At 41.5% G+C, this 272,242-nt stretch overlaps 5 protein-coding genes and 2 long non-coding RNA genes across 33 annotated transcripts; 3 read left to right on the top strand and 4 right to left on the bottom strand.

Moving 5' to 3' along the window:
- Positions 1-29,895: 29,895 nt before the first annotated feature.
- LOC112648070 (uncharacterized) lies at positions 29,896-46,836 on the bottom strand. 15 transcript variants are annotated; one of them, XR_003128714.3, is made up of 9 exons: positions 46,754-46,836; positions 45,999-46,036; positions 43,757-43,827; positions 43,234-43,291; positions 40,148-42,900; positions 39,834-39,924; positions 38,629-38,716; positions 30,653-30,734; positions 29,905-30,549 (listed from the first exon to the last, which is right to left on the bottom strand). It is a non-coding gene; the product is annotated as an uncharacterized LOC112648070 (long non-coding RNA). The 15 variants fall into 15 exon arrangements; XR_003128711.3 differs by having other exon boundaries at positions 29,902-30,549; positions 40,148-43,404; XR_003128715.3 differs by lacking the exon at positions 43,234-43,291.
- A 44-nt stretch (positions 46,837-46,880) lies between these two features.
- Positions 46,881-94,222, top strand: LOC112648071 (uncharacterized). Of its 2 annotated transcripts, none has more exons than XR_003128719.3 (3): positions 46,881-47,029; positions 57,663-57,880; positions 92,993-94,222. It is a non-coding gene; the product is annotated as an uncharacterized LOC112648071 (long non-coding RNA). The 2 variants fall into 2 exon arrangements; XR_003128720.3 differs by having other exon boundaries at positions 46,894-47,524.
- LOC112648069 (transcription elongation factor A protein-like 5) lies at positions 48,798-49,842 on the top strand. Its single transcript, XM_025429533.3, has one exon. It carries the CDS (start codon positions 48,960-48,962, stop codon positions 49,578-49,580), a length of 621 nt encoding a protein of 206 aa, XP_025285318.1. The 5' UTR covers positions 48,798-48,959; the 3' UTR covers positions 49,581-49,842.
- Positions 60,596-105,567, bottom strand: VAPA (VAMP associated protein A). 7 transcript variants are annotated; one of them, XM_049112942.1, is made up of 9 exons: positions 104,696-104,759; positions 102,873-102,945; positions 100,206-100,237; positions 84,372-84,524; positions 80,047-80,150; positions 79,485-79,565; positions 69,420-69,554; positions 64,760-64,933; positions 60,596-61,379 (listed from the first exon to the last, which is right to left on the bottom strand). In XM_049112942.1, exons 2-9 carry the CDS (start codon positions 102,935-102,937, stop codon positions 61,221-61,223), a joined length of 903 nt encoding a protein of 300 aa, XP_048968899.1. In that variant the 5' UTR covers positions 102,938-102,945; positions 104,696-104,759; the 3' UTR covers positions 60,596-61,220. The 7 variants fall into 7 exon arrangements, with proteins under 7 accessions (XP_048968899.1, XP_048968897.1, XP_048968898.1 ...); XM_049112940.1 differs by lacking the exons at positions 100,206-100,237; positions 104,696-104,759 and adding an exon at positions 104,398-104,689; XM_049112941.1 differs by lacking the exons at positions 100,206-100,237; positions 104,696-104,759 and adding an exon at positions 104,398-104,689 and having other exon boundaries at positions 102,873-102,942.
- Positions 105,488-112,167, top strand: LOC125755485 (homeobox protein engrailed-2-like). Of its 2 annotated transcripts, none has more exons than XM_049112943.1 (2): positions 105,488-107,737; positions 109,305-112,167. In XM_049112943.1, the coding sequence occupies exon 1, from the start codon at positions 105,488-105,490 to the stop codon at positions 106,073-106,075; it is 588 nt and encodes a 195-aa protein (XP_048968900.1). In that variant the 3' UTR covers positions 106,076-107,737; positions 109,305-112,167. The 2 variants fall into 2 exon arrangements, with proteins under 2 accessions (XP_048968900.1, XP_048968901.1); XM_049112944.1 differs by having other exon boundaries at positions 105,488-109,094.
- A 14,304-nt stretch (positions 112,168-126,471) lies between these two features.
- On the bottom strand, positions 126,472-128,502 carry TXNDC2 (thioredoxin domain containing 2). 3 transcript variants are annotated; one of them, XM_049112938.1, is made up of 3 exons: positions 128,434-128,495; positions 128,154-128,318; positions 126,472-127,800 (listed from the first exon to the last, which is right to left on the bottom strand). In XM_049112938.1, exons 2-3 carry the CDS (start codon positions 128,242-128,244, stop codon positions 126,497-126,499), a joined length of 1,395 nt encoding a protein of 464 aa, XP_048968895.1. In that variant the 5' UTR covers positions 128,245-128,318; positions 128,434-128,495; the 3' UTR covers positions 126,472-126,496. The 3 variants fall into 3 exon arrangements, with proteins under 3 accessions (XP_048968895.1, XP_035575320.2, XP_048968896.1); XM_035719427.2 differs by having other exon boundaries at positions 128,154-128,502; XM_049112939.1 differs by lacking the exon at positions 128,154-128,318 and having other exon boundaries at positions 128,434-128,501.
- Positions 128,503-142,809: 14,307 nt separating this feature from the next.
- On the bottom strand, positions 142,810-271,780 carry RAB31 (RAB31, member RAS oncogene family). Of its 3 annotated transcripts, XR_007412171.1 has the most exons (8): positions 271,561-271,780; positions 215,083-215,162; positions 206,566-206,647; positions 186,133-186,204; positions 184,968-185,074; positions 158,818-158,927; positions 154,102-154,301; positions 146,134-146,270 (listed from the first exon to the last, which is right to left on the bottom strand). XR_007412171.1 is itself a non-coding variant. In XM_025429523.3 (7 exons), exons 1-7 carry the CDS (start codon positions 271,597-271,599, stop codon positions 146,173-146,175), a joined length of 588 nt encoding a protein of 195 aa, XP_025285308.1. In that variant the 5' UTR covers positions 271,600-271,754; the 3' UTR covers positions 142,810-146,172. The 3 variants fall into 3 exon arrangements, 2 of the variants coding, with proteins under 2 accessions (XP_025285308.1, XP_048968894.1); XM_025429523.3 differs by lacking the exon at positions 154,102-154,301 and having other exon boundaries at positions 142,810-146,270; positions 271,561-271,754; XM_049112937.1 differs by lacking the exons at positions 154,102-154,301; positions 215,083-215,162; positions 271,561-271,780 and adding an exon at positions 251,560-251,711 and having other exon boundaries at positions 142,810-146,270.
- Positions 271,781-272,242: the final 462 nt, after the last annotated feature.

Below are 272,242 nucleotides of genomic sequence, written 5' to 3'. Positions count from 1 at the left end.
GAACATTCAAAATATCACTCAAGGCAACAGCTACATTATTTGACAATGCAGAAGAAACCATCTATTTTTTAATGAATGTGTTTGTCGACCTCTTTGGCTGTGGGGCATTCACTGCGGCACTAACTGCATCCTCTCCAGCCCAAGTGGCACGGGGGTCCCTGGCTCTCTGAGGCACCTCTGCCGATCCCCACACATAGCTCCTGTCTCTGATGCTCTGGTCGGCCTAGCCCAGGTTCTGGAAATGCTGGTGACAGATGTCTAGGAGGTGGGTGACAAGCCTGGAATTTTGGGATGGGTGGGTGGGAGAGTGGTCGCCCTTCCTTCCACACACAGCTGCTGTCACTGTGACCTGTCACCTGTGCCAAGTGCCTTCCAGACCCCTCTTTGATTATAAGGGTCTGGAACAGGCAGAGAGGAGGCTGCGGACACATAGGCCTGGAGTCACGTATGAAATTCGTCACAGAAGAAGAATGAGGTCTGGGACCCTGAGGGCGCAGAGGATCAAGAGGTGATGCCACCATCTGCAGGAGCCTCAGAGAGGCGAGCAGCTCAGGGGACAGCGCAGAGCCCCGGGGTCACAGAACTAAGGGGAGTGGAGGGTGGCAATCTGCAGGCCATGTGTCCCTTTGGCTCTGTGCTACTCAGGCGTCCCTTAATTAAGCCTGGCTCCATGCCACCTACCTACCTGCCCCTGGGAATCCCAGGGAGCACTTATACAGCTCACGAGTCCAGATTTGCTGCTGTTGGCCAGCTTTCCTATCACCAGGAGGTCTAGCCAACCCCTCCTGCCATATCACATTGCCCACCGAGCCATGAGGCTCTTCCCACCCCCCTGCTCCCAACGTGGACCATGCTTCAGTTTCCCCAACACTGTCAGGCTGTCACTTCTATAGAAATGAATTGCAGAATTGAGGATAATAGATGAAATTTAGAAAACAGAAAAGAAAAATCTTAGAAGTGAATGCAGATATAACTGTGCCTGGTGTCCATAGGCCCAAGCCCTCCAGGCCTGGGAGGGACAAGTGTGGTTATCACTGGGTGGTCCTCATCTAAGCACCGCTGCCCTCCCCTCTGCTCTGTGAGTGTCCCAAAGAGAATGATGAACTACCTTATATACCTGCCCAGCACACCATTGCGAAGTGCTTTTATCAACATACCACGGGTGTGTCTCCCAGAGTCCTGGGCCGCTACCTCTCCAAAGATCAGAAAGAGGGGAAAGGTATATCCTGTCCCAAACCAGCTTGGTGGTCAGAGTAACTGATGCGCTGAGTATAATTCTTTCAGTCTATGCTACCAGGTTAAGTTTAAAAATTTCTTTAAGATCTGAGTCATACATACATATTTTTTCTTCCCTTAATAAAGCTCCAATAATACCTGATTATTGACAAATCAGAATATCCACTCACGACCCTGTGGACAGAGTTCCAGACAATTCACCGGAAGTCCCAAGCCAGGAGTCAAGGGAGCCACTGCGGTATGGAAAGGAACCAAACAGGACTTCTCTCCAGAGCCCAGGCCACCGAGATGCCAGCGGGCAGAGTGCTGTGCGATTCCAGGATTCTTGTCCCCGCACTCGGCTGACCCACGTGGACAGGCACCCTTTACCCAGGGCATGTGGGAACCAAAGGTGTCTGGGGGTAGGGCAGTAGATGTCACCTGACTCTTGCTCAGATCTGGCATGGCTGAGCTTGGTCACTGGCAAGAACCAAATAGAAAACCAGGAAAGGGCTCTTTTCCTCTATATGGCTGCAAGATGCTCCCTGATAAACTCCAGCACACATCCAAGGGGCCCTTTGATATCCTTTCCCCCAAGACAAAGAGGTAATTGCAAGAATATCCAAACTATCCAAACATCTAGAAAAGCAGAAATACCACTGGCAGCTTAAACACAGACCTCCTCAGTGTCCCCCAGATTCCAGCCATCAGCAGTCCCATAGCACTGAGCACCCCAGCACCATAGGCTTGGAGTGAATTGGTTCGGGCCTACTCCAGTGCCTCCAGAATTGGGACAAGTGGACTCGGTCATCTGGGCTCTTGACGGATTTCACACGTGACTCCAGGCCTGTGTGTCCGCAGCCTCCTCTCTGCCTGTTCCGGGCCCCTGTAATGAAAGAGAGGTCTGGAAGGCACTCGGCACCGAGCTGTGTTACCTTCACATTGGGGGCTTGTGCAAGGAAGGGCCACCAACAGAGATGCCCGCTCCCACCCAGTGCGCCAAAGCCCACCCGCTCTCCTCCCCCAAAGCACGGCATTGACTTCAGAACGTACTTTCCGAAGCAAAGTGCTCATCCCAATGAATTTGTCAAAACAAATTCTAGATCCTGAATGAAAGGCCGTCTTCGTTCTTCTAAATCTCCATCGGTATGACTTATACGGGAGCCCCTGATGCACAGAGCCCAGGGGTTTGCGACTGGTATGGGAAATACCAGAGTCAACAGAGCAGCCCAAGGAGCCTCGCCGCTGGGTGGGGACCCGCGCAGGGTCACTGGGATTGAAGCCGTGTGACAAAGAAAACGCACTGAGGACGAATCGGAGAGGAAACAGGCAACAGCTACCCTGGCGGAATGCTGGGTGATTCTCCTCAAAGCAGCCTTCCCTGTTTTCATTGTCTCCATGATAAAATCAGAAGTGGGAGGGGAAAAGGAAAGTTCGTGGAACTCCCGTTGGGCTGCTTGAACCACAGCCCTGGCTTCCCTTCTGTGGCTCTCCGGAGTCGTTGCTCTGATTCTTGGCACTTCTAGTTCTTCATCTGTGAAATGGGGACAGTGGTGTCCACTGTTGGTCTTGACTCACCAACCTCCACAACCCTTACCTGGGTAGAGATGCTGGTTAGAGCATCTCAGCTTCACTTTGGGGAAGAACGTTCCTCGGCTTCTGGTCCCAGTACTGCCCTGTTGCATCTCGACGGTACTGTCATAAGGTTCTACCCACACAGGTGCGGGGTGCTGACGGCTGCAGGGCCCAGAGACTCTGCCCCCAGATCCTTGACTCAACCACAGGGTCCTGAGGAAGGACCTGATGAGCAGATTCGTCTCGGGCTGGCCCTTTAGCTGTTCCTTCAGTTATGTGTGTCCTCTATATCCTCCCGATAAATACACTTTTCACTGAAGCTAGTCACAATTGGTTTCTGTAGCTCACCACCAAAAAACTATAATTATCCTGCATTTGACAATTGTCTTGGCCACCTCACAGATTGTTCTGAGAATCAAATAAACCACGGGTGTGAAAGCATTTTACTAACCATAAAGGTCTGTACGGATATTGGCATTTTTACTACGTGGGGTCAAACTCTCAGTGTGAAAATCTCCACCAACTTGGCCTAGTGGGATGTGGGATCAATTGTGCCAAGGAATCTCCCCTCAGGACGAGAACACAGGCATGATGCCCCCTACCCAGTCTGCATGATGTTCTCTGCTCTGACCTGAGCACCTGGCCAGGCAGAGCTAGGCGGGCCCACCGCAAGCAGGCAGGGCGGCAGGCATCGTGAACTAGATTTACGGCGCATGGATTAGTTGCCCTCAGAGACCGACTAAATTAACAAGGACAGATCATAATGTCAGACTGAGCTTCACGGCCCGAAGCACTAGGAATGGCCAGAATGAGGGGAGCTGTAATTAGTTTCATTGAGATGCTTTTTTAAAGATGCTCAGCAGTTTTGATGCTGATAACTGAGCTTGCTGCTTTCTTGGTTTTCCTCTGTGGCTCTTTCCAGACATAATACACATGCCCAGAGTGTCAGGTTTGTTCTTTTAAAAGAGCTTTACAGTGAAAGTGGGAAGTGGGCTCGGAGTCTGCCAACCAGCTGAAGGACTTCAAGATCGTATTTCAAAAGGTAAGTGTGGGACACCTGGGTGGCTCAGTGGTTAAACATCTGTCTTTGGCTCAGGGCAGGACCCCCTGCCTCTCCTTCTGCCTGTGTCTCTGCCTCTTTCTGTGTGTCTCTCATGAATAAATAAATAAAATCTTTAAAAGAGAAAAAGAAAAAAAAAAGGTAAGTGCTGTCCCAAAATCCCCAAGAGGAATTTTAATCTTGAGTGACAGGCTGCCTTGAGGTGGACAGAAATGGTTACAAATGAGGCACCCTTGCCGCTCTGTGTTAGTTGTCCTTGCAGAGGAGATTATTGCAGCAAAGACAGTGCATGCAGTGTCCTCTGCATGATGACAAGTCCTCCCTTACTGTCCCTGCTGACTGGGAAGGCAGGCTGCAGGGGCAAGTCAGCCCCGTGCAGAACCAGCCTTAGTCAAAGGTAGAAAAGTGGAAAGTGCCCAAAGGGAAGCCAAGACAAAGTTTTCTGGACCTTCCAAAGAGAACACTGAGACAACAGAAAAGTTTGCGTGGGGGTTGCCCCTCTGCGCAGGTCCCTGATGACAGGAGGGGTGGAACATGTCAAGAGGCAGCGGGACAGGAGTTCAGCCCTGAGCAAAGTCCAACACAGGGGTGTGGCAGCCAGAACATGAGGTGAGACTTCAAGTTGGGGTTACGGAGCCAAAGCCAGAGTTAATAAGTGACAAATGCCACACTTCAAGCCCAGATCTGTGTTAACACTTCCACACACCAGAGAGAAATTACTGATACTTCATTTCTGAGAGCCTGGCGTGTATACGCAATACTACAAAGTCCACAAGGGATGAGGCACCTCAGAGATGGCCTCTGACATCATGAGGCCTAGGACCCAACTGAGGAAGTATGTCCAAAGCAGACCCCACCCCCACCCCGGCCCACACCCTCTCCCCAGGCATGCAGGCCAGATCTTCAGCAGCCCCATCCCTGACTACTCCCGGGATCATCCAAAGGAAACAGCCCATGTTGGCTGTACGTGCCATCCGTCCTCCCCCCAGACCTTCATGTTGGTGCCCATGACCCTGAGGACAAGGGGAGGGTGACCCAACTTGTCACTGCTTACTGTGCCCATGTGAGCACACAGCTGTCCTCATCCAGGAACTGTCTCCTGATGCTCTGGGTACCAGAAGAGTGCAGGACCTGACAGAAATGAGAATGCCTGCATTCCACATCTCACAAACTCTTCCCTGAACATAGCTGCTTGTATGTGTGTGTGAAGGAGAGAGAAAGAGAGAGAGAAGATAAAAGAATAACTATATAAGACAGAATATAACAAATGTCAAAAGAATAATGCCTTTTGATGAGAAATCAATCTTAGCAGAATGACTTCCAAAGAAAGTAGAATCTAAGCAAGAATTTAAAGACAGAGAAGGTAAAGGTTCATTTATGCATGCTCGAGTAACTCCCAATACTCCCTATCAGAGCACGTCTCACACCACATTGTACTTGCCTATTTATTTCTCCATATCCTCCAGTGAACTTTAAGACCAATGATGGAAGGGCCTGTGTTGTTTTTGTTCCATGTTGTAATATAGAGGCCTTTCAGAGTGTCCAACCCATAATAGGCATGCAATCAATACCAGACAGATAGATGGGTGGATAGGCGATGGATGGATGGATGGATGGATGCATCTTGCTTGGAAGGATGCATGAGTAGATGAGAGGATGGAAATGAAAACAGTGTGGACCAAGGTTGTTCTTTGCATGCATCAAGATGGAGCTTTTCTCACTTTCCTTGATACTTTTCAAAAACCACTTACCTACCTAGCATTCCTTGGAGACCGCAGGTTTAACAAACTACAGAAAAATTATAATCACAAAATTCCTTTTCAGTGAGAGCACCCTGTAATAGAGAAATGTGAATGAAGTAGAAGGGACAGATAGTGTAAGGAGCAGGAACTGCAGGAGCTATATGCAGAGCGATTGCTGAGGCAAAAATCATGGGAAATGTCAAATGGGCCATCTTCAACTTGAAAAAAGTATGGACAGATCTAGCCTAGAATTTCGTGGGCAACAGTGTGGCATAGGAAAAATGCCCAGGATGTGGAATCTAAACACCTGGGCTCCAATCTATAGTTCTGTACTCTAGTATAAGGGGCAACTACTCAGGCTCTCAGTGCTTTAGTTACTCGGCCTTCAAGAGGGCAGCAATAATGATACCTAGTCTTCCCAGGGGTAAGAGGATGACAAGAAATCACAAAGGTGAAAGTTCTCTATCAACTGGCAGACCCCTTACAAACACTGATTTTCACAGTGAAACCTCCAACCAACCTGTAGACATAGAAGGATCAAACAGCATCCTCCTTACCCATTTCCAAATGAAACAGAGACACAGGGCATCCAGGTAAGTTACCTTACAGGTGGAGGCTAACATAAAGCTGAGAAGGGCTGCTCATCTGCTGACTCTGACCATCAGACTCTGCTCCTGTGACTGACAGGCCTCCACATGGCCGGGGGCAGCCAGCCAGGGCCTTCAAGTAACACCAGGGCATCCCGGCTCTGGGAAACACGGGTGGCCTTATGATGGTGTTTTATAACGTGGAGATTTTAGATACAAATGCCACTGTCTTTCAGGGCACCCTTAGTGGCCCTTGTCTGTCTGGGCAGAAGACGAGAGACAGTGGGACCCCTCACCTGATGTTGACACCTTCAGCCTTTGGAGGTGTTAATTGGATCTCAGGATTTTCTCAGAGAGTCTGGGATTCTCTCAGAGAGTCTTTTGTTTTGAAGGGAACCTTAAAGGTCACCTAGTTCAACCCTGTCATCATGAAAACGAGGAACCTATGCTAAAGAAGCGGTCTGATTTATTGAATACTCACAGTCTGTTGGCCCTGGGGACTTCGAAGTGGACACCACATGCTGTCTGTCAAGTGCTGCCACCCATGCAAGCAGGATGGTGTCTCTTGACTAAGGAGGATTTTGGGGGCAAGTTCCGGTGTGATATAACGTGCGGGTCGCAGTCTGCATTTAGTCCTTGGGCACATGTCTCCTTTAATTCTGCCCCAAGGCCAGATGGCAGGACATGGCTGAGAACAGATTAAAATACAGGTTTTACTCAAGGACAAAGAATTTGTGCTCATCCCAAGGCTTCTCATTGGGCTCTTGTCTCTCCTCCCACCCCATTATAAGTTACTGGGAAGACCAACCCAGTATGTCTCATACATTCTGTGCCAAAGGACCAACACAGCCCTAAGACAACTGTCTAGGGCATAACTTGTGACCTTGAGCTAGCGAGGTAGAATGTAGAATGCAAAGTCCATCGTAGATTGAAACACAATATTGGTTGATGCACTCCCCCATGAAGCTTCTAAAAATAAAGCTTGGGGAGCAACACAAAGGCTCTGCTGAGGTAGCAGAGCGGGTATGGGGCACTGTGTGGCCTCTGTGGGAGCCAGAATCCACGAACAGACGGGTGGAACTGGACATCAACTGTCCCTTGGTGCTTTTCAGTAGATATTGAGGACGTGGAACAGCAAAGGTTCCATGTACAAATATGGAGGGCTCAAAGCGTGAGATCTGGAGGCCTGGTCCTCTCCAATCTTTGCTTTTCTCTTTGTTTTATGAGGAGTATTTTCATCCATATCCTCCTAATTATCATTTTTTTCCATCATCAGCATTAGATTTACCTTTGCCCTGCAAGAGGATGGAGTGTGTTTCCTTGTACCCACAGAAACGCCAAGTTAAAAGATTGGAGAATATAAAGAGAAATGAAATCGAACTGAAGTCCACAGCCCCCTACTGACACATCCTGCACTGTGCTAGGTATTGGGTATACTAAGGTCCTAGGGAAGCTACAGAGTCTGGAGCAAGAGCTTGGCCATTTCAGCGACTTGGTTATCTGGTGTGTACAGTGTAGTCAATGGAAGCTAATACTTACCTTGCATCATATAAAAGTACAAGAGATGGTAAATATGAAGAATTTGATTCTCAACAACTGGAAGCTACCAAGGTGCAAGCTTGCTCTTGAGAACACCACAAGCCAGGACCTCTACTCTCTGGGTCTTTTGCAGACTCCTTCCCATGTACATGGTGGGGAACGAGCACTGTACACAGCCATGTCCTCAAGTAGCAAGGCTGTGCAGACTTCCTGAAGGACAGACCGCCTCAGCACAGGACCTAGGCAGAGGACTGACCGGGTCTGCCCTGCACCTGCCGCCATGATGCTGTGGGGGAGGTGAACATCCCCTGGGTGCACCTGGCCATCTGAGCAATGGCACACTCAGAGAGCAGCTCAATGAGTGTCGCGCAGCACAAAGTGGACCCTCTGTGGCCTGCAGACCTGCCATTTTCACTGGGCATAGTGACCCCATTCTCATTATGCGGCTGAACTTTGCTTCTTTCTCCCCAGCATTAAAATTTCCAGTCAGAGAGTCAGGTGTAATTATACATCTTAGAATAGCTCATAGGCAAGTTTCAGAGCCTCTTTTTTTCATTTGTCTGGACAAGGAAATGTTACTCCCTAATGAGTGGTACTTACGTATAAACCCAAGTCCATTTAACCTGACCCCGGGCCTGGCACATACAAGGCATGGGGCTATACCCGCCATAGGCCGAGAAGTCACAAACGCTGCACTCACGGAAAGCTACATAGAGTGCAAAATAGCTCCAATACCAGGTAAGCATCATAAGAAAAATACAAACCTAAATTGAGGAAGACATCATGCAGGAGAGGACATTTCCCGTTGACCCAGGGGACCAGGGCAATTCCAGCTGTACTAGGATTCGATTTTTCATTCATTACATCAGCCACAATTTCCAAGTCCTAACACGTTGGAGCCACAGATATTCTTGCAGACAGGATCTGTGCTGGGTTTGTGCTGGCCAGGTGGACACCCCATTTCTGGCCAAGGCTCAGCTGCACAAACACGTTGTATGGATGCTCCAATGCTGGGCTCATTCGCAGATCCAAAGTTCCCTTTAATTTCCTCTTTAACCCAGAGTGTGAGGCCATATGGCCACCACAAGACATTTTTTTTAATTCTGCTCTTTAAGATTCCATCCTGGAAGTACTGGAAGTGAGCACCAAAGCAGTCTCAGCTCACTGCCATGCTGGGCCTTGGTCCCAGGAGCCCCTTGTGCCAACAAAATCACCAGTTGTGGTTTCCAACCACATTTGTGCAAACCATCATTTTCCCTTCCCAGATTGCTAGGTTCTGTTCTCACACACATGCCAGGCTTATGAAGTTGTGCAAAGCTCAGGAAGTGAATGCCTCCGTAGGAAAGTGATTTATAATGTTACGGCTATAGGCCACACACTGTCAGAACAAATCTAGTTCAATTTTTTCCGAGTTCTTCTTCACCATTTATCTCTCTCTCTGTTTCCTCTCCCTGCTGTACCCAATCCACACCAACATATGCACACGTGTACCCTCACACGCGCACACACACACACACACACACACAAGGCCCACAGCCCCTCGGCTTCCTTCTCCTGTCCCGGGACCGGGAGAGGATCCGCCTCTGGGGCCACAGCCCCATTTCTGAAGTCCCACTCACTCTCTTGGCCAAACCTGGGGCCAGTCTGGAAAGCCCCAGCTCAACAAGTCAGCCCCGAAAGTGACCCCGCAGTGAGTCTTCAGATGGATGCGGCAGCGCTGGCAGCGAGGTCAAGCCAGCTGAAGTTGGCAGAACTTTTCTGGGAGTCTCTGGCCATGTGAATAGGACCATTAAGAATGAAGAAAGGCAGCTAAAAAGCGAGCATGACGTGTTGCTCTGAGATGGCAGCAGGTCCAGGCATCCCCACAGCCGCCAAGAGCCACTGCGCACAGTCTAGGAGATCCGGCTGTCCACCCTGGGAGGGCTATCTGTGCCTTCGGCATTAGGATGAGTGATGGGCCAGTGTGAGTCCCCCTTCCACGTCCCCCACTGTGCAGGTCTGTCTCCCTGTTTTAAACAGGATGGAGAAAGGTGAATGGCTATTCTCAAGGTACTTTTCTCCCCGTCACTTCTTTTCCTTAAGAAAACACCCGGTTCAGAGACGTCCTTTAACTGCCAGCCCTGCCCCCTGCCAGAGCACTAGCACTCACCCTCAGTTCCTCTTACAAGAAGCAAAAGCAGGAGCATTTACCTACAGAGTTTAAATGGCCTGCGTTCTGGCCCCACATCAGAAACTTGGAATGACTGGGTTTTTAATTCCATCTTGGTTGCTAGATTTCTTGGGAGGCTACTTGGATTTCTCTCCACAGTGTCAGCCAGGACACAAGTACTGCCACACTGTTCTCCCAAAACATGGGTCAGTTCAGATGCTCTTCCTGTCCCTGGCTTCAGATGGTTAGGTCAAAGGAGACAAATGTATTGCATTGGGTTTGTACCAATTTTTTGATGTCCAACAAATGCAATGAGTAAGTAATTACCTGCTCCCAGCAAATAAATTCCTCCTCAGGGAGGACATATTGAAGGAGGCAGCAGGAAATGCCATGTTCCTCGGCAGGCCAGCCACAGGCTCATCCAGACTGCAGGGTGTATCAAGAGTCAAACTGGGCCAGAGGCTCTGAGGCAGAGGGAGAACTGAAATCCCACTACGTTTCACCCAAGTAGCTCTTTAGGACTACGCAGGAGCTTGATTCCCCGCAATCTACTTATCAAATTTCTCTTAAACTTATTTCAAAAACCAGATTTGTCTATTCAAAAACCATAAAATCTTGTGGTTAGACGTCTTTTTCATGCTTACGGATGGGGTGATTACACAGTATCCCTGGGACAGGTCCTCCAGAACTCGGTCCCCTCAAAGCCCCTCACAGTGAAAGGCAGTACCCCTTGGTGTCCTGGCCTGGCCACCTGGGAACAGTCCCCAGACAGCCCACTGGTCCTTCAACTCTCTTCACCAAGATACGGGCCCCCCAAATCTCCCCCATTCCTCATGCAGCGTGTTTTGGGGGGCCCATGTGGATCTGGCTCTTCTCCGTTCAGTGCACCCCCATCCGACAGGCCCCCTTTAAGGAGAAGAGCCCCTCGCAGAACCCAGACGTCCACCACGTGTGGTCCAACTAAGCCAGATTCAGACGATCGCACCTTTCCTTCTAAAACTGCACTTTTATTAACACAATGTGGCTCGTATTCTTGGCAGGCACAGCACACCAGTACTGAACATTAACTTTAATCTCAACCAACCTTCAGCCTGTTTTATTCCTGTTCCCACTAAATCCCATCACCCGGCCCCAGACTTCAGCAAATTGATTTCTGGACCTAGGAGCTGAGCCTTTTGTTTGCTGGGTATTTTCATTTAAAAGTAGACAGCTGAACCACAAATCACTCAGGGCACACCCATCCACATCCTTTTAATGTTTCCTCAGACCTAGCAACAAAAAATCCAGCAGGAGAACAAGAACCATCAAGTCGAAATGAAGACCAGACCACATTTCATTTAGACAATTACTGGCCTATTAACTTTAGTCAATTATTAATTCGAGCCCCTTGGTATCCGGGCAGCTTGAAAGAATGAAGGCACCTATCAAAACAACTCGCCTGGGTGACAATGGCAGTGGGGCCACCCTCTCGTTCCGGCTCCAGGGAGCACCAGCGGGGGCCCGGGAGCACTGCTGCGGCTCGGTGAGGCTGACGGAGAGTCCGCGAACCAGGGATCTCCTGTGCAGACCAACTGGGCCACAGGCTGGCCCGCCCTGAGGGGGCTCCCCGGACTCTGCCATCAAGAACCCCCTGCACTGTCCCTGGGTTCTCCCAGCGCAGGTGTTAAGGGGAAGCTTCCCCTTCATTTTCTCCTTGACCTCCAGCCTCTATGTTGCGTGGGTAGGAGGAGGGGAAGAAAAATGGAGGGGAGACAAAGAAGGAGGAGAAAAGAAGAGGGAGAGGCTAATCACAAATTGGAGTCGGCACCTCTTTTGAAAAGTAGAGCTGGGACGCCTGGGTGGCTCAGCGGTTGGCTCATGCCTCTGCCTTCGTTCGGCTCAGGTCATGATCCCGGGGTCTGGGGATCTGAGTCCCGCATCAGGCTCCCTGCGGGGGCCTGCTCCTCCCTCTGCCTGTGTCTCTGCCTCTCTCTGTGTGTCTCCCGTGAATAAATAAATAAAATCTTAAAAAAAAGATTAAGTGGACAGAACTACACAGCTCTGACATCTTGTAGGCAAGCCAGCTTGTAAGAAGGGTAAAAGAGTGTCCAGGGAACCCGTGGTGGGGAAGGAAAGAGGCTCCCCTTCCCAGACACGCTGGCCGGGCCGGCCTAGGACATGCACGCCAACCGGGCAGGTCGCACAGGGCGGCCACCCAGACGCTCGCTGGCCCCGCCGGAGCGGCAGCCTCCCTGGAGCGCGGCCTGGCACCCTCGTTCCCCGGCAGGTGAACCAGAGTCCCCATCTGCTAGCTGGACTTACAAACTGATCACCGAAGATCGTCCTTCCTCACGAGCCTCTTTCCTCCTCCCAAGTTCATAAATCACTTTTAATTACCAACCCACAAGTTCTCCTTTGGACTCACTTCTTTTACATGGCTTTTGGTTAAAAGGAAAGCCGAGCGCACTTAGAAGCGCAGTTTACGTTTTTCCCAGAACGTTTCCCTGACTTCGTGGTTGCTATTACCCTGATGTGGGGGCCGTGGGGGCCGAGGCACCAACTCCACTTACACGCAGCTGGCAGATGCAAACAATATCAGCACATCTCCGTTACACAGCAGGCTTTCATACGGTGATGGTTCATATTTTACTGCAGTTGCCTTTGGAAATGCTCAAAGCAACGACATCTGTTTCCTTTCACTGGGATTGTTATGTTCTTCCAGCCAAAAAAGGAGAGGATAGAGTTCATTAATTCAGCATAGTAATAATTACAATGTCCACATAAATTTTGTTGGGTTTGGGGCTTTTAAAGACTGAAGCATCCACCACCCTCAACCCCCTCCCGCTTTCTTAGTTAAGAAGTGAAGATGACAATAAAACTGCTGAGGCTCAGGGCAAGAATTCAGAGGTCCTGCGACCACAGAGACTTGCCACAGGCTTCCAAGGGGAAGGTGACATTCCCGGCCTGCCCCTGGAGCCGGGCAAAGACCCTGGGAATGCACAGGGAGGTGATCGCTCTGCGGGAGGTTGCTCAAATCACCATGGACATAGGGGGATTTAGACAGCCCCACATTTTATCCCTTGAAGAAGGTAAAAATCTGCCACAGATAAATAAGTAGGGGCAAGAGATGGGAGTAGACAAGGTCAGAGCTAAGACATAAAAATCCACATACATTGAAAAGCTTGGACTTCTTCCTAAATGTGTGGAATCCACTGGAAGCTTTCATCAGAGGAGTGACTTGATAATGTGCATTTTCAAAAGATCACTCTAGCTGTAGTTTGGAGAACAGATTGAAAACCAGTAATACTTGAGACAGAGCCACCCAGAAGGCAGACACCATGACCTGTGTGAGAGCGGAAGGTGGCCCAGATGTGGGGCCCACAGTGGGTGAGTGGAGACAGGTACAAACTCAAAAAGCATTTGGGACATAGAATTCATACAGCATGGTGGTGGATTGGATGGTAGGGAGTCAAGAAAGATGTCAAAGTCAAGGGTGACTCCCAGGGCTCCGGCTCAGGCCACTGGGTGGAGAGTGGTCCTGCTCCCTTGAGATACGAAGCATTCAAGGAGGAGTGAGTCACAGATGAAGGATAAAGGCCTCAATTTCAGACATGCTGAGTTTGAGGTGTTCATAAACACCCACATGGAAATGAGCATCGGGGTGGATGGTGCACACCTGGAACTCAGCAGTTTTTTAAACAACCAGACATTAAGATTTGAGTAGTCAGAGGACACAGGTAACATTCAGATCACAGGAAGAGAAACAATCATTGGGGCATGTCGGATGGCAAGAGAGGAGAAACCAGGACATAACCCCAAAGAAGCTCAACATAAAGGGCAGAGCTGAGGAAGGACCTGCCAAGGAGAATGATGTGAAGAAAAAACAGAAGAGGGTCCCCCATGTCATAAAACCTGAGGAAATGTTTCGGGGAAGGTAGAGATGACCAGCAGTGTTCGTAGCCACAAGGTAGTCATCAGTGGCTTTATTGAAAGCTGTGTTGGTGGCAACAGAATCTAGGAATGTGTTAGAGGTCAGGAGAGTGGACAAACCCTCGAGAAATTTGGCCATAAATGGAAGGAACCAGCAGTTGCAGAGGGAGATGTAAGAACCTAGGTCAGGAGGCAGTTTGGTTGAACTTATAAATGAAAGGTGAGCCTGTTTAAGTGCTGATGGGAAGGAGCCCATGGGAGGAGCTGGAAGATGCAGGTGGGGAGGCAAAGAGAAATCCCTGCAGAGACGAGAGGGCAGAGGCTTCGGCCTGCCTTCTCCACAGCAGACGCCCTGAGGAGAACCTAGGTAAGGTAAGAGGAAGGTTATAGATTTGGTAGGAAAGAGTTCTCTCCAGCAGTTTCTGTTTTCTCTGAGAATGAGAAGGGAGGGAAGGAGGGCCAGAGATTCTGGAAGAGTGTAGAGATGTTTACAGAGCTGAGAGGAGGGAATTCCTACAGCCCCCAGTGAAGGGGGAAGAAGGTGGCTCCCAGGAAAGCTGGGCTTCTTGGCTTTTTTTTCTGGCCTGCAGTGCTCGGAGGGCCGGACTGTTTATGCTCCCTTACATACTCAGTACACTTAGTTCATCCCACCATTTACTCTCTAGTGACACACACGTACAAAGGTCTGACCTGGAACCAGGCCTGATAAGAGCCACCAGGTAAGCAGTAATGACCGCATAGGGCAGTGCAGGCCCAGGGCACCGCCCCCCACCAAACCACCCCAAATTCACTTCAACCATCTGCCCGGCTCTCCCTTGAGCATCTTCAGGATTGTCCCTCAGTGAGAAACTCAAAATCTTTTTTTAAAATATGCTTACTGGGGCTCCGATAGATCAGCTTGGTGGTTATTCCAGAATTTGAAGAAGCCGAAGGACAATGGGCTAGCCGACCTTTTATTTCCTAAGCTTTCAGGATAGTTGAGGAATTCAAGATCCATGATTTTAGCAGACTTGAAATGAGACTGACCTTCTGGTGACCTCCCGGCTCACGGTCCCCGGAGCTGAGTGAACGTTAGAGAGTGAACGACCTTTTGTGTGAATAGGTCAAGTCACAGGCAAGGCAGCGCCCTCCATACCATACCCTGGTACGGATTCCATTTTGAAGGAAAAGACATGGCCTTGAAGTGAAATGAAGCCACTGACGGCAATGAGTCCTGAAATTTAACCCAGCAAACTCAGGCGGGCTGGGACAGCCATGTCAGCTCAGGGAGGGCGACATGTCGGATTTGTGGGGACCCTGGCTCAGAACATCACTGCGGAGAGATGTGTAACCACCAATGGTTTCACACTTGTATTATTGAGCCAAGCCACAAATGACCCTGTGACTCAGTTTCCTCATTTGTAAAAGCAGATTAAGAAAACAGAATACCTACCCCATGGGGCTGTTGTAGAGATTACATGAGGTAATATTTCCATGAAGCATTTAGGATACCACCTGGCACTTCGTAAGTGCTAAATAAGTAGCATTGTCTTTTTCCATCACAAAAAGAAAGTTGGCCAAAGAGGCAGGGACTTTTGACCTGAAAGAACCACCCTCCATGCCCCACTCAGAGGGCAACTTATGAGGACTGGAAGTGATCCTAAGGTCAGCACCTTCCTGTGACCCCTCCATACAGCTGCTTCCTTCACTCGTGTTAGGGGGTCCGCGTCAGGGCCCATGCGTCCGAGGGAGGGCCTGCGTCACTCACTGCCCTTCCACGGCCCAGCACTGTCCTCTGCACCACGCCCAGCTGAGGGAGCCCCCAGCATTGCAGTGTGAGCTCATTCATTTGGGGAATATTAATAATAATGAAAGGGAATAGAAGGGAAGGGAGAAGAAATGGGTAGGAAATATCAGAAAGGGAGACAGAACATGAAGACTCCTAATTCTGGGAAACGAACTAGGGGTGATGGAAGGGGAGGAGGGCAGGGGGTGGGGGTGAATGGGTGACGGGCACTGAGGGGGGCACTTGACGAGATGAGCACTGGGTGTTATTCTGTATGTTGGCAAATTGAACACCAATAAAAAACAAATTTATTATTAAAAAAAAAAAAAGAAAAGCAGGAGTGCCCTAGGCACTTAGGAAGAAATTACTGAAATCAAGGGGAAGTTGTAGAAAGGTGACTTTCCAAACCAAAGTGGGGAAAGACGTCTAAAGACAACACAGGAAATGTGAAATCAAGGCTACTCCCCAAGTTGAAGGTCTGCAAGCCCCCCAGGAAGAGCCCCTGGTCAGCTCCGCCTCACTCTCCCCAGAGGAAAAGCCAACCGTTACCCTCACCCTACAACTCTTCCTTCAAAAGGCCCGTAAATTAATTCAGAGTGTTACAAAATCACAAACTCCCCCTTAAAGCCATGTTTCAGAAACACAGTGAAACCTCACAATGAGTGTGCAGATGTGGGAAGGCCCCGCCCGGACTGACTGCCAGGGATGGTACCCGCCCCCCTCCTGGAGTTCCTCCAACCCTGACAGCAGTGTGTTTCCAAACTGCCTGGGGAGAGTGGTGGGTTGGGTTGCATTTCCCTAACCGACCAACCAGGGGTCACTGGTTACAATATTCTGATGGATATTTTGAACCCTCAAAGAGAAAAGGACATTCTGTGGTATTCACGTTCTCTGATTGCAAGGTTGAGAAATCTGCTCTGCGCTGCTGGCACAACAGGCCTGACTGCAATTGCGCTGAGATGCAATAGCAAGAAACCCATAAACGAGTCCAATTTATATTATTACACATATCTGGGGGGTGGGGCAAAGGCAGGCAAACACAGCTTTCCTCAGATCAAATAAGCAGTCAGGTCTAGGGCGGGCAGGAAGAGAGCATTGTTGACAGAAGACAAAGCACCTGTGTAGGCTGGGAGGGCCCGGCCTGGAGGGTCGGTCCTACTCCTACTGCCTTCTCTCTGCTTCTGCGGTCTCTAAACCGCTTCACAGAAACTTGCTTCCTGCCAATTAAGAGGACAAGAAAGTTCAGAAGAAGGAATGTCTTCAGAGCTGTGATGAGGTTTCGCCTTGAGTCTTCTCAACAACCTCCGTGCAGGAAAACCCGTGTCTGTGTGTCTGTGGGGGCACGCTGTCGGGGGTCAGGGCCGAGAGGGCTCGCAGAGCAAGCAGCCCTGTCCCTAGAGAACAGAGCCCGGGGTCGCGTCCCCTGGCAGCTCGGAGGCCCCTCAGGGGCTGAGCCCAGGCACGAGGAGTGGAAAGCAGATTGGCCAAGGAAGGAGGCCAAGGCCCACCTGGCAAAAGGTGGTGAGGGAAGGAGCCGGTCTGCTTTTCCGGCCGGGGGGTAGGCCAGTTCAGGCCACCCTCGGGAGGGGCAAAGCTGTCCCTCCAGAGAAATGGTACTCGGTTGGACCCGTGTCCACCAGAACAAAGGGCCTGTGTTTTCACTCCAGGGCTTGGTTTGCTCGGAGACTGAGCCCAAGTGGCCCCTGACCACGAGTCTGCCCGAACTCCTGCCACTCGAAATGCCCTGCACACCCAGAGGTAAACAGCAGGCACCTTGTTGGTAAAGATCGTGAATTGGGGGTGAAATCCAGGGGGGTTTCCTCCCCGTGTTTAATAAGCTGTGTGATATATAAAAAGTGGCAGAAATAACACAACAAAAGTAAGCTTGATGTCATTAACAAAGTCAACAAAATGATAGTGTCAGTAATCCAGATGATTCTAGACAGAACATTCCCATGCTGCCATTCTTCTTATGCAAAACAAACTTGGCAAAGACAGTGTGCCACCTCCATGTGGGGGAGGGCACTCATGTCAGGCTCCAAGGTGTGCTGGCTAGTCCCTGAAGCCACTCCAGAGGGTTTTTCACAGATGCCTCAGGCTGGGATCCAACCTGGTGGTGATATTATCCATGCCTGGCTGTCAGCATGGCCCACGAGTCACACCTGGCCCACCTCGGCCCAGCGTTGGTGGGGCTCTGAATTCTTTAAGAGCAAACACGTGAGGTGAATCTTGTCAAAGAAATGGGGCCAAGAGCCTGTAGTTAGAGCCCAAAGTGATGAAGGAGGAGGCCCACTGAAATCCTGCTGGGCCCCCAAGTGGCATGGTGTCCTGGCGGAGGCACAGGACTTGACAGGAGAAGACCTAGCTGGGCCTTGGACAGCTCTCAACTAAGCGAAGGTGATGGAAGCAGCTTCACTCCTGTGACTTTGGCCATAGCTCAGATGAAATGAGGGTAAAGCATAGACACCAAAAACTGGAGGACACCACACGGAAGGAGTTTCTCTTTCTTATCCACCTGCAGACAAACCCTCGTCCACTTGTCGTGCCCACGTGTAGGTTCATAAGCAAAAGGAACCAGAGACAAGCCATGAGTTTTGGGGTCATTATAAAAGTATTTTATAATTTCGATAAATAACCATAGATACAGGGCCTCCTGGGTGGCTCAATTAAGCATCTTCATTCGGCTCAGGGTGTGATCCCAGGGTCTGGAGATCGAGTCCCGCATCAGGCTCCCTGCAGGAAACCTGCTTCTCCCTCTGCCTGTCTCTCTGCCTTTCTCTCTGTCTCTGAATAAATAAGCAAAATCTTAAATAAATAAATAAATAAATAAAATCTTTTTTAAAATGAATAAATAATAATTATAGATGTAAAATATAGTTACTATTTATATGTAATATATCAATATACATAAAATTTTACAAATAAAATTATAAAATAATTTATAACATATAATATACATGTAGTTATATATAAATATAAATAATATAAAACAGATTATATGTTACAATAAATATATTTTATACATTTGTAAATACATATTCACATGTTATAGTATATAACATATATGATTTAATTATTTATTAATTTATTGTATGATTTAATTATGTGACTATAATTTTATCATGTGTATCTGTAGTTATATAATATATATTTGATTATATGCTATATTGATTATATAATTTAATTATAATATGAATATATTGAGTATATTATAAATATAAATGTATATATTTATTTTTTTTTAATTTTTATTTATTTATGATAGTCACAGAGAGAGAGAGAGAGGCAGAGACACAGGCAGAGGGAGAAGCAGGCTCCATGCAGGGAGCCCGATGTGGGACTCGATCCCCGGTCTCCAGGATCGCGCCCTGGGCCAAAGGCAGGCACCAAACCGCTGCGCCACCCAGGGATCCCAAATGTATATATTTAATATATTTTATACATACACACACTGCACAAATGCTTGTGTCAGACAATCTGCTAAGCACTTATACTCACAATGATGTACCATTATCCCCATCATACAGATGAGAAAACCGAGGCAGGAAGTTCAGAGACTTGTCCCAAATCATCCTGACTCTTTGCAGTAAGAAGAGCACAGAAAAGCCTCGGTGGCAGCCCTCGTTTGTCCCAGCTCGTGAGCTGCCCACCACAGATTTGAATGTAAGGAGTGATCCTCCACTAGTTCCATCCCAAGGCCCTGCGGCACTCCCACAGTCTCTTCCCTGGTCCTCCCACTCCACAGCAGCCAGGATGGTTGCCCTCTGTTGACGGTACAGTTGTTGGTCTTGCACACTCACCACAGTATGCCCTCTGATGGACCCCAAATCCCCACGGTGAACAACTTATTTCAAACTGAATCCCACCTCCTTGCGCTCTCCCACACTAACCACCCTACCCCCAGTGCCCTCACTCCTTCCTTCCCCCTACCTCCTGCTCCCTCCAGGCCAGGCTCTCTCTCACCTCTTCCAACAGCCCACATGGACGTCCGTTCCAGAATCCCAGCTGTTCTCCACCCAGTTCTGCACAGCTTGGCTTCTCCCCCAACTATGTGCTACCTGAATAGTCACTTCACTGCTCTCACTCCATTCCCTGAAGGTTGTAATTGTGTCACGTATCATTTCTGTTGTCTCAGGCTCTAAACCTGGTTTAGACAAAGTTCAGCAGATTATGATTAATTGATTTAATTGATTGGTTTCAATTAAGCCACAATACCACCAGAAAAAATGAGAAACTGTGGCATTTTGATAATGACACCAGAAAGGTTGGTTATTTGGGACCTCGGAAGTTTCATAAACTTTCAACATATGCTTCTTTTGTATGAAAAAATCTAATTAGTTTTCTCAGAAAAGCATCTGGGTGTACATTCTGGGGGCTTATCAGGGAAGCAATCACAGGCCTACTCAGAGGTGGGTTCGTGTACCAATACCATTAGCTGGTGACAGCAGTGCACTGAGCCCACACGACAGGAGGCAGGCAGGCTGCCCTGAAGGCGCACCGCCCACATTCCTTCTGCAGCTCGAGCAGAGCTGGGGAGAGCACGCTTTCTTATTTGTGCTCCAATCATCTATAATATCTAAGCTTCTAAGTATATGCAGCCTGTCATGGCCTAAAAAGCCATGCATAGAGGGCAACATGAACTCTCAATTTCCTTGTTCTCCCAATCAACTAATTAAAAAGAGTCCTTTGTGCTCATTTAAAATACTAGAGCAACAAAAGCAAAAATAAACACAGAAAAGGAAACCATCAAGAAAATGAAAGCACAAGCTACAGAATGGGAGAAAATACTTGCAAATCATATATGTGATAAGGGACTAATTTCTAAAATCCTAAATCTATGCACTGCTGGGGATTTACCCCAAAGATACAGATGCAATGAAACGCCGGGACACCTGCACCCCGATGTTTACAGCAGCAATGTCCACAATAGCCACACTGTGGAAGGAGCCTTGGTGTCCATCGAAAGATGAATGGATAAAGAAGATGTGGACAATGTATACAATGGAATATTACTCAGCCATGAGAAAAGACAAATACCCACTATTTGCTTCGATGTGGAGGGAACTGGAGGGTATTATGCTGAGTGAAGTAAGTCAATCGGAGAAGGACAAACATTATATGGTCTCATTCATTCGGGGAATATAAAAATTAGTGAAAGGGAATAAAGGAAAAGAAGAGAAAATGAGTGAAAATGTCAGTGAGGGTGAGAAAACATGAGAGACACCTAACTCTGAGAAATGAACAAGGGGTAGTGGAAGGGGAGGTGGGCGGGGGGTTGAGGTGATTGGGTGATGGACACTGAAGGGGGCACTTGGCAGGATGAGCACTGGATGGTATGCTATATGTTGGCAAATTAAACTCCAATAAAAAATATTTTTAAAAAAAGAAATATAATCTGCATCTAGTAAAATAATTAATAAATAAATAAATAAATAAATAAATAAATAAATAAATAAATAAAATCCTAAATCTATCATCTAAGGAGGGGCACCTGCATCTCAGTAGATCAAGAGTCCAACTCTTGGTTTTGGCTCAGGTCATGATCTCACAGTCATGGGATCGAGCCCAGCATGGGGTTCTATACTCAGTGCAGAGTCTGCTTCAGATTCTGTCTCCCTCTCCCTCCCCCTCTACCCCTCCTCCCACTCATGCTCTCTCTCTCTCTCTCTCTCTAAAATAGACAAAATCTTTAAAATAAAATCTATAAGGAACTCATAGGACTTAAGAGCAAAAAAAAAAAAAAAATCCAATTAAAAATAGTTTCCCAAAGAAGACATACAAATGGCCAATAGGTACATGAAAAGGTGTACATCATCACTAATCATCAGGGAAACACAAATCAACACCACAATGACTTATCACCTCGCACCTGGACAAGTGGCTAGCATCTCCAGTCATGGCTCTGCCCTTACCAGCTATGTGAATTGGGCACTCTCCAAACCTTCAAATCATCTGATCACTAAGAAATCAGAGTGACTAACTCATAGATTGCTGCAAGGATTAAGTGTGAAAATCCACATAAAGACCTTAGGTAAATCCAGGTAAAGACCCAGCTGTGAACAAAATCTTTAGAAAAAAATAGAATAATATTTTTACAACTTCAGAGTGATGAGATTTCTTAAACAAAACTCTCAAAATGTTTGTTAAGGGGGGCTCAGTGGTTTAGTGCCTGCCTTCAGCCCAGGAAGTCCTGGAGTCCCAGGATTGAGTCCCACATTCATCTTCCTGCATGGAGCCTACTTCTCCCTCTGCCTCTGTCTTTGCCTCTCTCTGTGTGTCTCTCATGATAAATAAATAAAATTTTTTTAAATAAATAAATAAAATGTTTGTTAAAGACAAAGTCTAGGCTGGGAGAAAAAAATGGCAATCCTTATTAAGAGATGAAGTATTTGTATGTTTTCAAAACATATAGAGACCCAGTCAACAAGGAGAACATCAACTCAGTTGAAAAATTCTATATGTTTATAAAAAAATTCTCAACCTCGTAATAATCATAATTACGCAAATGAAAACTATGAGCTACTGTTCTATACCTTCCAATGGACAAAAATCCTGAGTCTGCCCGACATCCCAGCTCTGAGGGTTCACCATGGCCCTCCCCAAGCTCATCAGAGAAAAGCCCCTGGGGCCACTAGATGGGTTCACCAGATGCTATACCCCTCTCCTCGGGGTGCCGGGAGCCCTACCCTACCCAAAGAAGCCTGCTGCTAGGACCTGCACAGGGCTCTTCCCTGGGATTGTTCTCCTGAGAGTGGACTACACATCCCTAGACCTAGTGTACTCTAGGGGTGCATGTGGACATGCAAGGCCTCTGGCAGGGCAGGATGGACCTGAGAGTTGAGGGTTGGAGAAGAGGATAGGAAGAGGCCAAGGACACCATCAATCCTCCAAGCTGTCACATCATAATACAGAACTCCAAGGAGTCTGAGAATTCTAAGTTCAAACTCATTCTCTAAGTCAGTATAAAGCCATATCCTCAGAAGAAGAATAGATGTTCAAGTTTTACTTAGATGTTTAATATCTTAACTCCTAACTTTTAAATAGGTGGATACTTAGTATATGGGGATGTGTACTCTTGCCCTGGGCAGGCCTGATCTGACATAGAAAGCACTGGCAAGAACATAGAGAAATGGGAACTTAGTTATACTGCTGTCAGGCATGTTTGTTCTTTGAAAATAATCCAGCAATACCTAGTTCATACCCCAATAACACCAAAAATCAGCTAATATCTCCTAGAAAATCTCTTGCAAAGATGATGCATTGGAAGTCATCTAGAATTACTGAGTGTGTTACCCACGTGTCAGGCTCTCAGGTGTTTTATAAACTGCATGTTTAAAGCAACCCCGTGAAGTAATTATTAATAGAGACTCATTTTACAGATGAGATAACTGAGATTTACAGAGGCTGGGTACATTGTTCAAGTTCACACAGAAAGTGCTAGATTTTAACCCAAGTCCACTGGCCCCAGACTTCGTCCTTACCCACTGCGCTATCTGCCAGAATGGAAGAATCACTATGGAAAGATACAGAAATGGGAATAAGTATAAACACCTAAGAATGGGAGAAAAATCAAGACTGACTCACACAGAAAATTTCCATTGAAATTGTGCTCATAGTAGTTATATGAGTATGGAGAGCACTTGAAAGCAGAGAGAGAAATTAGGATTTAATATCATAGAAAGAATGGGTGAAAATTTTTCATGAAGAGAGTGACACATAGAAGTAGAAATTTTAAAATACAAATTTCTCAACAAATGCTTACTGAATTGAATTCTTTACTGACAGCTGAATTCAACATGCTTTATCCATGAAAAAAAAAATTGAACAAATCTAAATCTTAAACATTTTAACATTTCGAATTTTAAAAATTTGAACTTACCACAAAAAAGAAAGGAGAGAAGAGTTTCTATCTTGTAGTTTGGGAAAACTGGAGGCAACTCCATCACTAGCAACTGTCATCACCCACACTACCCCCACCGACCCTCACACACACTCCTCCCTGGAGAGGTGCCCTTTCCACTGGCAAGACTTCCCTAGTGGCGAGAGGTCAACAGTTTCCCCTCTGGAAGACTTACGAAGGCTGGATCTTGAACCTCCCACAAAGAATTGGCAGTTCTTTAGCCCTGGTGAGTTGAAATACCAGTGTCTCTTGCACTAACTACCTTCCCAGGCATCCTAGACTAGAGTATATTCCTACAGCTCCACACAATTCTTTACCTTGTTTCACTACTAAAGTCACCCAGTCCAGAAGGGCAGACAGCAGCACTACAATTGACTAGGGAGTAGTACTTGCACTCTGAGGGCTTTGTAGGAAGCACAGGGGGTTTACTAGTGGTTTCTGCTATCAGTGTGTAAAGCTGTAAGTATGACATCCTTACGGATTCATTTCTTTTGTTATTTTGGTGAGGTTTTTTTGTTCCTAACTTTAAAACCTTTTATTTTTTTTCTGATTAGTGAACAACACATCAATACATTAAAAACACCTAAAAACACAAGAAAAAAGAAAAATTTTCTTGCAAGATAGGAGATAACATCATTAACAATTTCACAATTGAGACACCTGGGTGGCTCAGCAGTTGAGTGTCTGCCTTTGGCTCAGGGCATGATCCCAGGGTCTGGAGATCGAGTCCGCATTGAGCCTCCATGGGGAGCCTACTTCTCCCTCTGCTTATGCCTCTGCCTCTCTCTGTGTCTCTGTGTCTCATGAATAAATAAAATCTTTTTAAAAAACAAAAACAATTTGGCAATCATTACTTCATACAAACCTTTATGCATACATATATATGCACATATGCACACCTATAACCACATACACAGAATTTTACCTAATTGGATTATATCCTACATAATCAAATATGAAGGAAACCCTTTTTATATATCTCTAGATTGTGTTTGTTTATTAGGTTTTTTAATGTTTTGTTTCATTTGTCTTGTTTTGTTTCTTTTCCCCTCCTTCTTCCTATGCCCAACACTACAATTTTTATTTTGTTGATTTATAATGCATTCTAATATATGGTCAGTCTATCACCACATATACCCCCTTCTATTTTTCAAATTTTTATTGGAATTCTCATGTTGTTTTCTAAATGTAATATTGAAAAAAAACTGACATCCTTATGATATTAAATCTTTCCATCACTGGATATCTTTCTATTTGTTCAGATTCTGTTACTCTTCATACAGATACTGTATTTTTCTTGCTAAAGTTGCTCCTAATCATTTTATTGTGTAATTTCTACCGCTATTATGAATACCTCCCATTTCATTATCTTGTAAAGGTTTTGATATTGGGGATATATATATATATATATATATACACACACACACACATATACATACATGACATGATATATATATATAAGATATATATGCTAAAGTAACTGACTTTTGTAGTTATCTTATTCATTCATCTCACTAAATTATTCTATAAATCCCAATTATTTTAACTGGGCTTATGATTATGGTATCAGCAAAAAAATCTTTTTTTCCAATAGGTACACCAATTATTTTAATTTCACATCATATTGTATTAACTACACCCTCTAAAGTGGTATTATTAAGTGGCAATGGAGACAATCCTGCTTGTTTCTATTTGTAATTGAAATAGTTTAGGATTTTATCATTTAGAATTATATTTATAAGAATTAAGCAGGCAAAAGTACTAGTCAAGAGCAGAGATTAGCAAACTATGATCCATGAGCCAAATTTGACACACATTTTTGTAAAGTTTTACTGGAACACAGCCATGCTTTTTCATTTGCATATTACCTGTGGTTGCATTTTGTGCAACAGAAATGTGGAGGAGTTGTGACAGAAATCATATGACCTGTATTATCTAAAATAGCTACTATCTGGTCCATTGCAGGAAAAGTTTTCCAACAACCTTGGTCAAGTGAGCTTATGCTGTGGCAACAAACAACTCCAAAGTCCCAGTAGATTAACACATTTATTTTTCATTCCAACAATGCCAGTTGTGAATCTGGACAACTTCCAGGCATTCTGTTCTCCATGAAGTGGCAAAAAAGTAAGCTGTTTCAATCCTATTGTTCTGCCATTAAAATGCAAAGCCCCTTGGATCACCACAGTGGAGGAAGAGCACAGTGTTTTCACACCCACCCCCCACAATACAGCACAATCCATAAACCAAGAGTAATCACATGACTCCACTAAGTGAGCTGCAAGGGGACTAGGAAGTAGAACTTTCTATATGCCTGGAAGGAGACAGAAACCAGATATTGTCATGCATTATCAATACCTATCAAATAGATTTTATTACATCTTATAATTTCTTTCCATTTCTATTAAAAAGTTATTTGGTTGTTAAAATTTCAACATCTATTGATACATTCTGTGAGTTTTCTCCATAGGAAGTGTAATGTAATAAATTCTGCTCATAAACCTGTTGTGAGGGGAATCATTCATGTGTTGCTGCAATGAAATCTATTTAGTAAAAGTTCATTATTTTTTGGCAAAGTTGAATTTTATATGTTAAGATTTCTTTTTTTTTTTAAGTTTTATTTATTTATGATAGTCACAGAGAGAGAGAGAGAGAGAGGCAGAGACATAGGCAGAGGGAGAAGCAGGCTCCATGCAACAGGAGCCTGACGTGGGATTCGATCCCGGGTCTCCAGGATCGCGCCCTGGGCCAAAGGCAGGCGCCAAACCGCTGCGCCACCCAGGGATCCCTATGTTAATATTTCTGCAGCTATATTCACAAGTAAGATTAAGTGGTTAATCCTTTATTTTCCCCCTTCTTTAATTTTTATTTTATTTTCCCCTTTGTACTATCTTTATCTGTTAGGGGAGATCTCAAACCTGGTACTCATTAGAATCATTTAGAGAGCAGTTGCAAAATATTGATGTCCAAACCCAACTCCAGACCAACTGAGTCATAATCTTTGAGTGTGGAGTCCAAACAGCAGTAGTTTTTAAAATTCTCTTGATGCGTCATTTGCAAATATCTTCTGCCATTCTGTAGGTTGTCTTGTAGTTTTGTTGTCTGTTTCTTTTGCTGTGCAAAAGCTTCTTATCTTGATGCAGTCCCAATAGTTCATTTTTGCTTTTGTTTCTCTTGCCTTCATGGATGTATCTTGCAAGAAGTTACTGTGGCCAAGTTCAAAAAGGGTGTTGCCTGTGTTCTCCTCTAGGATTTTGATGGAATCTTGTCTCACATTTAGATCTTTCACCCATTTTGAGTTTATCTTAGTGTATGGTGAAAGAAGAGTGGTCTAGTTTCATTCTTCTGCATGTGGATGTCCAATTTTCCCAGCACCATTTATTGAAGAGACTGTCCTTTTTCCAGTGGATAGTCTTTCCTCCTTTGTCGAATATTAGTTGACCATAAAGTTGAGGGTCCACTTCTGGGTTCTCTATTCTGTTCTATTGATCTATGTGTCTGTTTTTGTGCCAGTACCACACTGTCTTGATGACCACAGCTTTGTAGTACACCTGAAATCTGGCATTGTGATGCCCCCAGCTATGGTTTTCTTTTTCAATATTCCCCTGGCTATTCGGGGTCTTTTCTGATTCCACACAAATCTTAAAATAATTTGTTCCAACTCTCTGAAGAAAGTCCATGGTATTTTGATAGGGATTGCATTAAATGTGTAAATTGCCCTGGGTAACATTGACATTTTCACAATATTAATTCTTCCAATCCATCAGCATGGAATATTTTTCCATCTCTTTGTGTCTTCCTCAATTTCTTTCAGAAGTGTTCTGTAGTTTTTAGGGTATAGATCCTTTACCTCTTTGGTTAGGTTTATTCCTAGGTATCTTACGCTTTTGGGTGCAATTGTAAATGGGACTGACTCCTTAATTTCTCTTTTTTCAGTCTCATTGTTAGTGTATAGAAATGCCACTGACTTCTGGGCATTGATTTTGTATCCTGCCACACTGCCAAATTGCTGGATGAGTTCTAGTAATCTTGGGGTGGAGGCTTTTGGGTTTTCTATATATAGTATCATGTCATCTGAGAAGAGGGAGAGTTTGACTTCTTCTATGCCAATTTGAATGCCTTTTATTTCTTTTTGTTGTCTGATTGCTGAGGCTAGGACTTCTAGTACTATGTTGAATAGCAGTGGTGAGAGTGGACATCCCTGTCTTGTTCCTGATCTTAGGGGAAAGGCTCCCAGTGCTTCCCCATTGAGAATGATATTTGCTGTGGGCTTTTCGTAGATGGCTTTTAAGATGTTGAGGAATGTTCCCTCTATCCCTACACTCTGAAGAGTTTTGATCAGGAATGGAGGCTGTGTTTTGTCAAATGCTTTCTCTGTACTATTGAGAGGATCATATTGTTCTTGGTTTTCCTCTTGCTGATATGATGAATCACATTGATTGTTTTACAAGTGTTGAACCAGCCTTGCATCCCGGGGATAAATCCCACTTGGTCATGGTGAATAATCTTCTTAATGTATTGTTGTATCCTATTGGCTAGTATCTTGTTGAGAATTGTTGCATCCATGTTCATCAGGGATATTGGTCTATGGGCTAGTACCCAAGATCTATAAAGAACTTATTAAACTCAACAGCAAAGAAACAAACAATCCAATCATGAAATGGGCAAAAGACATGAACAGAAATCTCACAGAGGAAGACAAAGACATGGCCAACAAGCACATGAGAAAATGCTCTGGATCACTTGCCATCAGGGAAATACAAATCAAAACCACAATGAGATATCACCTCACACCAGTGAGAATGGGGAAAATTAACAAGGCAGGAAACCACAAATGTTGGAGAGGATGCAGAGAAAAGGGAACCCTCCTGCACTGTTGGTGGGAATGTGAACTGGTGCAGCCACTCTGGAAAACTGTGTGGAGGTTCCTCAAAGAGTTAAAAATAGATCTGCCCTATGGTCCAGCAATTGCACGGCTGGGGATTTACCCCAAAGATACAGATGCAATGAAACGCCAGGACACCTGCACCCCGATGTTTAAGGAAAAATGTCCACAAAAGCCAAACTGTGGAAGGAGCCTCGGTGTCCATCGAAAGATCAATGGATAAAGAAAATGTGGACAATGTATACAATGGAATATTACTCAGCCAATAGAAACGACAAATACCCAGTGTGGATGGAACTGGAGGGTATTATGCTGAAATAAGTGAATATAAGAGTGAAATAAGTCAATCAGAGGACAAACATTATATGGTCTCATTCATTTGGAGAATATAAAAAATAGTGAAAGGGAATAAAGGGGAAAGGAGAAAAAATGAGTGGGAAATATCAGAAAGGGAGACAGAACATGAGAGACTCCTAACTCTGGGAAACGAACTAGGGGTGGTGGAAGGGGAGGTGGGCAGGGGTGGGGGTGACTGGGTGATGGGCACTGAGGGGGGCACTTGATGGGATGAGCACTGGGTGTTATTCTATATGTTGGCAAATTGAACACCAATAAAAAATAAATTTATTAAAAAAAACTCTCTTGATAATTCTAACTGTGCAGAATGCACTAGGGTTATATCGATGTGTACCCTCTTTGTAAGGTGATAAAATCATTCTAGGGTTCAAATTATTTAACCTTTTTTCATACACAATGTATACCATTAAACTTAAAACAATCAAGCATACTAGAAAACAAGAAAACAAAACAAAAATACCCTTTGGATTCCAGATAATTGAGGCATAAGGCACAGAATTTAAAATAGTTATCCTTAATATGTGCCAGGAGATAAAAGAAAAAATTTGAATTTTGTCAGAGAACTCAAAATTGTTTTAAAAAGGAAATACTAGAACTTAAAAATCCAGCCATCAAAATTTAAAACTCAGTAAATAGGTTTAGCCAGAGCTGAAGAGAGAAATGGTAAAGTAGAAGGCAGATCACAGGAAAATATCCAAGAATAAAACACAGAAAGAAAAGAAAACACTAAAGAGAGGGTAAATTGTATAGGATGTACAATAAGCTTAACATATAAATAATTGGAAACCAATTAGGGGAGAAGAAAGAATTTGGGTAGAAGCATATTTGAAGAGATGATTTCCAAATCTTTAAAAAAGATTAGAAAAATATGAAGTCACAAATTCCACAAGTCTTTTAAACCCCAAAGAGAGTAAATAAACAACAACAACCCAAAACACACACCCTTTGCTGCATCATCATAAAACTGCTAAAAATCAGACAATGAGAAGACCCTAAAGCCGTCTGAGGTCCGGATAAATAGATACATTCCTTTAAAGAGGCAATACATAAACTTATGGCTGCTTTCTTCTTAGAGAAACAGTAAAAACCAAAGACAATGAAATGATATTTTTAAAGAACTGACAGAAAATCTACTATATGCCTCATAGTGTATACTGAGCAAAAATACCCTTCAAGAACATGGATGAAATAATGACATTTTCAGATAAACTTTTTAAAAGAAAAGGCCATCGCAAAGGCAGGCTAAAAAGCATCTGACTGACGAGGAACCCTTTTCAACAACAACAACAACGTCATGCGATGAGCAACAGACTCTGCTGATGGGCAACTGGGTTTTTAGTTTCTCTCACTTGCTTTCTGCCCAGAAGCAGAATGGACACCACTGGCCAGTTGTGAGGTGTGGGGAGGATGACAGGAGAGGAGACCTCTATAGGAACAGCCTGAGCTTCCTAAAGATACAGGCACATGGCCACAAAAGTGTTTTAATAAGAAAAATAAAAGAAGTACATTTATTTTAAAAAATATTTTTATTTAAATTCAACTTGTCAACATATAGTATAACATCCAGTGCTCATCCTGTCAAGTACCCTCCTTAGTGCCCATCACCCAGTTTCTCCATCCCCCCACTCCCCTCCCCAAGAAGTATATTTATATTAGTGGAATGTCATATATAAATTAGAAATACAGAAAATTTGGCCACAAGTCAGTTAAATAAATTAGGCTTATTCTTCTCATGGTACATGAAATCCAGGAGTAGGCCAATTGGCATTAATTCAGCAGCTCAAATATTCAGGGCTGACAGTCATGTGATCCTCTCAGTCTTTGCTTCATGGTCTGAAGACAGCTTCTAGAGGTAAAGCCAACCAAATTCTGGGGGAAAAAGGGAGGGGTGGGAATAATACAAGGAAAAAGTAGTGGAAGCCAGAATAAGAAAGTTAAACATCCCAGAAATTCCCAGCAGCCTTCCACTTACTTCTGATTGTTCATAGCTCTGTCACATGGCTCTCCACCCAACTATGAAGGAGGCCAAGAAATGTCACTTTTTTAGCAGAGTTCTGTCAGTGGAATGAAAGGAGAGAATGGATATTGGGTCAGCCAGTGGTAATGTTGCCACTCCACAAGACTAATTCCACATGGAATCCATTATCCTAACTTTGTAAAAATTCATTGTAATGTTTTCTTGGATTTCCAAAATACCTTTATTCTGACCAGTAAACATCTCTTAAAAGTTGTATTTTATTCTATAAAAGTCTGTATGGTGGTGGTTCTCTGTAATTTGTTTGCTCACTCTGCACAGATGCTTCTAGGCTGAATTGTGACACATGGTTTGGACACCACAGAGATTGTTTTATTCTTTATGGTCAATAAAAAATGTTCTCTTAGAAGTCAAAAAACATCATTAGAAATGGTATGTTAAGAAGTAAACATAAAACTATTCCCCAAAAGTTAAAATCAGATCTTTTGAATTGAAAATGTCCTGAGGCTTCATTCCTCTCCATTGAGGTAGGTCAAGGAAATGCATTTATTCATTCTTAGAATAAACTATCTAATGATGCTAATGAACTCTATTTAGCCCCTCTCTCCCCTACACAAGGTAATAAGAAGCAGACATTCCCAATGGCACCTCAGCCCCTGCCCTTGCTCTTCATTCTAATACAGACAGGCTTCAGCAGAATCAACCCCTTCTAGAGAATGCTGGTAATTCCCTTCTTCCTAGTAAACCATGCCAGGCAAAGGGAAAGAGGCCTCTGTAATTAGAGGAGGGAGATATGATCGACCCTTCTCCTCCAGATGCTGGCCATAGGACCAGCTTTTCCTACTCAGAGACTTTCTAGCCTCTCTCCACCTTCCCAGGCATTATAGGGTGTGAGAAGTCATCTCTTTGAGAACAGTCACTCAGTCCCCAATCCCAGTTCAGCCTCTGGGTAGATTAAGCACATGACAATTAGCTTCTGATTATTAGGGCACTTCAAAGACATCCATCTCAAATAAACACATCACCAGCTACACAACTAGATAAAGAGCCAGGCTGTCCCACCCATGAATCTCCCTTTTCAGGAAGCCCTGGGAAACCTAGGAAACTGACCACTTGTGAGACCCCACTTTCCCTTCTAGTGCCTAAATTCCTGCTCTTCTTACATTTTAAATTTGCTAATAAGTAGTAAACGTGCATAACCTTAGGCATTCCTTCCCTGACCCCAGTAAAGTCAAAACCTCAGCTCTGCACTCTCTCCTTCTGTCTCTCTCCACAGCCTCATTGTGTGGCCCCAGGTATGCCATGTACCTTCCAGGACTTGTGATAATAAATCTTGTTTTATCAAAGTTCCCCGATTGTTGTTGCTTAGGTGCATCTTGCAATCATAATAACAATCACAGAGCCAGTCTGGCCATAACATTGACTCTGGCTGAGAGAAATGTCTATAGGGTCTCACCACAGTAGTACTGGCCCAAGTAAGTGCCCTAGGCATTCCTCACCAATAGCATTACTATGGATAGGCTGACACCAATACAAAACATTGTGCCATAGAGATATTTATAGCAATTCTCAAAGCATGCACTTAAATACCTTCCTTTAAAGCATGTTCCTCTGTAGTTTCCAGATTTATTGCTCTGGAGAAAGAAAAGGCAAGTGTATGGACCTTTAGTCGGACAAAAGTCCTGAAAAACAGGCTTCCCTACTAGGAAGAGTATTACGATTTTATTTATAAAGGACTACAGTTAGAGAACTCAAATAAAGTCTGCCCTCTACACATCATTATGTCTAGACTAGGAGTTGGGGGTGCAAGAGAGGATGTAAGTTCAGACTACAGCTCAGAGCACAGAGGAGGGCTGGGCAGTGAGGGGACAGAAGGCCAGTGAGCTCTGAGACCCTCTGTAAGAATACTTGAGGGATGCAAGACAATAGCCCAGCAGTCAGATAGCAGGGCCTTCCCAGATCATGGATGCCATGGTTCTGACTGGAGCAGCAGTATCTGTAAAGGATGGGCTACCTTCTAAATGAAAAAATATGCAGAGCTGGGGGAGAAGCCTAGTGTGCAATTTCTCCATGAAGGCACAGACTGGGCCTGCCTACAGGTAACCAATATAGAGCAGCAGCCCCACCAAAGTCCCACTTAACAAGGCTCCAAAGTTCCCCAGGAGGAACTCCTTACCCCACTGCCACCAAATCACCACACAAACACACACACACACACACACACACACACACACACACACACACACACTGCATCAGAAGAAAGCAGGTGGCCAAAGAAGAAATAAAAAGTCAACAATTACTAAAAACAAAAACGCAGCCTTATAGAGACTTCTACAAGATGGTGGCTTAGAAAGATCCTGAATTCATCTCCTTCCATGGACATACCAAATCTATAGTTACATACAGATTATTTCCCTCTGAAAACTAGATGAACTGCTTCCTCATAACACAGGATGAAAAGACCACATCAAGACATGTCTTGGCTCACCCTCAACAATGAGGACATATCAAGAATACATCAAGCAAGTTAGACAATCACAAAGCCTCAAGAGATAAGAGCCAGGGCTAGGCTGAATAGGAAGTTTCATCACCTACACAAGACCACTCCTTTAAGACTGAGACAGGTAGCTGCTTTGCCTAATAAATACAACACAGAGAGTCAAGCAAAATGAGGAAGCAAAGAAATATGTTCCAAATAAAAAGAAACAAAAAACAAGATAAAAATCTCAGAGAAAGACCTTAATGATATGAAAACAAGTTACCTACCTGATAAAGAATTCAAAGTAATGATAAAGATCCTCACCAAACTCAGGAGAAAAATGATGAACATCTAAGAACTTCAGCAAAGTAAGAACTTCAACAAAGAGACAGGAAATATAAGAAAGTATTAACAGAAGTCCAAGAGCTAAAAAAGAAAAGTCTCAGAGCTCAAGGATACAATAACTTAATTGAAAAGCACACTAAGGGGGTTCAGTAACAGACTGGATGAAGCAGAAAACCAGATCAGCAAGCTAGAAAACAAACTAATATAACTCACCAAGACAGAGCAGAAAAAAGAAAAAATTTTCTTTAGTAAAGATAACTTCAAGGAATGGGACAACATCAAGTAGAATAACATTTGCGTTATTGGGGTCCCTGAAAAAGAGAGACAGAAAAAGGAAGAAAACTTGTTTGAAGGAATAATGGCTGAAAATGTCGCTAACTTAGGGTAGGAACAAGACATCCAGGTTCAGGAATTGCAGAGAGTTCCAAAAAATTATTAATCCAAAGAGATTCACACCAAAACACATAATTAAAGTGTCAAAAGTTAACGATAAAGAGAGAATCCTAAAAGCAGGGGGAAAAAAAACAAAAATTTAATATGTAAAAAGGAAACCCCATAAGGCCATCAGCAGATTTCTCAGCAGAAACTCTGCAGGCCAGAAAAAAAAATAGCATGACATATTCAAAGTGCTAAAAGGAAAAAACTTCCAACCAAGAATACTGTACTGACACAGTTATTATTCAGAATTAAAGGAGACATAAAGATTTTTCCAGACAAGCAAAAGTTCATCAGTATTGTTAGTATTTGCTTTATATATTTTGGTACACTTATGTTGGGTGCACGTATACTTACAAATGGTTTGTTTTTTGTTTGTTTTTTTCTTTTTTTTTTTTAAGATTTTATTTATTTATTCGCAAGAGTCACAGAGAGAGAGGCAGAGACATAGGCAGAGGGAGAAGCAGGCTCCATGCAGGGAGCCTGACATGGGACTCGATCCTGGGTCTCCAGGATCATACCCTGGGCTGAAGGTGGTGCTAAACCACTGAGCCACTGGGGCTGCCCTGTTTTGTTTTGTTTTTTTAAGACTTTATTTATTTATTCATGAGAGACACAGAGAGAGAGAGAGAGAGAGAGAGAGAGAGAGAGAGAGAGAGAGGCACAGGCACAGGCAGAGGGAGAAGCAGGCTCCACACAAGGAGCCTGATGTGGGACTCGATCCCGGGACTCCAGGATCATGCCCTGGGCCAAAGGCAGGCGCTTTACCACTGAGCCACCCAGGCGTCCCAGCTTTGTATTTACAAATGTTAAAGAGACTTTTTTTAAGCTGAAAGGATATGATACTAAAGCAAATATTAACAGACCTAAAGGGAGAAACTGATAGCAATACAATAATAGTAGAGACTTTACTAGCCAACTTATATCAATGAAAAGGTCATCCAGACAGACTGATTTCCTTATTAATCAATAAGGAAACATCATCTTTAAACAACACATTAGACTAGATATATTAAAAGATATGTACAGAACATTCCATCCAAAAGCAGCAGAATTTACACTCTTTTCAAGTGCACAAGGAATATTCTCCAGGACAGATCACATGTGAGGCCACAAAACAAGTCTCAAATTTAAGGAGATTGAAATCATGTCAAGCATCTTTTCTGACCATAGTGGTAAGTCAATTTTGAGGAAAACACTGGAAAAAACTACAAATACATGGAGAATGAACAACACATTACTGAACAAGCCCTAGGTCACAGAAAAAGAATCACAGGAGAAATAAAAATAATGTGTGGAGACCAAAAAAAAAAAAAAAAACCCCAAACAAACAGAACTATAACATACCAAAATCTATGGGATGCAATAAAAGCAGCTCTGGGAGGAGTTCATTACTATTACTATTTCTACAGGTCTACTGCAAGAAACAAGAGAAATCTCAAATACACAATTTAATTTTACACCTAAAGGAACTAGACAAAGAAGACTAAATGAAGCCCAAAGTGAATAGAAGGAAGGATATAATAAAGATCAGAACAGAAATAAATGATATAGGGGCTCCTGGGTGGCTCAGTTAAGCATCTGACTTTTGATTTGGGCACAGGTCATGATCTCAGGGTCATGAGATTAGCCCTGTGCTGGGCTCTGTGCTGGGTGTGGAGCCTGCTTAAGATTCTCCCTCTCGAAACGGACTAGGGGTGGTGGAAGGGGAGGTGGGCGGGGGGTGGGGGAGACTGGGTGACGGGCACTGAGGGGGGTACTTGATGGGGATGAACACTGGGTGTTATTCTATATGTTGGCAAATTGAACACCAATAAAAAATAAATTTATAAAAAAAGAAAAGATTCTCCCTCTCCCCTTGCCCCTCCCCTAACTACTTGCTCTCTCTCTCCCTCAAAAAATAATATGTATATATATGTATATACATACATACACATACACACACACACGAAATAGAGACTCAAAAGGCAATAGAACAGCTTAATGAAACTAAGAGCTGTTTCTTTGAAAAGGTAAACAAAATAAACAAACCTTCAGCCAAACTCATCAAGCCAAAAAGAAAGGGCACATTAAATAAAATCAGAAATGAAAGAGAAGCTACAACTGATACCACATAAATACAAGGAATCCTAAGAGGCTACCATGAATGACTCTATGCCAACACACTGGACAATCTAGTAGAAATGGACAAAATTTCTAGAAATTTAAAGTTTTGCAAGACTGAATCACGAGGAAATAAAAAATCTGAATAGGCCAATTACTAGTAAGGAGATTGAATCAATAATCAAAAACCTCCCAACAAATGAACGTCCAGAACCAGATAGCTTCACTGGTGAATGCTACCAGGCATTCAAAGATTAAATACCTTTTAATCTCTTCAGAAAAAATTAAAGAGGAGAGAATGGCTCCCAACTCATTTTCAAGCCAGCATTACCCTGATACCAAAACCAGAAAAAGCAACCTAAGGTTTCAGTACAATCCCTATCCAAACTCCAATGGCATTTTTCATAGAACTAGAATAATAATTCAAAAATTTATGGAACCACAAAAGACTCCAAGTAGCCAAAACAATCTTGAGAAGAAACTGTGACATACCATACTTTCTGACTTCAAACTATACTGCAAAACTATACTAATCAAAATCATATGGCACTGGCATAAAAACAGACACATAGATCAATGGAAGCAAATAGAGAACCCAGAAATAAACCCACACATATGTGGTCAATTAATTTATGACAAGGAGGCAAGAATATGTATTGGAAAAAGATATCTCTTCAACAAATGGTGTTGGGAAAACTGGACAGCTACATGCAAAAGACTGAAAGCGGACCACTTATCTTGAATGTAAGACCTGAAACCATAAAATTCCTGGAAGAAAGCATATGTGGTAAGCTCCCTGACATCAGTCTTAGTAACATTTTCTGGATCTGATCCAAACACAAGGAAAACAAAAGTAGAAATAAACAAACAGAACCACCTCAAGCTAAAAAGCCCTTCATGGCAAAGGAAACCATCAACAAAACAAAAAAGTAAGTCGCTGAATGGTAGAAGATATTTGCAAATGATATATTGGATAAGGGGTTAATATACAAAATATATAAACAACTTATACATATCAATAACCAAAAAATAAGATTTAAAAATGGGCAGAAGATCTGAATAGACATTTTTCCAAAGACATACTGATGGACAAAAGGCAATTGAAAAGATGCTCAACATCACTAATCATCAGGGAAATGCAAACCAAAACCACAATGAGACCTCACATGTGTCAGAAAGGCTACCATCAAAAAGACCAGGAAAAACAGGTGTTGGCAAGGATGTGGAGAGAAAGGATCCCTCCTCATGCACTGTTGGTGGATCTGTAAATTGATCCAGTCACTCTGGAAACAGTATGGAATTTCCTCAAAAGATTTAAAATAGAAATACCATTTGATCCATCAATTCCAGTACTGGATATCTATACAAAGAAAACAAAAACACTAACTGGAAAAGACATATGCACCCCCCAAGTTCAATGCACCATTATTTACAATAGCTAAGATATGGAAACAACCAAAGTGTGCACAGATGGATGAATGGATAAAGAAGATGTGGTATACATACTTGCAATGGAATATTACCTAGCCATAAAAAAGAATGAAATATTGCCATGTGTTACATGGAAGGACCTTGAAAGTACTGTTCTAAGGACGGTAGGACAGAGAAAGACAAATACTGCATGATTCCACTTATGTGAATCTAAAAAACAAAACAAAACTCAGACTCATGAATACAGAGAACAGATTGGTGGTTGCCAATGAGGAGGAAGGCTGGTGGCGGGGGAGCAGGTAAAAGGGATCAAGGAGTACAAACTTTCAGTTATAAAATAAATAAGACACAGGGATATAATATAGAGCATAGGGAGTTTAACTGATAATATTGTACTAGCTTGTATGGTGACAGATGGTGACTACACTTATGGTGAGCACTGAGTAATGTATGGAATGTGAATCACTATGTTATACACCTGAAACTAATATAATTTTGTATGTCAATTATAACTCAATTTAAAAAAACAGCACTGCCTGCAAGGATTTTTTTAGTTATTGGATTAAGACTAGATTTCAAATAGAACAGAAATGTGAACACCCCCTCCAACTCATCCTCTACCTAGCAGTGGAGGATGGTGAGAACTATCACTTGATCCATAAAACAATAATATTACATTTCCCAGTCCTCTGAGCCATGATATCACTGGAATCACTGTACACTGCATGTGTAAGCTATACTATATAACTATATATTACTGTATACGATAGTTTCCTGTGGCTGCTATAACAGGTCACCACAAATTTAGTGACTTAAGACAAGTAATATTTATTGTCTGACCAGTCTGGAGGTCAAAAATCCAAAATGGGTCTCATTGGATTAAAATCAAGGTATCTGCAGGGTGGTATCCCTTCTGGAGGCTCTAGAGAGGAATCTGTTTCTTTGCCTTTTCTAGACTCTAGATGCCTCTTCATTCCTTGGACTGTAGCGTCCTCTGCCACCTTCAGGTCAGCAGCCTTAGGCAGAGGCACTCACACACTACCATATCCCTAGTTCACCCTCTCCCAGTGGTGAGGACCTGTGATTACCATGGGCCCACCAATAATATGGATGATCTATTTAAAAGTCAGATGCTTAGCAACCTTATTCCATTTGCTACCTTAACCTCTTTGCCACGTACCATAATATAGCCAGTTTCCAGGGATTAGGATGTGGACCTTCAGGGGCCATTTTTCTGCCTACCACACCTGGTAAACCTGTTTTCTCCCCTGTGAAAGGGAAGGATATTGATTGGTTAGAAGGACTGCCTGAGCTAATGTAGGTAAACTGACAGCCACAGAGTAGATGTTCATTCAGTATGTGAATCATCCTTGATTCACCTACTTTATTCCTAACCTGTACACTCGAGCCTTCCTCTACCCCCACTGGCTAGCACCCATACTGGGTGGCCATTTTACCAGATGCAGTTCAAGCATTCAGATGAAGATTCTCATCAAAGCTGTCTTCTTCATCCTTGGCTCTTAGCTAGGGTAGTATGTTGGAGCACAGGCACTTTTTGTATTTAGTAAGATCTATTCCAAACAGAGGATGTGGAGAAAGGGGAACCCTCTTGCACTGTTGGTGGGAATGTGAACTGGTGCAGCCACTCTGAAAAACTGTGTGGAGGCTCCTCAAAGAGTTAAAAATAGATCTGCCCTATGGCCCAGCAATTGCACTGCTGGGGATTTACCCCAAAGATACAGATGCAATGAAACGCCGGGACACCTGCACCCTGATGTTTCTAGCAGCAATGTCCACAATAGCCAAACTGTGGAAGGAGCCTCAGTGTCCATCGAAAGATGAATGGATAAAGAAGATGTGGTGTATGTACACAATGGAATATTCCTCAGCCATTAGAAATGACAAATACCCACCATTTGCTTCGACGTGGATGGAACTGGAGGGTATTGTGCTGAGTGAAGTAAGTCAATTGGAGAAGGACAAACATTATATGGTCTCATTCATTTGGGGAATATAAAAAATAGTGAAAGGGAATAAAGGGGAAAGGAGAAAAAATGAGTGGGAAATATCAGAAAGGGAGACAGAGCATGAGAGACTCCTAACTCTGGGAAACGAACTAGGGGTGGTAGAAAGGGAGGTGGGCGGGGGGTGGGGGTGACTGGGTGATGGGCACTGAGGGGAGCACTTGATGGGATGAGCACTGGGTGTTATTCTATATGTTGACAAATTGAACACCAATAAAAAATAAATTTATAAATAAATAAATAAATAAATAAATAAATAAAACCTTTAAAGACGAAAAAAAAAAAAAAAAAAGACCACACAGTAAATGTTTTAGGCTATGTGGGCCAACAGGTAAATTTGAGAATATATGTAGGTACTTACATAAAATGTAAGAACCATTCTTCGCTTGTAGGCCATTAAGAAAAACAAAGGCAGGCCAGATTTGGTTGATGGACTGTCATTTGGAAGACCCCTAGTGTAGAAGGCAATTCTTAAAAATCAGATCTCTCTCTCTTTACTATAAAATTTCTCAATTTATCTTACTATTTAACAAAAATAGTAATTTAAATCAATTTATATTGGCGGGGGCTAATGATTATGCAAATTAACTAATAATAGCTATAACTTCTTAATTTTCTTATTTCAAACGTATTAAAAATAAACGATCATTCTAGCCAATAATTTCTATTTCTTACCTGGATTGCAATTTAACACGATGCTGGTGTGAGTTCATCACACTTCCTCAACCAAAGTGAGCTACAAAGTGGTAACTATTTCAGAAGAACATATAGAAGAGAGAAAAAAAATTGCAGCATTAGTATATAATCAAGCAGAAACTGAAATACGCAACTAGAAATGTAAATGCCACCAAATCCGGAGACCACGGATGCCTAGCAGATCCTCTGGGCAGCGGCTGACTGTGTGGTTTTCATTCAGCACTTCGAAGATTCCACAGGAAACTGGTAGTGTCCAGTGACAAATTCTGATGATGCCAACCTCAGCGCGGGGTGTGAAGTCTCAACTGCTGGAGCCAGTTCTTCAGCCACCTGTCACCACCACCTGTTAACAGCTGACCCACTCACGGGCTACTGTACACGAATTCTGACTTCATTCCTTAACATATCAAATGAAAAGTTAACGCAAGCACAGAAGGAATCATAAGTGCTATGAAGAAACAACTAAAGTAGAATTTTGATCACAAGAACACAGCAGGAAATAATGGCAACAAACAAATCTACGTTGGCACATCAAACTGCAGCATGGTGTTAGATATTCCTGAGACCGCTCTGTGCCACCCCGGGAGTCACGACTGTAACCCAGAAGTCCTCTGGGTGGGACACAGGCAATGCACCATTCGTTTGGGGCACACACCTGTACATTTGCAGCACAGGTATTTTTGAAAAAGGGGAATGAATTGCATTTAGAAAGCAATAATGTGCATATTATAGTGTGGTTTTAAGAATTACTAGAATGTACGCCATATCCAGATTTCTCTACCAAGGCTTATTGTCAAGAAAATGTGATTTTTAGAATTTCCCTGTTCACCTTACTTAAAGGAGATTTAACAGTTGAAAGACTTGTTACTTTTTACTACTCTAAACATAAAATACCATTCTGTTTTCATGAAGTGGTGGAACTGATTAACTAGTAACTTTTCCATTGTTCATTCTAACATTGTCTAAATATGAACTAGCGATCTGTTCCTAATATCATCATCAATAAATTCACAGAGAAATTTGTGGTAAAAAAAAAAAAAATCTATTCCAAACAGGTGTGCACACAACCAGATGGATATACAATACCTGCTTGGGAACAGAGAAAAGCTAAAGCTAAATTGGGTCTTAAAAGTAATAATGTGGGATGCCTGGATGGCTCAGTCAGTTAAACGTCTTCCTTTGGCTCAGGTCATGATCTCAGGGTCCTGGGATCGAACCCCTTGTAGGGCTCTCTGCTCAGCAGTGAATCTGCTACTTCCTCTCCCTCAGTGCTCTCTCTTTCTCTCAAATCAATAAATGAAATCTTTACATAAATAAATCAAAGTAATAATGTTAATGAAATTACTTTACTCTCATTAGCATTCCAAAACCATAAATTCAAAGACAATTATATATTAACTCTCTTACAATAAAAAACTTAAGTTTTTGCTTTTTAAGTTACTGTTATTTTTAAGCCCATATTCAAGCTTTGCTCTCCCCTTGGCCAGAGTTTCCATTTGACAATTGGTAGATAGGGCAGCCATTTACATGTTAACCTGGGGAGGGAGGGAAGATAGATATCGAAGCTAGAATTTAGTAACTTCAATCATTAAATCAGAAAGTTATTCAACGTCTGAGTGAAGGACCAGATAAAAATAAACAGGTAACACCTTACACAATTATAAGGCATTATAAAAAATTAATACCTGCGACCAATTAAGTCACACAGATGAAAGTTAATAATTAAATTAAAGATATTATTCTATAATATCTTTTAATCAAAGATTAAAGGGTTCACCCACATGATTATTATAATTATCCCATTATTTTATAATGGAAAAAACAAACTTTATATCAAGGAGGGGCAAGGAGTATTATATTTATCCTTAGAATCAAAACAAACATTTCCTTAATTTGGTAATTAAAATTTGAATTTAAAACATAATAGTTTGATTTTGTTTCAAATGTGGATTTTCAACTTGGGTTTTCCATGATGGGAAAAGCCTCAAGACATGAGACCACATTGCCACCTGGTGGTAGGATCGAATTTTGCAACAATTCATTTTGAGAGTTCCTAGCCTTTGATTTACTATTTAAAAAGTGAAAAGTATGTGTTTTAGGTGGTTATTGTTTAACTTCAAGAAAAATGAAAGAGTCTGAGGGACAGGATTTTGGAGGTACCAAATTAAAACAAAATGTACTTTGAATGACAAATTTTTTTAGAAAAGCCATTAGCCCAATTCTATGGAATGTAGGCCCACCCCCACGGACAATCTAGAACCCCATGTGAGTTCACCTCAGTGACTGAAGATGCGGGAAGACACATCAGAACTTCCAAGAACCCTCCTTTGTTCACCTTGAAATTCCATAGTGCCATTTCACCAAAATAAAATCAGTCAGGCAAAATCAGTCAGGAGATTAAGGACTCAAATGTATTACCTAGTTTTAGAAAGCATAAAAGAGGTTCCAACCATAGGTGTTACTTGAATCTAACAAATGCTTGTGCTTCCCTTTTCAAACACATCACAACAGTTAAAATATTGTGGTTGAGACACTAAGGAGAATTCCCTAAGAAAAAGTGATGTAGCTCAATAGTCAACATTACATGGATGGAGAAGGCCAAGCTACCCCTTCCGTGTGATGGTGGAAGAGAAGACGCACATTCTCTGAAGTATCCTGGAAGGTCTACTGTGAAGGTCATTCTTGGGGGTTAGACAGTGATATCTCTTCCTCAGGAAGCTTTATGATCAACCCTAAAAGAACTCAATAAGATGATTCTGATTCTTATTTGAAATTAATACCATTTACAGATAACTCTAAGTGTTGTATAAATCTGACCCAATTATCAAATTAAGGACACACAAATCTTCATAATAGGATTAAGGAGTCAAGCACCAGGCACCACAAGGCTTTCCCTGGGGCTTTCCCCCACCCTCAATATGTACAAGGACACCAAGAGGTGGTTTCACTAGCACCTGGTCCCCTCGATTTCACCCGTTGACAACTCCTGGGACAGCGAGATACACATAGAACCCTCCCCTCCGGCTCTTCCCTGAAAGCCAATCCCTGCTTGCTAGTCTCAGCACCTGGGCTCAGCTCAGCTCCATTGCTCTTCCCAAGCAGCCTGAGATTCACCAGTGTCTCCTCGGAGGACAAAGGAAGAAGTTTGAGAGTTTCTCTCAGGACAACTGTCAGCTCTTCACAATCTGCTCTTCAAATCAACACCCGAGCAGCCATTTTAATCTATGAACTGGTGGCTGAATTGAGAGGTTTTCACCTGAGCCACACACCCCTTTGACAGGGAGTCCTGCTCTCCTCATGTTCCATGTTCCCACCATTGCTTGAGACAGAACACACACGTCCCCTCAGGCTGGAAAGACCCCCCCTCCCCCGCCCCGAGGCCTGCCCTACCAGTATATTTCCTTGGTGGGAAGAAACCAAGTTCCACAAGAGCACAAGCCAATCCCCCATCATCCTGGCTGCCCCTGCCTCCCTGTTCTTGGATCAGGGACTGAAGTGCACAGGAAGTCCCCCTGCCCCAAGGCCTAAGGTTCACCTCGTTTCCAAATAACCACCTCCCAAAACATCTACTAATGGGCACACCAATACCTTTCCAGAAGAGTCTTGACCCAGTTCCTGGAGTCCTAACAATCATTAAGTGGTCAGCATGGGTTCACTTCCTAAAAACAAGGTTGTTTGGTTTATAGCCACAAACTCATCTTGAATGCAGTACTGAAAGGGCCCTAAATTAAAATGAAAGGGATGCCGAGCCACCTCAAGGCCTCTCTATATTTTCTAGAACCTTCCCTGGGGCTAGATAGTTCCCTATGAACCCAGAGATGGTTGGTGTTTGCTAGATAGGGATGGTGAGTGGAAGCAATAAAGAGTATTGTCTAAACATGATTTTAATCATGGGCAGTGGAACCAAATCTGAATGAGGAAGCCAAAAAAAAAAAAAAAAAAGAAAAAAAAAACAGAAACTGTTCTTAGTAAGAAAGTGGTCCATTCTGAGAAGAGTTGGGGTAAAAAATAACGGCCCTAGAGGATATTTCTGCAATTAAGATGAAAGGAGAGAAAGCCATGGTTGCAAAGTGGTGTATATACAGTCAAGATCCCCAAGGTATTTATGTCCTGGTGCTGACAACCTCCAAGGAAGACTGGAGAGTGGTGGCAGAGGGGTGAGGAGGACAGAGCCACTGGAAAGGGTAGGTCAGGAGCTAGAACCCTACCCCATGAAGTCACTGGAAGCAATGAGATCAGCTGGAGAGGAAGGCCAAGAGCGGGAGCTGCTATGTTACAGAAATGGGAAGCTACGAGCCATGAACAGAGAACAGCTCAGCAAGGAGGCAAGTAGCCATGGATGGAATACATTAGAAATGGTAGCCACTTTTGCAAGAGGAATTCAGAACAAGTGTGAAAATGCGGAAGGAAACCAGCCCCTCCTCCTGGCTCTGAAGTTTCTTCTGCATTTGATATCGAGGCTTCTGTAAGAGTATGGTGGCCAACAGCCATCCCTAGAGGAAGTCTGTTCATCAACACATGGCGAACTCTGAAACTCTGTGCTGAGGAGGAGGAGGAAGGTGAGGGATGGGGTCAGACTGAGGCAGGGTGGGGTTTTCTTTTAACTAAATTCCACAGTAAGAATGCATTTTACCCATTTCATGACTGGATTGTTTCTTTGCTGTTGAGTTTAATAAGTGCTTTATAGATCTTGGACACTAGCCCTTTATCTGATATGTCATTTGCAAATATCTTCTCCCATTCTGTAGGTTGTCTCTTAGTTTTGTTGACTGTTTCTTTTGCTGTGCAGAAGCTCTTTATCTTGATGAAGTCCCAATAGTTCATTTTTGCTTTTGTTTCCCCTGCCTTCATAGCTGTATCTTGCAAGAAGTTACTGTGGCCGAGTTCAAAAAGGGTGTTGCCTGTGTTCTCCTCTAGGATTTTGATGGAATCTTGTCTCACATTTAGATCTTTCATCCATTTTGAGTTTATCTTTGTGTCTGGTGTAAGAGAGTGGTCTAGTTTCATTCTTCTGCATGTGGCTGTCCAATTTTCCCAGCACCATTTATTGAAGACACTGTCCTTTTTCCAGTGGATAGTCTTTCCTGCTTTGTCAAATATTAGTTGACCATAGAGTTGAGGGCCCATTTCTGGGTTCTCTATTCTGTTCCATTGATCTATGTGTCTGTTTTTGGGCCAGTATCACACTGTCTTGATGATCACAGCTTTGTAGTACAACCTGAAATCTGGCATTGTGATGCCTCTGGCTCTGGTTCTCTTTTTTAATATTCCCCTGGCTATTCGGGGTCTTTTCTGATTCCACACAAATCCAATCATGAAATGGGCAAAAGACATTAATAGAAATTTCACAGAGGAAGATAAAGACATGGCCAACAAACACATGAGAAAATGCTCTGCATTCCTTGCCATCAGGGAAATACAAATCAAAGCCATAATGAGATCCCACCTCACACCAGTGAGAATGGGGAAAATTAACAAGACAGGAAACAACAAATGTGGGAGAGGATGTGGAGAAAGGGGAACCCTTATTGCACTGTTGGTGGGAATGTGAACTGGTGCAGCCACTCTGGAAAACTGTGTGGAGGTTCCTCAGAGTTAAAACTAGACCTACCCCACGACCCAGCAATTGCACTGCTGGGGGATTTACCCCAAAGATACAGATGCAGTGAAACACCGGGACACTTGCACCCCGATGTTTATAGCAGCAATGTCCACAATAGCCAAACTGTGGAAGGAGCCTCGGTGTCCATCGAAAGATGAATGGATAAAGAAGATGGGTCTATATATACAATGGAATATTTCTCAGCCATTAGAAAGGACGAATACTCACCATTTGCTTCGAAGTGGATGGAACTGGAGGGTATTATGCTGAGTGAATAAATCAATCGGAGAAGGACAAACATTATATGGTCTCATTCATTTGGGGAATATAAAAAATAGTGAAAGGGAATAAGGGGGAAAGGAGAGAAAATGAGTGGGAAATATCAGTGAGGGTGACAAACCATGAGAGACTCCTAACTCTGGGAAACAAACAAGGGGTAGTGGAAGGAAGGTAGGCGGGGGGTTGGGGTGACTGGGTGACGGGCAATGAGGGGGGCACTTGACAGGATGAGCACTGGGTGTTATGCTATATGTAGGCAAATCGAACTCCAATTAAAAAAATTTAATTAAAAAATAATGCATTTTACACTGTTAACCTGTGTATATGCATGATGGCACCCTCCCACCAAGACTTACTGAGCACCTACACTATACCAGTCAGCTCTAGGCAGTGGGGACATAGCAGTGATCAAAACACAAAATCCCTGCTGTCACAGAATCTTCATCTTGGTGGAGGAACAGACAATAAACAGATCAAGTATGTGCCATATTCAGTGAGTGAGGGACACACAGGAACAGAGCATGGAAGGAAGCAGGGTGGTGGAGTTTTAGCCAGAGAAGCCCAGGAAGGTCTCAGGAGTGAAAGCCTGAGGGAAATGAGGGTGAGCCATGGGACGCAGAAGGAGAAGCATTGGTACAGAGGCTATAACAAGGTTGGCCTCCAAGCCTGGAATACGCCAGAGTGTTCCACAAATACACAAATACCAGCAAGACGGAGTGAAGGAAGGAGCAGTAAGTGAGTCTAGAGAGGCAAGGGCGAGTGGGGGAGATGCAGTCTTGTAGGATACTGTGAGGTCAGAATGAAACAGGAAGGGGCAGAATGTTGCTGAGACCTACCAGCAGTGATGGTCTAAATCCACATCAGTCTTTGAGATGCCAGTAGCATTGGTCATGACTTGAACCTTGAGTTGAACATGAGAAAGACCGAACTAATCTGAAAGGGATTGATTGAACCAGAAGAAACTGAGACCCATTTAAGAGGTGTGGTTTTGTTTTATTCCATTGGCTGTGTCACACTTCCCTCTGAACCACTAGGATGTGCCAATTGGCTTAGATCAAGATCTTCTACTTCTCCTCTGCTGGAGGTGGGGTTCACCCCCAAAGAACTTGGACTGAGAGAGGGGAAATGATGGTGCCTATGGTCAGAATAGTGGCCCCCCAAATATGCCAGCATTCTAATCCCTGGAACATCTGGATGTGTTACCTTCCACAAAGGGACTTTGCAGATGTGACTGGATGAAGGGACTTGAGATGAAGAAAGTATCCTGGGTTACTCAGGTGGCACTGTCATCACAGGGTCTTTAGGAGGGAGGCAGGAGGGTTGTAGCAAGAGTTGGAGGTGTGATGTGGATGCAGAAGTCAGCACAACATGGTTGCTGGCTAGGGGCCACCAGACCAGGCATGCAGGCTGCCTGGAAAAGGCAAGAGCTTCCACAATGAAGGCAAACCTACAACTGCTCAAACTTGGGAATCCAGGTAAGGAAATGATTTTAGATTTTTAAACTCCTCTAGGAAATCCCTGGATAGCTCAGAGGTTTAGTGCCTGCCTTTGGCCCAGGTTGTGATCCTGGAGACCCGGGATCGAGTCCCACATTGGGCTCCTTGCATGGAGCCTGCTTCTCCCTCTGCCAGTGTCCCTGCTTCTCTCTCTGTGTCTCTCATGAATAAATGAATAAAATCTTTTAAAAAATAATCTCCTCCAGAACTGTAATAAACTTGTTTGTAGTAACTACATGTGTGGTAATGTCTTACAGCAGCCCTAGCAAGGTATTAAGGTTCCCCCAGAAGGGAATCAGGGTTTCACTGCAAAAAAAGAAGAGGGAATGAAGTCTGGTTGCAAAAACAACTGACCTATCTCCATCCTTCCTGGTTCAGTTCTTCCTTTTGATAAGCACAGCTTGTTGCCCTTCCTCCATTCTCTCCACCTCACTATCCTAACCCACTAATGACTCAAGAGAGAGAAGGTAAGGCAAGTAGGAAATGGGTGATGTTTTGGTAGCTTGGTGAGGAAAAAAGTCATGACCATATAACCTCCCTATAATTCCATACAGCACATCAGGTGGATTGTCACCTGTATGAGGTTTGGTTCTGCTTACACATCTACTTCACCTGCTGGAGTAAGAGTTTCCAGATTGTTGGGTTTCTCCTCTACAAAATCCATGGAATCAAATCCTTTCCCAAGATAAAAAGACATTGCTAAAGATCTAGATCACTTTAAGTGAGTAAGCAAAAAAGAGAAGACATAGATTGTTTTCAACATGTTTCCTCTACCTGTGCCAATGCACAGAAAGGAAGCTCCTCCAAAAATGAAGAGAGACAAAGGGAACATGCAGGTCCCAAGGTATCACAGTTCTATGCAAACACACTTGTAAAGTCACATAAAGGAAAACTTCAAATTTTATCACAAAGCCTGAGGGTCAACTGGTAAATTAGTGCCATTTTGGCACTTAAAAACTCCCAAGTATTTCCACAAATGTTCTAAGATTTTTCAAAATAAAATTAATCTGTTTTATCTGGTAATACTTCAATAGTGATAACTAGCTTCCAAATGAACAAGCTGTGGTTCACTTGTCAAAGATGAAGTCAGAGGACAATATATATTTCTCTGGACAGAGGGTGGGAACAGTTCAACTTTCTCTCCTAGAGGCTCTGCGACTATGTGACCCAAGAATGTGATCTATTATCTTCCAAACCTCTTCTGTAGAAATCAGATGTGCTTGCAGATCTTATAAAAACCAAACAGACCAGCTCCCTGTTTCCGTAGAGAAAGATTTCGGACTAAGAGCCGAAGGGGCAGCTGGTGGATAGCCCTGCAGGTCTTCTGGTCTGTGGTTGTGGGCACCAACCCAGACAAGAAGAGGAAAGACCTGCAGGATCAGTACAGGACAGGCAAAGGAGGGAGAATCTCAACATGGAAAAGGTCTACAAAGAAAATGAACGGAAGCCAGAAAACGAAGGAAAGCTGGAAATCGAGGGACAGCCAGAAGATGAAGTAGATACAGAAGATGAAGGAAAATTAGATGAGGTAGAAAAGCTGGAAGTAGAGGAGAAGCCAGGGCATGAGGGAAAGCTCCAGAATAAGGGACAGCCAGATGATGAGGGACAACCAGAAGATGATGGAAAACAAGAAAAGCAGGGCAAGTCCAATGATGAGGGAAAACCACAAGATGAGGGCAAGCCAGAATCCCAGGCAAAGCCTGAGGGTGAGCCACGGGCTGCTGAAAAGCGCCCAGCTGAAGATTACGTTCCCAGGAAAGCAAAAAGAAAAACAGACAGGGGGACGGATGATTCCCCCAAGGACTATCAGGAGGACTTACAGGAAAGGCACTTGGGCAGTGAGGAGATGATGAGAGAATGTGGAGATATTTCAAGGGCTCAGGAAGAGTTAAGGAAAAAACAGAAAATGGGTGGTTTTCATTGGATGCCAAGAGATGTACAGGATCCGTTTGCCCCAAGGGGACAACGAGGTGTCAGGGGGGTGAGGGGCGGAGGGAGGGGCCAGAAGGACTTAGAAGATGTTCCATATGTTTAATGCCTTTGGCCTTTAATTCTGATTTCTCTGATGGGAATATTGCCAACTCGCTTTCCCTGGCAGGCATTTGCCAGGCTATGTGCTTTAACCTTATGCTGATACATTGCTTTAGGTGTCACTCTCAGTTACCAGCAGCCTTTTGACCCAACTTTGACACTCTGTCTTTCAGTAGGGAACTTTCACCCATGTGCATGGAAGAAATGTTCATGGTACATTGTAAAAATATTAATAAAAAAAGTTTTTTGAACTGCAAAAAAAAAAAAAAAAAAAACCAAACAGAGATCTCACAAATAAGGACATCTTCATAGTTAATGAGAATTAGAATCCTACTTGTATGAGCTGAACAATGCATATAGCATTTCAGCATTTTTGAGTCTTTATTTTCTTAACCTCTCAAAATGTATCATTGGGAGAATATAGATGAATAATCATGCCCAGCACCTACAGTGGTAATTATGAGCCAGGCACTTCCTTCAGGACTCTACATACATTAACTCATTAAATTCAAAGAACAACCTTATAAGGTAGATATCTATGCACTGTAAAAAAAAAAATCCCCATTTTACAGCTGGGGAAACTGAGACACAACAACGTATGAAAGCTGCCCAGGGTGACAGGGTGACAGGGCGACAGGGTGACAGGGCAAAGTCAGCTTTCAAACCCAGGCAGCTGATTCCAGGGCCCTAAGCCTACGCATCCTCTTCCTGTGCCTTCTGAGTGTACCTTTTTCACAATGAGGGGCAAAACCTCACAGGCCTTTGGTCATGATGCCCTGAGAAGGACATAAAACCATTTCTGTAGTGATGCAAAGAATCTGCAATCTGAACCTACTTGGGGAAAAAATGTCAAAGAAAATCCAATGACAAATACTCTATCTTAAAAGGTGAAGGCAAGGAAAGACTGTATTCTTCAGAAACATCAGTGTGATAAAAGGCCAAGACTAGGAACTGTTTCAGATTAGACCCCAGAGACATGACAACGAAATGCAACCTGGATCTAGTCCTGGAGGGGGAATGCTATAAATGACACTGGGTGGATGTGGACAATGGATTTGGAAAGAAGTATTCTATCAGCATTCAATGTACTCAAGTTAACAACTGTCCTAGGACTATGCAAGAGAAGAGCCTTATTCTTAGGGAATACACACTGAAAGGGTCAGGTAGGAGTAATATATGTATCCCATATGCCATCTGCAACTTAAGTCTTGAATAAGATTTGAAGAGAAAACATGGGTATATGCGCACGTTTTTTAATGTACATATATATATATACATGTATATACATGTAGGCTATACACCAAGAATGCACAGGGTGCACATACATGTATGTACACATATCAAATATGTATGTACTCATGTGCGGAGGGCAAATATTGAAAAAAATGAGGCAAAATGTTAATAATTGATGAATCTGCCTGAAGGGCATATTGGTGTTTTTTGTACTATCTAACAATTTCAACAATTGTTTCCAGATAAGAAGTGAATTCAATTAATTGCTCATTGATTTACAAAAGCATACATGTTGATTTTGGTACTATTAACATATATTTACACTAAACATATATATTTGATACTCACATATACATTTAAAAAGCTATTAAGAAGTTGTCTCTGGGGAGTAGGATCCTGACATTTTTCCTATGAATTTTTCTAGAATTTCCAAGCTTCCTTAATCAATTAATGTTACCTTCATATTTAGAAAAAGAAACCAAAAACCAAACGTGTATCACACCTACACCCATAGGCTGCTTACCTGCAAAAACAGCTTCCTTCTTTACATTTTTAAGTGGTTTTACATTTTTTAATTCAAAATCATCCATTACCATCAAGCAACTAGTAAAACTTTCAAATTCTTGCCCTTTTTGATATAGGATTAAAGGACAGAGTAAAAATGCAACTTCAATCTTTATAATGTACCAGAAACTATACTAGGTTCTTCAAAATGTCTTACAGTCCTCACCACAACTCTACAGGGTTACAAAAGGAATGTGAAAATCAGATGGCATCACTGGTTCCATCATTTTGTGAGGGACCACACATCCTATCAAGGACAGAGTGGAAATCCCAATCCAAGTCTGTCTATCCTCGGAAACCCATGCCGTTTCTCTTGCTGCCTCTCTATAGGTGCTCAATAGAAGGCTGTTGCATATATGTGGCCAAATAATGCCTTCAACTACAGAACTGGTTAAGAACTCCAAAAAGTAAAATTCCAAGCCAAATACCCACTATCTGAATATCTCGTTTTAATTTTTAACCCAAATATCAGTCCACTGCCCAATTTTCCACCTCACGTGTATGCAAACAGTAATTGCTAACATCTGCTGAGCTTTGTGCCACACTGCTCCAGGAGCTGCACCTCGTCAATCCCTTTCACACCGCGATGGAGGCATGGTTAGCATCCCTTAGCTACAGCTGAGGCACAAAAAAATAAAATGCCCAAGGTCCTAACTAGGAAAGTGACCAAGCCAAAATTATAACCTATGCAGCTTCACTCCAGACCCCATGCTCCTTAGCACTTTGATAGGGTTTCTTCCTAAGCTACTCATGCTTAATATTTGAAACCATGTTATATATACTCTTTACAAAGCTATCAATCTAGATTAACTGGTTGAAAGGCCAGCCATAAAGGTCTGAATTCTGAAAAATACCTTAATTTCTGGAACCTTATAAGCAGCCACACCTTACCCTCTAGGCACCAATGCAGTAATAAGCTGTAGGTATATTATTTAACCAAGATCTTCAGAAGTAGAAATGATTTATTTTATACTTCCAAAAGAGTGACTGAGACCAAAGTAAACTCTTTTTGATTGAATGCCATGAAGTCAATTTCACAGCATCATTCCCCTTTTTCAAAGGCAGTTTGGCATGGTGAGGGGCCCAAGTTTGGGAAACAGACTTGGCTTTACCACAAAAAGGACAAATTCATTTCTCCAAGTTCCTCACCATTAAAAAGTTTAAAAGGCTGTTCCAAGGAGATAGGGTAAATAAAATACCTGACACACACTAGGTACACCATATAGTTTTTATTGTTTCTCAAACTTTATGCTTCTGTTTCAACTGACCATGTTTTAGGCATTCTGGGCCAAATTACCTGTTAACTAGGTATAAATGTCGAAGTATTCTGAAAAGAGGATCCCCCTAGATCCTACTGTACAGCCACCCCAACTCCCACCAGTGTGTAGGGCAGGAAGTACTCAGTTATGTGATATCTAAACCAAGAATCCCCTATTAAGATGAATACAGACTGTGGAGGTCACTAGTAAGTGAAACAGTATGAAACAACAAGTGATGGAAACTGTAGGTAAACTTGGCTCCAGCAAATTATTGCATATGGTAACGCAAGTCCTGTGTTCCAAATCTTTTTGAAAAATAGGAATTCCAGATTTTTATGGGACATTTTCCTATTTTAAGAATGTGCATGAGAAACCACTTCCATACCAACACTCAGGGGCACGTATGCAGTCTACAAGCACACGTGGAAACCCATAAATAGAAAAGGTGCACAGTAAAGTGATCCCATGTGGGTACTTGAGCACCTCATACCTTCTCTCAGACTGGTTTTACTACTAAAATTATATGCGCAAATGTACATACATACACAGACAACAGGTGGCTGTTAGGGCTACATTTGTCTGACAAACTGTCCTCTGGCCAGCCTGCCTTTGTACCTCAGTCCTAGAACCACCACCAGGAAAGAAATGGTTTCAGGAAAAGTGATAAGGCCTTGGGTAGGTATTCCTGTCATAATTTCAACTGTAGCATCAGCAGCAACAGAAAACATCACTACAACAGATCCAAGCTGATAGAGCAGAGGAGAAAATGGTGTGTTAGTTCATGGAACACATATACACAAAGGATATACTACTTCAAGTGTGGGCACTTTCAAATGAGAAATTTTAGGTGAGGGCAGAGCTAGAAAAGTAATATTCTGAGTAAAAAACACTTAAATCACATTTTAAAACATGTAAAACACAATACATAACTGATTATTACATACCTGTGTAGTTTACTAATTTACTAATATTTACTAATTAGTAATTAGTATTTATATATTTACTAATATATATTGAAATAATATTATATTTACTAATATTATACATACAAGAATGATACACACAAACTTCAGGCTAGTGGTGTGACAAAGGAAAATGTGTTCAGGGAACGATGTAAAAAGATTTCAGTTAATATTTTTGATGGCTTGCTCCTTAAAAGAAACCAAGAGATCTAAGTAACAAAACCTGGGGAAACTTCGTACTAAAAATAAAACAAATGGGGAAAGATAACACCAATCCACAGCCACTACTGTGCCTCCCATCACACACTACTGAGCTAGGGAATACATTAAGCAAACAAAGTCTCATTATCTACTGGCATCTGCAATATACCTTTCTGGAGTTAAGAGATCTAGTATTGGATGGAAAGGATTATTTACATATTTAAGTAAGTGTTGGAAACATTTACACCATTTACTACCTCAACCTAAATGCAAATGTTACTTGTTCTCAATAACAGAAGCCACACCCTCTTATCACATCACTACGCATTTTGATGAACACAAATTTTTAGCACTTTAAGCATATATTCCAATATACTTATCTCCCTGAAATTCCCATTGCACCCACGACTTATTTTACAAAGGAACCACTTTACCCAATTAATGTTGAAATTCTTATTAAGACATGTTCTCATTGCAGTGTAAAATCTTGCTAAGAAATCAGTTTCTTAAAACATGTATAATGAAATTCCCCAATTAACAAATTCCATGGGAATCTCAAAGTTCAAGAGCATTTTTATTTTTTCCTTGGGGAGATAATTCACTTACTTGATACATTAAACTCTTAAAAAGAAAATCTAAAAGTTTTATGTATTTAAGTAATCCCTACACCCCATGTGGGGCTTGAACTCATGACCCCATTACCAAGAGTTGGATGCTCTTCCAACTGAGCCAGCCAGACGCCCCTAAATGAAAACCTTAATTTTATTTCAATATTGTAAAAATTTGCTTAGTAGCAAAATAAAAAAAAAGCATCCAAATTGTTTGCAACAGAACTTTCCTTTCTGACTCCTAACTCTGGGAAACAAACTAGGGGTGGTGGAAGGGGAGGTGGGTGGGGCGTGGGGGTGACTGGGTGGTGGGCACTGAGGTGGGCACTTGACGAGATGAGCACTGGGTGTTACTCTGTATGTTGACAAATTGAACACCAATAAAAAATAAATTTATTTTAAAAAAAAACTTTCCTTTCTCACAAGTTTATCTTTGTTGAATTTCTCAACTATTTCCCTAAATTTAATTCAAAGTAGCATGATACACACTCTCATATTTATCTACATATTATACATATAAGGGTATACTTACGATTAAATTAGCACACAAAAGCCCGCCCCCCCAAAACTATATTAACACCTTAGATAACTTCTAATAAACCTGTATCTCCTGAAACAAGCAATGTACTAAAATAAGGAATTCTTCTTTCTCAGGTATTGTAAAATAGATTTCAGTCACTTGCAATTTCAACTCTCCACACTTTTTTAGAACCTAGGTTGTCAATGACTTCCCACCCTCAAAAAAATTTGGATATTTCCTCAATGGCCTTAAATATCTGTCTTACATGGACAGCCTTTGTTTCCTGTAAAAGAGCATCAAGAATTTACACAACGATTTTTCAAAATTCATACACTGAAATAATGGTTAGTTTTTCGTTTTTTAAGTAACGGTTAAACCTTAAAGGACCATATAGAAGAGTGAACTCATAAACTGTTCTCCAGCCTTGCTTACAGAAACATTTCTATAAATCCTATAGCCTCCTTTAATACATTAATAGACTGTTTAGTAATGTTTCTATTGATTTTGTTCAGGAATTGAGATTGTTAATGGGCAGCAGTTTGTTTCCCTACACTTCTTTGGGAGGTAAAGGCAAGAAAGAAGTCTGAATATTTAAGATCAAATATTTTCACAAAGAAACAGAAGTACAGCCTTTAGAAAGGGATCAAAGGCATCATGTAATTAATTAACACATGAGTTTTCTGTGGAGACAATACTGGACTTGGACCAGGGTAGAAGTCATTCCCTCTCCTTCTAAATCACAATGGTTAAAAGTATGGGTTCCAGGACCAGAGCATCAGGATGGAACTCCTGGCCTGTCACAGCTGTGTAAACCACTGTGTAAACCTGTCTGTCCCAGCACATAATGAAGAACAGTACCCACTTCACAGGCTCTGAGCGAGGACATAAATACCTGGCACATACTCTCCAAGTACCTTGAAAACCAGCTCATACTTTGAGACACAGATGACAGGCAGAATCAATTCCTCAGCTGGGTAAAGATAATCACATGGGGTACCAGCAAAGTGGCCACTAAAACTCCCATAAAATTTCTCACATCATCTCTGCAGATAGCTCACATTTATTTACAAAGCATTTGCTGGCACTTTACAATCCTAACTCTTACAAAGATAGCTCTTGTATTGAGAAATATCTAAAGATGACTCCTGCAACTTTTTAAGAGAAGGGGAGTGGGAGGGGCAGAGGGAGAGAATCTTAAGCAGGCTTCATGTCCAGCGCTGGATCTTACAACCCTGAGGCTATGACCTGAACCCAATCAAGAGTTGGACAGTTAAGCAACTGAGCCTGCAGACACCCCTGCAATTTATTTAAGATTGATACACAAAGAATCCTGAAAATACAATTTCCCTATATTTTAAAGACTTAAGTCTTAAACATATTTGCATCTGACTTTAGCATTTAAAAGCCTATGAAACAGCTGTCTGGCTCAGATTAAAATGATGGAGCTTAACACAAATGACCATGCCAGGTCTCCACTCCAGACCAATTAAGTCAGTTATCTCTGGAGGTACTTGTTCAAGCATCAGGATCTTTTTTTAAGCTCTTTACATGAGTTAATATACTACTGCAATTAAACACTAATGCTAAAAACAGAATAGTTATCTTAATAGTTCCCTGCACCCTCTTTCAAGATGGGGGTTATATACCTCTTACACTATTGGTGGGAATGCAAACTGCTACAGCCACTCTGGAGGTTCTTCAAAGTTAAAAACAGAACAAAGCTACAACCCAGCAACTGGAGTAGGTATTTGCCCAAAGAATACAAAAATACAGATTCAAAGGAGTACATGTACCCAGATGTTTATAGCATTATCAACAATAGCCCAAACTATGGAAAGAGCCCAAATGTCCAGCGACTGATGAAGACTTGGTGTGTGTACATACATCATATACATATAAGATTACTCAGCCATCAAGAACGAAATCTTGCATTTGCAATGATGTCAATGGAGCTAAAGTGTATTGTGTTAAGCAAAGTAAGAGAAAGAAAAATACTATGATTTCACTCATGTGGAATTTAAGAAATAAAAGAGGTGAACATATGGGAAGGGAGGAAAAGGAAAAAAAGGAAAGGGAGGCAAACTCTAAGAGACTCTCAATGATAGCAAACAGGGTTGATGGAGGGAGGGAGGTGAGGAATGAGCTAAATGGGTGATGGGCATTAAAGGGTACTTGTTATGATGAGTCCTGGGTGCTGTGTCTATGTAAGTGATGAATCACTAATTCTTCTACTGAATATTATCCTATATGTTAACTAGAATCTAAATAAAAATTTGAAAATAAAAAAAGGATGGGTGCTATAAAAAGGAACAACTGGAAAACAAGAAACAGAGTTCTAAAACAAAAGAAATGAGGTAATCAGGAGGATGTGCCTAATTAGCAGGGGAACTACCTGACCAATCAAGCTGTTAAACGTAAAGCATTCATAACCTTATGGTCAAGAAAGGGACTGTAAACATAAAGCAATTTTGTAACCACTTCTACTTGGTTTTTGAAATACCAGAGAAAAGATTAAGTGAAAACACAGGATACAAAATTATATGTACAATTATGCTTAAAAAGCATTAATATTATAAGGAAATAAATCAAATGTCATACATACTGATGCCGCTGGATGGCATGATTTGGCATTACTTTTTATCTTTTTATTTTTATAATTTGCTTTCCAAATTCCCTGAAATGAACATATTATTTCTACAATCAGAAATTCTAAGAAGATGAAATTTCCTTTCCTTTAAGGATGAATGTTCAAACTTCCTCACAGCAATGCCCATCAGGCTGAGAACTGCCAAGAGGCCACTGTTCCTGCACTGAATTCTCCAGAATCATGGCTTCTAACAACACTCTGCCATCAAATGTGGAACTCAAAACCCAGCTGTGCGCATTTCGCACTAAAAAGTACTCTACCTCTAGGTCACTAAGCAAAAAACTACCTTGCCATCAGAACTCAGGTCCTGGTAAGTGACTGATTATTTCTATTTAACATAAACATACAAACCATCATAATTTACTGAAATTAAATTCCTTTTTGTTTCTTGGAAAGGAAAATGACACTTCACCACATTTTTAAACAGTTTTATTCACATGATAGTCTGATTTCCTTTGAAAGCTAGAAAATAAAGATCATTTATTTACCTTCTTATTTTGTTTTTCCATACGGTAAACATTGATCTTTCCCTAACTCTCATAAAGGTGAACTTTTAAAAATCTATGCACATACCAAAATCACTGAATAGGAATGTGCAAAGCTGTAGGAAAACTATCACTTGAAAAGTGGCAGATCACAATTTGGGGATATACCCTATTAAGAATTTTTTTTATCTTACCGATGATAAATCTAGTTTTCGAAGTGGTGTATTTTGAATGATTAAAAACCAAAAAGAATCCCCACAGCAGAGAATCTCAATTTTAGAAGAAATTCTGAGCGAAGATATTTGAAGAAGAAAGTAAAAATAGTTTTTCTTTGACCAGAACTTTTCAATTTGATACATATTTTTTTCCAAGTGTCACTTCTTTTTCTTTTTGTAAAGGTAACAAACCACACACTCAGAATACAATTCTTAAATGTGTTTCTTGTAAATACAAGAATGGGCAAAGTTAAGGTACATTAGTTATAGAAAGAATGAAATAAGGTACTGCATTTAGTGTCACATGTGAACTTAAGGCCTTAGTTACTTGTGATTTCAGTATTAGCAACAGTATATTTCCCTCATGCTTGCATACACAAGTAAGCAGGCAGACAAAGTAAAAATTTCTAAACATGTAAGGAATGAAGACAAACAATTTAATCTATATATTATCAATTAATACAGTTGGACTCTTTCAAAGTAACCGTTGGTAGTAAAATAATCTGATCACATTTGATACAGCAATTAAAAGAATAGAAAGTAGGTCTCCTATACAATCAGAGCATCTCCCAACACGTAAAGCAGTTAAAAAGCCCATGTATACTTTATTTTGCAGATACTGCCCAGACTACAATCTACCCCAAAACCAACATTTGCATAATGCATTTTATAAAATGCCTATCTAAAAATACATTGTATTTCATAATATTTATTACCAATATGGGGTGGGGAGGGAGATTTCTAACCTAAATACTAAAACCAAACATACATGAGACTATTCAACAGCAGCCTGCAATACAATCTTAGGATATGAAATTTCACATACATTTATTAAATAGCATCTTATGCTCATAATTTCAGTCATTTCAAATTAGGTCAAATTTTTTTTCTACAAAGTTTTCAGAAAAGACACTAAAGCTAGAGTCAGGAGAGCAGATATATTAGTTCCAGCTCTGCCTCTACCTACCTGTGAGACACAAGTTCCCTTAGTTCTTGGAAAGGCCTCAGATTCCCCAACTATAAAACAAAGGGGCTGAATTAAATGAGTTCTAAGGAGCATTCCCATAAAACGGGATTTTGCTAAATTTTTGAGAACTAAAAATTTTTTTTTAACTGTAGCTATGAAAGATCAAGCTTGATACTTATCACCAATAGTGCTGATTATATAGAGAGCTTTAAGCCAAGGAATTACTGATTCTTCATTTATGGGACAAAATGCAAGACATTTTTTCAGCATGCTTTCCCAGTTATCAGAAAGGGAGGGAAATTTTACAATGACTGTAAAACGTTGGAACAACAGTGGAAACATTACCTGTAGTAGCATGCTAGTAATGGATAGGCATTACTTGTTTGTTTTTAGTAACTTTTGCACACAAGCAAGAGGTTTTATAAGATACCATAGAGCACAATGACACAATACATTTGACCTGACAAAATCAAAACATACTCAAAATGAAAAGGCAACCAAAATACTTTAGGGAATATTTCACTCAATTATAATGTATACAGAGACCTGGGCCTAACATACTTCACTGCACCACATCAAGTCTCAAGGACTAGTTTCCCTTTCAGAAAGAAGTGCATCTTTTACAAAACTAACACCTATTTTCAGGAATCAAGAGTCACTTTTATTAGACTGCACTCACTAGAAAAACTGAATAAATTGTCTCTGGTTCCAAACTTTTCTATGCTAGTACAAGTAAAATAAATGAAGACACAAGATTAACTGCAAGAAAGGATCAGACCTAAAATTCATATTTATACTGAAAATGTGTTTCACATTAACAGGTAGATTTGCAAAGGATAAAGTCATTTTCCAAAAAGAAAATTCCCAAGGCTTGCTTAGTAATTCCAAATTTCCATTATAGAAATTTACTTTGAATGTCAGACTGGACAGGAAAAACACCTACTTTTAACTATTATTATGAGATGTTTTAAAATAGAGGAGTTATTAGGCTGGTTAAAAAGCACTGGACTAGAAGCAAGGAGAATTAGTCTTGAGAAGTTACTAGAAGAACCTGTTAAGAATGGGTAAAACAAATGAAACAGAGCATACAAGGCATACATATAAACAGACTAAAATTATAGTCTCTTTATTCTCATGGGATTTCTTTATATAATCTTGAAGACAAACTGTGATCTTCCAAATTACCAAAAGTAGCCTGAAATGTTATCAATCCCTTTCCTTAATAGAATGAGGACTTTTAACTACAAATACTGTAATATCTGAAAGGGTTTCAATGCAAGATAAAATTATGCATCATAAATTTCAAATTACCATGGACTTTGTGTATCCCCGCCTAATGACACGACACACAAACAAGCTATCGAGCAAGATCTGTTAACAGTTTTATTTTTTTTTTATGTTAAATACCATGGTACCATGGGACAGGATTGTAAGGATGAAAAACTCAGTCAACAACTGCCTCACAAGGGATAAGAAAAATTCTGCCATGATATTAGCAAAGGTAAAGGAGAAAATTTACACTGTAAGAGGCACCATTTCCCCACAGAATACCTCTTGGCATTTCCTGAATGAGTGGGATTATTAGCAATCTAAATAAATCATATTTCAAGAGGTAACAGCAACAGATAAAATTTAAAGGGATTATTAAAATAACATTTACAAGACTCTGAACAATTCTTGAACTCTTATTAAAACCACAAAGAAAGAACAATTCTTTATTTATGAATTTCATAAAGGACTGAATGTGCAACTGACATCTGCTAGTGATGATCTGGTAATATACAATTTGTCCAGGAGCCGAACAGTTTGTTTTATTGTGTTTTCTAACCGTAAGAGATCATTAAAGGCAAAGCCTATATGACGCTGTACACAAAAAAAAAAAAAAAAAAAAGTCACCGTGGGCCATACTACCAATGAAATGGTAGGTAAACAAATCTTTTTCTGGTCAAGAGAAAAAAAAAATAGCACTCTGCATGCTTTACTCTACAAGATGAACTTCCCTAGAAAGAACCCGATGAAAATGGCTGCAATTACGACAAGAAGGGAAGGAAGAGGACTGGCGACATTATCTCTGAAGGATGCAGCTGAGGTTGATCCAGGTTTATCCGAATGTGCTACCTTTCTGAGCCTTAAGCCTTCATCCTGAAAAAAATATATGCACAAAGAGGTTTTAAAAACAAATACGCATACAGTAAAACTGCCAAGCTACAGATCTATAGCCAGAAAGCAGATTAGTGTGCATGTGGCTGAGATGGGATCAAGGATTAACTGCTAACCAGCATTAAGACAACCTTCTAGGGTGATGGAAACATCCTAACACTGGAGTCTTGTAATGGTGGCATAACTCTGTAAATTTGCTAAAAATAACTGAATCGTACACTCACAGTGGGCATCTTAATGGAATATAAATGATTCCTCAATAATGTCGATTTTAAAAACTAGAGCTGAAAATTTACTCCTAAAAAATTGAAAAGCAGGTATAACTATATTTATACAACAGGAAAAAAAACTCCACTAAAATATGTTAATAAAAGTGCATGCACTTTTTCCATGGTGGCCCGCAGTATTTTTATACTGGTTACCAAAGACCACCACGAACAAAGCTGTGGTCTAACAGGTTTGACACACTGCAGCCAGGGCACCCACACAGCAGAGGCACTGGGAGTAGCTGGCCAAAGGAAAAGACAGGCATTTTATAGGATTTGCAGGAAGGGGGAATTTCAGGATAAAATTTAAATAGCAAGTGTTTCGTTAAGCTCAAAGCAGAAGGTATATGTGTAGAAGGGTCAGCACTGAGTCTTGATCGCAAAGGAAACACCAAAATCCTGCTTCCTCGGAAACGACAAACTACAGCAGCTATGGAATGTTATATACAGAACTCACCTACCCCCCTACCCCCCCCTACTGGAGGCATGCCCCTAGACTGGAAAGGATGGCTGGGCTTCTGTGTGTCAAAGTGACTCAGATCCTCTAGATAAGAAGGGCTGCTTGGTTCTTACTGGTATGATTCCACACAGCAAAGTTTTGGACAGTATGATTTTAGGGAACAAGGTTTCTCAGTAAGAAAGCAGTAATCACTCAAAATAGGAAGTTGTTAAGACACTTTACCAGCCACTGTGTGACCCTGGGAAAAATACGGATACCTGTTACCTAGGCAACTGGCTTTATCTGTGTCCATCATCCCAACCAGATGAATGACAGGGCAGACTGCTACTTCCTTACTTAGTGCAAGCTCATTTTTATTTTCTCACTTTGATTCCTCTAACATGCTCCGTAACACCAAATGAAAAAGTCCACCTCAGGTCATACTGTTTTATTTGCAATTACTACATTCTCTGAGGGTTTGTAGGGTTTTTTAGTCTTTGTTCATTAGTCCTACATGAAGAGAACACAGATTCTCAATCCCTTCAAGAACTTTAAAAAACCGGGATCCCTGGGTGGCTCAGCGGTTTAACGCCTGCCTTTGACCCAGGGCGTGATCCTGGAGTCCCAGGATCGAGTCCCACATCAGGCTCCCTGCATGGAGCCTGCTTCTCCCTCTGCCTGTGTCTCTGCCTCTCTCTCTCTCTGTCTGTGTCTCTCATGAATAAATAAAATAAAAAATTAAAAAAAAAAAAAAAAAAGAACTTTAAAAAACCCTCCTAGTGATTCTGATTTACTAGGTCTGGGGAGGACCTGGTATTTTTTAAAAGCTCACTAGGAGACTGAGATGCACAGCCTGGCTTAAGAACCACAGGACTAGAGGAATAAAAAGAACATATTATGATGGGCCTTATGTATGAAATGTTATTAAAGGGCCTGAAACGGATTCTATAAGCCAGTGATCTTCAAGGTTCTTTTATCTTTTAAACAGCAGAACACTTTTGCAAATAACATCTCCTACAAACAGCCAATGAAGGGGAGAGACCAGCATCCAAATCTCACCTTCCTCCCTGTGCACTCTTCCCACCCCTGCCCTACTTATGTCATTCCTACCATTTCCACTTCTACTCTCCTCTTTGCCAAGAGACAAACTGGCTTTTTGAACAAAAAAAGTACGGAGCATGCTAAGGAGCACACCTTTCATCAAAGAATAGAACTATGCCATGGAAGTCATGACAGATAAAGTAAGAGTAACAACAACATCCTTAAAAATCTATGATGTGTGGATAGGTGTGAAATGAAACTAGTTTTTCCACTATCCTAAGAGGCGCTGGGGGCCCCTGAGGAGTACTGTGAAACAGAAAGAGACAATTATTTCAGCACAGATCAATCCAAGATACTGTGCCTCTGATTCACAGTATATACAGTTCCTATATACATTAACAGATGAAAGAATCAAATGTAAATTAAGTCACTTAATTTAGCTTATTTACTTATGTACATTTTTATATCATCTACTTTGATACAAAAAGTTCCAAAACCTAAAATGGCAATTTAAAGGTATTCACATCTTGAAATAAGGTACTTGTCAAAGGCAAATTATTAATACACTCTGCATATATTCAAATTAGTTCTCATTCACCCGTTCATCCATTTATTCATTCGAATATATGAATGACTACTATATGCATGTGCTATGAATGCAAAGATGAATGAACACAGGTCCTTGCTCCCAAAGAGCTAGCGCCCACTGGAGGGAGAAAAACCTTTAACAAACAGGTACAGTGAGATGACGAAGGTTTCATGGAAACAAAGGAGATAGCATTCCAAAACCATACTTCTTTGCTTCTGGGAGGAGAGATTCCTAGAAAAAGTTATACTGAAAAGATGACAAGAACCAAGTACCAAAAGAGAACCATGCATGCGTGAATGTGCTTTTAAGGGTAGGAATGTGATTTCAGGGTGATCCAATCAGAAGAAGGAATTCAAGCTAAAGTAAAAAAGAGATCACTGACAGAGAGGCATCTTCAGGGTACTGTAGTCCAACACTGTCCAATATAAATATAAGCTTCAAATGTGAGCCACCTACATACTTTTAAATTTCTAATAGCACATTAAGACGGTAAAAAGAAAATAATAAAATTAATTTTAATAATAAAACTCAATCCAATATAACCAAAATATTACTTCAGTATGTAACAATACAAAAAAAAAGATTTTTTTTTTGGTACTAAGTCTAAGAAATCAATGAGTTATCATACTCACAACACATCTCACTTCAAACTAACCACATTGCAAGTGCTCAACAGCCACATACATCCCTACTATATACGGGACAGCACCATTTCAAGCAATTCATATGACCAGGGCATCAAATGTGAAGGATGTTACAAACAAGAGAGGAAGCCAGCAATGCCACAGGCCAGATCACAAATAACTAGGGCACCTACTAGGAAAGGAACTTGCAAGCAATGAGAAGCCTTGGTAAAACTATGAAAAGAGGCAAGAGTGGGGAGCAAAGGCTAAGACATAATCAAATTGGGGAAAAAGAGAAAGAACTGACCAAGGATAAATTTAAAAACTGATGGATAACGTGGCCTAATAATATTCACATATCCTAAGCTTTCATTTAAATTAACTTATTTTCAAAAACAACTTACTCTCAGATGTCGGTTTTCTTCTGATAGTTTCATCATTTCTCCCTGAAGTCTTTTACATTCTTCCATGAGTTTCCTTGTTTCAGTATCGTTGAGTGAAACACTATGTGGTTTTGGCATGGGTCCATCTTGCTTAGAGGCATTCAGTGGAACAGTTTTGCTAGGTTCCAGATCATTCTGTATTATAAAGATAGTGACACTTTTTTAACTGACCAAAACTCCTTACAGATTTTTAACAAATGCAAATTGAAACTCCATACCTTTTCCAAAAAAAAAAAAATCACTTAAATGGAAATTTTTAAGGTTGTGATTTAGTTAATCAGAATTTTTTAAAATACCAAAGGTTACAGTCATTCATGAACAATTTTAGGACTAAATGAATAAAGGTCAGCAGTAACAGAAGTCAAAATAAGCAGCCCACTCCCTCCTCTACTCCCAAAACCCTTCACACTTACCTCCACCACAGCACTTATCATATATCATAATAACGTATTTTTGATGTTCTTTCCTATAATACTTCAAAGACTGGGAGAGCAAGAGTCATTTCTTTTTGTATTTACCCCTAAACCCAGCACTTTGGCCAAGAGTAGTTATTCAATGTAAGTATGCTGAATGACTGACGCCAACCAAAATCCAAATATGAAGGTCATTTTCGGTACTCTGATTCTGCAATTCAAATGAGATTCTGAAGGGTAGGGGTGATATTATCATAATAATTCCAATGAAATAAGGAGACCACCTAAGAAAAACACTTAAAGAAAACCTAACTTCTATTAGTGGGAAAAAATAACAAGGATATAAACACAGAAGGGAAGATAATGAACACAAACTATATCATGGTTTAAAAAAAAGAGAAGGGAGTTAATCCCATGCTCTTAAACTCAAACATAAATTAATTCTTTCAAATTATTACTGACACTGTACACTTTAATTAATGAAATTCAATATGGAATCATAGTAGTACTTAAGACACGTTTAAAACTATAAGCTCTAAAACTGTGATTCTTACCAACACTCATCCAATATAGACAAATATCTAGAGCAGTGTCTAAGTGTCCCAGGGCCTGTGGTCTAAAGTTCTTCAATATCCTTTACCCTAATGTCATCTATACTATCACATACACCATTACAGTTTAGTGCAACAAGTCATCTTTTTAACTAAAATTTTACTTGCTAGAAATCTAATGTCAGATGTTTTTTAAAAGTGCCTTATTCAGATATAACTTCTAACAAAAACATTTCCAAAATCAACTTTATGAAATTCCACAATACTCAATAATAAGATTGAATTATAGATTGATTACACATCTACCACACCATCCCAAGTCCCAAATTTATATTAAGTTTGTATTAGTTCAAGGGGCAAACTATTATTTCTTATGAAGGGAATGTGATTTGATCACTATGCCTAAACTCATGTAAAACCATATGTTAATATGCCTACACTCATGGAAAACCAATAATGTTATAGTAAGGTTCTAATGTACACTATGTATTTGACTGTTAACATGCAGATTTTTCCATTTTTCTTCAGAAGCTTCTCAGCTGTGAATGAAGGGTTTTTAAGAAACCTACTTCCGATTTCATCCTCTTTTACAATACAAAAAGAGTTTCCCCCTCTTGCTAGCTTTCTTCTTCTTCACCTTATCTTCCCCTGTCCCGACCAAGTCCATCTCTATTAGTAAAAATCTATTCCAGATATATATTGCTCTCCACCAATAATATTTCTTAATCCTCCTCTTAACAGTAATTAAAATTCATTTCAAAATGATTTTTCAAGTGTGCTCCAATTCTAACCTAGAAGAAGTCCAAATTGAGAAAAAAAAAGCAGCTCACTGCCTTCCTCTATAAAGATGAAAGCAACAGTCAACAATTTGGCAACTAAGGAATCTTCAGGTTCTGATTAAGAATTGGGAAAAAGGGCAGCCCCAGTGGCACAGCGGTTTAGTGCCGCCTGCAGCCCAGGGTGTGATCCTGGAGACCCTGGATCGAGTCCCATGTCAGGCTCTCTGCGTGGAGCCTGCTTCTCCCTCTGCTTGTGTCTCTGCCTCTCTCTCTCTCTCTGTCTCTGCATGAATATGCAGATGAATAAAAAAAAAAAAAAAGAATTGGGAAAAAAATATACAAGAGAGTTGACTAAAAAATTAAGAAGAGATACATGAAGCCAACAAGTGAAGAGAAAAAAATTAAAGTGAGGAATCATCAAACTCTTCACAACTGGGTTTTTATTTTTAAATTAATTCTTGAAATTCCAGAAAATCTATAATTATGAGAGGGAGGGAGAGGAAACTACTAATCTCATCAATGCAACCCAACTATTATTTATGTATTATCTTTCAGTATTTTCTCCTATACACATTTTATAAAACCAGCATACACTGTAACACTTTTATCTTTATTTATATGTACATCTTTTCATCATTTTAAGTGACACAATATTTCATTAAATACTCTTTGTCTAAGTAAAATTACTTAAACAGCTCACTCTTTTTAGACATTTGATGAGTAGCTTCCCACTCTTTGGAATTTTAAATAACATGTCAACGAGTATCTTCTTATGGTTGGCAGAATCAGATTTTTCACTGAAATTTTTCTTAATGTTATTTTATCAGAGGAAAATAAATGTCATAAACAATTTGTGGAGCACAAACATAAAGGCTAGATGCAAAAGACACAGTGAGGCTTAAAAACACATTTCAATAGTGAATCAAGTAAGACATGAAACAAGTTACTTGGGAGTACACTTCTGCCAAGTATTATTGAGGCCCCCTACAGACCAGTCAACATACCTAGCGAATGCAATCTAATCTGTGTATATTTAAAGTATAAGCATAAATAACCTAACTTAACTGGAGATTAAAAAGGGGGAGTTAAGCAGAAGGACTGGTTCATATAGTAACCATGTGAAGAGCCTGTTGAAAACACTAAGGCTGCTTTGACTTTAAATATATACTCCCATTCAGGAGTCCCATTAGTGATGTTTGGCTCCAAGAAAACAGCTCATTCCTTGAGAGTTGCCTCAGACTGGTCCAGGAAGAGGAGACTAGTTCTGAGAACCATGAAACAAGCAAACTAGAGGGATTCAACATGCTGTGACTCTTAGGAAACTGATAAATAGTAACATTATATTAACATTATATATAATACTGCAACTAGAATAAAAGGGAAGGTCAAGGCCATGATATCAATTAAGACAAGAAAATATGCCACATTTTGTACATATTCCACTACTTTATATTATTTACCCTAACTGCAATAATCCCTTTCCATCCATGAGATGAACTTACTTCTGTATTCCTTTTTAATAACCTTCAGAATTTCAATTCCAACATTCTAAATTAACCCTATTAGGGATAATTAGAAAAAAAGAGCAAGGGATTGGAAACAAAAGGGGCAAGGCAAAGTATTAAGGCAAAGCAAGTTTTTTTGCAAATAAAGGCTTGAGAAGGACAAATCTTGAGCTAAAGAATGTATATATGAAGCTACATTCCTGTGACTATTATGAGTAAGGGATGTAAATGAATATAAAATGGGAGGGGGAGGGAAACCTGGCAGACTCAGGGGAGAATATAACAACTCTTGGATCTTAGGGTTGTGGGATCAAGCCCCACACTGGATGTAGAGATTACTTAGAAATAAAATCTCCCAAGAAAATTATTTAATGTCTATAAAGGGAATTAAGATTAAAACTAAGAGCTATGGCATAAAATTTTTAAAGGCATAATTAAGGCCTTGACCTGAGAAGAGATAGTATTTGAAAAACAAGGTTACTGGAGACTTATTATCATCCTAAAAAATCAATTTACTATTTCTGTAGAATCATGATTCCCAGAAATAATTAAAATCACAAAATCAAAAAAGTTTTAGACATTCAGATAAAGGATCAAATTTTTTTAAGCCTTAGTGTACATATTCTTTGCAAAGCCAAAATCAAAGTATAAGCAACCTGTTCAAACTATGGGGTTCCTGAAGTTTCTAACAAGCAAAAAATGGTAAAAGGAATCATACAACAACCACAATAACAACCCAAAAGTCACCATTATCTTATTGACATGCTGTCACCTTGAGTGAATGTTAAGTACACATGTACACATCTCTCTCTCTCTCTCTCTCTCTCTCTCACACACACACACACACACAAAAGTTCAACTATGACCTAAGATCCTTAGAGTTTAACCACAAATTCTCCAACCTTGGGGCACTGTAAATAACTAACAATGGTTACCATTATTTGCATTTGATAATAAAACAAAATAATTTCATCTTTTTTTATTATATTAACAAATACTTGCCTGGAGATCAATGTTTGCCAGCTCCTACCTTTACTGCTGTATCTGCTAGTCTATTCAAATAAGCTCCTAAATCCTTTTTCAGAGAATGCTCCCAAAATCTCAATGACAGAAAAATTTATTCCAACTTCATAACAACGTTCATACTTATATTTGTCCTGCTCACTTCTGAGATTTTATTAAGTGTTCAACTTGTTTTTTTAGAATAGAGAATAGTTTCCGTGCATGATTTTTAAGTGATATGTGGTTCTACTGAAAATTTCAATTCTATCTACTTCACATAATACACTCATAATACCAAGTGCTAAGTAACTACATTAAGGTAACCAGTAACACTAGTAAACTCCTATAGCTGTTGGCTCCCTAAAACAAACCTTCTGCTTCTCCTGTTTGAATACATTGAGTCCCCTGGGATCATTCTTCGTATTATAACTGCCAGGTGTTGGAACTGTGTTGTTGATGCTGCTCATTGAAGCGACAGCCGGAGCAGTCCCTGGTGGAGTTATACCCTGAGGTGGCATGGGAAACATATTCTCAGATTCACATCAAACTGATTTCTCCGCATGGTACTAGGAACAACTAACACAGAAATCATTAGGCTCTAAAATATTAACATTTTATTCAATAAAAGTGTATTATATAAAGGAGGTAACACTAATAACTATGTTAAAGCAGAAAGTACAAAAGTTTCTGTAGCTTTTTATATTATTTCCCAAAATTAGTTATGATCATTTTGCATTATGCTAATTAAATGTATAAATCTTATTAAATTCATGCTAGCCTCATGTTGTCCTAAAATGAACACCTTCTAATTTTGCAGCTCTTAAATTTTGTTGCTAATCAATGCTTGTCAATATCTGAAAAACAAGCACTTCATATTTTCTTACCTTTGTAAACACTCAACCTGAACAATTTTTAAGTTAAATGAATTCTTTCCTAGAGGTTCCAAAACTACAGTATTTTATAAACCTCTTTTGTACTCAACAACACCCACCCTCAAACAAACACACGCATAAGCATGCACACATACACACATGCCCCTCTCCCAAGACCAATAAACAAACTTAAAGATGTATATAACATTCTAGTATGTCATTATCTCCATAGTTCTCTATTTTCTCAAATTCCTTTAATACAGGTGAAGAAAATAGGATACCAAAAAGTTGAAACACACTCTGAAACAATACTGAGTGATATTTGGGTCACTCACTGTACACAACTGTGAGAACCCCATCTCAATAAATAATGCACTGTCCCTAAGTTCTTTGTCTCAACACAAAACAATGTATATTTAATCATAAAATGTTTTTGTATATGTAAGATCACTGAAATTTCTTGTTCTTGACAACCCATCAGTCTTCATTAAGATAAACTGATATTTTTTTCCTAGAAAATATGTCATTAGCATGTTAGATGGAGGGCATAAATGAAATGCGATACATTAAAGAAATGTAGAAAATTTCAAGTAGAACTGGCAGCCTCAAAATAAACTGAAATTTTTTTAACTGAACACAAAGAACAGGTGATAAAACATCATAAAATAACAAGCTCATTAAAACCACATTCAATCCTGAAAAAAAAAAAGAACACTACCACTAAATAGATATAATACAGTTGATAATAACTAGAAAGAGCGAATAATTCCAATAACCCAACCCTACAGAATATAACGTAGTCAACACTTTAGTATCATCTGCCTCCACCTATCAACAACCCAGGGAACATGCTGAATGGCACTTGTTTTACTAATGCTGAACACAATTCAAGACTCCATGAGCCATTAATTTACTGAAATACAGGGTGACCACAAATTTTAGTATGCTTAAGAACAGTATTAGTTAATGCTTGCTGCCTGGAATAATTATTGATAGTACCTTCATTTGTAAAATAAAAGGGTTTCTGGAATCCTAGGTCACTCCATCTAAGATGCAAATCAAAGAATTATTTCCCCAAAAAATGCCCACTCTAACAATCGTTCAAAGTAAATTGTTTTGCCAAAAAAAAATCGTTTCTTTAAATTATAAAAATTTTAAAAACAAGAACTCAACCACTATACTTCTAAAGCTGGTACCTTTTTTTACCCTAGAAGACAACGACAAAATTTCAATCATTTGTTTATATATTCAGTATCAAGGTCCTGAAAAACCTAAAGAAATCAACAAAATAATAACATATCCTTTTCCACTGTTCTTAAGAACATATAAATGCCTAAAAACTAACAGCATACCTAAAAAGATCCAGATCCTCAAAAAGTATGATACATTTAGTTAATGTAATTAAATTAAACACCTATCTACTTCTTTTTGGGGCAAGATGGGTGAGGAGAACCTGGGGAGCAAGAGTGAGAGAACAGGATGGGGTGGTTAACTTAAATAAGATATACTGAATCAACACCATAAAGTTTAAGACCTCCTTATCTACACCAACTTCAAGAAGAAAGCATCAAGAACTCTGAAACCTGTCTTCTGCTTTGAATACTAACCAAATTCTTCTAAGTTGACTACTAAAGATCAGAGATTCTAGTGATCGACTCTTTTTTTTTTTTAAGATTTTATTTATTTATTCATGGGGGGGGTGGGGTGGCGCAGAGACACAGGCAGAGGGAGAAGCAGGCTCCATGCAGGGAAAATATTCCATGTTCATGGATTGAAAGAATTAATATTGTGAAAATGTCAATGCTACCTAGGGCAATTTACACATTTAATGCAATCCCTATCAAAATACCATGGACTTTCTTCAGAGAGCTGGAACAAATTATCTTAAGATTTGTGTGGAATGAGAAAAGACCCCGAATAGCCAGGGGAATATTAAAAAAGAAAACCATAGCTGGGGGCATCACAATGCCAGATTTCAGGTTGTACTACAAACAAAGCTGTGGTCATCAAGACAGTGTGGTACTGGCACAAAAGCAGACCCATAGATCAATGGAACAGACAGAACAGAGAATCCAGAAGTGGACCCTCAACTTTATGGTCAACAAACATTTGACAAAGGAGGAAAGACTATCCACTGGAAAAAAGTCTCTTCAATAAATGCTACTGGGAAAATTGGACATCCACATGCAGAAGAATGAAACTGAACCATTCTCTTACACCATACACAAAGATAAACTCAAAATGGATCAAAGATCTAAATGTGAGACACGATTCCATCAAAATCCTAGAGGAGAACACAGGCAACACCCTTTTTTAACTTGGCCACAGTAACTTCTTGCAAGATACATCCATGAAGGCAAGAGAAACAAAAGCAAAAATGACGGACACCGAGGCTCCTTCCACAGTTTGGCTATTGTGGACATTGCTGCTATAGGGGTGGGGGTGACTGGGTGACAGGCACTGAGGTGGGCACTTGACGGGATGAGCACTGGGTGTTATTCTATATGTTGGCAAACTGAACACCAATAAAAAATAAATTTATAAAAAGCAAAAATGAACTATTGGGACTTCATCAAAATAAGAAGCTTTTGCACAGCAAAAGAAACAGTCAACAAAACTAAAAGACAACCTACAGAATGGGAGAGGATATTTGCAAATGACATATCAGATAAAGGGCTAGTATCCAAGATCTGTAAAGAACTTATTAAACTCAACACCCAAGAAACAAACAATCCAATCATGAAATGGGCAAAAGGCATGAACAGAAATCTCACAGAGGAAGACATAGACATGGCCAACATGCACATGAGAAAATGCTCCGCATCACTTGCCATCAGGGAAATACAAAACCACAATGAGATACCACCTCACACCAGTGAGAATGGGGAAAATTAACAAGGCAGGAAACCACAAATGTTAGAGAGGATGTGAAGAAAGGGAAACCCCCTCTTGCTCTGTTGGTGGGAATGTGAACTGGTGCAGCCACTCTGGAAAACTGTGTGGAGGTTCCTCAAAGAGTTAAAAATAGATCTGCCCTATGACCTAGCAATTGCACTGCTGGGGATTTACCCCAAAGATACAGATGCAGCGAAACACCGGGACACCTGCACCCCGATGTTTACAGCAGCAATGTCCACAATAGCCAAACTGTGGAAGGAGCCTCGGTGTCCATCGAAAGATGAATGGATAAAGAACATGTGGTATATGTATACAATGGAATGTTACTCAACCATTAGAAACGACAAATACCCACCATTTGCTTCAACGTGGATGGAACTGGAGGGTATTATGCTGAGTGAAATAAATCAATCGGAGAAGGACAAACATTAGATGGTCTCATTCATTTGGGGAATATAAAAAATAGTGAAAGGGAATAAAGGGGAAAGGAGAAAAAATGAGTGGAAATATCAGAAAGGGAGACTGAACATGAGAGACTCCTAACTCTGGGAAACGAACAAGGGGTGGTGGAAGGGGAGGTGGGCGGAGGGTGGGGGTGACTGGGTGATGGGCACTGAGGGGGGCACTTGATGGGATGAGCACTGGGTGTTATATGTTGGCAAATTGAACTCCAATAAAAAAAATTTTTTTTTAATCTGTATGTCAGAATTCAGCTCCCTATAGAATTTTATCAGTTTGTCATAAACTAACAAACTAAGCCATTAAACCATTCCATAAAATTTTAATTTCCTAACAGGCGACCTTCACACTAAGCTGAAAATAAACATACAGAAAAAGGATGTTAAGTAATTTTGTAACTTTATCTATGGATCCTAGAAAGAAACCAATATGTCAAAGATACTAAGGTTTATAAACAGTTTTATCAACTTCATCTGTAGACCATACTGAACTGGAAATGGCAAAATACAATTACCAACAGGGTATTATTACCACATTAATAAAAAGTACTATAAATATGTACTATATGTATTTATATATTTTTATTTATGTATATTTACAAATACGTATGTATTTACATATATAAAAGGTTTTATCTTTGTTAAGGATAGTTATTATAGTAAATAAACAAAAACTTTATATTTTGTACCCTAATAAACACTTCAGATTTGGATACTTTGAGGCTTCCTATTTTCCACAAAAGATGAGAAGCAACATTAAACAGATGACAGAAAAAGTCACATATCAACTCTGACAGAACTGGGTGTGTGCCAGGCTGTACTCAATTTAAGTATATTTCTCAATGATGAAGATTTCTTGTAGCCATCTGCAGATTAATGGCACAAGAATGCATTTAAGCAGTAATAACCAGTGTTTCCCAAAGCATATTTTACAGAACACCAGATATTCCACGAGAATTTAATTATACTACATTAAGTATAGAAGAAATTCTGAGTTGAAATATATTTCCTTTATTCAGGGCCTTTAATATGCATATTTGCAATGCGTTTACAGGACACACAGTACACTTGTAGCATTTTTTCAAATTCATTTGACTACAGAACCCTTCCAACCCAATATACTTTGGGAAATACTGCCTTATAAAAACACAACTGTGTTTCAGCTCATCTTTTTAAAACATACATATTAAGCAACTAAGGGCACCCCTAGGCTGTAAATAGTATAGGTACAATTTTTTTTTTTGAACATTTGAATTACATGAATTTGAAATACTGACATGTTAAAGTATTAAAAGTTTTATTATATGTGCACAACTTGAAATGTGAATTCCAAATACTTCAAAAATATCCATCAAAGAATCATAATGACAAGGCTAGTGAGTCATCTAAGTCACTATATTGCAACAGCACTTCAGATGGTTCAATGGGTACCTGTCCATTCTTCACAGGGTCAGTGCTGGATTTTATACACTTTAACTTATCCAACATCTTCAAGAACATAAACCCAACTATAAAATATAATCACTATCGTAAGAAATAAAAGGATACACATCATCCTATGTGCTGCTGACATGATTTTACCATTAAAATTTTATCATTTGAAGAAGTGTCTTCAAATGACAATCAGGTATCCATTCTAATTTTGGCAAAAAGAATGATCCCAGAGAAATTGTGACAAAACTAAAAATCACTGTTTTACCCCAGCGCTCAGGCTATGGTCCTCAAATACCATCTCCTACTGAAAAACTCCAGAGCTTCTTGAAGAACTGAATGATTCCAGGTCTGGCCTGGAAATATCTTACCATATTAGATACCAAGAAAATTCCCAAAGACTACCACAGTAAAAAGATTCAGGAACCAACCTGAGGAGCCTATTCGTCACTATGAACACCAATACTGGTAATAACTGAACGGGGTTTATACTCAAATATGTTTAAGTCCGTGAGTTTATAACAATGTGAATGAGGGTAGAAAGAAAGGGAGGAAGATTGGTTGACTACAGTCATATCCCAGGGATGTTTGTGACCAAGTCATTTTTTGAAAACTGTAACTAAAGAGAAAGGCATTTATCCTGCCTTTATAAATCCTACCACTGAATAAATAACCAGATGTTAGAGGAGTCCAATTTCTAAGCAAATATTAAAACTAATAAAATGAAGTAAAATGACAAGATAACATTATGCAATCCTAAAATAATTAATGAATCTAAATTATACCTTCTCACATTTGGCCTTATGGATGTTTTGGGCCAGATAATTCTTTATTGTGAATTGTCTTGTCTTGTGCACTGCCAGGGCTGAGCAGCATTCCTGGTCTCTACCAACTAGATGCCTTCAGGATCCCTCCCTCAAAGCTGTCACAACCAAAAATGCCTCCAGACATTGACAAATGTACCCTTAGGAGCAAAAATACCCTAGTTGATAATGCACTCACTCACACATTGCATACCAAAGGTCACTAACTTCACAAAAAAAACAACCTGATATTATATATTGAGAGAATATATCACCACCCACAAAGCAGTCTTGCCTCTCCCTAAATCAAAACCTTACCAAACCTCTAGACCCAATTTTAGGATATACCAGAACAAGAAAAGTTTTATGACACCACAAGGATGTAATCAGCAAAATCCAGTCTATAGGGAAAAGTCTATAGGACAAAGTTAGTCTCTTTAATAATTAATTGGGAGGGGGAAAAACCAGAGAGAATCTATGGATGAAAAGATTCAGGAAACATATCATACAACAAGCAGTATGTGGACTTTATTCTGATCTCAGTTCAATCAAATTGAAAAAAAATTTTAAATGGCATTTGTGAGACAAATTCCAATCTGCCTGAATAGTTTGGTACTAACAATATTACAACAAGCTTTTAAAAGCTTGTTGGCGAGAATGTGGAGAAAAGGGAACCCTCTTACACTGCTGGTGGCAATGCAAGCTGGTGCAGCCACTCTGGAAAACAGTATGGAGGTTCCTCAAAATGTTAAAAATAGAACTACCCTATGATCCAGCAATTGCACTGCTACATATTTACCCCAAAGATACAAATGTAGTGATCCAAAGGGGCACCTGCACTCCAACGTTTATAACAGCAATGTCCACAAAACCAAACAGTTGCAAGAGTCCAGATATCTATTGATATAATGAATAAAGATGTGGTGTATATATATATATATATATTTTCATACACACACACAATGGAGTATTACTCAGCCATCCAAGTGAAATCTTTCCATTTGCAATGACATGGATGGAACTAGATAGAGGGTATTATGCTAAGCAAAATAAGTCAATCAGAAAAAAAAAACAATTTTTATATGATTTCACTCCTATGTGGAATTTAAGAAACAAAACAGAGGAATATAGAAGAAGGGAGAGGAAAATAAAGACAAAATCAGAGAGGGAGACAAACCAAGAGAGACTCTTAATCATAGGAGACAAACTAAGGGTCGCTGGAGAGGAGTGGAGGAGGGTGGGTAATGGGCATTAAGGAGGGTGCTTGATGTAATGAGCATGAGTGTTATACAACTGATGAATCACTGAACTCTACCTCTGAAACTGATAATACACTCTATGTTAGTTGAATATAAATTAAAAAATAAACTAAAATAAAGGCTTAATGATAGTATTGTCATTAAATTCTTTTTTCCTTTTTTCAAAGTTCTTCTCTTTGAGTGGTATATATCAAAACAGTTCCAGATAAAATTATATTACATCTGGGATTTGCCTTAAAACAGTATGTGGGAAGTTCTTCCAAATAAAATGTTTTAAAAATCATTAACACTTACTCCTTACCATTTAATTAGGTAGTAACTGCACCACAAGCCCATATAGTTCGATTAGCAGAAATATATTCTTTAGCTAGTTCATCTAGGCTCAGAATCAGACAGGCTCTGAGTACTTTGGAATTATACTGAACAGAATTTGGGTTACTAATAATACCTGCTCTGAAAAGTTCCAGGGCCAAACTATTTCTGCTCATGCTCCATGATATGGGACTACAGAAACTCCATTCAGTATTTATTCAAGGCCTTTAGCAGACCCAAAACCGCTTTCTTGGATTACTATGTATACTTGGCTACTCTCCTCTATGGGGTGCTTAAAATGCCTAAGCCAACTACCATAGCTATATCGTTTCCATCAACTTCTGGATCCATTTTTTACTCTTAATCAACAATATCAAATACTTGGGTTCCAGCCCTTTTCAGACTATAATCTCAAATTGCTGTATAGAGTAAAATATTAGTCCAGATGAAAGACAGTCAGCTCTAAATATGTTTATTCAAGAATTGTAAAAGATGACATAAAACTCTTAAGCAAGAAAACATCCAGATGTGTTTCTACTCAATTTTACTCCAGGAATATATCTGAAGAAAATGAAAACACTACACCACAGATATCTGCATCCCCATGTTCACTGCAGCACTGTTTACAATAACCAAGACATGGAAACAGACTAAGTGGCCACTGACCAATGAATGAATACAGAAGTTGTCATGTGTGACATATATATATATAAAGAAAATGGAAAATTATTCAGCCACAAAGAAAAAGGAGATCCTGCCATCTGTGACAATATGAATAGGCCTCAAGGGCACTATGCTAAGTGAAATAAGTTAGAGAAAGACAAATACTGTATGATCTCACTTATCTGCGAAATCTAAAAAAACAAACACAAACCTATGGAAAAAGAGATCAGATTGTGGTTACCAGAGGCAGGGGACAAGGATTTGGAGGAACTGGCTGAAGGTGGTGAAAAGATATATTACTTCCAATTATGAGACAAATTAGGTCCTGGGGATATAATGTACAGCATGACACAATACCTAACACAGGTGTATGGTATTATCTGAACGTTCAGACAGTAAACCCGAGAGTTCTCATCATAAGGAAAAAAACATATTTTTCATTTTTTTGTATCTAAATGGTATTAATGGATGCTAACTAAACTTATGCTAGTCATTTTACACTATATGTATTTTAAACCATTACAGTGTACATCTTGAACTTCTACAGTGCTGCATGTTAACTATATCTCAATAAAACTGGGGAAAAATATATATATAATTAGTTGACCAAGACAACATGTGCTTACATATTCTCGGTTCCAATAATAGCTAGGCAAGCTATTGGCTTTCTGGCAGTATAGGCAAAAGAAAAAGTAAACTCTAAATGAGAAGCACCAACATGCCCATGAACCCTCACTTTCCAATAAGGATATATGTATTCATATTTTATGTTTGGCAAATATCTCCATCCCTTTAAAAGGGCATTATTAAAAAACACAATAAATAATTTGGCTGACACTTATTTACCATTGAGGGACTCTATTTATCAGCTTATCCTAAAAGAGTAACAGTGTAATTGAACCCATGTATTTATCTAATCTGTTAATTTACTTTTCAATTGGGCAAATGGCTTCCAGTCAACATAACAGTCATGCCAGACTATAATCTAACTGTACACAACATCTCTATTTAATATATTATTAAATATATTTAATTTTTAAAATTATTTTATATATTAAGTCACTAAAAGAAAAAACCTATTTAACTTTTTCAGGTCCCTCCTATATAAACCATAGAAAAAGACTAAAATCTGCATTTCAAAAGAGAATAGAGAAAGTGACTACAACTCATTCTATACATTCACAACTTTCTAAACTACACATATATTCCTCAGTCCTCCACACTGTATTTGCATCATGCTAATCAAAAAGCAACATAAAAATTATTTTCTAAGAAATAAAATCAGATGGATTTTTGACCAAAATCAGCAGTGAACAAAATACCTGGGAATAGCCTGAGAATAAACTGCTTGTCCATGTAAATTAAATCTTTTTATTCCCAGACTGCCGGTATACAGTTGTCAAAAACTGGTTTATGCCTATTATTTAATTATATTTATGCATATGTGTCTTATTCTAAAGAACTTGAAATTATTTTAAAGTGGCAAAAATTTGGGAAAGTTAAGATATTTTCTTCTCCGTCATGAAGATTGTATACCTAACAGTATTTTATTCTTGAATGGACTAAATGTTCTAAAACGAAAAAATGCATATACAATTTTTTTAAACTTAAATAAGCACTAAGCCTTATAATGTAGAAAAACATCATCACACAACCCAAAAAGGCCAAAATCAGAAGAAAAATCAATCTCAAAGTAAGTAAGAACTTAACAGCTTCCAATCTTCTCATTTTCCTACTTACCAATTTATCATTTTCATTGGGCATTTCAAATACACATCTCAATTTAGAATCCATTAATTCATCGGGTTTTGCCTCTTTCCACTAAAAACAAAGAAAATAAACATGAGACACAGAAAGTAGGATTGTGACAAACAGGTTTAATACCTCAAGAGACAACTAATAGGTTTCACCTTAAGGAATAAGAGTAGCTGTTTGGAGCAGGGGTGGAGTCTGTGACTGAGAGGAAATGAATGCAGTACTCTGTCCGGATCACCCTGCCACTGTTATCTGGCAATACCATAGAACTTTTTATATAATCCTAAAGAACCCTACTATCCCCATTTGCTAAATAAATCACACTAACATCTCTAGAGACTGGAGGACTTTCTTCCTAGTAATAGCATTTCAAACTCTAAGAAATACTATTTCAAAATTCTTTCATTCTTGAAATTAAATCAGGATTATCTATAACAGATTCATAAATTTTTTTAAATTAAAACATTAGCTTTCGCAAATAACTATATAAAACCCACAGTTTAAACAACATCCCCTAAAATAAACTCTGTTCCACTTCTATACTTACCACAGCTTCCATATCTGAAGTGTTTGGTGGAGCAAAAATTGTCTGTACCATAAACTTGTGTTTACTCTTCTCATTGGGATCATAGTCAAAAGGCTGTAGCATTACTAAGTAAGAAGAAAGATACATTATTTTGTGTCTTCTGCATTTGCTTGCTTATCTTTCCTATTCTTATCCACTAATATGCAAATTAAAAAAAAAAAAAACGAGGAAGGGTTCAAGAAACCTAATACTGGATCGTTTACACAAGGATCCAGAATTAATTTTTTAGTTTCCAGCTATTTTAACAATCCACAAATTAAAGCTATTAAAAAAATAAATATAAATTTATGATTGTCCCCTCTTAATTTAGGTTTGGGAAAATTTTCAAAATGTTGCGAACATTAACTATTATAATACCTGTAAAGTCAGATTAAAATCTAGTAAATTGTCTATTGAAACTACTTATAAATAATATAAGGCTTCATTTGGTATTTAGTGATATCTTTTAGAATTAGACAACAGTTGGGATACCTAAAGGAGAAATTAAAAGTTAACTTCAAAACTCATTACTATATCTTAGTGTTCTAATAAAACTAATTTTTCAAAAATAGATTTTAAATAAACACCTATTCAAGACATGTATCTATCTGTTTAAATCTGATTTTAAGAAAACAAAGTATACAAGGAAAGGTAAACTCTCATCATTTTCAGTAATTTTCTAGCATCCTAATAATTATATTCAAATTTTTCTAAGCACTCAAGGTTTTCAGTAACCTTTAAGAAAATCTTTAGAGGCTCCTTGTAATTAGAAGTGATGTGAAATTTTGTAATATAAATTTAATAATAGACTATAAGAACAAATCTACAGTTAAGCAATATATGTACATGGCATCATGTAAATTATTCTCCTGCTCACATGTAAATTACTTCTAAAATATATCTTCTATATATGTAGTCAAAACCTTCAAAAAGACAAACACAATTAAGCAAATAGAGAAATACCAATTACATAAGAAAATTATATTTCCGGGGCGCCTGGTGGCTCAGTGGTTGAGTGTCTACCTTTGGCTCAGGTCATGATTCAGGGGTCCTGGGATCAATTCCCACATAGGGGAATTCTGCCCCTACCTATGTTTCTGCCTCTCTTTCTGTGTCTGTCATGAATGAATAAATAAAATCTCTAAATAATTAAAAAAAAAAAAAGAAAAAAAGAAAATTGTATTTCCAAGGTGTATCTGAGATGTCCATTAACTCCCATCAAGGCTAAAAAATTTTTTAAAGGGACAAATACACAGCAGAAAAAAACGCACAGGATAAATGCCTCAGAATCCAGTAAAGCACAGTAAATGTCCATTAATGCCCTTCACTGAGCAATCACTGTAGACTCATCACTAGGATTTGAATAAAAAGAAAACTTAAAACATAGTTGTGACTTTATGACAGTTTTACTGTAAGCCACTGCAGACATGTAACAAAAATTAAACAATCTTAAAAAGATCTATAAATATCAAATTGAAAGAATCCATAAAACTAAGTGCTAAAGAGAGAAAGGAAAAAAAGAAATGAGTATGTAGTACAGAGAGTCACTGAAGGAAAAGTTGCTAAAGGAAGGAAGTACAGTATGAGTGGCTCCTTAAAAAGAAAAGGTAATACACTAGAAATTGAGCTAAATTCTAATTGGAGAAGAATCTGAGGGCACTCTATGTAAACAGTAACTAGAATATGGCTGGAGTTTTTAATACAGCCAGGTGCTCAACACAAGGGGTTTATGGAAGATGAAGTGTTCTGAAAAGTACAAGTTGACCCCTAAACAACAGAGGGACTTGGTGTGCCAATCTCCCACACAGTTGAAAATCTGCATATAACTTTGGCTCCCCCAAAACCTAAGTACTAACTTAAGCCTACTGCTGACCAGAAGCCTTACCAATAACATAAACTGTGGATTAATACGTATTTTCTATGCTGTATTATGTATTGTATTTTTATAATGAAGCTAAAGAAAATGTTATTAAGAAAATCATAAGGGGGCACCCAACCCAGGTGGCTCAGTCAGATGTGTGTCCAACTCTTGATTTTGGTTCAGGTGTGATCTCAGGGTACTACTATCAAGCCCCACGTTGGGCTCCAGGCTCAGTGGGAGTCTTCTTCTCTCCAGGCTCATACACATGGCTCTCTCTCAAATAAATAAAATCTTTTTAAAAAAGTCATAAAAGAGTGGCGCCTGGCTGGGTCAGCTGGATGAGCATCCAGCTCCAGCATGATCTTGGGGTCCTGAGATTAAGCCCTGACTTGGGCTCTGTGCTCAGTGGGGAGTCTGCTTGAAATTCTCCCTCTCCTCCTCCCCTGCTCAGGTGCTCTCTCTCAAATATATGAAAGAAAGAAAGAAAGAAAAGAAAGGAAAGAAAGGAAAGAAAGGAAAGAAAGGAAAGAAAGGAAAGAAAGGAAAGAAAGGAAAGAAAGGAAAGAAAGGAAAGAAAGGAAAGAAAGGAAAGAAAGGAAAGAAAGGAAAGAAAGGAAAGAAAGGAAAGAAAGGAAAGAAAGGAAAGAAAGGAAAGAAAGAAAGGAAAGAAAGGAAAGAAAGGAAAGAAAGAAAGAAAGAAAGAAAGAAAGAAAGAAAGAAAGAAAGAAAGAAAGAAAGAAAGAAAAAAGAAAAAAGGAGGAGAGCCTGGGTGGCTCCATCAGTTAAGCATCTGCCTTCAGCTCAGGTCATAATCCCAGGGTTCTGGGATCAAGCCCCATGTTGGGCTCCCTGCTCAGTAAGGAGTCTCCTTCTCCCTCTCTCTCTGCCCCTCCCCCCTGTACTCTCTCTCTCAAATAAATAAAATCTTTAAAAAGTAAAAAAATAAAAATAAATTTTAAAAATCATCAGATTTTTAAAATTACATACATTTACAATACCGTACTGTCTTTATCAAAAAAAAAAAAAAAACCCTGCATGTAAGTAGATCTGCGCAATTCAAATTTTTCTTAAGATATACAATAAAACTTCAGCAATCTAGAAACCTCAAAGAAAAAGTAATTCTGAATAGTTTTACAGATTCCTAAGGATAAAACTAGATGTACCAAAAAACTACTTTTAAACACATGGATAGAAATAATTCTATCTTCTTCCAACTTAGCTAAAAGACTTAAAGATTTAGAGACCAACTTCCAGAATGAATGCATGTACTCACTGCTTTATCTTCTTTCCCATCCATCTTTCCCATGAACTTGGACAAACACAAACTCTATGGTAAGTGCTTCACTGCCTTTGTAGTAAAGTTCTGCTTCTAAGTACCCTTCATGAGCTTGCTGTAAGGCCCTCCTCCCTCTTTGTAAAATCTGGTGTTTTTAATCTGCTGTGGATTTAAAAACCAGGAAACTGATACAGAATTAGTATCTTAGGAATATTACCAGGATCACTCAGGTATGTTTGTATGTTTTGTTTTGTTTTTAAACATATACATGGCTAGGCCATGCCCCTAGAGATTCTGAGCTAGGAGGGGTCCCATGTGTGCTCCTGCTCCACCTGTTATCACCACACACTTTCCTATCAGATGGATTTCACAACATACAGTGAATGGGAGGCAAGAACTACTGCTAGAAAGTAAGAGTAAATGGTCTCTGCATTAAGCCTAAAAGGTTCTCCTCCCATAATTAAGATATATTCTCATACTTGCTTCCTATTTCTCACCTATGTCAGATATAATTGTTAAAGAGCATTGCCTTGGGAAGTCTGACAGAAGAAAGGAAGTTTATAGAGGGTATTAACTACGGCACCAGCACAGACCCCACAGCAAGAGTAAGCAATCCATATGTGGAGAGAACCAAGTATACTCTCTGGATTACAAGTAAACACAAAAGGGAGACATAAAACTAAACTTTGACATTTACAATGACAGGCAGAAACACTCATCTAATTTGATATAATCAGCAAAAAAGAGGCACTGTACATTTTTAAGACAGGATAATACTTGTATAGCTGCATGAAATATGTAACAATAGCCAGAGATCTGAAAAGAATCCTCAATCACAAAAATGGTGTAATATCTCAAAGATAAAATAATAAGGGCAAGAATGTGGTAGGGAGTGGCAGAAATAAAGGATATAAACATTTTAAAGTGACAATTATTATTTATAAATTGACCACAGACATCCCCAACCCCAATCCCAAGATAGAGGTGAGAAATGTTCTACAACAGTTAGCATACAGTAAGATAACAGAAGGATGTCACTAAAGGCAAGCCAGAATAACAAGAACTATTTCTCTCCCTCCAGGTAAAACCCTGCTAATTATAAGCAAATTCAGCATAAACATAAAAATATCAGAATTCAGTACTGTTCCCATCCAGAACCTGATGTGCTACCTGAAACAGTCACAGTCGACCCCGGGTCAATGATCCCACTGTTAGGCCTCACACAGTACCGACGAGGTGCTGTAGTCTTCACCTTGAAACACACTTTCCTATCAGATGGATTTCGCAACTTAAGATTTGTAGTGACTACATCTGTGAAGGGGCCTGTAAGATTTAAAACAGAAAAAAATGTTAATTGGGTTCACACATACAAATAATTCAAAACTAAACGTACATAAGCTCAATTTTATTAAAGTATACGTAGTAAGTCTGTGACCTAACTGTATCAAAAGACTAACAGTACTTTTTTCCAGGCAGTAGACTTACAAATGACTTCTATTTTCTTCTTCATTCCTTGCTATATTTTACAAAATTTCTATATGAACAAGTATTATTTCTACCAAACAAAAATTATTTCAAAAGTTTAATTTATGAAATAAGCCCACAATCATATTCTCAGTGTGCTCTTACCACGTTATTAAAAAGATGAGGTTTTAAAAAGAATTAAGTAAATAAATCAGATAGATAGATAGATAGATAGATAGATAGATAGATAGATAGATGGATGAGGTTTTTCAGTGGCCTGCAAATCAGCCCAAGTCTTCAAATCCATTTTACCAAGCAAACTGCAAAATTCTCTACATCTGAATATACATCCAATGACAATAGTACTCTAGCTTCACACCTCTATTAGGTTTGATTCATTCACTCATTCACTCACTCACATATTTGTTAAGTGTTTATTAATGAGCATTATGTCAAATGCTTGAGATGCAAAGTTTCTAAGCTTTGGTGATATACGCAAACATGAAATTATAAAACAAAATACCCAGAAACGTAATTCACTCCCACCTGAATTAATTTAGTCCTAAATTAATATAAATTCATTTTTTAAAAAAGAGGGTAAAAGGAAAAATTATAGCCATTTTTTATCTTGGCTGAAGAAAAGCTTGTAAGCACTATGTAAATTAACTTAGCAATAAAATGAGTACCTTTTATTTTGGGCACAGAAGATAAACTTAAAAGTATGTCCCTAGAGGAAGCAATAACTACACACTTCTAACTAACCCAAAAGCAATTTTATTTTTTAAAGACGTTATTGTTTTTTAAGATTTTCCGTTTATTTATTTGACCGGGCGGGGGGAGGGAGGGATAGCTAGCGCTCCCACAAACAGGAGGAGCCAGAGAGGGTTCAGAAGCAAGTTCCCCATCAAGCAGGGAGCCTGATGCAGGGCTCAATATCTCAGGACCCTGGGATCATGACCTAAGCTGAAAGCAGACACTTAACTAAGGCACCTAGATGCCCCCCGAAATCAATTTTAAATAGTTTTCAAAGCAATCAGGTTTATTTTTTTTTTAAAGCAAAAAGGCTGAAATCAAAGACAACTATTATAGAGGCTATCCTTTTTGAGACAAACAAAAATAAATATGTCTTTTATAACTTTATAATATGGAGTCCAGATTGAGAAAACAACTCTACTAGTTTCTCATTTAGTTGAATATTGGAAAACCGCCTAAGACAAAGGTTTGAACAGGAATAAATACAGTCAAATGAAGAGACGCATTAGGAAGAGTTAGAGGGGCCCTTGGGTGTTTGAATCAGTTAAATATCTGCCTTTGGCTCAGGTCATGATCCCAGAGGCCTAGGATACAACCACGCATCCAGCTCCCTGCTCAGCGAGGAGTCTGCTTCTCCCTCTGCCCTTCATTGCTCCCTACCCGGCCTCTGTTTCTCTCTCGAAAATCAAAATCTTTCAAAACAAAAGGAAGAGTGCAGGAGATGAAAGCAAACAGATCTGCCTAATGCAACCAGAGGAAAACTTCACTTCAAAGTTAACGCCATTAAAAGGTACTTATTTCAGGTCCTAAGGAGTGAAATGATTTAAACCTACATTTAAAATTGTAAGTTGTGGGCAGCCCCAGTGGCTCAGCAGTTTAGCGCCACCTTCAGTTCAGCCCAGGGCCTGATCCTGGAGACCCAGGATTAAGTCCCATGTCAGGCTCCCTGAATGGAGCCTGCTTCTCCCTCTGCTTGTGCCTCTGCCTCTCTCTCTCTCTCTCTCTCTCTCTCTGTCTGTCTCTCATGAATAAATAAATAAGATCTTTAAAAAAAAAAGTTTAAAAAATTAAAAAATAAAATGAAAAATTTTAAAAATTAAAAAATAAATTGTAAGTTGTAATACACTTTTTAATAAAGTCCTGGAACTTTTAAGAGGGAGAAGAAAGAAATGAGAGAACATTAGCAAAAAACATAAAGGCAGAGAAATAAGTTACCAAAAAATAAATGAAAAATAGCTATTTAAATCAACAGATATGCATTTTTTTAAAAGAAGTATATATACAAAGTATGATTTTCTGAACAAACTGCTTTAATTATATAGTAACATTAATCATTCAATTTGTGCATTATTTTACCCCCTTTGCTCTTCAATCCCAAATGCTTGGATTTTTCAACAAGCAGCTAACTAAGCTCCACCATACACTAGCATGGAAGAAGTAAAGGGGAATATTACAATCTGTCCACATGGCACTTGAACCCACAGTATCACTGGCTAGAGACACCTTTTAAACTACTAATGAAACCAAGAGTCTTAAGATACATAGATTCCATTTCTTAACATTCTCAAAATTCATAAATTACCACAGATATTTGAGAATGTGTAAATATTTATAAAACTATTTCAACATCAGTAGCATGGATTAAAAAACAATGTCTTAGTAACATGACAAAAGAAACCTTTCACAAAAGTTTAATTTTGAACAATTCTACATTTTTATAACATACTTATGTAAGATTTAACTAAATTTTAATTGAATTTAAAATTTTAGATTTTAGAGGAAAATACCAATTTTCCAAAATAAGGTAAATAATGGACTATTAAAACTATTTAGAAAATGACCATGTGTCAATTTCCATCAACATATAAATTCTGAAATAGTACTTAAAATTTATATGTAAGAGATTGTGGCCATGACACAAAAATGCAAACTATCTAAAGATGAAGATAGTATGTCCAAAGAAAAAAGCTCACCAATTTAGAACAAAGTTGTTAACTGGATATGTTAACCTTATCAGTACAACGTGACATTAGCCACCTAACAAATGAATAAGCCCAACTAACACTTGAATTTCAAAGTTTCTGCTCCAATGTGTCCCTCTACCTGAGCATCTCAATGATTGCTCTCTGAGTGGACAGCTAAGTCTGAGCCCATTTTCCTGATTAAAATGGAAACTCAGCAAGTAGTGATAAGAATAACCAGATTTAATTCTTATAAGTCTTGAAACATCTGATCCACTTTTGTCTGATGAAATCTATATTCCACACCCCAAAATAACACACAAATATTCACAAAAAATTTACATAGTATTTTTTGGGGAGTAAGGGTGATATATGGAGATTACAGCTGGGGAGTGGAGGTGGTTTATAAATAAAGAGACTATTCTTGAACAAGAGTCTTTCAGGACCTGGACAATAAAAGGAGCCTGGGGGGGATCCCTGGGTGGCGCAGCGGTTTGGCGCCTGCCTTTGGCCCAGGGCGCGATCCTGGAGACCCGGGATCGAATCCCACATCGGGCTCCCGGTGCATGGAGCCTGCTTCTCCCTCTGCCTGTGTCTCTGCCTCTCTCTCTCTCTGTGACTATCATGAATAAATAAATAAAATCTTTAAAAAAAATAAAAATAAAAATAAAATAAAATAAAAGGAGCCTGGGCAGCCATGGGCAGCATTTTATAGCAAGATGTACACAGTTCTTTGCCTTTATTTGATAAAGTTTTATACAGCAGAGAAAAGACAATGTGTCTTTACTTGAAGAGCGTTTTATCAAGAATTTGGGTGGGAGAAGGAAGAATGGGTTGTCAAAGGGTGATCTGAAATTTTCTACACTATTAAGCTGGAGCTTAATAAGTAATAATAAAGAAATTTCAAAAAAAAAAAAATTTCTAACAACAATTGACAACAACAAAAAAGCTACCATGTCATAGATCTCTGAATCCTCTGGTTAAAAAGACCTGATGAGGTAAATCTACCTTTTACAGACCCTTAAAAATAGAGGAAAAGTTACATAATTTATTGAAAGCACTATAAACAAATTCTAAATCTGACAGTGATACCCCTTTCACAGGTATTTTGTCTGACATCAGGATTGAGTGAGTGGTGCTATCGCTGGGGAGAGAGAAGAACAACAAACAGGATGTTAGACATTCTGCAATGCCTGAGCAGTCCCATACAAAGAGTATCATGCCCTCATCCTAAGGAATTTTCAAATACTCCTCCTAGAAATCCATACTGGTGAAAAACAGCTTTTCCAGAAATATTTCTATTGTGTATAAAAGGAAAAAAAAATGAAGAAAAAAAAATGTGCCCTTTCCTCCAAAACCTGAAAAGGTTAAGTTTACCATTACAGAAAATTATTCTACCAACAGCAATGCCACTCATGATACTTGAATCACCTCAACTCTTGTTATCAGCAGCCCTTTGTAGATAACACATACAATTCTACCCATATGTATAAATTTTCTTACTTTGCTCTTATTTCAAAATGTTAAAGAAAATCAGCCAGCTCTATTCAGATAGCTGTTGTGTTCTCCTAATACCAAACTTATTTGTTATTAGGAAGGTTACAAATATCTGGCTACTTCATTATCTCTTCTGTTATAGTCATGCCCAAACATTTACATTGAAATGTATTATTTTTTTTTGAAATGTATATTTCATTATAAATTTACTTTTTACTTATCCTTTACGTTATAGTCAGGGAATTATGTTAAAAATTTAATTTTGTATGCTGGTAGGCAATTTTACATATGAATTTCATTTTGAGATGGTAAAGTGGGCATTAAAGAATATAAAATATAAAAATGTGGTATCTTATCCAATAGGGTTAAAAACCACTGCATTTTATCAGTAACCCCCTGCTTGACTTACTGAAAATTCATCCTTTGCAAAGCTTAGGTGGTTAAACAAGTAAATGATTAAGAAAAACAAGTGATTACCATAAAGTCAATATACAGATCAATTTTGCAGGGAAAGAGGTAGTAACTGGGAGGGTACAAGGAAGATTTTTAGAATGATTGCCAAGTTCTAGTTCTTATTTTAGGCAGTGATTACTTGGGTATTTATTTACTTTTTGACCATTCTATAAGCTATATGTATTTTTTCATTTATGCAGAACACAAATTTTTTTAAGAAAAGCTGATCCTTGATTTAAAAAAAAAGAACCTGAAAAACCAGTGGAAGAACAGTTTTGATGAGAAAGTAAACATCTAAGCAATTTATATAAAAAAACAAGTACTTTTTGAGGACTTCTAAAACTTAGAAAATCCTGTCAGTTGCCTAATGTAAATGCTTAGCTTAACATTTAGAAACAATTACTGGAACAGCCCATTTTAAGATTACTTAATAATATACTAGTCACCAATCACAGCTACCGTTTCATACATATTCCCTAGGTTAGAGATGAAATTTCACTGTTTATATGTAATCATATTCCATATAAAAAAAAGAAAATTCCACATAATACAGTTTACACTTACTTGTATTCATCAACTGAAAAAAAAAAACCTATAATCAAAATAACCCTACCTTTCATAATTACATGGGTCATCTCATTTAGTCTCACTTTTAAGAAGCAATAACATTTCCTGTCATTAAGTATTGTGACCTAATTCCAACTACAACTGTTACTGCCAGTAAGCCAAAATCCTATACCCAGCCCCAAATTCTAAAAATCAGAAATGTAACAGACACAAATATGGCCTCTGTGTTAAAAAAAAAAAGTCTGGGGATCCCTGGGTGGCGCAGCGGTTTGGCGCCTGCCTTTGGCCCAGGGTGCGATCCTGGAGACCTGGGATTGAGTCCCACGTTGGGCTCCCGGTGCATGGAGCCTGCTTCTCCCTCTGCCTGTGTCTCTGCCTCTCTCTCTCTCTCTCTGTGACTATCATAAATAAATAAAAAAAATTAGAAGTCTTTAAAAAAAAAAAAAAGTCTGAACATAAATTTGAAAGAAAACAGAACCTAAAATTTCAAAAATGTAGTAAAAGTTTAGAGCAGCTCACCAAAAAGGATGTCCCCAGTGAGACTAGTCTGCCTCCTTTACCTAAAAATATTTTTCCTGCATGAACTACCCTTTATACTCAGTCCATATACCTAAAATACTAGCATTCAGAACAAGGATTTCCTTTTAAAAGTGGGACCCTTACTCTCCAAATCCCCAATCTTAAAAGGAACCCCCATTATGCTTATAAGAGCTAAAAGTAGAATCCCTTTGAACAAATTTTTGAATGTTGTCATCCATCCACATTTTGATATGAATTGCCAATGAAGTTTTCTTGAAATGCCAAGGTGAGTTTAGTTACAAAAAAACTGAGTTGGGGAAGAGAAATAGAAGACAGCAGTTGGCTTGGTTTTTCCCCTAACATCTTATTGAAAATTTTCATAAAAAGAAATTACAATCACTGTAAACAATCAAATATCTATAACCTAGATTTGACAATTAACATTTTGTTGTAATTGAGACCTATCAATCTATTTATCCATCTCAGTCCATCCATCCATCTTATTCTTGATGCCTTCAAAGTAAGTTGAAGACATTAGAATACCTACTCCTAAACACCTCAGTACACATATCAATTTGAGTTCAATATTTGCTTACTCTAAAGAAAGTCAAATTTTATTTCAGGATAAGCAGTATATATGCTCTAAGCACAGAGCATTTCAGAAATAGACAAGCCTCTGAGATGCAGCTTAAAAATGAACAGGCAATGTACATGAACATCCATCATGAACTCTGTGACATCTATCTAGGCTACCTACTCCAAAGCCTGTTGAGAGAGAATTCTCTACAGGTCTCTAGCATTTGTGCATGTTTTCAAAGTTTTCATCCAGATTATTTTGTCAAGGATTTATTTAAAGAGTGAACAGTCCTGGAAACCAATGCCTCCCTCCTGAGGAGAGAGCCAACTTTTCATTGTCCTGTATAATAAAGATAAGGTCTTCCTCCACGGAAAAAGGTCAGGTAAGTTTCCATGCAGCCCATTAGCGAAGACTCTGATTCTCTACACTCAAAGGCTTCTCAGCCATGATGCAAACACACTATGTGAGTAGCATCTGCCAGAACTGAACCCCTGTGTGTTGCCCCTTGAGGAAGCAAAGGAAACCACAAATATGAAGCTCATATTACATGCATGTCATGAATAATTATAAAGTCCCTTCTCTCTAAATCCAGGAATCTCATATCATCTACCAATATTCATAAAATTGTAGTACATTCAATTTTCAGACCCTTCAGGTTTTTTTTGTTTTGTTTTGTTTTGTTTTTACCCTTCATTTCTTGACAAGATCTTTCTGAGTTCTTGGCTATGGGGAACAGACTCAGAGACCTCTGAATAATTAATACCAGTCAGTGCAATGAACCAAAGCATGAATCCTGGAGAAACATGGCTGACCACACAATTCACAGAGCACATAATCTACACCTCATGGCACTTCTCACTTTATTATTTATGTATAACCCTTACCTCATCCAACTAAACTATAAGCTCCCTAAGAAGCAACAATTTATTTTTTAATGAACTGGAGTAATTAAAACAGACCATAAGTCATAGGAGCTGCTTAATTTGTTGGCTCCTATGCACTGTAAATATGGTTGAAGAGTCCACTTCGATTTTTTTTTTAATCAACATGCAACAAAATAAAAATCAGAAATATGCACGTTTTGTTTCAAATGCTATAACTCTCGGTCTTCATAAGTCATTTATGTCAACCATTACATTTTTACCCCTTCATCCTACTTTATTGAAACACAACAGGTAAAAATCCTAAAGAGGAAAGTTGGATGCTCAGCTCAAATATATAAACAATGCAGCTGTGGCAAAGGAGGTGATGACTACACTTCAGTGTTTCCACAGGTTTTAGCTGATTAAGTTTTCCAGTTGCATAAAGATTACACTGCTGAATACATGCCATGTTAAAATAATCATGCATGTGAAGTACATACTGTATAGTATATACAGAACATTACTAAGAATCTACACAGTTAATAGTAACATGGCAGTAGTAGTAACAGTACAAATACTGCTAACAAGAAAAGTTTTCCTAACAGCTAGCCTTTATTGGGCACTCATCATTCATCAAGAACTGTGCATGAATTATGCACCTCATAACAAGCCTTTGTAGACACTTTATTAACCTCATTTTACAGATGGTAAGTCAACTCGGACTCAGAGAAGTTAAAACACTTGTCCAATGCCATAAACTACAAAGCAGTGGAAGGTGGAAGTCAAACCAGGTGTAACTCCAGAGCCTGAACTTTCATTAATTCTATATGTATTTTATGCAAACTACCTAGCCACAGTTTTTTCCTAATTCAAAAGCATTCCACATAGTTATCTGCAGCAATAAACCATGAAGCTGCAGTCAAATCTGTAATAGACAAAAACGATTTTTAAATGAATATTGTATTTCCCTTGGTCCCATACACAGGTCATCAACTGGGTATTTCCTAAAATAAGTATCATAAACAGTAAGAAAATATCTTATGTCTTACATCCAAGAAAACCCTAAAACATTTTCATTAGAATTTTTTTAAATGAAGTCACCTTAATTTGTGTTCTCTATTTTTTTTTTTCCCCCAGATACACTGAAATCTCAGACTTGAACGTAAGGTCCATGAAGACTGGGTCTCTGTTCTGTACTGTATCCCCAGCAACTATAAAAATCCCCTGGCAAAACAAGTAGTGAATAAATATTATACTGTACAAATAAACAGAGTACTACTTTCTGGAAAATAAAATGAGTCAATTCTATTCAAGGTTTTAAAAATACTAGACAGAGACGCCTGGGTGGCTCAGCGGTTGAGCGTCTGCCTTCAGCTCAGGGCGTGATCCCTGTCCAGGGATCAAGTTCCGCATCGGGTTCCCTGCAAGGAGCCTGTTTCTCCCTCTGCCTATGTCTCTCTGCCTCTGTCTCTCTCATAAATAAATAAAATTTTGAAAAAACAAATAAATAAAAACACTAAACCTATCTTGTTACAATGTTTCACTAACATTAATTATGAAATATGGATTCTGAGATTAATAATGTATCATGAATACATGATCAGACTCTAGACGAAAAATCACCAAAATTTAGATATAGTAGTGTGTAGTCCATTCAAAAAAAAAAATACACACACAAAAAATTTTCCCATTCTAGGGGCTTTAAGTCATAGATAAAAGAAGCTACCAATAGGCAGGAACCATATCTTATTTCTTCTGTACCACTTTCAAATAACGTAGTTGTATTCTGATCAGACAGTTAAATACTCATCCATTACTTTCACATGGAAAAGCACCAAGTCAAGTCAAAACTTCTATTCTCTTCATTCCTTTGGAAGCCTTTTGGAGACAGAGGGTCTAGTTTTTGTTATTGATGGTGTACTTTGACTTTTGTAAAAGCTAGAAGATAGTACGCTGAACTAAAACCAGCTAAGTGAGTGACCTTGAGCAAATCACTTGACTTCTCCAAGACAGTCTAATCGCCTGCATTTTAGCATCAACAGACAGAATGACCTCCAAAGCTCCTCTGGGCTCTAAAACTATGTGACATTATGATCAATTTCACTTCTTCTACTCTATGGTAAGATGGCAGACAATTCAATCCTAAATTTTCACAGCTTTATTAACATTCTGCATAAAGTTATTGTAAACATTTTAGAAGTGATTTTTCAGACCTTTTGATGCACAGACTACTCACTCTGACCTAACCAATCCCAGTAACAGTCTTGAAAACATGAGGGAGAGAACAAATAAATTGTCTTTTCACAGAAACAGAACATTTTGTGACTATCTTCCACTGTGTAACCTTCTAAAAAAAAAAAAAAAAAAAAGATGTACACACACCTAAAACACTACATTAAAGAGAACATTTCCACTCGAGGCTAAACATGAAGGATGCCTGCTACTTAACATCTTTATTAACACAGAAGTGGATCGGGATATCCCAGCGGTTTAGTGCCTGCCTTCCGCCCAGTGCGTGATCCTGGAGTTCCGGGATCGAGTCCCACGCACATCAGATTCCCCTGCAAGGAGCCTGCTTCTCCTTCTGCCTATGTCTCTGCCTCTCTCTCTCTCTGTGTGTGTCTCTCATGAATAAATAAAATATTTAAAAATTTTAAAAAGTATAATAGAAGTGGATCCATATTTTAAGAGTTTAGATAACTTTTTAAAATCTAGATAAGTAGGATGGAAGGAAATAAAAGGAAAATTGATAGTTGGGGAAAAACAGAAATAAATGTTTTCAGCACCACTTAAATATCTAAAACTCATTAGCTTAGAATCAAAATATTCATTTTGAATATTCATTTTGTGTCACTATGTCATAACATGAGGAAATGATCACAATAATATTAACAGAAATACAGGATATAAGTGTGTAAAATTATACACACAAAACATAAAAAGAAATACGTCAAGCTTTATTATTTCTAGATGGTAACCTTGAGTAATTTTTGCTTTACACCTCTCCATCCTTTTTTCAATTCTCTATTGAAAATTTTATAATCAAAAAGGACTTTCAAACATGTATGCATATTAGCTTAATTTGTTCATAAAGCTTTTTATTTGGAAAGTGCTGAGGGAAAAACTGAAAATATTAAACACACACACACACACACACATCTTCTGAGGACTTTATTATTGAAGTTTTTGGCAGTGGAAACAGAACTCAGAAAACAAGACTAAGTGATTCATCTCTCCCAATGTTGTAAGAGTAAATTTGGTTTTATAGAGAAAACAACTAAACAGGAAACAAAGATACTCTATACCTTTAAAGGTATGGCAGTCATTCCAAGTCACATCAGATTAAGTACTAAAGCAAATACATATAAATGGATATATATGTGTGGATGGATATATATGGAAGTACAGTTACAAAAGAAAAGTTGTCAAAATGTAGGCCCTAAGAAACATATCAAATTACAAGCTAAGTATATTAAAGTCCTCTCATGTTAACAATTTTTTAATTAACATCTCTATTTTTAAAAATGGGAACTGAATTCTTAAAAGCTAATATACTCAAAAAAAAAAAAAGCTAATATACTCAAACTCATTCATTTAAACCTGAATTTTGAAAATAGTACAAAATGTTCATCATTACTCTAGTTATAGAGAACATTCTAAATGCCAGTGAAAAGCAGCCAAGCAAACTATGGGGATATTAATTAGTCATCAAAAATATCTAAGTGGATGTTTTTTCCATAAAAATTTAAGACACTGATCTACATTACTCTCATAAAAGTGAAATCATAAAGTTGAACATATTTTCACAAATTATGAAGTTCAATCTTGTTTAAGCAACAAATTTATTATGAAGAACAAAATCATACTCAAGAGTTTATTATAAAGAATACAAGGAGTCTCAACGACAGGAAATGAAGTATATAGCTGGCCTTAAAACGAGGCTGCAGCGTGCCTGGGTGGCTCAGCTGAGCATCCAACTCTTGGTTCCAGCTCAGGTCATGATCCCATGGGTCGCTCAAGTCTGCTTGAGATTCTCTCACTCTGCCCCTCCATCCACTCACACACATGCTCTCTTATAAATACATCTTAACAACAACAACATCAACAACAAAAAAGATAAGAGACTGCATTCAAGAGAAACTGATTCCTGGGACCACAAGATCTCTGGTCAGCTTTCTCCCCCTCTTCTCTCTCACCTCATTGCTTCTGCTTACACATGGCACAAATCAGCCGACTTTAAAGATCTAAAGCCAATCCTTTAAAGATCTAAAGCCAATCGTCTATCTAACAATACGTTTAAAGGGCTGGCATCAAAATTCTGGCTGGTCAGCCATCAGTTTATATATTGGCTAGCCTTGGGTTACACTGAACTAACTGACACTGGGAGAAGAGGGACCCTAAAAATGTATCTGCAGGAGCCATTCTCAGAGAAATAAATACCCCCAAACAAATCTACCCCACTTCTCACAAGAGACCATCAACTGATGTCAATAATAAGAGTTCAAAGAAACGACATATTTAATATAGTTACAATTTGTAATTACAGGACAGCTATAAATTACATGGTTTTCTATTTGTCTTTATATAACTTGATTTGTGAACTGTTACCAGAAGGTTGCAAACATTAGACTTGTTTTCTATTTACCTTCCTGTAATACGCATTATTAAAAAAAAAAAAAAAGACCTCAAACTGTAAAAGACTTAATTAGCTAAAAATAAAAAGAGGTAACACAGGAAGAACAAATGAAAACTTTGATCTAATCTTCCAAAGGTATCAAGACTAATAAAGTAATTTTAAGTTTTCCTCTCTCATAAAAAGCAATGCATGTTCACCGTGAAGTCCAGGAAAACACAGAAAAGTAAAAATATAAAAACAAAGAGAGTTGAATCCTAAAGTAGAGCTAATCATTAACATCTTCTTTCCAATTTTTTTCTTGCACATATTACCAGAAATAGGCTCATATTTATGTAATTTTTCAATGGAGAAATAAGGCTGTTCCCATCCATCAGCATCACTAAAACTGGGACTACCAGACACTACCTATACCTGGTGCAACAGAATTCTACCCCCTGAAGGTATTTTTACCAATATAAATATTGAAACCTAAGCCTAATCAAGCCTTCAAATCTAAATTCAAATTTATAGGAAACACATTTCAGACACATCTAGAATATGAGACATTCTACTGAATGACCTGATCTTCTCAACAATAGTATGACCAAAAAAAAAAGGGGGGGGGGGGGAGGCAGTGTTTAAAATTAAGACTTGGATACATGACAACCAAATGGCATGCACAGAAGACTGAACAGCAAAAACAGAATTAGGGAAATTTTATTTTATTTATTTTTTAGGGAAATTTTAATAGATTAGATATTTGATGATATTGAATGGTTATTTTTGGTTTAAGATGACATCACAATTATGTAAAGAAAATGTCCTTTTATTAGAAAAGAAAACTCAAGTTTTAGGTTCAAATGTTTGATATCCAGAATCTATTTTAAAACACCACAGCAAACATACAAAAAATAAACATGATAAAATGCTAATAATCATTAAAGGATATGAAATTATTAAAGTATAAAGTTTCATTACAATGTTTTTATGGATGTTTGAAAGCTTTCATTAAAAGTTTTAATCTTTTGGGCAGCCCGGGTGGCTCACCGGGTTAGCGCCGCCTTCAGCCCAGGGCCTGATCCTGGAGACCCGGAATCGAGTCCCACATCAGGCTCTCTGCATGGAGCCTGCTTTTCCCTCTGCCTGTGTCTCTGCCTCTCTCTCTCTCTGTATGTCTCTCATGATAAATTAAATCTTAAAAAAAGTTTTAAGCTTTTTATCTAGTAATTTGAGTCACATTTCAATTATAATAAACAAGTTTTTGCAAATAATAGCTCCCCTCTTACTTTCAAACTTTCTTTTTTAAGATTTTATTTATTTATTCATGAGAGACAGAGACAGGTAGAGATATAGGCAGAGGGAGAAGCAGGCTCCCTGTGGGGAACCTGATGTGCGGGACTCATCCTGGAACCCTGGGATCACACTCTGAGCTGAACAGACACTCAACCACTGAGCCACCCAGGTGTCCCTAAACTTCTTTTAAAACTTTTCAAGGCTGAAATAAGATCCATCCTATATTAAAATTTATCACCTCCACCCCTGGAAGGCAGCTGAGACTTCACTGTATAATCCCTCTAGGTTAAGATCCAAAAGCCCAAGAAAGGAAGGTCAAGAAGTGCCTCTTAGAAAATAAAAAGGTGTTTGCTAATGACTCTCTTCACAGAACATCTCTGCATGGTGAAAGAATGTCTTATTTAAAGGAAATTAAAGGATAACTAATATGGTAGACCAACAACAAAATTACCAAAACTTAACAATCACAAAATACCAAACTTCAAAAACCAATCAAGTTTTCCCAATTCCTTTACACGTATTTGTCCACTTCATAGAAATATCGTGTTTTCTTCTTTTTCTCAGCTGACAAACATACTCAAAACCTCTGGGCCAGAACAACATCCAGGAAATCACCTAGTCCTGCCTCATAGTTCACAAATGAAAAGGATGAAGCACAAAGATTGAAAAAAAAAAAAAAAAAAAAAATTGGGATCCCTGGGTGGCGCAGCGGTTTGGCGCCTGCCTTTGGCCCAGAGCGCGATCCTGGAAACCCGGGATCGAATCCCACATCGGGCTCCCAGTGCATGGAGCCTGCTTCTCCCTCTGCCTATGTCTCTGCCTTTCTCTCTCTCTCTGTGACTATCATAAATAAAAAATTTAAAAAAAAATTATCTATGGGTTAGTCCTATCCCTTTTAACAAAATGTCCTCTTTTCTGAAACTATAAAATTTTGAAAACACAACTACCTGCAAAGGCAGATGAAAAAGCCTACCGAAAAGAGATCCAAGATGAAAAACATGAAATTACAGGAGTAATCATCAGAGTCCTATTAACGCAATCAATGTTTATTGGACAATCATCCATGCCAGATCTTGTTACCATGGACATAAAAATAAAATAAACAAGTATATCCTCAAGTAGTTAACGCTACAGTTTGGGAGAGAAAAAATATATTAACATAAAACTCTGTAATGTGGTTAAATGCAGATATTACAGATAAGCACAAGCTTCAACACTGGCCTGAAAAAGGAAGGCGGTGACCAACTTGGACGGCAAGAATCAAGGACTTCACAAAAGGAAAGGATTCTTGAACTGGAGACTGCTTGACAGATATGAGGGAGAACAATATTCGGGACAGAGCATGTGCAAAGCCTTGCAACAGCTTGAAGTGTTGGGGAAAATGGTTTCATGTAACCAAAGCTATGTGTAGAAGGGAATGGAGAGGCAGGCATTGGGTTTTGGACTTTTTCATCTACATACTGGGGAAATGTGCCAGCAGGTTCGATAACCCAAGGGAGCAATAGCATTGAAGTTTGCATTTACAAAGGATAGTTCTTAGCAGCAGTGTGGAAGAGAGGCTGAAGAGAGAGGGACACTAGTGAAAAGCAGGCCTGTCTACAGACTTGTAGTAGAAAAAAGGCAAGCGATAATGACCTAAAATAATTACCCAAAGCCCACCCAGATCCCTCCCTAAGTAATACATCCATATAACCAAAATCTACTAGTTACTTTGCATTAATCTCTTTAAAGGACCTAAACACATTTAACACACCAGATGAGACCAGGACCCTCCTCCTATCGCTCTCCCACACGCCCCCAAGTAAAACACACGTGGTCCTCATTCAAATAAATACCAGTGTTTCTTTTTTTAGCACAGCCCAGGACACCATCATTCCTCCAGTTACATACGCCAGAAATCTCAAAGACATCCAACACACCTCTACTCTGCAGGAGCGTTATCCAATATAGACCACCAAGTCTCACTGGCTTGACCCTCTAACTTTTCACCATCTCCAATACCTCAGACCAAGTTGTCACCTCTTGCCTGAACTAAAAAAACTGCCTAATCTCTATCTTCTAATATTACTTCATGTTGTTACCAGAATTATGGAAATTGTTTTAGTACAAATTTGAGTTATCACTACATTCCCCCCACTCTACCATTCCCCCCACTTATAATCCCTGTGAGATAAAAACAAAATTCCTTAGTCAACCTAGAAACCAGCACCACACTCATGAGATTACTTTAACATTAAATGTTTCAGGTTCCCTCCTGCCACAGGATCTTTGTAAATACATGCAGCGCCTACTGCAGTTTTCTTTCCTTTTCACCTAGGAAACTTCTCATTCTTAGAAAATCTTAGTCCAATTGTGTCTTCCCTGAGCAGATCAAAGTCCTCAATTTTATGTTTTCATAGCCCTACACACCTCTTCAGAGCTACAGTTCCTTTTGCTGATTACCTGACTGGTGTCTCTCTCTCCGACTGGGACTGCTGCATGAAAAACAAAGATAGTGTTTTATTCAAAACTGTACTTCTAACACTTACTCAATACTTCTACATTGCAGAAATTCAAATCTTTATTGTATAATTAAATGAATTAAAATGAATAAATTTAAAAGCAGAGTTGTTTTAAAGGAGACAGATTCAAAAATTATCTCTGGGATGTAGAAATACAGATTTTAATTAGCAGATATACAGAGTATTTCTAATATAAATAATCACGATGCCACCAAAAAATTAAAAATATGGAAGACAAGTAAGCTTGGGTTATAAAAAAAAAAAAAATCCATCTGGGATATACCAAGTTTGAAATGTCTGAGTCAAGGGGTGCTTGGGTGGCTCAGTCGGTTTAGTATCTGACTCTTAATTTTGGCTCAGGTCATCATCTCAGGGTTGTGAGACCAAACCTCATGTGGGGTTTCTAGCCTGTTTAAGACTCTCTCTCCCCTTCTGTCCCATACTCCCCCAAAAACTGAGTCAAAATTCAAATCCAGATAGTCAGCAAGCAATTCTAAAACTGACTCTGTAAAGTCTTAATTAAAATACAAATTTGAGTGTGAACCAACAGGTGCAAAGATAGAGCAAGAGAAGGTGAAGCCATCAAAAACCAGGAGACTGAAGAAGCAAAGTTCACAGAGATAAAAAACCAAATCAGAATCTCAGAAATATTAGCAATTAAGAAAAAGCCCATAAATGAGACAATAAAGAGAGCAAAAAAGAAAATTAGAAGACAATTACATAGAAGTCAAAAGAATTGTTTTTAAAAAGAGGAACTGTTAATAATGTAAAGTGCCACAGAGATATGAATTGGAAATGATCAATGCGATCAGCAAGCAATAAGCAGTGAGGACAGAATACTACAGGGGACAAGAGGTGAGAAACTAAACTAAACAGTGCACACGGACAATTTTTCCAATAAGTCTGACTGCAAAAGAAATGAGGGGCAGGGAGGGACATATACCAGAAGGAGTTGGGAGTCAAGTACTTTGTTTATTTGCTTTTACAATGAAAGACTTATGTGTACTTGTATGTTTAAAGGAAGAAGCCGGTGGTTGAAAACATGAGAGGGAAAATATCTGAGGGAACATGGTCTAAGTATGAGTCATGAGGGATTTTACCTTAACCAACAAAAACAGCAGAACAAACAAGCTTGGATAGGAGAAGGGTTTTTCTTTCTTGGGGGCGGGGGGGGGGGGGGGGAGTGGAGTATAGATGTGTAAAGATGCAACAGGTGTTAAAAGAGAAGACAGCACATCATGGAAGACCGTAAATACCACACTAAAAAAAAAAAATATATATATATATATATATTTATCTATTTTTGATCCAATAGATTTGGATCCAGTGGGCAATCAAGAGCTACTTGAGAGCTTTTAAGGAATGGAGTAATAAGATGTCATCTGTGGCCCAGAGAAGGGGGAAATCACCCTAGGGATCCGATGAAGCCACTGTGAAATAAGAGCTGATCTGAAAGACCTAAAAATATGCCAAATATCTACCAAGAGTAGAAGAACTCTACATCCTCACTTGTACTTCTCAGTATTATGTTGCTATTCAAAGATGTTCTGGCTGACATCACAGGTTTCTTGGTTCCTCAGAGAGCTTAATTTTCTTTATTCGCTTGATTTTGTTATGGGCCACCTTTAACAGAATGGTTCTGGTCTATTTTCCTTTCTCTGATTACTAGGAGGAAGAATACATTCACATTTTATTTTAGCATTTTCTAAATTTCCTTCTTCCAACTTTTCTCCAAAACCACTAGTAGGTAGGAAAAATATAATATAATACAATGGAAAAAAATGCTGTAATAGTAAAACTATAACAGCACAAAGAAACCATCTCTCAGATATAATATCAAATTTCACATCTGAATTCTAGGTCAAATTACTGACAGTGTTTAAACAAAATTTGGTAATACCTACCTCTTTTTCTTTACTAATCCGACAAAAGAGCTACCTTAGAATTCATTACACCATTATAAAAGCACCTTCATAGGTTAACAACTGTATAAAACAAAATTTTTAATAAAAGAGATATTAGAAAAATGTATTAAACTGGTATATGTTTCTCCATAATTGTGCAAAGTGCTGATAATTCCTATCAAGATGATTGCTATGCATATGACAGAAAAATTCACCACCTATTCTCAAAATGATTAAACGAGTCACTATTGGAGAAACGATCTCCGTCAAGTGTAGAGTTCAAAAGAATTCAAATAAGCCTACAAAAAAGATAAAGAATTTAGCAAACTATCCTTTAACACACTTAACTAAAAACTACAGATGATTTAGGGCAAGTCAGAATGAAATGACTATATATCATCATCAAACTAAGGATAAGGAGACTGTGGATTCTAAATAAGTCTCCTCACTTAGTGTTGAACTGTGCTTTGGAATATGGAGAGGTTTCCATTAAAGCAAATTATTTACCTTTGACTAGAAAAAGAACATTAGGAAGAAGGGAATCAAATGACATCAAAGGTCATCTCTCCTAATTCACCCTACCCCTCCTATTCCCCAATCCTCCCCATTATCCCACCCTGGAACAGAAAAGCACAGTTCAAACCACTAAGTATAAGCCACACATTCTCGGGGATCCTTGGGTGACTCAGTGGTTTAGCACCTGCCTTTGGCCCGGGGCTGATCCTGGAGTCCCAGGATCGGGATCGAGTCCCACATCGGGCTCCTGCATGGAGCCTGCTTTAAGAGAGAAAATAAATAAATAAGCCACACATTCTCTTACATCAGTAGTTGAGTAAACAACCACTCCCTTGCCCATCCCTTTCCCCCCACCCCCCAAATGAAAATAAGCCTCTTCCAAGAAACCTGGGGGTTTCTTCATACCAGTCCTGCCTCTGTTAATAGCACCTATGTGCCTTTGGTCTCCCTCACAAGTCTGAGTTCTTCAAGGACAAAGAAAAAACCTAACACGTTTCACTGTTTTACTGGACGCTTTCTCTATTAAACTACAAACTGTACATCTTTTCCCACCTTGTTTAGTACTGAATCCCCAAATATAATCTGATAACTGTTGAATTACTTAGTTGAATACTCTTAATTAAATATAGGGATGGCACAAAGCTTTCAGTAAGTGTTCACTAAGTGGCCCAACCAAATATGTCTTCATAAACTTTTCAGTGAAATACATTTTTAAAAGTCAATTTTAAAAAGTGGTCACTGATATCCAAACTTTTAAAAATGGTCATTGTGAATTATTTTCATTCATAACACAAGAAAAACTTGTTCCATAATCATGACTAATAACTCTTCAGTAACTAAAATAATGTAATATATGAACGTTATTGTATGGGTTCTGAGTTGTTTCTTTAGCTTGCTTCTCCACTATTATTAGTCTCTTACTATGGCAACATGACAACTTCTCTAGGGAGAAAGCTTCAAATTCTGCGCACATTTTCTGGCCTAAAGCCGGTTGCAAAGGCTTCTAAAGTCCCTAAAGGTAATACACGCATGGACATCCACCAGTAGAGGAAATTTCCTCTGTAAACTCAGCCTGTCAAAAAGTAAAAGCAAAAATTCTTTTAACTTCTCAAAAGCACACACACCATTACAGAGGTTACAATAAATCCCTCCAGTCAAAAATAATCTAAGTAAGGTAATTTTCATGATTCCCCAAAGGTGCTTTTTCCTTTCAGCTAAAGCCATGTGAAACGCCACACACGTCAACTTGTTCCGGTAAGATACACTTAGTGCCCCTCAAATTATTGGAGTTGTCTTAAAACCAAATCCTTACTGAACAAGCAGCTCACATTCCCAATTCAAAGAAATCTGCAAATGTCCTAAAAAGCTTGCAAGATAAAGGACCTATCTACTACTCTCATAAATGCCAGGAAACAATATTTTAAAATCTCTAAAACTATTCAAAGCGTTGTCTATGGAAAGCTTTTGTTTTCCCTTTGGACTCAATCTCGTACAACAATAAAGGATTTAATTTGTTGTAAGCACTGGAATGGCTACACGCCTCGCAAACACCGCTCCCCTCAGAGCCGCTCAAACAAGATCGTGAATCTTCCAAAAGGCGATTCACTTTACGCGTTAAACCAAGACGGGAAGGAATCCGCTTTCCCTGTCGGAACTGCCCAGGCCTCCGGCATTCCTAAAAAGAAACCAGCCTAACTCTCTTCCCTGACGTACCCTGCACTCTGAACACCACCGGGGCCAAGAGCCGCCTCGGATTGCTCGGGGATCACCAAGTCGGACCGCTGGTTCACCACAGCATCGCTGCGAAGTGCACCCAGGGCGCTCCAGAGCCGAGGGACACCTGAGCAGCCTCCCCGTAAACCAGAAACCTAAAGGCAGAGCCCCGCACCCTGGAGCTTCCGCAGCACAAGGGCTGAGCTGACAAGCAGAGCGAGAGCGCCCGGCAGGTGGGCCCGCGGGAAGGAGAGCCCAGATGCCGTCCCGGAGAACCAGGAAGGCGTCTACTCTTCACCTACTACTCTCCGCCCGCGGGCTGACGCACAGCTTTCCTGCCCGCACGCGCCTGGGTCTCGGCCAGCACCGCCGGGTCGGTCCTAACTGGAGGACTTCACGGGCTTCTCCGCCTCCCCGCAGCGCCTCGAACCCGACAGCCCCATCCCCTCCCAGCGACACGGTGGGCGGCAGCCCCTGCGCGGGGCGCGGGGTGCGGGGCGCGGGGCGCGGGGCGCGGGGCGGCTCCACCCAGCCGCTGCTCCCGGACCCGCGTCCCGGGCCTCCCACCGCCGCTGACAGCCGGCGCCACCCCCGGGGCCCCCGCGCGCCCGCAGCGGACCCAGCGCAGGCTCAAGGGCCACCGCCCACCCGCCCCCTCCCAGACGACGCCCGACGGGCCGCGGGGGCCAAGGACGCAGCCCCGCGAGGCCAGCGGCGCGGGCAGCCCCCGGGAGGCGCCCCCGCGGGACCGCAAGATGGCGGCGGCGGCAGGGCCGGGCCCCGCCGCCTCGCCCCGGCCGGCGCGCGCAGGGAGACGCGAGCGGGCGCGGGCGGGCGCGGGCCGAGCGCGGGCCGGGCGCGGGGCCGGAGGCCGAGGGCCGGAGCGGGCGCCGCCGAGAATGGAGAGTGCGGGGCGTGGGGGAGGGGACGCTCCCTCGCGGCCGGCCGCCGACCTTCCCTCGACCCCCCAGCGGCCCCCAGTCTGGCCGCCCGCCCGCCCGCCCCACCCGGACAGCTGCCCTCCCCCTGCCTACCTTTGAATTTGAGGTCGGTGGGCGGGTCGAGGACCAGGATCTGCTCGTGCTTCGCCATGGCCCCGGAGGCGGACGCCATCGGAGAGACAGCGCAGAGCGGGGGCGCGCCCGCGGCGGCGGTTTGCTGGCTGGGGGCGGGGGGCGGCGGCGGCGGCGGCGGCGGCTCGGCCGAGCTCTACGATGGGGCCGGCTCACGGCGCCCGAACCCCCGACGCCTGCCGCTCTGTGGCCGGACCCCTGGGCCGCCCGCTGGGTCAGCAGCTCCGGGCCTCACAACTGACTCAACCCCACACCAGCCGCCGCGGCCACGCGCACTGCGATCCTCGGCACCCCACGTGACGGCCTCTGCGTGCTTACGTGCGCGCCCCGGCGGCCGGGGGCCCCTAGCGCCCGTCCCGCCCTCCAGTCCTGCCCTGCGCGGCGCCGGCCACTGCGCCTGCGCGCTCGGGGCCTCGCGGCCGCTCGGAGCTCGAACTGTCAAGGGAACGGGTGTGGATGGAGGGCGGAGCGAAGCCCCGTGGCAGCGACGCGGTGTGCACCGCGGGGCGGGAGGGCGCAATCCTCGCTCACGTTTAGTTCCGACGGCGAAGCTGGAGAACCGGCTGTTAGCAGCGCATTACTGTCTTCCAAGTGGGAACGCTTAAGAGAAGGAGAAAGTAGTCAGGCTCACTCACTACAACTCCCGGCATGCCCGTGGGGCCCGGTCTTTTTGCGGCACTGCGTGATGCTTGCCGGGAGTTGTAGTACTGGCTGTGGGTGGGCGGGAAGGGTGATGAGGTCCGTTGGAGGCGCTTGGGGTGGGCCGGCTGACAGCCGTTTTTGGCTCTCAGCGTCTCGTCTGCGCTGAAAAACAAAAAAATTAAAAAAAAAAAATTTAAAAAAAACTTTTGAAAACTGACCTGAGGTCCCCCGCCTAGAAATATAAAACCAAGATTTCTGAAATTTCTAAGTCCACCCATCCCTCTACATTCTCCGTCGTTTTCCAGCGGAACGTCTGCCGCTTCCTGAATTGCATCCAGCGATGCGGAGCCGACGGAGGAAGCTGCCCCGGGTCAGGAAGCCGCCGCCGTCGGGGAGCCCTGACGAAGCACCCTTACCCAGCTGCAAGTGGGGGTCCCCACCCACCCCGTTGGGTTGCGGGCGCCTGGTCTTCGGTTTTGTCAAGTGACGGGCCCAAGCCACGTTGTCGTGTTGGAAGCGAGTTCGGCGGATGGTCAAACTGAGCGAGGGAGGAAAGCCCCGGGAGCGAAGGTGTGACGGTGGATGTGCCGCGACTGAGCCTCAGGTGCGGCGGCCACCGGAGCCCCCAGGAGGCGCCGCAGAGGAGCGGCGGGGCAGCCGCGTTGGTCCGGAATGAGCGTGGGCACGAGGGCCGCCTCGACCCGCGCGCTCGGTGCAGCCGCGCCCGTGTGGGGTCAGGCCCTGAGGCGGCGCCCGCGGCGGACGCTACCTCCGACGGGCACGCAGCCTAAGCCGTGAGAGCCTCGTTCGAAAGTGCGTTCTAATTTCCCCTTTCCTCGGATTTCTTTTCTTTTTTTTTTTTTTTTTTTTCCCCTTGGATTTATTTTCGTTCACGAAATTTATCTTGAGATTTCAGTCATCGTCCAGGGACAATACCACAACTGGGCGTTTGTCAAGAGAGGCTGACGACCACCGCGTGGGACGGGGTCTCACACGCGATCAGCGTGAGGAGACGGCCCGTCGGCGGCCACAGACGCCGGGTTTCCGTGGGCAGATTCGCCTGGGCTGAACCGGCTGCTCCGCCGCCAGATGGACGTCGTCGCCCCGACCGACCGACGGGAGAGCGTCTGAGGATCCCGGCCCGCGTGCTGCGGAAGTTCCCGCGCACTCCCCAGGCGCCGGCGGCTCGCGTTCGCCCTGAATTCCATGGGAAGGCTGAAGTGCATATGCTCCAGTTTTCCAGCCTGATGAAGCAGCCCGGGCCTATTTTTAAGCCATGACCTTTGAAATCGACTGTTTTTGTCTCCTCGAGGTGACTTCAGATATCATATAGTCTTAAACCTCTATGAGAATTTAAATATCTGGTCATCTGAGAATACCTGAAACATCTTTGGAATAATTCCTCTGTTCCTGTTTTAGAGCACTGCATTGATAATGATTCAGAGTTCTCCCGAATCATCGTATCCCTCATTGAACAGTTCACTATTGAAGAGGTTTCTGCTTTGGTATTTATTAACGTCTTCTAGCAGTTCAAAGAGCTTTACAGACATCGTCACACCCTTCTCAGAACTACCAAATAACAGCAAGTTGTACTTTTATTGTCAAATATGGGGATGAAAACACAGGTGAGAGCATCTCACGACAGTAACAGAGCTAAACTTGAGAAGGGGAGTTGCCCGATTTTCCATCCTGTGCATTTTTGTTTTTCCCAAAGCCCTAATGCAACGACAACTGAAAGTGATTAAGACAAATTAAAATGTAATTGGTCTGTGTGTTGTTTGACATTTAAGTTAGGAATGGAGAAAGGTGGAGCCTAATGTTTACTGTTTGCTCTTACGTTGATTAATGTAGCACATGAAGTTCTCTTAAAGTATTGGCAAATATATATACAGAATACATATATACATGTATATGCATACTCAATTATATGTATACTTATGTATATATTACATATATACAACTATACACATATACATATGTGTATACAATTATATATGTGTATACAATTATACATATGTATAATGTATACAATATGTATACTATATATGTATACAATTATATAGATATATATATACACACACACTCAAACATATTTCTCTAGCTACTAAGAAGTTTTTATGAGTCCAAGGAGTATGAAGTCCTTGAATATTACTTCAATCTACTTGAATCACTAGTGGTATTCACCTTTGGACAGATTATCTCCCAGGTTTGGCAAGGATAAAAAAAAAAGGTACCAGTACAAATGGTAACAAAGTATAACCATCTTCTCCTTAGTTAAACATGTTAAACTTTACTTTATAAAAGTACTATGTAATTATGAATTTGTATGTGATCAGGCCTCTGTGTAATACAACTCAGTAAACATTTAAATGAGCATACTTGCAATAAACACTGAGGCTGTAAAGCATACAGAATAAGAGTACTGGCCTTGGGTCTGAACTGCTGGGTTTAAGTCCTGTTTACCCTTGTATGGTCTTAGCAGCTTACTTCACCTCTCTATGCCTGCTCTATCTACATCTGTAAACTGGGGAGAATAATAATACCTACATCTGAGGTTTGTTGTGAGAATTAAATGAGTTAATGCACACGAAGAGCTTAGGGTAGTGCCTGGATCCAGCATTGTTACCTTATATATGCTAAATGTTAAATTATGACTGTGTGCCTGGCATCGTGGTAAGTGCTGGTGGTATAGTGGTGAGCCAATAGACATGGTCGCTGCTCCTGTAGGGCTATATTCAAGCAGAAGAGATAAACATGAAGCTTCTCCTTTGCAGCTATTATTCTGTTCTTAAAATAAGTTTGAGTAGTGAGATACACTCAGACGAGACTTAAAAGTTAGACATGAGACCAAGGCCAGCTTTCTGCAGCCTCTGGCTGTTTCTCTGCTGAGACAAACGCCCCAAGACTTGAAGTTTTCTGCATCAGCATTCCAGCTTCCATTTACTGACTTCCTGGATCTCAAGAGACCATCAGTTGTTGCAGGTCAGCAGAAGCAGTGGCCCCCCTTCTTGGATCCAGCTTCCCAATCCCCGGGTCAGAGGCAAAAGATACAGCCTCAGAGGCAGCAGCTGCCCAGGTGGGGCAGTTCAGTCCTGCCCTGGAGTCATTCCTGGGGAGCCTAATCAAGAACCTGCTCCTCCACGTCCCCCTCAATTTTCTAAGCACCTAATTCTCTTCGTTGTGTTCTTTCAGGTTACGTTGTTGGATAATTGCAGAGAATGAGGCATCAAGGAAGCCAAGAGTGGATCAGGAAGGAGGTCAATAGGGTGGAAATCTGCTGAGCCATTCTAGAAGGCAAGAACTGCAAACCACTCTCCTGACTGAGTAACAGGATGCTGAGGGTAAAACAGGAATAAAGCAGTCACTGCACACAAGGATCTGCCTAAAACAGAGAGATACGATAATTAGAGACTAATCACAAACTACAATATGTACGAGGCCAGAAAGTATCACAGGGATGCAATATCATGTAAATGTGGATTTGTTGGTAGTACTTATTGTAGCACATTTGTAAGACTTCAGTGAGAAATATAGATTCCAAAAGAAGGCAGATGGGCGCTTCACCAGATAAAATCAAGGCTGGATGAAGAGTTAGAAAAAAAAGACTCAATCTTGGGGATTTTTCTTTTTATAACCACTTAAAGCAGTTAAAACTGTAAGATTAATCATCTTTGTTTATGAAAAATCACTTGAAGAATATGTGTTTTCTCAATTAATCTTTCATACTGTAAAAGCAGTGTGTGCCATTGTAACAAATGACATAATCCAAAAAAAGCATATGGACAGAAAGTTTCTTCCTACACTTCCCAATTTCTACTCCACTTACTCCACTTACAGTAACCAGTTTAACTGCCTGAGTTGTGTATCACTCTAACTTTATACTTATAAAAACATAGCTAGTTTGCTTTTTTGGTGTACTTTTTTAACATGAATTCTAACATATTACCAGACCATTGCTTTATTCACTTTACAGTGTATTATCTGGCCAGGTCAATAGGCAGAGACCTAACTCAGTCTTTTAACAGCTAACTCCGTAGAATAGATGACCCTACTATAGAACCACTTGTTCCATTATTGATCAACATGTAAATTGATCTAGGCTTTTATCACAACCAATAGCACAGCAATAAACATCCTTATGTGCATATCTTTATCATATAATACTTTTATATCCACAAGGAGATTTCCAGTGGTGGGACCACTGAATCGCAGATACTTCCTATTTCAATATATATTGCATACTTTTTATCCAAAGGGTTGTAACAATTCACTCCTCCATCAAACACATACTGAGGATGTCTGTCTCCCATGTTGTCATCAGGTACTAGGTCCCACTCCATGTCAGCAGCTGAAGGAGGGGCATATTTAAGTATCCTCAGACTGTTTGGATCAACAGTTTGGTTTCCATATTGAATCTATCCTTACTTATTGAACTATCTTCTTTCCATGCTCATTTCACTTCTCTGGATTGCAAAGGTGAGGGCACCTGTAGGCAACCAGATTCTTGGCAGTTCTTGATGTGTTTTCTCCCACAAATACAGTTCTTAAAGGCAACCAAACTCGTAGAAAGATGCCTGTGAACCTAAAATCCACATTTGACACCTTGCCTGACTTCTCATAGTCTGTGAACACACGGACTTCTTCGAATACCCCTAATGAAACCTAGAGTAGACGAGGGGTGAACAACACAGATCTGGACATCAGACAGACTGGAATTCAGACTCCATCACTTTTTGTCCTGTTGTGCAATTAAACACTATGGCCCTGTCTATAAAATGGCAACAACACATCCTGTATTTCATATTGCCTATGCCTACTTTAAATGGTAAAATCTGCATAAGTGCCTGGCATAGTGCTTGGCATTTAATGATTGTTACGTGACTGTTCACAAAATTTGATATCTCCTTTGAAATATAAACCATACATACGTAAATTATTAGACAAACCCACTGCCAAATGTTGTTTTCTTAATGAGAAGAAACTTTTATTAACTGGAAATAATTTTCCAGGATATCCTGAAGATAATGAGGATTCTTTTTTTTTGCTTTCCTTTATTCCAGTTGCTGGTTGATGGCTTGTTTGGGGCCAAGTCCTGTGGTGTAGGCTAGGGCAGACACAAAGAAGGCTAATCCTTAATTTCAATCCAGAAGAAGTTGATGATTTTACAGGACTTCAGCAAGTATAATCTAATGTGTGATGGTGTGGTGTACTTTAAAAGAAGAAACTGAAAGGAATTATGGAAGAATTCTAATAGGAGTGATCAAGTCCCAGAGAGTTAGGAAATGTTTTGCAGATACCTGACCATTTCAAGATTGTTGCATTTTTTATGTCTAGGTACATATAAATACACACACACACACACACACACACACACACACCCTTTCTAAGATTTTCTGTGAGAACTTTTATTATTTTTCTTTTGGAAAAAATATTTATTTGAGGGAGAGAGAAAGAGAGAGTATGAGTTGGGGGAAGGGCAGAGGGAGAAGCAGACTGAGCAGGGATTCCCAATGGGATGTGCAGGGCTCCATCCCAGGACCCTGAGATCATGACCTGAACCGAAGGCAGACGTGCTACCAGGTGGCCCAATATTTATTTTTTTCCGAAGGGTGTTTTTTTGCTCATTTTGGGGTAAATACATACAACGGAATATTATTCAGCCTTCAAAAGGAAATTCTGATGCAGGCTACAATACTACTGAATCTTGAAGGCATTATGCTAAGTGCAATAAGCCCAACACAAAAGAACAAATACAGTGTGATTCCACTTCTGTGACACACCATTAAGTGGTGAAACTCATAGAGACAGAAAGTAAAAGTGGTGGCCAGGGGCTGGGGGAGTAGGAATGGGGAGTTAATGTTCCATGGTTACAGAATTTCTGTTTGGAAAGATAAAAAAAAAATTCTGTAGATGGATGGTGGTGATACTGCAAAACAGTATGTGCTTAATACCACTGAACTTTACACTTAAAAATGGTTCAAATGCAAATTTTATGTGAGGTATATTGTACCCAATAAAATAAAAGAATAAAAATTTTTGTTTTTATTTGTAAAAACGAATGCTTGTTCATTTCATTCTGTCACTGTGTTCTTGCTGTCTTCTTGTGTTTCAATAGCTTTTCTGACCTTACCTGTCCTGGCCATTTTAAGCACTAGCTCAGGGATCAGAGTTCTGGCTTATTCAAATCTGGGTTCAATTTTTGTATCATTTACATGGGGATAATAAAACCATATAGCTCACAGGATTGTTGTGAAAACTAAAGCGGCAATACTTATAAATACCTGAACACAATACCTGGCACAGGTAAGTGCTCAATATTACTGTTACTTACTGTTATTTACTTCATCATCGCTCATTCAGAGGCAAGCGTGAGTGTCCATTTTTGGTAAATAACTAGGAACATCGATTTATGTGAAGAAAGTAAAATAAATCAAGAAATTGAATTGTCCCACTGTAAACTCAATAGAACTCTAACTAATTCCTTCCAAAAAAAATTCTCTTTAGGCATCCCATTGAGCTTGCTCCTGGTGCTTTCACAGAAGTTTGGATTATATTAAGTAAGTTCTTAATCATTACATTAAAAAATAGAAATATTAATCTATTTGAGGATCACTTTTTTGATTGCAGAGATTAAGGAAAACCAGTGGGTTAAGCCTAGGGGCCAAATGGAAGATAGGGATCCAGTGATTAAATAAATACTCAACCTGAGACCTAACCAGTTGCCAGTCAGGAATCTGAAAAGGTCAGTATAAAGGCAAATATGATGTGTTCACCCACCACAACCATTGTTGGTGCAAGGTGGAGTGGGGGTGGCAGGCATAGAGTGAACGGTTCACTCAAGCCAGTTGAGGGTGCCTGGACTTCACTGACTCATTCATTTAGATGGTTTGTGCCAAGAAATATGTAAGTCGAGTAGATAGCACGACATCATAGAGGAAGTGTTCCACACTGTAGGTATTCTAGGTACTGCACTGAGTGCGATGGTCTTTGTAGTTTATTTATGAGCCATTGTCAGTTTGTATCATATTTGAAAGAAGTTGTGTAGATTTAATTTTATTTAGATGCAATTACATGGCCGTGGAAGCTTGTTGAATTGATTGAGCTGCTTCCTCAGATTAAGTGCTCTATTTAGAATTAAAGTCTTTGGGAAATTTATCATAGCCTCAATGGTTCACACGATTTTACTTTCTCACAGATGTGATAAAAATGCTTGAACTCTTGGAAAAACACACACATTGCCTAATTTTTTTTTTTCACATTCTATTTCTCTCCTGTCAACTTCCTTTACATGACTGTTCCACCAATGCTGGCACATGCTGGCAAAGAATAAGCCCTGCAAATATCAGACCTACAGCATCCATCCTCATTTCTGGCCAGTTTCACTTATCCCCACAACTGCACTCTGTGGTCAGGGACGAGAGTCAGCATTTGAACCGACCCACCCGGCTGTCCCTTGCCCAACTTCCTTACCAAAAGAAGGTAATTTGAAGCAACTCGAACAAATAAATCAGCACAAAGCAACTGGAATGTAGTTTATCCTATTTTTTTATCTGGTTGAAAATCAACAGAATCACAGATTTGGAAGAATTGTAAAACCGAAGAATGGAAATGAAGTTGAAATTTTAGTGTGTATGAATCGTACTTTGTGTTTCTATAGTGACGTAGAAAGTGCAATCTAGATAATGTCTGGTTATTAACACATCAGTCTTAACCAGAGTGGTTCAATTTCAGAAGAAATACATTAAGCTGAAATTAGACTACGCTCACCAAGAAGACTTAGTAACCATGCCATTTTGGAAAGGAGTATATAAATCCCAGAACTGTCTGGCAATGTGGTAAACAGTGCTTGGTCCTTGATCGTACATTTGCTTTTATGAAACCACTGAGATGGAAGCTGAGTGCTAGTATAAATTATTTAAACCTTGAGCCAGAATAATTCCATCTCTAAAGAATCGTATTCTTATCATCTCTATTACAAATGGTCAGTGATTAACATGGGGTCTATAGCTTAATGTAAGCCCCCCTGAGAGCATGGACCGCAGGTTGTTTACTGCTTTATCTCCAGGATCTGGAATAGGGCCAGGGATCCAGAAGGTACTTCATCTACATTTATTGTTTTCTAATTTTTACTTAGAAATATTTTTAGACTTACAAAAAAGTTGCAAAAAGAGTTCAGAGAGTTCCATTTACACCTTGCTTTCCCCTTGAATCCCCAAAAGTTAGTATCTTACATAACCCTAGAATGATTACCCAAAACAGGAAAAAGATATTGATTCAATATTGTTAACTAGTCCATAGACCTTCTTAGAATTTCTCCAGTTTTCTCATAATGTCCTCTGACTTGTCCAGGATACAATTCAAGTCCCCACCTTGCATTTAGTTGTGATCTCTCCCTCATCTCCTCCAGGCTGGAACACACTTGTCGGTTTTTCATGATCTTGATATTCTTGAAGGGTATTGGCTAGTTATTTTACAATGCCCCAAGTTTAGGGTGTGTCTGATGTTTTCTCCTGATTGGGCTAAGGTTCTGCATTCTTACGATACCGCAGTAGTGGTGTCTGGCTCTTCCCAATGCATTCTATCGTATGTATACAATGCCAGTTTGTTTCTGGTTTGAAGGCTTTGCTTATGTGATTCAAGTGGTATCTGCCAGTTTCTTCACTGTAAAGTTACTATTTTTTCCCTCTGTAATAGTACCTTGTAATGAGACACTTTGAGACTCTGCAGATGCCCTGTTTCTAATCAAACTTTCACTCATTCATTTTAGTATATGTCAATGATTCTTGCCTAGAACAAGTGATAGTTATAGTTTCCATCATTCCTTCTACATTCATTCACTGGAATCAACTGCAAGGAACAGTAAACGATCCCTTCTCCATCATTCATTTAATTATCTATGTATGTGAATATGGGCTCATGGAAATTTATTTTATTTTAACCCACTATTACCATTATTTATGTTGTACTCACCTTCTCCCACATTTGGTCATTGGTGCTCCTTCACTTTGGCTCTTGTGTCTTTCAGCATGTCACCATCATTTTTGAGCACTTTATAGTACCCCAAGATGTTTCAGGATCATCCTATATTTCCCTTGATAAATCCCTGAGAATCCTGATCTCTTTTATTGGATGATGGCAGTTAGAAACCAAGATTGGCCCCTACATGTGCTCATGCTACTGGAGTGTCATTGCCTCCAGGCCCTTTCATAGACAAAGTTATGAAATTCATATACTTAAATATACAGGCATATATATTTAGTATCTATCTATCATCTCTTATTTTTTTAAGATTTTATTTATTCATGAGAGACCCAGAGAGAAATAGGCAGAGACATAGGCAGAGGGAGAAGCAGGCTCCCCTCAGGGAGCCTGATGCGGGACTCGATCCCTGAACTCCAGGATCACACCCTGAGCCAAAAGCAGAGCTTAACCACTAAGCCATCCAGGCATCCCTATCTATCTTAAAAAGAACAAGTTCATACTGATACCTTCCATCCCAATCTAATGTCACAGAGTTCATTCTAGTGTTCTTATCCCTTAGTTGTAACTTCTTTCTCATAGGATAATAGATTATTATTATTATAATAATCTTATTCTCATTACCCACAATAAATTTACTTATTTGCTCAATCCTAGAATGCATATACAGTAATCTCAGAATTGCTAACCCATACCTCTGGGAAAAACAGATATCCTACTCTGTTAACCAGAGTAGGATATTTGTGTACGGTGCATTTTGTCTTTTACTTTACAGTATACAGTCAGAACACTGTTTTTCAAGGTTACCTATGTAAGTACATTCCTTTCCCATTCCTTTCACTATGGTTATATTATTCACTATGGTTATATTACTCACTTGTAATACAAATAAACTCATTTTTTCCTGTTTGTATTCCATTTTGCCCCTCGTCTTTGCTTTACTTATTTCTTTTGGGGGTATGTGAAGCACTGATATGGTTCTTAGAGCCAAAAATATTCTTTTTCCCTCCTTGGTGTAATGACCAGACACGTGTAATTTCTTATATAACTCTTATTTTTACTTAAAAGGTTAAATATTATATTCGTTTTTGTACTTTGCTTTTTTTTTTCTCACTTAATTAATCCAGGAAATCACTCCATATTAGATCACAGAGGGCTTCCTCACTCTTTTTTGTAGCTGAATAGTCCATTGTGCAGATATTATATACTCTCCTATGTACAAACATTTAGTTTTTTTCAGATATTGTGCAATCATCAACTAAGGCTTCAGTGAATAATCATATGTGTGTGTGTGTGTGTGTGTGTGTGTGTGTGTGTGTGTGTGTGTATATAAAATGTTTTTTCATGTTGTTAGAGGTCTATGTGCAGGATAAATTCCTAGGAGTGGAATTTTTAGATCAAAGGTAAGTACATATGCAGTTTTAGATGTTGACAATTTCCCTTCCTTTTTATTTTTTTCCCCCAGAAGCTATGTGTTTCAAAGACTATTTCAACACAAGTATATTTTTAATTCTCTTGTTGGTGGTCCATGCTCTGAACTCCCAGACCTTATTATATCAAGTTCAGACTTAGGATGGACCGATAGACCTAGACTTTTTGGCAGTGGTTTTGGATCAACCTTAGGTCCCACTGCTAGATCCCTTCATCTCCTTTCCCTGCAGTTCTTCTCATCTGTCCTTCCTCACCCCAAAACCTTGCAGCAGGATGGCTATTGGACATGAACAAGAGAGCTGCACCCTGGGATTTTCATCTCCACTGTTTTTTATTATCTGCTTTGATAGGTGGCTGTAATACAACCACCTATCCATTTTCACCTTGCACCCACACACTGAGCTGACTGATCCGTAAACCAAGTTTGAACGCTTTCCTCCTCCTGAGCTTGTTGCACAGAACTTCCACGTGGCCATGGCTGTGAGCTGGTGCTGGGGTGCTGGGGCAACTACCATGGGTGGCATGGAATTTGGATTATGAGTTCAGGCAGAATAATTGTCCTCTTTCTCCTGCTTGGGCTCAATCCCAAATGTACACTGCCCGCCTCACCATGGACGGCTGCTGGGCCCCACCAATTTACGACTTGAAGGATCTAACAGAAATCTTTGTGACAGCTCCTAAGAGCAATAGTCCCCGATGTCTAGTCCCTAGGTGTCCCAGTAACACACTGGGATCTGTGTTTCAAAAAGTGTTGAATTATCTGCTGCAGATGATATGATCATGCTCCAGAACAGCAGAGCTTGTCATCAGCTGTGCTACTGCATCTTTTCCCACCATTGACACCTCCAACACCATGCACTCAGCTGGATCTTAAGGGCCACAAGGCAAGGCTTGGGGCCCCACTCAATTATCTACCTGGAAAAACATTGTAAGTGTATTGCTAGGGAGGCACTCAAGTGCTAAGATCTTGTCCGTTCTCATCATGGCTCTTGACGTCAACATGACCCAACTCAGCACCACACATCTACCCCATTCACCAGTGGTTGTCCTAGGTGACCACTTTCTCCACTTCCCACACCTTCCGCATGTCGTCTCACCTGAGCCCACCTTGTCCCCATGCCCTGTAACCAGATTCTGACTTTTATACCCACTGATCTCCCCTATGGTTGAGGCAACTTCTGCAGTCTTCTGGGTTCTTGGGTCTCATTCTCAGTGCTTCATTTTCAGCTGTGTAGTCATCTCTGCTGCCTGAGACAAGAGAGACCTATACTCTCAGCCTTTGACTTTCAGGAAGTCTGTAATTCCCTTGCTGATCAGCTCAAGTCCTATTTCATCTGGAGAGGGGACATTCCACATGTTTCACTTGGATTGTTGAAAAGGCATCTAATCTCCATCCAAAAGGATAACCTAGGGTTATCAAGAGCTCATATTTGAGTAAGTCAACAAACAGTAGAAGAATCTTAAAAATTAAAAAATCAATGTATTGATTTTTAAGACAGAAGAGTTTTCAGTTTCACAAGCACCTCTAAGTAGTTCTCCCATAGGATATAGCCTGTGGGCTCTGAATATTCCCTGTGTTCAAGAGTTTATCTATTGGCTGTGAATAGAGCTCATTACTGACATATGCCCCCATCTTCCTGCCTTCAACATGAATACCAGTGATAAACATGTGTAGTATCTGAACCTTACATAATAAATCTTGGCCTGGGGGGCTTTTTTTTTTTTTTTTAGGGCACATACAGAAAAAATCAGTACATAGATGGGACCTGAAGAGGATGAATGATGGCAGGTGGTATCCAACCAATACAGCTACCAACTTTACCATATTTCTATCAATATACATTTTGAAACTTGCAATCCAAAATGAAGTAGAATTATAATTTGGATTTATAAATATCTTTTTAAAAATCTCAGATGCCAAAATAGAGATTATTTGAAAGTAAGCATCCTTATCATATGAGTAATTTTGAGCTCATAGAAAGAGATCCAATTTATTAGGGAAATGAACATGGGGAGATTAAAAAATCCATTAATGCTGAATTGTTATACTATGCTGTTCCAGTTCCAGTTATTTTGCTATTTCTGGTAGCATGACAACACACTATAGTCTTGCCATTGTTAACTGACCTGATTTAAGGGAAATCTTCTCTAAAGCCTTCCCTAGGAGGCAATTAGCCTCATCTGCCATCTCTAAACTAAGAATACACAGCTAACTGGTGACTTCCTTCTGTATCTTCCTAATGTCAGTGAAAGATATTGATCTGTGAGTCATTACACTTGCATTTAGCTTTGCCTTTCAAACACCAAGGTTTTGTGGCCTTCCTGGGGCACAGGAGAGTGAAGCAGTCCTTCTTTCCACCTTTCTCAAGTACCACCAGAGAGGTGGCTCTGCAGAGGCCAGAAACCCTTCAGGTGCATTTAGAGAAAACAGAAATGCAGACCTGCAGAACCATCCTGTGGTTGGATGCTCATCCTGTGGTTGGAACAGCCATGCTCTTCTCAGCTCTTCCCCAAGCCAGATATCCCTCTTACTTGAAATCACCACCTCTTACTTGAAATCACCATCTTAACCTAAGAGAAGATGACTCTCAACTTGTGTGGGTAAAAGTAATATACTCCTAATCAACATTCTACATAGTAGAATGATCACCATTTCTTTCAGTGCTCACAATTTGCCTTTCTTCATTTCAATCACTGCCTGTCTTTACCAACCTTAACTTCTTCATGTTTATCATTTTCTAATATCAGCTTTTTCATTTTTAAACAATCACCTTTTTTTTTCCATTCTGAAATTTGAAAATTCTGATTTTCCTAAACCTCGAAGCTACAGCCTTGGGCTTTTTCTCTGGCTCCCTTATATCTAGATCCCAATGTTTGTCATTGTTGCACTGGGTGACTTTTTCACTGAGGTGTTAAAGGATCTCCTGATTAAAATGCCACTATTTCAAATTTGGGGAAGAGATGAGGGTAGGGGCAAAGGGAGAGGGAAAGAGAGGATCTCAAGCAGACTCTGCTAAGCATGTAGCCCAGTGTGGGGCTTGATCCCACAACCCTGAAATCACAATCTGAGCCAAAATCAAGAATTGGATGCTTAGCCAGTTGAGGAACCCAGGTATCCCTATTTCAAAATTTGAAGACTAACTTCTCTTGTACCTTTTGGCTTATTTTATTTTTCAGTTAACTTTTATCTCCATTGAATATACCATTCCACAGTACAAGATCTGGGAAACCTAAAAATCTGCCAAAAATCACAATGAAATGCTCTAGGCAGCAATATACCAAAGTTTTAAATATTTATTGAATATGATTTACTTGAAATAAACATTTCTGCCTCAAAAAGCCACCCAAGAAGTAGTTTATGTAGGCTTCCCCACTTCACTGTTAAATCAAATTGCTCACACTTAGAGAACAATAAAGTTCAAAAGCCTCACTTAGAAAAACAAACCCCAAAACTGTCTTACTCTGTTTATATTCTTTGCATCTTTCTGAGCATCCACTTCGTGTTTGGTATTCTTTTTTGATTCATATTCCATAAGACATCTTGAGCGAAACTTAAATGTTATCATTTGTCATTTGAGTAAGTCCCAGGGCATTACTTAGTTCACAGAGTATTATTTAGTTCTTAAGGAAATCAGACTGGATTAAAATGAAATGAGAAAATATGTTTAAAAGGAATTTGATATGTGCATTTGATAAGCCTTTTCTTATTGGGTTGAGTTTTTCACAGGAATTTATAAATCGGGATAATGGTGATTCTACCCACATTTTCAGCATAGTTCTTAGGCTAACTGCAGTGGTACCAAACATGACCCAGGCCACAGATATGCTTGTCTGGATGGCAACTCTCTTCCTTCCACTTTCTGTGTAACCATCTTAGCTCTTATGGTGTGATGGCACTGACCCTGCTCCTGGGGTACAAAGTGACTCAGGCCTGACCAATCAGAGCACCCCATCCCCACCCAATTCACAGAATGGTTCAGGGATTGTCACATGACCCAGCCAAGCAGAATCTTTCCTGGGACTTTTATTTGGAGTTACACGCTCTTTATCTGTGATCATGAGCCACAGAAGCAACCAATGAAAAAATCTAGAAAAGCAGCTAAGTTGAGAGGTGGAAAACATCAGTGTCCCGATGATGTTTGAACCTCCACATACACCTGAAACTGTTTGTCCTCTTAGAATTTCCAGTTTCAAGATCCAACACATTCTTCGTTTTCGCTGAACCAGATTTGAGTTGGGTCTCTGTCAACTTGCCACAAAAACACAAATATAGCACCTACCCCATGGCTTTCTCGACCACTTAGGCACTTCATCTCCAACCAGAACTTCTCAGGACTTAGTCTCTAAGACTATTTGTAACACAAAGCCAGCAAGGCCCAGAAAGCTCAACCAGAGCACAAAGCCTTAGATTAAGGTCTGCATTTGAAGACTGCCAGAGCATCCTTTACCATGTGCTTAGTCCCTCTTATTTCAATCCTCCCAGATTTTGTTTTAGCAGTTGGGGTCTCCAAACTATTTCATTGATTGCTTTTTCTTTTCCCTGTATATGTAAGCAGCAAAAACAAACAAAAAAAAAACAAAAACAAAAACAAAAAAAGAATAGAACAAAAGAAAAAGTCATGCACAGAGAGCCAACAATATTTTATTCAATTTTTACAGAAAATAAGAATCATACTGTTTTTCATATTTTGACCTTTTTTACCCCCTCCTTTCTTTTCTTTTCTTCTTTCTTTCTTTCTTTCTTTCTTTCTTTCTTTCTTTCTTTCTTCTTTTCTTTTCTTTTTTTTTTTTTGTCAGGGACTGTAGAAAAGCAAACCACTCTTCTCATTCCCACCCTCTCTTCCATTGACCAGAAAAAGGAAGGTGGTCCATGTAATAAGTGAAGTTCAAAAATTTTGAAGAAGTTCAAAATCTAAGCCTGTAAGTGCCTCAAGGTTATAAAATCAAAACCTAAGGACAATCAATCACAAACAGCCAATGAGGCTCGAAGCTATCACGAATCAAATAATGTCCTTCCTTTGCTTGCACACCTTCTCTACATTGTCTTGCCCTGGCTCTTGTTGTCAGAGTGCACCTAACCATTTCTAGTTTGGCTCTGTCCCGTTGGAATTAATTTTTGCTCAAATAAACTCATAACAATCTTCATATGCCTCAATTTATAATACCCTGTAAACATGGCTCAGCAATGAACCTATTTTCTTTTCCTGTTAGGCCTGTGGAACCCCCTTGAGAGAAAGAGTATGAAGAAAGGATGCTCCAGCTAATAGCGTGAAGTCCTAACTCCACTGGAAAAGAAGCAGCCTTGCAAACTATAAGGACAGTTAAAAGGGGTTCCTATGGGAGGAATATCTTTACGGGTTTGGGCAGTTTTGTCACTGAGGCAGGATGATGATGTGGAAACATGTTTGTTCCAACAGTAATGCTCTGAATCATCAGAAAAATAAGAGGCATGCTAATGAGGATTCCTGCCAGTGGGGAAATCTCAAAGGAGACTGAACCCACTCAAGCCCTAGCCTCTAGTATGGAACTTGGAAAGCAAACCCCAGCCCGTGCCAACCGCCCTGCCTCGACTGAGCCACCCTCTCTCTCTAGCAGTGATTTTTCCAAACTGAGTAACTGAAACTCAGAAGGAAATGCTGTGGGAATGGGACCAATTTGGAGATAAGACAACCTTTGTGGGCTAGGCCTGTGGGTGTCTGGCGAGATGAGTGGACTTTGGATAAAGGTGATGCTGTGCAGGAGAGTAATTGTCCAGAGGAAACCTGTTTAGGGAATTCAGTGAACAGGGGATGAGAATTTGTAGGGCAGGGGGCTGAATTTGGACTATGGGAAGAGATTCCTGCACCCTGCCCACAACCACTAAACTGATTTTTCAAGTAGAGAGGCCTAGACACCTAATGTTTCAACAATTTTTTAAAAATTACCCACTCACCGGAGAAGGACAAACATTATATGGTCTCATTCATTTGGGGAATATAAAAAATAGTGAAAGGGAATAAAGGGGAAATGAGAAAAAATGAGTGGGAAATATCAGAAAGGGAGACAGAACATGAGAGACTCCTAACTCTGGGAAACGAACAAGGGGTGGTGGAAGGGGAGGTGGGCGGGGGGTGGGGGTGACTGGGTGACGGGCACTGAGGGGGGCACTTGACGGGATGAGCACTGGGTGTTATGCTATATGTTGGCAAATTGAACGCCAATAAAAAATAAATTTAAAAAAAACAGAACGCCAAAAAGAAAGAAATCAAATAAATATACTAAATAAACAATGTAAATACACACACACAAAAAAATTACCCACTCACATTTGATCAAACTGAAATATTTCTTTATTAATATATTACTACTTGTATCCTGAAATCTGATTTTGGGTTACTATTATGTCTTGTTACTCTTTTCTTTTCTTCACCAATATTTCTATTGGTTTCCCTACACTTACTGTGTAATTACTGTACTAATTACACATTTTGCTATCTGATGGGCAAACTTCTCTTCATTACTTCTTAAGACTGTTTCCTACCTATTCTTGAATTTTTGAGTATTTTGTCAGGTCTTCCCAATGATCTCATTGAGATATTGGTTGGGATAACATTAAGTCTAGTTAAGTGGAAAGACACCATTTTTGTCTATCTTTCTTTCCAATGTGGAATATGGACTGTGTCTCACTTTATTCAGACCTACTTGTATATGTCTCAAAGTGTTTAGAGTTAGTCTTAATAATCCTTACTGTTATTGTTAGGACTATTGCCAGGTGTTTTATTTTTTTGTCACTATTGTAAGTGGGGTTTTTTTCCATAAAGATTCCAAATCACTTATCATTGAATCAAAAGGAAGCTATCGATTTTGGAGGGATTATTCTGAATACTGCCATTTTGTTGAGTTTTATTTTGTTTTGTTTTGTTTTGTTTTTAGAGTGAAAGCATGTGCACAAGGTGGGGAGGGGCAGAGGAAGAGGGAGAGAGAAAATCTTAAGCAGGCTCCACACCATGACCCTGAGTTCATGACCTGAGCAGAAATCAAGAGTCAGACACTTAGCTGACTGAGCCACCCAGTGCCCCTGTTGAGTTTTCTTATCAAATCAAACAGGTTTTCCACTGATTCTTGTTAGGACTCTACTTATATTATCATCATTCACAGCCAATATGATTACCTGGAATTTTCTTTCTCATTAGAAAGGCTTCTTATTTCTCCTTCATGCTCAATATTAGAGGTGATGACAATTGCTTGGGTCATTTTTTTTAAGTGCATGATTCTTATTTAACAAAACAGAATATCCATACTCAAGCTTTGTACCAGGGAACATAACTTTGACCTGGTGACTAACTATAATCCAACAGTCCAGAGAAATGGTACTTAGGGTGGGTAGTTTGAAGGACATGAATCAGTTCTCTGGTAGTTTAGATTTTATCCCTGGATCAAATTAGATTGTCAGTGAGCCGCACACTTGCTCCGCGGCATATTGGCCCTGCAGAGTTGCCTTTGCAGAGGTATGCTTTGCCTTCCTCCCTTGATTTACATCAGTAATGTTATCAAACCACTTGAAAAACCTATCACAATTATTTTCAGGGGTTTTCTTTAGGTTGTTGTCCATGTCATCACTTAGTAACCTAAATATAAAGACCTATGATAAAAAAACAAAACCAAAACCAAAATAAAACCCAAGCAAACACCTTCAATATTCCAGTCCCAGAAATAGTTGTTGGTATAATTCATTAATGGTAGATTTTGGGGTCCCTAGTCCTCCAAATTACACAGTCGAAAGTGTTGTAGGCTAACTACAGGGCTCTGGTAGCAGAGGGGTTGGATTAATTCATAAATGTCTAAGCAGATAAAGTTCTAGTGAAACCATCCTGTTCTATATGGAAAACAAGAACACATCTGAGTGAAACAATCAGAAGAAGGTCTCCCTACCAGATGAAAAGAACAGAAATATGGCTCATTAATAGAAGTCCATTTATATGAAAATCAAAAGCTACATACTTGCACATTGAATCCCAAATCCTCTCTTTGAAAAGTAGTTTATGATCATAGCTTTGGCTCTCATGAGAGATTATTAGCAGAAACAGCTATATGAGAATTGTTTCTGAATTTATTATAAAACATACTGTCAAGGACTTCATCCAGAGGTTCCCAGGTGAAAATTTTCATTCCAGAATTTACTTATGGGAAATTGTTGACTCATTTCTCAAATTCCAGTGTTTTAGCCTTTGGAGTAATGACATCTGGGTGTCTGAGTTTCCCATTTCTCACCCTCTGCCCCCTCCACGCTGCTAAGAAGCTCAGAACAAAATCTGCCACTCACACAGAGTGATTATATGAGGCCTCCGTTGACATTTTATTCATTTTCATGAATTTGTTAGCCTTATCAATAAGACTTTTGTAGGTCATTCCAAATGTTTTTGGAAAAAAGTCCAAGTATGTGTGGCATTTCTATTGTTAGGTGCGTGGCTCAGATGAGGCCTGAGGCCTAAGATTGAACTACTAATGGGAATCAGTAGGCACACAACAGGAGTTGCGGGGACAGCCCCCTCCTGCGGTTGATTTAAGGTAGGGATTATAACTCCACTGCTTAAAGGAAGCCAGCCAGGTTCCTCACCACCAATGGGAAGCAGTGCCACTCAGCCTTTAAGATTATTGGTTTCTTGAGGTATTAAAGCCCAGTTTGCCAGATTTTTATCATTTTTCAAGAAAAACTAGAAGAATTCAAAGTTTAAAGGGAATCCTGGTTTTTGAAATGAAGACAACTAGTCCAAATTCTTGAAAAGACTCTGGACCAGCAGAAGATAGGATGATGGCTGATGAGGGACAGGGGGAGAAATGAGTTGTTCGATGGGTAAAAGTTTTGGTTATACTGAATGGGTAAGTTCTAGAGATTTGCTGTATGATTAAGTACCCATCGTTAACAACACAGTGTTGTGCATTGAAAATTTTCTTAAGAGGTTAGCTCTCCCGTTAAGTGCTCTTACCACCACCACCATCACCACCATAACAAAAAAGAGGTCACACAAGGAAACTCTGGAGGTGAGGGGTATGTTTATTACCTTGACTGTGATAATGAACATCAAGGGTATGCATGTGTCCAAATTCATCAAATTGTATACATTAATACATGCGGTTATATGTGTGTGTATCACATATACATTTAAAAAAAAATACGAAACTCTGGACCAAGCCACCATCTTGTGACCCAGACCTGGGCTTTTTGGCCCTGAGACATCTGGGAGCAGGTTTCAGAAACCCAGATACCAGGACACAAAGTAGGAACTCTGCCACCAGGGAGCTGATGTCATAATGGCATTGAGGATCGCCCTGACTTTGACCTGAATAATAAAGCTCTCAGTCTGAGAAACCAGAAGCTAGGAGCTCTGTCTCAGATTTTGTGGAAATTAGTAGATTAGTAGAAAGAGGCCTGCCCTTGAGATCTGGGAACATGGCCTTGGTCTCAATTCTGCCACCAATAAATCTCACGCAGGGTTGGTGAGCCCATGGGGTTTCCTGAGGCCTCCATAGCACTCCCTGTACATAGAGGAGGTTAGGTATGAAATGTGAATCTTTCAAATTCATTATTTCCCAAAGTGTCTCATCAGAAACCCCAAGTGAGAAGGGAAGTCTTCGTCATCTCTAAATAATGAACTTCTACAGAAGAACTGTCTAAATTTCCAATGTTGCCACTAACACCAAATGAACTGAATTTCAAGGGTGAGTTCCAAAAACAAATCATGATAAAAAAAAATAGGAGATGCATGGACTCTTAATCTCCACCAAAGGAAATTCTAATAACACAGCTTCCTACCAATGAATACGTGGTCGCAATATGCCCTAGTACTTTACTACTTTTTGAAAAGGTGAAGTTAATACTTCATAATTTATGAACAGGTGTTACTCAGACATACATTTTTGGTTACGCCTCAACTTTTTGGTAAATAAAATCACAAACTATGACTAGCTATTTACGGTGCTTTCAGGAGCCACAATTACTTTAATTCTGCAATGATTGCCTCAAGTTTTTCTTTAACAGCGCCACAAAATTCTCCCACCTTTTCTTCTTGTTTATAAAACTGAAAGGTTGGGATACAAATGATCTCCAGGTCTTTCACCAGCTCCTCACACTCATCAGCATCCACTTCCAGGAACACTACATCCTCATACTTTAAGGATAGGGAACGGAAAAGGGGCTTGATGGTCCTGCAAGGCCCACACCAGGTGGCCGAGAAGTCCACGGCCACCAGCCTCTCCCCGGCCTCCTTGAGCGCCAACTCAAAGTCCTCCTTGTTCAGGATCACTTTCACCAAGTCCACCTCCAGGAGTTCCATTGTCCCTGATGGCTTCAGGACATTGCCTTCTACAGGCTGGATGATTTCTTTTGAGGACTTGGGGATGTCACCCTCCTTGGGCTGAATGGTATCTTCTGAGGACTTGATGTCACCCTCTCTGGGCAGTATGTTTTCTTCTGAGGACTTGGAGGTTTGGCCGTGCTTGGGCAGGATGCTTTTTGCTAAAACCTTGGGGCTATTGATCTGCTTAGACTGGAGAGTTTTTGCTTGCAACTTGGGGGTGTTGGCCTGTTTGGGCAGGATGGATTTTGCTAAGAACTTAGGGCTACTGCCCTGTTTAGGCAGGATGGATTTTGCTGGTGATTTGGTGGTGTCACTCTGCTTGCGCAGGATGTTTTTTTCTGAAGAAGTAGATGTAGTGTCATCCTTTCTCAGGATGTTTTTTTCCGAGGAATTGGGGATTTCACCTTCCTTGGGTGGGATAATTTTTTCTGAAGAATAGGAGGTGTCAGCCTGCTTGGGGGGGATGGTTTTTGCTGAAAAATTGGGGGTGTCAGGCTGATTGGGTGGGATGGTTTTTGCTGGGAAATTGAAGGTATCAGACTGCTTGGGGGGGATGATTTTTGCTAAAAAACTGGGGGTGTTACCCTCTTTGGGTGAGATGGGTTTTGCTGAGAAATCAGAGATGTCAGCCTGCTTGAGTGGGATATTTTTTTCTGAAGAATTAGGGGTATCAGCCTGGTTAGGTGAGATGATTTTTGCTGAAAAATTGGGGATGACAGCCTGTTCAGGCTGCAAGGTTTTTGCTGAGAAATTGAAGCTGTTACCACCCCATACAGGTAGGAATATGTCCTTGGGCTGCGGACCTTTGGACTCCTTTGCAGACTTGTGCTGTATGCTGTTGACCTGATGAGCCAAGGCCTTCTCCTGGATACGTGCTGGGTTCAAGAATTCTGGGACCAAGGGAGTCACGTGGCTGGTCAGACCCTGTAACAATGGACTTTCTGCACAAAAATAAATACATAATAAATAAATAAATAAATAAATAAATAAATAAATAAATAAATAAATTTAAAATGCAAAAGAATAAACAAAAAAAATTTCCTAGCATTCTCCTCCAGGGAAGAGCAATGTCATTCCTAGAGCCACAAATGTAGTTTTATAAATGATGTATGAACTTGGAAAAATCACATTCAACAGAAGACCAGGCAGCATGTGATTACATGTATCTTTATGTGGGGTTGTTGTTTTTTTTTTTTTAAACTACAACTTTCCTCTGCTTCAAGACTGCTGTGTACTCCAAGTACGGAGGTCCCTAAGGTGGCCCTCCTCCCTTCCACTTAACCATTAGCATCACCTTGATTGGCTTTTTCTTGTTTCTCTGGCCTCATTTTTGGTTCTTCTGGGGCTCCAGCTCTATCATTCTCCACCTCCATTTCCTTGTCCATATCTGCTTATACTTCATGCGTGTCTCATAGTGAAGACGAGGTCATACCCTCCAACTTTTTCCAACCTCTCCAACCTAACATCATAAAATGAGTAACAACTTACAGTTGGGTAGTACTTACAGCTGGTTTACCCTCTTGGTACTCACAGCAGTAGTATTTGAGAGTTTTATGACAGACTTGGTTACTTACGATGGTCTTGCTGCGTGTTGGCCTGTGGCCAGTGCCTGGTGTGCATTCACAGGCATTATTTCCTATAACACAACAAACCACTGAGGTAAGTACCATTATGATCCCCATTTTACAAATAAGAAAGTTGAGCCTTAGACAAGTTATGTAACTTCCTCAGGATCACAAAGCTTGTAGGTGGGCAGGTTCCAGGCCAACACTCTGAATACCACACTGAACTGTTCTGTTTGCCAAAGGATGGTAACTTGAAACCAACTTTCCTACAACCTCCCTCTAGGACTTTGCAGTTCCAGCTTTCCCTTTCTGACTCACCCACCATAACCCTCTGAGTGCCTCCTCTTAACCATGTTACCCTCCTCTACAAAGTCCTGCCAGACTGTCAGATGTCCTGTTTGGGATATTTAGAAGGAAGTATTTTATAACACAGAAAATTTCCTGAGAAGAAATGAAAACATCCCATCTTCCATCCAGATAGACAGGGATCCTAAAGAACAAGTACATGTGTTCTGGCCTCCCCACTCCAAGAACAAAACCTCAGCATGGATACACAGGTTAGATATGTATCAGAGGGAAGCTGACAGCAGAGGAGTATTTGCCTGGGCTCCATCTGGGAGGCCAGGAAGCGCCCACATCCTGTGGACTCCACATTAACATAGTGGCATGGGTCCCTGGCAAAGGGCATGACTGGGTCCTTGGACCTGGGGCAGGCTCCTGGCCCTGCAGCCTGCTGAGCACATGCCAGGGATCTAGAAATCCTGAATAGTCTGGAGTGGGGCTGTGAGTGTCCTGGGAAGACCATCAGACCTACAGGGGCCTCAAGGAAGATAAAAGAAGCCACTATGAAGGGGGATTTGTGACCAGAGGCAAGGACTGGAGTCAGAGGCTCGACCAGTGGGTAAAAGCATAGTGTTTCAGCCCCTAGATGGGACCAGTGGCTCTCAGCAGTCCTCAATCTAGAGCCCAGGCCAGACTAGCCACTTCACATGGGAAACCAGAGGCAGAGGGCTGCGCCACAATCAGGCCACATGGCCCTATGCACCCAGATATCATGGCAAAAAGGGAGTAATTGGAAAGAACGAATTGCTACCAGAATGAAAAAGTGTGCAGCAGGCTGAATTTTCACGAACAGACAGATTGAATCCTGACCCTCACCATTTCTCCTCAAATCCCCTTGAGCTAAAGCTCATGAAGAAGATAGAGACACTGTAGGAAAATTTAAAAGCCACATTCTGTTTGCACACCTTCATAAAGGTGACTGTGACCCTGTTGCACTTATCCGTGGGAGAGCTGAGCTGTGTTTTAGATTTGGCAGGACGGTTCCAATTATTTCTACCCTTCATTCTGCAACTCAGATGGATTCTAAGCAACTTGAAATATCGATGCCTCTGAATAATTTTCATTCAATTTGTCACAAAATGTATGTTTTCTTGAAAATATATTTTTAAATTTATTTAATTGATTTATTCATGAGAGATACAGAGAGAGAGGCAGAGACACGGGCAGAGGGAAAAGCCGGCTCCCCACGGGAAGCCCCAGGTGGGACTCAATCCCTGGACCCCAGGATCATGACCTGAGCCGAAGAGAGACGCTCAACCACTGAGGCACCTACGGGCCCCTCGAGAGGGAGAATTGTAAGCAGGCTCCCACCCAGCACAGAGCCTGATGCAGGGCTTGACCTCACAACCCTGGGATCTTGACCTGAGCGGAAATCAAGAGTCAGATGCTTAAGCAACTGAGCCATCCAGGTGTCCCTGGACATGTATTTTATACCTTGGATTATAATGCAGTACTATGAAATTTACTTGTTGCTCAAATTATTCCGAATTTGGCCATTGAGAACTCGTTCAGATGGCTCCTATGTCCTTTTGATGCATACATACCTGTAGTTTTGTCTGTTGAGCACTTCCTTACTTTTTGGCACTACAAGATGCTGTAGGCTCTTTCTATAGATTTATCACTATATGCCTAGAATCATCCATTTCTTTCATGACCCTGCTTCCTTTTATTGGAAAAAGGTATTTAGAAAACAAAATCTGAGCCAAGTGTGCACGTTGATCCTGGGTGCCATTGTCTTCAGACTCAGTGAGCATAACTAGGAACTATACATAGGTGTAGCTAACCTGTGCACAAATTTATAGTTATTTCTATATCAGTATCTGTATTAAGCTAAATATGAGTTCAGATTGATGTCCTTGACTTTAATTCAGTACCACATGGTTCACTGTAGCCTTTCTCCCAAGCTTGTCTATAACCTTATTCCAAAAGTGACTTGATTCCCACCATCTGTTATGCATTTACTTATTTGTTCAATTCCCGTGTAGAATGGTTTCAGGTTAGTTAACCTGTCCTTCCATGGTTAACAACTTCATCCCCTAGAGCACAGTGCTTATGTATGGTATCTTTTGTCTTTAGTCTTATCATTTCTAGTCATTTCCAAAATTACTCAGGCCAGCCTCTCTTTTCCCCCACCCTTCAGTGAAGTTGTACCATATATCTGTAATAGGTGTATTCTTTTGTCACATTCTGCATTTCATTCTGGGATCCTCTGTCCTCTGGATCAATTTTCCACATTCACATATGTTGAGATTCACTCTGTGCTGCGGAAGCCTATAGGTTTGACAAATGGGTAGTACCCTACAGTGCCATACAGAACAGTTCCACAGCACTAAAAACTGTCCTGGAGCTTCACCTAGTCAGCGCTTACCCTCCTGCAAATTCATGGCAGCCACTGATTTGTCTCTGTAGTCTTGCCTTTTCCAGAATGTCATATAAATGGGATCCTATAATAGGTAGCCTTCTCAGATTGACTTCTTTCAACAATATACATTTAAGATCCCCATGCTGATTTTTGTGTCAACAGTTTGTTTCTTTTGATCACTGAAGAGATAATAATGCACTTTAACTAAACTATGAGAAACAGACCTAGGACAGGATTTTGAGTGCAGGTAGTTTATTTAGGAGGTGATCTCAGGAGACACCGAGTGGGGCAGTGGGGAGGGAATCAAGCCAGCTGTCACTGTGAGCATTCAGGGCCACTCCCACTGGGGGCTGGGGTAGGTACAGGCAAACCTCAAGTGATCCTTCCTTCTGAGTGCTCTTTCCAGGGGCATCAAGCCTAGCACTTCTAAGCAGAAGCGCATGTACATGTGCTTTACCTGTCCTTGCAGCCACCTGAGAGAAACGCAGGTGTTTGCAGTAAGTAGTCATTTGAGAATAGAGGTGACAAGCTGTGCATGGAGCACGGTGTCAGCAGTGTCTCTTACAAGAGATGACAAGTTTGAGCAGAAGGAAGTTCTGTTTGTAGAGTCTAAAACCCTAGCCGAGGGTCCTTGGGCGCCCTGCTAGCATGGAGCTAAAAGCACTGGGCTACTCTGAGCTACTCTGACTTCATGACTATTTTGCAAGAAAGAACCAGCATTCTGGAAAAGTGAGGCAAGAAGAGAGACCCCTCCTAGGCATCCTGTACAGCAGGAAGGGGACCTCAAACAAAGCAGCTGTAACTGAGGAATCAACAGTGGGGGCGGGGAGATGAAGTTCTCCTCTTCCGTGGGGTGTACACTGTCTTCTCTGAGCATCTAGAGTTCCAGAGAGTGGGCGCTCAGAAAGAATCAGCTGGATGGTGTTGCCATGATGTCTTTGGTGGCAACAGCAGTATGAGGCAGTCTTGGCAGACTCCCAAGGGTCTCAAGGGCTTGGGCTCTGATGGCCAGAGGGTGCGGGGTGGGGGCGGGAAATTGGATAGCCATGCGAAAGGGAGAGCACACGGAAGAGATAACAGGAGTTCCTTACAGAAGGAGCTCCGTGGCCAGAGAAATGCTATTTGAACTATTTTGTGAAGCCAAGTGCATGCATAGGTGTGTGTGTGTATGTGTGTGCACTCACCATAGTGAAAACACCAATTAACACCACTTCATAATATTTCATAACATACTAGCAGATAGCATTCAGTTCAGCAATAGTGGTTGAGTATTTACACAGGATACAAATGTTCTACACTAGGGATAAACAGGTGAGCAGACCCTGTAGCTACCTCTTTAGGGCTTTTATTGTAATGAGGAAACCCACACCATAAAATGGGGTTTCCATTCCAAAATGTAAACAATACCATTTATTTAGGTATACATGCATATGCATATATGTGTATTTACATATGTAAACATACAAAATCAAGAGAAAACTTGGCTCAACGCTATACACAGAAGTCACTATACTAATTGCTTTGAGTAGGTGAAAGGGGAAGGGATATAGGCCTGGAAGGATTGAAAGGGACTTCAGCTTTGTCTGTTCTATTCAATTTCATTTTGCTTAATTAAATATATGTGTGCAAGTATGTCACAAATGCTTAGAAATAAAATGTTAATATTGGTTAATTCTGGATGGTAGGCACACATACGTGGGTTTGTTGCAGTGATCTTTGCGATGCTCTGCATTTATAAGACTCACAAAAGAAGGGATCCCTGGGTGGCGCAGCAGGTTTGGCGCCTGCCTTTGGCCCAGGGCGCGATCCTGGAGACCCGGGATCGAATCCCACGTCGGGCTCCCGGTGCATGGAGCCTGCTTCTCCCTCTGCCTGTGTCTCTGCCTCTCTCTCTCTGTGTGTGTGACTATCATAAATAAAAAAAAAAAAAAATGAAAAAAAAAAAAGACTCACAAAAGAAGCGGGTCACCAGCACTTTCCATAAATAGGCGGGACAGCAACCAGGCGAGGGCCATGCTGGGTGGTGAGGATGGTGTCCCTCATGCAGGTGGCTCGTGCTGCAGTGATGTCAGCTCTGAGAACAGGCACCTGTGAAGGGGTTTAACTAGAAGATTCAACTACAGTTCTGTGTGGTTCTAATCATGTACTTGTTAGCTGACAGAGAATACTGCTTCAATAGAGATGCGTTCATCACAGAGTCACTCTTCATTAAGAATTACTTTGCAGTCAGATCAACAGAGCATGCTGGTGCTGTGCTCACCACTGCAATACAAGAATGCTTAGCTTCATAGAAGCCTTCGTTTCAGTACTGATTGTTCTAAGTGTAAAGTTATCTACATTTCCTATTTCCGGCCTATTTTTTGTCATTGATGTGACTGCTGTTTAAGTATTTTTTGCTAAAGAGATCAGAAAGCAATCAGGTGGGCAAGTCATTACACAGAGCTGGATTCAGTTTCTCTTGGGTTGTAGTAGGTCCACCCACCACATCCTACTTTCCTTTAGAACAGCCCTCAAATCTGAAAGATGTTGCTGTGGGCCACGTAAAATAAATAGAGCCATAAATCCATTTAAACATCTATTAGAAAATTATTTTTTTAGCCTAGTTTACCAGTGTCATAATAACAAACACTAACAGAATTCCTAAAACATTCTAAGTGCTTTGGGGGCACCTGGCTGGCTCAGTCGGTGGAGTATGTGACTCTTGACCTCAGGATTGTGGGTTGGAGACCCACATTGGGTTAGAGATGACATTAAAAAATAAAATCATGGGGCACCTGAGTGGCTCAGTGGTTGAGCATCTGCCTTCAACTCAGGGCGTGATCCCAGGGTTCCAGGATCAAGTCCTGCATGGGGCTCCCCTCAAGGAGCTTGCTCCTCTCTCTGCTTATGTCTCTGCCTCTTTCTCTGTGTTTCACATGAATAAATAAAATATTTTTTTAAATTAAAAATAAATAAAAAATAAAATCCTTTTTTAAAAAAACATTCTAAGTGCTTGGAATGTCAGGGTGAATTGATAAATTGCTTAGGATTCCTTCTATTTTTCTAGATTACTCAGAATGTCAAGAATGGACATTTTTAGTGGGAAAGAACTTTATTTTGTTTTAAATTCCAGGTGAATGCTCTTCTTTACTACTTCCAGTTGACTCGTCACACAGACGCTTTGTCATGAGCAATCAGTAAGTTATCTAAGGTGTGGACCTTGTGCCCTTGTACCTGAGTCCCTGAGTTCAGTTCCCCGTCCATTCTTCATCAGTTCTAGACACAGGGATATCTATATTTTGCTCAAGGAAGAGTGGATTATTGACTTTACTCACTCCTTTTGTTCTAATGTTTAACCTCCCACAGTTTTGTGGTTGGAAAGTTTCCTGATATAATAATATTTAAAGCTCTCCTGTACAAATATTTTCTAGAAAGGCCTGTTTGGAGATGTTTTGGTAAGATTCAGGTGAGTTGTCAGTTTGATGGCATTTTAATATCAATAAGAACTTTTAAAAATGCCACGACCCCAGCTCATCACTCTTAGTGCAGGGACTTTGCTCTCTGCACTCTGTTCCTTGACTCTCCCAGTACCCACCTTCTAAAGACAAGTGGGTTAGTAGACTACAGACTGTCGCTGCTCTGAGACAAATAGCACCCACAGCACAGCAAAGCAAAGCAACAATTCCCAGTGACCTCTTGGCACACTAATTGTGGCTTTGACGCTCATGGTCACAACACTGACCTTCCTGGGAAGGACCCAAGCTCATTCTCCCCACAAGTGAGTGTGGCATTCCACTGGCATTTAATGAATGGATGGATAAAGGTATGAATGGATTACAGCATGTATAATAGACGTTGAAGGAGGTTTACAATAAAACAGTTTAAAACTACTTTTACTAAAATTATCTTTATTAGCATCTGGAAGCCCACCAACCCTACCTTGGCCCCTGAATAGAGAGAGTGGTTGAAGAAACTATTCCTGTAAGATTTTCCAAACCATCCATACCAGGTACAAAAATCAAAACGCTGAAAATAAATGTTTAAACCAAAAAATAATTAAAATGTCACATCTCCACACATTATCCTGGCCACCCGGCCCTTCCTGTCAGCACCACACATTCAGTGAAATGATGTCACATGGCATAAATCCATAAAGCCTGCCTAACCCAAGTGTAAGCTTCTTAAAGATAAGAGAGATTGTATTGGCATCTTCAGTCTTTGGCCCGGTGTGCAATGTGCCAAACACTCAAGGTAAACTTGCCTGTGAGTTTCTCTTCTTTCTTTTTTTAAAAAAAATTTTTAAGGGACGCCTGGGTGGCTCAGCGGTTGAGCATTCGCCTTCAACCCAGGGCATGATCCTGGAGTTCCGGGATCGAGTCCTGCATCGGGCTCCCCACACAAAGAGGAGTTTCTCCCTCTGCCTATGTCTCTGCCTCTCTCTGTGTCTTTCATGAGTAAATAAATAAAATCTTAAAAAATAAATAAAATAAAAAATTTTTAGAATTTTATTTAAATTCAACTAACATATAGTGTATCATTGGTTTCAGAGGTAGAGGTCAGTGATTCATCAGTTGCATATAACATTCAGTGCTCATTCCATCACTTGCGCTCCTTAATGTCCATCACTGGTTACCCCATCCTCCACTCCCCTCCCCTCCAGCAACCCTATAGTTTGTTTCCCATAATTAAGAATCTTCTATGGTTTGTCTCCCTCTCTGATTTCATCTTATTTTATTTTTCCCTCCTTTCCCCTCTGATCCCCTGTTTTGTTTCTTAAATTCCACATGAGTAAGACCATAAGATAATTGTCTTTCTCTGACTTATTTAGCTTAGCATAATACTCTCTAGTTCCAACCACATCACTGCAAATGATAAGATTTCATTTTTTGACAGCTGAGTAATATTCCATTGAGTTTCTCTTCTTTCTTAGCCCTCCAAGGTAATACCTAATTAACTGAGTGGATTAAAATGACAATTTAATACTAGACTCATCATGTTTAGTGAAAAACGTACTACCTGGGTTAAACACTGTTCGACTTTAATTTATAAGCTAATCTGCAACCCCAAACTCTTATAGAGATTAGAAGACGGGCTGTTACTCACCCAGGGAGATTAAGAAAGCTCCTAGAAGCCAGGTGGTGGGCTGCCAGGAAAAAGGAGCAGATGGGGATGGCCTTCTGGGGGAAGGAGAGCAACCGTGCAACCATGTGGTGAGGTGGGCAGGAGAAGGCCTCAGGCTGTGCTTGCCAGAGACAGGCTAAGCCCAAATGAGAGGGATATTTCAGCATATATCACAGAGTTGGAATTTTGTTGAATTCGCAGTAGGGTGTCACAGAAGGTTTTGAGAAGATGCCATCATCCGATCTGTACTTTAGCCGATTCATGGTCAGCATCGTCAATGACAGACATGAAGGCCAAAGACAGATTTCAGAGATCTGCTCAGAAGCCATCACAATAGCAAAGAGAGAATATATCAAAGGCCTACACTCAGAGAGGGGAAAGAGGGTTAAAAGGTTCAAGAAATGGGCCACCTGGTGGCTCAGTGGTTGAGCATCTGCCTTTGGCTCAGGTTGTGATCTAGGGTCCTGGGATCCAGTCTTATATTGGGCTCCCTGCAGGGAGCCTGCTTCTCCCTCTGCCTGTGTCTCTGCCTCTCTCTCTGGGTCTCTCCTGAATAAATAAATAAAATCTAAAAAAAAAAAAAAAAAAAGTTCAAGAAATTCCAGCAATAGAATTTTCATCATTTGGACAAACCCCTAGAAGAAGATGACCTGGACTCTCACCTTGAAGTCTGAGCCAGCGAGGGCCTGCCGCCCAGGAAGCGCACAGGGGACCAGGTGGAGGAGGCTGCGCATCGGGCGATGGGCACCTGGAGCGGGCCACCCAGGTGGGCACCCGCTGGGCAGCTGGGAATCAGGCTCCAAACTCTAGAAGGAGGCCAGGACGGACCACAGCTTGGAAGTCGAACACCCAGAAGCAATAGTTGAAATCATGAAATTGGAGGAGCTCATCCAAAGGGGGTCAGCTGAGTGGAGTCAGGAGCTGGTGGACAGGCGGTACCTGGCCCTAAGCAGCTTGGAGTCCAGGAAGATTCAGCAGAGGGAGACGGACGGGCCCGGGCCGTGAGAGAAGCTAAGAGAAGCACGGAGCCCAGGCCGGAGAGGGAGGAACTGCGGTTGGGGGGGGGGGGGGTAGGCCCCAGTTCCCACAGGGATGCGGGGAGAATGAGGCGCGCCGTAAACTTTGAAGCGCAGATTGAGAGAAAGCGGCCAAATTCCAAATTCTGTGAGGACTGAAGGCACAGAAGGTCAAGGTTCTCTCTTTTTTGATTTTATTTATTTATGCATGAGAAACACAGAGACAGAGAGGCAGAGACACAGGCAGAGACACAGGCAGAGGGAGAAGCAGGCTCCACGCAGGGAGCCCGACGTGGGACTCGATCCCGGGTCTCCAGGATCACGCCCAGGGCTGAAGGCGGCGCTAAACCGCTGAGGCACCCGGGCTGCCCTACACGTGGATGTTAAGTAAACTTATTGTGATGATCATTTCAGAATAGACACAAATAATGAACCATTATGTCATAGGCCAGGAACTAATGCAATATGTTAATTATACCTCAAGAAATGCTTTTTTTCATTTTTTTAATTAAAAAAATGAGAGATTAACAGTAGCTAATGTTTGACTTCTGTCTCTCTTACTACTCTATGGTCTTGGGCAATTTACTTAACCTTCTGTGCCTCGGTTTCTTCATCTGTAGAATGGAGATAATACTGGTAATGGAGTAGTAGGGTAACGATAAAGGGGATTGTGAAAATAAAGAGAGGTAATGTGATGTAAAATGCCTAGCACGGTACCTGGCACATAGCAAATGACTATAATCATGCCAGCTGTCTGGTTTTTTGCATTTACTTGGTGCCAGTGCTTTCTGCAGAGTGAGACCCACGCAGCCCCCCTCAGGAGCCACAGCAAGTGTTGCCATCCACGGAAACAGCAGCTGCCTGGAGCTCCCAGATGGGAAGGCCTCTCCATACAGGCTCTCATGCAATCTTCACGACACACTTGCAAGGGAGGTGCTATGACAGGCTCTCAATAACTTACATGACACCTGGGGGTAGGCATTTGCGGAATTCAGAATTTTGTTTGGATTTTATAAAAGTAATACAGTGCATCTGTTATGAACATCCAGCAGAGTCAGGGATTGGATTCTAGAAGCAAACAGCAGAGTATTTCTGCAGCTAAGAGTACAGATACTCATCCCTGGTTGGGTAAATAATACATGTCATCGTCTCAGCTCAGATCCAGTTTTACTCCAAATGAGTCCATACCAAACTCAGGAAAAACCTCTCCACTCACAGAGCTCTTTGGATTCCAGAATTGTGGATAAGTTGCATAGGAATTATTTTCTGTATTTTGCATACAAGGCAACTGGGGCTTAGAGACCATCATCTGCTGAACATCCCACTGCCAGCAAATTACCGAGCTGGGGGTTGGATTTAGGAGGACTGACACTAGATTTCTTTTTTTTCCATTTTATTTATTTATTTATAAGATTTTCTCTATTTATTTGAGAAAGTGTGTGTGTGCAGAGGGAGAGGGAGAAGTAGGCTCCCCAATGAGCAGGGAGCCTGACTCTGGGCTTGATCCCAGGATCCTGCGATCATGACCTGAGCCGAAGGCAGATGCTTAACTGACTGAGCCATCCAGGCGCCCTGAGATTTCTTGATCCTAATCTCCATATCACATTCCTTTAGGGAAAGGAACAAAAATAAGAAAGTGGCAACTGAGATCACTTCACAAATTCAGGGCAAAGGTCGAAGCCAATGGCATAACCATGGCCACTAGGTTGTCTGGGCTAAGCATCTTATACAACAATTTCACTTAGTGTTGACAACAAACCTGTGACGTGGGCACTATCCCCATTTGACAGGTGAAAACTGAGGCTCATATAAACCAAGTAATTTGTTTAGGATCTTACGACAAGTAAGGGGTGGGCTGCTTCCTACCTCTGTGGTCACTGGGCCCCTCCCAGTCATGTTGCCCTCTCTGCCCTTAAAGGAATGTCTCCTTCTCATTACTGCCATTCTTGGTTCTTTTGTCTTTTCCCCTTATATGTGTTTCCTCCTTTGTAAGCTTGGAAATTGCATACACCTGATGGGGCACGGTGGGCTCATTCAGCACTGGTTCACAGCAGCCCTCAACAAATATCTGTCCTTCTTGGATGGAGGATGGATGGATGGATGGATGGATGGATGGATGGATGGATGGATGAATAGATGGATGGAGGATGGATGGATGGATGGATAGATGGATAGATGGATGGATGGATGGATGGATGGATAGATGATGGCTTTACCACGACCGCTGTGATGAGGTACTTACCCAGGAACTCCTGAGTTTTCTCGAACACCACCTTCTACCTTGCTACATATGTAAGAGGCTGGTCCAGGATGACCGTGTATCTGAGCGTGCCTGAGACTATCCAGCTTAATCCTATTGTCCCAGCTTGATATTAACAGCCTCACCTTCACTCTCAAAAGTGCCCCAGTCAGGGCAATAAAGTCTGCTATACACAGAGGATTTTGGAACTCGAAGAGGCAAGCCCTGACAAAGCTAGTATGGAGCTACAGCCTGCCTCTCCCGACCCTGACACCCACCAGGCTATGGGGAAGGGGGCAGTAGAGAAGTTGAGACAGCTCACATGCAGACACAGTCTGGGTAAGGTGGGCCCAGCACCAGCTTCCCACCAGCTTCCCAGAAAGAGCACCGAGCACTACACCCCACCCCAGGCTGCTGCCCTGCCAATCTCTCAGGGCCCCAGAGCAGCTCATGCTCTCATCCAAAATCTCCCCAGGAGCTTTAAATGGGGTGCAGGAAACAGACTTGGGGGCCAGGTGCACAAGATTGGGAGACAGAGAGAGACCACCGTGTTGGCCAGACCATGAGACCCGGCCACACTAGGGTGGCCCTCCAGGACTCAGACGCCTCCTGGCCACCCCTTCCCCCATCCCTGGGAGAAAATGAGGGTTAAATCCCCGAGAGTACACTTAGGCCCATGGGGGTGGAAGCCGCTGAGTTGATGAGGTTAAAGTAGCTGGATGACCACACCCTGCTTTCCACGTTACACAGAAAGTGGACTCAAGGTAGAAATGAAGGTGACAGAAAAAAGAAAAGCGTCCGTTTTCATATCTCTGACTTTAGCGGCCAATAACACTGATTTTTAATACTGTAACTTTTAATGATGACGGTATTCTATTTTGTGGTTCAATGATAATTCATATAATTTCCTATCATAGGACAGTTGGATTATTATAAGCTTTCGTTATTATAAATGATACCAGGACAAGCACCACAGCATATGCAAATCACTAATGAATGAATCTGCACTAGACATGAGGTCACTTGAGCAGCGGCTGGCGAGGCCCACCTGGCGTCCTGCCAAGAGCCTCGGGAGGGAGTCGAGGTTTCAGATGCTGCAGCCCCAGCCGACGTCCCCAACTCACCTGTTAAGGACCTCGCACTAGAACCACGCAGCCAAGCTGTTCCCAAATCTTGACCACAGAAACCATAAGACATAGGTGTCTATTGTTTCAAGACACTAAGTTCTGGATGAATATGTTATTCACTAAGAGGTAATGGGTACGTATACACATATACACGCATATGTATACACACCTATGTGCATACGCACAAACACAAGCACATATACTTAATCCCTACAGATAGAAAAACACGATTAGTGGGGCATAGGATATAGTCTTTCCAAATGTCTCAGGTATATATTATCAAACCACTTTCTAGAAAAACTATGAATTTATGCTCTGACCAGCATGTACAAGAGTGCCCATCCTCAGTATGCCTGCCAACGCTCGGTGTTATCTGTCTGGTATCTCAATAAACGCCGTGAAGTAAAAAAAATAAAAAAATAATTAAAAAATAAAATAAAATAATAAAATAAAAAAAATAAAAAAAATAAAAAAATAAAAAAAAAGTAAAAAAAAATAAATAAAAAAAATAAAATAAAAAAAATAAAAAAATAAAAGTAAAAAAAAAAAAAAAAAAAAAACGCCGTGAAGAAGGAGAAAAGGTAGCTTCACACGTGTACAAGAAGCCAGTGGAACTACACGGGGCTCAGAAACTGTCTCAGAAACTTCAGAGAAGACACTCCTGGAGACAGATGCTCATGAAATTAGGATGAGATCTCCCTCTTGTTCTAACCAGCAAGCCTTGCTTTGGGGACAATGCTTGCCTGAGCAGAAAATAAGTGACTACTTAGAACAGCCACAGGCCATACTCGCTGGTCAAACTGAGTGTAGCTCTGGACTTTTTGCTCTTGTTCTCCAGGGCCAGTAAATCAACCAGAATTGTTTTGTAAAAACATGCAAAATGCCTTAGTGCACAACTCCTCAGACCCAGGGTCCTATTACATAAACCCCCAAGGGAGAACGAGGCAGGACAGAGGGACAGAAGAGCGGCAGGGATGTCTGTGTAGGATGCTGTTGACAAAGAAGCCAGGGCTGCACAAAATCTGCTGGCTATAATCCAACAGTCCGCTGGACTGTTCTAAAACATCTCCCCAAACTGCCACAAATAGGTAACCACTTCCTAGTAAATGCAAAAGAAAGGCTTATTTTCTTACAAAATCGGAACACTGGGTCTCTTGGCGATGGTGGTTTTTACTTTGTTTTTTGTTTGATTATATACTGAAAGCAGCTTCCCAGCATGGGAGTGGCTCCCTCTTCACACTCTTTTCCCTGTCCATCTACACATCAAACAAAGCTTTGCTCAGAAAGTACAAGATGCAGAGGCGTGCAAGAGGAAGTCTGGGTGTGTTGGTGGGTAGGCGGGGTGGCTGAGATGAGGAAAGGATGGGCATAAGTAAGCCTCGCAAAACTTACTGAGAGCGTTAAGCTGGCAATTACACTTACAAATTCTAGCACATTCATGAAGTCAGCCTAAACCGTCATCGTTTCTTTGAAACAACTTAATATAGCAAAATGCCTTGACTAATAAAGCACATACCTTGAAATTACCAAATGCTATCACTTTGTCATATTGGCTTCAGATTTTTCCACCATGAAATAAATAAAAACTTCTGCCAGTTAAATGCCCGTTGTTCCCCTCCCTGATCCTGTCTGCTTGCCTGCTTCCCCAGAGGTGAGCAGACATGAAGTTAATATTTTGCCTTCTAATCCCTCGTTTATTTTTACACAAACACATTCACAAACAACATGCATTATTGGTTTTCTACAAATTTATATGCTCTTGTACTTCTTCAACTTGCTTTATTCACTCTGTTCAGGCCACAGCTCTGCTGCTCAGGCTGTGCACTGCATAGCTCCTGAGGTTTCATTCACACCGGCCACTAAGAGAGTGGCTCCCTTGGTGGGGAGGGCGGGGGTGGGTATGTAGCCCTGCACGCCACATTCTGTTTCGAGATACATGGTTGATGCACAAGAGATCTTGCATTCATTTTAATTACCCTATAGTTTTCATCATGTGACTGTGCCACATCTTATTATTGGTTTCCTTAGGGGAAGACATTTTGCTGTTTTGCAAATAGTACCAGTGAACATCCCTACACGTCTTCGTGTGTACTGGTATACAAATATCTCCGGGGAATCACCGTTCTTTATTCTGAGGTAACTGTGATTTTTTAAAAAAATTTTTTTCTACTGCACAGTATAAGAAAAAGACAACCATGATAAAATTTACAATATTTATTAGTATGAATCAGTGTGTGTTAAACCCAAAATAACATACAATTGAGTGATGTTGAGGGCGGTGCCTTACTAGCGAATACAAGATGGAAAGGTCCTAACTGTCTGCAGCAGCGTCTTCTATAAGTGAGAACTGGGTCCAGCCCAGACACAAGCCCTTTATAGAAACATGAGAAAAAGGAATGGTTTACACAATAGAGCACTGACACTGGATCACTGGGTCTGCTTTCAACAATGGTGGCTGAAAAAGTAGACTAGATGCCCAATGGATCTGAATATAGCTCCGAGCCCTTTGGTTGATAAACTGGCTTGTAATTCAACTGGCTGCGAGCACTGCACGGAGTGGGGTCCCCTAGGAAGAGCTCAGCTTCAGCCATCGTCCGGCATATTCCCTGCCCGCAAAGGAAATACCTCTGTCACCCAAACCTCCCTCGGGAAATGAATTCAGTTCTCATTGGGGCCAGCCCTTCCGCTGGCCAAAAGTTAGTTTTAGGTCTTTAACCTTCTATAGTCTGCAAGGTAACGTCATCTAAGTACCCTGATGTACCATTTCAAGTATAAAATGGCAAGTCAATTATGTACCTCCCTAAAATGTGCGCATGGCTCCAGCACCACCTCAGGGATTCCCACGGGGAAACAAGCCCTATGAGAATCCAGGCCTTACACTGTGCAACACACAGGCACGAGCCAGACTCAGCCAGTGAAATGGGTCACATGTCGGTGTCACACATACAAATTATATTTACACATATACATGCACGTGAAAGGAAAGAAAACAGAGGGGGAAAAGGGAAAGTTTGGGAAATTATGGGAAGGATTTACATCCCAAGAAACCACTTGACATTTTGGAGCAATCGTAATTTCCAGGCCTTTCCATGATATTACGTGCTTATAGTTCAATGATCAGAACAGCCAGAAAGTAATTGCAAAGCAAAACAAAGGAAATTAGAGAGCTTCACTGTGGACAAGGCTCGAGGATCTATCTTCAGAGGAGACTCCATGTTTATACGAATGATGTGTGCCCAAGGGCTGTGTACTCTTCACCAACTGCTCTGAGTAGTGATTATATATAAATATATATTGTCATCTGACTGGCTGGAAGAGTTAAGGCAGTATGGAAAGGTAAAAGAGTGGTTCTCACCCTCAATGTGCTTCTGAAATAAGACCATGGGCTCATTGATGGGTTGCTCTCTACATATGATTAACATTAGCTCTTTCATGCAAGATGCAACCACTAAAGACCCAGGCAAAGACTGTGAACCTCTCTGGGACGTGGACAGCCTGAGCTAGACAACTTGAGCAGCTGTTTAGAGAGAGACTCAGGTTCTTGGGGACAGCTGGATGAGGAGAGGTTTTACAACAAGCCTGCATGTCCCCGGGAAAGAGGTCATTCAAATAGCAACCTCAATTTTCTAACTTTTGAAAGAAGCATGATAATCACTTGGCCCGCAAGCAGAATCATGCTGGCTGCTAGTAAAGTTGACAACGTGGAGAAAATCCTAAAAAGCCCAGCAAAGGCCCCGCCAAGACATCTAAATGCCACTTGCTAGCAGTTTTTGAGCGCCTGTCTCAGAGAGCTAAGAAGCACTCTTGAACCAAAAATAAGTATTTCTAGCCTGCACATCCTAAGATTGTCAAGCTATTCTTGCAAGCTGAGTGAAGCAGTTGCAATATCCAATTGACAGCATATTCTTGGGTTTTTCTAGAAAAAAAAAAAACCTAAATCTGTGATTTCCACCTGTTTTCTTGATTGCAGTCCACATAAATTGGTGTAAACTTGGCTGTGACTCTCCCAAGGAGACTTGTTCTTTGTTGATGGCGATTTCAGTGTCTCCATCAAGAGTAGGGTGGGCACAGCCATGACAGGCCTCTGAAGTACCAGCTCACACGGAGTCACTGGAGGTTTGAGGTCTTTCGTCAGCTCACAATCTCTTTCTTGGCTTTTATGTTATAGGTTTTCTATTAATGTTTGCTGGGCCTTGAATTAGCAAAAAAGGTACCGGCTGGCCCTGTTGCCATGCTGCCTGATTAACCATTCCTGAAGCCGGCCATTCTTTATGGTTTCTGAGTCCCCACCAAAGGCACAGATCCAAACAGCCTTTAAGAATTTCTTCCCAATATAAGCCCTAAGAGGAAACCAACTGCTTCTTGATCTCAGGTATTTATGGAAGTTAGAATGGTAAGATCTGGATTTCCAATGGAAATAGCTCTTTTTCCTTTCCATGCCTCCCTTCCTTTTCTTTCCATTGGATTCAGACATCTTTAATTAATTGAGCAGACAGGGAATCTAGAAGGGAAGGTTTTGTGAAAGCCTACTCTCAGCTAACTGGCATTTCCAGGGTTGGACCTCTGGTGAGTTACAATGCCCACCTACCCAACACTTTCTCCAATCTTGTAATTTTGGGGTCTTGCATCTTAGGGTGCTGGTGCTTCCTTTGGCTGGCTTTCCCATAACCTATCGATTGATGTTATTAGAAGTTTGCCCTATGATTTAGACTCAAACATCCTCTGGTTAATTTTCCCCCTGGATATGACACCGTGACATACTGTCTTAGTAAAATCCTACTCTGTGAATTAACCCTCTGTAAGAGAGGAGGAATTTATTACTGTGGAGATGATGCATACCAGGCAGTCTCTGGAAAAATATTTATATCCTACATCTGTCACCATTTACACAGTACTTAAATGACTCCTTCAAACTAGGCCTCCCAACCCCAAAGCTGCATGAAATATTTTAGTCAGATTTGGTTTGCTTGTTTATGTGTAACTAAAACTTAGAAAGACAGGCATAAAGTAAAAGTCAGAGATGTAGAAAACAGTTTCTAATACATCTTTCTCCACTTTCACGATGGCTCAAGTCTCTAGCTTGAGTGATGATCCAATTACGCTCCGCTGAAAGGTAAATTAAGTTAAATTAAATGAACCTTTCAGTGAAGGCTGGTCAGGTAACAGAGGCAGTGGCATTGGAGCACTTGCTGAAATTGGGCTGGGAACGCAGGAAATCAGAGTGGAATGCCACTTTAGAATCTCACACACACAGATAAGCCAGTGAGACCGCTGTACAAATATAAGAATATTTTCGGATTTTTAACAACAACAACAAAAGACTCAACTATACTTATTACCTAACATGTTCCCTCCCACGTGCATTTCACGCCCCAAAGGCCATTTGGTGGCAGCATGGCAGATTTTTCTGGAGTTTTTTCCAGGGACAGTTCCTGCCCCGTCGCTGCAGGTCTTCCAGGAAGCCAAGCCAGCGTCTCACTTCTCCCCACGCTGGGGGCCAGGCTGCTGAGAATAGGAGGTCGGCTCTGGCTTCTTCAGGTTCAGTGGACCCTGGGCCACAGGTCAGCAGCACCGCCGGCTGGCTGGCGTGGGTGGCTTCCCCAGTTTGATTGCTCCATTGTTTCCATTTTCGTGGGGGTCCAAAGGTGGGATCTGGCGACCTAGAACAGAACAGAGAGGAGGCCAGGATTGATTGCCTTTTCTCCAGTCGACACTACCTGCTTCAACACCTTCCCTTAATGTTTGGGGTATGCAGGAAGCAGAGGGGCCCGGGAATGGCTCTTTTCTCTCCTCCCTCCTTCTTCCTTTCCCTCTTTCCTTCTTTGCTTTGATGCCTGAAGTCAAACTCCTGTTTGGAAAGGTAAGGAAAGGTAACGGCACCCTCCTGGTACCATGGGCTTCCCTGGATTTCGAACCCCACACCCCTGAGTTAGGGGACAGGCCCCATCCACCTTCTCGGAGTTAGCACCAGCCCCCCTAGAGTTCTGTCTCACTGCAGTGAGCTGCTTCATGGCAGCAAGGCTTCAGCAGTAACCATGAGTACTCATCCTTCTGCTTCTTCAGATAGAACTTGATTGAGAATTGTAATCTCCCTAGTAATACCATTAGTTAACACTTTGCTCCCCATCCCTCATCCTGCTATGCATGAGTTATCTTATTTTTACTTAACATAATTTTTTAAATTGTCCTAGAGGGCCGCGTGGGTGGCTCAGTGGTTGGGCGTCGGCCTTTGGCTCAGGTTGTGATCCTAGGGTCCCGGGATCAAGTCCCACACTGGGCTCCCCACAGGGGGCCTGCTTCTCCCTCTGCCTGTATCTCTGCCTCTCTGTGTCTCTCATAAATAAATAAATAAATAAACAAACAAACAAATAAATAAATAAATAAATGAAATCTTTAAGAAAAGTTGTCCTAGGGATCCCTGGGTGGCGCAGCGGTTTAGCGCCTGCCTTTGGCCCAGGGCGCGATCCTGGAGACCCAGGATCGAATCCCACATCAGGCTCCTGGTGCATGAAGCCTTTTTCTCCCTCTGCCTATGTCTCTGCCTCTCTCTCTCTCTGTGTGACTATCATAAATAAATAAATAAATAAATAAATAAATAAATAAATAAATAAATAAAATTAAAAAAAAAAAAAAAGAAAAGTTGTCCTAGAGTCTCTGTAAACCAACACAAAACTAAAAAGGCAATAGCAGGGGATGGAGAGGTTGTAGCTAAAGGGTATGTGGTTTCTTTTTGAGACAATGAATATAATGTAAAACTGTTCATGAATAGCTCTGTGAATATACTAGGAATCATTGACTTGCACACTTCAAATTGATGGAATGCACAGTAGGTGTGTTTTATCTCAATAACGCTATCTTTGAAAAAGGCAATGGGATCTGGAAATAACAAATATGGGTTCAGAACCGCATAGTTTTCAAAGACGTTCACGGGCACTGTCGTCACTGAATCCTGTGAGGTCGGTGTGACGGCTGCTATTCTCATCATTTCACTAAGCCTCAGAGAGCTCAGGTTATATGCTGCAGGTTGTGTCAACAGTAAGGTGGCACAGGTGGTTCGCTGATCATACATCTTGATTTTCTGATGGGTCTCAAAGCCTGTGTCCTTCCCACTGTCCCCTATTTACACTCTGTGCACATTTCTATCCCCCATAAAAAGACATGCAACACTAGTTCTAAAATAAAGGTCGTTAAAATCAGTTCATCAGCATAACAGTTTACTAAGTAACCAGTACTGAGAAATGGAAGGGAATTGGTTCCAAAGACAGTCTTTCAGGGCAAATGGATGTTACTTACGGGCTATACAGAGAGTCAAATTGCCCCGGCAGGGGTACATCTTCACCACAGGCAGAAATAGTTAATGGCAAAGGTACTGGTGCAGTCTGGGTGCTATGGCCACTCATCAAAGCTCAGGCAGAAAGATTCAGGCCATTGGCAATTATCCAAAATCCAAAATTAATGGTAGAACTCTTCACTTGATGATGAAGCAGAAGGGAAGGTTGTAATAATTTCTGAAGCCACAATTCAGGCTGCTTCCTAGCCACAAAGCTAAGCAAAGCTGTCGCGCACCGTTCTCAAAGCAGTTCAGGCCCAATCCAGAGGCAAATGAGAATGGAAGTGCAGGTACTTTCCTCTTTTGGATATGCTATGTTTTTTTTTTTTAATTAGTCTAATTAAAAGGAATTAAACAAAATACCTCTTGTACTTTGTCAATCTTGAGCAATAAATAGAGGGAAAAGCTCCCAATGACTACCAATGCTCTGATTTATTTAGGTCCCATCTTACCTTACTTACTCTTCAAGAGCAAGTGCTGTGTTTCAGAGGGCTAATGATGTCAGGTTGTATCATTATTTAAATGTATAAGACTTCCAGTGCCTCTTCAATGTGTTAGGGGTTTTGGCTTTCACATCTGAAATACTTTGGGACAAAACTGTCATTCTGATTGGTGCAAGCTGTGTGGCCTTAGTTAACTAAGACAAGTACCATTCACTGATTAGTACTTTTGATGATGTCAAAATCAATAGCCTATACTGACATCAACTTCATGCTATTCTTATGTTGCTAACTCTAAAGTTGGCAAAAGAGCATCACAGTTTAGCCCTCCTATTGGTGACTTATTCTACACGCCTCAAGTTGTAAAATTTCTCCTATGATATGTACCCCAAATATATGGAAAGCTTATGTGTACAATACACACTGAAGCCACGAGGGTCAAGCGGAAATCTAGCAACAAAGAGCATGTATGGAAAGCATAATGAGAATGTCAGGGCAGCCCATCGGCATCCCTCCTTGCTCTGCTTGTCCTCCTCCCTCTTTCCTCCCTCCCTCTTCTCTCCTCTGTGGACAATAAGCAAGACAATGCTTAGGATGCAAGATTCAGTAGATCCAAGTCACGCCTAGAGAAGACTCCTTTCTTGTTTTAAACTGTTGGCCATGTTTTTGAATCAGCTGTTGAACCCGGCTTCTTAGAGGCACCAGGTCCTGTTTACCTTCAGAATGGTCAAAATCTCACTTATTTGAACAAAGTATTTCTCAGAGACAGAGTTACAGTAGATTCCTTAGACGTTGTTCTTCTCACCTGGTAAAAGGGTTTTGAGATCTGAGAGTCAGTGTGGAGGTTAAGTGAACTCTTTAATATCTCCAAGACTGCCTCTCCTCATCGATAAAAAAAGACCGTGAGAAAGCAACTGGAAGGTGCTCTGCAGGTGGATCTGTGGCACCAATACGGAAGGAACTAACGACAATTAAGGGGTCCTGGGTGTGTCTCAAGTGGAGTCTGCTTGGGGACAAGGGTTCAGGTACTAGGGTTGGGACCCATCCTACTCTTCCACAAAACACAACCTAGGATCCTCGCTTCAAAGTGAGAAGAAAGGAAATGCTTCCACTTTAAGGCAGAGGTCGAGGAAGGTGGACCCTAACAATGAGGCAAACACCTCAAGCCCAGAAGGAAGCCAGCAGCACTGTGCAAATACACGAGCTCCAGTCCTGTGATCTGAGTTATCTGGAACTTACCGAAAGCTTCAATGTACTTAAACAAAAGAATGGTTCTGGAAAATGGCCAAGGCGTTTTGTACCAAGGAGATCACACAATGGAATCAGTATTAATTACACAGGCATAGAATAGGACAAATATATATCTACACATACACACACAGAAACATCTGAACAGGCTTTGAGCATCATCCTCTGCAGGCTTCTACTCTTACAAAACATCCTTTGAGTACACAATCCCCATCACAAGTCATCCTTGAGTAGAAAGCCTACGCCAGGGTGTTTATTTTAATAAGGTTGGGATTGTGTAAGATTCTGCTCGGAAAGAGGTAAAGGACTTTATTTCGAAATTCAGTTTTCCTAAAAGCTGACAGCCTAGAGAAGAAGCAGGTTTTTTAAAGGATTCCTCAGGAATGCAATATGTGAAAAACAAATTCCAAGCCTATAAATCTGATCTCGGCTCTGGACTGGGGGCTGTAATGCCTTCACACACAACAAAAATAAAAGAGCATGCTTGGTTGCAGCTGTTCTCGTTCCTTTTCTGGAGGGCGGGCCATTCCCTGTGGAGCCTGGAGGCTTCCTGATGGTCCTGCTGTTCATGTTCTTCTCCCCTCCCACTGCAGCTCAGGATTTACTCGGCTTGGCTATCTTCTGTTGGGTGTTAGAGGTGCTGGTAGTTGCTGTGCAACTTCCATTTCTCCATCCTGATTTTCTGAATCATCCTAATTAGTAAATCGACCAGTAGGACTTGGCAGTATTTACCCCTGATAATAGCCTTTAAGGCTCACCATCATGGACCACTGCCCTTAGAATACAGAATGGGAGCAGGGCCGGAGGTGAGGCATGCCCCTTGAGGCATTCTCTGAACTGTCCTTTTGCTGCTGTAAAGAAGATAATCCTGGAGTTATTAGATGACCTGGAACCTTAGAGTCTAGATCTCAGAAATGGGCTAACATTCCATTTGGGACCCGAACGGCTTAGGAGACAGAGTGAATGGCACCAGGAGGCTTGCAGGAAGTACAGGTCCGGGATGAGGAGAGCCTTGATCTAGGGGTGCTGGGGGGCTCAGTCCCTTAAGCGTCTGCCTTCTACTCTGGTCATGATCCTGGGGTCCTGAGATCGAGTCCCGCATCGGGCTCCCTGCTCAGCGGGGAGTCTGCTTCTCCCTCTCCCTCTATCCCTCCCCCTGCTTGTGCTTTCTCCAGCACATACACGTTTTCTCTCAAATAAATAAATAAAATCTTTTTTTTAAAGGGGAGCCTTGATCTGGGTGCCACTAAGAGAAGTAGAAAACAAAGATGGGAAGGACTGTGGGAAGACATCTGGCAGAGAGATAGATAAAGGAAAGAGAGGGATACAGAAAAGCAAGGAGAAATGTCTAGATTGCTGAAGGAATGGCAACATCCACAGAGAGGGAAGAAGGGAGAGGCCACACTGGCTGTGAGCCCAGAATGCCAGAGGTCTTCAATATGCGGGGGCTTCAGTGACTCAATCATCAGACTTCCTTACCATTCAAGAGCATCTTTTCCTTTCCTTTTTCTTTTTAAATGAATAGACTTTCTTCCTTCCTTCCTCTCTTTCTTTCTTTCTTTCTTTCTTTCTTTCTTTCTTTCTTTCTTTTTCTTTCTTTCTTTCTTCTTCTCTTTCTTTCTTCCTGGAGCAGTTTTAGCTTTACAGAAAAAGTTGAGCAAAGTACAGAGAGCTCCTAATACCCTCATCCCCACCTTTCCCTGTTTTAACAACTAGCACAACTGTGGAATATTTATTACAAAAGATGAGCCATCATTGATTATTCTAAAAGAAAGTCCATAGTTTATATTAGGGCTCATTCTTGGTGTTGTATATCCTATGGGTTTTGACAAATACGTAATGTTAGGCATCCTCCATTAAACACCAGACAGAATAGTTTCAATGCCCTAAAAATCCTCTGTGCTCCCCCATATATCCCTCCCTCCTTCCCCTGAAGAGCCTCTGGTGACCCACGGATCTTTCCACTGTCCCTATAGGTTTGCTTTTTCCAGAATGTCATATGGTTTGGATCATACAGTACAATGTAGCCTTTCCTGATTGGCTTCTTTCACTTAATTGGCTTCTTTCACTTGAATAGTATTCCATTGAATGGATATGTCCCCTTTTTTTTTTATTTTAACATTTAAAAATTGTAAGACATACATACAAAAAAACACCAGCCACAAGGTAAAAATCTAACAAACCCAACTTCATCAGAATGAAGAATTTCTGCTCTTCCAAAGACATTGTCAAGAAAATGAAAGGGCGAGCCACAGCCTGAGAGAAAATACTTGAAAAAACAAATATCTGATAAAAAAAAAAAAAACATGCATCCAGAATATATAAAAATAATCTTTAAGCCTGACAATAAGAAAACAACTCAATACAAAACAGGCAAAATTTGAACCAACATTTCACCAAAGAGACTTAAGGATTGCAAATAAGCACATAAAAGAGGAAACACTATGAGTCACTGGGAAGATGGACATTAGAACTATAAGGAGGGAAAAAAAAAAAAAAGAACTATAAGGAGATACCACTATACTCCGATCAGAATGACTGAAATTTTATCAACTGGCCAAACCAAGTACTGATGAGGATGTGGAGCAACTGGAGCTCTCCCACATTTGTGATAGCAATGTAAAAGGCTAAAAACACTTTGGAAAACTGTTTGCAGTTCCTTAAAAGGTTAAACATTACCTGGCAGATAAGCCAGCCATCCCACACCTAGGTACTTATTCACACAAAGACTTGTATGTGAATGTTCACAGCAACCCTACTTCTAATCGCCCAAAACTGGAAACACCCCAAATGTTGGGTGGATGGATTAACACAGTTTTACTCGTGCAGTGCAATACTACTGAGCAACCCAGGAACCCAGCAAAATCCATACTGTGTTAGACTACGGAGGGCAAGTGATCTCATTTCTTGCATAAAGAAATTACATGAGGGGGAAAAAGGAGAAAGATGGGAAAGGGAATCTCTTGATTAAGAGAGGCTTAAAAGACATATCGACTAATCCCTGTATGTGTAATTTATTTGCATCCTGATTCAAGCAAATTGTAAAATGCTAACAGAGGAACCATTTAGGACAAATATGAGCTATTTGGAAATTTGAACACTGAATATTTGGTGATATTAATATGATAACAGCATTATGATTACTAATGTAATAATGAAATTGTTGTTATGTAAAAAAAGGTTACATTCTGAACCTATTTATGGATGAAATGATGTCTGGAACTCCCTTCGAAATAATTCAGGTGGATGGCGAGGGGGAGTGTGGGGGTGTGGGGTAGAGATGAAATCTGGTTATGAGTGCATGCTGGTTCATTAGGTTATTCGTTTTACGAGCATATGTTTTTTTTTTGTTTTTTTGTTTTTTTCCAAAATAAAGCCTACTTTTCTTTTTGTTTTTTAGTTCCCTGGAAGCTTACCACCATAAAACAACCCGTTAATATTTTAAGTGCATGTATCCTTCCAATCTTTGCCCAGAAGAATATACTATTTACCATTATATATGGTTCATATTTTATGAAATCAGGATATTATACAAACCGGTCTGTAACTTCTGTTTCAGTGTCAAGAATTTACCTTTTCATAACTGGAAATACCGATTTACATCATCATTTTTAATCACTCGTTTATATTAGCGACAGCATGGCTTTTTAGAAAAAACCATTTCCCAACTTTTGGACCATTAAGTCATTTCCTGTTTTTTACCATTATGAATAATGTTACCATAAACTGCCATAGGCCATGGGCAGTGAGATAGACTAGATTTTCCAGAGCCCCCTGGCAGCCTTCTACTATAGGCTACTTACTTACTAGTTCTGCGACCTGGAGCAAGTTACAAACCCCTTCATGCCTCAATCTCCTCGTATGTAAAATAGGGATGATAACTGTGCCTATTTCACAGCATAAGTGGTGCACTGATGAGTGTAAACATTTAAGCAGTTGCGACAATGGGACAGAATGAGAATGTGCTGTGTGTTAAACATTCCTGCTACATTTTGCACACCTGATCTATTTCTGCTTTGGAATCCCTGGGATAAAAAAGAGACACATGTTTCGGGTATTTGCTACCCCACTTCTCCCTATTCTGAAAACTACACTGTTTCACAGACATCCTCTATCATTGCACTCCCTAAATTAACTTTTTTGGTGTAAGAAAGTAGACAGGTTTTGTCTTTGTCCTTTAGTGTCCCTTGATGGCTAAATTCACTTTCATTTGACAGCCGGCTACACTACTATAGAATTTGCAAATGCTTTGTTTTGATTTTGAGCCTGCTCCAAACAAAAACTACTAGAGAATTTTAAAAATCCAGGGCACTTAAAAAAGCTAACACTGTGCAAAGAATGATTATAAAACAAGACCTGATCACTGCCTACATATCTTAACTTTCTGCTTGTCGTATGAGCACCCTATTCTAATTTTTCCAAACCAATACACTTGTACCTCTAATTATATACACTTGAAAAAATATTTCTCACCTTGTTCTCAAACTACTAACAAAAAACCTAGTTTAACGTCTACAGTGTCTCCAGATGTGATTTTCCAGAAGAAAGCCTGTGTTCTCTCCTCCACAGTCAGCATTCAAATTAATTGGAACAAAAGCACAGCTGTCTGGCGGAGATCCCACCCGAAAAGGGACATTTTTCTGGGGGAGCCTGCAGCTCCACCTCTTTTTGCCCTTAGGGAGAGTTTAAAAAAAAAAAAAAAGCATTTGAGTTGAATAATTAAAATCCACAAACCAAAACCCGTGTTTCTCACACTCCAGAACCCAGTTCAACAGGCTCACAGCAGACGCAGTCCCCAGAGAGCCTGCTCTTGTGCCAGTCTTCCTCATTCCGGGAGAGGGGGCCCAGGAAGAACAGATCGGATCGGACCGTACCACTCTCTCCCTCCATCCCATGACCACGGCCTGTTTCCCCTGTGGTTGGTTCTACTTCCAAAAGATTTCTGAATTTTGCATCCGAGTTCCTATCCCAGGAACAGCCTATCCCAGCCTCCCCAGTCCTGCATGACTGTAACAGCACCCTGCCTGGGGAGCCATGTCCAACATTTCTCTTTCTATAAATTCCCCCAGGGTGATCTTTCCATCAGTGTAGACTGGATATGCCACACCTCCGCTTAGAACACTTTCAGAGCTTCCAGGTGCACTCAGAATATCACTCCCTCCTTCCCAGTACAAGGCCAGCAAGGACCTGGCTCAGTCTCCATGCTCCCCACTGGCAGACCAGGCCTCCTTTCTCCTAAAAGCAGCATACCATCTCTTGCCTCAGAAACTCACTTGGTTTGACAGCTCCTCCGAGCTCTTTGCCCAGCTGGCCTCTGTCCACTTTCCAGGTCCAGCTTAAAATCATTTCCCTGGGGAGATCTCCTCCACCCCATCTGAAGTCCTCACCTGTCTCTATCCTTGCAGTCCTTATTCTTTTGCTTCAAAGCATTTATTACAATGTGTAATTACACATCCATTTGACTCTGTGCCAACAGGCTGTCTCCTGCCTTGACGGCCAGTTTGTTTTGTTCACCATGGGGTCCTTGTGTCTAGCAAGGCACCTGACCCACCGAAGAGTACAGAATATGTCTGTTGAATACACGGATCAACAGATACCAGGCCTGTCCGATGGACTGGTGTCATCCAACCTTTGGTCCCCATAGAAGAGCAACTGTATTTTGCTTGATCTAGTGGCCACACTGAAATATTACCTCCTAGAACATCATGAGGCGAGGATGAAGGCCCAAATTCAAAAATCTGAATTAAGCACTATCCTGTTTACTCATCCTAGCCTTACGGAGAATATAACAGGGTAAGATCTGGTCACAGAGCCCCTGCAGTAGGTGTATATCTGAGGCACCTGGAGGAACCATTTAAAGAGTTCATTTAATGGGTTCGTTTAATTTAATCATTTAAGTGTGTTCAAATGTCAGAACGATGGGGAAGCCATAAGGAATCTTGGGAACTACCTGTGAGAGTTGGGGCAGATGAAGACTTCATAAGGAAAAAGACAGAAAGCAGACCTACAAGGAGTCAAGGTTAGCAGGGAGGAAGGAGGAGGTAAAGACGCAGCCTGCTGATGCAGCAGACGCCAGAGCTCTGGAGGGAAGGCCATCAAGAGCTGGGTTTTGATATGTAACACTACAATGAGTAAACAGCAACAGGATATCTTCGTGCTTTCATACACCAGTTGAAACACTCAAATGTACCACAGTTTTCTTGGCCAAGGATAATTCTTTATCTTTTAATTCAAAGAGGAAAACTTCAATGCTCAAATGAAAGGTATAAAAGCTCAGAAAAGAAAAGTGAACAACCCTGAGGAGAAATGCATGGAGCAGATCAAGCCATAGGCAGCAGGGTAAAGGCAGTTTGAAAATGTGATTGAGCAAAGGGTACCTGCTGGAATGCCACTCAGAGGACAGCAGGCTATTCGAGCACAGACAGTGCACAATCCCCGCCCCCCCAAACAGAGCAGCATCTAAATCCTTGACAAGGTAGCTCCAGCCTTTGAAAACAGATAATATTTCGCTAAACAATTTCCAGTTAGTAAATACACTAACTCATGTCTGGAGAACGCAGTTGTCTCCTTCTGGTTTATGAACACTCTGGGAATGTAGAAGAGAAACATTTGTCTCTTCCTACAAGTCAGTATGAATTCATTTAGTTTAAGCACACCTTTTCAAAGGGCTTTTATTCTCACCACTTTTTTACTGCATCTTCTCTCCCAGGCACGTTTGTCTCGGGAACATTGCTTTGGGGAGTGTACAAGTCAGCAATATCCCGTTCTATTTTGAGCTCAGGGAGGAGCACATGTAATACAAGTAGGAACAGGAAAAAAGAAGATAGACGAAATGTCTGCTGCAGTGTATTTAGGTGTACTTGGTACTGCATTTTAAGTTAACCTGTAATTAAGCTACAACATCCCATTCTGAAAAATTCACCTGAAGGAGTAAAGAGGAACCAGCACTTACAGTCTACACATGGCTAGAGGTCTTGCTGCAGGCCATGTATCTACATGCTTTTTTACTAAGGCAATTTTACCCCAAGTATGATAAAACATAAACAAATAATTGTTTACTTGACATATACTTTTGCTTTTTTTTTTTTTTAATTTATTCATTTGAGAGAGAGTACAAGTGGGGGGAGGGGCAGAGGAAGAAGCAGGTTCTCTACTGAGCAGTGAGCCAGATGCAGGGCTCAATCCTGCGACTCTGGGATCATGACCTGAGCCAAAGCAAACACTTAACCGACTGAGCCACCTGCTTTTTCTTAAGTGAAGCAGACCACCAAGATCTTGGGAATTCCTTACTCAAATTCCCCATCACCACGAGCCATAGAAACTTCATATGGGTGAGGAGATATATACTGGCTGCACCATACAAAGAAGTACCTTTACAGTTAAGATATCAATACTTGCCACTTAGGCTTATTTTCTTCTTTGCAGCTCTTATTTCACTCTTTATTTTAATAATGATTTGTGTAAACCTCAGAAAATCTCCTAGCTCATACAGAAACCTCAAGTGAATTTCAGGTATACGGAGCACTGTGCTTCGTTCACTCTCCAGCGGTCTGCACCATCTGCCTTCCAGGGGCTTATGCCGGGGAGAGAGTTCTAGAGCATAAGGAGCTGCACAAAGGAAAGGGGCCGATGTCATAGTCATCGGGAGCTATATCTAGCTTCACTAATTAAAACCTTTATTCAAAACGTAATATCTTAATAGTCCTACAACTTGCCAGAAAAGCCGAGCGTCACTGGAAAAGAATGAGTTCGATGTGAGGGAAAATGAGGTTAATGGAATGAGTTCAAGCCAAACACTCTAAGATGTCACCTAGCATTCCACAGAAACAGAGGAGAGCTGAGCAGTTGCTTCACCGCAGAGCACTGCAGCAGTGGCCCATTTTCAAGAAGGAGCAGGAGTCTGGGGATCCACGGTTTCCAACATAAAATTACAGCCTAGCACTCTAGAGTTCAACCACGAAGGTCAATGCGCTTGGATAACACTATTCTGTTGAGAGTGTAAAATAACAGCAGTAAAATGAAGCCTCTGAAGGAGGATGGGAGGGAAGGTGATGTGGACCCCAATGAACAAGTAAATGCCCTTCTGTGCATTTCTGTATTATGTAAGCAACCCAGGTCAGAGTTCCCCCATCTCCAGTGAATTCCCAATCAAGCCAAGAGAAACAAACAGAATAATCCCTGCTGTGGGTTCTCAGAGCCTAAAGTAATGAACCAAAACCAGTTAAAAGGAAATAAAATTTGTTCTGGGAAGTGACGGCCCCTCTGACTTTAAGAGCACGGCCAACGATGACCTCAGGCAGAAGAGAGATCAAACCACCAGTTTCCCCTCTGGAATTCCCTTCTGGAATTGTCTGGAACCAGATAAGACCTTTGAGAACAACTGCCAACTGTTCAGGGGCTTGACTTTTCTCAAGGTGGGTACCCCAGGCCCCTGAGTCCCAGCACTTCAGTAAAGGCTGACACTTCGGCCAAGTCCCAGATTGTACTCTAGAGGCATCCCAGGACAGCTCTCTGAGACAGCCAACTGCAGGTAGCTCTCTGAGGGGACCCAAAGAAGTTGTGAGGGAAAATCTGGCCGTAAGCTAGAAACAGATCTTAGATAAAGGTTACTTACGGGGAACCAACATAAAGAAAGGGAATCATAACGTGACCCAGAACAGGAGACGAAGACGAGAGCAACCACCTTCCACTAACTAGCTGATTAGAAATGAGAAAAAACTTTTCAAATCGACTGTCCACCCAACTGCCAATTTCAGGTCTTGTGGGATGGAGACTCATTTTTTGTTCATCACCACCAGGCAAAAGAAATGACTAAAAGGCTCCTTTATTTTGTTTGCCTAGAGTCATCCCATTTTCTACCTCTCATCACTGCCAATTTTATTTCTCTCCCCCTCAACGTGCTAACACAAATGCTACCAAACACACAACTTTTTAATTAAAATGACTATTTTTCAACACAGTTACTTCATTTTTATTCACATGACATAGAAACAACAGGTCAAAGCACAGAACTATGGAGGTTCAGAATCAGGAGGCATGATGTAGGTCCGGACTGTAGGCTTGCTATCCATGGCATCGGACAGATTCACACAGGTGGAAAGCTCTAGGGCAGTGCCCTGTTATTTTAGCCTTTGACTCTCAGAAGCATACAAGTGTAAACAAAGCCGAAAATGCAACTCAGGTACTTACTGATTCCTTGAAAGAGCTCTTCGATATTAATAGCATTTTTTGCACTTGTTTCAACCACAACAGCACCTATGGATTCAGCATATTCCTTAGCATCCTTCAAGGGAACTTCCCTGGAAAAGAGGTCACATGCAGACAGAAATGAATGCTCATTTGTAAAATATAAAGAACCCTAGCAAAACAAACAAAAAGCTCATGTGGACACAGCTCCTTTATCATCCTGTAAGCATAACAACTCAATCACTCTGCAAGTGTTGAAAACTAGTATGGGTGAAAATCTTTAAAGTTTAAAACCCGGTCTCTGGCATTCATGGAGATAATATCCCCATATGTAAAATGCTATCCCTGGTCCCACAGAAATAAAGAATTCCAGAACATTACAAGCACTCATTATGAAGATGGCAGCATACATTCCAGCTTTCAGAGTTAGGGTTGATTTCTTTTCCCATAAAAACGACTCATTATGGTCTTTAACAATTTTACACGTGTATGTGCATATATGCACGTGTGCATGCTCCTACATACACACATGCTTTTGTAGAACTTTTATAGATGTCTTTCACAAATCAGAGAGAATATGGCACAGGATTTGAAAGTCTGGAAATGAACATGGTTATACCTACAGTGGCTACGATGCAACAGGACACAACTGGACTTTCACCTTCAAAAGGCTCTTCCAAAAAAAAAAAAAAAAAGTCTCTTCCTGCAAAGATTTTAGGACATGAACTCTATTTAAATGAATAATCTAGAAAGACATTTATTGATCTATTTTTAATGTGAAGATGCTGTGGTGGATCCAAAGATTAAGGAGACACAGTTCTGATTCCCCAGAAGTTCAGTCATTTATTCAACAAATATTTATTGACCAGCTATTATATGCCAGTCTCTCTTGTAGGTGCTAAAGAAATCAGTAATCCTTGCCTTCTGGAATTTACACTAGAGAGCAAAGACAAACATCCGTGGTTACTCTGACCCACAACATTGTAACATCTGCAACACGTGGATTATAAAGGTGTAATAAAGCACCTCAGAATTATAGGAAGTACAGAAGTACAGAAGGTGCACATAAGTATGAGAAGTATACGGAGGTAGGGATCCCTGGGTGACTCAGCGGTTTAGCACCGCCTTCAGCCCAGGGCGTGATCCTGGAGACCCGGGATCGAGTCCCATGTCGGGCTCCCTGCATGGAGCCTGCTTCTCCCTCTGCCTATGTCTCTGCCTCTCTGTCTCTCTCTGTGTCTCTCATGAATAAATACATAAAATCTTTTTTTTTAAAAAGAAGTATACAGAGGTATAGGAAGTATATAGAAATACAGGAACTGTACAGAGTGCAGGGAGTACAGGAAGTGTGCAGAAGTACAGGAGGTATACAGGAAGTACCGGTGGTGTACAGAAGTCTAGGAGGTGTACAGGAAGCATACAAAAGCACAGGAAGAGTACAGAAGTACAGGAAGTGACGCACTTTGATCAATGGATCCTGGGAAGGTCAGTGGAGTGTGGCCATGACAGGGGTGTGGGGTGGCCCCTTGGCAGAGGAGTATCCTCATCCCCACATTCTGCACCCAGTACTATCCTGGGTCTAAGGGTGGGTTTACAAGTGAATGGAATGGAGGGAAGTCAGATGGACTGGAGCCCAGAGGGGAGAGAGTAGCCAGGGGGAATCCTGGCAGGGGGGCAGGAAGACACACCCCATGCCTGCCTCATGCCCAGCGGCCACTGAGGAACAGGAGGGCAACAGAGTCAGGCCCACATTCTGGGGGAAACAGTAAACTAAATAGACTGGAGTGAGGAGTGAGAAGAATCTGGAAGCTCCTCTAATGTGGTGGGTGAGGGAGAGTACAATGTTACTAGACAGATGGCTGTAGGGAAAGAAGAAAGGCAGACAGAAAATCAAAACTGGGAGTGGGGTGAAGAGTCTGTATCCCCCTCCCACCTCCTTCCCTTTCCTCTGCTCCTCCAAAGACCTCCTAAAGGCTGGATCTGGTTTATAAAGTTACCAGGGGAAATATGTCCTTGACACTTAAGTTCTTTACGGACCCCAGCTCAAATGAGAGGACTTTTCAGGTGCTAGCTGGAGAAGGCCCTACTCAAGGAGACTCCACCACAGGGGAGGCAGCTGCCCCAGGACTCCAAGCCAGAGAAATGAAGCCTCTTGAGCTGTGTCAGCTGGAATCTGCTTCCATAATCTTTCTTACCAAAGACTCACTGGGAAAAACTATGCTCCTGAACCTGCTTTCTCTCCTGTTTCCATCAGACAAGCCTCCAGCCTCTCACAAAGACTGAAGGGGGAAAAAAACCTTGCATTTTTGTTTTTTTTGTTTGTTTTTGGTGGCAATGAATTTTACATCTGAAATATCCCAGGAAAGGGCTTTCCTACCTCCAGTTTGGCATGTTATCCTAGTTTTCATTTCTTCCCAGCAGTCTTTATCAAACCACAAATAGGAGGGTGGGGCTCATCTCTACTCAAATGTGGTTCAGATAAGACAGGCCGAGCCCTGCTAATCTCCACCTGGGGGTAGGGGCGATTCTGGCCATCAAGGAAGCTTTGGAGACCCCTCAAGTGAGAGCGGATTACCATCAAATGCTTCTCTAGCCCACCACTCATCAGTCCCTTTGTGAGACAAAGAGGAGTAGAATAGGTTTTGCCAAGATTAATGAAAGAACAAAGTCCCTTGCCACACACTTCAGAATATCCATCCTGAGCATAACAGTAACCCTGGGTGGGCTAATCATCTCACAGTTTACACGCTGGACCCTGAAATGGACAGATAAGAAAAGTGTGTCCTCACACTTCTTCCATGTTTAGAAATGATCTCATGAAATAAATGATTTCCCCAAAATGACACAGTGAATCAGCAGTGGAGGCAGGGTCTAATCTAAGACCCTCTGGCTCTGCCCACTTTGCTCCCATCAGGCCTCGACAACATAACCACCCAACTGGCACCTACATTCCAGAGGACTCTCTTTCGATTTTGTAGACAGAGAATATGTGGGATTCTAAAGCTCCTCAGACTGTAATACACTGGAGTCAGGGGCGGAAGCAAGGGAAGGGCATATCCCATCCTCCTAAAGAACAGGTACTTACTGAGTCTAGAGGGCCAGTGAAAGTTCTGCTAACAACAAACTGAGACCAGAAGGATCAACCACTCTTGGATCTGTCAAAATATGTTTCCTCTACTGTGGTATAAAAAGCAATATGTATTTGCTCTTTCTCCTTGCTCCTTGGCACAGAGTTCCTGAAACCAAGTTTCCCAAGTGATAGCTGTGTCTTTTGGTATTTGTAAAAAGCCCGATGATGCCACACCTGAGTTTCTTATACATAGGAGCCCTAGTGAGCTGCAGAGGGGGGCTGGATGCCAGAAGATCCAACCTCATGATTAGACAGTTGAAATTCTCAGCCCCATTCCCCAACTCTGGGGAGGGAAGAACTGGAGATTTAATCAATCATGACTAAGTAATGAAATCTCAGTGAGAACTCTTGAATGCAAGGCTTGGAAAGGTCTGGGTCGGTGCACATGTCAGGGTGCTAGAATGGCAGCAACCCACACCTTGCTCTATGCATTTCTTCCATTTGCCTGGTCCTGAGTTGTACCCTTTAGCGGAGAACTGCAATCATAAATCTAGTGCTTTCCCAAGTTCAGAGAACTCTGTTCTACTGAATTATCAAGCCTGAGGTGGAGGGGACATAGGAACCCCCAAACTAGTAGTCTGCTGGGCAGCAGTGAGGTTAACTTGGGGATACCCAAGACTTGCATCTGGCATCTGAACTCAGGGCGGGGGGGGGGGGGAGTCTTGGAGGACTGAGCCCTTAATTTGTAGGATCTATGGTATCTCCAGGTAGTCACAGTCAGGATTGAATTGAATGGTAGGACACCCAGTAGATGTCGGCAAATTGTCGTTGGAACAAACAGGTACAGCTACAATCTGAAAGAAGAGCCTTAAAAAGGTGAAAATTTCCTTCCTTGGAGATCTTGCAGATAAACTAGCAACCACTGGGAACGCTGGCTGTGTTTCAGGAGAGGCCCACTGCATGTCCCACGCAGCTAGAAGGCTGCCACCACTCGTCATTTATACTTATGATTACATGAGACTAGGGCATCTAGTGGCTTTCATTCATTTTTAAAAAATATATATATATCAAGTGTCTGCCATATGCTGGGCATTGTGCTAGGCCCTGGAACAGGCCGATTGAAACTAATTTGCCCAAGCCAAAGTAAAAGCATAGCTAGTCAATTTTGATGGGAAAGATTGTTTTTGACTTTCTAGACCAACCTATTCAGGACTCCCAGAAATCACCCAGAAGAGTTACTGCAAACCATCCAGGAGGTGTAGACTGTGAGTCCTCCTCCCTCGGCTGCCCCTCCCACCGCTGCTCCTTCAGCTTCTTTCAGGAACCCACGGTGTTCAGCCTACCTTATATATCAGCATTACCCAAGGTTTCTTTCTTAACTCTCTGGTGTCCTGACCCCACAGGAAAGCAGCCACAGGCAGGCCTAGTAGTTAAGATAGAGGTTAGGATGCAAAGCCAACGGGGGACACAAAGGGCAGAGAAGGTGGGAAAGCTGGAGATCATGGGGGAAGCTATTGTCCACTTACCAGGAAAACACTAAATTCAAGGGATCATCAGAAGAGACCAGAGTCAGGGTCAGAACCAAGAGCTAAGTGATGGGGAGAGAGCAATACAGGTCAGGCTTAGGGGTGGAAACACATGAAAGAGGAGACTCCTTCTAAGCCAGTTCTGATGTTAATCAGCTTATACTTCAGCAGGGTCCACACAGCAGCCTGTCACGTGTCTTGGACCCAGGCAGACACCTGCTCAGGCTACAGCACTCAGAGGCTCTCTGTGGGGGAGGGAGGTCAGGAAACAGCATTCTTGTGGCTCCAGTTTTCAATGGGCTGTGCTGCCCCACAAGGGTCCTTGTTTTGTTTTCATGATGTAACCTGGCAACTTGGCAGCTGACTCATTCTAATTTCAGAGTTATTTAATTCTCCATGATGGCAGAGAAAGAGGAGGGCAGGTACCCCAAGAAAGAGTTTCTGAAGCCATACCTGAGAGGGGGAGATCAAAGGAGCAGGCTAAAGACAGAGTAATGCTCTGTCCCCGCTAGGGGTTCACTGGGAAGGTTAGGTTCTGTGGGTTCCTCCTTTTTTTTTTTTTTTTTTTAGATTTTATTTATTTATTAGAGAGAGAGAGAGAGAGCCAGAGACACAGGCAGAGACACAGGCAGAGGGAGAAGCAGGCTCCATGCAGGGAGCCCGACGTGGGACTCGATCCCGGGTCTCCAGGATCACACTCTGGGCTGAAGGCGGCGCTAAACCACTGAGCCACCCAGGCTGCCCTCGTGGGTTCCTCCTGAAAGTCAATGGATATAGGTGACTCCCATGGTGCCTCCCCCACCGCAGGTCTTATGCACCTCACTCTACCAGATGGGATTAATGCTTTATAACAATTCTACATATTAAGAAATTTGATATTATAAAATGCTGAAAACAATACCTGGCACATAGTGCTCTATCAGCATTTCTTTAATAAATCGTCACAAAGCTGTATCAGCAAGGATGATGGCATGGCATCATTTTCTTACAGAATGCCACCAAAAAGAGGAATTGATGCAGATGGAGGAAACAAGTAAACAGGAAGCTCAAACTACTTCAGAGCTTAAAGGTGCCTCACAGGTTCAGGTGACTCAGGAAGGCTCCCAGGCGAGTCATCACTGTTCCACAGAAGAATGGGTGAATACAGGCTACATCAGCTGACTCATTAACTACATTAATTTTGATAAATTATCCCCAGATTAAATTGTATCATATTCTGAAGTCCTTTCTCCATGAAAAACATTCTGACATTATTAATCCTGAGTAACCTGTATTCAAAGATAGCAACTTTTCATAAGCCATAAATATTTCTTGTTCTGTGACATTCTTATTCATGTTCTAACTACTTTCGTTTGGATAGTTTGGATTTTTTTTTCCTGTTTATTTGTAAGTGCTCTTTGCATATTAAGAAACCTAGTTCTTTGTAATATATTTTCACATTTCTTCAGCTTATCTTTTGTGTTTAGACCTTTGCCACACAGAAGTTTTTATATAGTCGACTTATTGATTATTTTCCTCTCTGGTTTCTGAGTTTTGTATCACGATTAAACAGTTCGTTCTAATTCCAAGATTATTTTTAACAGTTAACTGCTTTCTCTAACTTTTATGGTTTTGTTATTCTACATTTAAATTCTTGTCCCTAAATTTATTGTAAATTTATTTTTTCTCATTTTCCTCTATGACTAGCTAATTATCCCAAAACCATTTGCTGAATTATCCCTTATTATATTTACTTAAATATCATCTTTATCATATACTAAATTTCTCTATGTGTTTCACCCTATTTTTTGATTCTCTACTCTGTTCATTGACTTTCTGTGCAGTTCTGTGACAATGGTATATTGTTTTATTACTGAATCATTAAAATAGATAGCAATATCTTTTGGGATTAGTTCCTCCAATCCTATTTTTATCTGTTTCTTTTTTTTTTTCCTAAGATTTTTAAGTTTAGTTTAGAGAGATAGAACAGGGGGAGGGGCTAAGGGAGAAGGACAGAGAATCCCAAGCAAACTCTACAGAGTGCAGAACCCAACATGGGGCTCAATCTCATGACCCTGAAATTATGACCCTGAGCTGAAGCCAACAGTCAGACACACAACTGAGTGAACCACTCAGGCATCCCTCTGTTTATTTTTCTAGATGAGTTTTAGGATCATTTTGTAAAATCTCTTTTTAAATGTTGTTTTGGTAATTTGAGTGGAATCTCAGTGAATTCACGGTTTAATCTATGGTTTATACTGACATTTTTACAATACTGAATTTTCCTATCCAGGGAAAGAGTACACACTTTCATTTATTTAAATCTTCTGCATCCTGCAATAGAGTGTAAGTTTTATCTATAGAGTTCTTGCTCATTTTTTTGCTAAATTTATTTCTAGGATTTGAAATATTTCAAAATTTTAAAAACTACATACAAACTAGAAAAGTTTATTTCTAGATTTCTAGGTATTTGAAATTTGTATTGCTATTATAAAGAGAGTTTTACTGTCAACTTGATTTTCTAATTGGTTATTATTTGTAGATAGATGAAGAATAGTTATTCAGTAGACAACCTCGGTTTTCCTAATCCTGTCAGCAATTCAAAAACTTCCCATGAACATGAGGATCACATGATTCATATATCAGATTGGCCAAGATGAAAAAGCTTAATATCTGTACTTTTAGAACACAAGAGAGTGATGCTCATGCACTGTTGGTAGGATGACCACATGTTCCAAAGAGTTCAAGGAAGGTTAAATGTAGAAAAACTATATCCACTAAGAGGTTTCCAGAACTTAAACACATTAAGTTGAAAGGAAAAAAAAAAAAAAACTTGATGCTAAAGACAAAGAGACAAAATGAGGACAAACATCCAAGATTACTGTAGTCTGTCACTGGCAATCATAACTCAGCCTTCTCTAGATATCATCAGAGGATACCTGTGAATCTTTCAGGGCCTCATTTCTCAGATGTGTTCTACAGACCACCATCCCAGGGATTATCCTGGACTCATTAGAAATGAAGATCTTTGCACCTCAGACGCACTGAACCAGAAGGTCTATTAGACAAGCCCCAGAAATAGGCATCTGGGCCACTTCCCAACAGCTTATTATGCATTCTATAGCTTGAGAATAACTCTTTGAAGGGGTGGACTGTAAAATATTGAGTTTAGTATTTCTGCAGTCTATCCAATTCATAATCTGACGCTATGAAGTCCTGAGTTTGGAAATCTGTATTAAGATGACTATATCTAGGATATAATCAAATATACATGCGTCAGGAACTATTTTACAGGTAAAAGAGGAGTGGCCCCATGAGTTCTTCCCAAAAGAAACTTTCTGGTGCTTCGGGTGTGATCTAGAGTGTGTATTTCTAAACTACCATAACAGCAATAACCAAGCATTTCATATCCTGCCAAACTCCTGGAATAAAGCAGTTAACATTTCACTTAAAACATTTTGCCCTATTGGGGCAGGCACCTGGGTGGCTCAGTCAGTTAAGCATTTGCCTTCAGCTCACATCCTGGGATCGAGGGAGCCCTGCATGGGGAGGGGGGTCCCTGCTTAGCAGAGAGCCTGCTTCTCCCTCTCCCTCTTCCCCTCCCCCGCTCATGCTTGCTTGTGCTCTCTTTCTCTATCTCCAATAAGTAAATAAAATCTTAAAAAAAGTTTTGCCCTGTATTGTTCCTCTCTCCCTCAGCCATAGACCCCTTCCAAGGTCAAGCTTAAAAGACCAACGAAGCAGGCCACAAGTAAGCAGGACACGGTTGTTCAACGTCTGGTGGAATACTCTTTTGTCAAGACCATCCCACATGTTTAAGGTATTCTTGCTAAAAGCAGTGGAAATTATTCACAACATTCCATCAGAATCCAGCAGAGGAGGGCTGCTGCCTGCAAAGCCTGCTGTGTGCCACGGAATGGTGTCAGCCCCTCCCCTCCCTCAAGAAGCCACTGAATGAATAAGAAGGGTAGGTTGTGTCACATTGGCTCATATTTTCTCTAAATATGCAATCTCTTTGTGTAACACATAGATGAGCAACCATCTTAGCAATAATTAAAGCAGCAAAGTTTAAAATGTTTAAAACGCTAGTTCTTTTAGACAACTAAACTGGTTTCCCAGTGAGGTGGAACACAATCAAAATGAACTATTTTTAAAAGAATGAAGAATAATTACCACCTTTGCAGCAAAGACCTGACTGGACAATAACACTTTACAATGAAATAAGTGCTAACCATTAAAGCCCTTGACATGTGTACCCTGGGAAGAATTTCTCTTCCCATGGGATCTTGCTTACTTATTCATGTGTGCCCATAACTGCTATTCACCTGGGGCCAAATTCCTGGTGTCAAGTTCAAACAAGCAGTGTCAGGTTCTCGCCACAGACTTAAATGGATTGTTTCTCATGGAAAATGTCAGAGTTTGAACTGAATGAGTATGGAGCAGAAAACACAGATTCTCTAGGAAGACTCGGCCATTTCTTTGTTTCTTAAAACCCCGTTCTCCAAACAGAAATTTAGGCTAGTCCTAAGAAAACCAGAGAAAACCATTGGATCCAGTTTACACTTTTTATGAGATGCTGATATAGCATGATGGCCAAGAACACTGGCTCCAGGACAGACTATCGGGCATAAAGCTTGACCCTACACCCTTCTGAGGTGCAGGACCCAAGACAAACACCTTAACCTCTGTGCCTGTTTCCTTATCAACAAGGCAGGAGAAGGAGAGGGACTCTTTTACAGGATTATTATGAAGAATAATGTGAGCTACTTAGAATAATGTGTGGCACATAGTAAGAGTTCAATTCCTGCTAGAAATCATGATGGTGATGATGAACCTGTTTTCAGACTACTGTCTAAGTGAACAGTATACAAATAGAAGCAAATATTGTGCCACTTGAAAGAAATAGCTGAATTGGCCATAATTCTTAATAGAAGTGACATTTTGAAACTCTGAAACTTTGGACAGCATATAAAATGAAGGGAAAAGATTACTATATCCTCTAGGATGCCTGGCTGGCTCAGTCAGTAGAGCATACAACTCTTGATCTGGGGGTTGAGTTCAGGTCCCACATTGGGTGTGGAGATTATTTAAAAATAAAATCTTAAAAAAAATTATTGTATCTTCTAAGAAAATCTCCAGGAACAAAAAAAGCTTACCATTCTGCTCTATCATACATCTGTTGATGACTTTAGAAAACATCCTTCCTCTGCCCCCTAAAGAAAATCAGAATGAATTTTATGCTTCTGAATTAGAGTCCAGAGGCATCAATATGAATTTATGTTTATCTTACTATAGAGGCAGACAGATACAGAAATAATTATAGTCGACCTTCGAAAAAACAGTTTGAAATGCACGGGTCCACTTATATGTGAATTTTTGGATAAATACAGTATAGTATTTATAAATGTATTTTCTTGGAACACCTGGGTGGCTCAGCAGTTGAGCGTCTGCCTTCGGCTCAGGCGTAATCCCGGTGCCAGGATCAAGTCCTGCATCGGGGTCCCTGCAAGGAGCCTGCTTCTCCCTCTATGTCTCTGCCTCTCTCTGTGTGTCTCTAAACAATAAATAAATAAAATCTTTAAATATGTATGTATTTTCTTAAGATTTTCTTAATAACCTTATCTCTTTTCTAGCTTGCTTTATTATAAGAATACAGTACAGAATGCATATAACATATAAAGTATGTGCTAATCACCTATTTATATTATCGATAAGGCTTTCGGTTAACAGCAGGCTATTAGTAGTTACGTTTTTGGAAAATCAAAGTTATATCCCAATTTTTGGTTGAATGGGGGAGTCAGCACCCCTGACCCCATGTTGTTTAAGGGTCAACTGACAAATATGTATGTACACTCAAGTGAGTATGCATACCTTCATTTCCTAGCTCTACTCACTTAAAGGTCCTAGAACCAATGGGCAACAAGCCAATGCAGCCCATACCTTGGTTTTTAAATACCATTCTTCAACAAAAGGAACCAGAGCTCCTTGAAGAAATGGCTGATACTAGGGCTGAAGCCTAAAATATGCAAGATGAGCCTGTAACATCTAGTTGTGCCAGAAAGTAAGGAAGTGCTCAAAAACCAAAATGATAAGCATATGTTAAAGGGACACAGGGGCCAAAAGAAAGAGCTCCCAGTGGCCAAAGCTGGAACCATTTGAGCAACAGATGAAATAACACAGTACTGCATTATAACCTATGAGTCCATAGTGATATAAACAAATGATTGAATAAATCAGCTAAGTGGGTAGAAGTGACAAATTTCACCTTCAGAAGATTTCCAAATAATGTATGTAGATATTCCTTTCTCAAGGAGGGAGTATAATCCCTCTCCCTTTAGTATGAGCTTATTAGACTTCCTTCTAAGAGTTGGGGAAGGTAACTTTACACGGCAGAAACCTGACAAACACTAGCTCAGCTGGGTAACCAAGGTCAACATCACCAGTGGTAAGTGGTAAGTAATGAATATAGCACTCTACCACTGTGGTCTTCCTCCTCTAAACCCATAACCCCAGTCTACTCATGAGAACAACGTCAGACAAACCCCAATTGAGAGATATTCTCCAAAATATTTGACTCCACAAAATGATCAAGGTCGCCAGGAAAAAAGGAAGTCTGAGAAACTGTCACAATCCAGAGGAGCCCAGAGAGACATGATAACTAACTGTATTATAATATTCTGGATGGGATCTTAGAACCCAAATAAAAGGACATCAGGGAAAAACTAATGAAATCTGAGTAAAGTATGAATTTTAGTTAATAATGAAGTATCAATATCAGTTCCTTAGTTGTGACAACTGTCCTAGTGTAATATAAGATGCTAATAAGAGGGGGAATTGGGCGCCTGGGTAGCACAGTAGTTTGGGCATCTAACTCTTGGTTTCAGCTCAGGCAGCTCTTGGGGTCATGGGATCAAGCCTCCTATCAGGCTCCATACTCAATGCAGAGTCTGCTTTGCACTCTCCCTCTCCCTCTGCCCCTCTGCCCCCCTCTAAAATAAATAAATACATCTTTAAAAACAATAACAGGGAGAACCGGATGTTGGATATATAGGAACTCTTTACTATCTTTTCAACTTTTCTATAAACACAACACATACACATCACTACATGTAGATTTAGGCCCTAACTGCCACCACACTACAACATATCTACTTCCAAACCATACACTCTCATTTTATCTTCTCTGGGGCCAACTATTAATATTGGTTAAAGTGATGACAGACCATTTACCAAGACTTCTAATAAAGCTGTAAGAATTTAGTTAGCTAGTATTGGCACAGAGATGGCCAATACTATTGGCCAATGGAACAGAATAGAGCCCCATTCATACATGACACGTGACATATGAATGAGCGGGAAATGTATGGACTTTACAACCAATGCAGCTCACTAACTGGACAGCTATCTGTGAAAACGTAGGCAGCATATATAAAAATCAATTCTAAGTGATATAAAGACAGATAGGAATATCAAACTGTAAAGTTTTAAAAAGACAATCAATATAGGACTATCTTCATGATCTCAGGGGTGTGGAAAGATTTCTTAAATAAGATTCTTTCCCTAGCCAAAAACAAAAACACCCAAAGCAGAAAGAAAAAAAAATCAATAAATTCTATTACATAGGAATTAAGGACTTCTGATAATGCAAAAACCAAATAGAGATCAAGAAGCTAAAAGATAAATTTGAAGAAAATATTTCAACGCATACATATGTTTAGGGGATAGCATTAAATATATATGCATTTCAAAATCCTCTGAATAAATAAGATTAGGGTAAATAACCCAACAGAAAAAGTGGCAAAGACTTGAACAGACTCTTCACATAAAAGGACACTTAAGTGGCCACTAAACATGTAGGAAGATGGCAACTTTATTGGTAACTGGAGAAATGCAAACTGAAATTACTCTCAGATGTCACTCCACACCCTAATATCTTATGGCACTAAGATTAGGACGGATGTAGAGCAATAGGAAGTCTCACGCACCACTGGTCTCCACTGGGGAAAGCATTGGCATTTCCTAGTAAAACTGAGCATGTGCATATTCTGTGACTCAGCAATTAAACTCTAACCCATTGGAATCTAAGGAAGTGCTTACACATGGCACTATGAGATGTATAAGAATATCCAAGAACCCAAAGTCACAGTAACACCACACCAGAAATAAATCAAATATCCCTCAACCACAGGATGGATAAACTGTGTCACACTCATAAACTCAAATAGTATAACCAATGAAAATGTACAAAATCCAGCTAACAGCATTCATTGGGATGAATCTCCCAAGCATGTTAAGTGCAAGAGACAAGTCATCATGTAATACATACAGTGATAGTCCATTTAAAATAAGGTACAAAAACTGGCAAACCTAAATCTGTTATTTAGAAATGCAGATGTGAGTAGTAAAGTATAGAAAAAACAAAGAAATGATTATCACAAAAGTCAGAGTTACTTCTAGGGGGAGAGGATACGGTTCGGGAGGAAGGCTTACTCATAGTTACACAGCTGTTCACTTAATTCTTAAAAATTCCCATTATTCTTTAAAATATACATCATTGTTTCATATATTCTTCGTTAAGAATATTTTATGAGTGAAAATGGGAAAAATTCCAGATGTCCTCACTGGGCTCTCTCCCAGGGGCCTTCAGTTCCTTCCCTCCTGCTTCCACACCAGCAGTGGATGCAGACTCAGCCACCTGCACAGCACCAGAAGGAGGTATAGACAAGGAAACGCTCATCTCAGAGCACAAGACACATATTTCACAGCACATTTCAAGACACACATTTCACAGAAATGAGCACATTTCACTCTACTCATCTCATGTAAAGAAAACATCATGTGCATTTTGATACTGACCATGATATTATTTCCAGACCTTTCAGTGGCTTTTGATGTTCATTGGCTTTTGTGCTTTAGTATTTGGAATAAGTTGGATTTTATGATCCAACATCTCATGTTCTGTGACTCGGTTTGTATAATTTTAAACAAACTCTTATGTTCATCAAGACTGGAATGTGTTTTGGAGTATAAGTACATATGGAGTACATATAAGAAATAAAGGCAATGTATCTATTCTTAGCAAAAAAAAAATGTTTATTTTCAAGTATATTTTTATCTGCTACAGACTACAAGTTTATCCAAAAATCTGAAACAACCAATGCCTGGCAATTCCAGAAGTGGTCCGTGTACTTGTGGAAAAGCTGTAGAAGGACTATGCTGGCTGCAAAGTCCAGCTCCCTCTCCAGTTCTGGCACGGGAAATTGTAACAATCACTTGCTCAAGAATCTAGAATGGCTCCCATAGCCTACCTTGAAGTTGGCAAACAAATTTCATCTCTTCAGCTGGCGCTAACTCCAGAAGTATTGTGTTAAGGGGCTTGAGGCCACAACAGGCTCAGGAGAAGATAGTGCCACAGTGATGGGCAACGATGCCATGAGTACAAGTAATGGACAAGTGGCCCCAGCACATCAAGCACAAACTACTTACTCTGCATACTTTTAGCCAGGCATAAACTATCACCTCATTATCCATGTGTCTTCCCCCATTTCCCAGGCAAATATTCTTCATGATCTCTCTTCCATAACACATGCCAAACTCCCTCCCACCTTCATGCCTCTGTCCATTACCTTCCCTTCCTGGAATTTCCTCCTGCTTGACTGATCAGTAACAGCTCAGCTTAATGGCACACTTCATCTGTAAGCCTTTCCAAATCACTCCAGATGACTACAGACTATCCTTTTCCTGAATTCTTTTGTCCTTTCTGCACCATAACATTTGGAGCTTTATTAAATATAGCCTTGTATTGCTCCTTAGATATTTTCCTCCCATGTGTACTACTCTTGGCTTTCCAAATAGAGGCAAATAGCTCCAAGGAAGATACTTTCTTCTCTTTTCTTGCACTCTCCATAGAAAGTTGCTGCCCACAAAAAGAACTACCCCAAATCACTTGCTAATCAAATGATTAGAAACTGATAGGATAAATGTCCTTCCTCCTACCACACCCTAGTTTCACTGCTACCCCAGATATTCTTTTCTTCAACTTACAACCTCTATACTCCAGAAAGGCTCTTGACTCACTGGGAGCAGCCCCACCAATCTCTCTCAGTGTTGCCCTTAGAGATACCAGAGCCTAGAGACTATGATTCATCTCCTGGGTTGCATCTACAGGGGATGGGAGGAGTTTGGGTAGAGGGAGGTAGCAATGGAAGAGCCATTCCCAGTTCTTGTAAGAGCCCACCACCCCTGAGGTCCCTCCCAATCTCCAACCCCTTGTCTCCATCATCACTTTGATTGGGTAACTTCCTACCAGTACCATTTGCCAGATAAAATATATTAAGCCTAAGTCCTATCAGCACTTCTCCAAGATCCCTCTCTCACCCCTTCTGATTTGTTCACAGCCCTAACATACCAGTGAGGTGTGGGATTCTAAGAAAAAGCCAGTGGGAGACCTCTAAGCTTGAAGAACAGGTCAAATTAGAATCTATTAAAAGAAATCCAATGTTAAATGATGAAGAAAGGCAGTAAGAGTTACAAATTTGGGGAGATCCAACAGGATTTGTATACAAGACCAAAAGTTCAAAATCAAGAAAAGAAGATCAAGCAAAAGAAACAGGACTGGAATCTACTACGAGGTAGGGGTAGAGTGAAAGTAACTTTTTTTTTTTTTAATTAGAGTTCAATTTCCCAACATATAGCATATCACCCAGTGCTCATCCCATCAAGTGCCCCGCTCAGTGCCTTTCACCCAATCACCCCAACCCTCTGCCCTCCCCTTCCACTACCCCTTGTTCGTTTCCCAGAGTTAGGAGTCTCTCATGTTCTGTCTTCCTCTCTGATATTTCCCACTCATTTTCTCTCCAGGTGAAAGTAAATTCTATCAAGAAAGTACTTATAATGATGGCTACAAGTCAAGACTGATAGGGAAATCTGAAGAAAGGAATTCTGGCTTAAGGGTCAGGGATCAGATAGGATATCAGGATATCCTCTCCTTCCTCTGAAACCTGAAAGATCTTGCCCCCAGTGCCAACTAAAGCAGATGGTTCTTCCTGAGGTACCTGCAGTCCTTCTTGTGGAAGTGCCACAACCATGTGACCCTAATGCCCTCCCCAAGCTAGAGGCAGCCCATACAGGCTGGTTATGAGGAAGTCCCACCATTCCAAGAGGTGGCTGGGTACAAGGTGCCGGCAAGCAGGAGCCTGATATTAATTAGATGGAGACAAACCCAATCACATCTTTTCTTCTGGTAACTCTCAGTGTGAGCTGCAAAAGAGAGGGGGCCAGAGAATGGGAACTGCTTCTAATAGGATAACAGGATGATGGGTCAGGGGTACTGGATCCTGAAAACTGAAAATCCACTGTTTCCATTCTCCCTAAGGTCAGAAGGGTGGGAAAGAGGCCCAGAAAGTGTGGCCTGCACAGGCGTGGATATATGCCCAGCTAGGTTCCAGGACTTCCTCATTCTTCCCCATCATCAACTCCTATCACCTAAGGCAATGGTTTTCCAAGAATGGCCCTCAGACTGCTTATAAAAGGATCACTTTACAAAATGCATATATCTCCAGCCTGCCACTGCCTACTGGATCAGAATCTCAGGAGTTAGGTTTCTGGAATCTGAATTTTTAAGAAGTTTCCCTGTGTGATTCTTATGTTCGTGGAACTTTTAAAACTACTGAAGCAAGGTGACCTATTTCTCTTTTTCTTTTCAAGACTGTCTGCTCTAATTCTCTGCCAGGCCCAGGACAAGGCCATGCAGTCTCTTGTGGGCTCCCCAGACATCCTGAGAAGGTTTTTCTATCTAGACTCCAGGCCACATCTGCCCCCCTTAGAGCCACCTGGAATTAGCCCCATGCCACACATGCTTGTTCAAAAATCCAATGACCTACCACCGCTTGACACTCATGCCACCGTCTCCTGCCATCCAATTGAGGCAAATTGCACAGCTTATGCTGTCTACTCTGAGCTGTACCTGCCCTTCTAGTCTGCAGGCCTCTCAGGACCTATACAATCAGTTCAGCTATTTTCTTTCAATTCTATATTTCCCTAGAATGTCCCCAACTTTACAATCTTTCCCTTAGCATTAGCAGATGGTAGGGAGCAGGGGGTAGGGAGATGGAGCCTCTTTCTCAGGCCCCATCAGGAATTGCCTGGGAAGCTGTGATCAGAACTTTTCTCCAGGGCACATCTTCACTGCTGGAAAGGAAAGTGACAACTACAAGCACCTACTGTATGCTGTCTTTCACGGGACAGTCATACCTACAGTATGGCCAATTCCAGTTTGCCTCCAGGCTCAGATTTCGAGAGGCTGCATATCGCTCTGATTTCACAGTAACATGAACACAAGGATATTTTGTCTAGAATTTAAGATATTCAGGGAAATGTCACAACGATCAGGTGCCTAATAAAATACACTAGAAGTCCTGAATTCACCTTATCAGATGCCTTTGAATGCCTTTCACTCTGGGTTGTGTGGTTGGACCTTTATACTATCTCTTAGAACATGGGAGAAAATAAAACACAGTGACTGGGTGGTCGGGCATCTCCTCCGTGAAGCACTTCTGTACACACATGCCTCATGTGGGTTGAGTCAAGCTCCCAGAATTAATTCCATTTAAAGTCCAAGACACTCTCAAAATATGCCAGGCATATCTCTTCTTGTGGACCTACAAGCTTACATGACCCAAGTCTGTTAGAGGACACCGCCTCCACCTGTACACACGCTTACATGTTCACGTCACATCTACACACTGTCCCTCTCCAAATCCCGGTGAAAAATAAAGCATAGTTTTCTGGCAACTACAGAAGGGCAAAATGTTTTAGGATTAGAGTAAAAGAAGGTCAAGCTCTAAATAAGGTCTGGAGTATAGAGATTTGGCTAACTCCCCAGAAAAATCATACCAGCAGGCACAATCTGGAGCAGTCAGATTGGCTGACCAAGAACTTGATTCCACTGCCATGGAAAGGTGTCAACAGCAGATGCCCATTAGGCCCTATCATTTACCAGACTATTCCTGTCTAGCAGGGGGCAGTTTATACACAAATCATACATCAGGCTTCCCGTTCCCTGCTTTCCTAAATGGGAGTTTTAATCCGGTCATCCTGTTTTCCTTTTGCACATTGGGTTTGCCGTGGATGGTTAAATTCATCACTTGGCTTTTTTTTTTTAAACTTTAGTCAATCGTATATAATACATAGAATATGCATATATAGGAGTGTGTATGTGTGTATAATATATATCCCCACATATATATACCACTGTTCTAATATTTACTTATCATTTTTATCTAAATCAACCTTTTGTTCATTAAATATTTTATTAAGATAATTGTAAGCCCACCTGCACTTAGAAGAAATAGATAGATTCCTTGTACATTTCATCCAGGTTCCCCTAATTGTAACATTTTGGGAAAATATAGTATAATATCACAAACAGGATATTGACATTGTCACACTGTCTTACTCAGATTTTCCCAGTTTTACTGGTACCCCCCCTTTTTTTTAAGATTTTATTTATTTATTCATGAGACACAGAGAGAGAGAGAGAGAGGCAGAGACACAGGCAGAGGGAGAAGCAGGCTCCATGCAGGAAGCCTGACGTGGGACTTGATCCCAGGTCTCCAGGATCAGGCCCTAGGCTGATGGCAGCGCTAAACCGCTGAGCCACTGGGCTGCCCTTTACTGGTACTCGTGTGTGTGTGTGTGTGTGTGTGTTAGACTCCATAGAATTTTAACCCCTGTGTAGGTTCATGTGTCCACTACCACAGAGAAGACACTAAGCAGTTCCAATACCACAAGGATCCCTGGTGATCACTCCCCCCCTCACTTACCCCATTTCACCGGCCCACCATGACACCCCACCATGTCACCCCTGGCAACCATTAATGTCTTCTAGTTCTAAAATGTTTTCATTTCAAAATCTCATATAACTGAAATAATACACTATGAAACCTCTGAGATCAGCTTTCTTCACTCAGCATAACTGCCATGCAGGGTCATCCTGGTTGCCTGGAGCAGTGCTCTGTTCTTTTACACTGTTGCATACTATTCTGTGATGTGGATGCACCACAGTGTGCTGAGTCATCCACCTTTCAGAGGATTTCTGGGCTGATTCCAGTTTGGGGCTATTATTTAAAAAAAAAAAAAAGCCTCCATGAATATTCATGTGCAGGTTTTGTGTGAATGTAAATTTTCATTTCTCTGGAATAAATACCCAAAGTATGACTGCTGGGCATATGGTACTTGCATATTTAGTCTTAAAAGAAACTGCCAAAATGTTTTCCATTTTACATGCATACCAGCAACATATGAGTGCTCCAGTTTGTCTGCATCCTTGCCAGCATTAGGTGTTATCACTTTTATTTTAGCCATTCTGACAGGTCTGCAAATGATGATGAACACCTTCTCATGCCTATGCTTATCATCTTGATATTCTCAAGGGTAAAGTGTACTTTCCCCATTTTCAAGTTAAATTTCTTTAACCATTAAGTTTTGAGAGTTCTTTATATAGCCTACATGCTAATCCTTTGTCAGATGTATGGTTTGCAAATACTTTCTCCCAGTCTGCAGTTTGTTTTTCAAGCTCTTTACATGGGCGTTCACAGAGTAAGTGTTTTCAATTTTGATGAGGTCCAATTTATCAATTTTTCCTTATATGGAGCGAGCTTTTGCTGACAAGCCTCAAACTCTTTACCTAGCTGCAGATCCTCAAGATTTTCTCTCAGGAATTTTCTAAAAGTTTTACAGTTTTACCTTTGACATTAAACTCTATGATTCATTTTAGAGTAACTGTTACATAAGTTGTGAAGATTTAGGTTGCAGTTTTCTCCCCTCTATGGATATCCCATTACTCTAGCACCATTCATTGAAAACTATCTTTCTTCCACTGAGTTACTTTTCCAAGTTTGTCAAAAATCAGTTGAGCATATTTGTGTGGATTTATTCCTGGGCTCTTTATTCTGTTTCATTGATCTGTGTGTGCATCCCACTGCTCATACCATACTGCCTTGATTACTGCAGCTGTATAGTAAGCCTTAATAGAGGATAGAATGATTTCTTCCACTATATTCTTCTTTGTCAATATTGTTTTAGTTTTTCTAGTGCCTGTGACTTTCCCTAAAAAATTTTCCTGTGAATTTCCCTAAAATTATCCTAATTTTAGGATAAGCTTCCTTATGTTTACCAAAAAAATCTTGTTAAAATCTTGATAGAGACTTCATCGAACCCATTGACCAATTAATTTATGGAGGACTGACATCGTACTATGTTGAGACTTGCAATTCATGAACACAGTATATCTCTCCATTTATTCAAGTCTTGTTTGGTCTCTTTCTTAAGTATTTTGTAATATTCAACATACAGAACCCGCACATGTATTATTAAATAGATATCTAAGTATCTGGTTTTCTTTGGAGCAACTGTAAAGAACATTGTGTTTTCAGTTTTAGTTTCTGCATACTCATTTTTAGACATAGAAATAAAATTGATTTTTCTGTGTATATTATACATCCTGAAACTTTGTTAAACCCACTTATTAGTTTTAGGGATTTTTTTTTTTTGGTATATTCCTTTGGAGTTTCCATATAGACAATCATGTCCTGCATATAAATAATTTTTTAATATATGTATATTTTAAGATTTTATTTATTTATTCATGAGAGACACACAGAGAGAGAGAGAGAGAGAGAGAGAGAGAGAAGAGGCAGAGACACAGGCAGAGGGAGAAGCAGGCTCCATGCAGGGAGCCTGACGTGGGACTTGATCACGGATCTCCAGGATCACGCCCTGGGCTAAAGGCAGCACTAAACCGCTGAGCCACCTGGGCTGCCCCAATTTTTTTAATATATTGAAATAAATTTTATATCACTATCACAAATGGAGCTCTAGCATCAACTGGCATAGAAATGTAATTCTAAAAAACAAATACAATAAAGACAAAACATAATTAAATTCCAGCTAGAAACATTTGTCTGCAGAGGCCCTCAACCTTAGCCCTGCATGCTGCTCTCGTTCTCTCTCTCTCTCTCTTAAAAGGAGAATAGTGTTGAAAATTTATTAGCCTCAAGTCAAGTCATAGGAATGTTCTACAGAATAGACCACACACCACGCCATACAATAAACCTCAATACATTTAATATAATTAAAATCATACAAAGTATGTTTTCAAATTACAATGGAATCAGAAGGGATCCCTGGGTGGCGCAGCGGTTTGGCGCCTGCCTTTGGCCCAGGGCGCGATCCTGGAGACCCCGGATCGAATCCCACGTCGGGCTCCCGGTGCATGGAGCCTGCTTCTCCCTCTGCCTGTGTCTCTGCCTCTCTCTCTCTCTCTATGTGACTATCATAAATAAATAAAATTAAAAAAAAAAAAAAAAAAAAAAAAAAAAAAAAAAAAAAAAAAAACAATGGAATCAGAAACCATCAACAGAAATTGGGGAAATTCACAAATATGTGGAAATTAAACAAAACACTACCAAATAAGCAATGGGTTTGAAAATAAATCAGAAAAAGCTTATTAGAATAAAAAACAAAATCACGACAGACCAAAACTTATGGGGTGCAGCTAAGGCAGTGCTTAAAGGGCAATTTGAATGCCTAAATTAGAAAAGAAGAATTCAAATAAATATGCTAATCTTGCCCTTTGAAAAACTAGGAAAAAAGAGCAAAGCAAACCCAAAGCAAACAGAGGGAAAGAAATAATGCACATAGAGAAAATAAATGAAATAGAAAAACAATGGAAAGCAATCAGTGAAACTGAATGTTGGTTCTTTGCCAAGATCAACAAAACTGGCAAACCTTTAGCTACACTGAACAAGAAATAAAAGAGAAGGCTAAAATTTCTAAAATCAGGAATGGAAGAGCAAACATTGCTACTGAACTTATAGAAATGAAAAGGATTATAGGAGAACACTGTGCACTACACAAACAAATGAGATAACTTAAATGAAATGAATAAATTCCTAAAAATACATAAATTACTCTAACTCGAGAAATAACAGAAAATCTGTGTATACATATAACAAGTAAAGAAATTGGATTAGCAATTAAAATCTTTCCACAAAGAAAAGCCTGGGTCCAGATGGCTTCACTGGTGATTTTATCAAACACTTAAAAAATTAATGTCAATCTTTCACAAACTCTTCTGGACAATAGAAAAGAAGGGAACACTTTTAATTCATTCTATAAAATCTACTGCCTTAATATACCAACATTAAACAAAGACATCACAAAAAAATGAGAACTACAGACTAATATCCTCATGAATACAGACATACAAATCCTCAATGAAATACAAGCATTAACAAAGACATCACAAAAAAATGAGAACTACAGACTAACATCCTCATGAATACAGACATACAATCCTCAATGAATACAATCCTCAATGAAATACAAGCAAACAGAACCCAGTGGCACAAAGGATTATGCCTCATGGATAAGTGGGATTTGTCCCAGGAACCACCAGGTACGCAGGTGGTTTAACATTCAAAAATCAATTAATGTAATACATATATTAAGAGAATAAAGGACAAAAACCACATGATCACCTCAGAAGATGCAAAAAAAAAAGCATCTGGCAAAATCCAACATTCATTTGTGATTAAAAAAACAACAAACTAGGAATAAACGGGAACTTCCCCATGCTGATAAAGAGGATTATGATGCCAACATCATAATAAGAATGATTAAATGTTTTGCCTCTAAGATTAGGAAGAAGACAGTGTCTGCTATTACCATTTCTATTCAATTTGTACTGGGGGGTTCTAGATGAGGTAATTAAACAAGAAAAAGAAATTAAAGGCACCCAGATTGGAAAGGAAGAAGCAAAACTATATTCACAGACAAAATAATCTTGTATACACAACGAGCATACCATAAATGAAATTAACAAAACAATCCCATTCACACTAGCATCAAGAAAAATTAAACACTTAGGAACAAGTATAAGAAAAGAAATGCAAAACTTGTACACTGACAACTATAAGACATGGGCAAAAGAAACTAAAGATCTAAGTAAAATGGAAAGGCACCTCATCATGGATCAGAAAATTTATCGTTGTTAAGATGTCAATAATCCCCGCATTGTTCTAAAGATTCATTCTCTCTTAAAATCCTAGTTGCTTTTTTTGCAGAAAATGAGAAGAGAATCCTAAAGTTCACATGGAAATGCAAAAGACCCAAAATAGTCAAACAGTCAAACAATCCTGAAAAGAAAAACTAAATTGGAGGACTTCTAATTCCAATTTCAAACTTAAAAAAACTACAGCAATCAAAACCATATGGCATTAGCGTAAGGATATATAGATCAACTGAATAGAATTAAAAGCTCAAAATAAGACTTTACATTTATGGTCAACTAATTTTTTGACAAAAGTGCCCAAAAAAATTTCAATGGGAAAAGGGTAGCCTTTTCAACAAATAGTGCTCGGAATTAGATACCCATATAGAAAAAGATTAATTTGGACCCCTACACCTCATAATACACACAATAACTCTAAATGGGTGATAGATATAAATGTAAGCTCTAAAATTATAAAATCCTTAGAAAGCATATGAGCAAATTTCTGTGATCTTAATTAACCAATCACTTGAGCATAAGAATTAAAAAGGGAAGGGCAGCCCCGGTGGCACAGCGGTTTAGCACTGCCTGCAGCCTGGGGCGTGATTCTGGAGACCCTGGATCGAGTCCCACATCAGGCTCCCTGCATGGAGCCTGCTTCTCCCTCTGCCTGTGACTCTGCCTCTCTCTCTCTCTCTCTCTCTATCGGAATAAATAAAAAATAAAATCTTTAAAAATAAATAAAAAGGGAAAAAATCACAAATTGGACACTATGCTTTTGCACTTCAAGAGACACAATAAAGATTATAAACAGACAACTCATAAAAGGAATAAAATATTTTCAAATCACATATCTGATAAGGGATTTGTATTCAGAACACATAAAGAACTCTTACAACTCAATAATAAAAAGACAATTCAACTAAAAATTGGGCAGATTTGAAGAGAAATGCCTCCAAAGAAGATATACAGTCAATAAGCATATGAGAAGATGTTTAACATCATAAGTCATTAAAAAATACAAACTAAAAAAAAAACTAAAAAAATAAATAAAAAATAAAAAATACAAACTAAAACCACACTGACACAACTTCACACCCAGTAGGATGGCAATAATACAAAAGACAGGTAATAACAGTGTTGGTTGAGAATGTAAAGAAATTGGAACATCACATATTGCCAGCAGGCATGTAAAATGGTACAGCCACTGTGGAAAAAAGTTTGGCAGTTCTTCAAATTGTTAAACACAAAGCTTCCATATGATCCAAATATTTCACTCCTCATAATATACCCAAAAGAAATGAAAACATATGTCTACACAAAATTTGTCCATGATTCTTTACAGCAGCTCCTTTTAAAGTGGCCAAAAAGTGAAGACCACTCAAATTTCAAGTTCATTCAACTAACGAATAAGAAAATAAAATGTGGTATATCCTTACAATGAAATATTATTCAGCCATAAAAATGAATGAAGTACTAGTAAGGTTACAACCAGATGAATTTCAAAAACATGCTAAGTGAAAGAAACCAGTCACAAAAGACCATGTAAGAGCATGATCTGATTAATACAAAATGTCCACAAAAAGCAAATTTATAAAGACAAGAAAGTATAGTAGTGGTTGCCAGGGGCAGGAAGCAGTTGGGCACTGGGAGTGACTGTAAATTGGCATGTTCTTTGTAGGATGAAGGAAACGTTCTAAAATTAGATGTGATGATGACTACACAGCCCTATAATTATACAAAAATTTATTGACCAGCATACTTAAAACAGGTGGAATTTATGACTTCTAAATTAGTTCAGTGAAATATATTTGTAAATAAATTTAAAATTTTAATTATACATTAATAAATGTTTAAAAACTTACAAACATCAAACTAGTCTTTCCCTCTGACTTAATCAAGCTGGGCTTTTTAAATTGAGGTTTGAAAGAGAATTGCAAAGGGAGTCCTTTCCTTGCTGCATAATTCAGTAACAAATAACAAATAGCAGCTAACATAACTTTGTGTTTAACGAAAGATATAGACTCCACACTTTAAACCACACTGCAGGATTTTGAGAAGTCACATTCAGACCTCACTAAGGCCAAACTAGAGAAGAAAGGTAAACTAACCAGAAACCTGAACTAGTGGGACGGTGGTCCCGTGATGTCACCGCTGGATGTAGCACCGGGACTGTCTCCCATTGGAAGGGCTGTGCATGAATTTATGGTTGAAAGTGAGATGGATGGATAATGTTAGCTGGGGCATTTTGAAAACTGTACATATAGGCTGGGCACAAAGCAGAATGGCTGTTGAGGAGAATTCTATACCACTGCATGAAAGGCGAATTCCACCCTGAAACATGGTACATCTCCTTCAGGTATCTGCCCTCAGCAAAGGCTGTCTCTACCCACCCACCCGACCCCCTTCCAATGACAAAAGTTAAAGTGATTCTTTTGCAATTCTAGACAAGCAAGCTATTTCAGTAAAGAATGTATAAAACTAAAAAAAAAAAAAAAAAAAAAAAAAGAATGTATAAAACTATTTCAGTAAAGTATAGTAAAGAATGTAGAGATCTGAACTAAGTCTAGGGAGTTTAAAGATTTGTCCAGCCCCCAGAAAAACAAATAATTAAGTGGTGTTTATGGCTGTTATTATAAACCAACCCAATGCAACATGATACAAAGCTTTTGAAATCCTGAAAAAACAGAGCAATTTGTCAAAGGCCATGTTAAGAGCTTTTGCAAGATTTATTTCCATTGTTTATCAAACTTCTGCTTAATCGTACTTGGATGAGCAAAACCTGAGCATGACATTGCTGTTTTATGAAGACCAATGACTGGAATTGCAGAGAGTTAAATAGCCAGCGAGATGGAGATGATGCAAATTCACTATTTCTTTCTTATTGCATTTTTATTTGGTAAAAATAGCTAGCTTATCAGGCTGCATAAAGCTCTCATCAAATCTCTAGTCCCTGTGGACTGGATCCCTGCAAACTTTGCTCTAAGTAAAGCAAGGTCACCCAACCAGTGTCTCTGAAGGAAACCAGTGTTTCTATATGACACATCACCTTCAGATCCTAGAAGAAAACAGTGAGATTATATAGACCCGACTATAACCTTAAGTTAAAGTTAGAACTAAAATAAGCATGGATGCTATGGGAAATATTATGAATTCTAACTCTATTTACCATTTGAAAGTCTTATTAAAATGGCCAGTTGAAATAATGTCAATAAAATTTTTAAAAAGTAACAACAAAAATAATAAAAGCATTTAGCCCAAAGACCTCTAGAGTCAGAGATGTAAATGTGCAATTTGGTTTTAGTATCCACTTCTAGGTGATCCATCCAATTTGCATTTCCATATTATTTTTCCTTAATTCTACTCTGGTTGAACAAATACTACCTGGACCACAAGTGAATGACTATCTATTAAATCATTATTCTGAGAACAGACTTAACAACACAGGCATGACAGCTTTTTACATGTAGACATTCAGAGATGAAGGATATTCACTACACAAAAAAATTTTTTTAATGCATCTTACCTAATATCTGAGAGATCACACTTGTTTCCAGCAATAGCCATTACAATGTTTTCTGGACCGTGCTCCTTCAGTTCTTTCACCCATTTCTTCAGGGTATGAAATGAATCCTAAACCCAAAATGTAAATAAATTAGTCATTGGAAAGTCTCATCAACACAGTATTTTACCAAGTAGAAATATAAACCTAACTCAATTTATCAGAGAAAAATATTTTTAGCAAACGTATGTGAATATGTTAACATCCAGCCCCTATCTTGGCACAAAACTTCATATTAGTTGTTACACCTAAATGGCCTATAAAAGTTTCCTTTTCTAAAACTGAAACTTGATGAAGAAAATCATACTAGTAATTTTCTTCTATAAATGCCATTAATTTAAAATGATAGCCTTGACGCAACATGAAAAAGACTTAAGTCGTAGGACCAGATATGTTCATGCTTATTTCACGACAGAAAGAGAAAGAATACATCTATACATTCTCTCTCTCTCTCTCTCTCTCTCTCATGCTCTCTTCCTCTCATCGTGTTCTCCTTTTTGCCCTTCACTCACAATCGTCCTGCAGCAAACCAGTCAAGGTAAACACTAGGTTTTTAGGTAGAAATGGTCAGGAACTCATGGTTGACAACAGTGATGGATCATTAAACCAGCAGTCCTGTGGGCTGAGTCAGAATTCCAGGAGTGGAAAAAACCAGTCTGCAAACCACTGCAGTTACTTGATGGATATCCTAGATCCTCAACATGATAAAGTATACTTTAAATATGGTATACTATATATATGCAAATACACTACACATACATAAACATTATCCTTGACATTTTAAGTAGTGTGATTGAAACACTAATAGAAAGTATTCTCTAATTATAAAACATGCAGAACTTAAAAATAATTCTCCCCTTCCTAAAAAGTTGACATTCTGGAGAGCAGTAGTGGCAATTAAAAAAAAAAAATCATTGTTGTTCATTTAATTTGGCTAATAAATTTGAAATGTTGCATTACATATAGGTGAATAAATTCAATATATGGTGCTGCATATCCCTGGCTACCATGCTATGAAATCTCATTCCAGGCTACTGGCAAGATTCACGCAGTGAAGTCTCTGCTTTGGTCTTTCTAAGGCAGAGAATCAACATAAATAGCATCTAAATTTTAAAGGGGGCATTCTTACCTGTTTGGTAATATCATATACTATGACAGCTGCAGCAGATCCACGGTAGTACATGGGAGCCAGTGAATGAAACTGTTTAAGAACAATGAATATTTTTAGGCCAAAATCAACACATTTTATGCAACCCCAAATTAAATATAAAATTTTCATCCTACATTAGCCTTATAGAATCCCTGAATTTCCCCTAGTATTTTCCCCAGGAGCCATATTAGGCAATAAATTCTCCTCCTTGACTGCACATGTGCTTGTGGCTTATAGACCATGAAATTCACTTTTGGGCTAAGGCCAAAAATAAACTTTATTTTAAATGTTCCTGTTCTATGAATTTTTTTTTCTCTACTGCTCATTACTTATCTAATATGACTGACCCAGGGCAATCTCATTAGACTTACTCAGTGGTAAGAAAAAGATGCTTGCCAAGTGGAGGAAAAGAGGAGACTGGCACAGGTCACAAGACCCTCACCGTGTCCTTAATGAGGAACACTGAGCAAGGGCACCTCCACAACCCGCCCTCAGCCTGCACGGCTGCTGTCCCTCAAAGGCACACGGTGACACACACAAGCTCTGTTCAAAAATGTGAGCAAAGCAAGACTCGTTGGTCACTAGAATTCTTTCTCCCAAAACAGGATAGATAATTATGCTGAGGATACTGCACAGATTCTATGTACTTTCTGAAGAATAGATCTTTGAAAGCTGAGTAGTCATAGACAGCTCAACAGAAAAATGGACAAAGGATATACACAGATAAGTCTCCAAGGAAGAGACATAAATTGCCAATAAGTATTTTAAAAATTCAATTACAGCAAAAGAAATTAAAATAAAAGCATGAAGAGGCATGTGTTAATTTATTCAGTATTAAGAAGATTTATTATATTCATTGTTAGTTTGGATTTGGGCAGGGGACCACTCTCATATGTTACATGGGAATGTATTTTAGACCTTCTTGGGGCATCTGGGTAGCTCAGTGGGTTAAGCATCCGTCTTGGGCTCAGGTCATGATGTCAGGATCCTGGGATCTGAGCACTGAGTTGGCCTCCCTGCTCAGCATGAAGTCTCCCTCTCCTTTTCCCTCTCCCCCTCTGCCCTGCTTGTGCTTTCTCCCTCTCTCAAATAAATAAATAAAATCTTTGAAAAAAAAGAAAAAGACCTTCCTATGAAAAGACTCTCAACATCACTTATCTTCAGGGAAATGCAAGTCAGAATTACAATGATATATCACAACTGTTAGGATGCCTGCTATCAAAAAGACAAAAGACAACAAGTAATGGTGAGGATGCGGAGAAAAGGGACCCCCGATGCACCTTTGGGAATATAAGTGGGTGCAGCCACTATAGACAGGACTATGAAAGGTACACCAAAAACACATAACTATATGATCCAGCAATTCCCCTTTTGGGTATATACCTGAAAGAAATAAAATCAAATACCTCGAAGAGATCTCTGTATTTCCATATTCATTGCAGCATTACTCACAATGCACAAGATATGGAAACAACCTTAGTGCCTACTGACTGAATGAATGAAGAAAATGTGGTGTATGTACATACACAAGGGGATATTATCCAGCATTTTAAAAGGAAATCCTGCCATTTGCAACAACATGAATGAGTCTAAAATATATCATGCCAAGTGAAATAAGCCAGAAGTAGAAAGAAAAAAACTGCATGATCTCACTTATATATGGGATCTTAAAAAGTCAAATACACAGAAGCAGAGAGAAGAAGGGTAGTTACCAGGAGTGGGTATGGGAGAGAATTGGGAAGTTGGTGAAAAGGTACAAAGTTGCAGTTATATGGGATGAATAAGTTCTAGAAATAGAATGCACAGCATGATGACTGTGGTTAATTATATTGTATTGCATCTGGGAATTTGCCAGAAGAGTAGATTTTAGGTGCTCTCATCACTTACAAAATATGTGAGAAGATATGTTAACTAGTTTGACAATAGTAATAATTTCACTATGACTATGTACATCAAATCATTGTGTTGTATAACTTAAATATATAATTTTTTAAAGATCTTATTTATTCATTTGAGAGAGAGCGAGAGCAGGGGGAGTGAGAGTGGTAGAGGAAGAAGTAGGGCTCCCCACTGAGCACAGAGCCCCACACGGGGCTTGATCTCAGTGCCCTGGGATCATGACCTGAACCAAAGGTAGACTGAGCCACCCAGGCACCCCAATATATTATTTTTATTTTTAAAAAAGAGATACTTTCTTTAAAAGCCATTGTGGATGATATATACCAAAAGTTAAAATGTGCATATTGTTTGACCCAGTAATTTCACCTACAGGAACATATACTGGAGTGATCATCACATACAAAGATACTCATCCCTATGTTATACATGGGAGCAAATATTTGAAAACTAATGGCTCACCATACAGAATCCATTAATGGTATCTGCGTATAATGGCATATTCTGAAATAACTGAAATGATGGTGAAGATTTTTATTTATAGGAAAAGATTACATACTGTTAAAGGAATAAAAAAAAGTCTCAAAGCAGCCTATGGAGCATGCTACAATTTAGGATAAAATGTGAGTGGGTAAATCTATGTGTACAGCTATAACAATGTTTCTCAAAATGTTAAATGGGATTTCCAGTGATTTGTACATTTTTCTTAAAAGAGTCTGCATAGCATTATGCATAGCATAAATGTTTACAATGATTTTTTAAAAAAGAAAATCGCCTTTTAAGTTTAAAAAGAAAAAGCAGTAATTTTTATTGGAGAGTAGGATAAGGAGCAGGGAGGGAAGGAAGGATCAATCCTGAAGCTTTTCCAGTGAACAACAAAACCCTTGCTCATTCATGTTTATTTCCCACACAATACTTATCACTGAATAAAGACCTGCCAAAGGGAAATGATCCTATTTGGGGATATGAAGCACATCAGTTCCTGAGATTTCCCTCTTAATGCACTGAAGAGAGTTAGTGTGGCACTCTCAGGAGTGTGGAAGGAGGCAGGCTCTTTCTCACCTCCCCAGCCCCTGTGCAAGCCTCACCCTGGACAGAAATTGCTCTGGTGCCTCTGTGGTTTTTTAGAAAAGGGAATGTGTTGGATAGAGCTCAGGATGAACCCAGGAGTTCCCAGCTGACAGCCTTGGCCACTTGCCAGGAGTCACTGGAGGACAGCGGGCCATTTACCACCCATGCCTTTCATCTCCACTGCCCAACACTGTGCGTTTGTTGTAATTGTCAGGCATCAATAAATCTATTTTCAATCCATCCTTTGGAAATCCACTCCCCGGTATAGAAAATAAAATCAGAATTCCTGCCCAAATGGAGGAAAAAACAATGTATTTTTGAAACATTCCTGCTTTGCTAAGGGTAGGGAATGCATATAAAGTGTCCTTTAGCCCAACTATATAAAATGCCTTTTTTTTTCGAAATAGCTTCTATATAAGAAAGGTCCACATTAAACAACACCATGTAGGTATAAAATTTATATTTCAAATATCAAGATATTTGTGAACTTAAGCACAGAGATGAGCAAACTGTGGGCATCTTCTTAAGACAGAGTTCATTTTCAGCTCTGATACCACCAACTGAATCTGAAATGGTCACTAGTGTGCAGGTCTCATGAATTATTGAATAGATCTTTGTATATAATGCATTACTTGTTCTTTCCTTCCTCCAAATGGAATCATTTTGAAATAAATCTGTTGGTGAAGCTACTTAAATGACTTTAGTGCCGGGGACTTGGGGGTTTTAATGAGTTAAAAGTTCAAGTCTCAGTTCCAAAACCCAATAATGTATTGACCAAAGGATAATATTAGTGGAAGACAAAAAGATAAACCACTTCTAGCCTACAATGTATATACTCTTCCCCATACAAATATAAAAACAAAAGCACCACAATTGGCTTTAATACTCAACATGACATAATTCAATTTCCGTTGAGCCCAAATTAAGACTGATGAAAACACTCACATAAAAGATTCTTTTAGAAATACAGTTTCATAATCACAGGAGGTTGCTATAATTTTTAACTCTCACCTTAACGAGTTCTTTGAAAATTAGCAAGACAGACGCCAATTCAAAATCCCTTCTTCCCTAACTATCCAGCAAAATATCTAGAATACCAAATTAAAGTGCTCAGATAACTCTCAAGTGGCATTTAATTATTTAGAAGAAGCACAGGGAATTGTGAAAAGTCAATCTAACTCTCAAAAGAAATGTCCTTATTGTGGGTGACTTTGTGTTTTTTAATTGTTGCATCATCTACAGAATAAAAGAGAAGGGAATGGTCTTCTTCAACCTTCTCAGATTTCTCAGCTTTTACAGATAGATGCTAACCCTGTGCTCACTTCCAGCAACTGGGAGAAGGATAAGCGGGCATAACCTTTCTGGAAAGCAATCGAACAATGAATATCAAGAGTCTTGAAAATGTTCACACACTGATTCAACAATTGCACATCTGAAGGGAATGATCCAAGATGGTCACAAGGGAACCAGAATTCACTCCAGAATACCAGTAATGCTGAAAAACTGGAACACACTTCAATGTCTAGCCATCAGGGGCCAGAAACATAAATTTGTCTAGACTCCCTCTGAGTCTAGATCTCTTCATACTCTGCCCTTAGCCATACAATGGACTGCTGGGCAGCAGTGAAACTCTCATTTCTGAAAAATATATGAGATGGCAAAAGAGACAAGTGGAGCAGTCTGGTACTTCCCAAGGGTCTTCTACAGAAAGAACCCTGGGCTCATGAGGTGATTTTTGGAAAAAAGGTTTCTTGGCCAAGTAGGTTTCAGAAATGCTATATGTAATAATGATCTTCTAGAGATTTACAAAGTATTATTAGTACATTGAAGGCTCTGAAAATTTCTGTAGTAAAGAAAACTATTTGTTTCAATTTTAACTTAGACTACTCAATTTTTTTTAGCCTTTTTTCAAGTAATATTTATTAACATCTTGAGACCTAGTATGCTCAGAATCCACATTGAAGGCAAAGTATGAAGAGATCTAGACTCAAAGGGAGTCTAGATATCCATGCCTGGCTCTATTCTGGTAAAATGTGGGTAGCGGTGTGGGAAACAAAAGCAAAAGAAAAAAAAATCAATTTCCTTACAATTTACAGTCCATTGACAAGTCCTTGAGACAGGCAGAGTGACTCTCCTCTAGGAACTCAACTGTCTCCATGTTAATTAATACTTTAGCTTAATATTAGCTCAAACTCCAGGAATCTGTAAGTCTCCTCTAACATAAAAATTTCTTTGGGGGCATCTGGGTGGCCTAGTGCTTGAGCATCTGCCTTTGGCTCAGGTCATGATCCCTGGGTCCTGGGATCAAGTCCTACATCAGGCTCCCTGCAGGGAGCCTGCTTCTCTGCCTGCCTATGTCTCTGCTTCTCTGTGTCCCTCATGAATAAATAAATAAAATCTTCAAAAATAATAAAAATAAAAATTCCTTTGGAAACTTTCTTTGTCTCAACCCCCCTCGCCCAAGATATATGTTAGCAATCATCCTTCCAAGATAGACATCTGAAGGGTCTCATGACTAAGATTTTACTAGATAGTGTAAATGGCCTTTTCCCAACAACGGCTAAGCCCCTCAAGGTCCTGGAAACCTTGCTTCCAAATTCCTCAGAGACTTATGCTATCCCTAACCCCCTCCTAACTTGAAAGTATATAAACAGCCATTTCTCATGACCCCAGTGCAGCTCTTTCTGAAACTCGGGTCCTGTCCTCATGTTTTAATAAAACCACCCTGCTTGCACTGAAGATGCCCCAAGAATTCTTTCTTGACCACTGGCTCTGAACCTCAATATTTTCATGTCAGTTAGCAGTGAGGGTGGAGTCAGTGGTGATAACTAAGGTTTTTCTAGCTCTGTGATGATCCTCATGGCCAAGGTACGACAGACTCTGGATAGAACCTCCTTCCTTTGCCCTGCTCTTGATTCTTCCAAGTGCATTACCTACAACACAAACCTTTCTTCCCTTCCCACACCACCCCATTCATGTGTGCATGCACACACTAGTCAGCACACAGTGGAAAGTATTATTCCAGGAAATATCCTAATCCTCCAGACCACCCAGTCTGCTTCAGGAAAAATTCCTTAAATGCAGGTTTGTGGAATCATAAATTCCATAGCAGCAAAAATTCTGCATGTCAAGAATGAGCAGTAGTGGAAAACACATAAAGTTTCCAAACAAGGACAGGCTCCAGCTGGGCTCTGTCCCCCAGACGAGAATTATCCAAACCAGACGGCTCTTGCATCAAGTCCAGGAACTTGTAGGGATTGGTTATGTGCTATGATTTTCAGAGGACACTGTCCCTGGTGAGTCACTTCGATGCAACCAGGGAGCCAATGCTGGTCGGTCTCTGATCCCAGCACACAATCAGAAATTCTCACCATCCCACAGAACCCTGAGGCCATGGACAGTCAAGGGCAGAAACCAAAACATATCCCGTGGTTCATTAGGATTCAAACAAAGAGGGAAGTGGTAGAGGAAAATTCCTGACATTCCCAACATTCTCAGCTGGCAAAAGCTGAATGGAAAAACCATTACTGACTGTTCTTTCTGTGCCATTCAGAAGAACATTTCTGATTTTTACACAGACCCTCTCTTTCCACAGAAAAGCAGAAGGCCTATATAATATGCCCACTCAGATGTCCTAAAATCCAATAGTAAGTAAAGCTGAATAGAAAAAGGGCTGGGAAACTATAAGGCAGACTATTAACAGTAGTTATTTCTGAATAATGCCATCATAGGCAGACCACTACTGGTAATATGTCCAGATTTTTCTTTAATTTTAATAGGACACACTACTTTTACAATGAAAGGGGATTCCCACCCCCCTTCTTTCTTCTTTCTTTCAATTTGCCAATTAAAGTCAAAGAGCTTCCTTGGCATTCAGGGATCAGGGCATTGAAGCAAACATATCAGGAGGAAGCTGGGTTTTAGAAGTAACCTGATCTCTGTTTGCCTCCTTTTTGACAAGGTAAGGTGCAAACCTTCTTTAGTAGACAATGATACAACACAAATCCAAACATCTTTCTACAAAAAAAGGGGGGGTTGGAGAGTAGGGCATGGGTTAGTGTTTTTGTAAAAGACAAGGTAATGAACTGGCATATTCTGATCCTTAGAATAATGCATAAGACAGAAGTCAAGGTTTTGAAATGATGTAGAAGTACATTTTTTCCCACCCATGTAATACCCAACTACAGAGAACCTCAACTCTAATTCCTATCTGTTAGCAAACCAATGGAATTTCCTAAAAGTCCACAACTCTGCCCCACCCCGTCCTTAAGTTCTCTGCATTTCTCATCCCACACAGCCACCATTCATTTAAAGGAAATGCCATGAGGTTTGGTCATGGCTCCCCTTCCCTCTGTACTCTGCTCAGGTTGCTCTGAGTTTTCCCATCTGTATACAGCCCTCCTGTTCACGATAAACACCCCTCTTCGAAAGAAGTCTCCCTGCAGAATGGGACAGCAAGCAAATATCACCTGGAGCAGGACAGACCTTGGCCCATGGGCCCCAGAGCAGGGCCTGACCCCGCGCTCCCTGGCAGTGTTACCCATCCTGCAGTCCTGCCAACATGGTACCCGAAGGAAAGCCTGCCTTGCTGGGCACCCATGAGGAGATTCCCTAGTCTGTGACAGCACCTTGGTAAGAAGAGATCAGATCCACACAAGACACACCTGCAGGCATGTGGTTTCATTCACCCCCAAAAGCACCAGGCACCCAGGCCTCTGTGCTGAGTTCACCTAGTGCAGCCTGCAGACTCATCTTTCCTTGACTGGTTATCTGGAAGTTTCTACTGGAGTATTTGGATACTGCAGTGGCCTCCACACTGGCCACACAGCAGCCAGAGGAATTCTGTTTTTAACTTCTGAGTTATGTCATTTACATATACCATCAAATCTATTTTTGACTTTTTAATTGTGGAAATTTTTCAACCATACGCACAAGAAGAGAGCCTGGTACACTGTGCTTCCATTCTCTCATTCCCTAGCCTCAAGATCAGCCTGAACACATGACCCCTGGAATGTTTCCACCTCCCCTCCCACCTCACCCCTTACGCTGGAATCTTCTGAAGCAAATACTTGACGTCATATTATGTTAGCCCTAGAGCACAGTGGTTTTTTTCTTCCAACAAAGTCAAAGGGTGGTGTTTTTTCAAAATCATTCTAACTTACTAAGCATAAATCTGAACTCTGTCCTGTGGTGTCACTCAGGCACACAGTCTTCCTCCCTCTCTCTCTCTCCAGGCCCTGGCCTCCTCCCTGCTCTCCGAACATGCAGCCACATGGAGCCCTGAAGGTCATCCTACATGCCTTCCCCAGCCTAGACCCTCACTCACACATGTCATACATGTCTTCAACTGCCACCTCCTCTGAGAACCTCTCCTGACCCCTTATCTGGATCATAGCAGGGACTCAACAAATATGTAACAACACAACACATGTGATGAATCAATAACCCTGTGAAGGCAGGTTAACCAGGTAAGCTTGTTCCCATTTTACAGATGAGAAAAAAAGGCTCAGAATGGTTAAGTAAATTGCCCACAGACACACAGCTCTTAAATGGTGTCACCAGACCTTGAACACAGATCTTCTGACTCCAAATTCCATGATCTTCCCATTTCTCAGTTGCTTCTCTGCGTGAAACATTGCATGAGTTGATGTAATGCAGATATGGGCTTATACTAAATGTTTTCACTCCTTCAACACTTGGTACATAACAGGTATGTTCTAAGGAGTTGGCAGAGAGAATAACAGCCCCAAAGATATCCCCATCTTAATCCCTGGGACCTGTGACTACATTATGGTACATGGCAAGGGGGCATTGAGTCCTAATGGAACTAAGATTGTTGACCGGCTGACCTTGAGATGGGAAGATTACCCTGCATGATACACTGTCCAGCAGCCCTGCCTATGCCTTGGTATTGGCCTGGTAAGTTCTTTTCCGACTTCTGACTTTCAGAACTGTGCGTGAGTGAGCTTGTGCTGTTTTGAACTACTAAACATGAGGTAATCTGTTACAGTGCCCCTAGGAAACAACTAGAAGGTGAAGAAGGAGGGTGGGGTCAGGCTACATTTTCAAGGGGGCTGCTCTGGATAGAAATGTCTCCAAACAGCGAGCTCTGCGTTCTGAGGACACTCGAGCTGTTCCTGCAGAGACATGTCCCTCTGCGCCTCCTCGGGAGCACGCTCTTCTGTTACTCAGTGATGACCATGTGCCCAATTTCCTTGTCACAAATGACATCCACAGGCTTGGTAGGCCCTTTGGTTTGTACTTCAACCAGATTTAGGAAATTAGGTGCACAAAAGTGAAAAGGGAGGGGAAAGAGAAGTGGGAGTGGAGAGGAGGCCAGGGGAGGCGAGAGGAGAGAAAACATGACCAAAGTGCTTGTTAGGTTCCTCCTGGGCGCAACCGGGCCGTCCGGTCCTCAGGGCTGCCTGCAGCCTCTGCCCCCGACTGTCTCCAACCCCGGAGGCACAGACAATGCTGTGCAATTAGAAGCCATTCAGGGCCTCCCAGACCAAAGTCCAGCCCCGTGGAACATCGTTCCCTGACTCGAGAAATGTCTTCCTGCAGCGGCGTGGCCACCCGGCCCGGAACACGCCTGGAACGTGGGCAGGGCAGCCCGGGAGCAGGGAGCCCGGCCACCGGGAGCAAAGGACAACGCTGGGGTCTGCTGTGACAGAAGGGGGCTGCGCATCCTCACCTTGCGAGGCTTGAGGCTCCACACTCCCTCTCTGCTGTTCTTGTCCACCTCCCGCCTCCCTTCCTGTCGCTCTGGCCACTGGCCGCAGGCTCGGGTGCTGGGAGTCTCCCTGCGGACTTGCTACATTTATTGTATTTATTTATTTTTCAGTCTTTCATACCATTTTATTTTCTCTCTTCAACCATAATAATATGATATCCAAATTTTGTCCCGATTGGAGGGTCGGTAAACACAGGCTTATCCAGCCCACTTACAGGCCAAGGCAAATGCTGCTTCTTGAAATGGTCCCACCAGGGAACCTCTGCTCATCCAACCCAAGTCGCCCCTTTGCCCGGCTTTATCTTCACTATACTGTGTGGCCACTTCATTGAATCTCATTCCATTTATTTTAAAATGCAAACACATCCCTTGTCTTTCTCTCCTACATCTCAAGTCCTAAATGATGCCCCCGCCCCCATGTGGGCCACCCCTGGTGCCAGGTGTGCCAGCAGAGGTACTCCAGCCCCCTCACGCTGCCACCACAGACGGCAGGGCCCTCCTCCAACGCCACAGTCACACTTTCCTTGCAGCTTCTGTCACCAATTTTTTTAAGATTTTATTTATTTATCCATGAGAGACACAGAGAGAGAGAGAGAGAGAGAGGCAGAGACACAGGCAGAGGGAGAAGCAGGCTCCATGCAGGGAGCCCGATGTGGGACTCGATCCTGGGACTCCAGGATCACACCCTGGGCTGAAGGCGGCCCTAAACCGCTGAGCGGTTTTTTGTTTTGTTTTGTTTTGTTTTTTAATATTTTTGAAATATCCCTGGACCTCTTCAGCTGTAGCTTTTATTTATTTATTCATTTCTTTAGGATTTTATTTATCTGATACAGGGAGAGAGCACAAGCAGGGGGAGCAGCAGAGGGAGAAGGAGAAGCAGGCTCCCCCCTGGGCAGGGAGCCCGACGCAGGACTCGATCCCAGGACCCTGAGATCACGACCCCAGACAAAGGCAGACACTTGACCCACTGAGCCACGCAGGTGCCCCTGCTGTACCACTTTTAAATCAAGTGATTGCCAAGGCTCCTTCTAAACGGAGGTGATGTGGCCCAGCCCTATGGATAGCAGTAGCCCTTTACCTCATTTTCCACAGCATCTACGGGATTTGTAAGCTTCTGCTGTGTCTCCGTATTCCTTTTGAGGGAGTTTTAGGGGAGTGGAGGGGAGAGGAGGAGTATTTCCCTTATCAGGATAGTGATCTGTACTGATTCAAAGCACTGATCTCTTGTGATAGGCGGGGAAGGACAGCCAAAACCAGGTCCCGACGCTCTTCCACCAGAGGTAAAGTCCTAGGAGAGTTGATCTCTCGTGGGTGTGGGAAAGGTGCACTGGGGTGAAGCAATTTCCCTGCGGGTGCTAGCTGCCGAGGCCGCGTGGAGCTGGGCCTGTATTTCCAGCCGCTGCACAGCAAGCCCAGGAGAAAACAAAGAGCAGCTCATTCTGGGCTTCTAAGAGGCCCCATTCTTCAAGGACTCCCAAAGGTCAAAATTTCCTCTGACTTGAGCCATGGTCTATGAAAAGAGAACCACTTTCTTGACTGCGGAGTCCAGGGCCCCAAGGAAAGACAGAAAGAAAGCAAACAAGTTTCTTTTGCTATTTGTCCATCCGGAGCTTGACCTCAGCTATTTGCTGCCTCCTTCCCTTCTCTTTTCCCGGGACCCGCTGAGACCCAGCGTTTGGGCCCCAGCCCTGCCTGGCTGCCCCTCAGCTGCCTCTGCACATGTCATCCTGTGGCCTAACCGTTCCCACTGTAGGAGCGTGGTAGGCGCTTGCAAACGTAAGCCGGAGGGGAGCAAGCAGCACGGCTGCACGGGCTACACCGCAGGCTAACCTGTCAGCTCCTAGGGCCCCAGCGGGACTGTGCCTTCTTCGGGGACCTTGCTTCCAGGAAAACCTCTGACAGAAGGAACAAGTAAAGAGTAAACAAATCTGGGTGCTGAAATATTATACTGTCATTTTCTTCTTTCCTGGAGTGCCTGAAATATCTCAAAATTGAGGGGCAGGGAGGTGGGGGAGACAAGTTTGTACACTCACTAGGAGAGTCACTGAAAGCCTTTGTATCAACAGGTTTCCGAATATTATCACGCTTTCCTGAATACTGTGCATTAAGGAAATAAAGTCTGGTCCCGGGTTAGATAATATTGCTGAAAAAACTAAATCAGCTGCAACTAATATTATTTTGAAGGCAGGTTCCTTCTTTTAAACACATAATTTAGTCAAGTATCATACATTTCAAATCTAGTAATAGTTTGGTAAATTGTAAGTGATCACTTCACAAATATAACCTTATTTATAGTTCTATATTAATTTATTCTGGGGAACACATTTTAATATTTCAAAGATTTAATATTTTATTCAGAATTTTTTCAAGTACCATTATGAGCTCAAGGCTGCATTTCTAATCCACAATTAGTGATAAAAAACAGTTTGCAACTTACTTACCACTTACAAGTTAAAGGTTTAAGGAGTGGGTAACCTCAAAGTTATCTACAGATTTAACACAATCCCTATCAATTAAATACAGGCAAGGTTTTTGCAAAACTGTACAAGCTGATCCTAAAATTTCTGTGTAAATACAAGGGATGTGGAATAACCAAAACAACCTTGAAAAAGGAGAAAGTTGGAGGACTCATACTTCCTAGTTTAAAAACTTGCTTAAAAAACTACAGCAATCAGGGCAATGTGATATTGGCAAAAGGTAAAACAGATCAAAGAAAGAGAGCTGAGTCCAGAATCAAACCCGCACATTTGTGGTCAACTGATTATATTAACAAAGGTGCCGAGAAAACCGATTGCACAAAGAATAGTCTTTTCAATAAGTTGTACTGAGACAACTGATTTAGTTTAATAGCAACATACAGAAAGTAAAGTTGAATCTTTTCCTTATAAGATATGCAAAAATTAACAACAAATGGAACATAGAGCTAAAGGTAAGAACTAAAACTCTAAAACTCTTAGAAGAACATATAAGAGTAGATCTTTGTAACCCTGAGTTTGGCAAAGACCAATGTTGGTAGGAATGTGGAACTTCATACATTGTTTATAGGAATATAAAATGGAAAACAAAAGAGGAATATAAAATGGGATAGCCACTTTGGAGAAGTTTTGGTGGGTCCTCAAAATGCTAAACATAGAGTTACCATAGGACCCACCAATCTCAGGCCTAGATATATTCCCAAGAGATTAAACAAACAAAACTATCTACATGAAAACTTGTACATGAATGCTTAAAGAGGCATTACTCATACCAGCCAAAAATGTGGAATGGATAAACAGAATGTAGTACATCCATCCAATGGAGTATCAGTCAGTCATGAAAAAGAAGGAAGCACTGATTCAAGTTACAATGTGGATGAACATTGAGAATATGATGCTAAGTGAAAGAAGCCAGTCACAAAAACACACAGATTGTATGATTCTCTTTATATGAAATGTCCAGATGAAGCAAATCTAGAGGCAGAATGCAGCCAAGGGCTGGGAGACATGGGATGAAATAGAGAATGACTGTTAATGGGTTTAAAATTAATTGTGGCAACAGTTGCCCAATCTTAATATACTAGCGTCCACTGAACTGTACACTTTAAATGAGTAAATTATATGGTCTGTGAATTATAACTCAATAAAGTTGGGTTTTTAAAAAAGATTTTATTTATTTATTTGAGAGAGAGAGTGAGATAGCATAAGTAGCAAGGAGCAGGAGAAGCAGGATCCCCACTGAGCAGGCAGTCTGATGTGAGTCCCAGGACCCTGGGATCCCAGGACCCTGGGATCATGACCTGAGCATCATGACCTGGGCAGAGGATTAAGCAATTGAGTCACCCAGGTGCCCCTCAATTAAGCTGTCTTTAAAAAAGAGAGGTAATACTCTACATGATGATAATCCATGCAGAAACAAATGCAGACAAAGGTGTTTATCAGTTAATTTTATTTCCAACCACTAAAACTCCAGGATGGGATTTCCAAAAAAGATGAAAGCATGGCTCAGCTGCTTCCAAAGTGAACCAGAGAATGAAAATAAGAAGCTTATGAAACTGGAACTTTGAGCAAGTCTAGAATGGGTGAGGGAGTGGACAGGAAAAGAGTTCCCTTATCAAGGAACAGGTAAATAGAGAATTTCACATCACACATCACAGCTACCTTCACTGGGCTCTTTCCAGAAACACAGGGAGGGACTATCTCAAGTACCAAGAAATAATGAATATACAGTTGACCCTTGAACAACATAAGTTTGAACTATACAAGTCCACAGATTTTTTTAAAGTACAGGACTGTAAATGCATTTTCTGTTATGAGTTTCTAATTACATTTTCTTTTCTTTAGCTGACTTTATTGTAAGATTACATTACATGTAACATATACAATATTGTTCATTGCCTGTTTATGTTCTCAGTAAGGCCTCCAGTCAACAGTAGATACAGTAGGTATTTTAGTAGTGAAGTTTTGGAGGAGTCTAAAGTTATACCTGGATTTTCAACTGGTGGGGGAGTCCCCCCAAGCCCCCATGTTGCTCAAGGTCCACTGTATTTTAAAAGCCACAGAAGGGCAAGCATTGTCTCTACAGTTTTAGATTTCTTAACAGGAAATTCATTTTGGGGGCACCCCGGGTGGCTCAGTGGTTTAGCGCTGCCTTCAGCCCAGGGCCTGATCCTGGAGACCTGGGATCGAGTCCCACGTCAGGCTCCCTGCATGGAGCCTGCTTCTCCCTCTGCCTGTGTCTCTGCCTCTCTCTCTCTCTCTCTCTCTCTCTGTCTCTTGTGAATTAACAAATAAAATCTTAAAAAAAAATTTCATTTATTTAAAAAAAAAAAGGAAATTCATTTTGGATAAAACGTAAAGTGAGTAAAAGTAAACTCAATGGAAAAAGACTGAGCTAGATGTCTGAAAAGAAATTCCAGGCTGGATGAATGGAGCCTCCAAAGCACACAGAGCAAGAGAACCCAATAGAAGCCTATGGCAGAAAATTACGGCCACCAATTACTTGTTCACCTTTCCATGAATCCATGCCCTGTTTATGCCAATGTAGTTTTCTCACTTCCTCTAAAGGCCATGTCTCTCTATCCTTTGACTTTGGGCTGAGCCATGTGACTTGCCTTGGCAAAAGGAATGTAGGTCATGTGTCATATGCTCATTCTAACCCTAGTGTTAAGGGGCCTTGCATCTGTGCCTTGCTCCTCGTGCTTCTGCATTGCCCAAGGAGTGCTTCCTCAGATAGCTGCTGCCTCTCTAACCCCAGAATGAACAAGCAAGCAGTGTCCCCCTTGTGTCCTCACAGCTTGAAGTAGAGCCACCTCAGCTAGAAAGCTCCATAATATTTTTGTAACATTTCTATAAGTACAAGAGTACGCACGCCACTGGGTGTGGAGCCCAACTCGAGGCTTGAACTAACAACTCAGAGATCAAGACTTGAGCGGATTTCAAGAGTCAAACATTTAATGGACTGAGCCTCCCAGGCGCCCCAGCACAAGAGTACTTTTAAATAGAAAGATATAAAAAAAGAATTAACAGGCACAGCCAGGTGTCAACTTTCAGGATTAATAATAGTATTCTAAATTCTAAATAAAGTGTTGTTTATTTAAGATCATATTTAGAATTCTACAATAGCTCAATCTTTTATTAGATAATACTGACTTACTCAGTCCTATACAATGTTCAATTTGTTCTTAGCATTTCTTTCATTTTCGGTGTTCTATCAAATTTTTAAAAATACCCCCCAAAAAAACAGTAGTAATAAATTATATAATTCCCTACACAAATCTTTGAATTATGTCATTTTTACTATTAAGTTCAAAGCTCCATAATTTCTAGTAAGTATTGGGAAGGGAGGTCTATTTTTTTAGCCTATATATATGTTCTTCAATTTCACTTTAAAAAAGTATATAATAATGAGCTTGATTTCAGACGTCAGGCTATTCAACTTCAGATGTATTAGTAGAGTAAGGGGAGAGCTTTTTTATTTTAACCAAAGAACCATTAATTCACCTTTGCAGATTTTGTGACTGTGGTACATTTGAAACCCAAATTTTTTTTTTAAGATTTTATTTATTTATTTATGAGAGACACAGACAGAGAGGCAGAGACACAGGCAGAGGAAGAAGCAGGCTCCATGCAGGGAGCCCAACGCGGAACTCAATCCTGGGACCCCATGATCACACCCTGGGCAGTTTAAGGTGGCGCTAAACTGCTGAGCCACCTAGGGATCCCCTGAAACCCAAATTTTACAAATACAACCATTATGATGAGGCACTAGGGCAGAGAGGCAGCCATAATACTGACTTCAACCCAAGTGAAACCAGATAATAAGATGATGCTAAAATCTGTTAATGTTAGATTCTTAGAATAAGCATCAAAATCTTCTAAGATACTAACATTTTAATGGAATTATCCTAAGGATTGCAACTGTGTTTTAAAACAAAACCAGAATGACTTAGAAGCACACATCTAGAAGATGGAGGTTATAATTCCTATTGATGAGACTTTTTTTGAGGGAGAGAAAAAGAGAGGGGGGAGAGGCAGAGGGAGAGGGAGAGAGAGAGAAAGAACCCCAAGAAGGCTCCATGCTCAGTGTAAGTCCATCGCAGGACTCAATTTCACAATCCTGAAATGATCTGAACCAAAATCAAGAATCGGCCACTTAGCCGACAAAGCCACCCAGGCGCCTCAAGACATTTTTAATAATAACATGGATATTCTAGTCCCCAGTTTATTTGGGAAAACAAAGAAGAGAGTCAAAAGGAAACCCAGAGGGAAAGAAGGATGTGTTGACACATTATGACAGAAGTCTCATCTTCCCGTGACAATTCTGACCAGTGGGAGATAGGAAGACAAAACTGGACAGACAAGTTCCTTTCTCTCCCCTGGAACCACTTCAAGCTCCTGTGTAAAACCTTCCAGAGACATCTGCTGACCTACTGCTGAGTTCCATTCACAGCTCTGTACAAAGCAGAACCAGCACAACTCATTGCAAGAGGACAGGATAAAAAACCCCAAAAGCCCACAGTGACGCTACAACACAGGTACTCCAATGGCACTCTTGCCCACTCCACACCCCTCTTGGCAGCAAAAAAAAACGAATGCATAAATTTTGCAAATGTTAAGCTTCTAACAAATTGGATTCAACAATCAATTGGTTGATTGAAGTGGTTAAATTTTAAAACATTTTTAACAGAGGCAGTCCAAGGATTACAATTTGCCATTGAAAAGATCATAAGATGTCCGTCATACGTGCTTGAATGAAAAGCATAATTAAGACAGCATATCAAGAATGAATACTCTCTCCCACAAAGAGAGATCCTTTTACATTTCCAGTGCTCACACAGAAGGAAGAGTAATTTTTCAAGAGTATGAATTTGTGCCACGAATGTGGTCCAGAATTAATATTGTGTATACGAGGCAGCACTTGGCTTGATAGTTCCACAAATAAACAAATACTGAGTAATTAACACACACACTGCATATTATCCCCTTTGAGGCCACGGAAATCTATGTCTTTATATTATCAAATCATAAATCCAAAGAGAGTTTGTTTAAAATTACAAAGAAAAAGGAGAACACTAGCCGATTTCTACAAGGATAAAGAGGGATAAAAAAGTACACTGGACTCCAACAATTAATGAGACAGAACAAATAGCAAAAGGCACACGCAGCAGCATAGAATTTATTTTTAGCTCCAACATTAGGCAACGTCATTACAAGAACGATCAAATCCGCAACAAACTCCCAAAATGACTGAGAAATTGCCATCACTGGAGAGATGAGAGATTGCACAGAGGGACACCAGACAAGCACGGCCTGAGGATAGCTAAACCAGGCCTTCATGGGTTGGAGGGATCCATGACTGCAGAGGCTGTCAGACATTTTTCACATGCTCTCCACCCACCTATATTCTAAAAAGCATCCATCTGAAGTTATCATCCAAAATTCAGTCCCTCTTCCCTGAAGTACTGTGGAATTGGACCTTGCACATAGAATACTAATAATTATAATAATAGATAATATTAACAACACATATAACACTGATACAATAACACAATAATATATAATAAATATAATATGCATAATAAAATAACATATGCAATACTATGCTTTTAAAATTACAGACATAAAAAAATAAAAAATAAAATAAAATAAATAAAATAAAATAAAATAAAATAAAATAAAATAAAATAAAATAAAATAAAATAAAATTACAGACATAGCAATATAGTCACAGATGTCCATTACCTCTAATAGCCAAATTTTAGGAAAAGCAATTAGAATAATTAGAAACATGGTCATATGAAAAATTTTCTATTGCTATTTTGCTTTGAGGTGGTCAGGGAGCAAGCTACAGACTACAGTAGTCACTTTAGAGTACCAAATTTCATCAAGAGCAGTCAATTCCTTGAATATTATATCAGAATAGGTAGGGAGATGTCAAATATTCTGTTTAGATCATACAGAAATCTCTCCTCAGGAACACTGTTATTACCCAGTGAAAACATCTGGTTATAAAGAACTGTGAGCCCTCTGATGTGAAGTTACAACACACACAGTGAGAAGAATGGTCATCTAATGTCAATAGTGGAAATCAGACATATTGTGGGGATCATTTCATAACGTATAAAAAAATACTAAATCACTACAATGTACACCTGAAACTAATATTGCATGTCAATTGTCCTTCAATTTAAAAAGCAGTGGAAATATCTGGGTGGTGGGATTTTGGATAATTTTACTGTCAGCTGCATGGCTTTTGTGTGATTTTTCTAGCTGAACAAAACTACAATGCAAAGCTCAGAACCCAGACTGCTGGATTCAGATTTCAGCTTTATGTCTCATTGGCTGTGTGGTCTTGAGCAAGTTACTTAATCTCTCGGTCCCATAGTGACCTCACTTATAAATAGGGGTAAAAATAGTCCCCACTTGAGAGTGCTGCGAGAGGACTAAGTGTGTTAGTTAGTACATGGAAGGTGCTCAGAACACTCTATGGAACATAAGAAGCCCTCAGGAAATATCCACCAGCAGTAGAAGCAGTAGGTATGCTAATACTATGCCAGCAATTTGTAAAATTGACTTATTATGCTCATTAAAAGTGGCTGCAAAAGCAACTATTTCATGGGCAAAAAGTGAAAATGGGAGCAAGAAAACCTCTCTACTTCTGTATAAATACAACCAAAAAAACCAAACCCCCAAAACCAAAAACCGAGCAGATCTACATCCTACAAATATATGTACATAGTATGTAAGAGGAAGATATGTAAAGAAGAGATCCCTGGGTAGACGTTTTCTCCTAGGATCCATCATCTCATTTCAGAGGTCAGCATTCACAGCTGACTTAGAGTTAAGAGGTGCTCCAGGCAGTACCTTCATGGGTGCAAGTCTATGCTCTCAATTTAGCAGCAAAATAGAAGACATTCTAATGAGGTTAGCATTTGTAGGCCAGAAGACTCATCCTGATTAAGAAGAAAGAAACCTTTAAAACCTTAGTAGCCTGAATCTACAAATGCTGGAGTGGGGATTTATTTAAAATGAAAGTCACAGAAACACACACTTGAATTGCCAGGAGCTGATAATGAAAAGGATGCGTTATCCCGAGCCCTGGATTCTCTTCCTTTGAGAGAGAGATAATCATGAAATTAAATAGTACATTAGAAGGTAGTAAGAGCTGTGGAGAAAAAGGAAGTGAGTGGAGCAGGGACAGAAAAAAGACAAGTGTTGACATTTAAATAGGGTAGGTAGAGAAGGTGGCCACATGAGCCTGGATCAGACAAGGGAAAGCTTAACCTATTTTACTCTATCATCATCAGCTCTGATGAAAGCTCTGAACAGGCTGAAAGCCCCCAGTGAAGACAAGCTATTGGTTATCCCTGTGTGTCACTTATCCTGACCACCCCCTTTCGACTCTGACAACATACACTCTAGTTATTATACGAATACCCTGTTATGGACAGTCTGTGCTGGTATTATTTTACTTTTTAAAATCTAAAAACATAAGCTTCTTAAATAATCTTCCCTATAAATATTTTTGGCAAATAAAAGGAATTAAGAATAAGAGACAAGTCATTGGCTATATCTGGTAACCCAACGTCCATTGTCTCGTTTTCCAGTAAGAAAATCCAGATTTTCCTTGGGTACCTAAACCCATCAGACTGCCAACCAGAGAGGCTCGGGTGGGGCTGATGGCAGCCCCTACCTCTTGGAGTGAAGTCCATTACCTGGCCCTACAAATAGGAGCTACAAATCACCCTTGAATGCTACTACGGGTCAAGTTCAGGAGTGGAACACGTGACCAAAGCAAGCCAGTGAGAACCCACAGGTGTGGAGACTCCGGATGCAAGTCACAGAAAGGAGATACCATCCTTTGTGGGACTGCTCAGGTGCTAGAATGCAGGCCTGGAGTCACTGACGGAGCCATCCTTGGCACCCTCGGGGAAGGGAAGGAGGTGAGTCTGCCTAAAAATGAAGCCAGTCTAGAGAGGGAATAGCAGAGAAACAGGAATAGAGCTGGCTGCCTCTAACAATACATCTGGGGGACTTGAACATGGCCCTATCTCCAGACAGCCACCCATACATTTTTCACACAGTGGAAGAGCACATTTCCTTTTTTGATTAAATCACTGAAGCTGGGTTCCTGTCACTTGCAACCAAGAGTCTTGGCAAATACAAAGAACTCCTCGGGAACTGGGCTCAGTATTTTCCCTAGAAAGCCAACAACCCAACAACTCATACACTTACCCGTTCCTGCCCAGCAGTGTCCCAGATGAGGAACTTATGAAGTTCATTTCCACAAGGCACAGTTTTGGTCATAAAAGATGCCCTGAAAAAGAGAATCAACATCTCCATATTACCAGGCGCCCCTACAATCTTCACAAAGGCTCCCATTTCAACCAAGTGCATCTTGCCTCAGCAAGATTCCAAAGTTCCCTTCTGGAGGCCACTAAGAGGAAAGAAGGGCTTCTGGAGTCCCATCACCCAGAAGAAAATATTCTGCATTTTCTGTCTGTCCAACTGGAGGTATAGGGAAGGGAAAAATAATTTTTTTAAGCCAGAATGCATTCAAAGCACTGTGCTTCCAACAGCACTGTCCTAAGATAGTGTGTTCAATTGTTCTGAGATAATATGCCCCAAATCTCAGGAAAGAAAATAAAACCCAAGATTTTATAGACTTATTCTTACAACAATGAATAATGAAAGGGGCAGCTAGTCTTTGGGCATGTCACATTTTGGGCCTTGAGATGGCACACACAGAAAACTGCCTTCCATATTCACCTATGCTATGCATCCAACACTAGAGCAACTGATAGATACCATATCTCATTCTCATCCTGCTTTTATATATGCAAGGATAAAGCTCGGTGATTTACCAAGTATTTATGTTTTCTCCATTAAAAAAAGGGAAGGATTTGAAACTCTCAGTAGATAATGAAACACTTGATACTTTTCTTTTTTGTATATTTCCTGTTAATAAACTCTCTGTGTTCATGAAAGATGTAAAGATACACTACGTGAAAAGTTTATATCCTTGACTTTTTTTCTGTAAGATAAACTTCCCATTCATTAAAAATTAGTGAGTATCCCCAACAGTGGGACAACCAGACATGATAAGCTTCCTCATGTGATGGAATAAGCACACAGAACACCTGTGCAGCATTCTGGCCAAAACCTGGATTTAATCATGAAGAAACAAATCAGGTGAATTGAAAATGTGGAGCATTCTACAAGACAACTGGCCCAAATGTTTCAAGTAAGACAAAGTCATGAAAAGCAAACAAAACAAAAGGCAAGGAGATTGTTCTAGAATCTAAATTAAGAGAGAAGAAAAAGATAAAATCACCAAAGGCCCCTTAGCTGAATCTGGAATTAAGAGGAAAATAGCTTTAAAAGACATTTAGAGGACAACTGGAGAAATTTAAATTTAGACTATATGTCAGATAATGATCATTGTATCAAAATTAATTTTCTAGAGGATGCCTAGGTGGTTCAGTTAGTTCAGCATTCAACTTTTGGTTTCAGCTCAGGTCATGATCTCAGGGTCGTGGGATCGAGCCCCACATTGGGATCCATGATCAGTGTGGAGTCTGCTTGTTCATCTCCCTCTGCTCCCTTCCACCCTCTCTCTCCTCTCTTTCTCTCACTCTCAAATAAATAAAATCTTTTTTAAAAAATTAATTTTTTAGGTGTGATAAATGGTATCCTCATTATGTTCTTACTCTCAGGAGAGGCACAGTAGAGTTTTTAGGGGTAAGGCTGTCTTCCCTCACTTCCTACAGCCCAGCTAACCCACCCTGTCCACCGCACAGTCCAGTTCTGTGCCACTCAGCACTCATTCTGTTAATGTTTCCTCAACTTCTACTTTTCCCCAAGACTAAGAAGTAAACCACACAAGTCCCAAATAGAAAAGTATATGTCCCTGCAATTCCCACCCGACCCCCACAACATATGCACACAACACCAAAAGTTAACAGTTCCATTTATCAACCTACAACTGCACTAAATGGAAATTCTAAATATTTTTCTAAGTGATATGACCCAATACTATCAAAACCACAACTGTCCCATGATGCTTTATTTCTTTTAAAGTGCTTAAAATATACACAGACTACTGATAAGAGTAAATATATTCCAAAAATAGAAATGTCTTCATTACTTATCCCATTACAAAAGCAATATATGGGGACCTCCCAAAAAAGAAATTCAAAAAATGAAAGCAGAGGAGGAAACAAATCAATCTTCATGTCACTGCTTAGCCACAGTCACTGCTAATACTTTGGTATATGTCTTTCCAAATTATTTTTATATAATGTGTATGCTCATAATTGATCATACTCTACATACATTTTGTTTTCCCTCCACTTGATGTATCATGGTCCTCTTTCCATTTCTATGAATATAGATCAACATCATTATCTAAAGTGACTAAGTATCCTATACCACGTTATGGCTTTATTCACTACACTACCAATAGACATTTTTGTCACCTATTTTCCACTATTATGATTATGATTAAATGAATCTCTTTGTACTTATATCTTTGTGTCCTTGTCAACTATCTCCTTAGACTTAATCTTAGACATGCCACACTGGCTGGGACCAAGTACACACCCATGACAAGATAGAAGATGACCTTCTTCCCAGTCAATCCTGATCTTTCAAATCTTTCGGAGTGTGATAAGGAGGAATGATAAGTCATTCCCATTTTTATTATACTTATAACTTTGAATGCCATTTTAGTGTTTATTGTTCTCTTATATTTTTCTTTAGTAAATACTTAGTTCATGACCCCTGCCCACTTTTTGGTTGGGGTGTTCATTTTTCCTTTTTCTCTTTTTTTTCTTTTTTAATTTATGATAGTCACAGAGAGAGAGAGAGAGAGGCAGAGACACAGGCAGAGGGAGAAGCAGGCTCCATGCACCAGGAGCCCAACGGGGGACTCAATCCCGGGTCTCCAGGATAGCGCCCTGGGCCAATGGGATTGGCAGGCGCTAAACCGCTGCGCCACCCAGGGATCCCCTGTTCATCTTTTCTTATTCACTTCCTGAGTGTTTTATACTAATCTTTTATAACATTATACTTTAAATAATTCTTTTTCTGGTTTAACCTTTGCCTTTTAACTTTGTTTAGAAATTTTTTCCATAAGTACCTTTAGTTTTGCTTTTAGTCTCTTTGATGTAAGCCAGATTTCCATTCATGCTTCAATATATTCTAGGCACTAGGATAAGTATTGTATCAACCCTGCCCTTAAAAAGTCTCAGGCTTAGAAAACTAAGTTCATGCCTTTAAAAATCTTAGAATCAGAGACTTTTAGAGATGGAAGAAACATGAAATATCGAGGCCAACCTCTTCACTCTACAGATTAGGGGGAAAAATCTGAGACTCAAAAGACAGTTTTTCCATAGTCAAAGAGTCTCAGATGTCAGGAACAAAATGCAGAGTCCTGTCCTCACTGCCAGCAGGGCAGAATGAGCATTTAGAAAAGCCCTCAATTTCCTCATCTGAGAAACCATATCTACTTTGAGAAACCTCATCTGAGAAACCAATATCTACTTTGCACGATCTAGAGGGCTGTTGTAGGATCCAATGAGGGAATGACATCTGTGAAATTCCTGCTTGATACACAGCAAGCCCACGAGGAACAGCTTCAGTATGGTTGTAATGCATATCACACACACACACACATACACCCCTCTGTTCCTCATCCTGCCACTAGAAAAATGACTATTAATATTTGAAACGGCGACTGACAATCCTTGTTCTTTTGGTTGTTTGGATTGTTTGTCGTTTTTTTAACAGATTCTTTGCTAGCATTTAATCTTAAGAACGTCAAGCAACTTTTCTTCTCTATAGATGATCTCCCAGAGTGGTAGACGGGGAAGGCTTGGCAATGCTGACCTGACTTTGTTATCTATGGGAACCAAAATCTGGCAGAGAAGTTACACAATCACCTTGTAAATGTTGAAACAGAAAGAGGGAGACACACACACACACACACATGCACACACACACACACATATATGTTCAAGATGTCAACACAATCTGCTTGAATAGCAAAGCCAAGATTTTTCATTGTGAGTCACAGAAGACGATAAAAATCAACTCTTACACTGCTGAAAATGACATTTTGAAGCCTATGGCCTTTTCCCCAGTGGTAGTTTGATCACAGTGGGAAAAACAAGGGTGGACTTGGTTTGAGTCATAAGTTCACTGCTCACTGGCTGGGCGTACCTAAACAAGCCACCTCAAGGCTCTGATTCTTGAGGCCAGCACCGTGACAATGAAAAAGGCCCTCAGCTAGAGGCATGAACTAAAATGCCTACGGGCCCAGGAAGCGGCCCTATAAATGAGCCAAACAGACTAGGTGTAAAAGTAACACTAATAAAAATAATAGTAACAATAAATAGCAGGAGTGCCATGGAAAGAGGATAGCCCACACCACCCACCCTGACATGGAGCGCCTGTGAGTCAGGTCCAACTGACTTCTGTCACGTGGGTATGTGCACCCAGTAAGCCATGTCTGCCGATTTTTTAAAAGAAGCCAGAAATACAAGTTTATTATGCAAAAATCTCCTGATTCTTCATTATTGGCTTAAATATTAAAGCACTGTGCAGGCTAAATAAAACGCATCTATAAGCCAGATTCCCAGCATACCAAACCCACCAGCTATAGGCCAGGCATGGCAGTCCATATATAACACCTTCCAAGAAATGTGTATGTTCCTTCTAGCTTTATTTTTCTGAAGCTCGAGTTTGGAAACATTTTCACAAAATCTCAGAAGAGAGGATAAATTTTGAGTGGGATAAATTTTAATTGGGTAATTGAACTATATCAGGAAAAGGACAACAGATAAGAATCAAAGAGCCCTTCTCAACCTTGACTCCAGAAGAAAAGTAAGGAATGAAATAGACAGAAAGCAGAACAGCACATAATTTAATGCTATAATCATGTAATGTTTATGAAGAAATTTTAAGGTGTGAGAAAATGCTTAAGTTTGAAGTTTGATAGAAAGTAACAACTCAAAATCATATATACAAACATTTTTCAAGACCTAAAATCTGGTGAATATACGGAAAAGTATGCTTCTGGTAAGTATACGGAAAAATAACAATTGTTTGAAAAACAATTGAAATATCCATCAAGAGCCTTAAATATGTCATATTCTTTGAATTATCCATTGTTATGAATTTAACCTAATGAAATAATCAGAGGTACATGCAAATATTTATGCCCCAAGATATACATCATATGTTATTTAAAAAGTGTAAAAAAAAAGTTATAAATACCCTAAATACCTTATATGAAAATACTGCCATTAAAAATCATTGTTTTTTAAAAAAAAGATTTATTTATTTATTTATTTATTTATTTATTTATTTATTTATTTATTTGAGAAAAGAGTGAGAGGGCAGGGGAGGAGCAGAGGGAGAGGGACAAGCAGAGTCCACACTGAATGTGGAGCCCAACTTGGGTGGGGCTCTATCCCATGACCCTGAGATCATGACCTGAGCCAAAATCAAGAGTTGAACACTTAACTGACTGAACCACCCAGATGCCCCAGAAATCACTGCTTTTTTTTATATACTGATGTATGTGCCCAGAAAACTGGGAGAAAAAAATCCTTGCTTTTAAAGACCATTTAGTAACATGGAATTCATAATATAATGTTAAATTACTAAAGATTTTATATATACATAGTAAAAAGACTGGAAGAAAATGCACTAGATGTTTATGGTAGCTATGCCAGGAGGCAGATTATGGGTGGTTTTTATATTTTCTTCACAGGTTTCTTCATTTTCGATTTTTTATGAGTATATAATACTTTTATAAAAAGAAAAAATTATATTTCCATTATGTTTCTAAAGATTATGGGATACAAGAAAATGTTCAAAATGAAGACAGGATTAAAAACTGTATGTATGCTATGATTCCAACTTCTATAAGTTCCGTGGTTTTTTAGAATGAACACGAACTTTTATAATGAGGAAAAATTAGGCTTTAATCTTGACTCTGTCAAGGAAATATACAGACAGCATGTAAAGTGTCCCATTTATTTCTGACTTGTAAGAAATTTATATTCAGGACAGAAAAACAAGGCAGAGGATGGAGAATGGATGCCATGGCATGTCAGGTAGAATTGATGCCATTTTTGTTTTTTGAAATTATGTATTCATGCATCTGCATACCCAGAAAATACTTTTAAGAAGTATGTTAAATATGCACTTTTGGGATCCCTGGATGGCTCAGCGGTTTAGCGCCTGTCTTCGGCCCAGGGCATGATCCTGGAGACCTGAGACTGAGTCCCACATCAGGCTCCCTGCATGGAGCCTGCTTCTCCCTCTGCCTGTGTCTCTGCCTCTCTCTCTCTCTCTGTCTCTCGGTGTCTCTCATGAATAAATAAATTTAAAAAATCAAAAAAAAATAAGCACTTCGGACTTTAAATATTGCTAATATAAATTGGAGAAAATTGGATCAGAGAGCTAGTAAAATACTCTGACTTCAATTTTTATTTTACATTTTTAGGCATGGTCTGAATTTTTCATAATGAGCACTGTAATTCGAGGGATGATTTTTAAATTAATGGACTATTTTTTAGAGAAGTATTAGGTTTACCAAAAAAAATGAGCATAAAGTACAGAGAGTTTCCATATAATTTGTAATTTTTTAAAGCCCCAAACCACCACAATGTACTTATTAGACAAAGCAAGGTCAACAGAGTTTGATTGATTGTCTCCAAAATGGTTACCAATGATCCATACCACTCGCCCTCTAAATGTTGCTCTTCCCACCATGAAGTGGGATTGCTTTTCCCTCCCTTGATCTGGGCTGGCATTATGACTTGCTTTGACCAAGATACTGTGACCAAAATGATATATCTTTTATAGGCACAGTGATGCTTATACATATGTGTAACAGTCATTTCACCACATATAATTTACGATAAGAACATGTATTACCTTTAATTTGGAAAAATCATTACAAAAGGGAACCAGATTTGTTATTAAAAATGAATATTTTTAAGCTTAGAAAGTAGAAGATGCGGGATGCCTGGGTGGCTCAGCGGTTGGGCATCTGTCTTCGGCTCAGGGCGTAATCCTGGAGTTCCGGGATCAAGTCCTGCATCGGGCTCCCTGCATGGGGCCTGCTTCTCCCTCTGCCTATGTCTCTGCCTCTCTCTGTGTGCCTCTCATGAATAAATAAATAAAATCTTAAAAAAAAAAAAGTAGAAGATAAGAATCTCCTCCATCTTCCAAAACCACACTTTAGAGTTAATCACTCTAAAGGGTTTTGCTTTTATTAAACACACAAAATGGAAAACTAAGGAAAATACAAGTACATCACAGAGAAGAGTGACAAGAATTTTGTCTGTAAAACTGTCCCCAATGGGGCGCCTCAGGGGCTCAGTTGGTTTAGCGTCCACCTCTTGGTTTTGGCTCAGGTCATGATCTCATGGGTCCTGGTTTTGAGCACCACGTTGGGGTCCTTCCTTGCTCAACAGGGAGCCTGCTTCTCCCTCTCCCTCCACTTGCCATTCTGCCAGCTTGTGCACTTGTGTGCTCTCGCTCTCTCTCTCAAATAAATAAATAAATAAATAAATAAATAAATAAATAAAATCTTTTAAAAAAAGATTTGGGTTCCCTAAACATGGGGGTCCTAGCTTATAACCCAATCCAGGGCATAGAGTGTTATCTGATCCTCTTCACGTCACACTACAGGAAATTAGGGCTCAGGGAACCAATACAAAATGAACACTCCAACTACTGCTACTTCCCCTGTGTCTGATCCAGGAGTTGTGTGTCCTCTGCCAGTATCCATGAAATGGGCACAGCTAACTTGTTAGCTTGCTGTCACAGTTCTTGACGCATATTTTTGTGAACATGCTTCTTTAAGTCATTTTTAAGCTAAAGAATGTAGTGGATTTTCTCACCTACCCCACTCCAACCACTGGCCTATCAACCAACTGCTGGAGCATCTACTTATACCCTGCTGTGAATCTTCTCCACCTAGTGACAGAGACAAATGCCCCTGTCCTCATCAATCCTACAGTGTTTCCAAAATATAGACACACATTCTTTCCCTTCTGAAGAAAACAAAACCTTTGCTCTCTGCAAAGAACATGGTATCTTCAGGGAGAAACCTTAGTGAGGCCAAGTTCTAAGAGAGTGAAAAAGCATGCACCTGCAAAAATGGCACAACAAAGCACATCTGGCAAAAGCATCTGTAGGACAGGGGAAAATGGAATATGAAAATGTTCCTATATTCTAAGGTTGGGGTCTCAGAAGCGAACAATCCACTCCCCTCCCAACCATAAGAATAGAAATGCTAACATTCAATTAATCCAGGAAAGAACATCAACCTGCCCCACAGACTGTGTAGACAACTGTGCTGTGTGAGTGGACAACTGTTTCCAGGTTAGCTGGTAGGCAACTTAAAGCAGAACCTTTGCGAATTTGCCTTGTGTCTCATCTTCCATCTGAAGATAAAGCCAGTGTGATTTGCAGAGTAATGCTCTTGGAGATCAAGGAGATGGTCTTGGGCTGTAGCCTAAAAGGACAGTTGGCTAGGAAAAAAGAATTATTGACAGGAACAGTAAGCCCAGACATACTGCCTAAAAGTCACTGCATTTCTGTCAGTCTTTACAGTTGGGATCAAGTCTCACTGGCTGGGATGAAAACTGCTTGAAGGCTCAGGCACAAAGTGACCTCTCTGAGTGCTTTGAGAGGAAGAAATGTGAAAGAGAAGAACATACAGGAACTTACCCAATGGTCGGGCTGATGTTGTGGTCAAAGTGATCCTGGACAAATCGACACACAATGCTTGATTTCCCAACCCCGGTGTCCTGGAAAAGAATGAGGACACGCCATGAAGACCAAGTGTATCAGTTCTGACCTAGTATAAACACAGAACCAGAGGATGGAAGAGGTTATTTCTGATTGATGGAAGTAGGGGAGGAGAACATTTTCTTCTATTTCATATCAGTATTTTCTAAAATGAAATTGTATTGCTTTCATAGAAAGGAAAGAAGGATGGTAAAAATAAGCTTTAGAAACACGTCCCACATACATACGATAATTAGCCTAGAACTCACATGTTCACAATATATGTATTTCCAGATTTGAAAATTTTTGAAGAGGTCTAGAGGAGAAATATGGTAACACTTTGAATTGTTTTGGTAGAGATAGAACTGACTTTGTTCAAAACCTTACCACTCAAAAACTATATAATCTATTTTTCTAGTATCACTCTGTAAGACCTACGAATTCTAATTGCTGCATTTCTGACATTTTCTCTTCAGAATCTAATGGCTGCATAATAACCTCAAGTTTTGCTTAAATATATAAAGATCTCATCTCCATGCTCTCTCTGTTAAATAATTCTTTAAAGCTAATTAAGATAGAGGTCCATTATACATTAGAAATCAAATACATGCATTTCTATCCACTCCCTCCAAACACCCTTGCCAAATGGTTTAAGGAATAAAAGACACAAATTCACAAGGTCAAACAGATGGGAGACGAGACACCAGACAAGTTATGTCAATGAAAAGCACATGTCTTGGTGGTCACTGAGAAAGAAGAAGCTGGAGCCTTCAGGCCACCAGGGAGGAGAGCCATTGAGAAGCAAAAACAATTCATGTCGCAGAATCCCTGAACATATCAAGAATTTGGAGAGCAAGGTCACACAAAAACACACCCTTGGTGCCCCTGACCACAAAACCAAGGACAGATTCTCCTGCCTTCCAGGAACAGGATGGAAGTTGAGTCTCCAGGAAATCTGTATCAGATAGGGCTAGGATCAGGGGCTTGTGTGACAGCTCAGGGAGTGCCTGTGTGACCCTGCCACATCCCTCACCTCCCTGTGAACCAAGACAGAGAAGTGAGGAGGAGTCCCATTCAGCTAAGAGGAAAAATCCTGCAGAGCCTAACACATGGAGTCTCCCAACTAAAAGCCACGTTGCACCAGTCTGCAAGCCCTAGTGCAAACAGACCTTTAGATACACATTTTAATCTTTTAAAAATAAATGCCCAGCTAAGAAATATTAGACATTTATACCCACACAAAAAGAGCAGGATACTATTTTAGAAGATTATTCAGAGAATGAGACAGACCTTAGAAATTAAAAATATGACGGTAGAAATGGAAATTCCAAAGGAAGAGGTATACGGTAAAATCAGGAGACTGTCTAGAAGGTAGAACCGGACTAGAACAAGGCAACTGGCTTCAGTAGCCATCAGTGCTCTTCTAACAGCAGTGGCAAGGCAAGAAGACACAAGATTCACAGACGATTGACACAGAGAAGTCCTCCTCAACACATGCTTATCGGAAAGGATCATGGTGACATTTTGAGATCTGTAAGTGAACAGGAAACAGGACATAGCCCAAGAAGAAACAAATAGTGATATGGTTCTTTTCTTTTTCTTTTTCTTTTTTTTTTAATTTATGATAGTCACAGAGAGAGAGAGAGAGAGGCAGAGACATAGGCAGAGGGAGAAGCAGGCTCCATGCACCGGGAGCCCGACGTGGGATTCGATCCCTGGTCTCCAGGATCACGCCCTGGGCCAAAGGCAGGCGCCAAACTGCTGCACCACCCAGGGATCCCAATATGGTTCTTTTCTATTAAAGGTGTACAAAGCCTAAAAATCAAGGAGGAAATGTTGAAACTTAGAGAAATGTGCTTTTCTTTACACTGAAATACGAAATGAGATTTGAAACACCAACTGGAAATCTGAATTCTTTTTACTCCTTCTCACCCCCATGCTTAGGGGGCAATTCCCACAAACACCCCTGATGCCCATCAGAGAATCATTCCCCAGAAGGCCTCCTATGCTGGTGCAAGTGGCCTTCCCTGGTTGTGAGCCGCAGTAAACAAAAGCACTAAAGGCTGTTTATCTGCAGCGTGCACATCAACGCACAGAGTTCAAAGAGGTGGCAACAGAATTAAAACACCAGCTCCTCGGATTCTAGATCAATATGCCACTGCTATTTCTGTGTCGAACCTTCAGGATGGATTCTGGTTAATGTGCCTCACAGTTCCCCAAACCCCACAACTCAGTTCTTCTTAGCTCAGTTGCTTTGAATTCCTTCTGCTTCCCACCAACCCCCTCCCAGCCCCACAGATGAGCGGCTCTGGCCACCCTTTAGCCCACGAAACCCCAGGGAACCTCAAAAACCAAACAACGGTGCTGCCCTACCCTGGAAGAGAAGGAAAACAAGGTGGAATGCTCTCTGTGAGCTGCCTGGGATTGTGGGGGGTGGGATAAGGGGGGACCTCATTCCACCAGCCACCACCTGGATTTGTGTGTTTGCAGATTTTTATGTCACCAAGCTCAGAGCGTGCAACTCCTCCTGTCAGAAGCTCTCAAGTTCGTTATCCCACAAGAAAGGCTAAAGGATTGGGACGCCTGGGTGGCTCAGTGGTTGAGCATCTATCTGCCTTGGGCTCAGGGCATGATCCTGGGGTCCTGGGATGAGTCCCGCATCAGGCTCCCTGCAGGGAGTCCACTTTTCCCTCTGTCCAGGCCTCTGCCTCTTTCTCTGGGCCTCTTAAATAAAACTTGAAATAAATAAATAAAATTTTAAAGAAAAGAGAGAGAAATGCTAAAGGATCCATGTCTGCTGTCCCTGCACCCCCAGAAGCCATTCCCACGAGGGCCGTCTCGTCCCTAGTGTAGGAATTCTCTCTCTCGGGCAAGCCCTGCCTCCCCCTGCCCGCAGCAGGCCGGAGACCGACAGGACAGCAGAGGCGCCCCCACCTCCACGGCAGGGAGGGCAGGGAGCACCCACACTCACAGCGGCCGGGCCTGCTCTGCCTGGGACTTAGGACACCAATCCGTGTCTCCCAACTTTGTCCCTTTTGGGCCCTCCCAGGCGTCCTTTCGGCTTATCCCCAGGCTCACTGTGCTTCCAAGCTGAGGAAATCAGCCCCCAGAATACCTCCAGGTCACGCCAGCCCCCTGCAAACATCGGGCCTTCCTCCCTGCGAGTGAGGGGCCCCTGGTGCGCAGGGCTTTGGGGAGACGGTGCACCTCGTGACGAGGACCCTGCTCTAGGAACATTCTGGGTCCCTCCTTTCATCCTACCTGAGGGCTCCACTCAAAACAAGTGGCTCCAGGGATGCCTGGGTGGCCCAGTGGTTTAGCGCCGCCTTCGGCCCAGGGTGTGATCCTGGAGACCCGGGATCGAGTCCCACATCAGTCTCCCTGCGTGGAGCCTGCTCCTGCCTCTGCCTGTGTCTCTGCCTCTCTCTGTGTGTGTCGGTCATGAATAAATAAATAAAATCTTAAAAAAAAAAAAAAGTGGCTCCAGATCCCCAAAACACCCCAACAGAACGGACAAGCCCAAGCCTCAAAATGCCCTTGAGGATGAAAAATTCAAAAATTCCGGCCACCTGGAAATGACCCCTTTCGACTCATCATCTTCTACAGATGCCTCGGGCTAAAACACTAGCTTTCCTGAACAGGTCCAGCAGGCAGGCCGTTCACACCTGGGCTGAACAATTAACTCCTCAGCCCACCAGCCTCGGTGTTTGTCTTCTTTTTATATTTTCGCTCTCGAAGTTTCTCTCTCTCTCATATATGTGACAGGAAAATCAATAAACACACTAAAGGGCAGGCAAAGCTTAAGTCTGTCTAGGACAAAGACAATATTCTCCCAGAGAACTGCTTCCAAGAATGTTCCAGGCCCGGGGCTGGTGCGGCCGCAGACCCGAGGACAGCTGGAGGCGCTGCTGTTCCCCCGGCGGCCAGCAGGGGAAGGCCCTGCTCCGGGAGCGGGAGGGAGCGGGAGGGAGCGGCGGGCCGGGCCTGCGGGAACCTGTGGCCTCAGGGACACAGACACAGGACGGAAGCGCCGCTGAGTCAGGGCCGGTGCGCCAGAGAGCCCGCAGGTTGGCCGCAGGAAAAGCAGGCGGCCGACTGGGTGAGGAAAGGCGTCTGTGCGGAGGGGCAGGGCGAGGGGCCCCAGCGGCCCACCAGTCTCCAGAGGCCACTTTATTTTTAGTGGGATTACCACGAGCGGAAGGAAACTTGTCTCTGCGGCTATTTTCCCCATTTCAGAAGATTATGGGACTATCGGAGTGCATCGTGTCCAGGCTCCCGGTTTTTCAAAAGAGGAAGCGGGGAGACTTCCACAGGGCCACACAGTTGGCTGGCCGAGTCAGAACCGAATTTTCTGAGCTCCGGTGAAATCCTGTGAAGGCTCTGGTGGGGTTAAATCTACCTCCCTCCCAAATGTAGATTTCGTCCCCCAAAAAGTCCATTCTCTAGAACTCTTGAGGTGTGCTTGTAGTCTTGTATCACTGCCTTCCAGAGGAGCATTGTGTGTCCTCACACTAGATCTGCCGGGGTTCTGCTGTAAGGAAAGGTGGACATGGTACCAGCTACTGGGGAGGCACTAGAATCAAACCAATTATGATTCCACGAACCAGATATGAAGTGCAGTAGAATCCTCCCTGGGGGGTAATCAGTGTTTTATTGTATTTTCGTTTGTGTGGTTTTAATCAGACTCAGGCTGAGGCCCAGCGATGGGTTCCATCTACTTACAGGCAAGTGGATGCCTTACATGATACTTCTCCCATATAGGTCACCGTCTGGAGCTAATAACATAATCCTCTGAGAACCTGACGTGACAATCTCTACTATTCCAGTGGTCACATTTATTAATCACACGTAAATCCATCATTATGAAATCACAAACCACAAACTTGCAGCTGCTCTCCGGTAACACTCGAGGCATCACTTGATTCCTTCCTGGACAACCGTGGCAGGCTTCAAGGAGGCGTTGCTATCTCTCAACATAAAGAACGGTAGGTCCCAGGCAAATATACCACCCCTACCTAAGCCTGCTCTAATGGAAGACATCAGCAATCAGTTGAGGATATGTTATTTTATTGAACCGGAAAAGGGCCTCAAAATCTTTCCAACGAGCTCTGCAGACAATAATAAATGATGTGTGTTCCCAGAACAAATGGTTGTTCCCTACTGTTGCCCTACTCTTCCCAACAGTCAACACACTCCTACAGTCTCCTCTTCTCCAAACTCACGAAGAACATTATAAGCCAACATGCTTCCTATGCAAAGGAAATGACAAGCCAGACCAAGAATCACAGACTCAGGAATTCCATTCCTAGGAATGTAGTTAAAAGAAGAAAAAACATAAGCACAAAAAAGTTCATGAAAGTATTATTTATAAAAATTAGAAATGGCCCCCAAAACCACTAAGAATTAAACAACTTGTGGCACAGACAGGAATCTCTTAAGCTTTAATTTCAGGCCAACCAAAATGTCAGAGGCAGACTATGATTTGCCCATCATGTGAACTAGGGAAATGATCGTTGCAGCATCTGTCTCTGGTCTAGGAATCAGAGGGAACCCACATGGCAAGGGGTTTTTTGCACATATTTGGTTTTTGGTTTTTTTTTTTTTTTTCAGTCATCTGCTTATTTAAGTAGTTAGACTTTGAGCCTTGCACACTTCTAAAAAGTCTGAAGTATCTTACATGTTGATGTGGAGTTGAGTTAGGAATTTAGGAGGACTGTGGAGGCCAGGCAGGTTTTATGAATGGAGAAAAACAAAAAGAGACACAGACAGAACCATGGGAGGGCAAATGGCTTGATCTTTTGACCCCAAAGGTAAGTGAAGCTGAGAGCACCAGAGTCTGACCAGTAGAGCAAAGGTCTCCTCAAGGACACTGGACGTGCTCACCATGCGCACGAGATGGCCTTTTGGAGACATACTGCAGGCAATTGCAGAGAACAGTGACTAGTGATCTGGGGCAGTGCTGCGTGTGCCTGCTTATTAGTTCCACTTTGGGGCAGAGATGTCTAGAGGAAGTATGTACTGCTGCTGCTGAAGGAATGAGGTCATGGAGGAGACCATTTCCATTTCCTGTGGCTGTAGGGTGCCCAGCCCAGGGCCTCACTACCACGCCCTGTGTCAGCTGGCCAGGTCCCAGCCATCCCAGCCAGGGCTCCTTGGTGGCACCACTTTTCCTTCCCCAAACCCTGGATCCACCCAGAAGAGAAAACAGAACAGGAGTTGACACTGAGGAATACACTTTGTCAAGCATATCCCAATCCTCGAAGCACCCAATTCCAAAGAAACCCCAAAGAAAGGTGGCACAAATTCCATATTAACCCACCAAGTATTTTCTTAAAGCCTTGGCTAATGGGGAGAAGATACACACCCCCATTCCACATCTCTTCCATGGATTGATGACAAAGCAACTCACAGAATACCCCAATCACACACAGCCTTCACAGTAGTCAGGTCACTGCTTCTGAGGAAACTGAATTGGCCAGACTAAGGGCTCAAGGTCAAAACATTGCACGTCACCCCCCCAGAGCTTCCAGTAAGCTCCGTGGAGAGCTCCCATGCATCACTTTACTTCTGTATCTACAACACCCTTTCCACAGGAGAGCTGAAATACTTTGTTCCTGGATGACGTTTAAAGGTTTATTGAAATTACAGACTTAATGGGTCTGTTTGCCCCTGAGCTCTAAATATCTTTGACACTGGAAAGAAAAAGGGTTCAATATTTATAAATCACAGTTACCACTATCCAAAAAAAGCACCATAAAAGCAAAAAACATCATTAAACTCAAGTCTAAAATGTGCTTGTTTTATTATCACAAATTCTACAAGATTTCCTTTGGTGGCATGAGATCTCTGTAGTAAATTTCAAACTTCACGTTATGTTCTGGGAAAAATTTGAAATAGCAATGCAAGAAAATCCAACTATAGGCATTGCACCATACTTAGGAAAGCACACCACAAAATCATTCTAGGAATATACAATATAAATTAAAAGCCCCTGAGCGTTCACACAACAACTCTGTTCTGTCTGTGTCATGGCTATTTTGAAACATGTCAATGGTGTGCATTATAACAAACATTTCAAAATCCATTTACAAAGAGAACCTAATTCTATATATGACAAAAGGAAACTGAAAAGCCTCATACTGAAAAAACTGGGGTCTGCCCTGAGCCTGGGAGTCAGTAAACCATGGTCATGAAGTATTCATATACTTCATGAGGACAAAAATGCTTACAGACATTATTGTAAGCATGTAAATCACATAAGTGAATTTTTTTTAAGATTTTATTTGTTTACTTGAGAAGGAGAAGAGAGCACAGGCAGGGAGAGGTGCAAAGGAAGAAGCAGACTCGCCCGTGAGCAGAGAGCCCAATGCAGAGCTCAGTGCCAGGATCCTGGGATCATGACCTAAGCCGAAAACAGACGCTTAACCCACTGAGCCACCCAGGCGCCCCAACAGCATAACGTGACTTTATGCATTTAGATCAATGTACCATGGGCACTAATGAATAAAATTCGGAAATGTCCATAGTTCTCTAGATGTATATAAGAATTATGTAAAGGCCACATACAGAGAATAAGAGGTCATTGTTTGGGTGCAAAAATGACCAGGAGAGCTGTAAAAATATCCTCCAAGGTAATAGAAAGTAATAAGCAGAAGTGAGGAGCATGAAAGTCACAAGAAAGAGACAATTAAATGGTTTAAAAGGGAACAGAGACACAAGTATTCACTTACTTTCTCTCTCCCTGGGTCCTCACAACAGCCCTTTGTAAAGCGGACAGAAGGCATTACCCACATTTCCCATGTAAGGAAACCATAGTCTGAAAGGTTAGGTGAATTGCGTGTGGTCCTACAACTAGTAAAAAGCATCACCAATGTTCAGACAACTCTTTCCCCACATCCAGGGCTCCATTCACCAGGCAAACCATGGCTCTCCAGCAGGAGTGCATCCCTCACATATCCACTAGTCCCATCAGTGCCTGTACAGTCAGCAATATGCAAGGACAGGAGAGGAGAGAATGAAGCCCAATTCCTGCACTCAGGACAATCAGACTCAGACTTAAACTCTACAAAGGAATCTTCCAACACTGCATTTGCTGGCTAATCATTTGAAATCCAGAGAGCATTTTTCTGTTGAAATAATGCTGTAAATAAATAATGAGTGTTTCCCAAACTTGCTGCTGAACCATAGCACTCTACAACAGAACTGCTGTTTGTTTCTATCTATGGGATAACTTATTGTTTCTGTGGGAAAACTTACTCTAATTTCACATTGGGGAGGATTGCAGCCAGTGAGAACCAGATGCCCAGGCTTTGAGCACAAGCACAGTGCCCTGGGAGACTGAAGAGATCTTTGTTGAACAAATGGCCTAGCAGATTTAGAGTCCAGCAATATTGCCAATAGCACAAATCTTTCATTGGAGCAGGAGTGAGCAAAATAGTAATATGGCCAATAAGAAAAGCTGACATTTACTGAGCATATAAAAAGTTCCCAGCTAGGCATTTCATGTGGAAAGTATCCGTTCTGAACTCTTTGAGTATTGCTTCTGCTCAATGATACCTCCTCTCTCCTTCTGGGATTCCAGGTATGCCTGTATTAAACTTTCTCACCTTATCTTATATATCTCTCATATTCTTTTCTCTTTGTTTCCATATTTTTGTCTGAGTTGTAGTGTGGAGATCTTCTGATCTAATTTCTAGTTCTTTCTACCAATGTTTCTAACATGATGGCAATCCCGTTTATTGATTTCCCCACTATCAACTGTTGTATTTTTTCTGTCATAAAATTTTCTTTTTTATAGTTTTCGATTGCTTGTGAAATTTTGAAGTCATAACTTTTATTTCCCTGAACATATTAAACATATTTATATTTTATGTATTTTAAGGTCCATGTCTGATAATCCCATTATTCACGTCCTCTGTGGGTCTATTTCTATTATCCACGGAAAGGTTAAAACTGCCTTGTCTTCTCGTATCTTTCAACAAGTTTGATTAAATCTCAGCATCTTCATTTGATAGGAAGGAATCACAGCAACTTGTCCAAGGACATGAGTGTCAAGGCTAGGATTCCATCTCAGATCTTTTGTGACTCTTAGGTAAATGTCTAAAAAGAAGAGATGGTCATGCTTCTGGGACATGAACCACACCAAAGAAACCAATGCTAGTAAGAAAATATTTATAACATTTAAAAATACTGTTCCCTTGGGATCCCTGGGTGGCGCAGAGGTTTAGCGCCTGTCTTTGGCCCAGGGCGCGATCCTGGAGACCCGGGATCGAATCCCACGTCAGGCTCCAGGTGCATGGCGCCTGCTTCTCCCTCTGCCTGTGTCTCTGCCTCTCTCTCTCTCGGTGTGACCATCATAAATAAATAAATTAATTAATTAAAAAAAAAAAATACTGTCCCCTTTCTCCTATTGTTAAATTTATCTATTTGCCTCTCATTATTCCAGTTGGCAGATCTGATGGATTCTGAAGTTCAGAAATTGTTCAGGCATGGATGTTCTGGCCTCAATGGTGGAGTGTCTCTCAGCCCTGTTGGAGGCAGAGGAATGTCCCAGGGGTCACAGGAAGCCAAAGACACAGAAATGGCAAGAGTGAAGAAAGATGAATACCAGGAGCTCCATCCCACTCCTTCCCCAGCTCTTAAAGAAGTCCTCTCAGTCACCATCTCTCCTCCTGCCTTACTTTTCAGATAAGTTGAAGAAGGAAGATAGTTTTTAAAAGAGGAAGGGCAAGTTCCATAGCTCCTTTACTTCCGTTATTCTTATAACAGAACCACTGCTTCTTGGCACTTCTCAGAGTGCAGTATGTCCTGATGTACAAATTCTGTGCAGCTAAGCAGAAATTTCAGTTTATCTAATGAATCTTAGAAGGTGTGACCTTAACCATTTAAAAAAAAATTAACACAGTTTTTTACTTAAATCATACTTCCTGCCAAAGGAACCAATCCATTCTTTGGCCACCTTTCTTTCCTCACAAGCAACATATGTGTGGGCTCTCAGTTGGGCAAAACAGTTCACTGGACAAATGACAAAGACAGAGGTTCCCCTCTTCATAGAGAGAAAATCCACTGATTTCATGAAATACCTGGCCTACACAGGCACCCAACGTCAGATTTAATTGCTATATTCTGGAATTTTTCTTACAAAACACTCAATATTCACTGTTCCCAATTTGCAGATTCAGCGAATAAGGATAAATATTGATCATAATTGCAGTAGCCAGCTTCTAAAACAGTTCCCAATGGTCCCTGCCCCCTGGTGTTTGGCTCCCCGTGTGTGCGCCAGGACTAATGACTTGCTTTAAAAAAAAAAAAAAAAAAAAATGAAAAAAATGAATGTCACTCCCAAGGTTAGATTATAAAAACTGACTGCCCTCGGGACAGTGATTGAGCCTCTGCCTTTGGCTCAGGGCGTGACCCCGGGGTCCAGGATTGAGTCCCGCATCAGGATCCTTGCAGGGAGCCTGCTTCTCCCTCTGCCTGTGTCTCTGCCTCTCTCTGTGTGTATCTCTCATGAATGAATAAATAAAATCTTAAAAAAAAAAAAAACCTGACTGCCCTCTTACTGACACTCCAGCTGGCCCTCTCACCTGCCAGCAGCTCTGAGGAAGCAAGCCGCCACGCGTGGGGGACCACGACACAAGGAACTGAAAGAGGCTCTAGCCAACAGCCACCAAGGCCTCAGAACACATCTACAAGGGGGTCTCAGCAACTGTGGCCTGCCAGAAAGCACCGAGGGAGCTTGGAAGCAGACATGTCCCCGTTCCATTTCAAGGTGACCGCAGCCGCAGCTGACACCCGATTGCAGACTGGTAAGTGACCCTGAGCTGGAAGACCCATGAATCTGCACCCAGATTCCTGACCCACAAAACCATGAGATGGTAACTGTATATTGTCTTAAGCTGTTAAATTTTGGCACAGATTGTTACATAGCAGGGGGTAACTAATACAGACGTAGCAGACAACATGTAGTAAGCACTGACTCTGAACCAATTTCATATAATCCACGCAGCAACTCTAATGAAGTCAAGTTATACTTCCTTTGTAGAGAGGGAAGTGAAAGTTGAGGGCAGGTCAGGAGTATGAGAGGGTGGCCCTAGACACATGATGATGGCCAAGCTGTATGGGACTCACGAGGCTCTGCCCCAAAAGTAGCGATCCCCAGTAGTCCTCCAGGAGCCTACTCTCAGGACCCTGCGAGAGGAAAGATATGACACGACCTTACTTGACAAAACCTATTTCAGAGTGATTTAAGCACTGAAGATAAACCCAAAGTCAGCAAATAAAGCTATGGTAGATAAAGAGCTACAATGTACAGCAATAATTCAATCTTAAGAATTTTAAGGCTAAGCCTCTAGGGATAAGATCACAGCATAACCAGATCAGAAAGCAGAGAACTGGGGATTTCAGAATTTGCTTTTAAGATCTCACTATAGACATTTCAGAATTGCTCTGAGTAACCACTCACACAACTCCCTGTGTAGGGCTGGGTCGTTTTATTAAGTGCCTTTTCATCTCATTAGAAACATCCTCCTTCATTTAGTATTATTTCCACACAGCTGAGTCAGGGGAGACTCCAACACCAAGAGATTCGGTTCTTCTCCTCCTCCTCCATCCACCCACCCTTACTGTGGTCCTTCCAAGCCATGACAAGACCTTTCAGAGGAAATGTAGGAATGTTCTCCCAACCAGCAGTCTGATGGTGGTCTGGATATTTGGTGCTCGAGAGTGGGAAGACCGAGAGAGAGAAAGGAAGCATGGAAGATACATCTCAGGAGCTCATTTCCTCATTCATCTCTGGGCTTGAAAGAATCCTATTACCCCCATCTCAAGGCTATTCAAAGAACAGCTCATTAAATCAATCCTATATCACTGTGGAGAAAATGTGTAATGGCAACGTTTAGACGAAAGCAAGGCAAAGAATGATCCAACAATATACCTGCCTGAATACCCCACCCCTGAGACGGTGATTTTCAGGGAGCACCTTGGGCTGATGCTCCCCATTTTTCACCACAGGCACCCCTCTCTAGCCAGGAGGCCTTTGACACACACAGACCTACACACACTCCTAATAGAGGACACATCAACACATCAGAGCACATCAGAGCCACAGCACCCAAAGAACATCCAGGGTGCTGTGCCCTAGTTAGAATCTGATGGCCTCCCATAATTTCCCCCACCGCTGTAACCAGGAAAAAGTGAAGCTCCAGCTCAGTGGGGGCGCAGCTATGAACTGAAAGAGTGAGCCTCTCCTCTGCCACCCCCCCCCCAATGCCTCCGCCACTCAACCCCAGGCAAGCACATTGCCTTTTCACTCCTGTCACCTTGCTGCAGGATGAGTCATGGGTGTCAGGCATCTGACATCCCCCAAAATCACACATTACTTTTGCGGGTAGGTAAGTTTTTTTTTCTGGTGAGAAGGTCCCTCATCAGATTCTCCCGTCACTTATTGACCTAAATATTCGTAATGTCTGCTGAATCCATAGGCGCCCTCGGACTTCCTCCCATTCTGAATGCTGAGCATCTACGGTTCAGGCTGCAGCCCTCACCATCTGAATGTCGGTGGTCCAAGGAACATTGGCCTGTACTCAAATATGCACACTGTTTGATCTCAAAGATTATCAGTTCTGCTTAATCTTCTACTGCCCAACTTCCTGTTCCCACCCACCTAGGTGGTCTGGTGAACTCTGAGGGTGTTATAAGTTGCACTGTCCTGAGGTCCCGCCCCCCCATGCAGCACTTGCAGAGGAGGTCCTAGCAGCAGTGGTCATCCATTCACCCCTGCAAGGGGATGGATGAACCACACACACACACACACACACACACACACACACACACGCATGCTCACACACACAGCTTAGAATGTGGAATCAGACCAGCACTTGTCACCTGTCCCACATTGGGAAGGGAAGAAATAGTGCTTGCTGGTAAGTCCCAGCAAGATCGTACGTCCCTACTCTCACAGAACTCCTGGTCCAGTGAAGAACAGACGAGTAACCTGGAGAGTATCACATACTGTGCGTGAGAAGTGCTACAATGGGGAAACAAAGGGACATCTAACCCATATTTAAGAGATCAGAGAAGACTTTGTGGAGGCAGGGACTTTAATTTGACACCAAAAGGATGCATTAGTCAGGCAAGGCAGAGGGTAGGATTGGAGAACGGAGGAAGAGAGGTGGGGGAGCTGAATTCTAGCAACAGGAACAGAGCAAGGGGAGAAAGAAAGTCTGACCAAGAGTTGAATTTAGTGGAGGTTTGAGGTTTTTTCCTCCAGGAGGCAAAGATGCCAGCAGCTCCCCATGAACAGGTGGATGGAGAGCCCAGGGACTAGTAGATGCTCCTTCTGCCCCTTCCTCTGGCCTCTCCTGCAGATCCTGCTCTGACTAGAACTCAGAAGCTTAAAGAAGCTCTCTAATCCAAGGGCTCTATCTCCCCACTTCTGATATTCTCACACATTTCTTGCAGGGGATCTAAAGCACATGTGTGCATGTGATACATGTGCCATACACCCACATGCACATATGCATGCACATGCATACAAATGTGTGCACATACATGCATATCTGTGAGCATACGCACATGCACACGCATGCACACATACATATACACCCCACACGGCTTCTGCTACACTAGCCTGTTGTGTACCATCCTGGAACATCCTACTGTCAACTTGGCTAAAGCAGGGAGGACATTTCCCAGGATCCTTTTCTCCATACGGTTCTGGGTTAGAATTAGCCAAGAAGGGAATTTGCAGGAAGTCGAGAATTGCTGTTCCACTACTGAAGTTCTTCAGTATGCAGGTAGGAAGAGGTTCTCAACAGAGTGTACTTCTGTATCCACCCCTTCTCCCTATCATAGTCCCAGGCCTCCCTCCAGATGTAGGGAAGAGGCACAGCTGCCCACAGACAGCTAGCTACCCTGCCCCTCTGCAGGCCACTTGATGTTGGCTATGTCAGCTTCTTAGAGTTTCCATGATAACCCCCACTTGACCACCACACTGGTGCTACTTTGGTTCAAGGGGTTCTCTGATTCTCAAGCTCCTTCTTGCAGACCTCCTCTTGCCCCATTGCCCACACTGGTATCAAGTGTGACAACTGCAGTAAGTCCTTTTCCATAACACAGCAGCTCTGCTTCCCTAACAAACGCTGATTACACCACCAGGAAGAAGCACCTGGAAACAGGAACAGGAGAAGGCATGCAAATGTTCTGTAGGCTAGAGAGGGGTCAGGCTTACATGAGAAATATTGGGATGATTTAACCCCCAGCACAAAGAGCATCACTCAATCAGAACAGACCCCGAAATACACACAGGCCAAGGGCATTGTCCTAACCTGGTTAAGGAGTCCAGAATTTATCTGAGAACAGTAGGAACCAATGAAATCCATCCAGTTATGGAGCTTTAAGAGGAATGAAGGGAAACCAAAGGAAGAAACAAAGGCCATTTAGAAGGATGCTCTTTCATTGGCTGCATTTTTACTGAGCACCTACTATGTGCCATCATAAGTGATGGTGGCCAAAGTCTATCATGTCAGTGATAAGAGCTTAGCCTGTACTCTATAAGAGCTTGGCCTGTACTCTATGCTCAATTCTGCAGGGCAGACAAAATAAATAGTTCCTACATCCCGATTACGGTAACCTTGAAAAGTTAGCATCCTCAGCCAACTCACTCATATGAACTAATACCCAATGCCTCTCAGGTCACCAAGCCAAGATTCGGTGTAATATAGCTACCTGTAGTGCTCCCTTAATCAAGATACTAGCTGACAGCAAACATGATTTAATCAGACAAGACACATGCACACTTGTGGACTGCATAATGAGCAAGCCAGAGATATTACAGTCTGCTCACAACTGATCCACCTTCCTTACTCTATCACAGTCCAATTAAATAACAGTTTTGACTCGTGATGTATTAGGACTCTTCCTGTACTTGTGAAGGTCAACTACATCAAGGCCTAGACTCGATTAGCACACTAGCGTCAGGAAGGGCATTTGTAAGAAAGGAAAGGAGTGTGTCAGAGGAAAGGGAGTTAGCCTCTGGAGTGTGAGCAGAAACATCCCCCCTTACTACCATGCTAGCCTGACTTTCTCATGGTTTAGACTTCTGGTTTAGTGTCATCTGGGACTTCCACAAGCGAATATGAGACTTCACAGAATACAAATAAAAGTCATCAATGAATTTCTACCACCCTCACTTTTGATCTCTGCTCTTTGGCAATAAATGCTAAAATGTTATACTTAGTTTAAGAGTGTGACCAGGAAACACAAACCTGCCTACATCACAGCTACCTGAAGAATCCACTCCACACTGCAGCCTCCAAGCAGAGGTCAGGAGAAACCCCCAACCCCCTACCTTTGCCCAAGCCTCCAAGACCACAGATGAAGCACTTCTGTCCTTTTATCACCCAAATCAGAGAAAATGAGTGTGTCTGCAGATAAAGACACTCAGATGTGGAGAAATTTCCCAGGAAGAACCTGAACGAGTGTTATGTTGATAATTAGCAGTAAAGCCATGAAAACATACTCTGAATAAAATATGCTCTCCCTATACCATGTCCTCAACTGCTCCCCAGCCAAAGACTAGCTGAAGGTCAAAGAAGAAAGCAAGTGATTGCAGATCTGCTCTTTGCTGCTGCACGGATATTAAATTGCAGAGCCAACCTTATGCCCTTAATGCTATGGTACAACTCTAGTCTAAAAAAAAAAAAAAAAAAAAAAGCCTGAGACCTCTCCCCTCTAGCATGAAAAACTAATCTAAAACCTTGCCAGAGAGTAAAAAGTTCCCACTGACAGAGGTTAAGATCAAGGTCACTGAAGTGAGCCTACTCTAAAAAAGTAAATGCACTTGTCCGGGTAAATTGAAAATGGCGTCACCAATAGAAATGGTGACTAAGGAAAAATTAAATGGAAGACAGTTAAAGACACCAAGGAAAAATGGAGCTCCTAAGCTCCAAATCACAATATCAATGAGCTTTTAATAATGCTAACCATCTTATTCATAAAGACAATGATGATATTTGGCATTTCGTTAAGCTAGTCTGTGCTGTCAACTTGCATCATCTCATTTAATCTTCAACCCAATTTGATGAGAAATGTACTATTATCATCCCTCACAATTGAGAAAAATAGACTTAGGGATTGAACTGGCCCCTGCCCCAGATGCCCAAGCTCTTGACCTCCATCCCATACCCCACTGCCTCTTGACTAACACCGCCTGGGCTCCCAATTCTGTGACAAGGCCCAGAGATGCAAACAGGCATGATGATCATTTCTCTTCTACACTAAGCACATCCTGCTTGCCTAAGCCATACCTGGCACTGTGCCCCACTCTGCAGATTCGGTAGGATATCTCTTATCCCATAAGTGCACAAGTTCCACACATGAGAACAAAAAATGGAGACAGACTTCAGGGCCTTAGCAGCCCAGAGAAGTGGACTTCTGTCTTGAATTCATCTTCATGATGCAGAGAGACAAGTAGAGCACCATACACTCGAACAATCTCTCACCCCCCCCCGGGGTATGACTGCTCAGATCCAGTGGTTAGTTCCTTGGTGCCCCACTATTTCCCTCAGGCATGATGTGATGTACCCTTTGTCAAAAGTTCATGAGAAGCTAAAACAATGGCCTCTCTTTACCTTAACCTACATTCTAAAGGCTCTGTGGTTCATAGAGAAAACTCACACTGATTACTGCATTTGACCTTCACAGTGACTCTGAGGTATCATTATTCCCATTTTATGGATGGAGAACTTGAGGCCTGGCACAATTCACAGTCACACTGGGGCACAATGCCAGGCCTCTGTCTCCCGGTACTTTCTTTCCCTATCACTAAACCATCTGCAGGCCACATCTGAGTCCTACGAGGTCCACTAAACCTTACAGAATCTCAGCATGTAGAACCTTCAAACTCTGGAGAGGAATTAAGTGTAGTCCAGAGCTAAGAAATCTCCAAGTGAAGTAAAGGCAGTTTGTAACTTATAAATGAACAACTTTGGTTAACTCTGATGTTAAAAAATAATTTAATACAAGTAAGTATTACTTGTATTACAAGTAAGTGGCCCAGCGCTGGCCACTTTCCTGCTCACAATGATGTAAAGGTATCAGTGCATATTTGAACTTCACATATCAGCACTGAAATCATTGTATTTACTTACAACCTGCATACGTGGGCTACTATACTAAGATACTATACGACATACAAAACGTATACAGAAACACAATTTTAAAAGAATGATAGGTCAGTTAGGATCTTCTCGATACTGTGCCACCAAAGCCCAGAAATCTCCTGGATGCTGAAGCTGGAGAACTGATTTCACATTTGTGTTTATCAAAAAAGCCTCACTGGTGCTGCAGAGAGACTTCTAATAACTGTAAGCAAGCACTGAGGAAGGGACTCTCAGTGTGTTCTTCCACACAGAGACCGGGAAACAGTGAGATGAAGCTCCCAGAAGCTACAACTATGTCGTGTGAGGCAGAAGAAGGGGGTGACCATCTTTTTTCACTCCCTCTGAAGGAAGAAGGAAGAAGGAAGGAAGCAGCCCAAAGACAGCATGCCCAGGGCTGCCGGTGACCCCAGGATGTTCCCTATCTTCCTGAGGTCTTGGTTTATGTTGGAATCACCTAATGAAGCTGGGCAGCAAGCTGCCCCATCTGAAGCTTCACACACACACACACACACACACACACACACACACACACACCCTGCCCCAAGGAAACCTCTCTAAGGACTTTCTAGATAAGCCATGGTCACATTACATTATCACCAATCCTCTCTCCACTTGACCCCTTTATTTCCGTGTCACATCATCACACACACTGGTTTTTTTTACAGGCACTAGCTAAAGTCTTGATCCAAACTAGCTCGCTGCTTATGCTGCTGCAAAGCTAAAGTCAGTTTCTGTCACAAGTATTATTTATTACATCCAAACTATAGCTTAATAATGTGCTGCTCTACTACTATGCCTAGAGAATGATACATCAGAATAATGATTTCTCCTACCTAAAAAAAGTCAACATGCAGAGCCTGGAAAAGATCTCCACAGCCTGATGTCCAGGCCTTGCCAACAGCAAAGCCCATCTGCCTCTGGCGAAGCATCGGTAGCGCTCACTTGACTACATTTTACGCCTGAGCATATTTCGCCCACACTGTGGGCCACAGGCATGATTGCTATGCATGCACTCAGAATCTAAGTTACAGAAAGCAACATGTATCCTCTAATTTGCCAGAAAATGTTCATTTCTATAGTCTAGATTTATGAGAATACCACTGATTGATTTTACTTAAAAAAGTGAGAGAGAGAGAAAAGAGGGGTGCCTAGTTGGCTCAGTTGGAAGAGCATGCAACACTTGATCTCAGGGTTGTGAGTTTGAATTCCGCATTGGGTGTAGAGATTACATAAATAAATAATTTTTTTAAAAAAGAAACCTGAAAGAAAAATAAATGTGCTAGGAAAGATAATGTGCTAGGAAAGACAGGAGTAAAATCATCATTCTGGCTTCAATTTGGACCCTATGCCTGTCCATGTTTCAACTCTGGGGACCAATGATTTTCTGCCCCCACTTCCCCCACTGGATTCTCTCTCAACCAGGCAGGAAGATTGCAGCTCAACTGAGGCAACCAGGCCAAAAGTTTCAGATAGCAATTTGGTCAAATGAGCCAAAGGAAGTATGTTTCTTCACTTAGTGGTTTGGACAACTTTGGAGATCAAGAAAGATACTGTAAGGCCTTCTCTGAACTCAAAGCACAAACTTCTGCTCCTCCATGACCAAACCATATGACCTTAAGCAGCTAATTTCAAACTCTGGGTTCCTACCTACAAATATGGTGCCTTGCCCCCAGTGACACAAAACAAACTCTCCCAGGTATATGACGCATATGAAAATATGATGGCAAATCTGCACAGAGTCCCTATATTGTGTCCCTGCCCTCGCCCAAAAAAAAAGATCAGTATATTTCAGAATGAGTTCCCAGAGTCCTGGCGTATGCCAAGCCGGCATTTTTACCACAAGACAGGATCCTTTTCTGTTAAATGGATCTAAATGGCAAACTGTATCTGTGGGGGCCAGGAACACAGGGTCAGCCAGGACACACAGATGGCAGGAGCATCCTGTCATTTTGCTGACCAAGGGAAAAAATTAGGGAGCCTGAGTTTTCTATTACCTTCCCCCTTGATTCTTGATCCAAACTCGCTAGTTGCTTATGCTCTTGCAAGACAACAGCAAGAAGGCTGGCTGGCTTCACTGTGCTGTTTCATTCTTTCTCCACAAAAGCCAAAACATACATCCCCACTGCACAACTCCACCCATCTCCAAAATACCCCCTCATCTGCTAATGTGCCACAAATTCATAAAGTATCCCATACCCTACCTTCTGACTTGTTCGAGTCATGCTTGTTGTTTGCTAGTTGAGCTACCAGCTACATTTCGATCTGGAGCTCCATTTGGGGAGACACAATGACCTCGTATGAAAAAAATAAAGAAACAGTCAACAGCCCTCTAGCCCAAGGATTGAGGGCTTCCTCAGCCCGTCCTTTTATTCTGTGATCCCGTCACTGTGTGGTAGGGCAAGCAGAGGAGACCAACACAGTCTCAGGGTGTTTCTATACAGTATTCCAAAAAGAACAACTAGGCCTGGCCTCCCCTAGTGAGAATAACAGTCGCTAAAGATCTCCTTTAGTAAGCGCACAAACTATAAAAATTATAGACACTCCCTTTTCCAGGCCAATGAATCAAGACCTGGTAGCCATTCCTGGGAAAAAAAATCTTAATCATAATTGTGTTGCTCTTCTTGTTTATTCCCTAGCTCTTTTACCAGGATAAAGACAGCATTAAGAGAACTCCAATAAAACACAGACCCCAAGAGGTCATGGCCTGGAGTGTGAGATATGGTGCACATTTTAGGGAATACTGACAAAATAGGAAGAGAAAACCATCAAGTAGAATATATGGAAGCTGTAAATAATGATAAACCCCAGCTCTCCCACAAACTGTGAAGGGGAGCAGAATTCTGTGGGGGTCAGAACATGGGTCTGGGACCAGATACAAGGAGTTTAAATTTCCTGCTGACTCTGTGCAATGATCCCTCATCTGTAAAAGAGAAGCAGTAGTAGGACCTATCTCAGGGGATTTTTATAAAGATTAAATGAGGTAATATATCACTTAAAACAGCACTTAAAACAGCACTGGCACATTGCAAATGTTCAATAAATGCTAATTAGCACCATGATGATTACATAGTGACTTTAAAGAATAAAGTACCTCAGTAGTGCTTTATGCATGGAAAGAGCTCTAAGATACACTATTTAATAAAAAGCCAAAACAGATTGTTAGTTGCCAGAGGTTGAGGCAAAGGTAGGTAAAAGGAGGGAAGGTAGTCCAAAGGTACAAATTCCTGTTATAAAATAAATAAGTCCTGGGGGTATCATGTACAGTATGGTGACTAAACTTAACAATACTGTATAGTATGTTTGTAAGTTTCTAATAGAACAGATCTTAGAAGTTCAAATCATAAGAAAAACATTTGTAACTATGTGTGGTGATAGATTTTAACTTTACTTACTGTGGTGATCATTTTGTAATACATACAAATATTGAATCATTATGTTGTACTCCTGAAACTAATCCATTGTCCTATGTCAATCGTATCTCAATTAGAAAGGAAAAAAGCTATATGCACGCCTATAATGACTTTTTTTTTTTTTTTAAGAAAATTTATGTATGCGGGACGCTTGGGTGGTCGGTGGTTGAGTGTCTGCCTTTGGCTTAGGGTGTGATCCCGGGATCCTGGGATCAAGTCCCACATCAGGCTCCCTAGAGAGAGCCTGCTTCTCCCTCTGCCTGTGTCTCTGCCTCTCTCTGTGTGTCTCTCGTGAATAAATAAATAAAATCTTAAAGAAATCTATGTATGTGAGCCCAAACACACAAGCATGAAACAGTTCTTTTAACAAAAAAAATCACAAGAACATATTAACAGTGATTGTCCAAGGTAGAGAAGCTTTCCCTTTTTTTCATTCTGTACCTTCCTGTATCACTTGAATTTCATTTCTTGTATTTATTTCAAAAAGAACAGATATAATCTAGGTGGGGCGTGGAGGTTAAGGTACATATTTCATATTCTTCCTTAACTTTTCATAATAAATGTTAACATTTCACACATTTCTTCCCACACTCCTGTCCCATCCCCCACCTTCACATGATTAAAATTTTAAATGACTATCACCTGAATCAGATTCTTGACTCTAGGAGATATTCCTGAGTCATCTGTAACAAAGCTGTTGAGGTGGAATTACAGGAAACTCACTGGAAATTGCACACAATCCTGAGAACCCCTGGAAGGCCATGGGCCTGAGGTGTTCTATGTGGTCTTGGTGGGAAAATACTAAGACTGGCTATCTAAACCCTCTTCCTCCTGGGAACTAATTCCTCACAACTATATCGAACGTGTAAATGGTGCACACTCGTTTTTTGTAGTAGTAGTTGTTGTTGAGGTACAATCTGCGTAACACATAATAAGCTATTTTAAAGTGAATGACTCCGTGGCACTTAGTACATTCACAATATTGTGCAACCACCACCTCTATTCATTTCCAAAACATTTTCTTCATCCTCAAATAATTCCATGCTCATTAAGCAATTACTCCCCCCTTCTCCCCTCCCTACAGCCCCTGGCAATCACAGATCTGCTTTGTCTCTGGATTTATCTGTTCTGGATATTTCATATAAATGGAATCATACAATATGCGACCTTTTATGACTGGCTTCTTTCAATTAGCATCGTGTTTTTCAAGGTTCATCCACAGGGTATCAGGACTTCACTCTGTTTTAAGGCTAATGTTTCATCCTGTATCTATATATATACCACAATTTGTTTATCCATTCGTCCATACAAACTACGTGGATCGTTTCCACCTTTTGGCTACCATGAATGATGCTGCTATTAACATTCATGTACAAGTATTTGTTTGAGTACCTGTTTTCAATGGTCTGTGTATGTATCTGAGTGAAAGTGCTGGGTCATACGGTAATTCTATGCTTAACTCTTTGAGCTTTAACTTTTTTTATGCCAAACTTCTGTTTTCCACAGCTGCTGCACCATTTTACATTTACACCAGCTACACATGAAAGTTCCAAAATTTCTCTACATCCTCAACGTTTTTTCTTTTCTTTTCTTTTTTTAATTACAGCCATCCTAATGGGTGTGAAATGGTATTTCACTGCGGTTTTAATTTGCATTTCCCTAATAACTAATGATGTCAAGCATCTTTTCATGTACGCTTGGCCATTTGCATATTGTCTTTGGAGAAATGTCTATTCAAATCCTTGTCCATTTTTAAATTGGTTATCTGTCTTTTTGGTTTTTAGCTATTAGTCTATTTTACAAATCTGGATGCTAGATCCTTACCAGACATTTGATTTGCAAATATTTCTTCCCATTCTGTAAGTTGTCTTTTTTACTTTCTTAATATTGTCTTTTGATGCATGTAATTTTTTAAATTTAAATGAAGTCCAACATACACATTTTTTCTTTTGTTGCTTATGCTTTTGTTGTCATATCTAAGAATCTTTTGGCAAATCCAAGGCCATGAAGATTTAATTCCACTAAGAATTTAATAGATTTAGATCTTATACTTAGGTCATTGATCCATTTTGAGTTAGTTTTTGTATATGGTATGAAGTAGGGTTCAATAAAACATGTGGCTATCCAGCTGTCCCAGCACCACGTATTGAAGAGACTACTGTTCTCCCATTAAAGGATCTCATCACTCTTGTCAAAAATCAACCGTCCATTGGTGTATGGGTTTATTTCTGGAATCTCAGTTCCCTTCTTTGGGTCTACATGTCTATATTTATGCCAGTATCACACTGTTTAGCTTATAGTGAGTTTTGAAATCAGTAAGTGTGAGTCCTCCAACTTTGTTCTTCTTTTTTGAGATAATTTTAGCTACTTGGAGCCCCTTGCAATTCCATATGAATTTAAAGATTGGCTTTACCATTTCTGGAAAAAAAAAAGCCATTGGGGAATTCTGACAGGAATTGCACTGAATCTGTTCATCACTTTGGGTATTATTGCCATCTAAACAACAATAAGCCTACCACAGCCTCTTCACACAACAAATGGTGTTGGAAAACTGGACAGCAAATGCAAAAGTATAAAAGTGGATCATTTTCTTACACTATACACAAAAATAAATTAAAAATGGATTGAAGACCTAAATGTGAGACATGAAATTATAAAAATCCTAGAAAAGAACACAAGCAATAACTTCTTTGACATCAGCCGTAGCAACTTCTTTGTAGATATGTCTCCTGAGGCAGGAAAAACAAAAGCAAAAATTCAAACGGAAACACTTGTAGTGATGAGCACCGGGTCTTGTATGGAAGTGCTGAATTACTATATTGGACACCTGAAACTAATATAACATGTTGACTGTAGGTTGACTGGCTGGAATTAAAATAAAAAACTTCAGGACGACTGGATGGCTCAGTGGTTTAGCATCTGCCTTTGGCTCAGGGCATGATCCCCAGGTCGAGCCCCCCCACCATCCCCACAGGGAGCCTGCTTCTCCCTTTGCCTATGTCTCTGCCTCTCTCTGTGTGTCTCTCATGAATAAATAAGTAAAATCCTTTTTAAAAATTTTTAATAAAAAATAAATATTAATTAATTAATTAATAACTTCACGGGTGCCTGGGTGGCTTAGTCGGTTAAGTGTCCACCTTTGACTCAGGTCATGACCCTGGAGTCCTGGGATGGAGACCTGGAGCAGGGAGCCTCCTTCTCCCTTTCTTTCTGCCCCTCCCCTGCTTGGGATCAGGCTCTCTCTCTCAAATAAATGAATAAAATCTTTAACAATAAATTAATTAAATAAAATATTTTAAAAAGAAAAAATTCTGAATAAAGGTCAAAATTATAATCTGATTTTTAAAATTTTATACCTTATAGGATGGATTTTTAGAGATTTAGTTAGAAGTGCCACTAAGATTGGACTTTATTAAACTTTTCTCTTTATGAAAAAAATAAAATAAAAATGGGGTGCCTGGGTGGTTCAGTTGGTTGAGCATCTGTCTTCAGCTCAGGTCATGATCCCAGGGTCCTGGGATGGAATCCCACATCAGGGTCCCTGGTGGGCAGGGAGCCTGCTTCTCCCTCTCTGCCTGCTGCTCCCCCGCTTGTGCTCTCTCTCAAATAAATAAATAAAATATTTTTTAAAAATAAAATAAAAATAAAAACATTTATACCTTAAAAATAATAAGTCTTTCAGTCCATAAACATGATATATATTTCCATTTACCATCTCCAAGAAACCATCTCCTTTGGTTTCTTTCCGCAATGTTTTTAGTTACAAGTGTGCAAGTCTTTCACCTCTTTGGCTAAATTTATTTCTATCCATTTCATTCTTTTGGATCCTACTGTAAATGGAATAATTTTGTTAATTTCCTTTTCAGATTGTTAATTGCATACAGAAACATGACTGATTGTTGTGTGTTTATTTTGAATCCTGTGAGTTTATATGAATTGAAATTTGCTGAATTCATTTTTTAGCTCATTTTTAGCTCCTTTTCAGATTGTTCATTGTATACAGAAACATGGCTGATTTTTGTGGGGTTTTTTTGAACCCTGTAAGTTCATGCGAATTTCATTTTTTAGCTCTTACACTCGTGTGTGTGTGTGTGTGTGTGTGTATGTGTATTCTTTGACATTTTTGATATCTAGGATCATGCCATCAGCAGTTTTTACTTCTTCCTTTCCAGTTTGGATACGGTTTAAATTGGCCTAATTGCTCTGCCTAGAACTTCTAGCACGGGTGCAAAAGTGGGCATCCTTGCTCTAGTCTTTGTCTTAGAAGGAAAGCTTCCAGTCTTTCACCATTGAGCATGGTAAGGTAATCAAAATGCCTTTTATCATGCGGAGGTAGTTTCCTTCTATTTCTCATTTTTGGTCATGTTTTTATCATGAAAGAGTGCTGGAATTTGTCAAATGCTTTTTCTGATTGAGATGATCATGTGGGTTTTATTCATTCTATTAACATGGTGTACTACATCGATTGAACTTATGTTGAACTGCTCTTGCACTCCTGGGATAAATCCCACTTAATTATGGTGTATAATCCTTTTAATATGCTGCTGAATCTTGTTTGCCAGTATTTTGTTGAGGATTTTTTGCTTATTGGTATCATAAGGAATTTCAGTCTGTAGTTTTCTTATCTTGATTTTGGTATCAGCACAATGCTAGCCTCAAAAAATGAGACAGTAAGTATTCTCTTCTATTTTTTGGAAGAGTTTGAGAGAGATTGATGCTATTATTAAAATGTTTAATAGAATTTACCAATAGAGCTATCTGGTCCTGAACTTTTCATTATTGGCAAGTTTTTAATAACTGATTCAATTTCTTGTTATAGTCTGTTCAGATTTTCTATTTTAGTGGAGGGGGACAGTTTTGGCAGTGTGCAGATAGATTCTAGGAATTTATCCATTTAATCTAGATTATCTAATTTTTTGGCATACAACTGCTCATGGTATTTTCCATAATTCTTTTCATTTCTGCAAGGTCAGCAGTAACATCCTCACTTTCACTTTTTAATTTAGCTATTTACTCTCTCTTTTTTCTTAGCAATGTAGCTAAAGGTTCATCCATTTTGTTGATCTTCAAAGAACCAACTTTTGGGGGCACCTAGTGGCTCAGCTGGTTAAGTGTCCAACTCAATTCCAGCTCAGGTCATGCATGATATCAAGGTCATAAGATCAAGCCCCATGCCAGGCTCCATGCTGGGCAAAGAGTCTGCTTAAGATTCTTTCATCTCCCTCTCCCCTCTGCTTCTCCTCCCTCTCTCTCACTCTCTCAAATAAATAAATAAAATCTTTTTAAAAAATAATAAAAAATAAAATCTTTTTAATGTAGCCATTTACAGCTATAAATTTCCCTCTGAGCACTGCTTTTACAACATCCCATAAATTTGAGTGCATTGTTTTTTCACTTTAATTCATCTCAAATTATTTTCTAAATTCCATTTCATTCTTCTAAATTTAACCCATGGGTTGTCTATGAGTCGATACTCATTTTTACAATATTATGAGAAAATTTTCCAATGGCTCGAACCTCTTAGGATTAGTTAGTTTTTCCACTTTTTTGGATCCAAGTTCCTCTTACTAGGGTCCATCCCTGTCACTGGTTAAAAGAAGCTCATCACCTTTGTTATTTTTAATAGAGACCATAAAATGCTATGTTAAAGAATAATTACCAAAAGTAAACCATGATCCTCATAAAATATAAAATAAACATATGTTAAAGATTTTATTGACCTCATTATTAATGAGGGTATTAGTAAGATATTACCATCAGTTCAAAGGAGAAGTCAGAGAAGCACAAATTTAAATGGATTAAAGGAATGATTGAATTAATGGTTATAAAAATTTACGGATAGACAAGAAACTACCTTTTTGTCATAATGGGGAGGGATAATCATTTTAACCACACAAATACCATTTTCAATGTCTATAGACAGTAACTATTTTGCATTACTACCAGTTACCTACAACTTGTAGAGCTGTAAAACATATACAAGGGAAGGAAAAGGCCAGAATTAGATACCTAGAAAGAGTGCTCTCTACACAAAGCGGTTTTCCGCTGGAGGAAACACCCAGTCATCTTTTCTGCTTATTCCAAATTTCCTCACAATATGACACAGAAAGTAAAAAGAGAAAAATGAAAGGTGAAGACAAGAAAAAGGAACGAGCAGAGGCAACTCCACCATGAAACAAAAAGGAGAACTGAACTGAAAAAAGATGAAGGGGCCTAGGTGCTCAAGGAGGTCCCCCACATGCCGTGTAGTTGGGAGGTGGTGGGGGTTGGGAGAGCCACCGACCACTCCACCTCATGGGAGTCCACAATGAAGGAATCTGTGGCCCAACACCCAGATTCCTCTGCAAACTAAGACGCATGCCTCAAAGGAGGGCCCCAAAGGCACTCCTGCCTAGGACAAAGAAAATCAATTTGGACTGCAAGATGGCAAAACCTGCTGCTGCAGTTGTCCCCAGCCAGTCCCCAGGACCTGACCTTTCCTGTCCACCTGCTCATACTCACTAACCTCTGTCTTATACCTTTCCTTAAGCTCTTCTTTCCAGCTTACCTCTTAACCCAGGAAAATGGAAAGCGACACCACCCCTCAAGTCAGAGCGAATGCCCTGACAAGAGCTCCTGCGGGCCCAGACCACCCAGACCCTTGAAGCTAAAACCCTGAGTTCCTCCTGTGCAAATGGACCATGGAGTGACCCCTGGAATGACCAGCGATTACCTTGATCTCAGTATCACACTAAAATCTATACCGAAGGAGGAGCACAAGCCTCATTTACATAACACACAACCTGTGTATAGGCACGTTTCCTAGGTGCAGGAGAGACCTTATGCCCACCTCTACTGGGATGATAAGGCTTCCCTATCTAAATATTCATTCTAACCCTAAACCACTCACCCTCTCTCAGGAGTCATGCCTTTGGAAACCATTCCCTGAGATCTCCTTATTTGTCACAAATAAAGTTCTTCTTTGTGTGACACTCAACCTGGTGCAGTTTCTGATTCACCAAGGAGTGAGCTCACATTGGTTCAGTGACAGTGGCTGCCACCAAAGTTTCATCCCTGCATCCGGGCATTGTGGGGCCTCAGAGCCTCAGGATGACTAACAGAACTGGTTTTGCATGGGGGCGGGGAAGGGAGGTTCCCTGGAGCCCAGTGTAGGGCACATGCATGGGCAGTGAAGACCTAGGGCTTTCCCCACTCAGAATCCAACTCCACATCCATCTGGGAGTTGGGATAAAGATCAGATGGGCTTTAATCTTTAAGCCAATCAGCCCCTGTGTGAACCAGCCCTTCTAGAAATCAAGAAAATAATAATTAACTTTCAAATACTTTTCAGATAGGCACTGTATAAACATTCAGGTTTCATTATGTGACTGAAGGCAATACTGCATTTTCAAATGATCAAGATAGATAATTCAGATATTACATATATCCTGTTTATTTTCAGTAGCAATCATTTTACAGCTTTAAGCATATTTTCAAGTGTGTAACTTATTTGTACATCTGTTAGGCATTCTCTTCATTTACTGGTAATGTCTGTATAGTGAAAGTTATCAGATAGAACTGAAAAAAATTTACAAAAATCAAGGAAAATAAATGATTTCAAGCAAAACTGTATCTATCAAGAAGTAGGTCTGATAAAAACACCATCACAGGTCTTCACTGGGCTGGTAAGCATGTCAGGGCCTGTTTGCAATTGCTTTATAAATAGTCATTTATCCCATCTACATTTATGAATAAAAACATATCTTTTATTAGAAGACAAAAAGCTATGAAGAAAACACTGAGAATGAATGTCCTCTCCATGTACACTTGCCCCCCTCCGGGCTACTTTAACAGGACTTGGCTGTTGCTCTGTCACATTAGCATTTCTTTACCCTTCCTGCCCAGACAAATGGGATGATTGTTCAGACAGGAACTTCCCAGAAGGCCCGTGGACTCTTCAATGGGACACAGCAACAGACAGTTCACACCCCAGGATTCTTTGAACCTCTCAAAAACTTCAATTTGCTCTTTCCACCAACCCTGCACCATGATACCGTGATTCTTCCCCAGTCTCATCCAAGTCCCTCTTTTGGAAGGACCACCTTAAATCGCACTTATAATTCCCCACCATCAGCCTGTGCCTCCCCGTTCTGAGAGGCTGTCGATGCTGTGAGGTCAACCCTGTGACTACCAGGCTGTTGGTGAGATTTGAGGTCAGCTCTGGACAGGAGAGAGGGCAGTAAGCTGGAGTCCCCAGGACACCACAGCCCAGGATGCCACTTTGAGAGGCCACTAATTCCCTTTCCTTGCCTGTCCCAAGGCCCCCCGTAGCCTCAGGAAGCCTGTGGACATTGAGTGAGGGACAGGTTCAGTTCATAAAAGAGGAAGGAACCATGTAGAAAAACAAGGTGAGTGTTTCCAAATGAAATCTGCACCCCCCAACTGGCAATCTCAGGATTCATAAGAAAAGTTACCACACCAGAGGGAGCCAAAAGGCTCCCACCACTTCCCAATGTGCAGTGAGGCAGATGGTGAGGGTGTGCCCTGCTGCTGCAAGACACCAGGCCAGTAGGCGATGACCTCTGCTGCCCCGCATTGCCTGCTGAACGCCAGCAAAACCCTCCAGAGACCTGCCTGTCAGGTCTGCAGGTGTGCACCTCAGCCTGAGAGGGGTGTCAGCACACACAGGACAGTTGTGACGAGGGAAAATGTGGCCTCCCTGTGGCCTGCCCGATAGGGCTGAACCCCTGCTGTCCTACTTCGAGGGGCAAGGAAAGGAGGACCCTCTGGACAAATTATGTGCCATTCCCAAGTGAAAAAAAAACAAAAACAAAAAAAACTCAACTGAGTCCTTTTTTTTTTTTTTTTTTTGAGAGAGAGAGCACAAACTGAGTCCATTTTAAAGATCTTGCTGGCTTTACTCAACAACTCGTGAATCAGACAGTGTCCCATGTAGCAAATAGACAGGAGTTCCAAAGAGCTGTAAAAGGAGAGGCTTTTACAGGCAGAAGGCAGGGAGGACGCCTGGGTGGCTCAGTGGTTGAGCATCTGCCTTCAGATCAGGGCATGATCCCAGGGTCCTGGGATCAAGTCCCACATGGGCTCCCCACAGGGAGCCTGCTTCTCCCTCTGCCTGTGTCTCTGCCTCTCTGTGTCTCTCATGAATAAATAAAATAAAATAATAAAATAAAATAAAATAAAATAAAATAAAATAAGAGGGCAGGAAAAGGAAGTATCTAGCCTAGAGTAGGTAGTTTCAGACGAGATCACCTTCCTATTGGAGACAAAAGGGATCTATCAGGGGGATCACTAGTGCTGACCAAGTACCTCCAGACTGTCTGGTAAAAGATTAAAAATCCTGGTAGAGGCTGAAACTGCAGTTAGACCAGGTGTGAGATGTCTTCGTTTGCTGACTGAAGGCTTAACACAAGTGACTCCAATGGGAAGCCTGTTGTCTCCTTATTAACACCAGGAAAGCCTCGTAAATTCCTACTCCACCACTTCAGTTCTCCTGATGGTCTTTGTCACTTAACACAGGCACCCGATTCTGGAGCTGCCTCCCTAAGGACTTCATTTGCCACATCCCACTGGTGCCATTAACCACCTCTCACACTTCACCGCACACAGTGCCTCCAGCAGAGTCTCACCCCTCAAAGCAGCACCTGCCAGGGGCTTACTCAGGACCACAGGCTACCAGCCACGAGGAACATATCCACCCTGTGGTGAGTGCTGCACCTCGTGATGGCCTCAAAGCCTCCTGAGGCCACATACTGCCCCTCAGATCCCCGTGAGGCAAGGTCAGACATCATTTCCCAAGGAAACCTGCTTTTCTGTTTACCCCTCCCCCCCTTTTTTTTAAAGATTTTATCCATTTATTGGAGAGAGAATGAGAGAGCACAAGCAGGGGGAGCAGCAGGAGAGGGAGAAGCAGGCTCCCTGCCCAGCAGGGAGCCCGATACAGGGAACCCAAAACTCTGGGATCATGACCTGAGCTGAAGGCATATGCTTAACCAACTGAGCCACCACAAAGATGTGTCACAACAGTATGAGTTGACTCTGGGTGGACATTAGCCCATTAACAGAATTTTAAAATTTGCATTTGGAAAAGTATAAATATCTTTACTGTAAAGTGATATAATCCCTGTGCAATAATGCAAATTAAATCACATTTTTGAGCCAATCAACTTGTTCATCTAGAAGTATTAGGGAAGCTGGAGACATCTCCAATTCTTAGAGAAGAACTAAGTTTCATTGGGAACTTATCACATGACAAGCATGATCCTGGATGTTCTCATTTTACTTCTGCTGTGTAACCATCACAATTCTGAGAGGCAGACATTGTTGGCAATGTTCTATGAGGTGAGAGATCTGAGTCTCAGGCTCAACAGCACAACATAAGGTCACACAAGTAGCAAGTGACAAAGTCAGGATTCGGTCAGGTGGGGCTCCCTGGAACCATCTATCTGCTCTTCCACCACCCCATCTTGCTTCTTCTCTCTCTCCTTGGAGTCCAGAGTCTGAGAGAGAAATCAAATCAAGGTTTAAGGGTCGCCTGGGTGGCTCAGTGGTTGAGCATCTGCCTTTGGCTCAGAGTGTGATCTGGTCCTGTGACAGAGTCCCACATTGGGCCCCCCGCAGGGAGCCTGCTTCTCCCTCTGCCTGTGTCACCGCCTCTCTCTGTGTCTCTCATGAATAAATAATAAATAAATAAATAAATAAATAAATAAATAAATAAATAAATAAATAAAATCTTTAAAAAAAAAAAAAAGTTCCAGTCAAGGCACAAACTCGTTATTCTTTGAACTCACATGGTGGTGGTGACCTGGTTGGAACATAAAAGGTGCTGATGGAGGAACCTGTCCGGAGTCCACATTTCCCCCCCACCTCATCTGTTAGAAACAGAACCCTGAGTTTTAGCTGGGTACCCGGGCACCCTCGTTGGTAGAAATAGCCATGGGTCTAGGTTCTGGCAAACCGGACAGAAGCAGAGATAACCCTGTTGATCCTATAAGCTACCAAGCCTACCCTGAGCTTACCAACTACCAGGACTAAGAAAAGAAAGAAATGATTTCCATCCTGCTTAAGTCACTACAGTTTGGAGTCTCTTGTTTCAGCAACTTCCCCCAGGTCCTTAACAGTGCAGCTCATCTAAGAAACTTAAAAACCTGTATATTCCTCTATAGCCTCTAAATAGGCTAAGAATTATCCTTACCTATGGGTTGGTTGAACTTATTCGTATGCTTAGCACCCCACTTCTTCAGAAGGGGTACAAGATAAATTCATCCTGTGCTCTGTGTCTGAATTCTCATGAATTCTAAATCCTAATTTATGAGATTGACTTGTCTAGTAGGACACTAGACCAATATCACAATCCATTTTTAAATCCCTATTTTTCCCAGTGTCCTTATTTGGAAAATACCACCCACCCATATTTAGCCATTGAGCAAGTGACCACCATGGTTTCCTGGTGGCCCAGGCTGGCATGACATCATTCGAACCGAGGCCATGCTCACTGGCCTGCAGGCTTGCGCTTCTTTTTCAGCAGCTGCATCTACTTGCACCCACAGAAGGCCCAGTGGGGTTGCCATGGCAGCGAGCATCACTGAAATGCTGGCAGGCTGGCTGCCTGCCAGGACCAAGTTGTTGGGAAGCCTGTCTTGTTGGTAAGCATCAGGATAGACAAAACTCTTTTTATGACCATTCCGGAATAAGGGCTTTAAGAAGAAGCAGAAGGGGGTGGAGTATCTGTTGGAACACTGACCTGTTTAGAGACCCCAGCTTAGATGCCTTCTGCAATGTAGTATTTCAGCTCCTCCAAGCATAACCAACCATCATTACTTGAGATTACATAATAGGTATGGGTCAGTGTGTTCTAGCCTGCCATTTTCTGCCTTCATGACCACCTATTACCAATCCAAGATTGATTTGCTGTGACACCTGCTACCATCCCATGACTTGAATAATAAACACAAGCAATTCACTTTGGCCATTACACTTCTGGTGAAGAGCTACAGTAGAGGATGACATATGTCTGCTCATTAGAAGTAACACATATTAACAGCATTACGTATCCACCCAACACCAAGCAGTATACAGAAAACAAATTGTTTCACAAAGGGTAGGCGGCAGCATCCTTCATATACTGAATCACAGATACTATACCGCCCACTCAGCCTCTACTACAATCTAAATAAATATACTTTTATATTTATATTACATATAATATCCATTTACATTACATGTACTATATGTCCGTATTATATTATATCAGGAATTATATTACATCATGTATATTACCTGCTATAGAAGCATAACAGACTCTAATCTTAAATTGAAACAGATGGAATCCCCAGCTATGCTGACAAAAAGACTCCTACAGAATTAAACTGACATATGGAACTGTGCTTTCTATGGCATTTGATTGGGACTTTTATGTGCTTGACCTTGTCACAGTAGCAGAATCCATCATCTATGGAAAGTCATAAAACTGAGAGTGTCACCTTGGCACACTATTCAAAACTAATTAACTGAGCCTCTGTTAGACACATAAATCCATTGATCTGCTCTTATAACTGGTACATAAAACATTTACAAGGCAAATAAGGTACTAAATTTCAATAGATATTTGAAAGAGTAGGCTAGAGATAGCACAGATTTAAAAGAAAAATAATGAGCGCTTGCCCACTCTCATGCAACAATAATTCAAAACACTGCCATCGAAACCTTCCTAGCATTAGGACAAAACTTGGAAATTCACATAAAAAAGTACTGTGCTTTCAAAATAAATTAGTGTATTCTAATACAAATTATTTGAAAGCAACTTAATTACCATCATGGTCTGAAGGCTTTTTAGAAACTGAAAGCATAACCCACTTAGGACTTCCCCTGCCTTTGGCAAATCTGATTATTAACAAACATTTACTGAATTGGCTTCGGATGTGTGGTATCATATTAACACAAACAACAAATATTTACCAAAAATTCCCAGGATGAATGCCTCTCTTCTGACGTTCTAAGCCATCAAGGAATTTATAAATGAACAAATATAAACCCACAAACGGGGAAATATCAGCTCTATCAGTCAACAAATGAACAAGAAGGAAGCAGGAGGGTAGAGTGCCCCCTCAATGACAGAGAAGGCCCCTCCACACAGCCTCCAGTGTCACTGAGTGTCACCTATGAGGAGGCCCTCGGCCAGCTCTGATCCCGCATTGTCCCCTAGGGAGAAAGGACCCATGTTAAAAGATCAGTAACAACTGTGGGTAGCAAGCTTGTAGAGTATAAATTCTAGGTTTATGATCTAGAACAAAAATTAAATGTTTTAATAAGACAAAAAATATATTACTTTCTATATCAAGATGGTCAACAGTGAGGAAAAAAAACCACTCTTTTTTAAAAGAATAAATAGATGTTGACAGAATAAAATCCCGTACAACATGTCTGGCACATAATGCTAAGGCAAAAGAGACAGGCTTTCAATCACTTGGTGAGTCTTTCCCTTCATGAGGCTCACAGACACAGTGATTTGGTCCTAGGACAAAGGTGGCCACCTCTGGAAGCTTTTGGTGGCCAGAGCCAAGGACTGCCTCTCAGTGCCCCTTCTGACTTAAGATTCCATCACTCCCTGGTCATGTCCTCTGTCTCTTCTGCAACAGTCACTGAAGCCAGCTCTGCAAGGGCCATGTGGCCTGCAGGCCTTGTGCCTCTTCACCTTGCCAATCCATTATCCCTTCATGGGCTAACTGGGCCCACAGAGCCAACTGGGAGCGAAAAGCAGGTTGAGGTGCCATGTGGTGAAGACCTGGACAAATGCTTCTTCCATGGGGCTGATTCTCTGGACTTTCTTGGTATCTCTTATCTGGAATCCTTTCCCCACCCCGGCCTTGCCTCTCCTTTCCTCCTGCAGCTCAGGGACCTTCACTTAATATGACTTACTCCTCTGCACTTGCACTTCTTCAAGCCTATGGTCACACTTCCCACCTGGCCTGACAATCTCACCACACCACAAAGTTAGGGTTGGAGGTTGACTAGGCGTCTTTAAGCAGAAAGGAAATTTACAGAAAAAATACTGGCATAGAAATAAAAACAAAAACAAAAACACAATGAACACAACAGAATGGTCAGAGCTGTGTAGAGGGCCCGAAGTGGAGTAAAGAAATAAGAACAAATTAATTCGAGGTAAACAAAAAAAAAAGAAGAAGAAGAAGAAGAAGAAAAAGAAAGGCTGTACATGGGCCTGGGAGGATAAGAAGGAGGCATGAACTGAGGAGTAGGGTTCATTGATGCTCGCATCTGAAGGACACAAATATGGGGTGGGATGGGGTGAGGGCCACAATTCTGGCTAACTCATGGGGTTTTCAGGAAACTGGAGAACCCAGCTGGGGGTGATCGACTTGGGTGCCAGCCCACATGCCCCCATGATGTCAGCTGGACACGGTTCCCCACCGCCCGCCTGCCGGGTCACTGCGGGTCCCGGGAGCGCATCCACCGCTGCGCCCCAGCACCTTGGGACGCAGCCCCTGACTGGTCAGAGCGGCTCACCTACGGCCACCTCGGCCCCGCAGGCACTGCCCTGCTCACCTCCGCGGGGTGCAGGAGCTGCCGACCCCGGGAGTCGATGCCAAGAAGAATTTCCTCAAGCGTAAGGGCCCCGTCGACCGCATTGTCCTAGTCGTAGGATGCACACCCAGCGAGGCGGGTCAGTTCCCACGCAGGTGCAGCCCCCACCCCACCCCCCGGCTCACCTTGCGGGTGCTGAGAAGTGTTCTCGCAGGTGATCTGGAAACCCCGCCACACGAGCCTCCCGCCCGTGACAGCCGAGGGCCGCAGGACCATTCCCGCTGCGGTAAGGCCTGTCCGTTCAGAGCGCATGAGCGCGGGACCTACGTGTGAATGTCCCCGTTCGCGGGTGTGGATTCACGCGTGAGTGGGAGACTGAACCGGGCCGCGTCGGGTTCCAGCCGGGAGCGAGGTAATGCCCATCCGGGCTGACCGCTCCATTGCCCCCTGCCCCCCAGAGGAGAGCTCCACAGCAAAAACTAAAGGTACTATCTCAATAAATGCTCAGCCCCCGGAGCTCAAAGAAAAGACCCCAACCCCAGGCCTTACCTGCAGCGGCCGGAGCCCGAGGATCGTTGTAGAAGAGCCCTGAGCTCCGACCCTCCTGATCTGTCTTTCCAATTTCACACACTTCCACTTCAGCTGGCTCTCATAAAAGATCCAGCTATCTTGAACTATTCTTTCCAACAAACCTGAACAAATGTGTGCAGTTTTTAAAAGAAGGCTGACGAATACTTTCAGTGTCTCACTTCAGTACCCAGCAGCCTATTTCCAACCAGGGGGCAACATAGGAAAGGCACAGCAATGACAGCCAGTTAACGCCCAAGGCTGACTGAGGCCAGGCCATGTCCCTCTGCAGCAACCACTCTAAGGTTCCTGGCCCAGAACCATGGTCTCCCTTCTCCTTCCACCAGTGACCAGAACTCTGCTTGGGCAAAATGCTATCCTGAGCTACCGAAAATACCTAGTGAACATGTCTGTGCCTCCTTGCGGTGGCCCAGCTCTGTTTCCACACCACCCGGAACAAAGAAAATCCCTCCAGCCACTCTTCAGATGTCACCACTAAAGGCACCTGCATCCAGATAGGCTCCATCCTGCACAACACTGAAGCCTTGGAAGGAGACACACCCCACACATACTCCCCCAGCTAAAACCATGGTCCAGGGGCATGGGCTTCCTCCTTTCTCGCTGAGGATGAGCCCAGCATTCACCAAACCTGGCACTGGATCAGCCCTGGCCACTAGCATCTTTGGAAGCTTATGCTGAGCTTAAATCTCAACTTAAGTACCAAATTTGACCACACTCACTCCTTAGATAGGTCACAACATCCTGCCCCTTTATGGGAGGCAGTTGGCATGGTGGTTTAACAGCAGTCTCTGGTGTCCGTGGGCCTGGAGGCAAACATCAGTCCTGCCACTAACTGACGCCAGGCCCTAGGCAAGTTGTTAACTTCTTCAGGCTTCCGTTTCAACTGACAATGATGATAATAAGAGTTGCACCTTATTGAGTTGGGGTAATACGATGCAGGGAGAGTCTGCCCAGTGCCCAGCATGGGCAGTTTGATAGATACTATGACAGTTGACCCTTGAACAATGCAGAGGTTAGGGAGTGCCGATCCCCTGCCCAGGTGTAAACCTGCATATAACTTTTGACCCCCACCCAAAAACTTAACTAATACCCTATTGATGACTGGAAGCCTTACTGATGACACAAACAACAAAATCATACGGGAAAAAAAATCATACGGAAAATACATCTACAGTTATTTACTGAAAAAAAATCCACATATAAGTGAAAGTGTGTAGTTCAAATTCATGTCGTTCAAGGGTCATTGTATTTACTTTCTACAACTGGTTTGAGGGGCCCGAGTACTTCACCTTGTCTTATCCTTCCCTCCTTCCCCTCTCTTTAGTCCCATGTAACAGGTAACAGGTCTGCTACACAGCAATCCTCTCCATAAAACAGAACACATTCCTTCTCCTCTACATTTTTATATACTCCTCTCTTCTCAGGGAGAAGTAGACACATGTCAACAAAATTCACCTATTTTTGTGCCTAAGTATAAGAAATAGAAACTTGTTTTTAAATAATTAATATATTTTTTAAAATAGTAACTTCACTTTACCAACCACCCTTTCCCATCAAAAAAAAAAAAAAAAAAAAAAAAAACGTGCTTCTCAAATTGCTTCTTTCTGATAGTTATGTCCTCCAACTTCGGAGACCTAATTTATCTAGATGAACACCGGAAGACTGCTCTGAGGCTCTCTCAGTCTGGAGGGAAGGTAGGCCAGAGTCTAAAGACTAATGGAGAGGCCAGATGCTAAAGGGCTAGGAGCTGTGCCGGAGGGCACAGGGCTGTGACCAATAGAGCAACAAACAGAGGCAGGGAGCTGGGAGACCTACCCAAGTCCCCTGACCCATGAGTTCTGGCCACACCCACTTGGGCTGACTTCTGATGGTAATGACAGCCTAGGAAGGTGGAATGGAGTTTGGGGTTTGGTTGGGACTGCAAGCAGACAGTAAGAATCAAATTCTAAGGCAACCAAGTAATCAGAATAAAGAAGCTGTGCCTGTAGAATGGCTATTGATACTGATGAATGGGTCAGCTCTGGGCACAGAAAGTGCCATCTTCCTAGAAGCAGCCTATCCCCAGTGTGACTGGCAATCAGCTGCCCAGGACCCCACTATAGTATGGGGTCATTGTTTTATTCACCACAGCATGTGCCCTACAGTCCATACATGACATGCACAGAAACCTGGTGCCATGATGATTCCAGCACCACTCACTATTTGGGGGAGATCCTAGCATCTAGGATCATTTTAAGTGGACAGTGTTAAATATTAAGCTCAATTTATCCCCAACTCTTAAACTCACAATTCCCACTGACATGGCAATTTCTGGACTAGCTCCAATGGAAGTGATCCTGCTCACACTGAAGTGGAAAAAAATAAAGATTTACAGCATGGAAAATACCCAAGTGCTGTAGATGGTGGAAAATGCAAATCATCACTCTGCTTGCTTATTTTTCTACCACGGATCCAAACACATGAGCCAACACACTTCAGAGCCAGGTCTACCCCAGTTAAGACTCAGCTCCCAACACTACTCTTTTCGTTTAGCTACCCTACCCTTCACTCTTTGAAGTGTCTTCCAGTAACCACCAAATTAATTCAGTATACAGTGTTCCAGATTGTTATTCTCAGTGAAACGGGCATTGTCATAGACAATCAAAACTCACCATAGACTCAGCACCTAGCAAAACTCTTGCATGTTAACAGTGGCTAATAGTGCTAATTAGAGGGTGCATAAATATCTGTTGAATGAGCAAATTGATTAATGAGTTCCAACTTTCAGCCCTGAATGATCAAGGCACCCTATGCCATTCAGCTACCATAAACTGATGCCGTTAGACTATGTCTAAATTTTCCTGAATATGAATGATTCAGAAATGGATTTTTTAATAGAATAATATGGCATACAGAAATAGACCCATGTACACATGGGTACACATAGGGTTTCATTTTTTACACAAATAGCATATCAGATCAGTAAATAAAAATGAATTCATCAGTAAACTGAGCCATTTAAAATTTTTTTAAAAACCCTAATCCCAGCCTGGCATTTTGTACCAAAATAAATTCCATTTGATCAAAAAAATTTAATTAAAAAATACTATAAAAGTAGTAGAGGAAAATAAAAATATAAGTAGCAATTTTTGTAATATTAGAGTGTGGAAAGACTTTCTAAGCCAGACATAAAACATCAAAACCACAAAAGAAAAGACTGACATATTTGACTAAATAAAGGTTTTTAAATATTTGGTATGATTTTAAAAATATAGTAAACAAAGTAAGATAGAAACCAACAAACTGAGGAAAAATATGTGTAATATAAATGCCAAAGGGTTTGGTTTCTTAATATGCAAAGGGTTCTCACAAATCAATAAGAAAAACAACCCAATTAAAAATGGGCAGATGATGTGGATAGGTTAAGTAACAGAAAAAAACAGTCAATAAACCTATGAAAAGATATTCATTATTAAAGAAGTGCAAATCAGAACAGGTTATCATTTTAACCTATAATATTACCAAAATATTGATGACATTCATTGTTAGTAAAGGTGTGGAAAATCATACTCTCAACACTTAAAGGGAATATAAGTTGGTACAATATTTTGGAGGTTACTTTTACAGTATCTTTTTAAAGATAAAAACTTCATATATCTCTGACCCAACACTCTATTTCTGGAAATTATCCTACAGGTATATTTCACACACATTAAAATTTGGATACAAGGGTTTTATTGCAAACTATTTGCAAAAATCAAAAGTCGGACTATCCAAACATCTATCATTAGGGCATCAATTAAGTAAATCATGATATATTGTTGTGAGAGAATTCTATGTGACTCTTAAAATGAATGAAGTAGATCAATATATATTGACAAGAGAAGATAGTCAAGGTTTACCTCTAAGTGAAAGAGGCAGGAAAATAACACTTGACTATGCACAGACCATATCTAGAAAACAACATACAAAACATAAGACATTACCAGTGGAAGATGATCATCTTTTCATTTTTCACTTTGGAAACTTTCTGTACCATTTTTATTCTTTACAAGTATATATTAAGTCTAGACATTAAAAAGAACTTTAAGGAAGGGGCACCTAGGTGGCTCAGCTGGTTAAGCACCCAGACTCTTGATTTGGGCCCAGGTCATGATCTAAGGGTGGTGAGATCGAGCCCCACCTAAGGCTCCCAGCTCCATGCCGAGTGCTGAGCACTAGGCATGGAGCCTGCTTAAGATTCTCTCCCCCTCTCTCTCTGCCCCTCCCCCACCACTCACACACATGGCTTCGCTGTCTCTAAAAAATAAAAAATAAAAAAACTTTAAGGAAGAAGGGTCTTAACAAATATTTTCTTCATAGAAGGTTTTTTTCACTAAAAATAGGGACAGTAGGGGTCCTTGGTTGGCTCAGTCAGTTAAGCATCTGCCTTCAACTCAGGTCATGATTTCAGGGTCCTCAGGGCTCCCTCCCTGCTCAGTGGGGACCCTGCTTCTCCCTCTCCCTCTGCTGCTCCTCGTGCTTGTGCTCTTTCTCTCTCTCTGGTAAATAAATGTAAAAATCTTTAAAAACACAGGAACGGTATCTTTAATACTTGACAGAATTGCTTTCAAACACCCTTGAACACTTCTAAAAGGCTTATTTATCTACACCTAATTATGCTTCCCATTTAATTAATTAATTAACATAGGCCTCTATGGCTTTCCAACCCTTTTCATGTCCCAATCATTATCCTTGGAAAGTGATGCTAGTTGTCTAGCACTGGACAATAGACACAGGCAACTGCAGCCTACTCAGCCCCACCTGCCAAGGCCAGCCTCTCAGTCCCCACACCCTGTGACCTGATGGCACCCCCCACCCACCAGCTGCGAGGCTCCTGTTCTAGGAGCTTAGGAGCTCCTATTAAACAGCAGTTTTATTTAAATAATTTTAGTATAATTACTTTAAAATAATGAAGATCCTTGAGTAAGTATGTTATAATTTAAAAACAAGCAAAAATATAGTTGACCCTTGAACAGGTCTGAATTGCACAGGTCTGTTCACACACAGATTTTCTTCAATAAATACACTATAGCATTTTCTCTTCTTCATGATTTTCTCTTTTTTAAAGGTTTAGAGATTTTATTTATTTATTTGAAGAGAGAGTGTGCGAGAGAGTACAAGCAGGGGGAGGGAGAGAGAAGCAGACTCCCCACTGACCAGGAAGCCCAATGTGGAGCTCCATCTCAGGACCCTGAGATCATGACCTAAGCCAGAGGCAGCCACTTAACCGACTGAGCCACCCAGGTGCCCTGTTCTTCATAATTTTCTGAGTGACATTTTCTCTTCCCTGAAGTTAGAGAAAACTTTACTATTATTGTAACAACAGTATATAATAGATACAAAATAGGTGTTAATCAACTGTCTATATTATCGGTAAGCCTTCTGGTCAACAGTAGGCTACCAGTAGTTAAGTTTCAGGGGGCGTCAACAGTTATACATGAATTTTCAACTGTTCAGGGGGTCGGTGCCCCTAATCTCCACATTGTTCAAGGGTCAACTGTAATGGTATGGTGTTAGAAATCAGAAGAATAGTTTAAAAAAAAAAAAAAGAATAGTTTACTTTTCTTTCTTTTTTGCTTTTTTTTTCTTCTTCTTTCCCTTTTGAAGGCTAATGCAAGGAAGGAGGAACACGGTGGGTTTCTGAGGAACTGCCAACACTGTTTCTGGATCTTTGTGTTTGTGTTTATATAGGTGTATTCATTTTGTGAAAATCCATTGTGCACCACATTTAAGATCTGTGGACTTTTTTATATGAATATTACACTTCAATATAAAAATTTAAAGAGTATGTTATAAATTTGGTCAAGTTAGTAAAAATAATGAAGTTCTATGATACTGAATAAATCAAAAGCTATTACTTAGCACTTATGCGTTGCAGATCCCATAGCAAAGAAGTTTAAAGAAAACTTCTAAATTGGAATCCTCTTGTAGAAACAATCTATTCAAACTCCCCTAAGCCTTGAGGTTATCAGGATGTAAAATGGTTCATGGCAGAAGAGGTAAGAGAATTTTCTGATTTCCCAGGCAGGACTCCCTGTTAGAAGGGCTACTTATGCAAATTGTCAGCATTTTCCAAAGGAGGAAACTGAGCCCCAGAAGTTACATGAGTTAGTTAAGCGGCAAAGACAGAAAAGGCACTCGGGTCTCCCTGCCCAGAGACTGAGCCACGCTCTGCTGAGCTGCCAGGCAGGAGGTCGGCACAGTCGTGATGACATTGTACCAGCAGACCTAGAAACTTCTAACATCTAACAGGCCCCACCCATCTAGCAGGCTGGCCTCCTTACAGATGGATCACAATTTGCAAACTGACATTGCTGACCGAGCGCTTAACACGCATCTGATGAGAGAGTAAAGGAATAAAAGGACCAAAGTAAAACAGTGCTTCCTGTACACGTGAGCCAGGAAATGGGGAAAGGCCAGAAAGCCTGGGTTCCAGGCCGCTCCCCAACACACAGGCTCTGGACCTGGAGCAAAGTAGTCAACACCCCAAGCCGCTCTGTGGGCCGCGGCGTCCTTCTCTGTAGGCGCCGCCAACGGGCTGCCTGGGGCTGAGAAGAAAACCTAGAGTCTGCGGCCTGTTGTCCAGCAAAGGTTCGGCCCCTCTGTGGTTAAAGACCGTATCCACGCTGTGCTTAAGGAGGAGCTGGCAAATGCTGAATACTCTCCAGAAGAAATGCCTCAGCTCACAAAATGTTTATCAGAAACCATTAAAGACAAATTAGGGATCCCTGGGTGGCGCAGCGGTTTGGCGCCTGCCTTTGGCCCAGGGTGCGATCCTGGAGACCCGGGATCGAATCCCACATCGGGCTCCCGGTGCATAGAGCCTGCTTCTCCCTCTGCCTGTGTCTCTGCCTCTCTCTCTCTCTCTCTCTGTGACTATCATAAATAAATAAAAACTTAAAAAAAAAAATTAAAAAAAAAAAAATAAAGACAAATTAAAAGAAATGGGATTTGACCGATATAAAATGGTGGTACAAGTAGTCATTGGAGAACAAAGAGCTGAAGGAGTATTCCCTCCAGATCTTTCAACTAAGAACCTGTCACGCCCATTGAGACCCCCACCCCCATCAGCGTGGCTGCTCACTGTGTCTGATGCTGACACTGACAACTACACTCGTGATGTTTTCACGAATGACAGTTTATTCTGTGTTGTAGCGGCATTTGGCTGTTTCTATTATTGAATCTTTGAAAAGTTGGATAAAGATATGACCATGAAGAAATACAAACTTTTTTATATTGTTAAAGATCTCAACAAAATAAAGGTAATTTGGCATTTTGAAAAAAAAAAAAAAAAAAAACTCTCACACCCGCAAATCAGAGACAGGAAGCATACCACATCCATGGGGTGCCCACTGCAGCCTTACGAGGTGCTGTTGCTTTGTTGTCATTGTCACCGTGCATTAGAGCAGCTGGGGACATGTTAGGACCTCCCTACTGTCACCAAGTCCCGATATTGCACTTTGCCTCTTCATACATAATACATTCCTAGAAGTGAGAATCTGTCGTCCTACCTCCCAGAGCACCTGGCCAGGACCCTGACGTGGGAATTTGCCTCCTTTGCTTCCATGTATGTACTTCAAACCTGATTCCGTGATGATTATTTTTTAAACACAAACCCTTTGTTTTTTAATGATCCCTTTCTATTGAACCAGCGGTGCTCTGTCATTACTACATGCCAGCTGTGAACAAGTAATTTGTGACTAATAATGGTTAAGGTTTGCACCACAGCAAAGTAGTTAAGTGCACTGGGTTCTGGAGTCACACAAAACTAGTCCTAATCCACAAAGCTTCATTTATTAGTGGTGTTTGTACATGTTACTATCCCCTGAGCTTCAGCCTCCTCATCAGCAAGGTGAGGACAACAAGAGAACGCACCCTTCTGTCCCGTGACGCCAGAATGTATGTAAAGCACTTACTCAGTTGGAGGAGATGAAAGATGGCCACAGATTCTTGTCACTCCTCCTATTAAGAAGCAGAGTGTAAATCTCCTCCCTTTGCTTCTGGGCTGGCCTTAGTGATTTGCTCCATCAATTACATGTAGCAGAAATGACATTCTGGGTTCTAGGAGGCTAGGTCACAAGAAGCTTCTGCCCAAACTCATGGAACACTCCCTCTGGAAACAGCCAGCCCCCAGGTGACAAGTCTACCTACCCTGAGACTCCAGGCTATGAAGAAACCCAAGCTAATGCGTGGAGAGGCCACGTGAAAAGAGACATCTGGTTGGCCCTGGCTGGTCCAGCCACCCCAGCCCAGGCACCAGACATGGGAGTGACCCAGCCTACAGATGGCTCCAGGCCCAGCCAGCATCGGCCTGAACCGGCAAGGAAACCCAGGCAAGAGCTGCCCTCTGAGCCCAGTCAACCTACAGAACTATGAAAAAAAAAACAACACATGGTTCTTTTAAGCTGCTAAGTGTGCGGTGGCTTGTTACACAACAATAGATAAATGAGACACTCAGATGGTGTCTGGCACATGAGTACATGTCAGCTGTTAGGATTACAGAGATATTCATACACCAGACTGATTTCAAGCTCCTCTGTATGGCAACATCCTTCTTTTTTAAAAAATTTACTTATTTGAGAGACAGAGAGCATGAGCAGGCGGGGGGAGGGGGTGGTGGGTGTGGAGTAGAGGGAAAAGAAGAAGCAGACTCTCCACTGAGCAGGGAGCCTGATACAGGACTCGATCCCAGGACCCCGGGATCATGACCTGAGGCAAAGGCAGTCGCTTAACCAACTGAGCCACCCAGGTGCCCTTATATAACAACATCCTTCTTAACCAAAGGCATTCTGAAGTGCTTTCTTGATCGGAGAACAGAGTATATTTTAGTTTCAGTTCCAACTGTGCATCAATCTTTCTCAAATATTACTGACCTCACTAGGATTAGGGGTAGAGGCAATTATAAACTATTATAGCGTTTGTAAGGAAGAAGCCGAGGACGTATGAAGACACAAGCAGAGTGTCTGTAACTACACTGCTCGAAAACAAGAACAAGGATATGCACATCTGGTTAGCTGTGACACAACTGTGGTGATTCACAAGTCAGAAGCACAAGGCTGACGGAAGTGAAATGTACAATAACACAATTCACATATACAGCAGCAACATACTCGAATCAGTAAATGACACAATCAAAAATTTAACAATATCTTTAAAATATTTCTATTTTTATTGTACATATTAGGTTATGTTACTAAGATTGACCTATGAGGTAGAGATCTACAAATAATATAACTTAGCTGTTAAAATAGAGATCTTTCTTTTCAAAATCTGTAGAACAAAAGAAAAATCTACAGACCATATTTATTACTAGTTCCTTTTAAAATGAATTTTTCTGGGAGATTTCTAAATAAATTCACGATTCTCATGCTTATATAAATAATGCTTTTATGAGAACATTCTTTTAAAAGCCTAATGCATTCTTTACTTTATTTGGTCACATGCACTTTGAGGCTTCAACAGAATCCAGGTATCTCTACGGGAGGGTCTAGGATTTTCCAGGCGGTCCATGAGCTGCATCACACCAGAAAAAGTAGCAGGATCGCATCGCATGGTTGAGGCCTAGTCCTCTGCGAATAGCATCCTGGGCCAGCACTTGGCATAGCTAAGAACACATCTCCACATTGCAGAGGGCATGCTAGGGCCCCTGAGTCCTGCAATCCAGCCTTCTTTCCCACAGTCCTGCCAACATTGCACACTTCATGAGGGACAGTAGCTCATTAACCGAGGGCTGGCCTTAGTGGTTAGAGCAGTGTTTCTCGGCCCTTTTAAGACTCCATTGGCTTTTTTAAGGGGAAAAGCAATCCCATGGATCCCAAGGTAGACATTAATGATAGTGTAAATAAATACAAATAATAAAAGTACACACAAGCTGCTCATGCTATTCTGAAACTATAAAATAAAGACAACTATTAATTAAATACAAATTAAACTGTAAAACCAACAACATTCCAGATGAGTATCAGTCTACTGTGATGGATAATGTTGCTCTGCTAACCTTATAAAGCTCAGGGCTGCAGAGCCCTGCACACTGTCACCACGTGATGATGGTATGATTCCCTTCTACTCCACACGTGATCTGTCAGTAAAGTGTTCACTTCTACCTTCAAACAGCCAGAATGGGGGAGGATCCCTGGGTGGCTCAGCGGTTTGGTGCCTCCCTTCAGCCCAGAGCATGATCCTGGAGTCCCGGGATCAAGTCCCACATTGAGTCCCACATCAGGCTCCTTGCATGGAGCCTACTTCTCCCTCTGCCTGTGTCTCTGTCTCTGTCTCTCATGAACAAATAAATAAAATCTTTAAAAAAAAAAAAAAAAAAAAACAGCCAGAATGGGACCCTGCTCACGGCCTAGGCTGTTACGCTCTAGTGGAAATCACCATGACCTGGCTTTCCACCAGTTCCCCTACCTGTGGTCGGCCCTCCAGGCAGCTGCTGGAACCATCTGCATCAAAGGGAGGTCAGGCCATTGCTACTGCTCTGCACAAGACCTCCAACAGTCCCCCCAACCTGATGCCCAGGAAATGCCACAGTTCCCTCACTGCCCACAAGACCCAACACACTCAGGTCCCAAACCTCCTCCTGCTCCCTTCCCAATGGTCACTCTGCTCTCGCTACACTGGCCTGCCAGTTGGCGCTCAAACTCACCAGGCATGCCCCTCCCACCTAGCCTTGGGGGTCCCCTCTGCCAACTCAGGAATATTGCCTCTAAGTCTTTACTCAAAGGCCTTCTCAGTGAGGCCTTTCTCAAGTGCCTACTTAACCACCCCTCCAGGCAGCACTTTCAGGGCCGCCCCCCCCCCCAGCCCCCAGCTTTCTCTCCACCTCAAGTATCACCAGTACTAGGTATTGATGAGTAGTGGTCACTCCTACTGGAATGTCAGCTCCACAAGGTCAGGACTGTGGGTCCGATTTGCTACCTGCTATATGCCCAAACCCTAGCATAGAGCCTAGAAAATATGTGATGTGCTGCAGGATCACTGGGTCTTCACATGGACCCATGCTTAATTTCTGTACTAACTCTGTCTTGGCTCTTGTCTCATTAGCCAGTTTTTATGGGCATTGACGTTGACACAGCTGTGTCACACAGTGATCACCCTGAAGATCCAGGGTGTAATTTTATTTATTATTACTAATTCATTATAATTAATTATTGTAAAATAAATAATTTTATTTATTATTAAGAACAGCATTGAAACGAACAGGTGCAGAAAACTACCCCCATGGGCAGAATGACAAAACCTCATTTTGAGAAATACTAGATTTGAGCATGGTGGGTGGGGAAGCCAGCATTGTTGCTCCTGGAGAGGTCACGGCCAGACCAAATACTGACGCACACGGATAAGAGCACAGCATGACCTGATAAGCCACTCAAGTGTGTGTCCCGTCAGTGACAGACCTGGCACCTCGCAGCCCAAAGGTATAACCTTCACATTTCAAGGACCTCTCATGGTCTCACCCAAATTACTTTCCAGTTCTATTATCAAATTATCAGTTATTTCCAGTAACAACTAAAGGGATCTCTAACCATCAAACATCTCCTTGGCCCTGCAGCAAATTTTTAAGAGGTTTTAAATTATTCACACAAGCAATGTATGCTCATTAAATAAACAAAAGAAGAGAAAGAGTAAGTTATTTTTAAGTGCACATCAGTCCCCCGCCCCATGGGGATAACCACTTCGACAAATGAGTTTTTTTAGAACCTTATCCTGTCCATGAATACGTATTGTAACCAGCACCTCCCTCCCTCCCTCTCTCTACAACTTTTCCCTCCTCTGCACTGGGCTCAGCAGCAGGCACCCACACACCCTCCCTGGCCTCTCCCAGGCTCCCCGGCCCCTCCCTGGGAACATGGGGCAATGAAGCATCATGTGACATCCCGTGGGGTGGCCTGGGGTTGTTTTCCATGTGTGCCCCATCACACCAAGTACACTGCTGGACTGAACTCCTCCAGGACATTGTCCCTTCTTCTCTGGAAACTGTTCTCTTGTGCCTATAGCATAGCAGCCACATAACACATCTGCAGTGAGGAGCTCCATTCATCTCTCAAGGCACACAGCCCTCAGTTAACCCTCATTTACTATATAGACCCCGTTGCCTGCTTTATTCTCCAAAGGGGAAGCCTGGCCAGGTTTTCTGGCCAGGTCTACCCTGGCAGCAGGAGGGAAGGTCACCAGGCTCAGCTCAGCCATACTCCCCCATTCAGCGGTGGGGAAGCAAGTGAAGAATCAGCTAGAAACATTCCCTCTAAGAGATAAGCCCTCGGATGCCTCTCTCAAGCCAGTCTGATGATTCATCCATGAGAGGTGGGGAGAATAAAAAAACAAATTAAAAGAATAGAAGAAAATGGTCCTGCAGGGCAGGAAAGAACAGAGACAGCAAAAAAAACCATAGAGCAGGACGGTGAACTTGGTGTTGATCAGAACATTAAAAGCAGTCATCTGAACATAAAACCAAAGACAGGGAAAGAGGAGCTACAAGAAGGGGAACCAGGAGGTTACGGAGAGCAGGTGGACGGATTTCTTCGTGCCTGCAGGATTTCCAGCTAACAAGAGGAAACAAGACTGGCAAGTTTGTATGATTATGTGTCATTATAAAGAAACAAGGCTAAAGGCATAGTCCTGGATGCCTAGTCTTTGTGGTCTCAAACGAAAATCAGCATTTATCATTTCACTACTCAATCACTGCCCTCACTTCATAGTTAGATTCAAAATTTAATTTAGATGAGCATGTATTACTTTATAATGAAGAAAGTAGCTCTTCAGAAGATTACTATGGAAAAGTTGAGAAAATATTTTAACTCCTGAAAGGTAAGTCCATGAAGTACGTAGCATTGGTGCTATGCCTTTTTTTTTTTTTAAGACTTTCTTCATTAAGTTTGCCATAAATGTAAATGCCCTGACCAATAGCCTGACCAGAAACAAAAAAAGCAACAAATAAACAAAAACGCAGGAACACTTTGCTCTTTCCCTGTGCCAGCAGAGGGCAAGTGGGTAGCTTTTATGTGATACTCTTCATGCTGGTTTGTGCACACACTGCACGTGCATTCCTCCCTCTCTCTCTCTCTCTCTCTCTCTCTCTTCCTGTCTCCTCCCCAACCTTCCTCCACTTCTCTTGTCTTTCTTTCCCTCTCCTCCCACTTTCTCTCCTTCCCTTTCAGGGAAGTCTTTGACAGAAGCACCTGTTAGGACTCTGCATTCCACCTGCAGATTCTGGTTAGAATACCAACTATGAGAGAAAAGGATGTGATACTGGATAATGCATTATCTTTTTCTTCTAGAAAAACAAATACTTTTGGTAAAAAGGGATCCAGCTCTCTGTTACTTTGTTCAAAGTAGAGAGAGAGAGTATGAGGGAAAGGATTTCCCCTGGGTTCCGCTTACTCTCCCCCAGGGCTCATTCACATTCTGATAACACAGGTCCCCCAGGTGGCTCTGGAGGAACTGAAAGCAGCCTGGGGCTACATTTTGGGTTGAATCTTGAGCAAGAAGTCCAGTTCATGACCTCCACAGAAGCCAGAGCAGGTCTGAGGCAACAGGTGCAAGGAAATACATCAGAAAAAGATTCATCGAAACAGCAGATTCAACAGTGAGAAACCCATTCGGTGTCCCCGATGTGAAAGCCCCCTTTTCTTTTCCTTATTTCTGCTGACAAAGTTAGGCAACAAGACAGACAACTCTGGTTCTTCAGGAGCTACAGGACTCTCAGCAGCCCAGTGATCACATCAGGCAACAGAAGCTGCAAAACCAAAGTCAACCCCTGGGTAAAGCAGAGGCCCTATCTGGTCTCCTCCCGGAGGCTGAGCACTCACTCTCACCCTCCGACCTGCCTCCCTGCTCCCCACCTTCCAGAACTCCTGTGCCCCTCCCCAGCTCTGGCCAGGTCTGTTTTTCCACATAGCACTTGCCACCTTCTAACCAGCCACAGAATCCGTTTTCCCACCTTTCCACTAAAATGTAATAAGCTCCGCAAGGTCCAAGCTCTGTTTTTCTCAGACATACCACTACCTGGCACTTGTAGAAGCTAAAAGATATTCTTTGAATGAGTGCTATAGAGGTAAATGGGAAAGAAAATTTTAATATTATGCAGGAGCACATTAAAAATAAGACCATTCAACCCCTACTATGTTATCTTCTCACCAAAATGCATAGCCCAGAAGAAGCAACGAGGTAGCACTCAGACAAATCGAGATCTTGGGACTTTCTACAAGACAAGTAGCCTGCATTCGTGGCAGAATAAAGGAAGGGAACCGTTTAGATGACAGACATGACAAGCAAACATAGTATATGGTCTCTTATTCTGGACATTTGGGGACAACAGGAAAATCTAATTATGAACCATATGCTCAACATCATTATATCTCTGTTGAATTCTGGATGTATCACAAGTGTGCATGAAAATGTCCTTTTTCCTAGAAGATACATACTTACGTACTTAGGGTTCGAAAGGTATAATGTCAGCAATTGACTTCCAGATAGTTCAGGGGAAAAAAATAGTATTATTTAATACATTAGAGACAGAGAGATAAAGCAAGATTGGCAAAATGTCATCCCCACTGAATCTAGATGAGAGATCTACAGACGTTCCTTGTAATACTCTTTACAATATTTTGTGAGTTTGAGACTTTTTAAAATAAAACAAGGGTAAAGGGGAGTTAAAAATAAAAGACCTCATGCTAGGGAGATAGTTGAGTCAACAGGATGGTGGGCAGCCTGGGAGTGACCAGGCTCTGTGGCAAGTGCTGTCACAGGAATACAAGTGATGTCACTTAATTTATTGCTGATGTGTCCACATCCCAGGAATGACAGAGCGCTTCAAAGACAAGGATCTTGGCTGTCCTGTCTCCCTGCAGCCACCCACATGCTCCTGGCATGAAAGAAGCACTACATAAATGGCGAGTGGCTGAGGAAATGAATGCCTATTCATTTTCAAGCACATATTAGAAATTATAAAAACAAAGAAAATGCACGGTGCCTGGGTGGCTCAGTCAGTTGAGCGGCCTAACAGCAGACTCTTGGTTTCAGCTCAGGTCATGATCTCAGAGTTATGGAATCCAGCCCTGAGTGGGGCTGCATGTTCAGCAGGAGCTGCTTGCAATTCTCTCTCTCTCTCTCCCTCTGCCCCTCCCCCCCATTAGGCTCCTGCACACACATGTGCACTCTCTCCCTCAAATGAATCTTAAAAAAAAAAAAAAGATAAAGTGTAATATATGCATAGACGTGCAAACACTAAAAGTGGTCTAACTTGTTGGACACAATTAATTTTGAAGACCTTTTCTTAATTCGTGAGTTCAAAATCTTTTCACATCCTAGCATCTTAAAATGTGAAGTTTTGTATTTTCCAAAGGCAATAGCCTTGGAGCAGTCCTGAGGGATATGACAAGGGAACAGTGACACTGGGCCAGGGGGTGAGGTGGGGGCCACATGCCTGACAAGGGATGGGGAGGGACCATGAGAAGTCTAAAAATGCTCCATAAGGGATTCTGATGCACATCAGAGATGCACTGAGTTCTGGAAGCTGACAGAGAGATGCAGTCATTCTGACCCTGAACAAAAAAGAACACCAGGGAACAAAGAGACCTTGGTGGATTCCACCCACCAGGCCCGGGTGCTGGGTGTTATCATATGTTGTGCTCTTCTGGAAAGATATCTCACTATGTCATTTATATTTATTTTCAAGCCAGAATCACACTTACCATAAAGGGTTCAATTTATAGAGGAATCAAGTTTGGTAAGAAAGAAATTATGTTTGGGACACCTGGGTGGCTCAGTCGGATAAGTGTCTGCCTTTGGCTCAGGTCATGATCCCAGGGTGCTGGGATCGAGTCTGGCATTGGGCTCCCCACTCAGCAGGGAGTCTGCTTCTCCCTCTCCCTCTCCTCCCTTGCTCATGCTCTCTCTCTCTCTCTCAAAAATAAATAAATAAATAAAATCTTAAAAAGAAAAATAAGGAAGAAATTAGGTTTCTAGCCTGTCCACCAGCCCTCACTCATGAAATGCTGGTTTCTGGGAACTACTGCAAATGAGCATGTTAGAATCTCAGACTTGGAAAGCAATTCTGATGATTTCCTGGCCCAGCCCCCCCATCCTACACACTCCTTCCTTCCACCACAATGACTCTAACAGATTCATATAACCTTATGAATACTTTCGGTGGTGGGGTGCTCACTATCACTCAGAGCAGTCCATTTGAGGTTCCACAGCTCTGGTTCATCTGCTTACTGGGAGCAGAAATCTGTCCCACTCTTGGCTCCTGGAGCCTCTGAGGATCACACAGCCCCTTCATGTGAGGATGTGCACACGTCTGACGTGTCCACTGCCCAGACATCACACCAAATCCCAGGTGTTTGCTCTGTGAAGAAGCATATAGATTCAAAGGCCAGAAGGATAGGCTTCCCCAAGCTCCTGACCAGAAGCAGGACATCATCGGTTGTCGTTAACCATGCCACTTAGCTGTTGAGGAAGTGGCAAAAATCTCTAAACTGTTGTCAAGACAACCAAAGTCCAAATATAAATCTCTTTGGGATTCCATCCGGAAGGAGTCTTTAAGTGTACACACCCAGAGGAAATAATGAAAAGAAAGCTCCTCTCCACCCCTCCTTGCCCCCCCCCCCCACTCCTCCTCTCCTCCTTTCTCTCTCTCTCTCCCCTTGCTTTTTGCCACGTGGTGATGTGTGTTAAAAATGCATACTGGGAAGCTTTCCACCTTTGGGGTTGGAACAGCTGCTGCCTCAATATTGTTTTTGTTAGTTTTTTTTTTTTTAACATACTTTGCTGTTTTTAAGAGGGTTGTTTTTAAGCTACATGTTTCATAATGCTAGTTCAGATTACAACGTGGGATGACGGGCACTTTACTGACAAGAACAAGCCTCCTGGGCTCCAGGTGTCTAATGAGGCCCCCTTCCCAGTGTGTGCCCCTATCAAGCACATCCTCCTGCACAGCTGGCTTCCAAGGGGGACCTGCCTTAGCCCAGGAAAGGGCATTCACAGACACTTAGGAAAAAAAATGAGAAAGTCCACCCGTGAAAATAATGAGAGTCAAGAATTCATAACAGGTAGCCTAAATAAGCCCAAAGCTCTTAAGTCCTTGGTTTTTCTAAGAGCACAAAACATTCAGAGAATGCTCCACAGTCTGCTGTGGATTCCACTTGGAAGCACTCACCAAAAGAAATACAATAGACATGTCGAACCTCAGAGTCCTGAAAGGCACAGACCCAGGTGGAGAAGACATGTGAACACCTGTTGTAAATGACCCTCCTGTCAGGAACCTCTAACCACATAGAGGTTGCAGACTACAGCTAAAAGGGATAAAAATCTGCACTGCCTATGCCTAAAACAATCTTGTGCCTTAAACGGAAAGTGTGCATCCTCGAGTAACCACACAGCATTCAAGGCAAACAGCCAGGCACAAGAAGACTAGCCCCCTTATACTCCCCACACAGCCAGACTTTGGTTATGTCAGCATTCTCCATGGTCTTCTCAAAGGGGCCCAAGAGAAAGTGATGGGAACAGAGGATATGGCTTGTAGGGTCTCAGTCATCCTGGGACTCCAGGGAGTTGTGGTGATGGCTGAAAAACAGGAAGCTGAAGACTAGCCACATGGAAGACTTCATCCAGAAAAGATGGATCACCCAACACAGAAAACAAAGGAGCTCAGGGCTCCTGCTAAAATATTAAGAGGACTTTCAGACTTGGCCTTGAGTCCTTCTTTTAGTCACTGAGCTAGCAGGTTCTTTCTCTTTTTTTTTTTTTTTTTTTTTAAGATTTTATTTATCTACTCATGAGAGACAGAAAGAAAGAGAGAGAGAGAGGGAGGCAGAGACAGGCAGAGGGAGAAGCAGGCCTCATGCAAGGAGCCCGATGTGGGACTCAATCCCAGGACTCCAGGGTCACGCCCTGGACTACAGGTGGCACTAAGCATCTGAGCCACCCGGGCTGCCCTAGCAGGTTCTTTCTCAAATCAAGAGTGAACCCAAAGTGGTTAAAATGGCTCTGACCTCACTCAAATGCCAACTCACTCAGAGAAGCCCCCCATATGGATGAGCAGCTGAGAACACAGCCTATCACGCACAGCTTATCCAGGACAGGCCCAGCCAAAACACAGGACTTAACAAATTTTACTCAGCGGGGGTGACAAGGTCATTGGCCCTCTGACCCAAACAAGACAGAAACCTGGAGCCACTCTCAAAAAAACAAAGCCTCGGATGTGGTATTACAAGAATGATGCTTCAAAGCCTCCATCTGCCCAGAAATACCTTCTTGCTCTGGCAAAGCTCTTTTCTCCCAAGTCACACTCCTACCAACAGAGCCACTACCAATAACCATCAAACAAGGGTGAGGCAGTGTCTCCAGGAAGCCACTAAGATTATGCTTTATCCTTGGAGAGAAAAGAAAAGAAGTAAAGGGACTTCCTCCAGCTATCTCATCGTCCAGCCTTGCTAATTGTCACCGTGGAATCACAGGTTAGCAGGAACCACATATCTTAGCAGATCATCTGGTTAATCCTCTGCCTTAAAAGGGAAGATGCTATGGAGTCCCTTTCAGAAATGAGGCAACCGAAGTACTTGCCCAGAATTGAATCGCCAGTGATCCATTTCCCTGTAGGATACAGAGACTCATCCCTGAATAGTGGAAATCATTCATGTGAGGGGTACGGGCTGTGCCACCTAAGTGGATGACGAGGGAGAAAGCGTGAGGTGGGGAGTGGGAAGGAGGCAAACATTTCCTACTTCATTTACTCCCAAGGTCAATCCCGCACACAAAACATATGTCAAAGTCGCTCTCGATTCCTCGGGACAGGACATTCCGCGCAAGTCTTGGAAGGCCTTCCGTGAAGCTGAAATGATGCCTCGCAAGGAAAACACGAGATCCCTGACATCTATGTCCCGACTATGTTGGAGAGGCCGGCAGAGAGGGAAACCCACCCCCGCAACACTAAGAGAGGTCCGCGGAGGAGCCCCAGGGCAGGAGCCTTCGCAGATCCCAGCTGTGGCTGAGCAAGCTGGAGGCGGGCACGCTGGGGAGGTTGTCCCTAGGCTTGCAGTGAAGGGAGGGCCCCCGGCAGGTCCCCTGGAATTCTAGGCGAACCGGCCAATCTAGTATACATGACAGTTCTGGCAAGAGGCAGTGACGGGAGACAGTCAAGAACATTGTCCAGCCAGAGGTTCCAAAGCGCCTAGATGGAGCCTAGACACTTGGCCGCTCCGGTACTATTCAATCCTAACCTGGAACCATCTTCTCATCACAGGCGTCTCTACATCCCTGGACAGGCCAGTTAGCATTTCTTTTAAATAACAATGAGTGTACCCTTCTGCTGCTCTTCTTGGTAGGAAACAGTTTTCTGGGATTTGCCAGAGGCACTACCCTCGGGTTGGATGCCAAAGGCTACTGGAAACACTGCTGGAAACCAGCTCTTTCAAAAGACGAAATTCTGGGGTTTGATGTGGGCCCCCAGAAGGGCATGACCCTAAGGTGATCTGAACTCTCCGCGGCCCGCATCACCCGCAGACCTGCCGATGCAAAGGGCTGGGGTGTCTGTCTCTGTCCTTGCTTGTGGCTTCTTTCCCGTTTCCTCAGACTCAGAAAGACCCGCTTTGGGAGGGGAAGCGGTGATGGGAGGACTTTCTCATCCCGCCTTTCTCCGGAGACCGAGGCTGCCCAGGACCCCCCCCCCCCCCACGTCACCTTGCCGCCGGGTCAGCCACTCGTGCTTTCTCGCCCTTCGCTGGGCTTTCTTTCCACCCCGCAAGAAAGTGAAGAAACCCACTGCCCCCGGGAGGCAAAAAGGCTCTGGAGCCTTGGCTGAATAACTTAAAGTTTCCGCCGGAAGGAAATTATCAAAGGCGAAGGAGAAAGCCTCGGAGGCCGGAGGGAGCGCGGCGGCGGCGGCGGCGGCCCGGGGGGACCCAGGGAGAAGCTCCGGGCAGGCTCGCACCCCGCCGCCACCTGGCTGGGAAGAGGGGGCGCACGGACCAGGGGGGCAGGGGCCCGGGGGCGCACGGACCAGGGGGGGCCAGCGGGAGCTCGGACCAGGGGGGCCAAAGGGGGCCAAGGGGCGCACGGAAGAGGGGGCGCTCGGACGAGGGGGGCCAAGAGGGGCCACGGGGGCGCACGGACCAGGGGGGCCAAGAGGGGCCACGGGGGCGCACGGACCAGGGGGGCCAAGAGGGGCCAGGGGGCGCTCGGACGAGGGGGGCCAAGAGGGGCCACGGGGGCGCACGGACGAGGGGGGCCAAGGGGGGCCAAGAGGGGCCACGGGGGCGCTCGGACGAGGGGGGCCAAGAGGGGCCACGGGGGCGCACGGACCAGGGGGGCCAAGAGGGGCCAGGGGGCGCTCGGACGAGGGGGGCAGGGGCCAGGGGGCGCACGGACCAGGGGGGCCACGAGGGGCCACGGAGCGCACGGACGAGGGGGGCAGGGGCCACGGGGGGCAGGGGCCAGGGGGAGCAGGGGCCAGGGGGCGCTCGGACCAGGGGGGCCACGAGGGGCCAGGGGGCGCTCGGACGAGGGGGGCAGGGGCCAGGGGTCGCACGGACGAGGGGGGCCACGAGGGGCCACGGGGCGCTCGGACGAGGGGGGCAGGGGACGGGGGGCGCTCGGACGAGGGGGGCCACGAGGGGCCACGGGGCGCACGGACGAGGGGGGCAGGGGACGGGGGGCGCTCGGACGTGGGTGTCCTCGGCAGATGGCGGCGCAGGACTCACCCCGAGAAGACACACTTTGAGCTCCCGTATCGCCATCATGTGCTCGGGGCCGGAGCGGGCAGGGGCTCAGCATCCTCCGGGGCCGGGGCCGCGCCGCGCCCGCCCGCGCCCAGCCGCGGCCTTGAGTCTCCGCCTTCCCCTCGCCGCGGCCCGCGGGCGGGACCGCCGCCGCCGCTGCTATTTCTGGGCCGCCGGCCCCGCCGCGGTGGGTCACGTGGCCGCCGGCCGGGCTCCTCCCGGGGCTCCGGGTCGAACCTCGGCGGTCCCCAGCGCCCGGGGACGCCCCCAGACGGCGCCGGCCACCCCGGGGCCGCCCCCCGGACCTGCGGCGTCCCTGGCGGGGGGCCCCCCGCCCCCGCCCCCGCCCTGCCCAGCAGCGGACCCCGCTCTGCGAGCCCCTGTGGCAGCTGCCCCGCCAGCCCCGCCCGGCTGCAATGCCCCGTGGAGTGGAAGCGGGGGGAGGGGGCCCGGGGCCGCTGGCCGCGTCCCTGAGGATTGCATTCCTCAGCTCAAAGTGGAGGCAGCCCGCTGAGGTCCTTTATATGGGAGCACTTCGAGGTTCGCCTGTGGTCACGACGTCATATGCCTCCCTAGGATCCCCGCAGAAATGAAGCCAGACACAGCGATGAGGACAAGAAGGAACAGTTAACTTTGCAACCACCTTCTCCTGTACTTCCTACTG

The sequence above is a fragment of the Canis lupus genome, chromosome 7 (genome assembly GCF_003254725.2).
Source record: "Canis lupus dingo isolate Sandy chromosome 7, ASM325472v2, whole genome shotgun sequence".
In the NCBI taxonomy this organism is placed as follows: Eukaryota; Metazoa; Chordata; class Mammalia; order Carnivora; family Canidae; genus Canis; species Canis lupus.
Note: the sequence above shows the minus strand (reverse complement) of the source record. Positions and strands in the feature narration are given on the sequence as shown.

Coding starts and splice junctions, on each gene's coding strand:
- LOC112648069 (XM_025429533.3), top strand. CDS start 48,960: ATGGAAAAGGTCTACAAAGAAAATGAACGGAAGCCAGAAAACGAAGGA.
- VAPA (XM_025429529.3), bottom strand. CDS start 101,822: ATGTCAGCCAGAACATCTTTGAATAGCAACATAATACTGAGAAGTACA. Junction 84,525..100,205: donor GAGAGAGAGACACCAGTCAG/GTAATCAGCAAA, acceptor TAAATCTTACAG/GCCCCTTCACAGATGTAGTC. Junction 64,934..69,419: donor TCAAACAGGAGAAGCAGAAG/GTTTGTTTTAGG, acceptor TTTATAATACAG/AATGATCTGGAACCTAGCAA.
- LOC125755485 (XM_049112943.1), top strand. CDS start 105,488: ATGGCCCCGGAGGCGGACGCCATCGGAGAGACAGCGCAGAGCGGGGGC.
- TXNDC2 (XM_035719427.2), bottom strand. CDS start 128,244: ATGGACAAGGAAATGGAGGTGGAGAATGATAGAGCTGGAGCCCCAGAA. Junction 127,801..128,153: donor ACAAGAAAAAGCCAATCAAG/GTGATGCTAATG, acceptor ATTTTTGTGCAG/AAAGTCCATTGTTACAGGGT.
- RAB31 (XM_025429523.3), bottom strand. CDS start 271,599: ATGATGGCGATACGGGAGCTCAAAGTGTGTCTTCTCGGG. Junction 215,163..271,560: donor TCAAAGTGTGTCTTCTCGGG/GTGAGTCCTGCG, acceptor ATTCTTTTCCAG/GACACCGGGGTTGGGAAATC. Junction 186,205..206,565: donor ACACTGCTGGGCAGGAACGG/GTAAGTGTATGA, acceptor GTTCTTAAACAG/TTTCATTCACTGGCTCCCAT.